The 226,384-nt window shown below is 42.0% G+C and overlaps 5 protein-coding genes across 11 annotated transcripts; 3 read left to right on the forward strand and 2 right to left on the reverse strand.

The window, feature by feature from the left end:
* Positions 1–11,076: 11,076 nt before the first annotated feature.
* Positions 11,077–41,700, reverse strand: LOC135552187 (venom phosphodiesterase 1). Its single transcript, XM_064983652.1, has 25 exons — positions 41,536–41,700; positions 36,226–36,313; positions 35,836–35,970; positions 33,780–33,905; positions 33,554–33,614; positions 33,298–33,395; positions 33,096–33,175; positions 31,121–31,240; positions 30,711–30,820; positions 30,532–30,597; positions 30,340–30,412; positions 26,812–26,920; positions 26,423–26,551; positions 26,305–26,336; positions 25,954–26,081; positions 25,770–25,839; positions 24,063–24,150; positions 22,271–22,443; positions 21,409–21,454; positions 15,378–15,532; positions 14,808–14,943; positions 14,397–14,474; positions 13,951–14,083; positions 13,615–13,768; positions 11,077–12,723 (listed from the first exon to the last, which is right to left on the reverse strand). The coding sequence occupies exons 1-25, from the start codon at positions 41,575–41,577 to the stop codon at positions 12,550–12,552; spliced, it is 2,604 nt and encodes an 867-aa protein (XP_064839724.1). The 5' UTR covers positions 41,578–41,700; the 3' UTR covers positions 11,077–12,549.
* Positions 41,701–43,378: 1,678 nt separating this feature from the next.
* Positions 43,379–72,602, reverse strand: enpp2l (ectonucleotide pyrophosphatase/phosphodiesterase 2-like). Its single transcript, XM_064983653.1, has 25 exons — positions 72,311–72,602; positions 70,842–70,947; positions 70,224–70,379; positions 69,702–69,827; positions 69,018–69,078; positions 68,657–68,754; positions 68,163–68,242; positions 67,830–67,949; positions 67,537–67,592; positions 66,950–67,015; positions 66,679–66,751; positions 66,233–66,341; positions 65,748–65,873; positions 65,577–65,608; positions 65,314–65,441; positions 63,608–63,692; positions 63,418–63,505; positions 63,109–63,278; positions 59,697–59,742; positions 58,150–58,289; positions 57,333–57,474; positions 57,039–57,116; positions 56,416–56,548; positions 47,015–47,168; positions 43,379–44,582 (listed from the first exon to the last, which is right to left on the reverse strand). Exons 1-25 carry the CDS (start codon positions 72,326–72,328, stop codon positions 44,412–44,414), a joined length of 2,562 nt encoding a protein of 853 aa, XP_064839725.1. The 5' UTR covers positions 72,329–72,602; the 3' UTR covers positions 43,379–44,411.
* Positions 72,603–81,597: 8,995 nt separating this feature from the next.
* On the forward strand, positions 81,598–90,967 carry LOC135552189 (DEP domain-containing mTOR-interacting protein-like). 3 transcript variants are annotated; one of them, XM_064983655.1, is made up of 5 exons: positions 81,598–81,712; positions 88,983–89,114; positions 89,241–89,311; positions 89,439–89,543; positions 89,726–90,967. In XM_064983655.1, the coding sequence occupies exons 2-5, from the start codon at positions 89,006–89,008 to the stop codon at positions 89,852–89,854; spliced, it is 414 nt and encodes a 137-aa protein (XP_064839727.1). In that variant the 5' UTR covers positions 81,598–81,712; positions 88,983–89,005; the 3' UTR covers positions 89,855–90,967. The 3 variants fall into 3 exon arrangements, with proteins under 3 accessions (XP_064839727.1, XP_064839728.1, XP_064839726.1); XM_064983656.1 differs by lacking the exon at positions 81,598–81,712 and adding an exon at positions 87,962–88,168; XM_064983654.1 differs by lacking the exon at positions 81,598–81,712 and adding an exon at positions 87,978–88,143.
* Positions 90,968–94,652: 3,685 nt separating this feature from the next.
* On the forward strand, positions 94,653–187,649 carry col14a1b (collagen, type XIV, alpha 1b). Of its 4 annotated transcripts, none has more exons than XM_064983659.1 (47): positions 94,653–95,037; positions 96,977–97,108; positions 99,583–99,699; positions 108,277–108,417; positions 108,578–108,682; positions 121,455–121,607; positions 121,898–122,017; positions 122,308–122,472; positions 122,772–122,933; positions 124,179–124,466; positions 125,906–126,051; positions 126,911–127,040; positions 128,902–129,041; positions 129,331–129,457; positions 129,831–129,970; positions 130,622–130,754; positions 131,928–131,996; positions 133,181–133,323; positions 135,398–135,527; positions 136,553–136,675; positions 137,633–137,782; positions 140,405–140,521; positions 142,508–142,654; positions 143,668–143,742; positions 146,997–147,136; positions 147,340–147,463; positions 148,190–148,333; positions 148,475–148,639; positions 148,735–148,773; positions 149,169–149,307; positions 149,955–150,097; positions 150,372–150,481; positions 158,985–159,143; positions 160,850–160,927; positions 161,177–161,263; positions 161,525–161,578; positions 162,516–162,611; positions 166,075–166,128; positions 166,933–166,986; positions 167,115–167,168; positions 167,507–167,578; positions 172,608–172,643; positions 180,138–180,204; positions 180,412–180,600; positions 180,895–180,972; positions 182,284–182,439; positions 183,878–185,934. In XM_064983659.1, exons 2-47 carry the CDS (start codon positions 97,012–97,014, stop codon positions 183,892–183,894), a joined length of 5,373 nt encoding a protein of 1,790 aa, XP_064839731.1. In that variant the 5' UTR covers positions 94,653–95,037; positions 96,977–97,011; the 3' UTR covers positions 183,895–185,934. The 4 variants fall into 4 exon arrangements, with proteins under 4 accessions (XP_064839731.1, XP_064839729.1, XP_064839730.1 ...); XM_064983657.1 differs by lacking the exon at positions 183,878–185,934 and adding an exon at positions 185,968–187,649 and having other exon boundaries at positions 94,655–95,037; XM_064983658.1 differs by lacking the exon at positions 183,878–185,934 and adding an exon at positions 186,016–187,649 and having other exon boundaries at positions 94,655–95,037.
* A 6,799-nt stretch (positions 187,650–194,448) lies between these two features.
* Positions 194,449–218,466, forward strand: LOC135552192 (zinc fingers and homeoboxes protein 2-like). Of its 2 annotated transcripts, XM_064983662.1 has the most exons (4): positions 194,449–194,563; positions 201,424–201,555; positions 210,935–213,934; positions 214,345–218,466. In XM_064983662.1, the coding sequence occupies exon 3, from the start codon at positions 211,106–211,108 to the stop codon at positions 213,929–213,931; it is 2,826 nt and encodes a 941-aa protein (XP_064839734.1). In that variant the 5' UTR covers positions 194,449–194,563; positions 201,424–201,555; positions 210,935–211,105; the 3' UTR covers positions 213,932–213,934; positions 214,345–218,466. The 2 variants fall into 2 exon arrangements, with proteins under 2 accessions (XP_064839734.1, XP_064839735.1); XM_064983663.1 differs by lacking the exon at positions 201,424–201,555.
* The last annotated feature ends 7,918 nt before the right edge of the window (positions 218,467–226,384 follow it).

A 226,384-nucleotide genomic window follows, 5' to 3' on the forward strand; every position in this document is an offset into this window, starting at 1 on the left:
ATTGTGGAATATGCAATTTAAGAGGCTGTCGTCAATTAAAATTCTAAAGAAATTTATGAGGTTACAACCTCAATCTTCTTGCCCTGACAGGTAGTAATATGTGAAAGGTTCAGAGGTCTATTTCTTGCATTTGAAAACACCCTTAGTTTAGTTTATTGCCTTACCACCTCATGCCATTTGCACACACTGTATATAGACTTTTATTTTCTATTGTGTTGATTGTACGCTTGTTTATTCCATGTAAATGTGTTGTTTCTTTCGCACTGTTTTGCTTTATCTTGGCCAGGTCGTAGTTGTAAATGAGAACTTGTTCTCAACTAGCTAACCAGGTTAAATAAAGATCAAATTACCCTTAAAACCTAGCAGTCAGGCCTCCCGGGTGGCGCAGTGGATAAGGGCGCTGTACTGCAGCACCAGCAGTCCCTGGGTTCGCGCCCAGGCTCTGTCGTAACCGGCCGCAACCGGGAGGTCCGTGGGGCGACACACAATTGGCCTAGCGTCGTCCAGGTTAGGGAGGGCTTGGTCAGTAGGAATGTCTCATCGTGCACCAGCGACTCCTGTGGCAGGCCGGGCGCAGTGCACGCTAACCAAGGTTGCCAGGTGCACGGTGTACCCTCCGACACATTGGTGCGGCTGGTTGGGTTGTGTATCTGAGGACGCATGACTTTCAACCTTCGTCTCTCCCGAGCCCGTACGGGAGTTGTAGCGATGAGACAAGATAGTAGCTACTACAACAATTGGATACCATGAAATTGGGGAGAAAAGGGTAAAAAAAGAATAATAAAATAAAAAAACCTAGCAGTCAAACAGGGAAATGTTTACAATTTTTTTCCACCATTAATAATCCCATATGGGATTTTAGAAACACTTAAAATAAGGGCTGTGCCTCGTAAGCTTACACTGGTGTGACATTTTGATAACCATGTAAATCTCTCTAGGCCAAGGTGACTTTTATCAATATATTTGCCTGTTTTTACCTGCAAAAAATGAATGGCTATCATAAAGAACTACAAATACCATGGTGAACTGGACTAGACTCTGGGTTAACTATTTAATGTTAGCTAAATGTAGTAATGAATTGGCTACATTTCTTTAAATGGACAATTCTGTGAACTGTTATGTGCAAGTTATAAATTGACACAATACATGTTTAGCAAAAAGGTTAGCGATTACGTGCAGGAGCTTGCAGGGATTTGTAGTCTTGCATGTCGACTTTGATGTTAATTAGCATTTTTGAATATGAGAATAAATACAGCCGAAATATAGTGATAAAAGTCACCTTGTCAGAGAGAGATTTACATGGTTATCAAAATGCAGTGGTGGGCCAGCAAGGCCTTCTCTGCTGGCCTAAACATCATCAGAACATAATTTTTTTTTAAATTTTCCCACAAATATGTATTAAATTATTCCCCAGAGTAAGAGTTACACTCTTCCAGCCCCAGGTTGAGATTTGGAGGGCTGGTCTTTATGTTAGAAATTTTATCCAATTATATTCAGCCATCATGTGTTGCCAGGGGGTCTAGAATCTGCCCTCAGGCCTTCAGAATCAACAGTGCGGGCGCTTGTAGCTTAAAGTGAATGGAAATTTAAATTTAGTGTCAACCAATCAGCTTTAGAGTTGGTTATTGTACGCCTGCTGGCTGGCTCCAGTGTTACACAGGAGCCAGCTAGCAGGCGTAGTGCCTGCACGTCGTTTGATTGGATTACCAATATTGAGAGGCAGGTCCTATATGGGCAGGTCTCGGAACTAGGAAACTGAAATTGATAAACAAATTAATTTGCGTACTACTAAGCTGTTTTTTCGACCCACAATGGCCGAAGGAGAAGATATCGATTTGGTCGAGGATATAATTATATAACGCCATTCTCAAGACAAACTTTTCAAGAAAAGTTAGACATTGTCAGGAGAGGTAGACGCCGACGCTACAAAGCCGACGCTACAAAGACAGGCTCTGAGAAGCACTGCAAACTGTACTGCTGGGAATGCCTATTATTTGCTAGTGATCGATTTGGTGTTTGGAGCCACACTGGCTTTGCAAACCTGAGTTGTCTAACCAAGGCAGCAACGAGACACCAAAGTACGGCTGGGCACTTACAAACAATGGTGCTTCTGAAAACTTTTGGGGACACCCGAGTGGATCTACTGCTCAACGAACAAGCGCGCAGGGCAACGAAGCTGCACAATGAAAAGGTATTGTACTCTTCTCCTGCAATTCTATGAATAAAAAATGTCAATTTCAAGGTGACGCAACGCCTGGTTATACTGCGTTTCTGTCTAAATGTATTGTGTCTAGAGCCATTGCATCATAATGATGGTAATAAGAAGTGGATTAATTCGGGTGGGACTGTGTAGGACTTCACTGAAGGCCCAGGCCCCAGAACCACGGCACGCTACTGTCAAAATGTCACGCCAGTGTAAGCTTACACGAGGCACAGCCCTTATTTTAAGTTTAAGATCTGCTACAGGAAAAATGAATGGTGGAAAAACGATTGGAAGCATTTCCCTGTTTTGAACGCTAGGTTTTATGGGTATTATGACACCTCCACTTTGGAGCTGTATAAGGTTTTTTGAGAGCTAACTATCAAGTAGCTAAGAGCAGTGTTTCCCAACTCCAGTCCTCAACTACCCCCAACAGCACACATTTTTATTGTAGCCCCAGACAAGCACACCTGATTCAACTAATCATTTTTATGTTTGGGGCTACAACAAAAATGTGTGCTTTTGGGGGTACTCGGGAACCGGAGTAGGGAAACACTTGCCTTAAGGGTGCTAAAAGTGCATGTTGTTTTCCTCAGAGATTGTCACAAGCTATGTTTCCATTAACTTATCCAGGGATTGTTGGGGGGGATAGAATAGCTGCAACAATTGCCTGCTAAGGTCTGTTTCCATAAAGACCCTAGTGACAGAATGAAAGCCTGTCTATCTCCAGCCAAAAAACTTTCTGTCCAAATTTGATGGTGACTCAAGCTATCCACACTTCCCAGGAATAAAACTCACCAAAACACACAAATCCACTAAAAATAGCACCGCTGCTTATGCAACTGCGAGTACAAGTGAAATGACAACTTTACGTAAGGAGCAAGGACTGGATGGGGATGGATAACTATTTAGCAGTTTAAATGGTCAGACCACATTGAGCACCATCAGCTACAACTCGAGACTGTCTGTCATTTCCTGTTTCCATACATCTTTACGCATTAGCCAATCAGGAAGCAGATGATTAGTTACCAGATATATCATGAATTCCATACATTTTATAAATGTGCACATTTTCCATAGAAAATAACTGACCTCGGTACAACACAATCTAAATGATCATAAAATAATCGTACATTAGCAACTGAAATCAAAGCCAAGCACCAGAGCCGTCCAGATACTAGCCCTAAAAGATCATGTATTTTTTTTTTTTTGTGTGAAAAGTTTAGCATTATTAACATTGATATCTTATTTTCTTTTCTCTTACCCGGGCAAATAAGTCACGGAGCACAAACACTAAGGACATACTAAACACCACTAAAACCAAGGTCATGTTGTTTTGGTAGAAGGGACCCTGCTTGATAATGATTTACAGTATTTGCCTTGAGATGCCACCAACATACATTGACTCACAGTTTACGTACACACTTTCCAGCTCAATTACATAAAATACTTCCTGCATATTATAAATATGTTCCTTATCAACCAAATATTTGACATCATGACGAATGTGGGCCTTCTCTTCTCGTGTCCCCTTCAGTTATGAGAAACAAAGAGGTCAATTTGAAGAAGAGTTCTTGTGCTCAATCATCTCAGAAGAGCCTTGTTGCTCTGTGACCATCTGCTGCAGATAATTCAATGGCCCACTGAGAGAGACACACACACACACACACACACACACACACACACACACACACACACACACACACACACACACACACTTTGCTAATCGTGTCCCGGCCCTGGGGAGTTTCCCAGATCTTAGATGCAACAGATGTGAATCAGAGAGCCAGTAAGACATCAAGGAATTCTTGGAACATAACGGAACTTTAAACCCAAATAATGGAACTTTAAACCCAAATAATGAAGACCGTAATCACTCAAGCAATTGACTCAATCTCCTTCCGTGAGAATACAATTTCACCAAAATATCTGTTTCTCATGTAACCTCTGTTCTATGTGATTGAGGAGTTTTCACCCTTTTCTCTCTGCATTTGTTTTGTTTCTGAACAAATGTTCAGCCCGCATTTCCTTGTAAGAGAAAGAAGCAAATATCTATTCCGAAGAAAGCCAACCCTGTGTTTATTCAAAGTATACTGAACAAAAATATAAACACAACATGCAACAATTTACAGGTCATATAAGGAAATCAGTCAATTGAAATAAAAATAGTAGGCCCTAATCTATTGATGTCACATGATTGAGAATACAGATATACAGTGGGGAGAACAAGTATTTGATACACTGCCGACTTTGCAGGTTTTCCTACTTACAAAGCATGTAGAGGTCTGTCATTTTTTTATCATAGACACACTTCAACTGTGAGACGGAATCTAAAACAAAAATCCAAATAATCATCTTAAATTGTATGATTTAAGTAATTCATTTACATTTTATTGCCAAATTCTCTAAAATGACGGAGGCGGCTAATGGTAGAGAAATTAACATAGAATTATTGGGCAATGCTCCTTCGACTTGAGACATCTGTGGCATTGTGTTATGTGACACAACTGCACATTTTAGAGTGGCCTTTTATTGTCCCCAGCACAAGGTGCATCTGTTTAATGATCATGCTGTTTAATAAGCTTCTTGATATGCCACATTTGTCAGGTGGCTGGATTATTTTGTCAAATGAGAGATGCTCACTAACAGCAATGTAAACATTTGAGAAAAATACACTTTTTGTGCGTATGGAAAATTTCTTAACACGTTGAGTTTATATATTTGTTCAGTATAATTAACAAGATGAATGAATATCACTCTGGTAATTGTCATCTAAACGATAAAGAAATGTGTTGGTAGTCATTTTCTCCCTCGAGCATTTTCCGAATAAATGACTGACTTTCAGATGTATCATCGTCTGTTTCTTCTGAACTGAACTAAAATGATCTTTGCCCAACTTGTTGCACCAGGTGCACAATAGAACACCAGCTGGGTAACAACACCTGTAGAGCAGCGATGGATTCTAATATGTATGATGAAAATGTAGCCTATAAGCTTTTCAAATTATCCTGCTTATGTTGGGTTAGGTTGATTTGGAATTGATCTTCACACATTTCTATTGATGCCTAATGTATTGATGTCACAGTCCTTTTAGTTCAACATCCTCTTCCCCAGATTAAGCTATGGTTCCACAAGCTCCATACTCACTCACTATTTCAACATCCTCTACCTTGACAATGGTCTATGAATCACATCCAAATAAATAATCTCAAAACTGAAATTGGAAGATTAAGGGGCGGTTTCCCAGACAGAGTTTAATTTAAATCAAGACTAGGCTAACTCCACTTTAAATGAATCCAGATTTTTAAAAATTATTTCTGAGACGTTGCTTAGCTTCAGATTAATTAATTCTAGACTAGGGAGTCCCAGACTAAGGGAAGTAAGGACCTACCCGTTAATCTTTCTGAAGCCTAATTAGATTAATACGGTGCTCTTAGTGCTAACCTGAGCATGCTTTAAAAAACAGGAATGGGACACCAATACATAAGACTTGTGTGGAATTGGACCAAGTCACCTAAACCAAACAATGGACGAAGCTAAAAGAAAACGTTTAAAAAATGTCAGTGACTTTGAAAAAACCGTCTTCAAGCAAATTGTGTCAAACCACCTGTCATGTTCTGACCTTAGTTCCTTTTTTATGTCTTTGTGTTAGGTTGGTCAGGGCGTGAGTTGGGGTGGGTAGTCTGTTATATTTCTATGTGTTTGGCCTCGTATGGTTCTCAGAGGCAGGTGTCGTTCGTTGTCTCCGATTGAGAATCATACTTAGGTAGCCTGTTTTCCCCATTTTGGTTGTGGGTGTTTTTCTGTTTAGTGTCTGTTTACCTGGCAGAACTGTTTAGTTTTCTCTTCGTTGTTATTTTTGTGATTTCAGTGTTCATTAAATACATATGGACACATACCACGCTGCACCTTGATCCTCTCCTTCCAACAGCCATTAGAGAAACACCCACCAACCAAGGACCAAGCAGCGTGGCATCGAGCAACAGCATTCTCTGGACTCATGGACATGGGAGGAGATAGACGGTAAGGGACCCTGGGCACAGGGATGAACTGGAGGCAGCGAGAGCTGAGCGGCGGCGATGTGAGGAGGTAGCACGGCAGCGCGACAGGCACGAGAGGCAGCCCCCAAATCTTTTTGGGGAGGCACACGGGGAGTGTGGCAGAGTCAGGTTGGAGACCTGAGCCCACTCCTCGTGCTTACCGGAGGCAGCACAGTACTGGTCAGGCACCGCGTTATGCGGTCAAGCGCACGGTGTCGCCAGTATGCGCTCATAGCCCGGTGCGCTATAGGCCAGCCACCCGCAAGTGCCATGCGAGTGTGGGCATCCAGCCAGCGTATCCTGCGCCGGCTCTGCATGCTGTGTCTCCGGGGCACCCGTGCCGGGAGAATGTGGGCATTGAGCCTAAGGGAGAGGTACGAGTGGTATGCACCAGATCTCCAGTGCTCACCCACAGCCTGGTTCAACCTGTGCCTGCACTCTGGAGGGTCCGGGCTAAAGTGGTCATCCAGCCTGGAGGAGTGGTGCCAAGGCTGTGCACCAGAGCGCCAGTGCCCCCCACTGCCCGGTCCATCCCGTGCCTCCTCCACGCACCAGGCCTACTGTAGGTCTCCCCAGCCTGGTGGGTCCTGTGGCAGCCCACGCACCAGGCTGTCTCTCCGTCTCCTCCCTCCAGGTTCGCTAGCCTGTCCTGAGCTGCCGGAGCCGCCCGTCTGTCCTGAGCTGCCGGAGCTGCCCGTCTGTCCTGAGCTGCCGGAGTCGCCCTTACCTGGCAGCGCCGTAGTGGTCTGTTCACCTGGCAGAACTGTTTAGTTTTCTCTTCGTTATTTTTGTGATTTCAGTGTTCATTAAATAAATATGGACACATACCACTCTGCACCTTGGTCCTCTCTTTCCAACAGCCATTACACCACCCAATTATCAAGAACAAACAGCATGATTCATCAACAGAAAACAAGAAAAATAATCCCTGGACTACCATTTGTAATTTAATTAAACAAAAAGGACTCTTCAACAGCTTTTACAAATCCAGTAATTTTGAAATGTTTGTTTTCTTCTGTAAAACAACAAAGTTGGGCCTAAATATATTTGTGGCACAAATCATTTTTAAAATATAATATTATTGTTTTGTCTTTCTAAGGTCCTGTGGAAAAACAATCTACTTACAGAAGACAAATGCTCTTGCTGGTAGGGAGCGTTTCAAGACTGGTGGCGGTCCCAGTAAGATCAGAGACAGATGAGCGTGGGGATTTGCAGATTGGAATCAATGATAGCTAGCAACACCTGGAAGGTATCCCAGATGACCATTTGGTCAGATAGTCAGATGGTGGACCGATCATTCAACAAATTCATTCAACATGTGCAATCCCCGGACTGCAGGGAATGTGTAATACTGTTAGTCATCTTTTGCACTCCCATAATACAATTATGCAATGAACTAAACTCTTGAAAAAGATTGTTCTCTAACGCAGCAATGTAATAATTTCTTGAGGCAGATGATCACAATAGCTTGGAGGGGATAAGACGGGATGAAGGTTGATGGGAATATGACATCCATCTATACAGCCAATGACTCCAGGGAAGGTCCCATATTCTTAGAACTCTACCTGGTAGTTGGCTTGGGCAGCAGCATCAGGGAACTTTATGGAATTGTCTTTCAGTTCACATATGGCATTGCAGACTTTGTAGACTATTCTGATAGTCGGTTTACTTACGCCACACAAATCTCCTGTTTCACGATGGAAGGTTCAAGATGCCAAAAACCTCGAGGTGATCAGTACTAGTAGGGAAGGTGGGATGAACATTCCCCGAAGAGAGTCAGATAAAAGCCTTGGCTCAAGCAAACAAATGATGTCAGCTGCATTTTCTTTGTACATGCGTAAATGGTCATGGATATGCATTTCATTCAAATCATTTAGTGGGTTACTCTGTCTATAAAATAAAATGATATTTGTTAAATGCGCTGAATATAACAGGTGTAGACCTTACAGTGAAATGATTACTTACGAGCCCCTAACCAATTTATTTTCATTTAACCATTATTTAACTAGGCAAGTCAGTTGAGAACAAATTCTTTACAATGACGGCCTACCCCGGACGATGGTGGGCCAGTTGGGAGTCCCATAGGACAGCGCACAATCACTGACGGATGTGATTCACCCTGGATTCGAACCAGGGTCTGTAGTGTCCCCTCTTGCACTGAGATGCATTGCTTTAGACTGCTGTGCCAGTCGGGAGTCCAAAACCAACAATGCAGTTTTAAGAAAAATAAGGGTTTTAAGTAGAAAATAGATTAGTAAATGTATTTAATAACAAACAATTATAGAGCAGCAGTAAAATAACAATAGCGAGGCTATATACTGGTACCGGTACAGAGTCCATGTGTGGGGGCAAATGTTAGTCGAGGTAATTGAGGTAGTTATTGTAGGTAGAGTTGAAGTGACTATGCATAGATAATAAACAGAGAGTAGCAGCAGTGTAAAAGAGAGGGGGGGACAATTAAAAATAGTCTGGGTATCCATTTGATTAGCTGTTCAAGAGTCTTATGGATTGGGGGTAGAAGCCTTTTGGACCTAGACCTGGCGCTCTGGTACGGCTTGCCTTGCGGTAGCAGAGACAACAGTCTATGACTAGGGTGGCTGGAGTCTTTGACAATTTTTAGGGCCTTCCTCTGACATCACCTGGTATTGAGGTCATGGATGGCACAAAGCTTGGCCCCAGTGATGTACTGGGCCGTACTCACTACCCTCCATAGTGCCTTGCAGTCGGAGGCCGAGCAGTTGCCATACCAGGCAGTGATGCATGCACCCCTGAGGGGCCCCCGTGTTAAGGATCAGCGTGGTGGATGTGTTGGGGACGGCCCGTCAGGAAGTCCAGGATCCAGTTGCAGAGGGAGGTGTTTAGTCCCAGGGTCCTTAGTGATGATCTTTGAGGGCACTGGTGTTGGACGCTGCACTGTAGTCAATGAGTAGCATTCTCACATAGGTGTTCCTTTTGTCCAGGTGGGAAAGGGCAGTGTGGAATACAATAGAGATCGCATCATCTATGGATCTGTTGGGACAGTATGCAAATTGGAGTGGGTCTAGGGTTTCTGTGATAATGGTGTTGATGTGAGCCATGACCAGCCTATCAAAGCACTTCATGGCTACAGATGTGAGTGCGACGGGTCGGTAGTCATTTTGGCAGGTTACCTTAGTGTTCTTGTGCACAGGGACTATGGTGGTCTGCTTGAAACATTTTGGTATTAGAGACTCATTCAGGGACAAGTTAAATGTAAGTGAAGACACTTGCCAGTTGGTCAGTGCATGCTCGGAGTACACATCCTGGTAATTCGTCTGGCCCTGTGGCCTTGTGTATGTCGGCCCGTTTAAAGGTCTTACTCACATCGGCTACGGAGAGCGTGATCACACAGACATCCGGAACAGCTGATGCTCTCATGCATGCTTGAGTGTTGCTTTCCTCGAAGCAACTCGTCTGGTAGGCTCATGTCACTGGGCAGCTCGTGGCTGTGCTTCCCTTTGTAGTCTGCAATAGTTTGCTAGGCCTGCCACATCTGACGAGCGTCAGAGCCGGTGTAGTACGATTCAGTCGTAGTCCTGTATTGACGCTTTGTCTATTTGGTGGTTTGTCAGCGTGCATAGCGGGATTTCTTAGGGTTAGAGACCCGCTCCTTGAAAGTGGCAGTCCTACCCTTTAGCTCAGTGCGGATGTTGCCTGTGGGGACGAAGTCATCAATGCATTTATCGATGAAGCCATTGACTGATGTGGTGTACTCCTCAATGCCATTGGTGGAATCCCGGATCATATTCCAGTCTGTGCTAGCGAAACAGTCCTGTAGCTTTAGCATCTTTGTCATCTGACCACTTCTTTATTGACCGAGTCACTGGTGCTTCCTGCTTTAGTTTTTGCTTTTAAGCAGGAATCAGGAGGATATAATTATGGTCAGATTTGCCAAATGGAGGGCGAGGGAGAGCTTTGTACGCGTCTCTGTGTGTGGAGTAAAGGTGGTAGATGTTTTTCCCTCTGGTTGCACATTTAACACGCTGGAAGAAATTACGTAAAACGGATTAAAGTTGCTGTCCACTAGGAGCACCGTCTCTGGATGAGCGTTTTCCTGTTTGCTTATGGCCTTATACAGCTCCTTGAGTGCGGTCTTAGTGCCAGCATCGATTTGTGGTGGTAAATAGACAGACACGAAGAATATAGATGAAAACTCTCTTGGTAAATAGTGTGGTTTACAGCTTATCTTGAGATACTCTACCTCAGGTGAACAAAACCTTGAGACTTCCTTACTATTAGATTTTGTGCACGAGCTGTATTAACATGTTCAGCAAATTAAAAAAATAAGAAGTCAAAAGATCTTCCACAGAATTGCTGTATCTAGGCCAGCAGATAACAGTAATCCCATGTGAGGGTTTGGCTGATGGAAATACCACATTATACAGTGCCTTCGGAAAGTATTCAGACCCCTTTTTGTTGGGTTACAGCCTTATTCTAAAATTGATTACATAGTTTTTTCCCTCATCAATCTACACACAATACTCAAACTTAAATATCACATTTACAAAAGTATTCAGACCCTTTTATTTGTTGAAGCATTTTTGGCGGCGATTACAGCCTTTGGTCTTCTTGGGTATGACGCTACAAGCTTGGCACACCTGTATTTGGGGAGATTTTCCCATTCTTCTCTGCTGCACAGCTATTGTTGGGTATCACCAGAGATGTTTGATCGGGTTCAAGTCCAGGCTCTGGCTGGGTCACTCAAGGACATTCAGAGACTTGTCCCTAAGCCACTCCTGCATTGTCTTGGCTGTTTGCTTATGGTCGTTGTCCTGTTGGAAGGTGTGAGGTCCCCAGTCTAACTCTCAACCCCTTAACTTTGTTTTTCTGTCATTTAGTTAGCAGACACTCATAGCCAGAGAGATTTGCTGTAAGTGGTGTAATAGTAGAATGTATGTCAAAAAGAAACTGTTTCTCATCTGCTCTCCCCCTCACTAAAATAATATTATACTTCTCCGCACAGGCATCCAGCTGTCAAAATGAGGCCCTCTGGAGCAGGTTTTCATCAAGGATTTCTCTGTACTTTGCTCTGTTCATATTTGCCTTGATCCTGACTAGTCTCCCAGTCCCTGCCACTGAAAAACAACCCATGCTTCACCATAGGGATGGTGCCAGGTTTCCTCCAGACATGACATTTAGCACTCAGGCCAAATAGTTCAATCTTGGTTTCATCAGGCCAGAGAATCTAGTTTCTCATGGTCTGAGAGTCTTTAGGTGCCTTTTGGCAAACTCCAAGCGGGCTGTCATGTGCCTTTTACTGAGGAGTGGCTTCCGTCTGGCCACTCTACCATAAAGGCCTGATTGGTGGAGTGCTGCAGAGATGGTTGTCCCTCTGGAAGGTTCTCCCATCTCCATAGAGGAACTCTAGAGCTCTTTCAGAGTGACCAACGGGTTCTTGGTCATCACCCTGACCAATGCCCTTCTCCCCCGATTGCTCAGTTTGGCCGGACGGCCAGCTCTAGGAAGAGTCTTGGTGGTTCCATTTAAGAATGATGGAGGACACTGTGTTCTTGGGGACCCACAATGCTGCAGAAATGTTTTTGTACCCTTCCTCAGATCTGTGCCTTGACACAATCCTGTCTAGGAACTCTATGGACAATTAGTTCAATCTCATGGCTTGGATTTTGAGCTGACATTCACTGTCAACTGTGTGACCTTATTTAGACATGTGTGTGCCTTTCTAAACCAAGTCCAATCAATTTAATTTACCACAGGTGGATTCCAATCAAGTTGTAGAAACATCAAGGATGATCAATGGAAACAGGATGCGAGTCTCATAGCAAAGGATCTGAATTATGTAAGGTATGTTTTTTGCTTTTAATCCAGTTCCATTTGCTAAAATCTCTAAACTTTTTCACTTTGTCACTATGGGGTATTGTGTGTAGATTGAGGATTGTTTTTATTGAATACATTTTAGAATAAGGCTGTAACATAACAAAATGTGGAAAAAGTCAAGGGGTCTGAACACATTCCGAAGGCACTTTCCGAAGTCATTTAGCTGATCTGTTTAACAATTACAGGAAAACATGTCTTTCTGTGGAAGTCAGAAGATTAGGCGATAATCTCTGCACAGGAATTTAAAGGTGGAAAATACTTGTGTGGCGATTGTGGCCTACAGAAGCATTGTACATGTTTCATGACATTTGCATTCCTCCCTGCATTGATTTGAATCATTAAATATTTATTAACAAGTGGATAAATACCCACACTAGACAAACTAAATAAAATATATGTTTTTATAATTATCAAATACCTCTACCAATACATGTATATTTCAAAAGGTCATTCATTTCAAGGTCTTCTGTGAATGGCAGCAGTTGGGCGAGTCTTTAATTTTAGAAGTTCCGGGATAGGCCTGGTGCTGCCTTGATAGAAATCCAATCCTGTGAGCCACTCTACATCTCTGACACGTGATTGGTGGAACCACAGGTGGTCTTCAACCCATAGAGATGCAGTGTCACCATTCTGTGGAAGTATAAAAACAAGCATATCAGTGACACAGACCCTAATTATCACTACTTAGGTGTTGACACAAGACAGAGGTACAGACAAACAACGAGATCAAGTTGCAAACCAGAGGTTTTCCACCAAAACATCATGATAGTTGCCAGGTGTTGGGAAAGGGGCATGCAAAAGTTGACTGTCTTCAAAACAGATGAAAGTTTGGGTGTTCTCAACTTTATAAAACTTCCCTATGTGTTTGTCAGTGGTAGGAGAAAGAGAAAATAGGATAATTTTGGTCATAAAGTCAGTCTCATCTAAAATGGAGTTTGGAACTTCAGTGCGTCACAACGAGTAAATGAAGGTTGGGTTTGGATTACAATTATGTCAACAAACCATGCCCCCTTTTGCCAAGCTCCAAGGCATGCTAGCTAACTTTTTAGCTAATGTTAGCTTACCTAGCTAGCTTGCTACCTCATTACAAATTGGTTTAGGCCATAGCTTATACAAGTGTATTGTCTAGATACTACTGGTTATGTGACATTATCATTTGATAATGCTAGAGAGGCAGGCTAGCTAACATTAGACACAATCCACATCAAGGTGTGAACCAGGGGTTTCCCACCAAAACATCATGATAGTTGCCAGGTGTTGGGAAAGGGTCATGCAAAAGGTTACTCTGTCTTCAAACAGATGAAAGTATAGGTGTTCTCAACTTTACAACACAATTGTTTTTGCATTTCACTATGTGTTTGTCAGTAGTAGGGGAGAGTACAGAATGTACATAATTCCAAAGCACTCTCTACTTGCAATTCAAGTACGTAGACCTGTCCAGTTTCTTTTTTTTTTTTTTTTTGGGGGGGGGGGGTTTACAAAGAAAGTGTGCAGTGCTTTGAGGTGATATGGTTGCCTTACATTACAGTTCTCTGAGTTGTCCGCTTTGTGTGGTATCAAGAAGGAAACGGTCTGTAGCTCATTGTTACAGCTGCTCACTGGTTGCGAGTCCTTGCAGCTGGTGAGAACTGCAAAGTAATGGGTTGGGATTGGAATCTGTGTACCTGTTACAAACCTTAATGAAAACGAGAAATGAAACACTGGTTAAGACTGAAGTGTCTGGAATCGCTGCAATCCTCTGTGCCCCATTGATAGCGCTCTGCAACACTACGTGTTTCATGATTGCCTTTTGTGAGATTTATCTCTGCTCCATGTTTATAACACACACTTTTGTATGATAAAGAAAAGCTCACATACTGTTCTATCTGGTCTTGAGAATCAAACTGTCCGTCGTAGTTGTAGTCAAATGCCGGGCCTGTCACCACATTAATGCCATTATATTGACTGGCATATTTCTTCAGCAATGTAGTGTGGAAGTAATCCCAGATCTCTATAAAATAAAGAAATATGCATCTATTCATCATGAGCTGAAGCAACTTGTATGACGTGTGGTGTTGACTGTTTGCTGTGTCTGTTTGTTGACGTTCTTTTATGTTGTGTGAAGACTAAATACAAATTGAATCACAAAAGTACATATAAATAATAAATTAAAATAAATTCATGTTTAATTATATAACATGTAGGAGAAGTGAGTAAGGGAGAGAATTAGAGACACTGAATTAGAGTACAGTGAGTGAACAAGAGGAAAAAATGAGTTTGAAGGAAGCAAGAGGGAGTTGTCTCAGACTGAAGAGTGTACGTACTCTTAAACTCAGGATACATGGGTACAACATTGCTCATCAACAGGCCATCATACTCCTCCTCTGCTGTCTTTTTTAGATCTGGGCGTCACAAGAAATAACAAACAACAAGAGTCTTATTGAAGTAACCTCATTATTTTGACAGCTGGATGCCTGGGCGGAGAAGTATAATATTATTTTAGGGGAGACCAGGGGGAGGGGGAGACCAGATGAGCAACAGTTTCTTTTTGACATACATTCTACTATTATACCACTTACAGCAAATCTCTGGCTATGAGTGTCTCCTAACTAAATGACGTAGAAAAACAAAAACAAAGTTAAGGGGTTGGGAGTCAGACTTTGTTGTTTCAGATGTATTATGTTTGCTTAAGAATAGTGTATTTGACAGTATAGATGTAAAATCATCCCGCATACTGGGAGGGTAGAGGAAACCGTGGGTAATGTTCCTGGCTGAAGCATACTGGTCACATCTGGGACTTTTATCTGCCGGGATGCGGACATCAGCCCTCTGACAGTCTGGTGTGACTGCTGGCAAAGGGTCCATGTTTTCCTAAAGAGGGTGACAAAGAGGAGGAAATTACAAAGGTCCTTCCTGTAATACTCACATCCACTCTCCACATCCTTTTGAAAACATCCAAGGGATGCAAGGACAACATTGGAGAAGACAATAGCAAAAAAAGCAACCTTGGATCTTCTCCAATGCATTTTGACAAGGATGACCCCTGTACTTTGTATGTCAGTTTACATTCCAACCTTCCTTTAGATATCATTTAATCAAAGTGGATGATCTGAGAGGCAATGTTTAAACATCATAGCTCATGTTTGATGAAAGAATATATCATTTGAAGACTTGTGGACATTCACATATCATTCACATATCAAAGTAAGAATTAACCAAAAGTTCAAATTAATGTGTCTAACAAATTACACTTGATCAGTTACTGATTTGTAAAAATGATGGCCTTTAGATGAAATGACTCTTACAGTTTTGTCCAAAGTATATGAGTTCCACACTGGCATGAGGGATTTTTTGCTATAGGCGTTGACAAAGCCCTGATGATACAGTAAGCAGTAGTCATTGCTGGGTTGCAGCATTATTGGTCTTCCAAACAACATGTGCTTCTGCTCAACAGCTTTCACTGAAAGTGAGTAGACAAACAGATGTCAGATAAAGATGTACTATGCAGAAATCACTCTGCCATTTCCTGGTTGTAAACATTTGAATAGTTTGCCTAATTTCAGTTTATGTAACAAAACAATCATTGTACCATATAACCACCTGTGAATTACCCATAACCATAATAATACTGTATGTTTGAAGCTGGTGTACAAAACCTAAAGTAAAAGACGCAAAAACAAAATTTAACCTGTTGAGTGTAGGGGGCAGTATTTTGATGTTTGGATGAAAAACATACCCAAATTAAACTGCCTATTTCTCAGGCACAGAAGCTAGAATATGCATATAATTGTCAGATTAGGATAGAAATGTATTTTTTATTTTACCTTTATTTAACTAGGCAAGTCAGTTAAGAACAACTTCTTATTTTCAATGATGGCCTAGTGGGTTAACTGCCTGTTCAGGGGCAGAAAGACATTTGTACCATGTCAGCTCGGGGGTTTGAGCTTGCAACCTTCCGGTTACTAGTTCAACACTCTAACCACTAGACTACCCTGCCGCCCCGGCACTCTAAAGTTTCCAAAACTGTCAACAATATTGTCTGTGAGTATAACAGAACTGATATTGCAGGGGAAAACCTGAGAAATCCAACTAGGAAGTGCCTCTTATTTTGAAAGCTCCCTGTTCCATTGCATGCCTTCCCTCCATTTAAAGTGATAAACCAGATTCCTTTCCCCATTGCTTCCACATGGTGTGAACAGTCTTTAGACATAGTTTCAGCCTTTTATTCTGAAAAATTAGCATTGCATCAGTGGATGACTGGGTGCCAGCAGAGCTTTGCATGCGCAACAGCTTGGAGCAGACATTCTCTCTCTCTCTCTCTCTCTCCTATTGAAAAAGCTACGGTCCGGTTGAAATATTATTGATCATTTATCGTAAAAACAACCTGAGGATTAATTATAAAAAATGTTTGACATGTTTCTACAAACTTTACGGATACTATTTGGAATTTTCGACTGCCCCGTCGTGACCACTCGAGCCTGTGGATTTCTGAACAAAATGCGCCGACCAAATGGAGGTATTTTGGATATCAAAATAATCTTTGGCACAAAACGAACATTTGTGTAACTGGGAGTCTCGTGAGTGCAAACATCCGAAGATCATCAAAGGTAAGCGATTCATTTTATTGCTTTTCTGACTTTCGTGACCAATCTACTTTGCTGCTAACTATTTAATGTTTTTTTTCTGAGAGACCTGTCCTTACATAAACGCTTGGTTAGCTTTATCTTTAAAGCTTTTTTGAAATCTGACACGCCAGGTGGATTAACTACAAGCTAAGCTGTGTTTTGCTATATTGCAATTGTGATTTCATGAAAATTAATTATTTTTAGGAATTGAATTTGGCGCTCTGCAATTCAGCGGATGTTGACAAATGATCCCGCTAACGGGATGGGTACGCCAAGAAGCATGCAAAGATTAGAAATAGTTTACATAGAACGCTTCTTAGATTTGCTTTCAATGAGAAGGACAGGACTATAACTCAAAATTCTACGTAAAATAGGTCGGCCCAAAAGTTACATATTGCAGCTTTAATGTTTTCAAAATTCAGACATTTGCCAAAAGCCATTTAAAAAGCTATAGCTAATTCACAGTTTGTCACAGAATCCGCAAACTAGAGGATTTATTCTATAAATGTCTAACATACTTTTACAACCGTTTTTTAGTAGAAATTCCAGTTTTGACTTGATAGAAATACATAAAATCTATAAAATGCAATTTCAAGCGGTATAAATCATTAACTAATTCACCATTAGTCACAAACATCAAACTGGGTAGGATTTATTCTATAAATGTCTAGCATACTTTTACAACTTTTTTAGAAGAAATTCCAGGTTTGATTTCATAGAAATACATAATCTATAAAACGCCATTTAAAGCGGTATAAATCTAACTAATTCACTGTTTGTCACAGAAACATCAAACTATGTATGGTTTATTCTATATCCATAATTTTACAACCTTTTGTTTTGAAGATAAAGTCCAGATTTGATAGAAATACAAAAAATCTATAAAAATTCTGTTTAAAACTATATAAAATCAAAATCGTTTTGAACTGATTATGATAGAATCATCAAATTAGGTATGATGTATTCTATAAATGTCTATACTTTTACAACCTTTGCTTTGAGTAGAAAGTTTTGATGATAGAAATAAATAAAATCTCAAACAAATTACATGCATTTGACCACAACCCTGACAGAATCACCCTTAACTGAGGTGTTAATCATCGTTGAGTATTCAGGAAATATAAATCATATAGTAATAAAGGCATACATTTGCAAAAAGCATATGCGTTTATAAAAAAGGTATCACACATCAATGTTGTAATATCAAACATTACAATGTCAGACTTTGAAATCCAAATCAGTTTAATCATCACTGTGTACCTTCAATGTGTGTACCTATTATAGTGAATTTCTGTCATAGGTATGTATCTAGTATCTCACAAAGTAAAATAATAAAATAGAGTAATGATAATAGAACATTAGAGCATTAACTCGGGTTGCAAAGGGCCGGAATTCTTCCGGAAATCTTCCATGGGAAGTTGAGCCTGGGAATTTTGCTTAAATTCATCAAAAAAAGTAAACTTATAGCAGTGAACCTTTTTTGTGGGATACACAAGGCAATTATAGGTCTTGTGGCATATTTTGGTTAAACTATCCACAATTCAATTGAATAGCAAACCTCTACATGCACAGTGCATTCTTCCATCACATGTGCAGTGCATGTCCATGGCATTTTATAGATTTTATTTCTAAAATCAAAACTGAAATCTTTCCTCAAAACAAAAGTTGTAAAAGTATGCTAGACATTTATAGAATAAATAATACCTAGTTTTATTTTTATGTGACAAACAGTGAAAGTTATTGATTTTTACATTTTTAAATTATTTTTGGCAAACATCTGGTGAATGTCTGAATGTGTGAATATAAAACCAACTTTACCTCGGTGCCAAACCTTCAGTTCAAGCTTGATATTTATGAAATTCAAAATCAGCCATGCCAATAATGTTTTCAATTCAACTTTTGATTTCAAAAGCAGCTCAAACATTGAACATGCAAGATTGAACTATAGCCATTGAATTCTACCAGTGCTGATATAGGGAATTATAAACTGGGTGGTTCGAGCCCTGAATGCTGATTGGCTGATAGCCGTATACCACGGGTATCTATTCCACAGTTTCCCAGTGGCTAAATCTATGACGTTAATGAGCTGATGCAGGTCGGCAGGGCTGTCTCCAGCCGAATGTGTACGCAGACTTGACACCCAATACAGCTGTCTGTATTGCGGTCCTGCCAATCATTTTGTGTCTACCTGTCCCTTCAAGTGACCTAGCTCATTCGTTGGAGTGAGTACACTAGTGGGTCTTAAAGATAATTGTTATTCTCCCCTTACTCACCCCCCTCTCCATGCCACCCTGCTGTGGGGCGACCAGTCCAAGTCTTTCTAGGTACTCATTGACTCGGGGGCCGATGTGAGTCTTATGGACGCTACCCTGGCGTCCGACTGGGCATCCCCACTCAAGCCCTCTCCATTCCCATGGGTGTTAGAGAGCTGGATGGGCACTCTATAGGCTGGGACACCCACCAGACCAACCTACGAGTGTCGGGGAATCACAGCGAGACGATCCAATTCCTACTGGTTGGGTCTCCGCAGGTTCCCGTGGTATTGGGTTTCACTTGGCTCCAGAAACACAATCCCTCCATTGACTGGGCTACTGGTGCCATCGTGGGCTGGAGCCCGTCCTGCCACAATCGTTGCCTGAAGTCAGCTCTGCCTGCCCCGGGACGTCTTCCTGGGGGCTTGGAAATTGCCCCGGACCTCTCCGCCAGCCACACTGAGTACCAGGACCCCCGGGAGGGGTTCAGTAAGCCCTGGGCCACTTCACTTCTGCAGCACCGACCGGTATCCAAGAAGGTCAAGCCAGATGCGCTGGCACACCTCTATAGCGCCGCGGCTACACCCCCGTCCCCCCTGCTCCAAGATCATTAGCTCCTCTGCTGTTCGTCCTCTGTTGCCCGGTACCCTCTGTATACCTCCTACCTTTCCTGTGTTTAGAATTAAAGCCATGTCTCACATCCCTTTGTCTTCTGTTTCCAAGTTTGTCCTGTCAGCTCCGGTCTTTTCCCAGCCTTTTTCTCGTCCTCCTGGATTTTACTCTGAGCCTGTACATTTGCTCCTACTCTGGATTATCGAGCCCTGCCTGTCTTGACCTGTCGTTTGCCTGCCCCTGTTACAATAAACGTTACTTCACACAGTCTGCACTTGGGTCTTACCTTGACACCTGAGAGTTTGAAGTGATTGTGTTAGCTGTGTTATTGGCTAGCTCATCTGAACAACAGTGTCCCGACGAGTGAGCACGTTTTTTATGCCAGTCAAAATCACGCCTCATTAGCTCATTGTTATGGATGTATCCAAATAAATGTTACTAGAAAACAGCTTAAACGAATACAAAAGGAGCTACATTGCTGTTATTCTGGCTGCACTTTTTGACTTGACTGTACATTTGGTGTAGTTGGCTAGCTAGAAAGCATGGGATAAGAAAAGGCTGGCAACAGAACATTTAGAACCAGCGACTGGGTCCTGTCCATAAAAATAAAAAAAAACTCAACAACTGGGTCTTGTCTCTGGCAACCGAACCGATAGAACAAACGAGCAGCCGGATTGGGTAGCAACTCTAGATTTGTGTTGGGACTATCTTGTGGAAGGATGAAATAGTATGAATAAATTAATCAAAATAATGTTTTTTTAATGAAAACATGACAATCTATTTGAATATGTTGGTAACCTGTTGTATAAAAGTGATAATGCCCTCAAATCCAGTGTTTGGAGGATATATTGGCACGGTTTTCTAACACCCATGCCAATATATCCTCCAAACACCGGCATCTCAGGAATTATCACTTAAATAATGCACGCTCTAGAATGCCCTTCAAGGCAATCAGAAACAGGTATTCAACAATGCCATAGATTTGGTAAAGGAGTCAATGGGATGCAGACGCATTGACCAGATTGGTGCACATTCAACAAATCTGTTCTAACAATGTGGCTATTCTTCAAATCTGTCCTGATTTCTGTATTGTAACAGGCCCACAATGTGGGTACTTAAATCCGATTAGGATATATTTGGCTGCATACCATGTAGAAGTTGTCCATTTTCAGGTTAAAAAGTGACTGCTAAATGCTAACTTTTGTTCGTATAAGCTGGTTAGCATAGCTAGCATACAGAAATCGGTGGTGCTCATTTGCACTTCCAGAATTTAAATCAATTTCTTCATTTCCTCTACTAATGTGTTATACTTTTAGCTAGCAGTGTTCAGCAGTTAGCAGCCAATGGCTAGCAGTTTCTTACTGACAGTAAAAACCATTATTGAATTATTTAAATAATTGATTTAACATTAAATCTTGTAAACAATTCATGGTAATTCATAGTAACCTCAAACATTTCATTTAGATAGGGCGTTTATTTGAAACAGGTGTTTGAGGGCACTGCCCATTTGCTGAAATGTGTGCTCTTGTCCGGCTATTAAAAGGGACAGGTGACTATTTGAGACTGCGTTTAAATGACGTTTTACGGTATACCACAACCCCCCCCCCCAGGTGCCTTATTGCTATTATAAACTGGTTACCAACGTAATTAAAACAGTAAAATAATTTTGGGGTCAGACCGTGGTATATCACATCTTTCAGACAATCAGCATTCAGGGCTCAAACCAACCAGTTTATAATGAAGTATTATTGCTAAACTCAATGTACCATCTGGTATCATAATTGATTGTTAATCATGACAATATTCCGGCAATAATTTGTCCATACCGTCTCTCGCACAATATTTACCTTCAGCAGCTGTCAGATTCAGACGACCATTTGGATTAGTTACACCCTGGAAAGAAACAAGGATGTTGTTATAGATAAGACTCTGACAATATTGATCCTTTAATTAATTGATCCTTTCATGAATATCAACAACATTGGAGACAGAGACGTTCTATGGTTAGGGTAATTCATGTGTGCTTAATATACTGTACTGTATAATACCAGCTTCTTATCACTATAGTATTAAGAGGTGTATACTAACTTCAAAGCAGAGGTGTAGGCATGGGAGGACCATTTTAAACAAAAAAATAATTTTAAACAAAAAACACTTTCCGTTTGTCATAGATGGACAAGGTTAATATGAGATGAAAGGCGAGTTCAAGAAGTCAAGCTATAGAGCTGTGTGATGTCCACATTTTCTCTGACACTGAACATAGAAATATGTATTTTGCAGTTATAAGGAAGGTGAAATGTTATAGTTATTGGTTTTATAATTTAGAAAGCATATGTCATTTCAAGCCTTATTCATACAGTTTTATTGAATAGGACATAGGTCATATAACATGTTTTATTTGTATCATATTTGTACTGTGTACTTGCACTTGTGTCCTCAAAGGTGACTACTACACCTCTGCAATTTATTTAAAAAAAAAAACATTCCAGAAAGGTGAGATTTGAACCTTTCGTGGCATATGCAGCATTACTAGATATTGTTTGTGGTCCTCTAATGATAAATAACTACTCTTGGGGATTATATAGATTACATTTGAGATGAACATGCCCTGAGGAATTGAGGCTGTTCGGAGGGCAAAAGGGGGTGCAACTCAATATTTGGAAGGTGTTCGTATTGTTTGGTGTACTCAATGTAAGCAAGGGGTACTACCAGGGAGGTGCATGTGCAGTCCAGGGTATCTGTGGGTTCAAGGATCACTAGAGGGCACTGCCCAGGGGTTGTTTGCTCTGCAGGGTGTATGGGAGTGTGCCAGGGAGTCCTCAGGAGATGGTTCATACTGCCGTGGCTTCCATTGTTCTGGGATGGGGAGATCCCCAACACATCTGAAAGGGTTTCACATGGACAATGTTACAATTCATGTTTAAGATCAAATCAAATGAAATCAAATGTCGTTTGTACAGGATACAACAGGTGTAAAACAGTCCAGCGAAATGCTTACTTACAAGCTCTTCCTCAACAATGCAGTGTTCAAAAACCAGGAGTTATATTTTTTGGCTAGCGCTAAAGCAGCGCTATTGTCAAACTTCGTCACGTAAAAACTGGCGCTCTAGCATTTCCACACCTTGCGCCAGGTGCAGCTATTTACCTGTCTTACATCAGCTCACTTGTGCTGTGGAAGGTTTGGTAATATGTGAAGTGAGTCCTTAACTAGCACAGCAGTGACAATTTCATTTAGCACAAATAGGGAGATTTAAGTCTCAACAAAAGCTATTCCTATAAGTAACAAGGTTGATTACGGCATGGATTTTGACAGCGGAAGCACAGCCTATTCAGACTTGATGTATAGTGCCCATATGCCCATGGAACAAGAGAGATGTGTTTTTTTGTGTGTAGTGAATCTATATTTAGAAACCTAAAAAACGTTGTTGTTTTTTTAAAATTTTGTTTAATTTGATTTAAAAACCAAAAACATCCTCATTCAGGATTAGTTTGTTTTTTGTCCTGCTCAATGCATTAATTAAGCAGCCAAGACTATCAATAAACGGTTTGGCTCATTTTACATTTAACATTTAAGTCATTTAGCAGACGCTCTTATCCAGAGCGACTTACAAATTGGTGAATTCACCTTCTGACATCCAGTGGAGATGAGACCATTTTGAAATAAATCTTTATCACCAAAGCTTCATTAAAAAGATCAAGGGAGCAGTAAAAAAGTAAGCCGACATCACCTTTTGTATCTATGTATTGTACATTATTTTAGCCAGCTCCTGTTATTATTTTGGAACCTTTTATCCATAAGCGGTTTCTAAGTGGTCTTCTAGTGAGGCTTTTGCTGTCATGCTTTTGCATTATTCATTATGCATACTCCATTTCACTTGTATCCATCCCCATTTACAAAGAGCGCCTATTGTACGGTTAGTGGGGGTTACCAAAGATGCGCTCCTCCAAACCTATTCAAAATATTCAGTCCTATAATGCAATATCAACGGTGGATAGGCCTACAGTACATCTTGATATTGCGAACTAGCCTTACATATAGCATACAATACATTTTAAGGAGAGCCTAGTATTTTTTTTTTTTTCAGGAGAAATGCGATGCGTAAAAACATGTATAGGCATATAGGTGAAGCGATTACAATGTTGACTGCAAAAACTGGATGTATATTGTTGTTGCTATTATTAATTACTGTAGCCTATGCTATTTAATAAATTGATTAGGACGAGAATATTCCGTGCCCCTCCAGCCGAATTGGAGTTGATGACATCGAAAGACGTCAATAACCGACAACTTGAGACTACCTCGTGCAATATTAAGCCAAGGAACACGTTGATTGGCCAGTGAATGGTCAAGCCCTCGCCCCGCGTTCAACTTACTTATTAATCAAAACCCAGCCCTTTCACAACAAATTCTGCCACTTTAATGATGGAGTGACCGAAACAATTTCTTGGTTAACACAGACAACTGACCCTGTAATTTACTGCGATATTTACTGCTACTCACCACACATGAGATTGTAGAGCTCAATATTGGAGAATGGTTCTATTTCGGTTTTATAGTGAAACTTGGGTCCATAGCTTAAGAACATAGCCTGAGGGGAATAAAGAGGGTCTTCATCATAGGGTTATCATTTTTCCATCTCTTAAATACAACACTATCAATATACACTGAGTGTAAAAAAAACATTAGGAGCACCCTCCTAATATTGAGTTGCACCCCGTTTGCCCTCAGGACAGCCTCCTCGTGGCATGGTATCTACAAGTTGTCGAAAGCGTTTCATAGAGATGCTGGCCCGTGTTGACTGCAATGCTTCCCACAGTTGTGTCAAGTTGACTGGATGTCCTTTGGGTGGTGGACCATTATTGATACACAGAGGATACTGTGCAGCATTGTGGTTCTTGACACAAACCGGTGTGCCTGGTACCTACTACCATATCCCGTACTTTTACATGTCTCGATGCTTAAAAATCCTTCTTTAACCTGTCTCTTCCCCTTCTGCTACACTGATTGAAGTGGATTTAACAAGGGACGTCAATAAGAGATCATAGCTTTCACCTGGTCAGTCTATGTCATGGAAAAAGCAGGTGTTCCTAATGTTTGTGCACTCAGTGCAAAGATGTATGTATGTATGTATGTATGTATGTATGTATGTATGTATGTATGTATGTATGTATGTATGTATGTATGCATGCATGTATGCATGCATACACACATCTTTGCACTGAGTGCACAAACATTAGGAACACCTGCTTTTTCCATGACATAGACTGACCAGGTGAAAGCTATGATCTCTTATTGACGTCACATACATACATACATACATACATACATACATACATACATACAGAACAAAAATATAAACACAACATGTAAAGTGTTGGTCCCATGTTTCATGAGCTGAAATAAAAGACCCCAGAAAAGTTCCATGAGCACAAAAAGCTTATTTCTCTAAATTGTTTTGCACAAATTGTTTTTCCATCCCAGTTAGTGAGCATTTCCCCTTTGCCAAAATAATCCATCCACCTGATAGGTGTGGCATATCAAGAAGCTGGTTTAAACAGCATGATCATTACACAGGAGCACCTTGTGCTGGGGACAATAAAAGGCCACTCTAAACCACAATGCCACAGATGTCTCAAGTTCTGAGGGAGTGTGCAATTGGCATGCCGACTGCAGGAATGTCCACCAGAGCTGTTGCCAGATGATTAAATGTTAATTTCTCTACCATAAGCCGCCTCCAACGTTGTTTTAGAGAATTTGTCAGTACGTCCAACCAGCCTCACAACCGCCGACCGACCACGCCAGCCCAGGACCTCCACATCTGGCTTCTTCCCCTACGGGATTGTTCGAGACTAGCCACCGGGACGGCTAATGAAACTGAAGAGTATTTCTGTCTGTGATAAAGCCCTTTTATGGGGAAAAAAACTCATTCTGATTGTCTGAGACTGGCTCCCAAGTGGGTGGGCCTATCCCCTCCCAGGCCCCCCCATGGCTGTGCCCCTGACTAGTAATGTGATATCCATAGATTAGGGTCTAATGAATGTATTTCAATTGACTGATTTCCTTATATTAACTGTAACTCAGTAAAATCGTTAAAATTGTTGCATGTTACGTTTATTTTTGTTCAGTATATTTTTTTAAACCAATCAAATTAAGTTTGTACTTAACTAACTGATTTTATACAAGTAAATGGATCTCCTTCCTACTCACATGCATACTGGCCTCATCATTGTCATACCCATGAGCTCCACCTGCACAGAAGGTCAAAGACCCTGGGTATCTATAACATAACACAGAAATATGTAAGAAACCAACATTTTGCTACATCATGCCCTACTAAAATCCACACCAGGGTTATGTTCATAAAGCAGGGTGGAGTTTCTTAAATCAGTACCTCTCGAACAGCCATCCTGGGTTGACTATCACGCTGACGTCCTCAATGCGTCTACTGTTTGCGTAGTGGAACCGCTTGGGCAGATGGTTTTTCAGGTAGGGCTTGACCTTCTGACCGTTCTTCTTGCACTGGAATCCCAAGAAAACAACATCATATTTTTGATCAATCACTAGGTTTCTATAAGGGATACGGTATTAGGGACAAAACATTATGGGACTGAATACAAACAACATTTGACCAAAGCTTTGCCTAAACATTTGATTATTCCTCAATTGGAGCATTTCCAGTTAACATGGCAGTCACGGCTAGTTTGAAATCAGGGTGAATGATTTATTGTAGCTTCTTACTCACCGTCATGTTGGCTACAAGTCGGGACGAGTCCACTGTCAAAGGAAACAACAGGAATATGTCATTTTTATTGTGATACAAAGAAAGGGTACATTTTCTACATGTTTGGTCTTACACTCACAGGGTTGGTTTTTGTCATTGGATCTAATTCTCCCAAAAGGTCCCTCGTAGACATATAGATCATGAACATTTTCCAACTGGAGTAGATCCTGGAGGACTTCCTTCCTGTCACAACTTGTGTCCTCCATACCTATTGGTGTAGTCCAATACATTTTTGGTTGAAGTTCCCACAAACTTATTTGAACAGCATTGAACTATTAAGCCACAACACGAATACAACAATGCTTACTATTTTTTTCATGTTTTCAGACTAATTCCAAATTACTCTAAATACATGACATTTTAGACATACTAGGTTTATGGGAAAGAGGTCCATTTGCTGTTCAGATGTCAGATTTGTGGAGGGAAAGGGCGAATACATTTGATTCCTTTGATTTATTAGCCTCCTACCGTGGTCAGCTACGATGATGATGTTGAGACACTGATGCAGGTTTAGCTGTTTGAGTCCGTTCATCAGTTGACCAATGACCTTGTCCACTCCAGTGAGAGCCTCGATCAACTGAAATACAGTGAGAAACTTGTGAGACTTATATCTGTGACTGTAGTCTTCAATGACTTCATTGGCCAAGGCTAATGGTACCCTCAACATAATCAAACCTTGATTATTGTTAAGTACCAGTCTATTTACAAAAGGGAAACAGACTTTGACATGTGTTTACTTGTGATTTATGCATGATTATATGAAAACAAATGTGGAGTTCTATATAAAAGCGATGTAATTTTCTCTTGGGGTTACTACAGTACGTAAATGTCATTTGATCGTAACTTTGCATCATGATGATTTAACAATATGTTTGCATTTATAAGACAACTGGTTTGAAGGGGCCTTTTCAATGGAGAAAAACTATACCCAACATAATTGTCAACAGCACCATTTGTTCACATGTGAGCAAGACATTGAACTTCCACCTTTTGGTGAGCACTTTAATTTGGCGTTCAGCATTGAATCTAAGCCATGTGTTTTGAAAACAGCGGTCATGGATCAAAATCATTCAGTGGGTTGCTCTGTCTATCAAATCAAATCAAATGTTTTTTGTCAGCTGCACTGAACAGAACAGGTACCTTACAGTGAAATGCTGACTTGCAATCCCTTAACCATTTATTTTTTATTTAATTTAACCTTCATTTAACTAGGCAAATCAGTTAAGAACAAATTCTTATTTGCAATGAAGGTCTACCCCGGCCAAACCCGGACGACGCTGGGCCAATTGTGCGCCGCCCTATGGGACTCCCAATCAGCCTAGATTCGAACAAGGGGCTGTAGTGTCCCCTCTTGAACTGAGATGCAGTGCCTTAGACCGCTATGCCACTCGGGAGCCCAAAACCAACAATGCAGTTAAGAAAAACAAGTGTTAAGGTAGAAAATAGATTAGTTAAAAAAAATTTAAAAAGACAATTAAAGAGCAGAAGTAGAATAACAGTACCAAGGATATATACAGGGGGAACCGGTACAGAGTCAATGTGTGGAGGCACAGGTTAGTCGAGGTAAATGAGGTAATATGTACATGTAGATAGAGTTAAAGTGACTATGCATAAATAATAAACAGAGTAGCAGCAGCGTAAAAGAGGGGGGAATGGAAATAGTCTGGGTAGCCATTTGATTAGCTGTTCGGGAGTCTTACTGATTCGGGGGTAGAAGCTGTTAAGAAGCCTTTTGGACTTAGACTTGGCGCTCTGGTACCGGTTTCTGTGTGGTAGCAGAGATAACAGTCTATGACTTGAGTGGCTGGAGTCTTTGACAGTTTTTAGGGCCTTCCTCAAACACCACCTGGTATTGAGGTCCTGGATGGCAGGAAGCTTGGCCCCAGTGATGTACTACCCTCTGTAGTGCCTTGCGGTTGGAGGCTGAGCAGTTGCCATACCAGTTGGTGATGCAACCAGTCAGGTTGCTCTCGATGGGGCAGCTGTAGAACGTTTTGAGGATCTGAGGATCCATGCCAAATCCTTTCAGTCTCCTGATGGGGAATAGGTTATGTCGTGCCTCTTCGCGACTGTCTTGGTGTGTTTGGACCATTCTAGTTTGTTGGTGATGTGAACACCAAGGGACTTGAAGCTCTCTACCTGCTCCACTTCAGCCCTGTCGATGAGAAAGGGGGCGTGCTCAGTTCTCCTTTTTCTGTAGTCCACAATCTTCTATGTCTTGATCATATTGAGGGAGAGGTTGTTATCCTGGCACCACACGGCTAGGTCTCTGACCTCCTCCCTATAGCCTGTCTCATCGTTGTCGGTGATCAGGCCTACCACTGTTGTGTCGTTGGCAAAATTAATGATGGTGTTGGAATTGTGCCTGGCCATGCAGTCATGAGTGAACAGGGAGTACAGGAGGAGACTGAGCATGCACCCCTGAGGGACCCCCATGTTGAGGATCAGCGTGGTGGATGTGTTGTTACCTACCCTTACCACCTGGGGACGGCCCATCGGGAAGTCCAGGATCCAGTTGCAGAGGGAGGTGTGTAGTCCCAGGGTCCTTAGTGATGAAATATGAGTGCACCACTATGGTGTTGGCCGCTGAGCTGTAGTCAATGAGTAGCATTCTCCTACCTCCTCATGCCTTTTGCACACAATGTATATAGACTCTTTTTTTTCTACTGTGTTATTGACTTGTTAATTGTTTACTCCATGTGTAACTCTGTCTGTTCACACTGCTATGCTTTATCTTGGCTAGGTCGCAGTTGCAAATGAGAACTTGTTCTCGACTAGCCTACCTGGTTAAATAAAGGTGAAATAAAAAGGTGTTCCTTTTGTCCAGGTGGGAAAGGGCAGTGTGGAATGCAATCGATATTGTATTGTCTGTTGATCCGGACAATGGTGTTGATGTGAGCCATGACCAGCCTATCAAAGCACTTCATGGCTACAGATGTGAGTGCTACGGGTCTGTAGTCATTTTGGCAGGTTCCCTTTGTGTTCTTGGGCACAGGGACTATGGTGGTCTGCTTGAAACATGTTGGTATTACAGACTCAGTCAGGGACAGGTTGAAAATGTCAGTGAAGACACTTGTCAGTTGGTTATATTTTGTGTAAATGAGAGTTGTGTCAGGGGTTGATTATGGTGCTATAAAAGCATGTTTAAAGCAGTTACAAAAACAAAGGGTAGTTTCAACACATGCCTGACCTAAACACAAGAAGTGAGCCTTTTTGGATTACATTACGTAATAACAAAGCAGTACATCATGACCTTTTGCTGTTTTGTTCTTGACAGGAATCGAACAACACCTTTGAGGCGGCAGCCTTAATGCTTGACTGAAATAGGTGCCAGTGCTCATTTTGTGTGCTGGTACTGTTTATATTTAGGTGCAGGAACTCTGCAATAGTGTTAATTCTAATATTAGTTATTTTGTCATTTTGGTTATTTTATTAATAAAGATTTATGGACCATTTCATCAAAGTACTTCAGAGCGTCTGAAGTGTATCTTATTAATGCGAGAGCTTTGGACTATAAAGTTCTATCAGAAAAAAAGATTATTCTGAGATAAATTGGCTTTAATGCTCCGAACTCTCATTGGTTTGAATGGTGTCAGCAATTTTTATCTTGTATTATTTTGAACTTAACATGAATTGTTGCATTTAGAGTACTTTAATAGGTAGAGAACATTGAACAGAACGAGCCTATGTCAATGACATTTCTTTTCTCCAATGCAGATATAGCTTTATTGTCCCAAGCTCTCGAATGGTAGATGCAGTATAAGCTTAACAATCCAGAACCTGCTTTGACCTGCAGGTTGTTGTAAGGTTGTTGAACCAGAGGTATTTCAATAGTCTGCAGTTGCTTCCTCACCTCTTCTCCTTCCCTTGATATGCAATGATCTGAGAACAAACCTGTTGTTTGCCCTTCGCCTCTCAAGGTATTTCAGTTAATTGCATATGAATTAACTTCAGACTAATGAGATGCATCCTGGTTGTTTTCCTTATTGACCTTACCCCTCCACTGACAGGACCAAAGCTGTGCCCCGACTTGTCCGGCTCCTCGAGGTACAACGTGAAGAAATCTGGCCTGCAGGGACAACAATTGTTATACACCACGACATTACACACAATGCACTTTAGGCTTGAATGTCTCTGATAAAGGCTTGCTAGTAGCTGGGATTCCTCTAACTTAAATGGGGGATTTACCTCTCATTATCTGGCAACTGTAGCCACTTCAGGAGTGTGAAGACCCTCTCCTCAAAAGGTATTTTTCTGAAATGAAAGGCATGACAATAGAAAATGACAGTTCTTATCATCCAAGGGTAATAAAGCTATCAGTCTATTCATAAATGAGAAAGAAGATAATTTATTCCTGATTATATTACCCATTGTAGTCTAAGTTGATGTCTGGGAAACTGCCATTGATTTTGACATCTGAGCCAGGCCAGAAATACGTTCCTGCTCTCAGTCCTTGGTAACTGGCAGTGTGCCAAATCTACAATGACAAGGTTATGAACGAGAATTTTTTTTGAATCACTCCTAAGTACTGATCGAAGTATTCGTTTGAGCAGAGAGTTGTGTTCTTTTGTGAACTACAGCAACACACAGAAATGCACAACATACAATGAAAAATAAAAAACTGACGTCAGGCTGACTCAACGCTATGGTCAAAAGATGGCAGTAGGCCCGGTATCTGACTATGGGAAACCAAATAAAAGTATTCTTATCTTGCTTATCTAACTCTCTAAAGGTTTCAATGTGAATGGCAGAGCAGAAAGCAGGGGGGTGTACTCACAGGCTGACCAAAGTACCATCTGGGGTTGGACTTCTCTTCGTTTGACAGACTGAAGGAAGCGTCGAACACAGGGTCATACATCTTGTTGTCAACCAGTCCGTGGGACTCGGAGTACATGCCCTAAAGATGACACAGTGGCCATTTTGTGAAGAAGAATACAAAATTAAATGACACAGTTTTGGCAATGACAAACTGCTGCATATTTTTATTTCTTATACAGTTGACGTCGGAAATTTACATACACGTTAGCCAAATGCATACAGATCAGTTTCACAATTCCCGACATTTAATCCTAGTAAAAATTCCCTGTCTTAGGTCAGTTAGGATCATCACTTTATTTAAAGAATGTGAAATGTCAGAATAATAGTAGAGAGAACGATTTATTTCAGCTTTATTTTCTTTCATCACATTCCCATTGGGTCAAAAGTTTACCTACACTCAATTAGTATTTGGTAGCATTGCCTTTAAATTATTTAACTTGGGTCAAACGTTTCAGGTAGCCTTCCATAAGCTTCCCAAAATAAGTTGGGTGAATTTTGGCCCATTCCTCCTGACAGAGCTGGTGTAACTGAGTCAGATTTGTAGGCCTCCTTGCTCGCACATGCTTTTTCAGTTCTGCCCACAGATGTTCTATAGCATTGAGGTCAGGGCTTTGTGATGGCCACTCCAATACATAGACTTTGTTGTCCTTAAGCCATTTTGCCATAACTTTGGAAGTATGCTTGGGGTCATTAACCATTTAGAAGACCCATTTGTGACCAAGCTTTAACTTCCTGACTGATGTCTTGAGATGTTACTTCAATATAGCCACATCATTTTCCTTTCTCATGAAGCCATCTATTTTGTGAAGTGCACCAGTCCCTCCTGTAGCAAAGCATCCCCACAACATGATGCTGCCACCCCCGTCCTTCATGGTTGGGATGGTGTTCTTCGACTTGCAAGCATTCCCCTTTTTCCTCCAAACATAACGATGGTCATTATGGCCAAACAGTTCTATTTTTGTTTAATCAGACCAGAGGCTATTTCTCCAAAAAGTCCAATCTTTGTCCCCATGTGCAGTTGCAACCCGTAGTCTGGATTTTTTTACGACGGTTTTGGAGCAGTGGCTTCTTTCATTGCTGAGTGACTTTTCAGGTTATGTCAATATAGGACTCGTTTTTATTGTGGATATAGATACTTTCGTACCTGTTTTCTCCAGCATCTTCATAAGGTCCTTTGCTGTTGTTCTGGGATTGATTTGCACTTTTCGCACCAAAGTACGTTAATCTCTAGGAGGCAGAACGCGTCTCCTTCCTGAGCGTTATGACGGCTGCGTGGTCCCATGGTGTTTATACTTACATACTACTGTTTGTACAGATGAACGTGGTACCTTCAGGCATTTGGAAATTGCTCCAAAGGATGAAACAAACTTGTGGAGGTCTACAATTTTTTTTTCTGAGGTCTTTGCTGATTTCTTTAGCTTTTTCCATAATGTCAAGCAAAGAGGCACTGAGTGTGAAGGTAGGCCTTGAAATACATCCACACAGGCACACCTCGAATTGACTCAATGATGTCAATTAGCCTATCAGAAGCTTCTAAAGCCATGACATAATTTTCTGGAAATTTCCAGCTGTTTAAAGGCAGTCAACTTAGCGTATGTAAACTTCTGACCCACTGGAATTGTGATACTGTGAATTATAAGTGAAATAATCGGTCTGTAAACAATTGTTGGAAAAATTACTTGTGGCATGCACAAAGTAGATGTCATAACCGACTTGCCAAAACTATAGTTTGTTCACAAGAAATGTGTGGAGTGGTTGATACACTTAGGTTGAAGTCATTAAAACTTGTTTATGTCAACTTCCCGACTTCAACTGTATATTTGATATCCCCTTGTTGGCTGATATACAATTCTGTGGGTCTTTTAAAAAGTCATACCTGTCATAGTGCATTACAATGGGTTTGTGTGTGAGGATATATACAGTATGATGCTAACCGTCACAATGGTGTAGTGATTCGGGAAGGTAATGCTGGGGAACACAGGCTGCATGTAAGGTGCAGAGGTGCCACAGGTTCCTGTAAGAGGGATAAGGAAAAAGATGAGCCCTTATGTGCAAGCCCATTGGTATGGTTAAGGCCGTTGAACAGGGATGATGGCACAAGCTGATCCCATCTGACAAAGGGATGATGGGACTCACTCAGTTTGTCTAGGACGGGGATGAGGGAACTCCATGTTTGTTGATACTCTGCTCTCAAGCCGTCCAGTGAGATGAGGAGCAGCGGCTGCAGTTTAAAGCTAAGGGTAAAAATATAGATTTTTAGAAACATTTAGAAAATATGTAGAATTTTACGTTTTACATTTAGTAATTCAGGTAGATATTGAAGCCTTTTCGAATCATCTTGGCATTCTTGTTTTTTTCAATTTTGTGCATTCCTTTATATGCTAAAACATACTTCGCTGGACATTTAGGGCTCGCCAAATCCACACAGTCATCTGCCACCCATTCTGTCTCTCCTTCATTTATGGGAAAACAAGTACAAGTGAGAAAATTGAAGAAGAAAAAAATAATTGAAAGTGTTCCTCCAAATCTGTCTCAATGCAAACATTTGAGCTATTGAGGATACATGGATACATGGTAATGTGTACATTGACGTGTACATTTCATAAAGTTCTTCTCACCTTGACAGACATGTTTGAAGTTGGTACAACAGTCACCAGCACCCAGGCAGTCGTCAGAGCAGTGGCACCTGCTCTCCGCCAACCTCGTTTCTCCACAGCGCAGTTTGGTGCACTCCCATTGTTGAGCTGTTGGATTAAACCATTAGAAGTGGTGAAACTAGCTAAACCATAATAAGCTAACATGTGAACAAGGAAACAATTCTGTCATCAAAGTTCAGTGTTTTCTTTGTTGAATAATGTGGTAGACTTGAACCCTATTGGTCATAATATGCTATCATAAAAAATTATACAACATGACAACACCCAGTGGCGGTCGGTGCCGTTTATGATGAGGGAGGACGTTTTTTTTTCATGAGCATGACCTTATTTCTATTACAGCATATTGGATGACTGTCATTCATATTCCATTCACCCAGTTCAATGTAACATCGATAGGTTTAAGCTACTACATAATACTCTAATTTTCCCTATATCATGAGGTTGCTAAAACCTAGCCAATGAATGAAAACTTACAACATAGGTTCACGCAGGTCAAGAGAAATATGTGAGGCCTTGCACACTCTTGCCTGCATCTAGCTGGTAAAGAGGGTGTACTCATTAGTCCAACAGTTGCAAACGAGAGTTCAGGGATGTTCATCCCTGTTTCGTTCTGTTTGCTTCCGTTTAAGAAACGTTTTTCAACAGAATTGGTGGAATGAATACACCCCGCGTAAACACAGTTCACTTTCATAGCAGCCACGTTGTACTCATTCTCGCATCTATTCACTCTCCTCCTCTCACCTTTTCCCTTCTTTTGTGGACTTCATTGCACAACACATCACCTGTTACCAGGTGAAAAAACCTTTCCAAGCCAAACCATATCATAACCTCTACACACAGCCTACATCATTGTCACCATATTAGCTAAAGGAACATCATAGTCAACATAGCTAATATAACTAACACGTTAGTTATATTAGTAATGGTAGAGTGTATAGTTAGTACTAGATTCATTCTCTAATCCTTTGACCGGGTGGACAACATGTCAGTTCATGCTACCAGAGCTCTGATAGGTTGGAGGATGTCCTCCAGAAGTTGTCATAATTACTGTGTAAGTCTATGGAAGGGGTGAGAACCATAAGCCTCCTAGGATTTGTATTGAAGTCAATATATCCAGAGGAGAACGGAAGCCAGCGGTCCTCCGGCTAAACCATGGTGCTACAGAGTGCTGTTGAGGCTACTGCAGACTTTCATTGCAAAACTGTATTTTTCATTGCAAAACAATTATTTGATGACGTGATAAAACTAAAACTAAATATATTTTATTTTTCTGAATTTCACTGAGGAGATTGTCCTTGTAATGGCTTTCTTCTGTTGAAGGAGGAGCGGACCAAAATGCAGCGTGGTACTTTTGAGACATATTTATTGAAGAACGAAAAAACACGAACAATACAAAAACAACAAAACGGAAACGTGAAAACCTAAACAGTCCTATCTGGTGAAGACACAGAGACAGGAACAATCACCCACGAAAACACTCAAAGAATATGGCTACCTAAATATGGTTCCCAATCAGAGACAAAGATAATCACCTGACTCTGATTGAGAACCGCCTCAGGCAGCCAAAGACTAAGCTATACACCCCACACAACCCCAAGACGAAACACACCACAAATAAACCCATGTCACACCCTGGCCTGACCCAATAAATGAAGATAAACATAATAAATATAGACCAGGGCGTGACAGTCCTCCTCTGAGGAGCCTCCACTGATAACACCATACTTTTCAAAGGTATTCATATCAGTATGCCAATGTATGAGTTCAATTTGTGAGGACATTCAGTGGGTGACATAGGGCAGGGGTTCCCAAACTTTTTCACTCAGGGTCCCTGTTCCAGCATTGGGTAACATCCCGCACCCCAAATTTCTGACAAGTTATAAATAGCTCTCTAAGGTATGCAATGACTAACATGGCAAGTGGAACTGAGAATGCACTATGTAATTTCGAAACTGTGCAACCCCCTCCCCCCCTCCCCCCAGGCGGCGCACCCCAATTTACAGTGAACATGGCTCACTTGGTTGGAAACAGATGTCCTGAAAGTCATAGCAACAGTTATTGTTGATGACACACTGAGTATCACAGCGACAGCCTGGTGTCTCATCGTCGTAGGGCTCGTAGCATCTGTTCTTGCAGGAGGTAGTGGGAACCACTGGAACACATAAAGGTACACTGAGCACTTCCAGTGGATTTCACAGGTGCAGCTTATACAGTAGAACAGGGGGCACCAACTGATGGCTCGCGGGCCAAATCCGGCCCATGAGCCAATTTGATTTGGCACACCAAGGTAGTCTTAATTTATTGTTGAAGTGGTGATATCAAATATCACATATAATTGTAGTTTTACATATTGTGGTTGTGTACGTGATTTTTTTTACAGAATCTGCTCCAATAAGAAATAGTGTACCTTTGTTTCGACAGTCCTCTAGTTGTAAACCAAGCCCCAGTCCGAGCCCTAGGATTATGGTGACCATGGAGATCGCCAAAGCACCTATCTACCCATATAGACACACACAAACACATACATGCATGTACGCGCACACACACAAACATACACACACAGTATCAGTACAAGTATCAACCACCAAGACACTAGTTGTAATATTTTTTAATATAAAATGTTTTTGAAAAAAGGGCATCCCATTTACTGTGGTATACCAAGACGGTAACACTACAATAAGGTTCCATTTGTAAAGGGTTTATAAAGGGTTTGTAATTACGATACTAACACTTATTTAATCATTTTTAAATGCATTATTAACCATTAATAAATGGGTTATAACAAATTAGTCAAAATAGTGAGCCACTATTTACCTCCAGCAATTAACCATTTATAAATGCACTTCCAAATGCGTATAATATTGATGTGTCATCATGCAACCTTATTTTCAATGTTTGCACAGTTAAACTATAGTAATTTTCTCACTTTTGGGTGTGATGCATTGTTGCTCTGTCCCAGGAACAGAAGAGGTTGGTTTTCAGACCAACGGTCAACTCCCATGATGTGTCTTTAGCCCATGTTTGAAACACTGATGATGCATTGGTACACATATTTAAGGCCTCATCTGAAGAGACCTCATCTGAAGATCTCAAGCCATATTACTGGTGTGGTTCGCTGGTTTCTGAAAAATGTCCCCTACTTTGTGAGATATACCCATCTGTGAAACGTGCTTGAAATAAAAATGACCTGGAACGTGTCCAGAATGTTGTGTTGACACTGACATTATGTGACAGTGCGTAATGAAGAATCATGATGGACGTGGCTATGAGAAATGTGCAAAGTCCAGACAGAAGAGATTGCATGAAATAATCATTGTTCACAGGATCAAAATGTTGATATGGAGAGAGGGTAAATTCTCTATGCAATTTGTTTCACTTTTGAATACAGAAATTCTGCTGGATGATTTAGCACGCTGCTCAGTTAGCTAAATTTAGCTAGCTTTTGTGGTTTAGCATGCTAGCTAGCTATAGTAGTTATCTAACGAGCTGTTAGCTGGTAAGTTAACTAGCTAGCATTCTTTTTCAGCACACTAATATGAGTGACTCCAATTTTAAGACGAACTTATTAGCTAGCTAACTAGCTAGTGTATTAGCAAAAATTGTGATAACTAGCTAACCCCTTTCATCTGTGATAGCTAGCTATTGGTGTTAGCAAGTTTTATTTTTATTTCACCTTTATTTAACCAGGTAGGCTAGTTGAGAACAAGTTCTCATTTACAACTGCGACCTGGCCAAGATAAAGCAAAGCAGTTCGACACATACAACAACACAGAGTTACATGTTAAACACGGGCTATTATTAGTTTTAGCTAGCAGTGGATAACTTAACTAGCTAAGGCTAAATGGTGGGAATCATGATGAGGATATCCAAGCACGACTCCAACACCATCATTAAGTTGGCTGACGACACAACGGAGGTAGGCCTGATCACCGACAACGATGAGACAGCCTATAGGGAGGAGCTGCCAGGACAACAACCTCTCCCTCAACGTGATCAAGACAAAGGATATGATTTTGGACTTCAAGAAAAGGAGGGACGAGCACACCCTCATTCTCATCATCAGGGCTGTAGTCGAGCAGGTAGAGAGCTTCAAGTTCCTTGGTGTCCACATCACCAACAAACTATCACGGTCCAAACATATCAAGACAATTGTGAAGAGGGCACGACAACACCTATTCCCCGGCAGGAGACTGAAAAGATTTGGCATGGGTCCTCAGATCCTCAAACAGTTCTACAGCTGCACCATCGAGACCTTTTTAAGTGGTTGCATGACTGCCTGGTATGGCAACTGCTCGACCTCCGACTGCAAGGCACTACAGGGGGTAGTGCGTACGGCCCAGTACATCACTGGGGCCAAGCTTCCTGCCATCCAGGACCTCAGAGAAAGGCCCTAAAACCCCATGGAATCTGTTTGTCTTCAATATAGCCACGCAGCACACTGAACATCCCCTGTGCCGTTTCATGCTCGGGAATTGTGAGACAGAACAATATGTCTTCGTGAGTAGCATCCCCGACATGTAGCGAACAAAAGTAATTGATTGCATGGGCATCTCGGCCCTCACAGCTAACATTTGGAGAGCATAAGCTGGGGAGTTCTTGAGTTGTTCAGTCAGTTTCCTCCTAATTGCTAGCTATAGCATACATTCTTAGTTTCACAGGGTTATCTGGCAAAGGTATTGATAGGAGTTTCTGTGCCTCTGCCTCCCCACACATTGTTTTCACCATATCAATTGCAGCCAGTAATATCAAAGTCTCTGCAATAGTGTGTGGTTTCATAGCGTAGCGGGTTTAGCCAGTCACTTTGGGTATGACTCAAGTGCGCCCTTTTCCCACGATCTAAGGACTCTTCCTTAGATCGTGGGAAAAGGCCGCACTTGACCCTTGGTTGAATTTTTACTGTCACATTTAATTAATTATCATTTTGTCATGCCTGCTCCCACTTCCCCTCTCTGGCGCCAGGTTGCCCTTCATTATGCACACCTGTCATCATCTTTACGCACATCAACGATCATTGGACTCACCTGGACCCCTTCACATTGTTGATTGCCCCCTCTATCTGTTTGTTGCTCAGTTTTGTGATCCATGTCAGCATTATTCTCATCATGTCGTTTTGTTCCCCCCGTCCTGACGCTGTTCTTCTTTTGTTTGATGGCCGTCTTCCATTAAATGTTCACTCCCTGTACTTGCTTTTCGTCTCCAGCGTCGGTCCTTACACATTTAGATTTGTAAGGTTAACCATATTACAGTGATTTAGGAAGATAAAGATGATTTTATAATATTAATAATTAAAAATATATATTTTGGAAATTCTCCCGCGACCCCATTTGTCATTTTTTAATGAATCTGTCAATTTCTCTTCTGATTTGTAATGTTAAAAAGGGGAGAAAAAGACACCCCTGTTTACCTGAATTTGATAGGCTACTCACTATTCCAATGATAGGCTACAGATTTGAGTCACTGCAATTAAAATTGTTTTCCCAATGTATCCTTCTATTAAATTCTATTTTTTTCTTACTATGTATTGCATATTTGAGGAGATTACTGTATATACCGTTACAAAATGGCCAGAAGTTTTCCACTTTCTTTTAAGGTATTTTGTTTTTTGAAGTTATAAATACTGGTAGTCCTAACTCATTAATAAATGGTCAGTATGTTTCCACTTTCTTTAAAGTTTATAGATCTGTCATTCTCATTGAAAGCAAGTCTAATAAGTGATAGATCTGTTTTTATGTGTGCTATTTCAATGCTTCCTGTTCTTACGTTTCATTTTTCCATCTTTTACTTTTTACTAATATTTTGGTCAGGTTAGGGTGTGACGGGTGGGTGTGTGTGTTTTCCCTGTCTAGGGTTTTTGTAATTCTATGGGGGGTTTGTATGTCTAGGTAATGTAGGTCTATGGTGGCCTGAATTGGTTCCCAATCAGAGGCAGCTGTTTATCGGTGTCTCTGATTGGGGATCCTATTTAGGTTGCCATTTACCATTTTGGCTTTGTGGGTTATTGTCTATGTGTCGTTGCCTGTCAGCACTCGGTTTATGTAGCGTCAGGTTTGTTTAGTGTTACTTCTTTTAATAAAGAAAGATGTATTCATATCACGCTGCGCTTTGGTCTCATCAATACGACGAACGTGACAATATCTTTGGTTATGGAAAATATATTTCACAGCGGTTTAGATGGTACAATGATTCTCTACACAATGACTCCTCGTTTTGTTACATAAACTGAAATTAGTCTAACTATTAGAATTTTAGCAACCAGGAAATGGTGGAGCGATATTGCAACTTTAAAAGTTATTTTTTTGATAACTTAGTTAAACATGTTTACAGGCCTGTTGTTTAAGAAACATGATACTTTTAGCAGTTATACATGTCTAACTCAGTTATAAATGTTTATAGGTCTGTCACCTTTAAAATAAGGTATACTTTTAGCAGTTATACATGTGGGTAAATCATTTATAGATTTGAGAGTTCAGTCAGAAGTTAGACATACTTATAGGCAGTATTGGGTACTCATCACTACATACATGAGAGAGGATTCAACACTTTGTTAAATATGTTCCGTCAATGAATGGTGGGTGTGAAGACCAAAGCAATCAATGTTGTGAGAGGATACCTCCAATGTTTCACCAATCAAAGGTATTACGGTTACCATTTCACACCAGAGCATTCACCGTACTTAGACTATCACAGAGAAGTGATGTTTGTTGATATAATCTGGTAATCTGTTAAGGGTGTTGATTGAAGAATGTCCTGGATGTAAATTACCAGGGCATCGGGTTTTCAAAGGTCGGTCAAGACATCATAAAAACCATCCTCTGTTCCTGGGATAGAGCAACAATGCATCTCACCCGAAAGTTAAATGACTATAGTTTACCTGCAACCATTGAAAATGTGGTTGCAAGATGACATAAAGGTTAATCTTATAAACATTTCCAAGTGCATTTATAAATGGTTAATAACAGGAGGTAAATATTGGCTTACTATTTGACTAACACTGACCAGTTATTACACTATTTTGGCCAATGTGATAACCGTTTATTAATGGGTTATAACTCATTTACAAATGATTAAATAACCGTTCTATCCCATGTATTACCCCTTCACAAATGGAACCTTATAGTAAAGTGTTCCGGGAAAAAAATGTAGGGTTGCTGAGTCACTGTGGAGAACATATGGTAAAAAATTTGCAAAGGACACAAATACACTGGGCATGTGGAGTGGGCAATACACAATAAGCACACATCTGTGATGGTAAAGCTACCAGTCCCACTGAAACACTCCCAAACATGACCCTTCATATGCCTTACGGGTATCCTTTTGATTGTCGTGAGCATTTTTTTGTAGTGCATTTCATGAGTAGTGTAAGTATTATTCTAAGAGTAGTTTATTTGTATGCATTATAAAGTACAATTGTACCCTTTCCCATAAATCCAATCAATCTTATGCATATCCTATCTCAATAACACTTAAAACTACTTAAAGCCTGCCGGTATGTTTTATAACTTACATTAAACAATTATGAGCCTTTGTAAGGTTTCAACTGGCTGGTATTTACTTAGGATTGCGATAAAATGATTATGAGACAAAAGTCTTACAATACATTATGACTGCATCATGATAAATACCTGCAGGCTTTCAGTTTAGTGTTACCCATTATCTCATTGTACACCACTTCCATTAGTGAAGCCTTCAAAAGAAGCTGGATGTTGGATGCACTTACGACAAGAGTCTTCTTTCCCTGCAACTCCTTGCTTATCCCCATATTTGAGAGCTGTCCAGCTCTAAACACAGCCAACACGAGGTGCTACTTCACCACAACAGTGAACTCTGGAACTCCATGAGTGTGGGAAAGTCATTTATTGTCAGAAGAGGGAACTTCATGTTTCTGCAACTGTAAAAGGCAAGAGACCAATTGAAAGCTTTGGGAACCTGTCCAGAACTCACCTGATATTAAGCTTTACAGGAAACGCTAATGATTTACAGGGAAGACGTTTTGCAACTCTGATTTTTACAATGTTCAGATCTGATTGCAGAGAGCTAAAAGGTTAGAGAGGCGAGCCAGCAACCGGAGCGTTTCGAGTTCAAATCCGGGGTCCAACAAGAAAATCTGTTGGGAAGTGAGCTGGCAGGCAGAGGGTTGCTGGTATCAAATCCTAGATGCCATTGCCTGCTGTTGTGCCCTTGAGCAAAACACTTAACCCCCCACAATAGCTCCCCGCACCTCTCCCAAAGCCTGTGTATATATGTGTCTTTCAGAGTGGTTGGGTTGAAAGTGAAAGTCATATTTCGGTTGGACCCAGTGTGCAATTGACCAATAAAGTAATCTTAAAATCAATATTTTCTGAGAGTAGTATACTTTATTAATTAATAGGGCAAGTATTGCCCTGGTAGTATTATGAATTGGTGAACAATTGTTGATGGTGCAATTGTTGAAATAAAGAAATATAGAACATTTAAATCAGCAATCGAAACAATAATAAAGCGTTTCCCCCACCCGTTTCAGTAAAAGGCTAGGGGTGGGACTGGAGAAATGTAATGTAACCACTCAAATTCTTATACAGAGCTATGGATGCAAAAATGACAGTGTTATTTTATTGGTGCCCCTACAGGGCACTAACTGTATGTCGCTCTGGAGGAACTCACCCTCCCTACCTTCAGGCTATGCTCAAACCCAACACCCCAACCCAAGCACCGTTCTGCCACATCAGGTCTCTTGGCCCTCCCACCCATACGGGAGGGCAGCTCCTGCTCAGCACAGTCCAAGCTCTTCTCTGTCCTGGCACCCCAATGGTAGAACCAGCTTCCCCCTGAAGTTAGGACAGCAGAGTCCCTTCCCATCTTCCGAATGCACCTGAACCCCTTTCCTCTTTAAAGAGTATCTTAAATAATCCCCCTCCTCACCTAGACCCCCCCCCCCCCAAAACAAAATCCTGAACCAACACTTGCACTTGACCCCCCCCCCCCCCCCTTTCCTAGCTCTGACTTTGCTGATAACTACTCTATTGAGGAAAAGTTTAATACTATGCCTGTGATATGCGCTTGTCCCACCTAGATATTTTAAGATCAATGCGCTAACTACGTCGCTCTGAATAAGAATGCCTGCTAAATTACAAAAATACAAATAATGAATGTAAAAGTCAATGAATCGTTCATAACCACTGACTTTGGAACTTTAAGTAAACATTTGAGTCTCTGTATGTAAGATCAGTGTATAAGCATAATCTAAACAGTAGCCAAATCCAGCAATGATTCCACTGAAGGAGGGAATTAAGCTTTGTAAATGATCTGGAAAAGCACTTTGCAGAGCCACTGTAATCTAAAATAACAACCACCCAGATTTTAGTGCATAGCTTCCACAATTATTCCTCATGGATAAACAGCAAAAAAACAGTAAAAGTATAGCATAAGAAAACACACCTTTTAAACTTAGCGTTTTGGTCTTACTCCAAATACTACAGCCAAGGTTAAATGATTGACAAGATGGTGCTCTCAAATTTCTCTATACATAACATACATACTGATTGAATGGTTACGGTGTCAAAAATGACTCAAATGGTCATCTGCAATATTATAAGAATTTATTCTGATCAGAACCTTGCCACATGCTAATAATACACAATTTAGAAGGGAAAAACACATCCAGATACCATCAACATACATATCAACCATTTGAGGCCGTCAATGGAGCTTGTACTAAGTGACATGAAAAAGATAGTTAATTGTGATGAATCTCTATGACTTTGACTGAGTTAAGTGTGCTGCCAGCAGGGCCGTCATCAGTAATAGATTTAATACAGTACGCTCGCTCAATGCCAAACAGCCAATCATTGCACTTGACTCCGCTGTCATAAGGCCAACGTAACACTGTCATAAACATCATATACCAGTTGTTAAAGTTACGTTATAACACAGTTATAAGATCTTATAACTACTGACTTAGCACTTATAACACCAATGCACTAGCCTGAACAACGCTTTGTGTCACCAATAAAGTATTACAGCAAGTTGCCGTTGATGCCTCGACTGTATAACATTTGCTCTGTCATCCTTAGTAGGAGGTGGCAGTAAAGTCTTCACACGAATTACACAGATACTTCAGGCTATAGTACATCACTGTGAGGCATTAAGAGATATGAAATCATCTTCCTGCAACCAAAGGGCCCATTACCTAATCCAACCCATTACTCCACTTCCCCAAACAAACACTCCGTTCACGACACAACACTTTCTCTCGAACCACACACAGCAAAAGTCTAATTCCACTTCTACACAAGAGCTCTCTGAATTAGTGTGACTAAGTGGTAGCATTATTATCTTCTACCTAATAAATATGACAAATTGTATACAAATATACACCTAAAGATCAGAGATGTACTGGGGAGAGAGAGAGAGACCCTACTGGGAACACGCTGGTTGAATCAACGTTGTTTCCACATTTCAATGAAATGACGTTGCACCAATGTGGAGTAGACTTTGAATTGGCGTCTGTGCCCAGTAGGACAGAGAGGGGAGAGGGGAAGTGAAACAGTAACAAGATTGAGAAGAGAGTGAAAACAATACAGAGATACAGTAAGAGTGAGTCTGTGTGTGTCGGTTTTAGGTGTCACTCTCAAAGGTGTGCAGGAAGGTCTTGAGGGAGAGGATCTGGGTGTAGTTCAGGGTGGTGGAGCGGTACATGTCCAGCCCTGTGAGGATCTCCACGTCTCTGACGCGCGCTGTGTGCAACATCAGCAGCTCCTCCACCCACTGCGACTCGTCGTCTGAGCTCTGCAGGACCACCATAAGTCAAGATTAAATGTTTATGTACTCAAGGGTTTCTATTTATTTTTACTATTTTCTACATTGTAGAATAATAGTGAAGACATCAAAACTATGAAATAAGATACATGGAATCATGTAGTAACCAAAAAAGTGTTCAACAAATCAAAATATATTTTACATTTCAGATTCTTCAAAGTAGCCACCCTTTACCTTGACAGATTTGCACACTTGGCATTCTCTCAACCAGCTTCATCTGGAATGATTTTCCAACAGTCTTGAATGAGTTCCCACATATGTTGAGCACTTGTTAGCTGCTTTTCCTTCACTCTGCGGTCCAACTCATCCCAAACATTCTCAATTGGGTTGAGGTCGAATGATTGTAGAAGCCAGGTCCTCTGATGCAGCACTCCATCACTCTCCTTCTTGGTCAAATAGCCCTTACACAGCCTGAAGGTGTGTTGGGTCCTTGTCCTGTTGAAAAACAAATGATAGTCCCACTAAGCGCAAACCAGATGGAATGGTGTATCGCTGCAGAATGTTGTGGTATCCATGCTGGTTAAGTGTGCCTTGAATTCTAAATAAATCACTGACAGTGTCACCAGCAAAGCTCTCCCACAACATCATACCTCCTCCTCCATGCTTCATGGTGGGAACCACACATGCGGAGATCATCCGTTCACCCACACCGCGTCTCACAAAGACATGGCGGTTGGAACCAAAAATCTCAAATTTGGACAGATTTCCACCAGTCTAATGTCCATTGCTCATGTTTCATGGCCCAAGCAAGTATCGTCTTCTTATTGGTGTCCTTTAGTAATGGTTTCTTTGCAGCAATTTGACCATGAAGGCCTGATTCACATAGTCTCCTCTGAACAGTTGATGTTCAGATGTGTCTGTTACTTGAACTCTGTGAAAAATTTATTTGGGCTGCAATTTCTGAGGGTGGTAACTAATGAACTTCTCCTCTGCAGCGGAGGTAACTCGGGGTCTTCCTTTCCTGTGGTGGTCCTCATGAGAGACAGTTTCATCATAGCGCTTGATGGTTTTTGCAACTGCACTTGAAGAAACTTCCAAAGTTCTTGACATTTTCCAGATTGACTGACCTTCATGTCTTAAAGTAATGGACTGTCTTTTCTCTTTTCTTTTTTGAGCTGTTCTCATGGCTCATTTTTTTGCTCTGACATGCACTGTCAACTGTGGGACCTTATATAGACAGGTGTGTGCCTTTCCAATTTAATTTACCACAGGTGGACTCCAACCAAGTTGTAGAAACATCTCAAGGATCAAAGAAACATCTCAAGGATGATCAATGGAAACAGAATGCACCTGAGCTCAATTTCGAGTCTCATAGCAAAGGGTCTGAATAATTATGTAAATAAGGCATTTCTGTTTATTACATTTCTAAAAACCTGTTTTTGCATTGTCATTATGGGGTATCGTGTGTACATTACTGAGGACACTTAAAAAAAATCTATTTGATAATAAGGCTGTAACATAACAAAATGAGGAAAAATTCAAGGGGTCTTAATACATTTTGAAGGCACTGTATTGTGAAATTTGAACTGACAACGAAGGCTGCAATAAATACCATCTTCTGCTGACAATGCAAAGCTTAATACATCCTAATCAAACTTCAAAGAAATTCAGTTTAAAACTTAATGTGTAATCTGCACAATGTTTAAGTGACTAACGGGAAGGTCAGAGTTGTGTGTGAATATCTCGGCCCTGAATCAGGCCTTTTATGAGTTTGTGTGGCAAACGGTTAGTGAGAAGAGTGACAGGTAGCCTACAGAGATGGTCATCTGTATTCATTCTAAATGTCACTCCAATAATTCAGTAGGGCAAGGGATGTCCCATGAATGGAAGTCTGAACATAAGAAACTGTAGAAAAGGTTATTAGATGCAGAGTTGACTCAAGGACTGTGCAGTGGAAACAACAAAGTACTTCCCCTACACCATTTAACTGTTCCCTGGAAACGATTCTAGAATGTCATGCTAGGCCTTTCCCTAAGATTCTTAAGAATTCATCAGCATGAAAGTGTCACGTGGTGCCAACAGTTTGTCAAGGGAATAACGTCAGTTGAATTAGTTCACATAAATACCAACCGTTGCCATGTAATTTAGTAAATAGCTTTTCAATGATGTGGCATTGTTCTGTGAAATAAATACGCACTCGGAGGTTGGTTTCTATTTGTATAGAATCCTGTGATTAAAGCAACTGTGGTTGAATATAGAGTCCCAGCCATGGGGAAGAATGGTGGAGCCAAGATACACTCATAAAGGGTCAGATACTATTTCATCCATCTAATGGTTACGGTTAGGGCTGGCAGTAGGATAACCTGATCCTTGATCTGCGGTGAATGACAATTTCTGATGTAGTCTTCTTCAAGCAGAGAGCTAGTCATAGACATAGTGCCCCCATGTGGTGAGAGAATTACCTTGCAGCTCTCATCATTATCTGAGCGGTGGGGTAAGAGGAAGGAGAAGACATTGAGGGGGCCGTCACACGCCTCGACCGTCTGGTTGACATCCTGACAGTTGGTGATCACTACGTAGTAGTGGGTGGGGACCGGAGCCGAGACTCCGGCGTACCTGGGGGTGACAGTCATTAGTGGTCACTTTAATGAATATACAGACACGCACACAAACAGCCCCCACCCCCCCAAAAAAACCTGTGGGCTCTCCTTCACTGCAGCCGACGTGAGTAAATTTTTTTACAACGTGTTAACCCTCGCAAGGCTGCAGGCCCAGACGGCATCCCCAGCCACATCCTTAGAGCATGCGCAGACCAGCTGGCTGGTATATTTATGGACATAATCAATCAATCCTTATCCCAGTCTGCTGTCCCCACATGCTTCAATTGTTCCTGTTCCCAAGAAAGCTAAGGTAACTGAGCTAAACGACTACCGCCCCGTAGCACTCACTTCCGTCATCATGAAGTGCTTTGAGAGACTAGTCAAGGACCATATCACCTCCACCCTACCTGACACCCTAGACCCACTCCAATTTGCTTACCGCACCAATAGGTCCACAGACGACGCAATCGCAACCACACTGCCCTAACCCATCTGGACAAGAGCAAGACATATGTGAGAATGCTGTTCATCGACTACAGCTCAGCATTTAACACCATAGTACCCTCCAAACTCGTCATCAAGCTCGAGACCCTGGGTCTCGACCCCGCCCTGTGCAACTGGGTACTGGACATCCTGACGGGCCGCCCCCAGGTGGTGAGGGTAGGTAACAACATCTCCACCCCGCTGATCCTCAACACTGGGGCCCCACAAGGGTGCGTTCTGAGCCCTCTCCTGTACTCCCTGTTCACCCACAAGTTTGCGGACAACACTACAGAGGTAGGCTTGATTACCAACAACAACGAGACGGCCTACAGGGAGGAGGTGAGGGCTCTTGGAGTCTGGTGTCAGGAAAATAACCTCACAATCAACGTCAACAAAACAAAGGAGATGATCGTGGACTTCTGGAAACAGCAGAGGGAGCACCCCCCTATCCACATCGATGGGACAGTAGTGGAGAGGGTAGTAAGTTTTAAGTTCCTCGGCATACACATCACAGACAAACTGAATTGGTCCACCCACACAACCTCAGGAGGCTGAAGAAATTTGGCTTGTCACCAAAAGCACTCACAAACTTCTACAGATGCACAATCGAGAGCATCCTGTCGGGCTGTATCACCGCCTGGTACGGCAACTGCTCCGCCCACAACCATAAGGCTCTCCAGAGGGTAGTGAGGTCTGCACAACGCATCACCGGGGGCAAACTACCTGCTCTCCAGGACACCTACACCACCGATGTCACAGGAAGGCCATAAAGATCATCAAGGACAACAACCACCCGAGCTTCTGCCTGTTCACCCCGCTATCATCCAGAAGGCGAGGTCAGTACAGATGCATCAAAGCAGGGACCAAGAGACAGAAGCTGTTTTTCAATCTCAAGGCCATCAGACTGTTAAACAGCCACCACTAACATTGAGTGGCTGATGCCAACATACTGACTCAACTCCAGCCACATTAATGGACAATTGATGTAAAAAATGTATCACTAGCCACTTTAAACAATGCCACTTAATATAATGTTTACATACCCTACATTACTCATCTCATATGTTTATACTGTACTCTATACCATCAACTGCATCTTGCCATCTTTATGTAATACATGTATCACTAGCCACTTTAAACAATGCCACTTTTATGTTTCCATACCCTACATTACTCATCTCATATGTATATGCTGTACTCGATACCATCTACTGCATCTTGCCTACGCCGTTCTGTACCATCATTCATTCATATATCTTTATGTACATATTCTTTATCCCTTTACACTTGTGTGTATAAGGTAGTTGTTGTGGAATTGTTAGGTTAGATTACTCGTTGGGTATTACTGTATCGGAACTAGAAGCACAAGCATTTCGCAACACTCGCATTAACATCTGCTAACCATGTGTATGTGACAAATAAAATTGGATTACCATCATACCACCCCAATAGATCCACAGATGATGCAATCTCTATTGCACACTTGGTATGGTAACTGCCCTTTCCCACCTGGACAAAAGGAACACCTACGTGTTCAGAATTCAACAGCATAGTTGAATGGGCGGCAGGTAGCCGAGTGGTTAGAGTGTTGAACTTGTAACTGGAAGGTTGCAAGATCAAATCCCAGAGCTGACAAGGTAAAAATCTGTTGTTCTGCCCCTCAACAAGGCAGTTAACCCACTGTTCCTAGGCTGTCATTGAAAATAAGAATTTGTTCTTAACTGACTTGTGCCTTCTAAGCTCATCACTAAACTAAGGACCCTGGGATTAAACACCTCCCTTAGCAACTGGGTCCTGGACTTCCTGAAGGGCTGCTCCCAGGTGGTGAGGGTAGGCAACAACACACACTGACCTCAAAACGTGGGCCCTGTCGTGGCTGAATCAGAATTAATTAGGTAACATTGATAAATGTTTTATTTACATAATAATGCTTATGTGAGATATGTCATTAGAATGTCTTATTTTGGATACTGTTTGCAGTTATCCCTTCTCTGCTAGGGCTAAGTCACTAGGGGCCCACAGAGGGGCTTGTCTTCTTATGGGAATGTGTCTAACTATTACATGTCCCCTCATGTCCCCTCTTGTAACCCTTCATTCCAATCAAATCACAACAAAGCCAAACGTCAGTCAGCTTCTGGAATGTGTCCTGCAGTAGCTAGCTATGGATGGAGATAGGGATCTAGAGTTTATAGTTCAAAAGGATTTTGTATAATTGTCATTTGAGCAGCAACTGAAAATCAAGGTGAATGGGAGGCCGACTCCAAAATTGGATATTGCGCAGGGGAGAGGAGCAAGGGCTGGGACCTGATATTTCAACACTGAGAATTACAATACGACTGGCTAACTGGGAGTGCTAAGTAAAAATAAAAATGTTTTGCTGGCCATGCCTTCTATTTGACAAGAGCACATGTTTGCTCAACAACCCTTGGGCCACCACAGGTTTTTCTGATCTTGCAAATCTGGGCAGGTCCCTTGACCGATATGGAAAATCTAAAAAACACATTATGGCGAGCCTGAAACTAAAGCTCTTTGGTCGAGTCCGGATCAACCAGGCCGCAGTGATCAGTGTCCAGAGGCACATCGAACAGGTGAATAAAACAGACATTCTGAAGAAACTGTTAATCGCAGTAATAAACCTGGGACCGCAGGAGCAAGCCTTCAGGAGGCATGACGAGTCAGCAGCAAGCCTTAACAAAGGTCATTTTGTGGAACTTGTCAATGCATTTTCAGAGTTCGATACTGCCATGACTGAACACTGTGGGACAAGCAACATATTTACAGGTACAGTACCAGTCAAAAGTTTGGACAACTGCTCATGGACAACTGCTCATATTTTTTACAACTATTTTCTACATTGTAGAATAATAGTGAAGACATCAGAACTATGAAAGAACACATATGGAATCAAGTTGTAACAACAAATTATTAAACAAATCATAATATATATTATATTTGAGATTCTTCAAAGTAGCCTTGATGACAGCTTTGCACACTCTTGGCATTTTCACAACCAACATTATGAGATAGTCACCTGGAATGCATTTGAATTAAAAGTTGTGCCCTGTTGTTACAAGGTAGGGTTGGTATGCAGAAGATAGCACTATTTGGGAAAAGACCAAGTCCATATTATGGCAAGAACAGCTCAAATAAGTAAAAGAGAAACGACAGCACATTATTACGTTAAGACATGAAGGTCAGTCAATCAGTAACTTTTAAAGTTTTTAAAGTTTCTTCAAGTGCAGTCGCAAAAACCATCAAGCACTATGATGAAACTGGCTCTCATGTGGACTGCTGCAGGAAAGGAAGACTCAGGATGCTGCAGAGGATACGTTTATTAGAATTATCTGCACCTCAGATTGCAGCCCAAATAAATGCTTCACAGAGTTCAAGCAACAGACATCTCAACATCAACTGTTCAGAGGAGACTGTGAATCAGGCCTTCATGGTCAAATTGCTGCAAAGAAACCACAACTAAGACACCAAGCCTTGATTGAGCCAAGAAACACAAGCAATAGACATTAGGCCGGTGGAAATCTGTCCTTTGGTCTGATGAGTCCAAATGTGAGATTTTTGGTTCCAACCACTTTGTCTCTGTGAGACTTTGAGTAGGTGAAGGATTATCTCTGCCTGTGTGGTTCCCACCGTGAAGCATGGAGGAGGTGTGATGTTTCTTTGCTGATGACACTGTCAGTGATGTATTTAGAATTCAAGGCACACTTAACCAGCATGGATACCACAGCATTCTGCAGCAATACACTATTCCATATGGTTTGCACTTAGTGGGACTATCATTTGTTTTTCAACAGGGCAATGACCCAACACACCTCCAGGCTGTGTAAGGGCTATTTGTCCAAGAAGGAGAGTGATGGAGTGCTGCATCAGATGACCTGGCCTCCACAATCACCTGACCTCCACCCATTTGAGGTGGTTTGGGATGAGTTGGACTGCAGAGAGAAGGAAAAGCAGCCAACAAGTGCTCAGCATATGTGGGAACTCCTTCAATACTGTTGGAAAAGCATTCCAGGTGAAGCTGGTTGAGAGAATGCCAAGAGTGTGCAAAGCTGTCATCATTTTTGGACTCACAGAACCGCTGTTGCAGGCCCTGTAGAGCAAATCTCTTGATGTAAGACATTCTTGTGTACGGGTTGATAGTACACTGAATGCATTGAAAGACATTAGAAGTGATGCAAAGTTTCAAAGGATATACAAGGATATACACTGATCAGACTGTTTAATGGAAGATGAAAGACGCAAAAGAAGCAGCCGTGGCTGGGATGACTATGAACAGGGACTCAACCACCGGGACAACGCTGACAATGACCCAGGCTTCCTGGACAGATACCAAACAACTGTACTTTGAAATACTCTATGGAATCATACTACACATGACCCAGAGGTTTGCTAACAAGAAGAGCCTCGACTTCTGTGTTATTGATCATGGGTCATTTCCCCGAGGACTCCAAGCAAGAGGGGTTTCCTGACAAGAGTATTCACACAGCTGGTCAAGACGTACCCTTTCTTTGACAACCAGAGGTTGAAACATTTGCTGCAGGTAGTCTATGCTGATGCCGCCTTCCACAAACCACCAGGTGAGCTGCTGCAATCACTCGTGAAAAATGACGTGACCAACACTTTACCCGAGGTATGCAAGCTCCTGAAACTGATGATCACCATCCCTTGTTACAAGTACAGCTGAAAGGCCATTTGAAAGGCCATTTTCCTATCTGAAAATGATTAAAACCTGCCTAAACAATAGCTGTGGACAAGAGAGACTCACACATTTGGAAAAATGTCAATGGAAACGTGTTGCATGAACTTAAGAGTACTTGACCATTTTGCCAGCATGAAAGAGAGGAAGGTGAGTCAACAAGTAGGGTGAGTCAACATGTTTTTCTCTTTGCACACACACACACACGGATTGATTGGACTAAATAGTTTAGTGTTTTTAAATTGCCATTGTATTAGACTAGGCATATACTTGATGTTGTTGAAATGTTTTTTAAATGGTTTGTGTTTTCATCTTTGCTGTAAGAGGATCAATGTCTATATGCTTACAATTTCTGTACCATGTTAATCATTATTTTAGCTCGGTTTATTTCATGTTTGCTTCCATCTTTGCCGCGAGATGGTAATACTTAACTATTTATCTAGTCTGAACTGTGAGAATATATTCTACACAGGTTTATTCTAACTCGCATATATTATTGTGATGAATGTGCTCGTTGAGATGCTGCCTCCGCCAGAAAGGCACTGTCCAACTTGAGGTGCTGATAGCGGAGGCCGCACTCTCCGGTAAATCTCCGTGGTCCTGAATCAATATTTAGACTGCTCAGAGTCTGTTTTAATGCACATCTTGGGGTTACCACAAGTTAACATCAGTATTCCGGGGGGCTTCTCCCTAAAGTTAGCCTACAACATGTCAAAGTTGAAGTGCATTGCAGTTGTATTTCCCATTAGGCTATTATAATCTTGCTGCTTCGGAAACATTTTAGTAAGGATGTTATTATAACTCGAGCAAGCCGATGGTCAAATTAACTTTTACAACTAATTTTAAACTTTCATTTGACCATGCTGTGTAGGTCATGTAACTGCTTGTTACATGCAGTATTAGCTTTGTGGACTTAAACAGGACAGAAGTTGCTCTCCGGGTTTTAACTGTAATGAAACACAAATGTATGTGGTTGAATTTATTACGCCACTGTGTGACACTTGTCTTTTGGAAGTGTCCGTGAAACGATGTAGGCTACGGTTTATCAGCCATATATCGGCTATCACGGTGCTGTACAAATGCATTTCTAACAGGTTATAGTGAAAACAACGCAATTATTACAACACAGGTTGTAAAAAATAACATTGATTTTACCCACACATCGCTTCTATGTAAAAGGAGATATCATAGCTAAATGTACCAGACAGTAAAAAAACAAAATACATCCAAATGAATCCAGATCACTCCAATTGAACAGCCATAACTATTTGAGCATAAAAATAGAATAACACAAAACATGATCCCCTTTGTTTGTAACATCTTACAAAGGGTATCATCTTGACCTGTCACTAGGGCTGGGAATTGCTAGGGACCTCACAATGCTATATTATCAAGACACTTAGGTGCCAATAAAATATGTTTTGCGATTCTCAAGATACATATAGTATCGGGATTTGATACTGCGATTTTATTGCGATTTGATGTTATGAACATATTGAACACCATGTCTGCTTTAGAGAGAAAAGACAGAGCATGAGAAAACAAGTTTTGATCAGTCAGGAAATTAAAAGGGCTGAAAACATGTGGGCTCACTATTTAAAAACAAGACGGAGAACAAACTATAGGAGGAAAAAGAATACTGCAGTTTTGGCGCAGGCACAGCCGACGAGTGCCAGCTTGCGCTACCTACCGCTACCTACAGTAGCAAAATCGATACTTGGAATCAAATATCGTCCCAAAATAATACTGCGATATGAGATTTGCTTCAGGAAACTACGCGTATGTCGCACTTCACTACTTCACAGGAGAGGCATTTGAATGTAAACTTATTTTTTTTAATCAAAATGCGTTTTTGGTCAGAAATGCCTGGAACATGTATACTTTCATGTGCTTTAATAACAAACTTGTATTCTATAAGTAAATACGAATAAAAGTGTTAAATTACGAACCTAGTTGTTCTAGCCACGGAAAAAGCCAGGAACCTTCTTGCTAGCCATGATTGGCAGAGATAATGGATGGGTTGCACATGCCAGGAGATGAGTTTGGATTGGTCTGCCATGTAGCATTTTTCTGTCTATAACGTGAGCTGCTCAGTATGTGTTGATAGTCCTCTCCACAGTGTCGTTTTGAAATATATAACGTTAGCCATCGAGAACTACAAACGTTTTGCTACTTTTCTCAACATTGATGCACTGACTTTAGCAGGCGCTATTGACACACGCCACGGTCAGTATGAACAGGAGTGACTTGACACAACGCTGGCCAAACAAGATGTAGCTACAAACAAAAACATAGTTAAAATGGTTCCAGTCTGCTGTGAAGCGTTCACCCATCTATATGGGTAAGAATCTAGCTACATTTTCAGATATTATAAGTTCCAAATTTTGTCAGAAAGTTATTTTCCTTGCAAGTTAAAGCGTACTGTTCGTTAGCTAGCGAACGTTAGCTTGCTGGATCGCTAGCCAACGTTACATGTATCATCTGTGTAGTAATATTATTCTAATCAGAAATCCATTTGCATTACTAGTTATAGCCTAATGTTAGCTAGCTAACATTGAACCTAGTTGTTAGCTTTAGCTACCTGCAGATTTATACTACAGCTATGACAATGTTTGTATTGGTAGTAGTACAAATTTGGATTATGCTAATTCATTGTTTGGCTAGCTAGCTAGCACTATGTCTAAACAAAAGGCTCCACTTTGCCAGATGATTACATGATCCATCAAATTAGCCAGGTGTGTCTAGGGGTGATTAAGGCCATCTCTTGTATTTAATCAACATGTGTACATATCTAGACAATAGTGACCCCTCCACTTAGCTAGATGTGGCCGGGGGGGGGGTTATAGCATTTCCTTGACATGACCCATGAATTTAGACAAATGTGTCGGGTGAGCATAGTCTAGTAATTAAACAAAATTTATATAACATTTTATCTGGACACTTTCTGTTTTTGAAATTGCAAATATGTAAGTAACCATTTCACTGTACTATTTACACCTTCTTTATTTGATATAGTGTGTGTTTACCATTGATGTCACGTCCTGACCTTAGAGAGCCTTTTTATTTCTCTATTTGGTTAGGTCGGGTGTGATTTGGGTGGGCATTCTAGTTTTTCTATTTCTTTATTGGCCCGGGTATGGTTCCCAATCAAGAGGCAACTGTCTATCGTTGTCTCTGATTGGGGATCATACTTAGGCAGCCTTTTTCCACCTTTAGTTTGTGAGATCTTGATTTTGTATAGTTGCTGTGTAGCCTGCAGAACTTTACGTTAGTTTTGTATTTTGTTGTGACCTGCACCAAAGTCAGATTGGGATATAGGTAAGGGCTAGATTAAGTGTGATTTTACCTGGAGTTTCTCCTTATTGTAGGCTACTACTTTTACCACTTTAATCTAGAAATATTTGGTTGTTTACTAAACTACTCAGTTTAGTACATGGCCACACATGTGAATCCTTAAAGAGATGGGTGGGGCTAAGGCTTAAGAGGGTGTGAACGATGCTGAATGGGTGTAGACAAAGAAGAGCTCTCCATTAGGTGTACCAAAACTTTGTGTCATTTTCTCAAAAGTGGCGCTACAAGTTTATCAAGTTTCAAGCAGAAATACTTTCCCATTGTTACTCAACTGTGCCAGGTATCCTAACTGAAAGGTTGCTGGATTGAATCCCCAAGCTGACAAGGTAAAAATATGTTGTTCTGCCCCTGAACAAGGCAGTTAACCCCACTGTTCCCTGGTAGGCCGTCATTGTAAATAAGAATTTGTTTTTAACTGACTTGCCTAGTTAAATAAAGGTTAAATAAAAAACTGCAGTGTACAATATACAATTTCTAGCTGAGTCTCCACTTTTATCCAATGTAACACCATTACAAATTTTCACTACCTGTCACCCTTATAGCTTGCACACATCGCAACAAATGTGGATATAGCGGTCATCTGCCGATCGTTCAACATGCTGTGTTTTAGGGACTACCCGCTGTAGACGTAAAATCGGTAACGCACTTGGTCCGCAATTTACTTTCAGATGTGCTAAGTACTCTCGGCCAGCAAACGCTATTGTTGTGTCTGAGTCCTTACTCTTTGATTTTCACTGTGGTGTCCCGGTGGCCATCGTAGTTGTTGTCAAAGATGGGACCGGTGACCACGTTTATGCCGTTATTCTCCTCTGCGTAGCGCTTGAGAAGAGTCCCCTGGAGGTACCTCCATACTTCTGCAGAGTTGAAGGGAAAATAGAACAAGGGAATAAGACAATCAACAATTGGAGAACCTAATCAAATGTTCTGAAACATTATGTGTAAATTACTTGTTGCCTGAATGCATTTAGGTCATGAACTGAAATGAATGCTTATAGCCAACCTTGGAAAATGCTCTCTATACTGCATTTGTGTATAGCATTTTGTGAATACATGTTATTAATGTGTTATTGCACCATTTGAATCATGACAGGGCACCTTCTAAGCATTTCAAAAGCCAAAGGCTGCTGGTCTGATCTTGATGCTATAATTCCTTCAAGAGGAAGTAAAAGTCATGCCCCACACTAAAAGTCCCCAGACAAGGGAACTGACCTTCACATCCTTTTCTAGTCTTTCACCACACCAGGCTTCACTGGCCTAGACTGAGGCTCTCTTTGTATGTGTGTGTGTGTGTGTGTGTGTGTGTGTACAATTGATATAAGTAGATAGAAATGAATGAATACTCACTTTTGAACGCAGGGTACATGGGAACAGTGTTTGTGATCAGTGATGCATCATATTTTGATTCAGAAGACGTGGCCAGCTCTAGCGTAGAAAATACAAATATAGACTATCATTTACCTCCCATTTAGGCCTGGAACAAAAGCCTGCACACTGTAGCGCCACAAAACCAGGGTCGTCTTCATTAAGCACAAAACGAATTGAAAAAGGAGGTACTATCTGAACTCCAATAAGAAATGCTTGTTTTGCTTCAGTGTGCCTTAATGAACATGACCAAGAGTGGGCAAGTGTGCAACCCACCTGGTGGATAGAGGAAGCCATAGGAGCCATCAGTGTCCTGGCTGTAGGTGGTGCAGGCCTGGCTGTGTTCTAGAGCGACCCGCATGTCTGCTCTCACACACTCAATCACTGGCTCAGGCTCAGGGAGGGGCATGACTTCTTCCTGGAAGGGAATATGTTGTCATTGGTAACACATAGTGAAATCCCATCGCCAAACGAGAGAGAACCGGTACACAAACAGCCAGTGTTAACAAACTGCCAATACAGTGTTGCTGTATGTGATTGGGGCCATGTCATTAGTTGGTATGTGTGTGCTGTATAGTGTCTGGGTCTGTATAGCGTTCTGTTAGGTTAGTGTTACGCAAGTACCTATCCAGATTCTCTCCCCCCAATAAAACAAAACCAGGTTCATTTTAATACAAACTACAATTAACCAGTTGAGTCAAAGACCAAAATAACATTTACAGTCTCCCAACAGGAGTACTTATTGTTTTCACGCATGCTACTCCTTGCAACCACTCAAGTAAACAGAGACATTTCAAAAGAGCTTTGGAAAGATATGACCTAATGCTTTCCAAATGGTGGCTCTGGGCCGACTGGTAGGTCATAGCCAGTCCCTGACCAAAGCCTGGGCTGTGACTATGATCTTTTTTGTGTGTCTATTCTGTGGGTAAGAAGAAAACTAGAAAAGCCTTGTGGGTCACAATTCAAAAACCATTCGGCAACTACTGATCAACGACTCAACATGACCCAGGTCTGAGGACAAGCTCTCAAATCATATGGATCGACTTAAATTACTACTACTAGTTTGTTGTGTTCCATGTGATGAATAGCCTACTTGTTTGGGCACTGTGAATGACGTCCATAGGGGCATGGAGAGCTCCTGGCTGTATCCACTGATGAAGTCACTGTGGAGGAGGAGGCTATACGTCGTTTGGAAAAGAACCGCTGGTCGACCGAAGGGTAGGTGTGTGGCGTCTGTGAAAATATCAGTTAATCAAGCAAGTAGGGCAGTAGTTAACCTTAGCTCAAAATCAGTCATTTTGTTTTTGAATTCTACAGCAGGCTATGTGACTATATAATATTGTCTAAATATTGCAAACTGGATAGTTTATTTTTATTTTTAATCTTTCGACTTACCTGAGTGTTGTTGTTTCATTCAAAGTTCTAAGTTCTTTAGCTGGTTCAATAGAAGGTCCAGAATCCCCTGGCTAGTGTTTTTGGGGGATGTAGCAATGCTAGTGGAAACTAATTGTATCAGTAAGAGCATTAGCATTAGCATAAGTTAGTGTATTCAAAAGCATGGGGATAAGGCGTTGGAGCTGGCTGGAGTAACTCAGGAGTGTGTACAATGTGTAACGCTCTGCACAACGGGTTCTCGACCAACCACATTCACGTTGTCATGGTGCAACCCAGTTGAGTTGGTAAAGCTCACTCTTCAGCTTGAAATACCACCACCTGTGCCATTGAATTGCTTTTCGGTGGCTCAGCTGGCTAAGGTGTTTCAAGAGGGCGGTCACGTGTATTTGCGAGACAAAGTACGCAAGATCAATCCCTTTCAGTAGTGGACTTGTTAGCGAGGAAGCTAAGCTGTTAAGCAAGTAGCATGCCGCCTGTTACAGTGACGCCGTGCCCTGGATCTGCAGTGCGTTCATTTCAAAGGCTGGGGTGGCTGTGGACTGAGAGGGGCGAGTGTAACTGAGTTGAGTTGGTAAAGTTCACTCAGCTTGAAATACCACCACCAGCAGCATGGAATTGCTTGAATTATGGTGGCGCAGCTGGCTATGGGGATTCGAGAGTGTTTGGGATATAGAGGACACAAGAACAATCCCAGTAGAAGATGTGTGAGTGAGGAAGCAAAGCTGCTAAGCTACACAGTGCAACAGGTTACCTGTCAGATGGTTGCTAAGTTCCTAGTCACTCAGTAATTGGGAAAGTCAGGGTGTGAGTTTAAAAAGAGTTTAAAAAATTTTTTAAAAAAAGAGTTCACCCAAATTACAAAATTACAGTTTCCCCGTGAGCAGTATATGGACAAGGTAAGACAGCAAACAATGCTTTTGTTTGGTTTACCTGGTCATTAGTGTTAAAAAAACACAATATTACCAATATTAGCATTTTTGGCGTTTCATGTCATATCTTGTCACGAGAGACTCTGCCAGTTGTAATACTTTTGAATGCACCGCTAACTGATACAATCTTTCACATTTTCAAAAACTGTTAGCCTGGAGATTCTGGAAGTTGGTAAATAACCAGCAAACAAACGTTTAAATTATTTGGATTACTTCATAACACCCTAGGTAAGTGGAAAATTAGTACACACACAACAACAAAAAACACTTTAAATAAACTGTAACCGAAAAAATAAATAAAAAGATTGACACTTACCATCTACGTCTGGGCTGAATCTCTGATTGTTCTCCTCTACTTTGTTCTGTAACAGAGGAACAGAGACCTTAAAGTCCCAGTGCAGTCAAAAGCGTGATTTTCCTGTGTGTTATATACACTGAACAAAAATAAAAACTCACCCTGCAACAATTTCAAAGATTTTACTGAGTTACAGTTCATATAAGGAAATCAGTCAATTGAAATAAATTCATGAAATCTGTGGATTTCACATGACTAGGAATACAGATATGCATCTGTTGGTCACAGACACCTTAAAAAAAGGTAGAGGCGTGGATTAGAAAACCACCGTTTGCCTCAAGCGGCACAACACATCTCTTTCGCATAGAGTGGATCAGGCTGTTGAATGTGGCCTGTGGAATGTTGTCCCACTCCTCTTCAATGGCTGTGTGAAGTTGCTGGATATTGGTGGGAACTGGAAAATGCTGTCGTTGACATCAGCAAACCGCTCGCCCACACAACACCATCTGCCCGGTACAGTTGAAACCGGGATTTATTCAGCGTGCCAGTGGCCATCGAAGGAGAGCATTTGACGCAGATGAGCTTCCCGGAGACGGTTTCTGACGGTTTGTGCAGACATTTTTTAGTTGTGCAAACCCACAGGTTCATCAGCTGTCCAGGTGGCTGGTCTCAGATGATCCCTTAGGTGAAGAAACTGGAAGTGGAGGCCCTGGGCTGGCGTGGTTACAAGTGGTCTGTGCTTGTGAGGCCGGTTGGACGTACTGCCAAATTCTCTAAAACGACTTTGGTGTCACCAGATTGCTGATTATTAGGCACACCTGTCACCATCGTCACGCACAGCAGCGCGTATTGACACTCACCTGGATTACATCACCTCCTTGATTACCTGCCCTAGTTATGTCACTCCCTTTGGTTCCTTCCCCAGGTATTATTGTTTCTGTTTCATGTTGGTGCGCTGTTTGTGTTTCTTGTTTTGTTCATGTTCGTTTATTTATTAAATGCCTTCACTCCCTGAACTTGCTTCCCGACTCTACATCGTTACAGTTGGTAGAGAAATTAACATTAAATTATCTGGCAACAGCTCTGGTGGACATTTCTGCAGTCAGCATGCTATCTGCATGCTCCCTCAAAACTTGAGACATCTGTGGCATTGTCCTCAGCACAAGGTGCACCTGTGTAATGATCAGGTTGTTTAACTTCATATGGCTGGGGGGCAGTACTGAGTAGCTTGGATGAATAAGGTGCCCAGAGTAAACTACCTGCTACTCAGGCCCAGAAGCTAAGGCATGCATAGTATTAGTAGATTCGGATAGAAAACACTCTGAAGTTTCTAAAACAGTTTGAATGATGTCTGTGAGTATAATAGAACTCATATGGCAGGTAAAAACCTGAGAAAAAATCCAACCAGGAAGTGGGAAGATTGTAGGTTTTCAAATCTTTGCCTATCCACGATACAGTGTAAATGTGGTCCGATTGCACTTCCTAAGGCTTTCACAACAGTCTTTAGAACCTTGTTTCAGGCTTCTACTGTGAAGGGGGAGCAAATAAGAGCTGTTTGACTAAGGGGTCTGGCAGAATGCCATGAGCTAAGTCATGCGCGTGGCCATGAGAGCGAGCTGTGTTCCTTTTCATTTCTAAAGAGAAAGGAATTGTCCGGTTGAAACATTATTGAAGATTTATGTTAAAAACATCCTAAAGATTTATTCTATACATCGTTTGACATGTTTCTACGAACTGTAATATACATTTTTTGACTTTTCATCTGGACTAAGTGCCTGCACCTTGTGAATTTGTGAACTAAACGCGCAAACAAAAAGGAGGTATTTGGACATAAATTATGGACTTTATCGAACACAACAAACATTTATTGTGGAACTGGGATTCCTGGGAGTGCATTCCGATGAAGATCATCAAAGGTAAGTGAATATTTATAATGCTATTTCTAACTTTTGTTGACTCCACAACATGGCGGGTGTCCTTATGGCTTGTTTTGGTCCCTGAGCGCTGTACTCAGTTTATTGCATGGTGTGCTTTTTCCGTAAACCTTTTTTGAAATCTGACACAGCGGTTGCATTAAGGAGAAGTATATCTTTAATTCCATGTATAACACTTGTATTTTCATCAACATTTATGATGTGTCACGCCCTGGCCATAGAGAGGATTTATTCTCTATTTTGGTTAGACCAGGGTGTGACTAGGGTGGGCATTATAGTTTCTTTATTTCTATGTTGGTGTGGTTCCCAATCAGAGGCAGCAGTCTATCGTTGTCTCTGATTGTGGATCATATATAAGTTGTCCTTTTTCGTTTGGGTTTTGTGGGTAGTTGTTTTCTGTATAGTTTATTTGCTTTACAGAACTGTTCGTCTTTCACTTTTTTTTGTTTGATTGTTTTGATAAATAAAAATCATGAACACTTACCAAGCTGCGTTTTGGTCCGATCCTCATTCTGACGAGAGCCGTTACATGATGAGTATTTCTGTAAATTGACGTGGCTCTCTGCAAAATCACTGGATGTTTTGGAAGCAAAACATTACTGAACATAACGCGCCAATGTAAACTGAGATTTTTGGATATATGAACTTTAGCGAACAAACCATACATGTATTGTGTAACATGAAGTCCTATGAGTGTCATCTGACAAAGATCATCAAAGGTTAGTGATTAATTTTATCTCTATTTCTGCTTTTTGTGACTCCTCTCTTTGGCTGTTAAAATGGCTGTGTTTTTCTGTGACTAGGTGCTGACCTAACATAATTGCATGGTATGCTTTCGTCGTAGAGCCTTTTTGGAATCGGACACTGTGGTGCAATTAACAACAAGTTTATCTTTAAAATGGTGTATAATACTTGTATGTTTGAGGAATTGTAATTATAAGATTTCTGTTGTTTGAATTTGGCGCCCTGTACTTTCACTGGCTGTTGTCAAATCGATCCCGTTAACGGGATTTTAGCCGTAAGAAGTTAATCAGCTTTCTTCATATGCCATACCTGTGAGGTGGATGGATTATCTTGGCAAAGGTGAAATGCTCACTGAGATGGATGTAAACAAATGTGTGATTTTTATTGAATTTTTTATAAATACTTTTTTTGTGTATGGAACATTTCTGGGATATTTTATTTCAGCTCATGAATCATGGGACCAATAAAAACACATTGAATAACAGATTCCCTACATGGAACACCAGATCCCCCCCCCCCCCCTACAAAAATCAAAAAAGTTTGTTCTGAAGTGTCTGTCCTATATTTACATTTAGCAGACGCTCTTATCCAGAGCAACTTACAGCGGCAATTAGGGTTAAGTGACACTAAACAGTCTCCATTTATACTTGCATTCATCGGACATCAACCTTAGGGGTTGAAAATGGAATGGACCCCGACCCCGTTACTCAATAAAACTCTTTGAGTTGGTTCCCACTCATGACCTCCCCACTGACCTCATTGTCACAGCTACATCCCAGGTCGTAGGTTGTGGCAGAGGATGTGTCAGAGCTGGTGGGAGCGGTCACTTCCTCTGGCATGGTGGGTGTGAAAGGAGGGGCTTTCAGCATGTCATTCAGACTGCCATGGGTTCCATTGTTAGGGGCAGGAGTCAAGCCCAGGAGGTCTGAGAAATGAGATTGATTTAGTATGGAACAAAGTTTCCACTGAAACGTTCAATTTCCTAGTTATAAAATATTTATTGTAAATATCTGGTGCCAAGGAATAAGCTCTTAATAGCACTTAAGTAAAGAAAGAAATCGTACCACACATGACATTGTACAACTCAATACTTTCAAATTCTGCCACTTTTGTCTGGAACATAAAGCTTGGTCCGTAGCCCAAAAAGATTGTCTATACAGGGAACAAACATTGGAAACAATGTAAACACAAGCAGCTAAGAATATGATATCTGGAAAATGTTACAATTATATAATTTTGATTTAAGTGGTTTACCCGCATACTGGTGATCTTATTGTCAAATCCGTGGTCACCAAAGAAACCACATCTCCCAGGATTCCTCCTGTTTTCAGGCACTTTCCTGCATCACATAGAATATACAAAATAAAAAGCATTAGACAAATGCCAATTTGTCCCCAAATTCCACTTTTTAACTTAATCTAAACTCAGCAAAAAAGAAATGTTCCTTTTTCAGGACCCTGTCTTTCAAAGATAATTCGTAAAAATCCAAATAACAAAGATCTTCATTGTAAAGGGTTTAAACACTGCTTCCCATGCTTGTTCAATGAACCATAAATAATTAATGAACATGCACTTGTGGAACGGTCGTTAAGACACTAACAGCTTACAGACAGTAGGAAATTAAGGTCACAGTTATAAAAAACTTAGGACACTAAAGAGGCCTTTCTATTAATTCTGAAAAACACCAAAAGAAAGATGCCCAGGGTCCCTGCTCATCTGCGTGAACGTGCCTTAGGCATGCTGCAAGGAGGCATGAGGACTGCAGATATGACCAGGGCAATAAATTGCAATGTCCGTACTATGAGGCGCAGAAGACAGCGCTACAGAGAGACAGGACAGACAGCTGATCGTCCTCGCAGTGGCAGACCACGTGTAAAAACACTTGCACAGGATTGGTACATCTGAACATCACACTTGCGAGACAGGTACAGGATGGTAACAACAACTGCAACTGCCCGAGTTACCCCAGGAATGCACAATCCCTCCATCAGTGCTCAGACTGTCCGCAATAGGCTGAGAGAGGCTGGACTGAGGGCTTGTAGGCCTGTTGTAAGGCAGGTCCTCACCAGATATCACCGGCAACAACTTCGCCTATGGGCACAAACCCACCATCGCTGGACCAGACAGGACTGGCAAAAAAGTGCTCTTTACTAACTAGTCGCGGTTTTGTCTCACCAGGGGTGATGGTCGGATTCGCGTTTATCGTCAAATGAATGAGCGTTACACCGAGGCCTGTACTCTGGAGCGGGATCGATTTGGAGGTGGAGGGTCCGTCATGGTCTGGGGCGGTGTGTCACAGCATCACCGGACTGAGCTTGTTGTCATTGCAGGGAATCTCAACACTGTGCGCTAAAGGGAAGACATCCTCCTCCTTCATGTGGTACCCTTCCTTCAGGCTCACCTTGACATGACCCTCCAGCATGACAATGCCACCAGTCATACTGCTCATTCTGTGCGTGATTTCCTGTAAGACAGGAATGTCAGTGTTCTGCCATGGCCAGCGAAGAGCCCGGATCTCAATCCCATTGAGCGCGTCTGGGACCTGTTAGATCAGAGGGTGAGGGCTAGGGCCATTCCCCCCAGACATGTCCGGGAACTTGCAGGTGCCTTGGTGGAAGAGTGGGGTAACATCTCACAGCAAGAACTGGCAAATCTGGTGCAGTCCACGAGGAGGAGATGCACTGCAGTACTTGTTGCAGCTGGTGGCCACACCAGATACTGACTGTTACTTTTGATTTTGACCCCCCCTTTGTTCAGGGACACATTATTCAATTTCTGTTAGTCACATGTCTGTGGAACTTATTCAGTTAGTCTCAGTTGTGGAAACTTGTTATGTTCATACAAATATTTACACATGTTAAGTTTGCTGAAAATAAATGCAGTTGACAGTGAGAGGATGTTTCTTTTTTTGCTGAGTTTAGTTGACTTGATAGTACTAGTAGTGTAGAAAAATACAATACTTGGCAATGTGCCACTTTCTCTCCATGAGTAAGTGGACATCCTCAATTCTGCGGTTGTTGGCGTAGTGAAGCCGTTTTGGGAGGTGTTGTTTCAAGTAAGGCTTAAAGTGCTGGGTTGGCATTTTACACTGTAAAACAAGGTCATTACATGGACTCCGTGATTGCTTATGTAGATGACTTACAGTAAGTTCTACACAGCCAGCAAAATAACTAACAAAAACATAAGAATTGTTTTGTTTCGTAAATGTTTCATGTGTACTTACTGTAAGATTTGCCACAACTACTTTTGGGTCGTCTGAAAAATTGTAAACATAAAAAAGTAAAACAGCTATGTAGGAAAATATGTTCTAGAAAGAAAGAAAGGTGCGTGAACACATTCTAGTTCACACATCTATCCAGCTATGTCCATTCTCTTACAGTACTGTGTAACTCACAGGTGGTTGACTTGGGATCCCGGGCCCGGATTCTCCCAAGAGATCCAGGGATCAGATTGATCTCATCCACGTTCACAGGATAGTTACTGAGGAACTCAGTCCTTTCACAGTGGGCCTCCTCCATTCCTAGGGGCAGAAAGAGACAAGTTATTTTTATGTAATTTATTTAATTAAAATGAATTTGAATTGTATTTAACTAGGTAAGTCAGTTAAGAACAAATTCTTATTTACAATGACGGCCTTACGCATAAGCCAAGGTTAGTAAACATTTCCCATGGAACAAAAGTCGACATGAGACTTCACAATAACTTCATTTAATGGTTCCAAAATGTTTTTCTGGTTGCAGACATCAAATAACAAGATTACAACAAGGTAAATATGTATTTTTTCACACTGTTATCAAGACATCAGGGAAATCTGTTTTTGTGTTATTCGGTCAGTTAACCAGAGTAGACATAGGCTCCTTGTGGCCCGTTGTTCCATACCATGGTCTCCAACGACAATGATGTTAACACAGCGGTGTAGGTTCATCTGCTTCAGGCCGTTCATCAGCTGACCAATGACATTATCAATCTCCCTCAGGGGGTTGTCCAACTATAACACACAAAGGTTACTACAGTAAGCCATACCTCAACAACAATCTCTGGAATTTGTCATTTGTGGTTCATGACGATATTTGACCTGTATTTACAGTATTAATGTGTAAAAATGCGTAAATATCACCAAAGTTAGAGACCGCAACATGATTTAGCTCTTTATCCCCTTAAGATGAGTTGCTCTTACGTGAACCCCTCCCCCACAACACCCACCCCGCCCCATAGCAACCATCAACTATCTCTGGCCTAATCTCATCCACCAGCCGGCTCTCTCTCTGTCGAACCAATTCGGGACTGGGGACGAGGTTATGTCTGGCCCAATCAAAGGAGCTCACCTCGTTGCTGAAGGGTCCCAGTCTGTGTCCGAATGTGTCGGGCTGCTCTGAGTGGACAGCGTATACATAGGGCCTAGAAATATCACACAGACACACAGCTCAACCTCTGACCTATTCAGTACAGTACAGCAGCTTGATTCTCCTATCTATTAATACTCTTATAAGGCTGAGTAGCTTAGTCCATCTCTGAGTCTTTTGGGGAAATTGGTGGAAGTGAGGTTGGTGCAGATTGATGTTCATATTTAATGAGCAATGGGGACGAATATCTAACCTCTCATCGTCAGGAAGACTAAGCCAACGCAGGATGGTCAGGATTCTCCTCTCCAGTGGAATCACCCTGCAACGACAGACATGTCAGTCAAGTATACTTGCATGTATCTCATGACTTAGTTCTAGAATAACTACATGTTATGAGGGTACATTATTTTGCTAAAAGAAATATCAACCAAAGTGTTTGCCTGGCAGTCTAACATGTGTTTATGCTAATTAGTGAAGCTCGCTAGCAAAACAAGCTGGGCTCTAGGCTACCATGCTTTGGAAGCTCAATGGCCAATGTGTCTGATTTGCGTGGGGGGGGCATTGTTTGTATGGATGTGCCGCAGGAAGGACCAGCCCCATCGTCATTATTAGTTAATAGATGTGCAAATGATTTGCACTATTTCAGTAAAATCACAACTTATTTGCATTTATATTGACCCTTATTATCATCTTTATATTAAGTTTCACCACTCAGTATTAATGTTTTATAAATAACGAATGGTCTTGGTTTTTTAATCAACTGATCAATTATTTGTTGTGTCATTTTGCTCTAACAGGCCACCGTCGTTGACGGTCAAAATAGAGACCAAGTTAACTCACCACGGCCAGAAGAAGGTTCCTGCCTTCACCCCTTGCTTCTCTGCAGTGATCCAGATCTACAGATGCATGGAAACAGGTATTGTTCCAAGCACAGATATAAAACATGAGGCATACAGTATGCAACCAGAAAAAAACATTCATTTATTTTCTTATCCATTCCTAACCACTTGATGTTGCTCCAAGTTACTATCTTACATTAGAAATGTCATTGTGATTCTGCAAACCTTTAGTGTATTTCCCTAAGTTTAAAAATGGTGTAAGTGTGAAGAAATGGACAGTGTCTGTGCACTTACAGGTTGGCCACCCCACCAGCGGTGGTTCAGTTTCTCTCTCCCCCTCAGGCTGAAGTTGGCGTCAAACACAGGGTCATGCATGGAGTTGCCCACTATTCCATGAGACTCGGGATATAGTCCCTTGAAAACATCACAACTCATAGATATACCAGCGAAACATAATTGACGAAGATCTGTATAAAAGTTGTTACAATGTTATTATAATGCATCATGTAACATGTTGTTACAATGTATATGATTTGGGATCCATCTAATTGAAAACATATTTTATTTCAAGTTTCAATAAAACAGTGGTATATTCATATGGACATGCATCGGAATAAGTAACCATACCGTGGCAAGAGTATACAAATTGGGGAACGTTTTGGAAGGGTACACTGGTCGCATGTAGGGGGCATGAGTGCCACATGTTCCTATATGGAAAGAAATGAGCAAATAATCAATATATTATCAGTAGCCTAGAATCATTCATCACACTGCATGAACTCTAAAGTGAAAGCACCAAACTTCAACTCATCCATTCCAGTCTAAAATCTAATAGTAGTGTAGAGTAGAGGAGAGGAGAACGTTGTTTTATTCCTAGAGAACCGTATGCCTTCTAGGGAGTTTTTCCGAGCCACTGTGCTTCTACCTCTGCATTGTTTGCTCTTTGGGGGTTTTAGGCTGGGTATCTGTAAGGCACTCTGTGACAACTGCTGATGTAAACAAGACATTTATAAAATACATTTGATATGTAACTAAGTCGCTTGGGTTCCTGACTTTGTCTGCCTTCAACAACAGTATAGCTACACTATGGCCTATCTAGTGTCAGAGTGGGAGTGACTTACTCAGTTTCTCCATGTTGGGGATCACCGCTTTGCCCTTCTTCATGTAGGAGTCCCGGAACCCATCCACCGACAGCATGATCAGAGGAGGGCGGATAAACCTGGGAATAAGGACCAAATACTCAAAAGCTGTCATGGAAAATTAACTGTTGATGGGATGTCACTTGTTTAGTTTACACAAATGATATGGGAACCATATGGCCCTGTAGTGTTAGGTCAAAAGGTGCCCACCGGGCTACTGGTTCCAGTCCAAGTTGGAGGCGACTGCTGTGCTGCTGCCCCTTTCCCCCAGACCATAAAGCCACTGTCACTGTTTCTGAGGATAATATCATTAACGTTTATTGAGTTTTTGATTCAAACTTACCCGGCAGGACATTCAGGGCCTGTGATCTCCTCACACTCATCGTCCACCCATTTAGTGTCTCCTGCAAATAGGAGAATTTGAAAAGTTAAAGTCTAGCGCAAGTCTGCAAAAGTCTGTTGCCGGTGCATTGTAATTTGATTCAGAAGAAGATTTTCCCTGACACTGCTTGTTGCAAAGTTTCACTTCTTCATTTTGAAAGTATTTGGATGATCAAAGCTTGTCAGAGTGTGAGAAGAATAGAAAACATGCATGCAATGTAGAACCCTCAAACTCAACTCGGGACCTCGAAGACAGTTTCACTGCGTATTTTTCACTGCTGCCATTTAATCAGGGACTGATTTAGACCTGGGACTCCAGGTGGGTGCAATTAATTATTAGGAATAAACAGAAAACCAGCAGACTCTGGACCACAAGTGTAAGAGTTGAATACCCCTGATGTAGAATGTGAAAGTTACTATGTATATAAGAGACTCACAACTTTCTATAGGTTCATTGTAGTGTAAACAACAGTGAAACTAATGCACTTCTGCAGTCCAAAGGGAAAATGCACAACAAGAACCCAAATCCCACATTCTACTTTTCCTTCTAACCAACTGCCTTCTCATTTGGTTCCAATACGGAATGAACTGAACAAAATTAACTTTCTTCAAAAGCCTTTCATACATCCCTAGTTCGAGTGTGTACCTTTGCAGAGGGCTTTGTAGTTGGTGCAGCAGTCTCCTCTCGCCAGACAGTCTTCTGAGCAGTGGCAAGCGTGGTCATCGTTTCTCGTCTCCCCACAGCGATCTTCACTGCACTCAAAGCTCCCCGCTGCACCAGGGAAGAGACATAAGAGTCTGTATTCAGCATCAACAACTAGCTACTACAAAACCATAGTCATGACTCATGCACACACACAAAATCAGATAGCAAATTCCATATCAGCCATTGTTTAATTTGGTGTACATTATTTTTAACAGTAGTGGATGGTTATACTCTGTGCATACTGGGGAATATAACTGGGTGGTTCGAGCCCTGAATGCTGATTGGCTGAAAGCTGTGGTTAATCAGACCGTATACCACAGGTATGGCAAAATATTTATTTATACTGCTCTAATTACATTGGTAACCAGTTTATATTAGCAATAAGGCACCTCAGGGGTTTGCCAATATACGTATCACGGCTAAGGGCTGAATCCAGGCACTCTGTATTGCGGGTATACAAACCTGTTTTTAAACAGTGCTCGTCGAAATCTGAGCAGCAGCTGTAGTAGGTTTTGCACAAGTTGTCACATCTGCAACCTGGCGGTAAAGCTTCCTCCAATTCAAAACATCTGCCCTTGCATGATCCTGCGGAGCTAACCCACAGGGAGTCTGAGAGAGCTGGGACAATAGAACACAATTAGCATCAGCGCTAACGAGACACACCGACACACCAACAAGTGATTGACACAACGTCCTTAATATGGACACCATACTCGCTAGCAAAGACTTCAGCGTACTGAAGACGTAGCCTGGTAAACACAATTTGTGTGTGCTACACATAATAGGCTATGGCATCATGATGACACAAATGACCACGGCTAAAGGCAACCAGGCAGCAGGAAATGTTACGTCAATCTTAAATATTGGGTTACAACTGTAAGTCTATTAGCCTACAGTTCCAGAAAAAAGGTGCAATATGGAAGAAAAGGTACAGTGGTGATGCCAATGAACAGTTTCCATCCTTGAACGGACAAAACAGTTCCATTACTCTCTATTTTATTATACTGTAATAAAACCATTATTAGTCAACTGTGTCAGAGCAGGAAAGGCCAAATGTCAACACATCGATCCACGTCTCACTTTTGGTTTGGGGCGGAGATCCCGCATCTTCTCCAGGTCCACTTGCTTGAAAGACATATGCCACGCTAACACTGGATCCCGCAAGGAGTGCGAAGAGAACAACTGCCTGAGAATAAGAGATAGACGTCACCCTGAAGCTGTTCACGCAACATCAGAATCAAGGAGTCAAGCCTAGAACATTAGGTAATCCACCTGATGACTTCAAACAAATCTCCAAATCCTTTTTTACTGGTACAAAAATACCAGTTATAGGTAGGTACTGTGACAACTTAGATATGTGTACACTGGTTGATGTCAAATACATTCAAATACTCAAGCTGAGCATGATTTAGCCTACACTGTACAATTGAACCAATAGAATAGTCCCAAAAAATCAAGTGCCCTTAAATAGGGTAGTTGAAAGCATTTGACCTATAGCCTATTTTTGACTCAGGTCTGATGATAGCACCATCACATTGACAAATATTCTGTTATTACTAGTGTGTGTTGAGCTTGAAATATGATCAAACAAACCAGAGTGTCATTGAAGAGAGGAACATAATATTGTTAATTTTGAAGTTCTCCTTTAAAATCATCACAACTAGTGGTTGCCTTTTGTTATTCCATAAGCAGCCCACGGTTTGAAGTTTGAAGAGAGGTTTGTTTTTCAATTGGAGGATAGACAAGCTGAATTTATGTATAACTTGATTGGCAAAATATTTCATACACAAATATCGCTATTTGAAAACGATCCCCCTGTTTATTGTCTTTTTGAAAGTTATTGACAATGGTTTAAAATAGTCCAAACAAGCCCTTTATGTTCACAATCTTTGTAATTTGATCCCTGATTAGACCACCCTGTGTATTTTTGTATGCTCAGGTCTATGTGAAATTGTCCAAAACAAAAATCTTAGCAGATACTGATATTTGTGTCAGCGAAGAGAATAGTTTATATAATGAATCGCATTCATTTAAGTTATCAGTCTGAGCAGACGATTCCTGTCACTCATTGATTGCATCGCTATTGATTCAAGTTCATCTGAACTGCTGCACTTAAAACGATACATCTGACACATAGTCAGTCCTATTGAGTTTCAGTTGAAACATTTACTCTCAAATAAAATCTTCAATTAAGAAAATGTAAAATAATGTGTTGCCGAACATAACGGAGCCTTACATGACTATACAAAATATTAATCACTAGCCAATTTAGCATGTTTACTTGCCCGGGTAAACAAGTGCGTGTGCCACTATTTACAGACTGTATGTAGCCTACCGACAATTTGGCTATTCATCTGTTGTTTATTTTTCGTAGTTAATGCATTATGCACAGGATTAATCATTACATACGTTTTATTATAGCTCGCTTGCAAGATCTGGACGCCTGTTGCAAGGACGCATTTAGCATTTTGTCAGGTTGCCCAAAAGAAATCCAAGAATATCATGACTACATTTCATAATATAACAATTATGAAACAATCTTACCGTACCAATTTTACCAGTAACATGTTCCAAATAGCGTATCCTCTTAGTGCATTCTTCAAAAGTGTCAAAAGAAATGGTGGGCAAAGTCCACCCTGACCGTTCTGAATCGATGGACAGGGCGCTGGGGTTCAGCGCTGTTCAGTTGTCTTGCTCAATTTGTTTTTTGCTGCAAACCAATGCGGATTAAGTAATGGTGACAGCTGCGCTCTGGTACAATGGTGCTGCTGGCAGATGATCTGTTAACCACAGTCAGCACTAAACTGTGGGTTCACTCCTACGCACGACCCGCGCAATGACCGAGGGAGAGTGAGAGACGCTCAGAGAGAGAAGGGGTGGGTTTTTATAACACTTTCTCAACTACAGTTTATGTTGAAATAACAGCTGTGAAAATAATTTTAGAAAAGACCACAACAATAACTTTTGGCCTTGGGACCATAGCGAAATTTCCACACCCCCCAATATTCAGAATGTCCCGAAATAATTTCTTTAAAAAATATGAATTGGCTTTAATGGTCGACTTTTGGCAAGAAAAACATTCTCAGAAATGGGGTGTTTCTTTGGTGGTTCATCATTGTGCCATTCTGCGCTGCGACCAGCATAGCTCGTTCGTTAGCTAAGTTAGCCACTTGTAGCTAACCAGCAACTCCTCTAGTGTGTTGATGTCATTTCACATATATATATTATTTTTTTTTTGGGGGGGGGGGCTGTAGAGATCAGTAAGAAATGGCACTTCTGTAGCTAAATATCTAATCATTATTTTTATTTAGTCTTTCATTCACTACCTGGTATGATTGTGCATTGATCAGTTGTACAGTTTAAAGCTATTATTTTTTAGTTTTGTCTCAAAGTCAACCTTTAAAGTAAGTGTTAGCAGATTTCTATGAAATATGACCTATAATTAATTACAATATAAGTTAAATAGTTTTCCTTCCAAAATATTGTAATTAAGTATGTTAAAAAGCAGCTTTTCTGTGTTGGAATTGTGTGGGCGCATACCGGTCATTAAAAATATTCATGCGAGTTAAACGCTGATTGGCCAGTTTATCATCCTCAGCATTTTTTTAAATACCAAGCATTTTGAGGTGTTTTTTTTTTTAAGTGTTTTTTTTTTCTCTCCAATTCATGCCGTAGCCACAAATATGAGTATAGGATGAGTCAACAACATTATTTGGGTATGCCTTAACATAATATTAACTTTTAAAAGTTAGATTTTCACTGGACAGTTACTTTAAAATTGCAAAAATGTATGTCAGCCACAGGGAAAACTGTGTAGAATTGCAGGAAATGCATTTTAAAATGTAAACAAAGATTCTGGGGGAGGACCCCCAGTCTACTGTTCGTCTTTCCCAATATCTACACCCTTGCATGGGAGGGTGAGTGCACAGAGTGATTCCATGTTTACCATAGGCCTGTAATGTATGTCAGATATGGCATGTGTACCCTTGTTGACCTCTACTTGTGGTGCTATGGGTTTGACTTGAAATTGACACTTTATTGAAATATGTTTTGGAAATGCATGGAAAGCACTCCTTTTGCCATTTGTCATTTCCTGTGTGATTATGCTCTTAATTCATCAAGCCCAAAAGCAAAGATGAAAGTATTTTGATACTGAATGGGGCAATGCATATTTGAGGTAAGAGTCCTCAATTTAATTTACTACAACAAATACACCCCATTCTGTCTCATTTACCAATCATTCTGTTCTGTTTATTGAGTCAAAGGGGATGTCACAATGCAAAGGGAACAGTTACTCAATGCTACTCTCAAGGCTAGAAGTATAGAGGGTTCAAACAGCCCACAGGGGCATCCTTCAGTGCATGCTGATATACAGTACAGTACACAATGTCATATTCCACTCATTTAGCAGGGGCTCTATTCCACAGCATTATAAAGGCACCAATGGTACCAATTCTCAGAAATCTATTTTTTTTCTGGTAGTCAAGCCCTTTACAGGAGGGAGGCTCTCTGTCACTGCTTTACTATTTTGAAACTAATCAGGACAAACTTTGCTTGAGGGCATCCACTTCCTAAAATGTACTCCGATGTTATGAAATATTTATCAAACAATGGTGTTTTGTTCAGTCGTAGGAGGCTTAGGTAGTTATGGGTAGCTGTTGAATGACACAGCATTAAGACTCAAAGCTTGTCCTGTCTCATTCGGCAATTCGGCCTTTGGAGTGGATTACCTGGCATGGCCACTGAGCAATTTGATTGGGCAGTGAACCTCTGCTACCTGGGGCTATGCTTACCTCCCTGATCCTACAGGAAGTTGGATCGCATAGGGTTTCAACTTCCATGTCACCTGGGGACCAGATTCATTAAAACAATTCTCTCTATACTCAAATAAGCTTATGCTGACATTCGTTGAGAGCAAAGTGAAAGAGCACACTACAGTACTTTGGACAAAGTTTGCAAATATTTGCCCCACTACACACACACACACACACACACACTCAAGTCACCTGTAACAACATAAAGATTAAGGTTGAAGGGACAGTTCATCTAGGTCTATATGCCTCAATTAAAGTGAATGGAGAAGATAGGATTTTATTTGGTGCTTATCCATCTGGGGCATGTAGCTGGATCTACGCAACCATGGAATCCTAATGACAGACTACTTTTGAGGTCTGAAAACATTATGATTTCGAAGAGAACTGTCCCTTTTAATACAGCATGGTACATTTGTGTATGTTACCCTTTTCTTGGAATACGTATTTCATGTAATGTTTACATGTAATCTTAGCAACCCATAACCAAATCTGGCTTGACTGCTGGCTTTCCCGCCAGCGTCTTGATTTGGGTCTGGGGTGGGAAAGGCTGAGATGTTTCACCTCGTACAACTGGCGGAACCATGGTGGATCCTATCTGGTAGCAGACAAGTCAACACACCCTCACCTCTTAAAATGTCAGTCAAGTCTATTGCCCAAATGAATGCCTCCATTTTGAAAATTCTAAAGATGCCAGACAGGTGTAGGTGCACTCATGCATGATTCGTCCAAATAAACAGTGATGCAAAATCCAGAACACCAATATAATTATTCCTCATAATACTCATATCCCACAGCCTACGGACAGATGCAACATTTTATTGTTTTATGTTATTCATGTTGTTTATTGCTCATAGTGTGTAGTGGAGAGTTGACTTCAATGTCACCCACACAGCCCACTGACGTAGGACCACTGAACATGTGCAAACAATACAATGTAACTAAAATAAACATATTTGAACTTGTCCCGCACGCTGAGAGGCTGGTTCAGGGGATATCATTTCTTTCTAGTATTTTTAAGGCCAAGCCAGTATTCACAAGTCTGAGCATTGTGAGAGTTGACAGTTTGCTGCTTGAAAGGCTTGCAGGTTTGAGGCAGTATGTCTCTATGCTCTGCAAATCTTAAACATCAGCAGCTTCAAAAGACATGGAATTAGTGCAAAACTCAAACGGGGATGATTTCTGTCCTTTGACAGTTACATATCTTGAAAACGTGATCGATGACTAGCAAAACATTTGGGGAATACTAAATATCTGAAGGTGTATCAGTTGTTGGGAACTTCAAAGTCATTGGAGGAAGTGGAGGACCATTCCTCTATTTGAATTTAAGAAAAAAAATATGAGACAAAAACATAATTTTAGATTAATCTGTACTGAATAAATATAATAATGTCCAGATACTAAATACAAAATCTGGATGAAAACACTGTTTTTCAATGGTCTACAGTTGTCTCAACAGTACACCCTATAGGTGAGGGTGGCATTTTTCTGTCCTCCTCTATGTTCCCATTCAGTATTTAAAAACGGTCCATCGCTTTATAATTGACACATTCCTGAAATCCCAGTTAGTTTGTTTAGCCAAAGAGTTTGAAACCTAACTGGTTTAAACTGTGAATATAAACAGCTGATGAAGCGTTTGCAGCAATGCAATAAGCAGACACAATCTGATACATATGTCGTGAATGTTCCCTTCTGTTCTACTGCATTCAGCACCCATGTGTCTTCATCTGTCCATTTTTCTATAGTTATTAAACGTATCGGTGGGACATTTTGCAAGTTTCTGGTCCAACTTCACACCATTGCTGTTTTGAAAGTTAACTTGTCTTTTGGATTTTTTACATTCTCCAGGGAAGAATGAACAGATAGCCAATTAGATCTCTTGCAGTAGCATTTGACATATTTCCCATCCAATCAAATGATTGAATGAACTGACATGCGAAGATATTTGGGGGAGAGAATCATTTTTACAGTTTTTCTCAATTGCTAAAACACAATTTCTGAAACCTTGCTCCATTTCCTGAAAACATTAAACACACTACCTCATCTTCAAGCACTATTTACATAACCTCTGACTCCTCTTGCAAAATCAAACATTCGCCTCAAAACAGTTTTTACCTGTGTTCAAAATCAAACACTGCTCTCAAATCATAAACAAAGTGATCTAAATGATATACACTCTCAAGCAATCAGTAAACAATACACCAAAAAATAGAAAACACATTGTTCAAAACATACAATCCTCAGGGAGAAGTACATTTTTAATTAAAAAAATATACATATTTTTTCCGTCATTGTCTTTTGATGAACGAAAACATGATCTATCATAGTAGCTCAAAATTGATCAGAAATTACTACTCTGCTTTGCTCTTTGCAATTTTGTATTTTGTTCTTCCTCCTCCTTGTACCCCTATTTTTACAGTACTGTACCATGAATCTCACAAACTTGTCCTTTGTCTCTGTGATACTGTAATTCTTGTTCTTTGTTGATATGAACCTGCAACCAGTCAAAATCTATTGAGCAGTCAGTACTGTTACAGTTTTCTCAGTCGCTTTGGTGCATTTCTTAGATCAAAAGTGCAATTCTTGATACTACTTGTACAAATTCCAAATCATCTAGTCACTTCTGCACACCATTAAAGCAATTTCTTATTCCTTTGAACAAATTGCAATTGATAATGTACAAGTGTCAGCTTTTTTCCACATTATCAATTGCTCATGTCATGTTGATCAAAATATAGTAGATGGTTCTCTGTTGAATAGTCTTACCCCTCAAAACATCTAGGCATTAGTTCCTTGCATAAGCCATTACATGCAAAATTGTGCAAAATTGTTGACCTATTTGTCATAAACTGTCAAGCACATTTCTATTAGACCTTTTGTACAAACACATGAATTGATGAATCGTGCAGGTAAAATTGACCCTCACTCATGAAGGAATGTAAAGTGTTAGTTCAACCAACAATCAACCGGGGCGGCAGGGTAGACTAGTGGTTAGAGCGTTGGACTAGTAACCGGAAGGTTGCAAGGCCGTCATTGAAAATAAGAATTTGTTCTTAACTGACTTGCCTAATAAAATTAAAAAAACAGTTGTCTGAATTGCTCAAATGTGCATCTCATGAAGAATCTATTGGCAAGCATATATAGACAGACCACAACACAGAGTTGCAATTTTCCAATAATGGATGGACCAGGAAACGAACAGGGTCAACAGCCAAGAGGAGTAAAACAGAGGCAGAAGAGGACATAGGCGCATATCTGATGACATAAGGGCCACTATTGTAGACCATGTTGAGGCGTGTGGAAGGGTGCAGCCGAATATTGGGAGATCAACCGTGTTCTCAATAGTTAAAACATCTTGAAGAGAGAACAGGTATGTCCACCAATGTACAGTGCACTGTTACTGTATAAAAGCAGTATACTGTATACTTCCTACAATGCTTCATATTACAGTAGTCCACTTGTATTTCACAGCATACAGAAATATACTCTATGCAGATACGTACTGCACCTTACATGCACCCACCTGTATGTTTTACAGTAAAATGTGTGTTCGCATAGTTTTTGTCTATGTGAAAGTGTGCGATGCATCACTGCATTTTTCCCCACATAGGACTGCAAGATTACCTCAAACCGGTGGCAGAGGACGCCTTTTCATACCTCAACAGTAGGAGGCTATTTGCACCATGGTCCGAGCTAACTATGTCATGAGACTCAGGGAAATTACAAAGGACCATTATAGAAGACAACGATGTCTTTGAAAACATCCATATGGTTAGCATCTCAACAATCGACAGGGTGCTGCATAGAGAGGATTTGCCAAAGTGTGTGGTCATTTGTGATAATGTGAGTTTCCATCGATCAAACATCATAAGGCAATGGTTTGTGGCCCACCCGAGGATGATCATAGAATTCCTCCAACCTTATTTACCATTCCTTAACCCAATTGAGGAGTTCTTTTCAGCATGGAGGTGGAAGGTGTACGATCGTCAGCCACACACATTGATGACCCTGCTGGCTGCAATGGATGCAGCATGTGAGGACATCACAGTAGACGCCTGCATATGATGGATAAGGCATTCCAAAAGATTCTTTCCACCTTGCATTGGAAGACAAAATATCCGGTGTGATGTGGATGAGAATATGTGGGCCGACAGACAGGAACGTCTGGATGTGTAGAGACAGCACAACAGTGCTGCGGGCAAAGTTGTGCCTTAGGGGTGGTTTCCTGTGTTTCTTTCTAATTTATTTATTTTTTCCTTTGTGCCCCTTGGGTTGTCCAGTCTCTTTCAATCAATAACCCACATACAGTAATATGTAAATAGTACTGTTGAAATTGATATATGCCATAGAAGTGCAGCCTTGTGCATTTTCAATACAGTAACTTTCATCCAAACTGTAGCCTACATCAGGTAATACTGTCAAAGTACACAGTTACATTGACAACATGCCTAAACATTTTGACGACCTTGTTCGTGAACAATGACTCAATGACTTATCATTCTGATGACACTGACATGATCATTGGCATGAATATTTACTTTTGAGAGATGTACTAAGGATTTTTAGTGACTGACTAGCTTTAGAAACATATCTACTGTATATTGCAGTTTATAAAAAATGTTCTGAGAAATGCACTTATTATTTTGCACATGTTAGAGATGATGTGAAAAATGCACCAAAGCGACTGAGAAAAACTGTAATAAATGGAAAGCACAATGTTCAGGGCCATACAATTCATCCATTGTACAGTATACAGCCTACAATGCACAGTACTACAGTATCCATTCTCAGACTTTCTCCTTCCCACCTTCAACAACCTGTTTGCTCTCTGAACTGGCTTATATTGGTTGTGTCGCATCATTTGAAACAGGTTAAATCAATGTTGAGTGGTTGTGTTCAATCAATGACATATGTTCTCTATTTGTATTTGATTGTTGCCACTTGTGTTTACCAGTATGGATGCATTAGAGTGCAGAAAGTGTTTTGAGAATGTGTTTAGAGTTTTGCTGAAAAGTCTAAGTGAGATCTGCAAATAGTGTTTTACCATGTGAAATGGTTTAAGGTATTGACAACAGACTGCATAATTAGCTAAATGAGTCCAGGCAACTGAGAACTTTGTTCAGCCAATGGGTTTTAGTGTTTTAGCAATTGAGAAAAACTGTAATAGCATCTAGCGAAACACCCTGCCGCAGTTTCATTAAAAGGCTGAGAGATGGGGCTAGAGAAATGTAACCACTCTCAAATGTATAGGCTTAGCTATGGATGCAAGGACTGACCATCCATGATATCAAAAGTATCATGTTAACTATGGTTTGAGGCTATACAGTGTCTGTTAACATTTACTTTATTTACAAACATTGGAGTTAAACAAGCTTATATTTTGGGTTCTGATGCAGTTGAACTAAACAGTTGAACTAAACTCATGAGGCATTTATAAGTTAAATTCTTCATGAATCAATTGGAACATATCCTTCATTAACAAGTCCAAAAAATGGATGTAGGAATTGCAGATTGCCGCTTCAAACAAAGTTGAACCGTGGTGCTGTAGTATCGGCCGCTAGATGAAAAATAGGTATTTTTCCAAATAATTTTCATCCATCGTCCCCAATTTCACAAGTCTAAATCCGACACTGATATAAATGTACAGAAACATATGTTCTACCATCTGAGCTGGGACCCTTGAACCCCTCATTCTGAAACGTACCCTCTCTGCTGGTGAATAGTGGTACTGGTTGTGAATAGTGGTAACATCATATCTACTTCTGAGTAAACTACGGTCATAGGAGTCTTTGTTAAAAAGCACTGTTACTGTACAACTACAAATATAAACCTGGCTGGATCATGACTGCTTGTCAGTTAACTTGTCCATTGTTGTCCCTCACCAACTTTAAACATCTGCTATCTGAGCAGCAAACCGATCGCTGCAGCTGTACATAGTCCATCGGTAAATATCCCACCCAATTTACCTACCTCATCTCCATACTGATTTATTTATTTGCTTTTCTGCTCTTTTGCACACCAGTATCTCTACCTGCACATGACCATCTGATCATTTATCACTCCAGTGTTAATCTGCAAAATTGTAATTATTCGCCTACCTCCTCATGCCTTTTGCACACAATGTATATAGACTCTTTTTTTTTCTTTTTTTCTACTGTGTTATTGACTTGTTTATTGTTTACTCCAGGTGTAACTCTGTGTTGTTGTCTGTTCACACTGCTATGCTTTATCTTGGCCAGGTCGCAGTTGTAAATGAGAACTTGTTCTCAACTAGTCTACCTGGTTAAATAAAGGTGAAATAAAATAAATAAAATGTAGATGTCCTCGATAATTCCCACCGAACTAGTATAAAGATCTTGGATGGAGACTGTCTGCGAAAGTAGAGGACATTGTTTTTTCTTACAACCCAATAAAGAGCCTAAAGAATATATTGAACTTCAAAGAGTGGTATCAAACTGAAAGGTTTCTAGCAGAGAATTACAAACTATGATCACATTATTAGCACTTTATTATGATCAGGGGAGGCTGGTGGAATGGCTATGGGAGGAAAGGCTCATTGTAAAGACTGGAATGACATAAATGGAACAGAGTCAAACATGTGGTTTCATATGTTTGATACTGTTCCATTTATCCCATTACAGACATTACAATGAGCCCGTCCTCCTGTAGCTCCCCCAACCAGCCTCCACTGATTATGATCAACAGAATGGTAGTCATTTTTTGAATGCATCACTGTTACTCAGTCTATTGCCAGTCGATGGCAATGTAATCTATAATACAAAAGCATCATAACAGTGGTCACCAACCCTGGTACTGTCGAGCTCTACACTGAAACCTGATTGAAACACCACACAGTCAACTGACCAACCATTGTCTCCTGACAATTGTGTAATTCCTTCAACTGTCTGTCAACTAACCTTAAATGGCAAATGATTAACCATGTATAAGACAAACAGAAGTGGCACGTGTTGACTGTTGAAACAAGCCCCACTGTATAAATTACTGTGAAATGACACTGTGCGCCTGCCATTGCTATCATGTAGGCTTATAGCAGGGATGGACTCTGTTACACATGATACAAAGCAAGGACAAATCTACACTGAATTTGTGGTTCCAATGTAGGACACGTGCTGATAAACAGTAAGTCATGTTGTCAAATTAAATCAAATCAAAAATTGTATTAGTCACATGCGCCGAATACAACAGGTGTAGACCTTACAGTGAAATGCTTACTTACGAGTCCCTAACCGACAGTGCAGTTTAAAAAAATACAGATAAGAATAAGAGATAAAAGTAACAAGTACTTAAAGAGCAGCAGTGAAATAACAATAGCGAGACTATATACAGGGGGGTGCCGGTACAGAGTCAATGTGCGGGGGCACCGGTTAGTTGAGGTAGTATGTACATGTAGGTTGAGTTAATTAAAGTGACTATGCATGACAACAGAGAGTGGCAGTGGTGTGGAGAGGGGTGGGGGGGGGGCAATGTGAATAGTCTGGGTAGCCATTTGATTAGATGTTCAGGAGTCTTATGGCTTGGGGGTAGAAGCTGTTAAGAAGCTTTTTGGACCTAGACTTGGCACTCTGGTACCGCTTGCCGTGTGGTAGCAGAGAGAACAGTCTATGACTAGGGTGGCTGGAGTCTTTGGCAACTTTCAGGGCCTTTCTCTGACACTGCCTGGTGTAAAGGTCCTGGATGGCAGGAAGCTTGGCCCCAGTGATCTACTGGGCCTTTCGCACTACCCTCTGTAGTGCTTTGCGGTTGGAGGCCGAGCAGTTGCTATACCAGGCAGTGATGCAACTAGTCAGGATGCTCTCGATGATGCAGCTGTAGAATGTTTTGAGGATCTGAGGACCCGTGCCACATCTTTTCAGTCTCCTGAGGGGGAATAGGTTTTGTCGTGTCCGCTTCACAATTGTCATGGTGTGCATGGACCATGTTAGTTTGTTGGTGATGTGGAACTCAACCTGCTCCATTGCTGCCCCGTCGATGAGAATGGGGGCGTGCTCGGTCCTCTTTTTCCTGTAGTCCACAATCATCTCCTTTGTCTTGATCACGTTGAGGGAGAGGTTGTTGTCCTGGCACCACATGGCCAGGTCTCTGACCTCCTCCCTATAGGCTGTCTCGTTGTTGTCGGTGATCAGGCCTACCACTGTTGTGTCATCAGCAAATTTAATGATGGTGTTGCAGTCGTGCCTGGCCGTGCAGTCATGAGTGAACAGGGAGTACAGGAGGGGCTGAGCACGCACCCCTGAGGGGCCCCTGTGATGAAGAACAGCGTGGCGGATGTGTTGTTACCTAACCTTACCACCTGGGGGGCGGCCCGTCAGGAAGTCCAGGATCCAGTTGCAGAGGGAGGTGTTTTGTCCCAGGGACCTTAGCTTATTGATGAGCTTTGAGGGCACTATGGTGTTGAACACTGAGCTGTAGTCAATGAATAGCATTCTCATATAGATGTTCCTTTTGTCCAGGTGGGAAAGGGCAGTGTGGAGTACAAAAGAGACTGCATCATCTGTGGATATGTTGGGGCTGTATGCAAATTGGAGTGGGTCTAGGGTTTCTGGGATAATGGTGTTGATGTGAGCCATTACCAGCCTTTCAAAGCACTTCATGGCTACAGAAGTGAGTGCTACAGGTCGGTAGTCATTTAGGCAGGTTACCTTAGTGTTCTTGGGCACAGGCACTATGGTGGTCAGCTTAAAACATGTTGGTATTCCAGACTCGTACAGGGAAAGGTTGAAAATGTCAGTGAAGACACTTGCTAGTTGGTCAGCGCATGCTCACAGCATACGTCCTGATAATCCGTCTGGTCCTGCGGCCTTGTGAATGTTGACCTGTCTAAAGGTCTTACTCACATCGGCTGCGGAGAGAGTGATCACACAGTCTTCCTGTACAGCTGGTGCTCCCATGCGTGTTTCAGTGTTATTTGCCTCGAAGCGAGCATAGAAGTAGTTTAACTCATCCGGTCGGCTCGTGTCACTGGGCAGCTCTCGGCTGTGCTTCCCTTTGTAGTCTGTAATGGTTTGCAGGCCCTGCCACATCCGACGAGCATCAGAGCCGGTGTTGTACGACTAGATCTTAGTCCTGTATTGACGCTTTGCCTATTTGATGGTTCATCGGAGGGCATAGAGGGATCTCTTATAAGCTTCCGGGTTAGAGTCCCGCTCTTTTAAAGCGTCAGCTCTAGCCTTTAGCTCAGTGCGGATGCTGCCTGTAATCCATGATTTCTGGGTGGGGTATGTACGTACGGTCACTGTGGGGGCAACGTCATCGATTCACTTATTGATGAAGCCAATGACAGATGTGGTGTACAGATGTTGTAATACTGTCATGTTGTCTGTATGGTCATCTTGCAGCTCTGTAAACTGAGTTTATCTTCTATGTTTTTGTCACTGTTCAGTGCAGGCTTTTATGGTCATCTTGACCTGGGGACAGACAGAGACATGTCTTGAAGGAAGTTGGGACACATACAGTATGGTACGTACTGTACAGTGTGAATTCAGTCAAACCTGCCATAGCAAGTGTATTTACTAATATACAACGGGTGGTTCTAATCCTGAATGCTGATTAGTTCAAAGCATATTCCAGCCGGTGTCTATTCCAAAAGTTACCGCCGTCTAAATCTACAACGTTAAAATGCCAATTTACTCTGTTCCATCTGACTGCGCAATCCACTGTCTCATCAGCCCAGCCAGGCAATTTATAAACTTGAACTCCACTATAAAATGCATCTAGACATTATCTCACGCTTCTTTTAGACTAACATTTAGTGTTCAACAGCAGAGATTTGTATAAACCTTGCTATCTATCTCTCTGACATTTGCAACATTGTGTCAATATTTAAATTCGATCTCTAGTGTCCCGTAGTAATGAACGTGCCGGGAGTCAGGATGAGACAGACGGACAGGCAGCGTTTCTCAGACAGTTGGGTCTCAGCCAGTCATGAATCAGCTGGCATAATTTTTATGGTTATATACAAAGAAATGTCAATTGAGAAAAGGTCAAACAAACGAAGTGCAGCTAGTTTGCGGCCTTTCCAGCTATACTGTTTGAAGTGACTGTAAATTAGCCGTAGCTGGCTAGCTAGTAAGCAAAGGATAAGAACGTTGCCAGCCAGTATGGCAATGGAACATTTAGAATTAACAACTGTGTCGCGTCCATAGATACAGAACAGAAAGATAGAATCAACTGAATCGATAGAATGAACGACCGACCGGCTTGGGAAGCAACCCAAGACTTGTGTCAGGACTATATCTCGTGGAAGGATGAAATAGTATGAATAAATTCATCAAAATAAAAGTGATGATCCCCTCGAAGCCAGTGTTTGGAGGATATATATATATATACCCTCCAAACACCGTCTTCTAGGGCATTATCACTTAAGCAGAGTGTGTGCACAGTTACACACACACACACTACGTTTTCGGAAATCCGGAGACATCTACCTTTGTGCAGAGCCTAACTGTTACTAATAGTAGTATAACATCCAGGAACATTCTGTTGTTTTATTTGGGGACATACAGGGAAAGAGCTTAGCGCTACATTTGGGATTTATTGAATGGAGCTCTAAGCCTACAGACATAGGATCTTAATTTGAGCCAATTTGCTACAGCAGGAAAACAATCCTGCAGCAACAGAAAATGTGAATTATTATGTGGATTATAACGATGGACATTTTCTTATAGGGGCTGGTGCATTTTTCTTTAAGGCAAATCAAGTTTGACATTTTAAAGTTAAAATGTTTGCATTTCCTGGATGATTCTCAGCAACAAAAGAGTGATCATCCTACATCTGCATGTAAGAAAAGGCCTATGTAAAGTTATTGAGCTATATGTTCTCTAAATACCTCAGGCAGTGTGACATCCATATCAGAATTTATAAGCCTATTGATCACGACTCACCTCTCTCTATACATTATGAATTATGTCTCTACATTTTAGCAATGTGAGAGGAGAGAGATATTGCTTTTGGATATTGCTCTCTGGCTGGGCAACCAGGCAAAGAGCCACAGAATAGAGGTCATCATGTTATACTACTGATCATGATGCAATTAGTGTTGGTGTGTGGTCAATGAATATCTTGGTTTGATGATCATCTTGGTTTGTCATTGAAATGATACAATACACTTTATTTTATTTATTTCTTTCATCACATTTCCAGTGGGTCAGAAGTTTACATACACTCAATTAGTATTTGGTAGCATTGCCTTGAAATTGTTTATTAACTTGGGTCAAATGCTTCAAGTAGCCTTCCACAAGCTTCCCACAATAAGTTGGCTGCATTTTGGCCCATTCCTCCTGACAGAGCTGTTGTAACTGAGTCAGATTGGTAGGCCTCCTCGCTCGCACATGCTTTTTCAGTTCTGCCCACAAATGTTCTATAGGATTGAGGTCAGGGCTTTGTGATGGCCACTCCAATACCTTGACTTTGCTGTCCTTAAGCCATTTTGCCACAACTTTGGAAGTATGCTTGGAGTCATTGTCCATTTGGAAGACCCATTTGCGACCAAGCTTTAACTTCCTGACTGATGTCTTGAGATGTTGCTTCAATATATCCACATAATTTTCCTTTCACATGATGCCATCTATTTTGTGAAGTGCACCAGTCTCTCCTGCACCAAAGCACCCCCACAACATGATGCTGCCACCCCCGTGCTTCACAGTTGGGATGGTGTTCTTCGGCTTGCAAGCCTCCCCTTTTTCCTCCAAACAAAATGATGGTCATTATGGCCAAAGAGTTATATTTTTGTTTCATCAGACCAGTGGACATTGCTCCAAAAAGTATGATCTTTGTCCCCATGTGCAGTTGCAAACTGTATTCTGGCTTTTTTTATGGTGGTTTTGGAGCAGTGGCTTCTTCCTTGCTGAGCGGCCTTTCAGGTTATGTCGATTATAGAACTCGTTTTACTGTGGATATAGATACTTTTGTACCTGTTTCCTCCAGCATCTTCACAAGTTCCTTTGCTGTTGTTCTGGGATTGATTTGCACTTTTAGCACCAAAGTACGTTCATTTCTAGGAGACAGAGCGAATCTCCTTCCTGAGCGGTATGACGGCTGCATGGTCCCATGGTGTTTATACTTGCGTACTATTGTTTGTACAGATGAATGTGGTACCTTCAGGCATTTGAAAATTGCTCCCAAGGATGAACCAGACTTGTGGAGGTCTACAATATTTTTTCTGAGGTCCTGGCTGATTTCTTTTGATTTTCCTATAATGTCAAGCAAAGAGGCACTGAGTTTGAAGGTAGGCCTTGAAATACATCCACAGGTACACCTCCAATTGACTCAAATAATGTCAGTTAGCCTATCAGAAGCTTCTAAAGCCATGACATAATTTTCTGAAATTTTCCAACCTGTTTAGAGGTACAGTCAACATAGTGTATGTAAACATCTGACCCACTGGAATTGTGATACTGTAAATTATAAGTGAAATAATCTGTCTGTAAACAATTGTTGTAAAAATTACTTGTGTCATGCACAAAGTAGATGTCCTAACCAACTTACCAACACTATAGTTCGTTAACAAGATATTTGTGGAGTGATTGAAAAACAAGTTTTAATGACTCCAACCTAAGTGTATGTAAACTTCTGACTTCAACTGTAATTGGGTAAATACATTGAATATTATATTTGTAGAGGCAAATACCTCACGCTGTCAACAGCTAGGAATGTTCTTGATTTATCTCACAGAAGGCCATTATCTTTAGGCCATTATCATCAGTTTGTTTGTCGATATGTCATTGTGGATGTAGTCATTGTTGATATGGATGTTGTTGAACCTTCCCACTGACCATGTCTCTCATCCATGTACCATGACAGAGAATGTGTGTGTGTATGTGTGTTTGTGTCACGTCCTGACCTTAGTTCCTTTTTTATGTCTCTGTTTTAGTTCGGTCAGGGTGTGAGTTGGGGTGGGCATTCTATGTTTTTGTTCTAGGTTTTGTATTTCTGTGTTTGGCCTGGTATGGTTCCCAATCAGAGGCAGCTGTCGATCGTTGTCTCTGATTGAGAACCATACTTAGGTAGCCTGTTTTCCCACTATGATTTGGGGTTAGTTATTTTCTGGTTAGTGTTTGTTGCACCTGTCAGAACCGGTTTTTGGTTTGTTTGTGTGTTCATTCTTGATTAAAAGGTAGTATGGATAAGTACCATGCTGCACTTTGGTCCTCCTCTCCTTCCACCAACGAAAATTGTTACAGTTTGTGTGTGTGTGTGTAATAGAGAATGTCCTGTCCTTCCACTCCACCTTGCCTGACCACAGTGACCAGTGGAAAACTCCACTGTTTCTTTCCCTACCTCCATTAGAGCATTAGTGATCCCAAGATGCCTTTCTCAGCTCTTATCGCCTAACCTGGGATAGCCTGGCAACAAGTCATCCCTCAACCCCTCCCACTCTCTCCCGGCCAGCCTAGCCTGTTTACTCTCTCTGGGGGTTAACATTTAACATTTATACCGGAGCACCACAGCTGACTACATCATCAGAGATTGTGGACAGCAACCTTCCCAAGTTACTTGGCACTTTGGCTGGCAAACCTTTGAAGTGAATTGTAAGATGGGACCTCGGACAGCTGGTAAGGGCAACTTTTATTGCGCGAGGCAAATACGTGAAAGGTGGAGATTGTAGGTTTACTGAACTTGTTTGGGTTTATTTGCTATGGCTAATGTAATATTGTGTCTCTTGTTAAGTCATAAGCATTGGTGTTGAGTTCACCTATATGAGTGCTACGAATACAATGGTATCGCAAGTGGCTGAGGATCTCTTTTTACTCCTACTTGTGCTCTTAAGTATTTTTAAATGATCATGTTTATTCCTTTTTTTTGTGAGACTGAGAACCATTTTATTGATGAAAAATGATAGATTAGTCCAATTATATGCAACTACAAATTAGAAGAGATACCCAGCACAGATGAAAGGATTATTACATTGAGTTTGACTGGGGGTGAATTTGACCTTTATTCTATATGTCATCATAATAGTATGCTGGTGATTGTTATGTAACTAAGTACAGTAACCATAGCTTCCACCATAGGCTGGTATAAATATAAGCTTTTCAGGAAGTGTTACTGTGATATCAATCAACTCAGGGAGTGTTCATACAACACATTATGTGGCTATATTTGATTAACAGCAGACACTTTGTTCTTTCATAACACTCAGATATGAAATGGGAGGCAGTGGGGTATGTGGTGTGTGTTTGAGGTGTTCTACTGTGAACTACAGCACAGCTAACAGTTCTGAAACTGGAGTGTGTGACTGTGTGAGTGACATTTCAGAAGGAATAACATGGTGGCCTCCTTTTGTTATTCGTGCTTTTTCCTCTCAGTACACTTTGTCAATCACTCTCAATCATAAAACATGTCTATGCTGTCTGTGCGACATCTCTGTATGTTCTTCTTCTCTTTCTCTCAGTCACTCCATCTAAGGAAAGAAAGATGGTGTCCAGGGGGCAAGATAACAGTTTTAGTAGTGGCAACAGCGGGTATTGTAACAGAGGTTCCATGCTTACCCCTACCTCACCTGTGCTGTCAAACCCCAAATCAGGTTAGAATCTCGCTGGTCTTCACCTAAAGCTGTATCATGTCCTCTCTGCTGTACAGATTCAATTTAAACACCACTGTTCGTGATGACACTGAGAATCTGCTAACAGCATCTTTGTTCCATTGACAGTGCTAAAGAGACATGTAAGTCCAGAGGAGCTTCGGAGACCAAGAGGTTCATACATAAAGAGGACGTTTACAGTACGTTACCACAGTGTTCCCTCTTATTCATGCAAAAACAATGAAACACAACCAAATATCAATGATATCCATAACCGTTTTTCACGATTCTATTCCTTTGTAAGTCATGTGATCAATCTATCTCCAGATTGTGGGTGATGCGGTGGGCTGGGGCTTCGTGGTCAGGGGGAGTAGACCATGTCATATCCAGGCAGTGGACCCCAGTGGCCCTGCAGCAGCAGTAGGAGTGAAAGTGAGTACCATGTCATTGTGGGACATTTAGTGCAAAGAGCATCTCCAGGGCTTACAGGTTGATAGCTTTGTCAAATCAATATATTTGTTATACTGGTAGACAATAATAAGTCTTCCTCTGCTATGTGCAGCTCTCATAAATTCTCTTCATTACGTACAGTATTTGACAAGTCCTTTTTCCAGGTGCGCCAGTTTGTGGTCTCTGTCAATGGTCTGGACGTCCTGTCTCTGGACTACAAGACGGTCAGCAACCTCATCCTCACTGGATCGCGGACCGTGGTCATGGAGGTTATGGAGGAGTCTGATTGCTGAGGATGAGGTTGTATTGTATTCGGTTACAGTCAACTTAAGGCCTCAGTCACCCATTGGCTCTTGGTGGTCGAAAGCTTAAGAGTAAGAATGTGGACTGTATTGGCCAAAATAAATCCATAGATACCTTATGACCTTGATATGGAGCCAAATGGACTTAGCTACATGATGGACTTGAGACGCGGGGTCACAGCAACAGAAACATGACGAGCCCCACTGTGAAACCGTGTGTGCTTACATCATCAGTCTGAGACTCTGGCCAGTGTTCTGTGGTTAACATGGATACTGCTTGTGTTTTTTTTGCTCTCCCACAGTAGTTTAGACTTTTGACCTGTGCGTCTGCTGTTTGCTTTTCCACCCACTCCCTCGTTTGCTCCAATGGATGGTTCCTTCCTAGAAAGACAAGTACTTAGGGTGTTGTTGATTAAGTGAGGTGGCACATATTGTCAACAACACCGCACTTTGTGACGTGGCAGAGGTGTTTTTGAGAGCAGTAGAATTTCGATGATTTAGCTTTGCATTTTGCTTGGAATATGTTTGGCATTGAATGCTAAAGTTTGGTAGCTGGAGTAACTTAAACCTTGTATTCCTATTGGACTGAACATAGCACAATACTGTCAAACTGCAGATCACATACTTTCTGGCAGCATAAAAAGACTTGGATGTCATCTTGGTTTCTGATTCCACTGCAATATTTTTTGGAAACCCACAATACTGTTAAAAGTTCAAATAATCAAACAGTAGTAGCCAATCAACATGTTAATCCTTTTTATTTTAATTTGATTTTGAAACAACAAATCCTTGTGTTATGTTAATGCACATAGGTTATAGCAGTGATATTGTGCATTTTGTCAAATATGTCAAGGGTAATGCATGATCACATAGTCTAACACAAGGTATAAAGGACCCAAAGCACAAAAGGAGTTGTACTTTCATATAGCCATATAGCCCGACCCTATACATTTGTTATGGTCAACTGATCTTTAAAGGGTATTAGTGCAGACCAGGCCAGCAAAGAGTGTCTGAATTTGTGTTAGTGTCTGATCAGTGTAAAAATATTTCAATTAGCCAATGAATTAATAAAAATAAAGTAATTTAATGGAAAATGTTAGCAAATGTGTATTTGAATCAATGTTTATGATATTAAAGCAATAACATGATTCATCACTTGCAAATAATCAATCTTATTATTGTTAAAAATCAGGGCTCACGTCAACGGAAGCAAATTATTTTAGCAGCATCACCAGAAAATCAATATTATGGATAGAAATGTAACCGCTTCAATCGAATAGAAATAAAGTAAGAGCATTTATTGAACCCTGACGGGAACTTTAAACTGCAATAAAAGTTCAAATTACCTTGAAGATCAAGATCAACAGGATCATATTGGCATTCCTAGATTAAGTGGTTATAATATCTGGTCAAGGAGTGTGCATTGTGCAATAAAATCTGTAGATGGCATGTGAATTATAACAACATTCATCACGTAAAGAGACTATATGGCTCTGACCACCAGGTGGCAGTATGTACCATAAATATAAATGATATTTCCCAACTGGATCTCATTGACTGAATATCCAAATCTCTTTTACAGGCTTTTTACTGTAAATACCTTTCCAGTACTTTGAGAAGTTGTTTTGTTTGTTTGTCACTTTTGCCACAATAATATTGCAATAACAAACCACAAGCTGCATTATATTTTTCCTGCAATATTAGTAGGGTTGCTATCACTACAGATGACTAAAATATCCAGATTGGTGCCTGTTAGTGTAGGAAACTTATGTTAAGATAACCCCTCTGCTGCCCTCATCAGAGTTCAGGGGCCAAGGGTTTAAGTGCAGTAGCATGGAATGCTCTTAAGATGGGTCAGGGCTTGTGTCAAGGGCAGACATTGTGAGCTACTTCAAACTCCATCTAGCGATGAGCTCAGCATTATGAACGCACAAAGATATTCAAAAGCAAAAAGAGTAAGTGATATAGTGTAACCATATCCTACTGTAACTACAGTAACAACTGTGAATTCTATAACTGCAGGAATGTTAACCCCATAAGGGACCTCCAATAAAAAGAGTTGAAGAGGGATTCCACAGGTAATTGATTTAAAAAAAGATTATTCTTTATCACTTCTGTCATGACCATGACCTTGCTGTCATAGCGATGCATAAAACACAGCGCACCTAACTACCCTCTCTGTGCTTGTAGAAACACATTCGACATTGGGTCAACTGGGAAAGGTGTGTAGCCCAAGGGGCTCTTGTAGACCCTATAACTTCATGGGGCTAACCATGCTAACATACTGTATTCAGTCACAGTCTGCCTTTAGTCAATGATGTGTTAACTGCCCATTGATGAGTGGGCCATAGTTTGCTGTGAGGTGGTCTAATAAAAACAGCTACAGTATCTAGAAGTTACTCAGATAAGTCAAAAGTACTATCTTTTTCAACAGCAAGAGTAAAGCCTGTGAGTTTGGAACCATTTCAATACAAAATACTATATTTATTGAGTGAAACATTAAACTTCATTGGATATTCATTCAAAAAAAATGTAGGCTGCACCGGAGTGCCATTCCACTCATAACACCAAAGTGGCAAATTCGGGGGTAACCTGATGGGCCTCTTGAAGTAGATGCTAGGTTGCATTAAGGTTGCTGCAACATGATCAAAGTGAGTGGTACTTACTGTATCTCAACTTGGGTCTGTGCTATCCGGGATCCTTGGGACGTCACTACCCCATTGAAGTTGACATTTTAAATGGTTACGGTGAGGGTTAAGGTTAGGGCTCGGTAAGGGTTATGGTTAAGGTTAGGGTAGGGTTTAAGGTTAGGGTTTAGGGTAGGGACGTCCCAAAGATACCAGATTGCACTGACCTCTTAACTTGACACAGATAGGGGCTTATCATGAAAGGCATTAACACATTTAATGTGGTCAAGATAGGTAGTTAGTTAAAATTAACTAAGTCACTTTCCAGAAATTATTTTATTTCTTACCCAACCAATCAAATACATTATAGACTGATGGTACATACAACAGTTTGGACACACCTACTCATTCAAGGGTTTTTCTTTATTTTTACTATTTTCTACATTGTAGAATAATAGTGAAGACAAACTGTGAAATAACACATATGGAATCATGTAGTAACTAAACAATGGTGAAACAAATCAAAATATATTTTAAGTTTGAGATTCTTCAAAGTAGCCACCATTTACCTTGATGACAGCTTTGCACAGTCTCTGCATTCTCTCAAGCAGCTTCATGAGGTAGTCACCTGGAATGCATTTCAATTAACAGGTGTGCCTTGTTAAAAGTTAATTTGTAGAATTTCTTTCCTTAATGCTTTTGAGCCAATCAATTGTGTTATAACAAGGTGGGTATACAGAAGATAGCCCTATTTGGTAAAAGACAAATTCCATTATTACGGCAAGAACAGCTCAAATAAGCAAAGAGAAACGACAGTCCATAATTTCTTAAAGACATAAAGGTCAGTCAAAATTTTAAGAACTTTGACAGTTTTTTCAAGTGCAGTCGCAAAAACCATCAAGCGCTATGATGAAACTGTCTCTCATGAGGACTGCCACAGGAAAGGAAGACCCAGAGTTACCTCTGCTGCAGAGGATAAGTTTATTAGAATTATCTGCACCTCAGATTGTAGCCCAAATAAATGCTTCACAGAGTTCAAGTAACAGACACATCTCAACATCAACTGTTCAGAGGAGGCTATGTGAATCAGGCCTTCATGGTCGAATTGCTGCAAAGAAACCACTACTAAAGGACACCAATAATAAGAAGAGACTTGCTTGAGCCAAGAAAAATGAGCAATAGACATTAGACCGGTGGAAATCTGTCCTTTGGTCTGATGAGTACAAATTATGCATTTTTGGTTCCAACCGCCGTGAGACGCAGAGTAGGTGAACGGATGATCTCCGCATGTGTGGTTCCCACCGTGAAGCATGGAGGAGGAGGTGTGGGGGTGTTTTTTCTGTACAGCATTCCTCAGCGATACGCCATCACATCTGGTTTGTGCTTAGTTGGACTATCATTTGTTTTTCGACAGGACCATGACCCAACACACCTCCAGGCTGTGTAAGGGCTATTTGACAAAGAGGGAGAATGATGGAGTGCTGCATCAGATGACCTGGCCTCCACAGTCGCCTGACCTCAACCCAATTGGTTGAGAGAATGCCAAGAGTGTGCAAAGCTGTCATTCAAGGCAAAGGGTGGCTACTTTGAAGAATCTCAAATATAACATTTATTTTGATTTGTTTAACACTTTTTTGGTTACTACATGATATGTTATTTTGAAGTGTTGATGTCTTCACTAGTATTCCACAATGTAGAAAATAGTAAAAATAAAGAAAAACCCTTTGAATGAGTAGGTGTGTCCAAACTTTTGGCTGGTACTGTATTGATACAACACTTTCATACATGTCCCATTGCATGTTGAGACAAGAACAACTTGCTGCACCCTGATGATGGTGATGGCCAGATAGATGGAATGCAAACAGATAACAGAGCAGAGATGAGGATGTATTATCAATTAAAACCTTGAAACCTGAAATTGTTGCATTTTCAGGTCTTGAGAATACTAAGATAATCATGAACCAAGGTTGACAGTTAAATGTTGTTGTTATAGGCCTACATAACAACACTCATCTATGTCTGTCTGTGCGTAATATAATAATAATAATAATAATATGAAATACTAATAATAATAATATATGCCAAGTTACCAAATGGCTGGCTGATTAAGCTATCTCAAATATTTCAGCCACATTAGTAAATTCTCCCCTGAAAGGAGGAATGAACATTTGCACGCAGGTAGCGCACGTGCGGACCAGAAAGCGCTAGGGGAAAAATAGACATACCTGAAAAAAAGCTCACGGACGAGGAGTGAACGCATGTAGCCTACCCTGGGGGCGGTCAGAACAGAATTCACATTTCATAGCTTATCACCTCTTTTATATTGGCTGCCGCCGTAACACATTTTTCTGCCTCAGTCAAGATTAAACGAGGTGAAGGAATGAATCGCTCAAGGGATGGGTGAATGATTACCAGCACGGGATACACCCAACATAGCGAGTCTGAAACTGAAGGAGCTGAAGATAGTTTGCCAACAGCCCGCGAAGCAAGACACACAGGAAGGGTCCTTTGGGAGCAATATTACCTGTAAACATATGTTTTGAAAAGGTATGAGATATTTTCTTTAGTTTTTGGATAAAGTCCGTTTTTAATAACAACACGTTTAAAGTAGAAGTGGTCGGGAACACGGAACCTCACCTGTCAGTGGTGGTCGTGGGGGCGCGTTTGGCAATATATGCACATTTGGTTTAGTCAATTTATTATATCTGTTTTTGTACTTCGTCGATACTGTTTGTTTATCACATTTATTATTAAAATATAATGTACAGTCGTTTTCCATGTTTCCCTAAATCTATAGGCCTACACGAACCATCACCGAGGACTGTGGACTACTACTGCGGTTTACCTGTAGGTTAGCCTACATGTACACCTGCAATTTGTCATAATGGCAAGATTAGAAGGCTATTTAGGTACATTGAGTAGATGAGGAGAAAGATTAGGCACGGCGAATTGAAGTGCTGCTTTGAAATACCAGCTAGCCTAACGACGAAGTATTCTTATTGAAGTGTTTGCATGAGTTTGAGAGAAAGGTGTGACATCATGCTCATCTATTTTTTACATCCTTCATTTGTTTGAGAAGATACTACTGCCACAGTACTCTGCAGGAGCATGCCACGTTTCAAATATCATTATGAATGATTTGGTGTCATTGTGGTTATGCCAAAGTTTAGATGCTTGGTTGAGTTTATTTCCAAAACTATTTGAAATGTAAATGGGACTCTACTGTTTTATCAACCTACAGTTGAAGTTTATCAATGATATTCATAAAATTGCTCTATAACATCTAGGGATGTGCATCTTTCCCTATCAAGACAATTCGGTACTTATCTAGATACATGGTACATGTACAGGATATGATACCGGAACGACACGTTTTAGTTTGAAACGATTCATGCAATTCGGTTTGATTAGAGAACAAATCGATGCGATTCAGTTCGATGTGATACGATTCGATGCACTAACATTTGTTGCATAAACACATTCATTTTCCATTATAAACTAAAATCTGCTGTTGATGGAGCTCATGAGCTGGGCCTCTCAGAGCTGGATCGGTCTGAGCTGACTTCACTCTCTCTGTGTGTGTGTGTGTAAATTATGTATATCTATGGTGTACTGTATGTACTATGTAGGCACCTGAGCTGAGCTATAAGTGAGACTAGGTATCTATCATCCCACTACCACTATCAGATTAGGGCGGCAATGTAGCCTAGCCCCCCACCAGATTAAGTGTTTGAGCTAGTAATATATCAATATTTATTGTTTACAAATGAGCTATGACATAGCCAATGAATATATAGCACAATTTTGGATTTCACCCCCATCTCAAAATTGAATGATTTTAACCATTTGGATGTTTTTATGGTGGGATCTTCTCTTTTCCTCTTGCTTTGGCCATGCAGTGCTCCTTTCTGTCCTCATAATGAAATCATCAACTTTACCCTGTATATCTAAAAATGACTATATACACATACCGTTTAAAGCAAAATTACCAGAACTATTGCTGATGGTGAACCTGAACAATCACAATAAAATAGATTGTAGTAAGCCCCGTTCAGCAGGTATGACCTGGGCACATACCTCAGTTCAATGTCTAGTTTTGATTTATGTTTGGTTAAGTTTTCAACTAACGTGAATTCAACATAAAATGTTTGTTTTTTTAAAGAAAAAAAAAGAATCACCATGTCATTGGATTACGGTTAAAAGTTGGGTGAAAGAAAGACAAAAGGCCATTACGTTGATTACTTTCGGCAAATCCAAATCAGTTTTTCACGTTAATACGTCATTACATAGATTTTTTGGGGTTTGAAATTCCGGTAAAACACCATTTTCAACAGTGCATAGATAACAATAACTAGCGTTAGCGCAATGACTGGAAGACTACACGACTTCCAGTCAAGCTGTTCCTCTAGACTTCGTTTAATAATGGAGCTTATCTATTTATTTTCAATGGCATCAGGCATTGTCATTCCGTTTGATGTCTCGTCAGGTTTTCTGAGCTCCTCTCCTATACCAGTGTGAAGGATGCCAGCTACAGGACTGAAGACGTGGGTATGGAATCCTCTACTCTGTCTGGCTCTTATCTCTCTCTCACCTGCACCAGCTCCAGCTCAGGGTCAAGGTAAACACAATCATATAGTCTGCTTCTTATCCTCTGTCGTCCCGTGTGTGTCTTTTTGATGTGCTGCTTTTGTCAAAGCGTTTGTCTCTGTGTCACTGTGATTATTTTACTTCAAAAGGGAAAAGTCACTATTTTCTATAAGTATAAGTAAATATTTGCGTGTAAAATCACATCATTAACATTCCATTTGATGTGCCGCTTTTGTCGAAGCATTTGTCTTTGTGTCACTTTCACTTTGTGATTATTTTACTTCAAAGGGAAAAGTCACTATTTTCTGGTAATACAAGTTCATTTTTGTGTGTAAAATCACATCATTAACTTTCCATTTGCAGTCAACTAAAGTGTTTCAAGATTATGCTTTTACATGAACTACCTACCCTTATGGCCTTTGCCTATATATACAATGTTGCAAACAATATCTGACTTTGGCCTTATCCTTGTTGATGTGAAGACAAACAAGAACTGCACCCTCAAACAGCTGCAGTTTGTTTACCTGGGCTTGTCTTGACACCGTTGCCCAGTCCTCAAGTGACACGAACCACAGCATTCCTGTGCTAAGAGTGCACTCTGTACTGTGCTAACCTGGGCTACAGCATAGTGCCGCTTTGTGTTGTATTGTAGCATTACACCTTGGACAGTATCCATTGGGTGTCGGCAGAAGCCTTCTGCTCAAAAGGGCCGGCCTCTTGTTTAAAGTAAACAACCTGTCCTTTTTACAGGTCAGAGTTCAAAGTGTACGGTCAGTGGGCTTCAATAGATGTTTCCTTCAAAGTGCACTAAAGAGGTTTAACTGAAAGCATCCGGCCCTTGAGGTCGATAGACAAGGGAGGGATGTCTGGGAACACAGGCCACTGTCACCCAATGGCATGTGGCCACGTGCCCATCCCTACAGTGTCAGCATCTCACCCAAAATGGCCCTTCTTATAACTAATTCTTACATATGAATTAAAATGCATTAAACTTTCTGTACTGCATCTGACTTCCAAACTCCCCATGGGTACTAGAGGCCTCTTAAACCCTCCGCAGCCTGCTGGCTGCTTGCACAAGATGGCTATGAAAAATATATGAGAACTTAAGCCCATCTCTACACAGGCAAGTCCTTTGTCTCGGAGATGTTGTTTACCGAGCGTACAACTAGTCTGAGACGTCTGTTCTGGAAATTTCCTGGCTCACTGTACATGGTGATGCATAAAGTCTCTGAAGGTTTAAAAAAAAACAAAAAAACACAAACAACACACATGCTAATTCTCTCACTCGGGGAAACGACATTCTTCAGAGAAGATCTTTTTTTCAGAGAGAGTTAAGCCCTGCTGAATACCCACCCCCCATTTTCAGGTTGGTGAGCTCAGTACAGTATTATTATTCGCCTGTTTGCACCATGTACCATCTCCGGGTTCTTTACCTTCCGATGAGTTACTCCATTCTATGTGCTTGGATGTATTCTTTCCATACCTACATCAATGTCTCCAAATATAATCTCATACACACATCATTATTCTGTATGTTTCAACTGTAGAGCTTCGCTCTCATTTATGTCAGTCATAGTGAAGGTATTTAAAGAATACATTGGCACCAGATAGCTTGCCTGCTCCTAATGAGGACACAAACAAGACAAGTTTGTGGGACTGTTTGCGGAACTTTCCATTATTACCAAATTAGATGGGAATGTTTATTTGTATTTTACTCTGGGATTTGGTCATGCCTAGTATTAACTACTGTGCGGAGCTGTGGGATGTTGACCCAAGAGGAAGTGGTGAAGTGGTATATGTTGCTCTACTTGCAGATAGATATCTTCTTGAAGACAGGAATAGATGCTATTCCAGTGCCTTTCCCTTTGTCGCTGCTACAATTGAAAAAAAGTCACATTCTCCTCTGAAAAGGCCTCAAAGTAAAGAGCACACGCTTTGTAATACACCCTCAATTCGACTGCTCCGGCCAAATGCAATCATGATGAGATCAGGGATGGTTCTTTGATGCTGAGATAAGTGCTGCACAAAAGATCCCCCCCCCCCCTCCAAAAGAGACATGAGAGCTATCAATGGCAAAGTGAGAGAATGTGACTGCTTTTTTGTGACATCTGTGGTACTCTTTGAATCTGTATCTTTGTTATTTGGCCAAGATACAATCTTTTAGGACTTGAAACACAGATGGGAGTGCCTGTTACCTCGCCAAACTCTGGCTGGAGTTCAATCTAGCTGCTAACTGTTTCATAATCACTTTTAACTCGGGAATCTCAAGTTTCATGCATTTTCATTGGCAAAAAATAAATCACCAAACCTGTCGCACTCTACTAGTTACTGAATTCGGACAGTTTCTTCAAAGAACATTGTTTTTTACACTTGATTGAACCCCAACCACTGTCTTGGTGTCATATTAACCATTCATTCAATATTACTATTGAATATTATATACAAACGTTTCTTGAGTTAGTCAATTATTGTTAAAAATTGTGTTTTGTGTCTTTTTTTGTCTAGTTGCCACTCCACGAAGACTTCGTTTCAAGGTCCTGAGCGCAACCCAGCTGCATGTGTCATGGAAAGAGCCGAAAGGAGACTTTGAAAGCTACAGATTTATTTATAGCACACAATCAGGTAAGGTCCAGCAATGTTACAATCAAGTTACGATTCGGCCCTGAAGGCCTACACTTTCTAACTTATATTCCGTGTTTCACAAACGGCTTCATACTTGCAGTGTAGAAAACGGAATTACATATCAATTACATGTCAGATGATGATGTCATCTGGTTATAGCCCGTCTCCTATGACGTGAATGGCTTCTGGACGTTTGACTATAGTTCAATAATGGTAATTGGAGTAGGAGTTGAAGACACAGACTCATTGGTAATGATCATGAAGAAATTAGGAGAGTGAGATAGCCAATGTCTTTGGCACACACTTGCAGTAAAGAAATAGGAGTACTTCAGAGTATGTGATCTCCCTCCATTTTATAATCACGTTTGGAAATGAACTCCAAACATCCATTTTGTAATCTATGTTAATTACTGTGATTGATACCCGTAGTAAGCCAACAACGTGTATCAACTTGAGAAACACTGTATTAGGCGAATTTGACTCAATGTGTGGTACAGCCTACCATTTCACCTCTCAAGTTGTTCTTAAGGTAAGATATTTATAAATTGCCAATGTATAGATCGACTCCATGACATTCCACCATGGCTTTTACTTTGAGTCCTTACAGTACCTTTCCCGCAGCTAGGGGGAAAGCTGCAGCTCCAGTGGCATGGCTGGCCTTGATCTGGTGTTGATAAAGATGATGGAGTGAGTGAGCAGAGCACAAGCAGCTGTATCTAAACTGCCTGAGGCAGGCCAGGGCGGGGGGCACAATATTATCCCAGCTCTGGCACCCTGCTAAAGGAGCACATCTCCCCAACAAGCCAGCTTCCTCTGGTGAACTTCTCCTTATGCCAGCTGCAAAATAGAGGATATTTCAACCGTTTCTTCCAGACCTGTGTTTCAAATAGTATTTGTTTTGTCTTTTTAAATGCTATACGCTTTTGATCGAGTCTGCCTGTAGTACCATATTGGTAAGGTTTGGGACTATTACATTGGTTTCTTTGCACCAGGCAAGCTCAATCAAGCGCATTAAAAAGTATTTAAAAAGTTATAAAACAAATAAATAATGCTATTTCCCTCCTCTCTCTTTCTCAGTCAGAATTGTCATTCTGTGTGGGTTGAAATGGGAGCTCCTGAGAGAAGCTCGTCAGTGAGCCTTTGTTCATTGAAGAAGAGTTGCTTTGACAGAGGGCAACACCCGCAGACATACACAAACCATTATGATTGGGGTGGAATTGAATGCCGCGCTAGATTGTGGTTAGTAACACTGGCAGTAGGATTATAGGTTCAGGGGTGTGTCAGAAATATTCACAACCAGAATTATAGGCGCAGTAGCTGGCGGTGGCAATAAAGGGCTGGGATTTGACAAATTAATACATTTGAGGTGTGACGAGGGCTTAGCCATTCACTGGCCAATCAACGCGTTTCATGGATTAATATTGCATGCCGTTGTGCCAAGTTCTTTAGGTTATTGACAGTCTTCGCATTGCCGTCAACGCCAATGCGGCTGAGGGCACCAAATATTCTCATCGTAGTCCATTGTGGATTGATACTACAGTTTATTAAATAGGATAGGCTATAGTAACAGTGTTGACAGTCAACATTGTTCAAATTGGCTTCAACGAGTACAGGCCTCCTTTTCCTTTCGGAAAAGCTGACCATGACTCCATTTTGTTGCTCCCTGCCTACAGACAGAAGCTAAAACAAGAAGCTCTCGCGCTCAGGTCTGTTCAACGCTGGTCCGACCAATCTGATTCCACGCTCCAAGACTGCTTCCATCACGTGGACTGGGATATGTTCCACACTGCGTCCAACAACAACATTGACGAATACGCTGATTCGGTGAGCGAGTTCATTCAAAAGTGCATTGAAGATGTCGTTCCCATAGCAACAATTAAAACATTCCCAAACCAGAAACCGTGGATTGATGGCAGCATTCGCGTGAAACTGAAAGCGAGAACCACTGCTTTTAACCAAGGCAAGGTGACCGGAAACATGACCGAATACAAACAGTGTAGCTATTCCCTCCGCAAGGTAATCAAACAAGCTAAGCGTCAGTATAGAGACAAAGTAGAGTCGCAATTCAACGGCTCAGACACAAGAGGTATGTGGCAGGGTCTACAGTCAATCACGGATTGCTCCCAGGCAGACTAAATAACTTTTTTGTCCGCTTTGAGGACAATATGGTGCCACTGACACGGCCCGCAACCGAAACATGCGGACTCTCCTTCACTGCAGCCGACGTGAGTAAAACATTTAACCGTGTTAACCCTCGCAAGGCTGCAGGCCCAGACGGCATCCCCAGCCGCGTCCTCAGAGCATGCGCAGACTAGCTGGCTGGTGTGTTTACGGACATATTCAATCAATCCTTATCCCAGTCTGCTGTTCCCACATGCTTCAAGAGGGCCACCATTGTCCCTGTTCCCAAGAAAGCTAAGGTAACTGAGCTAAACGACTACCGCCCCGTAGCACTCACTTCCGTCATCATGAAGTGCTTTGAGAGACTAGTCAAGGACCATATCACCTCCACCCTACCTGACACCCTAGACCAACTCCAATTTGCTTACTGCCCAAATAGGTCCACAGACGATGCAATCTCAACCACACTGCCCGAACCCATCTGGACAAGAGGAAGACATATGTGAGAATGCTGTTCATCGACTACAGCTCAGCATTTAACACTATACTACCCTCCAAACTCGTCATCAAGCTCGAGCCTGGGTCTCGACCCCGCCCTGTGCAACTGGGTACTGGATTTCCTGACGGGCCGCCCCCAGGTGGTGAGGGTAGGTAACAACATCTCCACCCTGCAGATCCTCAACACTGGGGCCCCACAAGGGTGCATTCTGAGCCCTCTCCTGTACTCCCTGTTCACCCACGACTGCGTGGCCATGTACGCCTACAACTCAATCATCAAGTTTGCGGACGACACTACAGTGGTAGGCTTGATTACCAACAACGACAAGACGGCCTACAGGGAGGAGGTGAGGGCCCTTGGAGTGTGGTGTCAGGAAAATAACCTCACACTCAACGTCAACAAAACTAAGGAGATGATTGTGAACTTCAGGAAGCAGCAGAGGGAGCACCCTCCTATCCACATCGATGGGACAGTAGTGGAGAGGGTAGTAAGTTTTAAGTTCCTCGGCGTACACATCACAGACAAACTGAATTGGTCCACACACACACAGACAGCGTTGTGAAGAAGGCGCAGCAGCGCCTCTTCAACCTCAGGAGGCTGAAGAAATTCGGCTTGTCACCAAAAGCACTCACAAACTTCTACAGATGCACAATCGAGAGCATCCTGTCGGGCTGTATCACCGCCTGGTACGGCAACTGCTCCGCCCACAACCGTAAGGCTCTCCAGAGGGTAGTGAGGTCTGCACAACGCATCACTGGGGGCAAACTACCTGCCTTCCAGGACACCTACACCACCCAATGTCACAGGAAGGCCATAAAGATCATCAAGGACAACAACCACCCGAGCCACTGCCTGTTCACCCCGATATCATCCAGAAGGCGAGGTCAGTACAGGTGCATCAAAGCAGAGACCGAGAGACTGAAAAACAGCTTCTATCTCAAGGCCATCAGACTGTTAAACAGCCACCACTAACATTGAGTGGCTGCTGCCAACACACTGACTCAACTCCAGCCACTTTAATAATGGGAATTGATGTAAAATATATCACTAGCCATTTTAAACAATGCTACTTAATATAATGTTTACATACCCTACATTACTCATCTCATATGTATATGTATATACTGTACTCTATATCATCTACTGCATATTTATGTAATACATGTATCACTAGCCACTTTAAACTATGCCACCTTGTTTACATACCCTACATTACTCATCTGATATGTATATACTGTACTCGATACCATCTACTGCGTCTTGCCTATGCCGTTCTGTACCATCACATTCATATATCTTTATGTATCCCTTTATGTATCCCTTTACACTTGTGTGTATAAGGTAGTAGTTTTGGAATTGTTAGGTTAGATTACTCATTGGCTATTACTGCATTGTCGGAACTAGAAGCACAAGCATTTCGCTACACTCGCATTAACATCTGCTAACCATGTGTATGTGACAAATACATTTGATTTGATTTGTATTTAAGCGTCACACTTCTCCTCCAAAAAAAGTAATACTAGACTACCATAAATTGTATTGTATGTGTGAGGCACGTTCTCAATAAGCACGTTATAGGACTGAATCATTTGAATATGTTTGGTGGAGTGAGTCTTTGGTAACCAGACAATAGGCACGTTTTGGAAATGGGGACGGATACAAGCCAAAAGGAGTTTGCACTGCAGGTAGGCCTATGTGAGGTGTGAATAATGCAAAAGCCTCAGTAGTAGACAATTATTTTAGAAATATTTTATGGATAGGCTCCTTGGCTAATGCATGAAATACACCCAAAGCATTGCTGTTGAAACAGCTTTCGTTATAGTTGGACGAGGGTAAGGGTAGCCTACTGACGGCTTGTTTAGGGAAAAAAAAATAGCATAGCACTGGGCTCAAACTCACAAGGCTCAGAGCCAGAGCATGCTGCTTATATCACTGCCCCTTGGCAGTTCACAATTCTCTAGCAAGCAGGGAGAGTACTTGATGATACTTAATGGAAACAGTGCATTGTTTTGGATTATTTTGTTTTAAGCCTTCCCCAAACCTTAGCCATAACCTTAAACCACTTTAAATGAATACCTAAACTTAATAACCCTTTACGTTGTTGTTGTTTTAACCTTGTAACGATGAAGAATTAATCGGTAAAAAAAACTGCCGATCTGCGGTCAAGAACCAGAGTTCATCTCAGCCTATGCTGCACTTCAGTCCTTTGTCTTTTTGGCCCTGACGGGGACATGGATTACCTCAGAACACTGCTACTTCAACTGTTCTTTCTTCATCTGACTATGTTTTCTCTCATAGTCCAAGAGCATCTGGTTGTCGCGGTGGTGGCACAGGTCTACTCGTGGAGATTTTCTCTTTTCTCACTCTCTCACCTGTCCATCTCATTTGAATTCCATGCTGTCACTGTCACTTGTCCACTCAAGCTTAACATTATTGTAATCTATCACCCACCAGGTGCCCTTGGAGAATTCCTCAATAAGCTTGACACCTTGATAAGCTCATTTCCTGACGATGGCTCACTGCTCTTCGTACTTGGCAACTTCAACCTCCCGACATCTGCCTTCAATTCATTTCTTTCCAACTCTCTCATTCTCCTCCTTGCCTCTTTTGACCTCACCCTTTCCCAATCCCCTCCAAATCACCAGGCAGGCAATACGCTTAACCTCATCTTTACTAGAGGCTGCTCGCCTACTAATCTCACTGTGACCCCCCCTCCCTCCAGGTCTCTGATTTTCCTTTTCTGTCTCCCTTTCCTCCAACCCTAACCACTCAGCCCCTACCCAGGTGGTCATGCAATTTTTCACTCTCTCTCCAACTACTCTCTCATCTTCTATCCTATCATCTCTCCCTTCTGCTAAATCCTTCTCCCTCCTGTCTCCGGATTCTGCCTCTTCAACCCAACTCTCCTCCCTTTCCACATCCTATGACTCACACTGTCCCCATTTCTCCTGGCCGGCTCGGCCCTCCCCTCCTGCTCCGCGGCTGAGTGACTCATTGCGAGCTTACAGAACAGGGCTGCGGACAGCTAAGCAAAAATGGAGGAAAACTAAACTTCGGAGGACCTATCATCCTTTCACTTCCTCCTCTCTACCTTCTCTTCATCTGTATCTGCTGCTAAAGCCATTTTCTACCACTCTAAATCTCTGCCTATAGCTTCTGCCTATAACCCTAGGAAACTCTTCCACCTTCCCCTTAATCCTACACCCCCCACCCCCTCTCTGTGGACAAGTTTGTCATCCACTTTGAAAAAAAGTTTGACGACATCGACTACTCATTCACTCAGCCTATTGAGTCCACTGGTCTCACTCACACAGAACTACCCTACGCCTTGACCTCTTTCTCCAGATTAAATCCTACGAGTAGTGAGGTCTGGCCGTCCGACAACCTGCCCGCTCAACCACATCCCTTCCTCCCTTCTCCAGACCATCTCTGGAGATCTTCTTAGATTCATTCCCTCTGACTTCAAAATGGCTCGAGTTGTTCCCCTCCTCATGAAACCAACACTCGACTCATCTGACATCAAAAACTATAGACCTGTATCCCTTCTTTATTTTCTTTCCAAAACACTTGATAGTGCTGTCTCTGATCAACTTTCTCGTTATCTCTCTCATAATGATCTTCTTGACCCCAGCCAGCCTCAAGACGTGTCATTCAAATGAGACTGTTCTTCTCTGTGTCACGAAGGGTCTCCGCACTGCCAAAGCTGACTGTCTCTCCTCTGTTCTCGTCCTCCTAGATCTGTCCGCTGCCTTTGTCACTGTGAACCATCAGATCCTCCTCTCTACCCTCTCAGGACTGGGCATTTCAGGCAATGCGCACTCTTGGATTGCATCCTACCTGGCAGCCGCTCCTACCAGGGGATGTGGAGAGGATCTGTGTCTGCACCACGTACTCTTCCTACTGGTGTCCCCCAGGGCTCGGTTCTAAGCCCTCTCCTCTTCTCTTTATACACCAAGTCACTCGGCTCCGTCATATCCTCACATGGTCTCTCCTATCATTGCTATGCCGATGACACTCAACTACTTTCCCCCCTTCTGACACCAAGGTGGCGACACACATCTCTGTGTGCCTGGCAGATATCTCAACTTGGATGTCGGTCCACCACCTCAAGCTCAACAAGACGGAACTGCTCTTCCTCTCCATCACGGTTGACCACTCCACCGTCTCCCCCCTCCCAATGTGCAAAGAGCCTTGGTGTGACCCTGGACAACACCCTGTCATTCTCTGCAAACATCAAAGCAGTGACCCGGTCCTGCAGGTTCATGTTCTACAACATCCGTAGAGTACGACCCTACCTCACACAGGAAGCGTGTCCTCTCCCATCTGGGCTCCTGCAACTCGCTGTTGGCTGGGCTCCCTGCTGTGCCATAAAACCCCTGCAACTTATCCAGAACGCAGCAGCCCGCCTCGTTTTCAACCTTCCCAAGTTCTCTCATGTCACCCCGCTCCTCCGCACACTCCACTGGCTTCCAGTTGAAGCTCGCATCCACCACAAGACCATGGTGATTACCTATGGAACAGCAAAAGGAACTGCCCCTCCCTACCTTCAGGCTATGCTCAAACACAACACACCAACCCAAGCATTCCATTCTGCCACATCAGGTCTCTTGGCCCTCCCACCCATACGGGAGGGCAGCTCCCGCTCAGTACAGTCCAAGCTCTTCTCTGTCCTGGCACCCCAATGGTAGAACCAGCTTCCCCCTGAAGTTAGGACAGCAGATTCCCTTCCCATCTTCCGAAAATATCTGAAACCCTACCTCTTCAAACAGTATCTTAAATAATCCTCCTCGTCTTCTATTTGACTATTTGGGGAATGCATTGGGCAGGACATAAAAACAGCCTTCACCCCCCCCCCCCACACTAGCTCTGACTCTACTGATAGCTACGTTATTGAGGAAAATGTAAATTTTCATGCCTGTGATATTTGGTTGTCCCACCTAGCAATCTTAAGATAAATGCACTAACTGTAAGTCGCTCTGGATAAGAGCATCTGCAAAATGACTCAAATATAAATATATACCGAGTGTGCTGTATCAACACAGACATTTTGCTGAAAAAGACAATATCAGTGCTTTTCAAGTATTCTGCGGTACATTCGGATGTATTGGTCAAGATTGTTTGAGTCATTCATAGGGGTGCGTCCTAAGGTCCAGTTGTGTCAGATGAGGCCTCCATAATACCTGTGAATGACCTATGATGGGCGCATCATCTTTAAGCAAGACCTGACAGGACTTGACACCCCCATTTTTACAACATGCCTACACACCTCCATTTGCAACATGTTGCCTTCGGGCCATGCTTAGCAGCTATATCAAAATAGTAACAAAGGAGGAACTGTACGTGACAGTGAGCGCAGTTAAAGACGAGTGTTAAATGTCAGGATAATTGTAATTCCGTAGTTCTGTTCTGATATGCAAAACATGAAGGATGAAACCTAAGGTCAATGCATAAATAGTACATTTTAGCCACATTTCCTTAAGTGCTTCAATGGTCTGCCAGGCTCGATTTATATGAATTGATTTAGAATCAGTAGGCTACACGGGGAGTGCGTTCTCTCCTGTTTTCACACAGCCCTGTTAAGTTGTTTTTGAAGAGGGAGACAGTGGAGTGAGTCCAACTGAGTGTCTCCATGTACTGTGCATACTGCTTCTTGAAGTAATTCAGGTGTGTTGGAACAGGCCTCACTTTACTTCTCCTGCAGCAGCCGTTGAGCCGCTGCCTAGTTCATTTACTGTCGTATCCAGTGGTATCCTTCATTGCAACATCAAATGTCATTCCTGACATTCCACCTGAAAAGGAGATTTCAAAATAGTCAAAAGATCCCAAAAAGTACATTTTTATTATGGTAAACTAATTTTCAATAGAATGTATTTAATAAACAATCAGAACACAAGTGAAAACAATTTCATGAATATTTACAAAGATTGGTCTTGTTTGTTACTTTCTCCCAATTCCAGATGCAGAGGAGACTGAACTAGACGTGACAAAGAAGGAAGCCAAAGTGATCATAGACTTTGACCCCAGACAGTTATACACAGTCAAGGTCACTGCTGTGAAAGGTGCTCAGGAGAGCAAGCCACTTCTAGGAACATTTGAGGGTGAGAAGAGCCTTAGACCTTTTACAACCTATTCTATGATTTCATGAACTTGTTCAATCAAAAGGTAATAGCTGGTCTGTGTGATTGCCATTGTTCCAACACATTTGACAAAATGTATTCTACGGTATGTGTCAATGGAACTGTGTTTGGTTTGTTTCAGCCCAACTTTCAGAGCCTGACGTTAAGAACGTACAGCCCCAGAATGTACGCCCCAAAAACCAGAAAGACACCAGTATCACAGAGGAGAACAATGAGATATCTGAAGGTAAGTATGGGATGTATGAGTGACCAACCTGAAATCTGGAAATTGCCATGGCTCAGTCTTCAAATCAACCAAGAAATCAACATGGAGAAGATTAGCTTGAAGACACACAGGTAAGTTGAAGCTCCAAAGGGCTCTTGGTTGGTCCTGAGGCTATACCTGGTGGTGGAGTGGACAGCTGTACATTTTTCATTGGGAGTGGATGCGACAATTAGAAAACATTACCCGTGTGATGTTTTTGTTTGAACTTTTCTGAAGAAGAAAGGCCTTGAATGTGATCCTCATTCCCACTTACTCATTGGAGCAACAACTGCAATGTGCTTCATTTCAAGTGGACTTTGAAGGAAATTCCAGGGCTGGAAATTGCCACAAAGTAAGTCTACATTGGATCCCAGTAAACAAAACTTGTAACGGACTCCAAGACACCAGAGGTACCACAGACACTGTCTTGTGGTCCTGAAACAGACAAAGCCGGAGAGGATCTGATTAAACCAAAAGCACTGGATATTGAAGCATTTTGGAGCAATGATCTACTTATGATTGCTGTGTTCCGTAAACCAAGGTAAGCCTGAAACTGTTTTCCTTTTAAAATAAGCATGAAGTTGTTATAAATCTGTTATGGTAAATGATCGGCCAGGATCTAAAAACTGGAATGACAAAGTTTAAAACCAGTCATCATGACACTGATACAAAGCTGTAATGTTATAGGAGTCTACAGTTATGTCTCAGGGCTAATACTGTATAGGAGGATTCAGCCCCAACTGAAATAACATCTGTCAGGGTAAAGGTTATGTATGCAATAGTTGCAGAGGTATTTTAACACACCCTTCCAGTTGAGTTCAAACAGATAAAAGAGACCTGGGGACTAAATATTGATTATTTACAAAGGATTGATCTCAAAGTGTCTGCCACAGTATTGCTCCTTGTCTGTAACCAGTGTCAATATTTTTTAAATTAAAAAAACAAAAAAAAACTGATCGTAAAAGCTGTTGGTGGGCTGAAACAGGCTATTAGTGGTAGATTTAGGAGTTTGTTTTCAGACAAAGATAGTAACAGTGTTTATGAAACTCCTGTGGAGTCTGTGTTTCATGGTGTCTTGAATCGTCTGTGCTTCTGGCATAAAGAGCTATGATTTGGCTGAGGTGTCAAAAAGTGTTTTGCAGTTATGGAGTGTGGTGTAAGGATCCCTGTGGTGCTTTGAGGTCTGCGATGGATCACCTGCCGTCTCTTAAAATGCTCAAATTGCCTATGAGTAAAAGACAGAAGGGGAAAATAACTTGGATATAATGATGCGTCTTTTCTTTCTCCTTCACTCTCTATCTTCTTTCTTTCTCCAAACTCTTTCTTTCCTTGTCAAGCTCTAATTTCTTCCTCCTCACTGTTTCTCTCCTTTTCCCCTTCCTCCTTCTCTCTCGCCCTCTCTCTCTCCACTCTCCCGCTCTCTCTCCATTGCATGTAGACAGCTGACATAGACAGCTATCTCCTTGCCCACACTTGCAGAATACCTTTACTATGTTATCACCGGGCCCATTCTTGGACGGCTCCAGGCTTGCTAAGTAAACCCCTGTAGCTCCCTGCCTGCCTGGGTGTGCAGATATACCAGAGGGCAAAAAGGTGTGCCCAAGGCCTGGCAGATGCCTCAGTCCCACACAACCTAGCACTTACCTCCACGCCTACCCTCTCTGAACTGGGCCCAGGAAGGATATTAGGCCCCTATATTTATGCCCTAATTGAAGTTGCTGGGGCCGTGCTCGGCAGAGTCGGCGCTTCCGGAGGTGGTGGTGGTGTCATAAGGGACACATATAGGTAATTAAGGCCGGATGACTCATGCATCGCCATGGCAGCGCTTATGTTGTGCAGTGGCCGGGGTTTGGGATCCGAGGCTCAGGGTTGATTGACACATTTTTGAGCGAAAAGTAATTGGTGTCAGTCAGTGAAGGGATAAAATGGCATAGTTTATGTATGACACGTTGATTTTTAGCCCCTTTTGGCTCTAGATGAGTATATGGGTATGGGCGTGTGCCATGTGGTATATTACACTGCCATAACATTATCATAGGCATTACTTAACATCTTTTAATTTCTTTCCAGTTTATGTTTGCCCTTCCAGCTTTTAGGTATACTCTATATGCAGCGGCATAAGCAGTTACCAGTACATCTGAACCAATAACCACAACCAGTACCAGACCATATCCTTTACCTTTCAGTTCCCGCTGGCTACACTGCTACCTGCTCAAGTTAGCGCAGATAGCATTAGCTTATCATCCGCCCTGTCGCTTGGGGGTCAAGGAGGATATTACGCTTCCTCAATGTCCCTTAACTAGCAGGTGGTTGGGGAGGTGGTGCTGCCAGACAGTATTACGCTGCGATGACATGACCCATTTGTTTAACTTTAATTACATGGTCATTTGTTCACACGGAGGTAATTGGACTGTATCCAGAGAGGCCGACGAGATAATGAAATCACAGCTTGCTCCTGATTCCCCCCACTCTTCAGGGGACCCTAACGCGCTGTAGTGTCGCCCCCAGGAACCACAGGTTATATTTTAAGCATAGAAGACATTTAGTGGTTTGTAGTAGCCTACGGGAGGGCTGCTTAGAGGACAGAGAGCTTCTCTCTAGGCTCATGAATAACAGCTAAGAGATGGGGACAGAAGATGTTATGGTAGTGGTGTCTTTTGAGGCAATGTTTAGCGAAGGAGGAGGTTGTTATTTAGCTTTTTTGTTGATTAAGATGCAATTAAATATCTGTGCAGTAGTGAATGAAAATGTGACAATTTGCCTTGTAAAACAGCACAAATTCAGCAATAACAGGTGCAAACTAGTGTTTTGAAGCATGGCTAACTTTCCTAATCCTCTTGGATGTCTGGAAAACGCAGTATTTTTACAAGACATAAGAGAAACCTGAGGTACAGTGAGGGAAAAGAGTATTTGATCCCCTGCTGATTTTGTATGTTTGCCCACTGACAAAGAAATGATCCATCTATAATTTTAATGGTAGGTTTATTTGAACAGTGAGAGACAGAATAACAACAAAAAAATCCAGAAAAACGCATGTCAAATGTTATATAATGTTATAAATTTATTTGCATTTTAATGAGGGAAATAAGTATTTGACCCCCTCTCAATCAGAAAGATTTCTGGCTCCCAGGTGTCTTTTATACAGGTAACGAGCTGAGATTAGGAGCACAGTCTTAAAGGGAGTGCTCCTAATCTCAGTTTGTTACCTGTATAAAAGACACCTGTCCACAGAAGATTCCAAACTCTCCAGCATGGCCAAGGCCAAAGAACTCTCCAAGGATGTCAGGGACAAGATTGTAGACCTACACAAGGCTAGAATAGGCTACAAGACCATCGCCAAGCAGCTTGGTGAGAAGGTGACAACAGCTGGTGCGATTATTCGCAAATGGAAGAAACACAAAAGAACTCTCAATCTCCCCCTGCCTGGGGTTCCATGCAAGATCTCACCTCGTGGAGTTGCAATGATCATGAGAACGGTGAGGAATCAGCCCAGAACTACACGGGGGGATCTTGTCAATGATCTCTAGGCAGCTGGGACCATAGTCACCAAGAAAACAATTGGTAACACACTACGTCGTGAAGGACTGAAATCCTGCAGCGCCCCTTAGGTCCCCCTGCTCAAGAAAGCACATATACATGCCCGTTTGAAGTTTGCCAATGAACATCTGAATGATTCAGAGGACAACTAGGTGAAAGTGTTGTGGTCAGATGAGACCAAAATGGAGCTCTCAACTCAACTCGCCGTGTTTGGAGGAGGAATGCTGCCTATGACCCTAAGAACACCATCCCCACCTTCAAACATTATGCTTTGGGGCTGTTTTTCTGCTGAGGGGACAGGACATCTTCACCACATCAAAGGGGCGATGGACGGGGCCATGTACCGTCAAATCTTGGGTGAGAACCTCCTTCCCTCAGCCAGGGCATTGAAAATGGGTCGTGGATGGGTATTCCAGCATGACAATGACCCAAAACACACTACCAAGGCAACAAAGGAGTTGCTCAAGAAGAAGCACATTAAGGTCCTTGAGTGGCCTAGCCAGTCTCCAGACCTTAATCCCATAGAAAATCTGTGGAGGGAGCTGAAGGTTTGAGTTGCCAAACGTCAGCCTCGAAACCTTAATGACTTGGAGAAGATCTGCAAAGAGGAGTGGGACAAAATCCCTCCTGAGATGTGTACAAACCTGGTGGCCAACTACAAGAAACGTCTGACCTCTGTGATTGCCAACAAGGGTTTTCACCAAGTACTAAGTCATGTTTTGCAGAGTTTTTCTGGATTTCTGTTGTTGTTATTCTGTCTCTCACTGTTGAAATAAACCTACCATTAAAATTATAGACTGATCATTTCGTTGTCAGTGGGCAAACGTACAAAATCAGCAGGGGATCAAATACTTTTTTCCCCTCACTGTATTTCTGTAACCATGGACACAGGCATGTTTTGTTTTTTAAGGCTGAAGTCATGTAACTGTTGGAATTCTCTGTTCAGTGTCAAAGACTCACAATACCCTGTAATTAATTAGTTTGGTAACAGCCTGTATAGTACTTTCGATCTTCAGCCGTAGTGCTGTTCATGTAAGACACGCAGGAAACATTGTTATGAAATGGAAATAATTTGATGGACAAATGGAGCATTGCAACTTATGCTGGACTCTTGGGATACTGCTTCCTATTGAGTGACAGGTATTATGTCATTCATTTGTTGGTATTATAACAGGTTTTCTAACAGTTTCATTGCAAAAGAAATACACCTGGCTGGCTCGGTCTGTCAGCTTGTGGTGAAAGGAACTCATTTATTGTACATGGCTCTAGCTCAGGGATGGACAACTTTGATGGGGGTGGAGGCCACAGCAAATCGGTCTCATCATGAGGGGCTGCGTACCCACATCCATACCCACACATGCAGTCAGAGTCGGCCCTAGCCTTTTGGGGCCCCGTGTTAACTAATTTTATGCAATTCTATTCATTTTGCCATGAGGTCGAGAGATAAATTCGCAATTTTACAGCTAATTTCCTGCAATTCTTCACTTTTTGCCAAAGGGTAGAGACAAATGTTTCCCTTTTTTAACATGATATCTGATGATCAATGGTGGCCCTCAGGTCGATAATTCGACCATGATTTAAATAGCTGGTCGCTAGACTAACATTCCAATAAAAATAATGTTAGCTGACATGGGCTAATTGAGTGACTGTCATTGACTGACATAACAATAGAAACTGCTGATGCACAACCAAATTTCTAAATTGCACCTTGTGTATTCTACTATTGATCTGCAGGCCTACAAAAAAGTGGTCCGCGGTCCATCAGTTGACCATCCCTGCTTTAGCTGATGCATATACAGACCACAGCGAACTTACCGGATACATTATGTACAAAATGAGCAATCAACAAACAACTCAACGCAATGTCATTTCCCCATGCTACAAATCACGATGAACGATGAATCAACAGAGCATGCCTCATCGCAGACGGATCCACTGTTGTTAAAGCCAAATTGAAAGTGAGCAAAATAGTGCTGTGGCCTAGACTGAGAGAGAGTCTGGCATTCCATTAATGCAAGTGCAGGCTTTACTGAGTTATGAAGCGTGGAGAAAAAGCTTCATTAATGGAACTTGACATTCAGACAGAGTCATTTGGAGTCCCGAGTAGAAATAGAAGGGTTAGGAATGTGACAGGTGACGGATGCTCTCAGGCAGTTAGGCGGGCACACGTTTTAAAGTCACCTAGTCAACCCCATCCAGAGAAAAGATGCCACGTGATCACGTCCATATTGCCCGAGGGAATGGGCCTCTGTTGACCAGCATCATTCATTAGGTGGACGTGTTTAGCCTCTGAGGCTTGAACTTTTGATGACAGTTTTCTTATAAAAAATGTTGTTTCCTTTGTTGTTATTGGTTTTGGGTGAGTGAGGGAGTGTACACTTTCTGAGATGTCACACAAACACCTGCCAGGATGTTGTGTGAGTCAGTGTGGCTGTCACATCACCCGACTCCTCCAGTCTGTGGTTAATTGTTTCTAGCGACAGAAGTGCATTTGAATATTCGCAGGACAAGTTTGACTTACAGTAATTTCCCCCGGGTTCCCACGACAACGTCTGAACGTTGTCACATTGTCTGCTCATTGTTCGGTTCTCTACCGTATGGGGCTGACAGATAAACGAGTAACATCCTCGCTTGGTTGACAGCGCGGCCCTTTCTTCATATGCTGCATCGCCTCACAGTCACAAAGCCAATGCCCAGAGGTGAGGCTTTACCTGTTCCACTCTGCCCCAGTCGCTGTAGTCCCATCACTCACTGGGAGTGGGGCCGTGTGGCCTAAACATCTTCATAACCTTCATAAGCTTATGGTATGAGAAAGTACGGTGGAAAATATGCAGACAGAGGGCCATACATTCTGTAGACACATTTAGGATTTTATTGGAGAATAGGGAGATTCTTCTGTCACAACATCCTTCATAAGGCCGAAGATTTTAAGTCGATTCATTTCAAGTTACCCATCGAAAAACATTAGCCTATACCTGCATTGTTTTCAGATAAATGCATGAGGAAAAATCCACCTGGATCCCCTAGAGAATTATGAATGCCAGAGACCAATCATAATCTGATATCAATGGACCAGTAAGAACTGTACAGATGAACCATACACCATTCGATCACTATTAATAAGGCACTGCTCATATCTAATGTCTTACATATTTCAGCCACATATTACATATACTACAATAACATTAAGAGAACTAGCATTGCTATATTGAGGCTTGTATAATTGGTTCTACTGTGGTCTGTGAGATGCCTGTGGGAGGAAAGCATGGAGATTCCTCCTTATGTACTGAACAAAAATATAAATGCAACATGCAACAATTTCAAAGATTGTACAGAGTTACAGTTCATATAAGGTAATCAGTCAATTGAAATCAATTAATTAGGCCCTAATCTATGGATTTCACATGACTGGGAATACAGATATGCATCTGTTGGTCACAGATACCTTTAAAAGAAAGGTAGGGACGTGGATCAGAAAACCAGTCAGTATCTAGTGTGACCACCATTTGCCTCATGCAGCGCAACACATCTCCTTCACATAGAGTTGATCAGCCTGTTGATTGTGTCTTGTATAATGTTGTCCTTCTCCTCTTCAATGACTGTGCGAAGTTGGTGGATATTGGCGGGAACTGGAACACGCTGTTGTACACGTCGCTCCAGAGCATCCCACACATGCTCAATGGGTGACGTGTCTGGTGAATATGCAGGCCAAGAACTGAAAGAACTGGGACATTTTCAGCTTCCAGGAATTGTGTACAAATCCTTGCGACATAGGGCCGTGCATTATCATGCTGAAACATGAGGTGATGGAGGCGGATGAATGGCACGACAATGGGACTCAGGATCTTGTCATGGTATCTCTGTGCATTGAAATTGCCATCAATAAAATGCAATTTGTGGTTGATGTCCATAGCTTATGCCTGCCCATACCATAACCTTACTGCCACCATGAGGTACTCTGTTCACAACGTTGACGTCAGCAAACCGCTCACCCACACAACGCCATACACGTACTCTGCAATTGTCAGGCCGGTTGGACGTACTGCCAAATTCTCTAAAAGACGTTGGACGCAGCTTATGGTAGAGAAATAAACATTTGACGTAAAACTGCACGTTTTAGAGTGGCCTTTTATTGTCTCCAGCACAAGGTGCACATGTGTAATGATCATGCTGTTTAATCAGCTTCTTGCTATTCCACACCTGTCACGTTGATAGATTATCTTGGCAATGGAGAAATGCTCACGAACAGGGATGTAAACAAATTTGTGCACAAAATTTGAGAGAAATAAGCTTCTTGTGCATTTGGAAAATGTCTGGGATCTTTTGCTTCAGCTCATGAAACATAGGACCTACATTTTAAACGTTGCGTTTTATTTTTGTTTAGTGTAGTTTATTCTGCATAATTTCATTATTCTACTGTATGGTAGAGCTCCTCGGAGACAGATCCTGTGAATAATGTCAACCCTATGAGATTATTAGGCTTAGATTTGCCACTGGGGTAGGAGGGCTGGTGTGGAGCTCCACTGGCTAATCACATGTATTATTGTCAGAGGGACCACTGGCTAATCACATGTATTATTGTCAGAGGGACCACTGGCTAAGCACATGTATTATTGTCAGAGGGAGCTAGTTTGTTTGGAGTAGTTGCATAAATTCATGGTATATGTGACCAGATTTTATATTCTTCTTACCTGCTTATTTACACTGAGTGTCCAGAACATTAAGAAAACCTTCCTAATATCTAGTCGCACCCACTTTTGCCCTTCGAACAGTCTCAATTCTTTGGGGCATGGACTATGCAAGATACCGAAAGTGTTCCACAGGGATGCTGGTGTCACGACTTCCACCGAAGTCGGCCCCTCTCCTTGTTCGGGCGACGGTCGACGTCACCGGTCTTCTAGCCATCGTCGCTCCACTTTTTATTTTATATTTGTTTTGTCTTGGTTTTCCACAAACCTGGTTCGCATTCCCTCATCTGACTAAATGTATTTTACCCTCTGTTCCCCCCATGTCTGTGTGTGGAATTGTTTGTTACATGTGGTTCGCATCAGGCTGGTTTGCGCCGGGTATGTGTTTAACTCGTGTGTTTTGTTTACCGTTTGTGTACTTTGGGCGTTATCGCTGTTTTCCTTGGTCATGAATAAAGTGCACCTGTTATCACCCATCTCTGCTCTCCTGCACCTGACTAACCTTCAACATTGTGACATATGGCCCATGTTGACTTCAATGCTTCCCACAGTTGTGTCAAATTGGCTGGATGTCCTTTGGGTGGTGGACCATCCTTTATACACACAGGAAACTGTCGACAGCAGCGTTGCAGTTCTTGGCACAATCAAATAGGTGTGTCTGGCACCTACTACCATACCCCGTTCAAAGGCACTTCAATCCTTTGTCTTGCATTCACCCATTCAATTGTCTTAAGGCTTAAAAGTCCTTCTTTAACCTGTCTCCTCCCCATCATCTCCTCTGATTTAAGTGGAATTAACAAGGCGTCATAGATTGACCATTTGAATCCAGTTGAAAGCTATGTCATGGAAAGTTCAGGTGTTCCTAATGGTTTGTACACTGAGTGTATAGGAATAAGTGAGTATGTGTGTGTATATACGGTACCAGTCAAAAGTTTGGACACACCTACTAATTTTTTTAATGAACCTTTATTTAACTAGGCAAGTCAGTTAAGAACAAATTCTTATTTACAGTGACGGCCTACCCCTGCCAAACGCGGACGAAGCTGGGCCAATTGTGCGCTGCCCTATGGGACTCCCTATTTTCAACATTGTAGAATAATAGTGAAGAAAACTATGAAATAGCACATATGGAATCGTGTAGTAACCCAAAAAGTGTTAAACAAATCCAGAATATATTTTATATTTGAGATTCTTCAAAGTTGCCACCCTTTGTCTTGATGACAGCTTTGCAGACTCTTGGCATTCGCTCAAGCAGCTTCACAAGGGACCCCACACCATCACACCTCCTCCTCCATGCTTCACGGTGGGAACCACACATGCGGAGATCACCTACTCTGAGTCTCACAAAGACACAGAGATTGGAACCAAAAATAGCTCATTTAGACTCATCAGACAAAAGGACATATTTCTACCAGTCTAATGTCCATTGCTCATGTTTCTTGGCCCAAGCAAGTCTCTTCTTCTTATTGGTGTCCTTTAGTAGTGGTTTCTTTGCAGCAATTCGACCATGAAGGCCTGATTCACACAGTCTCTTCTGAACAGTTGATGTTGAGATGTGTCTGTTACTTGTGAAGCATTTATTTGTGAAGCATCTGTGAAGCATTTATTTGGGCTACATGAGAGCCAGTTTTATCATAGCGCTTGATGGTTTTTGTGACTGCACTTGAAGAAGAAACTTTCAAAGTTCTTGAAATTTTACGGTTTAACTGACCTTCATGTCTTAAAGTAATGATGGACTGTCGTTTCTCTTTGCTTATTTGAGCTGTTCTTGCCATAATATGGACTTGGTCTTTTACCAAATAGGGCTATCTTCTGAAATGCATTCCAGGTGACTACCTCATGAAGCTGGTTGAGAGAATGCCAAAAGTGTGCAAATCTGTCATCTAGGCAAAGGGTAGCTACTTTTTTGTTAACTACATGATTCCATATGTGTTATTTCATAGTTTTGATGTCTTCACTATTATTCTACAATTTAGAAAATAGTTAAAATAAAGAAAAATCCTGGAATGAGTAAGTGTGTCCAAACTTTTGACTGATACTGTGCATACGTGTCACTTTTGTCACGTGTAGCTTTCACTAATCGATCACTTTAACCCTGTCATGTTCATACTGTAGATTAATGAGCTAACCTTTGAGGTTATCTGCCTAGTGGACATGCATGTTTGGAATCTGCTTCTAGCCGATGCACACAACTACTTTGCCCTTTCATGTTTTTGGAGAGGAATGTTAGGCCCTTATCTTGAGGCGATGGTGACTTCTCTCCTCTGTGTTTGTAAATTGCACACATTATAAATCTGGATGCGGATGAGAGAGCGGTGCATGGATCTGCTTTGACATGGAGGAATGGGAACTCTTGGCTCCCTCTCCCTCTAGGCATTACCGCAGTCGCCTTAACCCTGACTTGGCCTTGACTGTTGACCCTGTGACCCATCAGATCCACAAGCGCCTGAGGTCCTCCACTAATAGCTATGTTCTAAAAGAATCTCTCTCTCCCTCTTTCAACCCTCTCCCTTTCTCCATTCTTACTATCCCCTCTGCTTTTCAGTGTCCTTCTCCTATCCGCCTGTCTGTATAGTGTCTACCACTCTCTCCACCCTCTGTCCTCCTATACCTCTCTTGGAAAAGTGGCATCCTATGATGGTGCCACGTTGAAAGTCACTGAGCTCTTCAGTAAGGCCATTCTACTGTCTGTCTATGGAGATCGCATGGCTGAGTGCTCGATTTTATACACATGTCAGGAAGGGGTGTGGCTGAAATAGCCGAATCCGCTAATTTGAAAGGGTGTCCAAATACTTTCTTATATATAGTGTATTCAGGAAAACTGGTTTGAATGTGAAGCCACCTGTTGTGACACCTACTCAGTGTAGTGATATGTCATCTAGAGATGTCTTGTTCTACTCTCACTCCCCATCTTCCCACCGTCTATGCACCTGGCTATGTTTGCTGCCCTGCTATTAAAGGCACTCAGACAATGCTCTTTCATTCACTCCAAAATGGTGCCCTGCCCTTCAATTAAATGTTCAGGAAACAGGAGGTTATTTTATGAGGTTGACACACATAAAACACTTTTTTTGTTTGACTTGCTTTACTACGGTCTATTATGCTGAGATATTGATTGGTTTGGAAACAGAAATTCCAGGACGGTACAGACTTGTAGGAAGTGATAGACCACTCTGTTTCTGTCAATGGCAAATTAAACAACTCTTAAAAAATGCAGTTCTACTCTAGATTGCATAAAATGTTCCAGCCTGGTAAGTATTTGTTCGACATCTGGGGGATAAGATGGTTATTGAATGATATATTCTATCTTTTCCAACCAACAGAGTAATTAATGTACAGTATGTTTATCTTTTGCATGGATTTGAACCCAACCACACCTTTTTGATTGAAATATTGTTTAAGTGATGATCTCTACATTGATGTTATATACTGTATATCCTCTCTCCCCAGAGGTAGAGCAAAACATCCAGAAGATATCGGTCCTCTCAGCTCAGACGGAATTTGTGTGCCACTGCAGTTGTGTGCATTGAACGCTCGATGGGAAAAGTGGCACATACCACCTACAGCTAATTTACAATCTGAAATCAATCATTGTAATCCACCATAAAGGCTGATGGAATGCTGGATTACTTTTACAGTATTTTGCTTTTAAACAATAAACTGCTGCCCTATTCTAGTTGTCTGTGTCTTTGCTGGTCACCCAATTTCACAATTCTCACACACAACAATTGGCATACGAGAAATATACTGTCAACCAAAAAAATCTTGATTCTGGGTATATTATTTCCTATAAGACTCTGAAAGTCTGACAGTTTCCTGAACTGTGAAAGTCAGAGTTTCTTTCCTGACTTTTTTCCTGAACTTAAGATACAAACAGTATTCAATGCAGATTTGTGCATATCCTGCAGAAACCTTCTGAATCCACACAGAGAGAGAGTTCTGGTTCAATGTCTTTCACTCACGCTATCTGAGTATGTCGGATCAGGATAATATCCAGCACATTGCTGTCATCATGTCTGTTTATGGTCTAATGACAGGCCTCTCTACTTTAATAGATCGGCACAGATTGTGAGAGGAGGCATAATGAGATATGTTATTATGTGAAACTCTATGTAGCATAGAGTGTCTAAATAAAATGTCACCTAATCAAGGCCTATTTTCTCTTCATTGACTGGGTGTATTCATGAGCACTAGCATTATTTTTGCATGAATTATACACTAAATTGCCCTTCAGGGAATTTCGTGGGAAGATGTATTAAACTGAATAAACAAATGCTTTGGACCTAAGCTGCACTTCAAAGAATTACAAATGCTTTTTTGTTGTTTGATTCAGTTATTTATTATTTATTGTTTGATTCAGTTTACCATTATTTGATAAGTTACTCTCTTCAGTGACCTTACTTACCCCTTTACGCTCAGCAGTGGTATGTTGTATATTCTTGTGTTTTATCTAGGCTATTGTTTGAATGCTTTGTCATTAGTATGTTGGTTTAAACATAATCTGGTCTGTGTATCTTTTTCCCTTACAGAGCAGTTCATGTGTAAGACCCCGGCCATAGCGGATATTGTGATCCTGGTGGACGGATCATGGAGTATCGGACGGATAAACTTCCGTCTGGTCCGCATGTTCCTGGAGAATCTGGTTAGCGCCTTCCATGTGGAGTTTGACAAGACACGGATAGGCGAGTCATTTTACTGGTTTCTTCATCATCATCATTGGTGACGTTGTTTCCCTATCATTGTCATCATCATTAAAATGATAAGCATGAGAAAGCAGCGTTGCTAAAGAGCTCATGATTAGATGATTAGCCTTTCTATCCCACCCACTTAAGTCACGGGTACTGTAGTTTCTGTGTCGTTGTGCTGCTGCGTTTCATCTGGGTAATAAATGATTAGATGCTCGTCAGTACAGTAACAGCGTGTGTTTGTGTGTTGAGAGAAGCTACCCTGAGTGTTGATTCCCTTTGCACAGGCCTGGCCCAGTATAGTGGTGACCCCAGGATTGAGTGGCACCTGAACACTTTCACCACCAAAGAAGCAGTCATCGACGCTGTGAAGAACCTTCCTTACAAAGGAGGGAACACACTGACGGGTACTGGAAAGGAATCCTTTCTTCCTCTGTACTCTGTAATACTACTGAACTCCACACAATACACATTACCCACCCGGCAACAAATTATGCTCATGATGTTATTCTACCACATTTTATTACGTCCAGATAACCTGATTGACATTCTGTTTTCCATTACATTTTGACCATATCTTAGAGATTTAGCCAGGGAACCCAATAACCCAACAAAGACGCTAATACTGTATGTGACAGTCCTCAAGAACCCCTGTGTATGCAGGAGTTAGACAGTATACTGATCTTCTCTACTGTAGGTCTTGCATTGACGTACATCCTTGAGAACAGTTACAAACCCGAGTCCGGATCCAGGGCCGGCGTTCCCAAAATTGGAATCCTGATCACAGATGGGAAGTCTCAAGACGATGTCCAACCCCCAGCGCGGAGTCTGAGAGAGGCGGGAATAGAGCTGTTTGCCATTGGTATGAGACAAAGCCTCATCTTAGTTTTCTCTACATGCTCATATACTACTGTAGTTAGATTGAATGCAGATGCAATTTTCTTGACTGATGGAGGGCATTCTTTCACCTTTTACATTTATACAGTATTTGGGAAATCTGGTTTGAATGTGAAGCCACTTGTTCTGACACCTGCCCAGTGTAGTGATATGTAATCTAGAGATGTCTCAATCTACTCATCTCTCTCTCTCTCAATTCAAAGGGCTTTATTGGCATGGGAAACATCTCTCTTTCTCTCCCTCTCTCACTCCCCCTCTATAAAGGTGTGAAGAACGCTGATGAGAAAGAGCTGAAGGCCATTGGCTCTCCTCCAGAGGAGACGCACGTCTACAATGTGGCTGACTTCAGCGTCATGAGCTCCATCGTGGAGGGTCTGACCAGGACCGTCTGCGACCGGGTCGAACAGCTTGACAAAGCCATCAAAGGTGAGCCAGATTCAAGTAGAGTAGTAGATTCAGAAAAGAGAATTGAGAATGTCACATCCAGACCTAGGTTCAAATACATGTGTATTTGAGTATCTGGTATTTAAAATTGTTTTCTGTGTATTTTTGTATTTTCAAATACACAGCCCAAAACAAGTACAGTACTTTTATTTTAGTATTTTAATGGTTATTTGTAAAGACCAAATAGTTTCCAATACCTGGGATTGTATAGACATTTAGTCACATAGTATACCTTTGTACAAGCAGACATTGTTTAAAGTGACACTTCAATGATTTTGGACAGATCCACCGGAAAGCAAACACATCCATCCCCTCATCCTCCAATCCTTTCTATGTCCTCTGCCGCCCTACATCTTCTAACCCTTTCTATTTTCTCTGCCGCCCTACATCTTCTAACCCTTTCTAATTCCTCTGCCACCCTAAATCTTTTAACCCTTTCCATTTCCTCTGCCATCCTACATCTTCTAACCCTTTCTAATTCCTCCGCCGCCCTACATCTTTTAACCCTTTCCATTTCATCCGCCATCCTACATCTTCCTACCCTTTCTATTTCCTCCGCCATCCTACATCTTACTACCCTTTCTATTTCCTCCGCCACCCTACATCTTTTAACCCTTTCTATTTCCTCTGCTATTCTACATCTTCTAACCCTTTCTATTTCCTCCGCCACCCTACATCTTCTAACCCTTTCTATTTCCTCCGCCACCCTACATCTTTTAACCCTTTCTATTTCCTCCGCCACCCTACATCTTCAAATCCTTTCTATTTCCTCCGCCACCCTACATCTTCAAATCCTTTCTATTTCCTCTGCCACCCTACATCTTCTAAACCTTTCTATTTCCTCTGCCATTCTACATCTTCTAAAACTTTCTATTTCCTCCACCATCCTACATCTTCTAACCCTTTCTATTTCCTCCGCCACCCTACATCTTCTAACCCTTTCTATTTCCTCTGCCACCCTACATCTTCTAAACCTTTCTATTTCCTCTGCCACCCTACATCTTCTAAACCTTTCTATTTCCTCTGCCACCCTACATCTTTTAACCCTTTCTATTTCCTCTGCCACCCTACATCTTCTAAACCTTTCTATTTCCTCTGCCACCCTACATCTTCTAAACCTTTCTATTTCCTCTGCCGCCCTACATCTTCTAACCCTTTCTATTTCCTCTGCCATTCTACAACCTCCCTTCTTTTCTCTCATTCTTCTCCCACTCTAAAATTTCTCAGGCGACACAGGCCCAGAAGTCACCATGGCCGCTCCCAGAGACCTGGTGACCTCGGAAGTGACGGCCAGGAGTTTCCGGGTGTCGTGGACCCACGCCCCTGGCACGGTGGAGAAGTACCGGGTGGTGTTCTACCCTGCCAGCGGGGGCCAGCCCGAGGAGAAGGTGGTGCAGGGCACAGTGGACACGGTGGTGCTCAACTACCTCCTCTCGCTGACTGAGTACCAGGTGGCCGTGTTCGCCATCTATGCCAGCTCAGCTAGCGAAGCCCTCCGAGGCAGCACTACCACATGTAAGTCGAGTTACAAAACTGAATCTCATCTAATTTAGTGGTGGCTAGAAGTTGATGAATGGCAATGAAATCCCCCCATGGATATCTGTGAATACTAAGTACACAATTGACCTTGTCTCAAAGTTAATGGGGATGGTGAGTAACCTACCGCTGTCAAGACTGACATACAGATGGAGGAGGAAGTAAGACAATTTACGACATCCAAACATCCAGTAAATCTGTAAAGGCTCTCACTTTTTGGTGCTTAAGTAGCCCGTATTGCATTTAGGCCCACCATTTATGTAATTCTATAGACAGGTTAAGGGAGGGGCTATGGCCACTCTTGGTCAAACAGGTTAACAGAAATGGAGATTGCTTTGCTGTGTGAATTGTGAATTATGCCAAATTGTTTACAATTTTACCTTTGCTTTTCCTCTTAGTATGTTACGAAACTGAAAAGGGTTCTTCGTGAAACCCAAAAGGGTTATACCTGGAACCAAAAAAATATTTTTCAAAGGGTTCTCCTATGGAGACTGCTGATTAACCATTTTAGGTTCTAGATAACACCTTTTTTACCAAGATTGTATATAAACTCAATCAAGGGAAGCTAGGACATGCTAACGAGTCTGTAACCTTGAGGTAAGCGAGCAGGGTGTTGTATGTCTTTGTCCCTAGTGGAGACAGTATAGCCTACTCACCAAGGTCCAGGGAGAGCTCAGTTGGGACTCCGTAGTCAGCCAGCACAAGCAAGTTATTAGGTTCAAATGGGGACAAAGTTAATAGTCTACAAAAGGAAAAACAAAAAGGCATGCCAACCTAAGGAAAAAGGATTCAGACACAAATGTGAAAACCCTGCCGGGTCAGGAGGCTACTTCCAATCAGCTTCTCAGCTAGGTAATCTCTCCCACCTGTGAGCAATCACTCCCTACTGGCACTTCGAGCACCTGGCCCTGCTGCTGCCTGGATATGAATAATGGACTGCTAGTGAAATGGACTGCTAGTGTAACTGTGTCCTAACCCACTTCCTATTGCTAACCCCTGATCAGCTGCACATCAGGACCTTAATTAGAGTACAATCAGCTGTCTTAGACAGAGCAGGGCTGGAACAAAAACCTGCAATGCAGTAGGTAATCATTTCACTCTTAGTCTGCACCTGTTGTTTACAAAGCATGTGACAAATAACATTTAATATGATTTTAGCTCTCCATAAGGAGGGTTTTGCTAAACCTGGTCTACTGGTCTAAGTCAGGACCTTGTCTCAACCCTGTGTGAGCTGTGTGTGACCCAAATAAATACAATTACTAGAACGGGCAAAGCCCCTCTGACCAATTTGACTGCACCCTCATTGGTACACTCAATATGACTAATATAGAATTGTAATCCTGAATGTTGACTTGAATGTTGATGGCTGTTGTAGTAATTCTATGACGTGACCCCTGTATAACCCTTGTGTGTTACAGTGGCCCTACCCATGGTGAACAACCTGGAGCTGTTTGACATCACCCACAATAGTATGAGAGCCCGCTGGAGGGTCGCAGAGGGGGCTTCTGGCTACATGATCCTCTATGCTCCACTGACCGAGGGAGACGCCGCCGACGAGAAGGAGGTGAGAGAGAAAAAGAGAACAAAGGGAGGACGGAGAGGATAGAGAAAGGAGGATGAGAGGAATGAGCGAGAAGAGGAATGAGATGGTAAAATAAAGAAGGGGAATATAGAGAAGGGGAAAAGACTATCAGAAAGAAAAGGAAAGAAGAAGTATAATCCAAAGCACAGATGGAGAGGGAAAGAGAGAGAAGAGGATTTAAGAAACAGAGTGGCTAAATTTAAATACAGAGGAAAATAAAGAAGTAGCAAGGGAGGGAATTTAGACTCAAAGCAAGGAAATGTTTAGAATACATTGTAACTAGTACAGTGAAAGGGGGAGAGGGAGAGAGAAAATGAGGGCAAAGTCCTCCACTGCTCAAATTCCACCCATCCTGTTAGTGCTCATTAAAAAAGAACACTCCCTCCAGGCACAGTAATCAGTTCAGGTTCACAGTTTCACTTGCTCAGCCTGTTGGGGCACAACATGGCTTCCAGGGCTTTTGTCTCTTTTTCTCAAAGTGATGCTTGAAGTTTTTGTGCTAAATGTTACATTGACTGTTGTAGATTATCCAGACAGGTTTTACGTGCATATCTGGGTTGTTTAGTTACAATCTGCAGCCTCTATATAGAATAGCCTAAAAGAAATGCAATCTTATGGTTCATTCTGTAAAATGCAGGAAATGGCACTTTTATTTCACACCCTCGTGTATCACGTCTGGCTGGCTGCCACTTTATCTGGCGGTGTGACTGCCTTGCCCTTGTCTGTTTGATGGTTGATATTCTGTCTCTATCGAACCCCTGTATATATCTTGCTCCTTTGCCAACCTCTCTGCGTACCTGTCTGTCACCTTGTCTAAGGTCTCTGATGACTGTTTGTGCAGGTGAAAGTGGCTGAGACTGTGAACGAAGTGGAACTGGAGAACCTGACTCCAGACACAGAGTACACAGTGACCGTGTACGCCATGTACGGAGAGGAGGCCAGTGACCCTATGACCAGTCAGGAGACCACGTGTGAGTAACCACCTCATACACTCGTACGCATGCACGTGTACACACAGATTCACATACATTATGAATAAGCAGACACACATAGACAGTACCAGTCAAATGTTTGGACACACGTACTCATTCCAGGGGTTTTCTTTATTTTGACTATTTTCTACATTGTAGAATAGTAGTGAAGATATCACAACTATGAAATAACACATATGGAATCACATAGTAACCAAAAAAGTGTTAAACGAATCAAAATATATTTTATATTTGAGATTCTTCAAATAGCCACCCTTTGGCTTGATGACAGCTTCATGAGGTATTCACCTGGAATGTATTAAAAATGAATATGTGAACTTTCTTTCCTTCTTAATGCGTTTAAGCCAATCAGTTGTGTTTTGACAAGGTAGGGGTTGTATACAGAAGATAGCCCTATGTGGTCCATATTATGGGAAGAACAACTCAAATAAGCAAAGAGAAAAGACAGTCCATCATTAGTCCCAACCTCAACCCAATTGAGATGGTTTGGGATGAGTTGGACCGCAGAGTGAAGGAAAAGCAGCCAAAAAGTGCTCGGCGTATGTGGCAACTACTTCAAGACTGTTGGAAAAGCATTCCAGATGAAGCTGGTTGAGAGAATGCCAAGAGTGTGCAAAGCTGCCATCAAGGCAAAGGGTGGCTACTTTGAAGAATCTCAAATATAACACTTTTTTGGTTACTACACAATTCCACGTGTGTTATTTCATAGATTTGATGTTTTCACTATTCTACAATGTATATCTTTTTTTAAATACTTTAAAACCCTGGAATGAGAAAGTGTGTCCATACTTTAATTTTTTTTTATTTTTTTTTACTTACTGTAGGTATTTAGATGTTTTGTTAGCCATCAGGCTTAGTGAATTTGCATACTTCTGCCTGCATCTTGATGTCAAGCCCTGGCAAGCTTTAGAGCAAGACGTAACAAACAGGCTGACAAAACGGTGTTCGTGCTAATTTTGTGTTTCAGAGCTATTACGTTTGCATCAATTTAGTGTTGACATTGACCAACTAATGTGTTATTGTCCTTCTTTGAGCGCTTCTAAGGGCGGTGTCACGACATGTTGTAGATATACAGAGGCTTGAAAACAGTTCAGAAAGTAGTTGTCCTTAGACGTTCTGTCTGTTTTAAGGGAACAGGACAGTGCCTTAAAAAGGAACAGTTCACTCCTGAATTAAACTTTTTTGGATGTGGTGTAGATCCAGCCTATTTATCTCCACCCCTAAAGAATGGGAAAGATAAACACTGTCTACAAATTTTGCTAGTATGTCCAGTTCATTTGGAATGGAGGTATGTAACATGATCTAAATAACAGATTGTGTGTTCTCAACTCATCTCAACATTAGACCACTTAGGACATCTGTAAACATTAGACAAACAGATCTTTTGGAGTGATCTGTCATATTTAATAAATGACAACATTGAAGTATAGTAGGAATAGATCCTTGCCAAACTTTAATACCCTCCTCTCCAACTTTTTTAAAATGTACAATTCCCTCATGAACCCAGTCCACCTTCACTGCATCCTTTTCATGCTCCCTGCGTCAAAAGTTAAACACTGACCCTCATTTAAATTGAAGAGAATGATCCGCAGCAAGAAAGAACAGGATTAATTTTAAGCAGGACTTCTAGCCCTACCTAAAGGTCCTTGTTAAATTCTAACTCTGCCAGAGAATGTACTTTGTCCGCAGAAGGCCATTCTCCTGCCCTTTTTATTTTCCTCTCAATCAAAAAGAGTCACTCGCGTCATGCACCAGCGGGATGGTGACTCAGGTTGTGTTTAATTACAACTATATTAGGGTTGACCCGTGTTCCTGTTCTCTACCCCTCCTCATCTCCCAGTACCCCTGACCCCGGCGCGGAACCTGCGCTTCTCCGACGTCGACCACAGCTCGGCCAGGCTCACCTGGGAGGCGACGTCCAAGAAGGCCAACGGCTACCGCATCATGTACGTCAAGACAAACGGAGTGCAGACCAATGAGGTGAGAGCTCACGGCACTTGGCCAATAACGTAGCTGGACTTTAAACCCATGACTAGATCGTGTTAATGTTAATGTTGCGGACTTACCCCCTAAAGAAATAACTTTTCTTGCAAACCTGTTAGACTGTGATATATAATCTAGTGCTGACTGATTTATAGAAAAGTAGGCATCACTGGAATGGATACCAAATTTCTAAGATAAGTTCAATAAAATATATATACTGTTTTATTGTCACATAGAGGGACTCACACTGACCGTTAACCCTGACCTCTTTCTTCCGTGGCTATAGATGGATGTTGGCCGCATCACCACCCTGTTGCTAAGGAACCTGACGTCATTGACAGAGTATACGGTGGCCATCTTTGCTATCTATGACGAGGGCCAGGCAGAGCCCCTTACTGACAGCTTTACCACTAGTAAGACTGTCTCTACCCATATAAGCAATGCTATTGGCAGCTCTTGGCTTTCAACAACAGCCTTTATAATACACAAAAAAAGGCTTTAAATGCTGTGGCTTGTAGAAAGTGCCATAGAAATATAATTATTGGGAACGGACATTCCCATTCAATTCAACGTTCCGTGATGGGTGGGCATTCTATTTCTATGGAAAGTGCTAACAAATTATCCAGCTGTATTTGAAAATGAAACACTGATGTAACAGTTTCTTACATGTGATAAAGTGTATCTAAAAGTGAGTTCAGACTGTGAATATGACCACTCATATGCAAAGTGAAGTGGAGCTCTCCTTCCATTATTTTGAGGCATCTTTACCCTTTGTGTGTAATCCAGAGACAGTCCCAGAGCCTCTGAACCTAAAGACCAGTGAAGTCTCCACAGAGAGCTTCAGGGTCACTTGGGAACACTCAGCCCAAGACGTGGTCCTCTACAGACTCACCTGGACCCCAACCAGAGGAGGAGACACTAAAGAGGTCTGTGTCTGATGGCTGTTGGTTAGTTGAATGGATGGATAGTTCTCTGTCTGTGTTTCTGTCTATCTGTGTAATGGCCATTGGTGGAAGAAGGTGAGGACCAAGATGCAGCGTGGTACGTGTTCATATTTATTAAATAGAACTGAATACAAAGTAACAAACGAAACAGCTCCGTCAGGTGCAAAACACACTAAACAGAAAACAACTACCCACAACACAGGTGGGAACAGGCTACCTAAGTATGATTCTCAATCAGAGACAACGATAGACAGCTGCTTCTTATTGGGAACCTGCTCGGGATACTTTCTATCACACCCCTGAGCTTTTAAACACCTCACACACATGGTTACGGGATTACAAAAAGAAGACACCTGCACCATGTCAGATATAGATTATAAAAAAATGAACTTTACTAACTTTGAAATTATGAAAACGATTAATAACATTCCACCCATGTGGCCACAGATGGCGCTTTTGGTCATTGACCGCAGGAATGGGCTACAGTGCTATTTTACAAGCCCTTTTGATGACTGTAGAATTCCAGTCCATTCGGTAGCAGCAGAAATATCTGACATTTTTGACGCAACTTCTCATTACATCCCCCCCTTCCCTCCATCCCTCCCCCTCCCCTCCATCCCTCCCCCTCTCTAGATGCTCGTGAATGGTAACAGGAACAGCCACCTGCTGACTGGACTGAGGCCCATCACTGAGTACGAAGTCTCTCTGATTGCTGTCTTTAGAAACGAGGAGGAAAGCGACGCCGTGACCCTCACAGAGTCAACAGGTAATTAAGGGAAACTCCACTCCAATCAGGGTTAATTGAACATTGGGGATTGTATTGATTATTGTATTGATTTTATGTTGCCACTGTGGTACTGCTTGCTCTTTGCTAAAATCGTGCATGTCCACAACACAGCTTTTTTACCCATGTGTTGTATGTTTGCTACAGGGCATTGTTCATTGAGACTGGTCTTGAGAAACACCTTAGTGCTGAAACATTGACATTAAAGTCAAAACTACACTACATGACCAAAAGTATGTGGACACCTGCTCATTGAACATCTCATTCCAATATCATGGGCATTAATATGGAGTAGCCCCCCCCCCCCTCTATGCTGCTATAACAGCCTCAACTCTTCTGGGAAGGCTTTCCACTAGATGTTGGAACATTGCTGCGGGGTCTTGCTTCCATTCAGCGACAAGAGCATTAGTGAGGTCGGGCACTGATGTTAGGCGATTAGGCCTGGCTCGCACTCGGCGTTCCAATTCATCCCAAAGGTGTTCGATGGGGTTGAGGTCAGTGCTCTGTGCAGGCCAGTCAAGTTCGGGGAGCATTGTCATGCTGAAACAGGAAAGGGCCTTCCCCAAACTATTGCCACAAAGTTTTAGGTACAGAATCGTCAAGAAGGTCATTGAAACCCATTTCACGAAGCTCCCAACGAAGACTTCTTGTGCTGACGTTGCTTCCAGAGGCAGTTTGGAACTCGGTAGTGAGTGTTGCAACCGAGGACAGACAATTTTTGCAATGCACTTCTGTCAGCTTGTGCGGCCTACCACTTCACAGTTGTTGCTTCTAGATGTTTCTACTTCACAATAACAGCACTTACAGTTGACTGGGGCAGCTCTAGCAGGGCAACAATTTGAAGAACTGACTTGTTGGAAAGGTAGCATCCTATGACGGTGCCACGTTGAATGTCACTGAGCTCTTTAGTAAGGCTATTCTACTGCCAATGTTTGTCTATGGAGATTGTACGGCTGTGTAATTTTATACACCTGTCAGCAACAGCTGTGGATGAAATAGCAAAATCCACTCATTTGAAGGGGTGTTCACATACTTTTGTATATATAGTGTATATCTCCTCTAATTCTTCTTCTGAAATGCTCACTATACAAATCAAAATGTATTCATTAATTGATTGATTTATTGATTGGTCCGACCAATGTATCTGTTTTTCAGTGGCAAGAACAACGACTACCACAAAAGCTACTACAACCACAACTACCACACGAGCTACCACCACAGCAGGTAAACTAGATATTTTTTTCAGTCATGTACTTTATCGATTTTTATTAAGTTAATTTTGTGAGAGCTTTTAATAATAATTTCCTGAACTTGTACTGTTGTTTATAATAGTGATAGTAATGTATAATAGTGATAATGGATTGCATTTATATAGTGCTTTTCACTTGGTTTTGAAATTGCAATTCACCTCATCCATCATCAATGGAAAGAGTTTACTTTCAAAACGCTATATCCCCCCCAAAAATCTTCATTTGTGTAGGTAAAATATACATTTTCTCCGATTTTTTTTATTTTTTATTCATAGATTTGAGAAAATGTGATGTTTTGCAAGACGCTGTACATCCATTGATAGGCTGGTATGGAACGTACGGATCCTGTTTATTTGACTGTGATATGTGGTTGTCTCACCTAGCTATCTTAAGACAAATGCACTTACTGTAAGTCACTCTGGATAAGAGCATCTGATAACTGACTAAAATGTCAAATGTAAATGTTTTACATACAGATCTCCTATTATTGAATATATTTTATTAAAAAAATATATATATATGTTGGTGTCACGAATGTATCATTTGTACAGTTTTTTTAATGACAAATGTAGTTATTTGACTGTGTAAAACCTAGCAGTGCTAATTATTTATCTGAGAGTGAGGCGGAAATATAGCATTTAAAAAAAAAAACATGATTATTTGTCTCTGAAATTAAACCATGAAGTAATAGATTTTAAACACATCTGTCATTGAACAACCCCATGCCATGATTAGATAGGGAAAAAATACACCAATCTCTTTAATAATTTATTTAAACAATAAAAGCAACTTTACCAACATTTGTGAAAATGGATATGTAGAGTTTTGGATTGAAACTCTTCATCCTGTATGTAGCTATGATCTCATCAGGATCCCTGTGTTTGTGTGCCATCTCTTTCTGCACTGTTGCATCATTAGTCTATTAATATTGTGTTTATTCAAATGTATGCATGCAACCACACAGTCTGCATAGTAAAGCCACCTGGTGTCTCTATCCTATCTCCATTTTCCACCTCCCTTTCTCAACTCATCCTCGCTTCCCTTTTTCCCCCTCCCTCCACCCTCACTACCCTCTTTTTCTACCTTCCTCCAACCTCCTGTACCCTCTCTCCATCATGCCGCCTTCCCTCTACCTATCTCCCTCCCTCCCTCTCCCAGTTGTGCATCTGGGTGCGAGGAACCTCCTGCTTAGTGATCACACCACCTTCAGCATGGAGGTGTCCTGGGAGCTGCAGGACCGCAATGTGCGTCAGTACCGCGTCGCCTATGTCACCGCCAGGGGCGATCGTGCCGAGGAGACGGTAAGATGCAGACAGAGGATACTTTGTTGTCTGTTAGTACCCCCCCCCCCACACACACACACACACACACACACACAAACACAAACACTTCCTAGAGATTGGGGTTGTATGGTAGTCTTTAAGCATTTATGCCAGATGCCTAGTGATATAGTGTTTAATCAGATTCCTTATCTATTGATATCAGAATGTTGTAGTCCGGTGAGAATGTAGTCGATAAGTATTACTTATCTGTTGGATGAACCTTGCTGATTTTGTGATGTGGTGTCCCAAGCCAATGTTACAGCCTCATTGAAAGATAATAATGGAAAACAATACAATGAAATCGTGTCTTCAAATAGGATTTCAATGACAAAACAACCATTAATTCCTAGTCCAATGCTATAGTACAGGAAAACTCTGAAAAGTCGCTGAAGCCTTGCATTTGGTTTCTCAAATCACCGGCAACTTCCAGCACCACATAGCCTGAACAACTCCTATCCAATCACAGTTCACTAAAGGCCAGCCCAGCAATAGAAGCAGTAGAGTGGAACCCACAGCTCTACTCTGTAGCAAAGTCAATGCGATTGATAGTTTGCATTCTTCACAGATACTTCATTCCAAACTAGATTGAACCGCCCAAATTATAAATAGTTTATGAGGGAGCGCCCACATAATAAAAATAATCTAATTTGGCAACTGCGGTGGCATTGGGACTCGGCCATTCGGGTCGCACTCCGTCCTGCGGTCCCCCCCTTCGAAAAAGCTAACTGCTATTTTCATCACGTTTGCCTGAAATTGATTTGTCAAGCTCGCCGCTCGCCGCTTGTCATGGCTGTGAAACTTTTTGGGACGGAGGCAAGGCTAGACCGCACACGCTCGGAATGCAAACAGGAATGAGAGGAGGAATGGAGAGTGGATGAGAGAGAGACAGAGAAAAAGAAGATGCCTGGGAGAGAGAGAGAGGGAAGAGGAGGAGTGGCTTTAGTCCAGAAATGACAAACATTCTAGGTGATTCTGAAATTAGACAGCCTGCATTACGAATTCACAGTGTTCACATGTCGAGTTATGCACTGTGCAATACATTACTCAATTAACTTCTATAGCCTAACTCCTGAAAGTTTAAAAGTATATTTTTAAAACTATTTTTCCAATTAAATTTACTGATATCAGTGTCTAGGTAGTCTATACCTTCATTTCAAATTCAATGTCTATTTATAATTAAAATTGTACATAAATTGGGGGGCAAAGTACCCCAAAAAACATACTTGTTTTCTTTTGTAGCAAGGCAAGCTTAGCATTATTTGTGATTTCTAACTTCATGTACATTTCTATGCCTGTTAGTACCCCCTATATGACTTTGCAATTAATTGCTGTTTAAATCTATATTCCTGTCAGCTATTAGATGTGGATATGAATTAATAATTGTTTAATTCATGTTTATTATGTACATACACAGATTCATACGCAACCAGAGCCAGTATGATTCAAATTCTAGTTTTCTGCTCAAGTGTAGACCTGACATGTTCTTAACTATTTGGGGGAGGTATTCTTTCTTGTCATTCACTGATTGCCTAAAAGTCCTAGACTAGAGTTTCTCCTAGATAACTTAATCTCGTGTCTGCTCAATTTTGTTTCATGGCCTTAATCATTCAATTCAATCAGTCATTTGCTGAATGGTTTTCTCCAATACAGCATGTTCATTCACTCACTATCACACGTTATTGCACATGACGTAAGGACATGAAGATTCCCTTAACATACAAAAGATGCGAAAACATAAATCAGATCAGTTGATCTTTCTGTTATCACTAAAAACAAAGCCATCACAGAGCTCCTATTAGCTCGCCTGGTCCCAGACTTCACCTCTACATGTCATGCCAAACAATGACCATAGTTTGGGAGTTGGAAAGACAGCACAGACATGTTTGGTGCAAGGCTACCTACTAGCTTCATCTGTTCCTCTGATACAACTCCAGTACATTTAATCACCAGTCACATCGACCCAGCATGTCCCTTAACCGGCCTCCACTCCAGACAATACCAGAACCTCGTCCTAGTATCGTGATTTGCAGTTGTGTGTGTATCTGTGTTCTAGAAAATGGTCCCCGGTGGTCAGAACAGCCTGCTGCTGCAACCACTACTGTCTGACACGGAGTACAAGGTGACGGTCACCCCGGTCTACACCGACGGAGATGGCCCCGGTGTCAGCCGCATGGGACGCACCTGTAAGTCTGTCTGCATGACCTTCTCTGTGGTGACATTTTAGTGACAGGCTCGGACTCTGAGATATGTATTCTGTTCTCTTCGGCACAATGGAAACCTCTGTGCTTCTGTATTCTACTTTCATGTGGAATATGGAACTTTAAAGACCCAGCAGGTAAAACTGCTCAAACCATGTTGAATGGTTGTAATGACTGTTTCAACCAATGTTGCACATGGGCAATGAGTTAGTTAGGTAGTTCATGAACCCTCACCGTAGGTGAGATAACCATGCTCTGTATATCATTGACACATACTGAATAATCCAATGGAAGCTCTTCACCTCTACATCAGGGAGCTCTCGTAGGCTTAAATAAACTGTTGATTTGACAGGAGATGGTTATTCCTCCTGTGGAGGTTTTCAGAAGCTTAGCAAAATCATTTTTATGGATTTCACATTTACATTCTTCCTTCAAACATGAGTAGTTGCTTTTTATTTTCCCTGCTCTGAAAATGACAGTCCCCTTTAAGAATGAAAAATGAGGCTAATCCCTCAAACGACGTGTCACATTGGTTGTGTGTGTGTATGTGTGTGTGTGTGTGTATGATTTGTATTGTATGGAACAGGTCTGGACAAGTTCTGCTAACACTACTGAATCCAGTTGTAATTCAGTCCAACGCTGTGAGGCTGTGACTCAAAGTTAGTCATCTAAAAGCCCATCAGATGTGTATCGGGTTTAGAACTCCCAACGTGCTTCTCCTTTTAGGACAGGAGACTGAGTGACTCATATGTACACAGAGTTTCTCATCTACAATTCATTACTGTACTTGATGAAAATGTACCTTTTCTCTGAGTGTGTTCTGTTCTCTCTTTCTGTCCATCACTCACTTGCACTATGCCTTTCTCTCTCTATCCCCCTGTCTGTATCTCTTTCTTTTTTCCTCTAATTCCTTCTCTATATCTATCTGTCTCATGTCTCCATACTTTTCCCCCCTCTATCCATCTCTAATTTCATTCTCTCTTTCCCTTGCTCTTTCATTCATCCTGCAGTGCCACTGTCTGCTCCTAGGAACCTGAGAGTGTCGGAGGAATGGTACAACCGCTTCCGTATCACCTGGGACACACCCCCATCCCCAACTATGGGCTACAGGGTCGTCTACAAACCCATCTCTGGTACACACACACACACACAGTACTGCTTATTTCAAAAGATAGCCCATCTAACCCACAAAAACCTTACAACACACATCAATGCTGCATATAAAACAGATATATCCTACTACTACAACACTTACAACTCTTACAACTACTACTACTACTACTCTTACAACTACTCTTACTACTACTACTACTACTACTACCACTACTACTACTACTCTTACAACTACTACTACCACTACTACTACTACTACTCTTACAACTAAAGGTACAGCTACTACTACTACTACAACTACTACTCTTACAGCTACTACTGCTACTACTACTACTACTACTACAAATTACAATTAATTACAATAACTACTAGTACTGCTACTAATACTAATACAACCATTAATATTGCTGCTATTAATACCGATACTAATAATACTACTACTACTCCCACCACTACTACTAATGCCAATACTACGAATACTACTACTACACACACAAACACATGTTGTGAAAGTGCATGAACCCTCATTCAATATATTGTGTTAACTACAAAGGATGATATTCTGGGCCACCTCCTACGCTTGTGATCCCACTCATATGTGATCTGGTCAGTTCATCACCTTCTAAGCACGAAATGTTTAGTAAAAGAGAAATTCCTACCACCCTATTTATATATCTGCTAGAGGGAAAAATCGCCTTGACACAAAACATGTTTAAAACATTCCACACAATGATGTCTAAAGCTGTTTTCTGACTGACAACCCACTACTCAAACTCCAATTCACACTTAATACAATGCGTATTCATGAAATTCTAGCAATCACAGTCAGCTGCAAAAAATCAATAACGTCTTAAATGCTCCTTAGGCGAGAGTAGCCTTTGAATTCTGCAAGCAGTGTGCTGTAGTATGTGTGGTGGTAAATGTGAGCTCTTTCTCATGCACACACACACACACACCAAACCCTCTCTTTTTCACAGCTCCGGGACCTGCTCTGGAGACCTTTGTGGGCGAGGACGTGAACACCATGCTGATCCTGAACCTGATGAGCGGTACAGAGTACGGCGTCAGGGTCATCGCCTCCTACACCACCGGCTCCAGCGAGGCCCTCACTGGCAAGGCCAGGACACGTGAGTAGACTATCAGCAGCCCCAGGTAGAATGGGACTCGAGAATGGATATAAGTTAATTAATCGATTATTCAACACAACACCTCCAAGTAGAGCAGGACTCCAGAATGGATACTGTGTATACTGTGACTGCATAATTACTTACTTATCCTCTTTGTGCATAAAACTTAATTAATTTATTAAACACTTTCTGGTCACATTGATCACTGCCAAGGTGATTGGGGCACAATGTTTGTCAAATACACTTCTGTTATTCATCATCCCATCTCCAGGTCTGCTCCTCTACATTTTCCAGGCGCTCTTATCCATAGCGACTTACAGGAGTTCAGTGCCTTGCTCAAGGGAACATCAACAGATTTTTCATCTAGTCGGCTTAGGGATTCAAACTAACAACTTTCCTTGCGTTGCTGGCCCAACGCTGTTAACCACTAGGCTACCTGCCTCCCTCTCTAATTTGAATCCCCAACTTTCCCAGCAAGCATCGTTTGGATCACATCTAGGTTAACTGGTGCTGTCTGAGATTGAATCAGTGCGAATTATTGAGTATCACAGCTTCACTCCATCGGAGACTGCAGCCGCCACAATGATATCAAGTGGCCAGGCAGGTGTGCCTAATGTAGTACCAGTGTCAGCAACCCAGCACTGTAACGGAGATCATTGTCTTATTAGGGCTGGCAGCTCCCAGATAATCAGATTGGAAGGGGGAGTGGAAACTAGAGACTCGCATTCGTTTGCACATAACTACGATATCACCTTGTGCATGATAATTAAGTAAAGCACGCTTGGGTAGTGCGTGATTTGAAGGGCATAGATAGAGATATAGCAATCAGGATAGGGGTGTCTCTTGGGTGGAGTTTGATGCCTGACTGACACAGAGTGAGCATGTTAATGAACCCTGCACTACAGTAAGAAACAATGGGGATAGCTCAATGTCATGTTCAAGATCTCCTTGTTTTACAGTCATTTATGTGTATAGTTACTTTGTGAAAGTCAATGAATTGTTGTATTGTATGTTAAGAATTATGTAAGTCTACTTGTGTAAACGTTAATTAATTTATTCATATGCATCGGGAAATGTGCATGTTCCAAGATATGCCGATGAGATTATTTACCGAACAGTTGTGAGTAAATTAGTTTGTGTGACTCTGAATACAAAATATGGACATAATTTACTCCAAGCTCCCCAAATTAAATGGAGTTTATTTACAAAACGCTATATCCACCAATTTTTCACGTTTGTGTTTTTTAATCAGAAATTATTGCTTATGGATACTTTCATGCGTGGGTAAAATATTACTGTTCTCAGATTTTTTATTGATATATTTTAGATGTGTTAAAATGTTTTATTTAGCAAAATGCTATATAGCCATTGTTTAGCTGGAATGGAATATCTGTATCATGTATATTTGACTGTGATACTGTATGTGGTTGTCTTACCTTGCTATCTTAAGATGAATGCACTTACTGTATGTCTGGATAAGAGCATCTGCATCTAAATGACTAAAATGTCAAATGTAAATGTTTTACATAAATTCTATAAAGTATTATGATATCTGCATTTAAAAAATATACGGTATATATATTAAGTTCACAAATGTATAATTTGTACATTTCTCTGTTAAGCATTTAGCTGTTTGTTACATTTGACTCACAGAAACGCAGTATCCCACAAACACAGATGGGAAAAATAGCTACTTAAATATGATCCCCAATTTGAGACAACGATTACCAGCTGCCTCTAATTGGGAATCATACAAAACACCAACATAGAAAAATAAACTAGAACACAACATAGAAATAATAAACTAGACTACCCCCCTAGTCACACCCTGACCTACTACGCCATAGAGAAACAATGGCTGTCTATGGTCAGGGCGTGACAAGTACTACTTATTTCTCTGAGAGTGAGACAAATATTTTGCAAAAAAACATGATTATTTGTCTCTCTGAAATGAAACCATCAAGTGACAGATGTTAAACAAATACATGTCTGTCATTAAAAAACCCTTGATTAGATATTGATATTGAGTTTTTTTCACTATGTTTCATAATTTCTTTAAAAAATTAATTTACCAACATTTCTGAAAATGTATATATTGCATTTTGGAATGAAACTGTAAATGTATGTCCCACTGAAATATTCAAATCGATAGCAGCATGCAAGAATGAGATTAAGAAATGCATGCAACATTTGCATAAATGGATTTGTACTGCTGATCATTAGAAGTAAGATACCGGCACCATATTTCAACTCCCCAAATAACTTTTGCGCCGTATGTTTAGAGTCCAACCCAAAAGGAGACATATGCTGTGTGGCGATAGATGCACTGCCTGACGATAGATGTCTGCTCATTATCGTTAAGGATATGTTTATATTGCAGGGCTTTATCATTTAGTCACTTCTGCAGGTATCACTGGTGTATTTACCATCACTGCTCTGGTTAAAGTCAAGTCACGATGACAAGATTACATTCCACTATGTTGCAGTATAGCACAACAATCTACTGAATACTGATCCATAGACATTCTTTTCAGTCTTAGGCCTGTTGTGAAATGGCTTCCAGTATGATGGGTCTGCTCACACATTTTTTTTATTTTTTTTATGTCTGCCTCTCTGTCACAGTATACCTGGGAGTGACCAATCTGAACACCTACCAGGTGAGGATGAACAGCATGTGTGCCCAGTGGAGTTCCCACCGCCACGCCACTCTGTACCGTGTGGTCATCGAGTCGCTGCTCAGTGAGTGCCCAGCACCACACAACCACATACACACATACACACATCAATTTGCCCTGTTCCATTTGAACCAATAACCGTTTTGTTTTTACAGTATTGAGCTTACTATAAGCAAGTCATTTGTCATGGCAGCACAATATCCACACCCTCTCCTTGACAGTATGCCCTTACTTCTGTGTGTAGACGTACACTGTACAGTACACTATATGCAACCAAATCCACATTGGTATTCCCCACACACTGACACAGCCACTCTAGTGGAAGGAGGTGATTACCATGCGGCCACACGTCTCCATGTGGATAAGGCTGTCAGCTCCCCCCTAGAATCCACATGTGATCCCGGTCAGGAATTATGCTCCTGGCAGGGAATCTCGGTTGGGACACGGAAACCTGCAGGGAGGAAGATTCACTTGTAATACCGACAGGGATTTCACACTTCCCCAGCAGAACTGTATAAGGAACTGGGGGATTGTTATTTGTATATCATAGCATTTGAACAATATTAAAATGCTATGATATACCATGTTAAATTATGCTATATTATTATATACAGTATAAAGCATAAGATATATCATCAATAGGACAGACTCTGGGGGCTATATTTTGGGTTTCAGTTTCGAATAATATACATTAGGCCTACATGGCTTTTTAACAGGCGAGCTTAGTTGACGTTTACATATCCTATGGTTAAATAAGTGAACGTTGGCTCGCCAAGATATACTTGTTATGCAGATGACCGTAATTGCACCTCATTGCAACTTTTTGAAAAAATTAAACAATTGGGTTTCTGGTTCAATGTGCTCTGACAGGGGAAGTTCCAGATACTTCTGTTTCAGCTTGTAGTTAACTAGATACTGTATTTGCCACAAAGCAGAACATTATGAGGCAAAACATTATATTCAGGAAAATATTGTAAGCGCCTTTTATCTTCTAAGTCATAATTATCACCTCACAGACGTGAGACTTCCAACCAACTGTCAGTGTGCAGGTGCACTGAACTGGCAAATCTGGTGCAGTCCATGAGGAGGAGATGCACTGCAGTACTTATTGCAGCTGGTGGCCACACCAGATACTGACTGTTACTGTTACTTTTGATTTTGACCCCCCCTTTGTTCAGGGATACATTATTCCATTTCTGTTAGTCACATGTCTGTGGAACTTGTTCAGTTTATGTCTCATTTGTGGAATCTTGTTATGTTCATACAAATATTTACACATGTTAAGTTTGCTGAAAATAAACACAGTTGACAGTGAGAGGATGTTTCTTTTTTTGCTGAGTTTAGTATTCCAATCCATATGATAAAACAAAATACATCCTGAATTAATGAAATAACCTGGCATTAATCTAATTCTAGACAATTTATGACATTCAATGATCAATTTATCCTAATATACAGTTAGCATATAGTGGGATTTATGCAACAGATGGCATGGAATATTTCAGCAATGAAACATTTAAAATGTCAATGTCTTATCAATTCTGTGTTGATCCCAATATGAGTATCATCTGCCAAATAGGAAAATAATGCGAGCAATTCATCAAGTTTAACACTGAGACCCAAACATCATTATTATCGTGTAGCGTTTCGCACATTGCAATTTCGCAGCATTACCGTTGGGAGCTCCTGAAATATTAGATCTATCAACCTGTATTCAGCCCAAATTAGGATTTATGATGGCTAGATAAATATATAATTACCCAAAGAAAATACCACCTCGGTGTATGAGTGAAATTGGCTTAAATTGAGGCCTTAAGGGGAAGGTTCCGAAATTAAAATTCTGGGGTGAGAAATGAACCCTCCACTTCCACAGGAGACCTCATAATGAGATTCTACTCATGGAAAGGCCACTGCTCGGGTTGCCAGATATTTGAATAACCCCGAACAGTTTGTGTGAAGAACTGCAATGCTGCTGGGTTTTTCATGCTCAACAGTTTCCTGTTTCGTACACTCAGTGCATATTGTGATGGTTATTCTGTCATCATTTTAGATGGACATAAACAGGAGGCAAGGCTGGGAGGAGGAGCCACCCGGCACTGCTTCAATGACCTGACGGCTAACACGCAGTACAAAATCAGTGTGTACGCCCAACTCCAGGACACAGAGGGGCCTGCAGTCACCACCACAGAGAGAACCTGTAGGTGTCCCCATCAACTGCTGCTTAGTATACACTCTACAACAGCCCTACAACCGTCTTGCTACTATTCTCAGGAAGGATTCTTACAATCTTGTGACGACATAAGTTCCAACATCACCTCAACAGTCTAGCTCAAGGGTCGGCAACCGGCAGCACGCCGGCCAAAACCAGCCCCAAAGTGATTTATTTTGGCGCCCCAAAGTTTTTAGTTAAAACATAAACAAAAAAAGTATTCCCTCTAGACTGTAGCAACGTCGTTACAACATTATCCACACCAAACATACAGTACATCAACATGTCTTACAGACAATCACAACATATACAATATTTTCAAGACATTATTAGCCTCCTGGGAGGCACTTGAATGCCTCTCCCAGGAATGAATCATGATTCGGTCTGTGGCCAACCACAACAGTAATCAAGGCACTCTCTCTAACCCACCAGGCATTTGTTTGCATTGAATTGCTTTACTCTAAGTGTAGACACTGATTTATAGCTTTGTTTTGATGCAGATTAGAGCTAAAGGCCTTTTTTAAATTACCCTGCGTTTCCCCAGGCGGCCTTGCAGGCTGCCATCAAAAGTAATTCCCAGTTTCATGTAGCTGAATAACTACGGCGGTAAAGTATATGCGAGTTTCAGCAGGGTTCCAGAGCTAGAAAAAAATGTTTAAATTCATTTTAATTTGACTGCCGCTGTTGGTAGTGATCAAGCTAGCAAATTACTGTATATGGGTAACTTAATCATCAACTCGGCATGCTGCTAAGCATAAGCTACCATCTCGGATTTATTCTCTGAATTCCTTCTGATTCTTCTATCATCTGACTGATTATATATATTATGTTTGATGCTATTATCAATGTGGTATCTTCTGTCTGTAGCCATTTTTTGTAAATTTTTTTTTACTGTAAATGAAAGCCTCATCAAGCATGTGGTTAGGTGAGGTGACATAGACAACTAATGACATATAACACATAATGATTTGTGTGTGTCTTATGTCATTGCTTTCGTGCAGTCCCTGTTCCCACCCCGGCACCTACCAGGCCGCCCACTACCACCCCTCCTCCCACCATACCCTCAACCAAGGAAGGTAAGACAAAAAGCCTGTTGTAAACACATACCTGTTGGTCCGAGTGTGGTCCATTCCATTCCTATCTGGTAGACCAGTACCGATGTCATCAGTGTTTTCCCTAGTTAACACTGATGCTTGGTTGGGCTGCTGGAGAGAAAAACTTTAGGTCTGTATTGCGTTTAGTAAGCTATAGTGCTTTTGGCTTGGCCTCAAAGCCCTTCATGTTACTTTATGGGGTAAGGGGAACTAATACTGTCCATTGTGAACATCTACCTGGGTGATGTAGCGCAGCAATTTTGCACTCAAATGCTCACAAGTCCCCACCCATCGGCGAATAGATAGTGTAGAGATATCCCCTATTGTAGATTATCTATGTATTTTTGTTCAACTCACTTAGAGTGGCATGAACCTTAATTAACATACAGGGCCTACAGAAAGTATTCACATCCCTTGACTTTTTTTCACATTTTGTTGTGTTACGAAGTGGGATTAAAATGGATTTAATTGTAATGTTTTGTCAACAATCTACACAAAATACTCTAATGTCAAATTGGAAGAACATTTCTAACATTGAAACAAACGATTGAAAAATAAACACTAATATATCTTGATTACATAAGTATTCAACCCCCTGAGTCAAGACATGTTATAATCACCTTTGGCAGCGATTACAGCTGTGAGTCTTTCTGGGTAAGTCTCTAAGAGCTTTCCACACCTGGATTGTGCAACATTTGCCCATTATTATTTTCAAAATACTTCAAACTCTGTCAAATTGGTTGTTGATCGGTCTCCCGAGTGGCGCAGCGGTCTCAGGAACGTTCACTGTCTTCTTGGTAAGTAGCTCAAGTGTAGATATGGCCTTTTGTTTTAGGTTAATGTCCAGCTGAAAGGTGAATTAATCTCCCAGTGTCTGGTGGAAAGCAGACTGAACCTCCAGGATTTTGCCTGAGCTTAATGCCATTCCGTTTCTTTTTTATCCTGAAAACTCCCCAGTCCTTAATGAAAACAAGCATACCCATAACATGATGCAGCCACCACTATGCTTGAAAATATGGAGAGTGGTTCTCAGTAATGTGTTGTATTGGATTTGCCACAAACCTAACACTTTGTATTCAGGACAAAAAGTTTGCTTTGACAGATTTTCCAAATCTGCTTTGACAGATATTTTGCATTATTACTTTAACGCCTTGTTGCAAACAGAATGCATGTTTTGGAATATGTTTATTCTGTACAGGCTTCCTTCTTTTGACTCAATTAGGTTAGCATTGTGAAGTAACTACAATGTTGTTGATTCATCCTCAGTTTTCTCCTATCACAGCCATTAAACTCTGTAACTGTTTTAAAGTCAGCATTGGCTTCATGGTGAAATCCCTGAGCGATTTCCTTGCTCTCTTAGCAGCTAAGTTAGGAAGGACGCATGGATCTTTGACTGGGTGTATTGATACACCATCCAAAGTGTAATTAATAACTTCAACATGCTCAAATGGATATTTCATGTCTGCTTCTTTCTTTCTTTTTTTACCCATCTACCAATAGATGCATTGGAAAACCTCCCTGGTGTTTGTGGTTGAATCTGTGTTTGAAATTCACTGCTCAACTGAGGAACCTTACAGATAATTGTATGTGTGGGGTACAGAGATGAGGTAGTCATTCAAAAATCATGTTAAACACTAATATTGCACACCGAGTGAGTCCATGGAACTTGTAACGTGACTTGTTAAGCAGATGTTTACTCTTGAACATATTTAGGCTTGCCGTAACAAAGGGGTTGAATACTTATTGACTCAAGACCTTTCCGCTATTCATGTGTAATTCATTTGTAAAATAAAATGTTAACAACAACAAAGAAATGACACTTTGACATTATGGGGTATTGTGTGATTGTTTTGTCACTGGCCTACACACAATCTCAATTGAATCCATTTTAAATTCACGCTGTAACACAAGGAAATGTGGAAAAACTTAAGGGGCGTGAATACTTTCTGAAGGCACTGTAATTTTGTTTGGTGAAAGGTTCAAGTAAATTAAAGAGCCCTCAGAACAGGCAGTTACCATGGAAATCACTCTGTCAGGATGCTTGGTCAATGTTAAACCGGTCCCTGACTGACATTCAAACCTCAAATGATTCCTGACACAAATATGTGAACCTAATACAAGTTCATGTAATGCAGTGTCTATTGCATGGTCATGACTACAGACATCTGAAATGATAGTAAAGCTGTTTAATGTGCTTTTAGAATAATCACAAATCTATTCAGACTTTCAAAAACGATCACATATGAGCTTTTTAGTTTTAGATAATACCATAAGCTGGAACTTGTGTGACCTTGTGTCTTGAGTTTCAAGTCAGAATATCTCAGAATATTTACAATTCTCCAACAAACACATGTAACATAGTATTATTATACTTGTAGAAAAACTTGTAGAAAATGTGTAAAACTTTAACTTTATTTGCTGTTTTAGAGAACGATAATCTTAGCAGTTTTCTTTTTTCCTACACAGCTTTCCCGGGATGAGTCTTGTAAAAGTTAACTGAGAACTCAGTCCCCTCTGTTGGAACTTCCAAGCCTGTAATTGTTATTGTTTTATTATTGTCATTGTATGCCTAGGAAACATCAACAAACGCTACTTTTAGTTCACTTTGCTTCCCACGTACTAGCAACTTGGTTATTATTTTTGGTTCCTTTGAAAATGACAGAGCAGAACAGTAAACAACAGGAAATGAGGTATTCTACTGGTCAATTTGTCCCTGGCTGGCGCTGATATGCGAGAGGGAAGTTGTTGAGATAATTGCCAATCATCGCAGCTCCTCTCTCGTAACCTGTGGAGAATGAGAAAGCTCTCTCTATTCTCCATTGTGATTCTTCCACTGCTGCCTTTTGAGGCTAGTGTGTGTGTGTGTGTGTGTGTGTGTGTGTGTATTGTTCTCTTTCTTTGTCAGTTTGTATTATATATGCTGTCTGTTGTAGGAACTCTTATTGTGGGCACTGAATTTAAATTGCTCTTGATAAGAGCATGTTCTAATTGCCTTGTAAATGTAAATGTCCTGTTCAGTCTCCCTCTGTCTCTTTCTCTGTTTGTATATTCTTTTCTCTCACTCTTCCACTCTCTCCCCTCTTTTCCTCTCCTTTTCTCACTCCTCATCCCTCTCCCCTCTTTCCTCATTTCTCCTCATCCCTCTATCCCTCTTCCTCCTCCCTCCACCTACTTTTCTCTACTTCTATCACTCTCTCCTCTCTCGCTCCTTTCTCTCATTCCTTCTCTCATGTCAGTTTGCAAGGCAGCCAAGGCAGACCTGGCGTTCCTAGTGGATGGCTCCTGGAGCATCGGGGATGAAAGCTTCCTGAAAATCATCCGCTTCCTGTACAGCACCACAGGAGCCCTTGACACCATTGGACCAGATGGCACTCAGGTAAATATTGACACCTAGATCAACCAATGGGTGAGGTCTTGTAGCTAGCATTTACAGTACTATACTGATATACTCAGATAAATTGTAATTAATGGTCTTAAAATGTATGTATGAAGGTACATTTATGTTTGACTCGTGTCACCTGTGCTTTTATGAACAATGCCTCAGTTTTCATTAAACTGATAGTATCTTTCTCCTGCCAGGTGGCCATTGTCCAGTTTAGTGACGATGCTAGAACCGAGTTCAAACTCAACTCCTACGACAACAAGGAGAGGCTACTAGAGGCCATTAACCGCATCTCCTACAAGGGAGGGAACACCAAGACAGGCAAGTAGACTTTATTAAAGCCAAACCTTTGTCAAACCTTATTCACTCCCTACCAATGAAGAGTTTTCATATAACTACTCTGCATACATTAAGTCCCCATTTATTTTTCTTAGAATTTCTAAAGGGACACCCATAACAGTTAATTAACAGGATAACTGAATCCCATTGAGACAGCTGTAGCCGCCAGATGAACAGAAGTACCCCTTATTGACTTTCCTTTTGTAACCTGCCAAGAAAGAATCCGTCATTGTAATCAGACAGGCCAGAGTTGTCAAGCATGGCTTCCGGAGAACAGTGAGACACTGTCACTAATCAGTGTTTCTAAGTACCAAACCCAGGAACCCCAAGGGGAGCGATAATGCATTCTCCAAGACATCCAGCAATGTTTTCTTGTTTCCAAACGGGTGCAACAAAGAAGTCCGCTTGGTAATGATAATTGTTGCATTGTGTTCTCCTTTGATTCTGCTGTATTTGTGTGTAATGTGTATAATTGCAGGTGGGGTGGGAATAATAACTACATGGTATATTTTTTTCTGAATCATTTGCAGTGATAGTGGTAACCCAAAACCATGATCATCTACCAAGTAACCTGGCTAAATCCTGCTGTCAATCTCACTTTTGAGTGTAACTCCTCTCTTCATCTTCCCCTCCTCCCTCTCTCTCTCTCTCTCTCTCTCTCTCCCTCCACCCCTTCCTTCATCCCTCCTGCTAATTCCCTTACTCTAGGGCTAGCCATCCGGCATGTGAAAGACACCATCTTCACGGTGGGGGGAGGGATCCGGAGGGGCATCCCCAAAGTAGTGGTGGTGTTGACTGACGGGCGCTCTCAGGACGATGTCAACAAGGTCTCCAAAGAGATGCAGATGGAAGGTAATGCACATGATGTGAGAATTCAATTGAATAGAAGGTGGTACAAAAAAAGTATCTGTATATGTTAGTCCACCAAAATGTTCTAGATTTGCATGCACATTACACACAATTGGCAATAATGTATGCTTGCCTTCTTCACAGGGTACATTGTCTTTGCCATTGGTTTTGCGGATGCGGACTACGGGGAGCTGGTGAGCATCGCCAGCAAGCCCAGCGAGAGACACGTTTTCTTTGTGGACGATTTAGACGCCTTCCAGAAAATTGAGGAAAAGCTGGTCACCTTTGTTTGTGAGGCTGCCACTGCCAGTGAGTCCTACATCCATGTTATTTGGAAACAGGGAAGGGGCATATTATTGTGTCTATTTTTATCCATGGAGTGACATAAATGTTTTGTCTTTCAGCTTGTCCTTCGGTGGCGATGAGTGGCAGTACCTTGCCAGGTTAGAGACTGGAGCATGCTTACTTATAGAACCTCTTCATGCCTCCTAGCATATAGGGCACAGTCAAGACCTCTACTCTCTGACCCGTTGACTAGTTCCGACCCCAGTATAACTGTTATGCACAACATCACTGTAAACTGGACAGGGACAGTACAGTTGACACAGATCATTTCAAACACTGGACTCTGAAGTGTCAACCCGTACCATTAACACTGCGTAAAATGGCCTGTTTCCGAGTGTGTACTAGTAAGTCAGAATATCTTTAATGATAAGAAGTAGAAGCCCAGTATTGAGAAGTCATGATAAAACAGATTATTTTTACTTATCAGTAGACAACTGTGTACGGATATATCTGCTTTTACACCGACTCACGGTTGTTTATGTTGTGGCTGCAGGTTTCAGGATGATGGAGATGTTTGGCCTGGTGGAGGGTCTGTATGGACATGTATCAGGAGTGTCCATGGAGCCTGGCACCTTCAACAGCTTCCCCTGCTTTCGACTGCACAACAACTCCCTCCTCGCCCAGCCCACCAAGTATGGAAACTAGCATCGTAACTAAAAGGCATTACAGTGCATTATCTTCCATCAATCATGTAGAATTTAGTAGATGCTCTTGTCCAAAGTGACAAAATGTCAGGAACTACAATGATGCAGGTTGCTTAACACAAGTACATGACACTTCATATATATTATAACTTTATGACAATGTATTTAAGTATTGGCAACACTTACCCAATGATAACAAAAACATATAGCATACAACTAACCCTACTCCCCTGAATTGAATCCTCTTTTCCTGTCATGTGGCCTAACAATGCTGTTATTACAATGAAGAGGTGGTGATAATGACAGACAGCTGGCCTTGCCACCTCTTCATTTCCTCTCCTTTATCTGCAACAATCCCCACACCACATCACACAAACCATAGTCATTTTGTGTTCCATTCTCAAATTATAATGCAGCAAATGTGGTCCAAATACAGTAGGGAGAAACAATAGCTTCCTGCTCCTAACCTCTCTTTCGAATTGAAAGACACTATTGAAAGAATTTAACTGGCAAGTTGAAACAGCATTTGAAAATGTGTTTAAGCAACAGTTGAACTCGGTGAAGGTGCTACAGTACAACAAAACCTGCAGTACGTTCAGACTAGAGCCTATTGTTCTGTGAACTTTCCACTCCAGGTTTATCCACCCTGAGGGCTTGCCCTCCGATTACACTATCACCATGCTGTTCCGCCTGCTGCCAGAAACCCCCAAAGAGCCCTTTGCATTGTGGGAGATCCTCAACAAGGACAATGAGCCCCTGGTGGGCGTCATCCTGGACAGTGAGTAGAATGCCGGGGGATGGGGCTGGGACTTGGTTGCTGTCATAAGATAGACAAAGCAATGGACATTTCCCCAGGTGTCTCTGCTCGTTTATCAGTTGTGAGCAGCACAAACATTTTGTCAATGTAGGCTACATTTTCAAAAGGTATCCCGTTGCTCAGATTGCACAATGTCTACTAAACCGTCCGTGCCTCCTCTATTTGGAACGAGAACATTCCTCACTATATTCGAGTTGTACTGTATACTGTCAAACGGTTCTCTTTCCAACTCTAGACGGTGGCAAGACCCTCACCTTCTTCAACCACGACTACAAAGGACAGTTTCAGACTGTGACCTTCGAGGGACCTGAAATCAAGAAGCTCTTCTACGGCAGTTTCCACAAGGTCAGAGTTCAAAAGCACTCCTTGTTGTCTCACTTCCTCAGTGCAAACGCTAAATGCTACAACATCACCCTAACACCTCAGAGAATGTCCTGCGTCCTGGCTATTAGCCAGCTTGTTGACTGATGTTAAGTCACTCTTGTTTGGCTGTCAGTGGAGCTTACAATACCTTTGCCCACATCCATGGCCTGCTGCTAAAATGAATGAGGATGTGCTTTATCTCTTCACTGGCACAGCTATCTGATAGTGTATTCAGGTCACCCACTTGCCAATGTCATAATCATCCTCTGTCTACAGATGACTAACTTTATCATCCATGAGTGAGATGTAGCACCTGAAACAAACACAGACCTTTCTTGGAGCAGTTTGTATATCACTTATGTTATGACTGTTCAAATTGTTTCAACTTTTTTTGCTGCACAGTAATAGTACCATATGTCATTTAGCAGACGCTTTTATTCAATGCGACTTACAGCCATGCGTGCATACATTTTACGTATGGGTGGCCCCAGTGGGACTATAACTGTTATGTACTTGAGTGAAGACCCAAAAGCGGTTTTAACAGAAAACAGAGTTCTTTAATGAAAAACAGGAATGGCATAAATCCTCTTCCAACGTAGTCAATGGAACAAAAAGAACGTTAGTATAATGCAGGATGCACCTGCCAGGCAGACTCCGACAGGATAGGACAAGGTGGAAGCAAACGGGACGACAGCTTGCTTCTGGCATCAAAAACACAAACAAGAATCAGACACTGAAAGTAGCAGGAACAGAGAGAGAAATAGAGACCTAATCAGAGGGGGAAGAGAGAACAGGTGGGGAAAGAGTGAATGAGCTAGTTAGGGGAGATGTAGAACAGCTGAAGAATGAGAGACAGAGAAGGTAACCTAAAAAGACCAGCAGAGAGAGACAGAGTGAAGAGAAAGGACAGGAACAGACATAACAAGACATGACAGTACCCCCCACTCACCGAGCGCCTCCTGGCGCACTCGAGGAGGAAACCTGGCGGCAACGGAGGAAATCATCGATCAGCGAACGGTCCAGCACGTCCCGAGAGGGAACCCAACTCCTCTCCTCAGGACCGTACCCCTCCCAATCCACTAGGTACTGATGACCACGGCCCCGAGGGCGCATGTCCAAAATCTTACGAACCCTGTAGATGGGTGCGCCCTCGACAAGGATGGGGGGGGAGGGACGAGCGGGGGCGCGAAGAACGGGCTTAACACAGGAGACATGGAAGACCGGGTGAACGCGACGAAGATAGCGCGGGAGAAGAAGTCGCACTGCGACAGGATTAATGACCTGAGAAATACGGAACGGACCAATGAACCGCGGGGCCAACTTGCGAGAAGCTGTCTTAAGGGGAAGGTTCTGAGTGGAGAGCCATACTCTCTGACCGCAACAATATCTAGGACTCTTGGTCCTACGCTTATTAGCGGCCCTCACAGTCTGCGCCCTATTACGGCAAAGTGCCGACCTGACCCCCTTCCAGGTGCGCTCGCAACGCTGGACAAAAGCCTGAGCGGAGGGGACGCAGGACTCGGCGAGCTGAGATGAGAACAGCGGAGGCTGGTACCCGAGGCTACTCTGAAAAGGAGATAGACCGGTAGCAGACGAGGAAGCGAGTTGTGGGCGTACTCTGCCCAGGGAGCTGTTCTGACCAAGACGCAGGGCTACGAAAAGAAAGACTGCGTAAAATGCGACCAACAGTCTGATTGGCCCGTTCGGCTTGACCGTTAGACTGGGGATGAAAGCCGGACGAGAGACTGACGGAAGCCCCAATCAAACGGCAAAACTCCCTCCAAAATTGAGACGTGAACTGCGGGCCTCTGTCGGAAACGACGTCAGACGGAAGGCCATGAATTCGGAAAACATTCTCGATAATGATCTGAGCCGTCTCCTTAGCAGAAGGGAGCTTAGCGAGAGGAATGAAATGAGCCGCCTTAGAGAATCTATCGACAACCGTAAGAATAACTGTCTTCCCCGCTGATGAAGGCAGTCCGGTGATAAAATCCAAAGCGATGTGAGACCACGGTCGAGAGGGAATGGGAAGCGGTCTGAGACGGCCGGCAGGAGGAGAGTTCCCAGATTTAGTCTGCGCGCAGACCGAACAAGCGGCGACAAATCGACGCGCGTCACGTTCCCGAGTGGGCCACCAGAAACGCTGGCGAATGGAAGCGAGCGTACCCCGAACGCCGGGGTGGCCGGCTAACTTGGCAGAGTGGGCCCACTGAAGAACGGCCGGACGAGTAGGAACGGGAACGAACAGAAGGTTCCTAGGACAAGCTCGCGGCGACGGAGTGTGAGCGAGTGCTTGCTTTACCTGCCTCTCAATTCCCCAGACAGTCAACCCGACAACACGCCCGTCAGGGAGAATCCCCTCGGGGTCGGTGGAGACCTCAGAAGAACTGAAGAGACGAGATAAAGCATCAGGCTTGGTGTTTTTGAGCCCGGACGATAAGAAATAACAAACTCGAAACGAGCGAAAAACAGAGCCCAACGAGCCTGACGCGCATTAAGTCGTTTGGCTGAACGGATGTACTCAAGGTTCCTATGGTCAGTCCAAACGACAAAAGGAACGGTCGCCCCCTCCAACCACTGTCGCCATTCGCCTAGGGCTAAGCGGATGGCGAGCAGTTCGCGATTACCAACATCATAGTTACGTTCTGACGGCGATAAGCGATGAGAGAAAAACGCGCAAGGATGGACCTTGCCGTCAGAGAGAGAGCGCTGAGAAAGAATGGCTCCCACGCCCACCTCTGACGCGTCAACCTCAACAACAAACTGACTAGAGATGTCAGGTGTAACAAGAATAGGTGCGGATGTAAAACGATTCTTAAGAAGATCAAAAGCTCCCTGGGCGGAAACGGACCACTTAAAGCACGTCTTAACAGAAGTAAGGGCTGTGAGGGGAGCTGCCACCTGACCGAAATTACGGATGAAACGACGATAGAAATTAGCGAAGCCCAGAAAGCGCTGCAGCTCGACGCGTGACTTAGGAACGGGCCAATCAATGACAGCCTGGACCTTAGCGGGATCCATCTTAATGCCCTCAGCGGAAATAACGGAACCGAGAAAAGGGACAGAGGCGGCATGAAAAGTGCACTTCTCAGCCTTCACATAAAGACAGTTCTCCAAAAGGCGCTGGAGGACGCGTCGCACGTGCTGAACATGAATCGAGAGAGACGGTGAAAAAAATCAGGATATCGTCCATGTAAACGAAAACAAAAATGTTCAGCATGTCTCTCAGGACGTCGTTAACTAGTGCCTGAAAGACAGCTGGAGCGTTAACGAGGCCGAAAGGAAGAACCCGGTATTCAAAGTGCCCTAACGGAGTGTTAAACGCCGTCTTCCACTCGTCCCCCTCCCTGATGCGCACGAGATGGTAGGCGTTACGAAGGTCCAATTTGGTGAAAAACCTGGCTCCCTGCAGGATCTCGAAGGCTGAAGACATAAGAGGAAGCGGATAACGATTCTTAACTGTTATGTCATTCAGCCCTCGATAATCCACGCATGGGCGCAGGGACCCGTCCTTCTTCTGAACAAAAAAAAACACCGCTCCGGCGGGAGAGGAGGAGGAGACTATGGTACCGGCGTCGAGCGAAACCGACAAATAATCCTCGAGAGCCTTACGTTCGGGAGCCGACAGAGAGTATAATCTACCCCGGGGGGGAGTAGTTCCCGGAAGGAGATCAATACTACAGTCATACGACCGGTGTGGAGGGAGAGAAGTGGCCTTGGAACGACTGAACACCGTGCGCAGATCGTGATACTCCTCCGGCACCCCTGTCAAATCGCCAGGCTCCTCCTGTGAAGAAGAGACAGAGGAAACAGGAGGGATAGCAGACATTAAACAGGTCACATGACAAGAAACATTCCAGGATAGGATAGTATTACTAGACCAATTAATAGAAGGGTTATGGCGCACTAGCCAGGGATGACCCAAAACAACAGGTGTAAAAGGTGAACGAAAAATTAGAAAAGAAATGGTTTCGCTATGATTACCAGAGACAGTGAGGGTTAAAGGCAGCGTCTCACGCTGAATCTTGGGGAGAGAACTACCATCTAAAGCGAACAAGGCCGTGGGCTCCCCTAACTGTCTGAGAGGAATGTCATGTTCCCGAGCCCAGGTCTCGTCCATAAAACAGCCATCCGCCCCAGAGTCTATCAAGGCACTGCAGGAAGCAGATGAACCGGGCCAGCGGAGATGGACCGGAAAGGTAGTGCGTGATCCAGAAGGAGAGGCCTGAGTAGTTGCGCTCACCAGTAGCCCTCCTCTTACTGATGAGCTCTGGCTTTTACTGGACATGAGGTGACAAAATGACCAGCGGAGCCGCAGTAGAGACAGAGGCGATTGGTGATTCTCCGTTCCTTCTCCTTGGCCGAGATGCGGATACCCCCAGCTGCATAGGCTCAGCATCCGAGCCGGCGGAGGAGGGTGGCAGTGATGCGGCAGGTGGCAGTGATGTGGGGAGGGGAGCAACGGAGAACGCGAGCTCCTTTCCACGAGCTCGGCGTCGAAGATCAAACCGTCGCTCTATGCGAATAGCGAGAGCTATTAAGGAGTCCAGACTGGAAGGAACCTCCCGGGAGAGGATCTCATCCTTAACCTCGACGAGGAGACCCTCCAGAAAACGAGCGAGCAAAGCCGGCTCGTTCCAGTCACTAGAGGCAGCGAGAGTGCGAAACTCAATAGAATAATCCGTTATGGATCGATTCCCCTGACATAGGGAAGACAGGGCCCTGGAAGCCTCCTCCCCAAAAACAGAACGGTCAAAAACCCGTATCATCTCCTCCTTAAAGTCCTGATACTGGTTAATACACTCAGCCCTCGCCTCCCAGATTGCCGTGCCCCACTCACGCGCCCGTCCGGTAAGGAGAGAAATGACGTAGGCGATGCGGGCTGCGCTCCTGGAGTAAGTGTTGGGCTGGAGAGAGAACACCACATCACACTGAGTGAGGAATGAGCGGCACTCAGTGGGCTCCCCAGAGTAACACGGCGGGTTGTTGATCCTGGGCTCCGGAGACTCGGAAACCCTGGAAGTGGGCGGTGGATCGAGGTGGAGTTGGTGAACCTGTCTTGTGAGGTCGGAGACTTGGACGGCCAGGGTCTCAACGGCATGTCGAGCAGCAGACAATTCCTCCTCGTGTCTGCCTAGCATCGCTCCCTGGATCTCGACGGCGGAGTGAAAAGGGTCCGGAGCCGCTGGGTCCATTCTTGGTCTGATTCTTCTGTTATGTACTTGAGTGAAGACCCAAAAGCGGTTTTAACAGAAAACAGAGTTCTTTAATGAAAAACAGGAATGGCATAAATCCTCTTCCAACGTAGTCAATGGAACAAAAAGAACGTTAGTATAATGCAGGATGCACCTGCCAGGCAGACTCCGACAGGATAGGACAAGGTGGAAGCAAACGGGACGACAGCTTGCTTCTGGCATCAAAAACACAAACAAGAATCAGACACTGAAAGTAGCAGGAACAGAGAGAGAAATAGAGACCTAATCAGAGGGGGAAGAGAGAACAGGTGGGGAAAGAGTGAATGAGCTAGTTAGGGGAGATGTAGAACAGCTGAAGAATGAGAGACAGAGAAGGTAACCTAAAAAGACCAGCAGAGAGAGACAGAGTGAAGAGAAAGGACAGGAACAGACATAACAAGACATGACAATAACCCACAACCTTTGGCGTTGCAAGTGCCGTGCTCTACCAACTGAGCCACATGGGACCAGTACACAGTGTGTGGCTGTAGCAGTAATATATACTGTGGGTAATACGGTGCCATTTATGATATTCACAAGGAATCCCCTTCATATTTCACCTGCTATCTAGTGAAATTAATTTTTTTCTTTTAAAATGCAAACCATGTGGAATGAAGCTGGCACTCCAATATTGGCAGAATAATATACTCATAATTGAATCATAGCCTCTTCCAAACAAACTAAACTATGTAGGGAGGGGGGATTTGATATCACTGAAAGTGACTATGGCCTGTATTCAATTAACCACTGTTGCCTTTTACCTCAGCAAATTATCACCAGTGATTACTGCAATTCTTTGCCCTGCCAATTCATAAGTATTATCATGTGTCATCTTGTCAGCACTTTGGTGATAATGTGGTAACATTTTAGATTACCTCTCAAGAAGACCTGATTGATGGCCAGATACTTTGCTGATTCAAGTTGCCTAATTTGAATGATTAATCAGGAATCTGTTTTTGTAGGAACAAAGGTGTAAATGTAAAGGAAATGCTACAGTTCCATCATTATCAGAGCTTTAGCATAGTAATGCACCAATTTCAACAAAGCTGAAAGTGCTGTTTCATAAAGACACACATTTACATTTGATATTCAGGTAGAATAGATACACTACATTGCCAAAAGTAAGTGGACACCCCTTCAAATTTGTGGATTCGGCTATTTCATCCACACTTGTTGCTGACAGGTGTATCAAATTGAGCACACAGCAATGCAATCTCCATAGACAAACATTGACAATAAAATGGCCTGTACTGAAGAGCTCAGTGACTTTAAACCTGGTACCGTTGTAGGATGCCACCTTTCCAACAAATCAGTTCTTCAAATTTCTGCCCTACCAGAGTTGCCCGGTCAACTGTAAGTGCTGTTATTGTGATGATCACCATGCGCAATGCCAGGTATCGGCTGGAGTGGTGTAAAGCTCGCGGCCATTAGACTCTGGAGCAGTGGAAACGCGTTCTCTGGAGTGATGAACACTTCACCATCTGGGAGTCTGACAGACTAATCTAGGTTTGGCGGATGCCAGGAGAATGCTACCGGCCCGAATGCATAGTGCCAACTGTAAAGTTTGGTGGAGGAGGAATAATGATGGTCTGGGTCTGTTTTTCATGGTTCAGGCTAGGCCCCTTAGTTCCAGTGAAGAGAAATGTTAGTGCTACAGCATACAGCATACAATGACATTCTAGTTGATTCTGTGCTTCCAACTTTGTGGCAACAGTTTGGGGAAGCGCCTTTCCTGTTTCAGTATGACAATCCCCCTATGCACAAAGCGAAGTCCATACAGAAATGTTTTTTCGAGGTTGGTGTGTAAGAACTTAACTGCACAGCAATATATATCTAAACTGCGCGCAGGCGTGCAGTGCCCCCGAGACTGCCGCAGACGGCCGCGCCGAGTAAATATCAGCCCACGGAGAGATGCACAAAATGTAACTGCACTCAACTTTCTAGACTTTTCCCTGTTAGTTAACACTATCAACATTTCCCTTTACTGTTGCAATTGTGATCAAATCAATGCAATATAAGCCACTTGCAATGCAACACACCGAAACAAAACAAACTATACAAGAGATGTTGTTGTAGGCATCGGAGTAGGATTCTATTGTGCATGACCCAGACCATACTCTACACAGACCAGTGCGTTATAGCCAATCAGACCTGCAGTAGACCATTGCCATATATGGATCCGTGAGTAGATGCGCTTCTTTTAAGATCAAAGCAAGAGCTGCTTGTAGCCACATGTGCACATTTTGTTCATATCCTTTACTAGTTAGTGAGTTAATTGCCCAGTTTCAGATCATTTGTAGTCAGCAATAGGGGAGTGATTGCTTTCTACAAGGGCACAAAAGGTGTACATTTTGAAAAGCGAGGTATAAAGAGCTTTTTTTTGTCTTAAAGGGGCAGTGTTGTATTTTGAGACAGGCTTGAATAAGCTAAGTAGCCAATAGGCAGAGGGTAGCATAATTTGTCTGATTCTCTGTAGTAATGGTATGGGAATAATAATGGATTTTATTTTGTAAAGTGGTTTCTTGCATCAAACAACACAACAAAATGTTCAGTCACCTCCTTGTCTGAAGGACAGGTGGCTAAACAGGTTAATGTCAAGCCCTACATGTTTCTTTTTCAAAAGTCTCATGGAATGTAGACCTACATTGAACACCACACAGTAGCTGCTACTGTAGGCTGAATGATTAAACAGCTATTTCCATGTTAAAATGTTATGGGATGCATTTTCTCCATTGTTTTTGATAGTAGGCCAATCTGGTAGGCCTACACTATAATACAATAGCCACAGTAGCCTACTTGGCCACTGTTTAAACTGTAACTTAAAGAGGGTACAGCCTCAGTGTTCACAGTAAATGCACGCTGGAAGTTGCACAGAAGTTTTACAACATTCAGGTTTTTGCTCAGCCGACCTGAAATTTGCTCTATTTTTTTTAGGGAATATTGCTGCACAGAGCCCTGACCTCAACCTCATCGAACACATTTGGGATGAATTGGAATGTCGACTGCGAGCCAGGCCTAATCACCAAATGTGATTTTGCTAATGTCTTGAAATTCCCCCATATATTTCCCCATGAGACATCCCAATTTAGCTGTGTTTAGGATTGACCTTGCCTGGCGCAATGGAACCAAAAGAATAGCCACAAAAGTGTAAACCCTGCCAAACTGGCACTCCAGGCAGGCTTTGGCAAACGCTCAACATATTTGAAAGATTTCAAATAGGATTTTAACCTAGGTCTGGTTCTTCCCTGTAGCTGCACCTGGCTATTAGCAAGACCAACGCCAAGGCTGTCATCGACTGTAAGCTGGTTGGGGAGAAGGCCATCAACGCGGCGGGCAACATCACCACAGATGGCCTGGAGGTGCTGGGACGAATGGTGCGCTCCCGGGGGAAGAAGGACAACTCTGCACCGGTAAGCCCTATAATCAGACACAGCTGTTTTGACATAGAATTACTAGAATATACTGTAGTTCTAAGGACATCCCGTTCAATATCCATGTCAACATTCCGTAATTGGATTTCTATGCATTTTTAACCTCTTGATTCACCTTATTTTACATGTGTAGCCGGGCTGAATTCTAACGTGCCTTACAGTACAGTAAGATGTTTAGTGTCATACAGTAACCAATACACTGGTGGATAAACTATCTACGGCCTAGGTTATGAATTCCTATAACAGCATTAAGACAGAGGGTTTGAGTGAAGTATAATCACATCAGCACTTCAAGGTCCATTTGCCACTAAATATAAACAGGTCATAGAAACAACAGAGACACTACCAAAAGAACTTTCATATCCAATCGCCCAGTTCCATAAATAGCCCAGATATCCTCATACAGGAAAAGCAGTGAGATGTACTCTCTGACAGGCTTGATAATTTTCTTCCTTTGACAAAAACTTTTCACACCTTTTTTTCAAATGGACCCCTTTCTGCAGAGGAGGAGAAAACAGAGCAATCTGTTTGGAGAGACCAATTATTGATACTTCCTCCTCAATAAGAGCTGTGCAACGAGTCTATTAGCTATGTGTAATACTGAAGAGTTATCATACTTTCCCTCAGGCCTTATCTAGGAGATCTGCAGCTTGCTGCTTGTTTTATCAAGAGACTAGTAGTAAAGTAGCACAACCTGTATATAATCTAAACGCAACATCCAACAATTTCTAAGATTTTACTGAGTTACAGTTCATATAAGGAAATCAGTCCATTTAAATAAATTCATTAGGCCCTAATCTATGGATTTCACATGACTGGGAATACAGATATGCATCTGTTGTTCACGGATATCTTTAAATAAAGGTATGGGTGTGAATCAGGAAACCAGTCAATATCTGGTGTGACCACCATTTGCCTCATGCAGCTCCATACGTGTCTTTGCATAGAGTTGGTCAGGCTGTTGATTGTGGCCAGTGGAATGTTGTCCCACTCATCTTCAATGGCTGTGCAAAGTTGCTGGAGATTGCCGGGAACTGGAAAGCACTGTCGTATACATCTATCCAGAGCATCCCAAACGCGCTCAATGGGTGACATTTCTGGTAAGTATGCAGGCCATGGAAGAACTGGGACATTTTAAGCTTCCAGGAGTTGTGTACAGACCCTTGTGACATGGGGCCATGTATTATCATTGTGAAACATGAGGTGATGGCGGCAGATGAATGGCATGACAATGGGACTCAGGATCTCGTCACAGTATCTCTGTGCATTCAAATTGCCATTGATAAAATGGAATTGTGTTCTCTAAAATGATGTTGGAGGTGGCTTATGGTAGAGAAATTAACATTCAATTCTCTGGAAACAGCTCTGGTGAACATTCTTGCAGTCAGCATGCCAATTGCACGCTCCCTCAAAACATAAGACATCTGTGGCATTGTGTTGTGTGTCAAGTGGCCTTTTGTTGTCCCCAGCACAAGGTGCACCTGTGTAATGATCATGATCATTTAATCAGCTTCTTGATATGCCACACCTGTCAGGTGGATGGATTTTCTTGGTACAGGAGAAATGCTCACTAACGGATGTAAAACAAATTTGTGCACAAAGCTTTACAACACTTTACATGTTGCGTTTAATTTTTTGTTCACTATAAAAAAGATGTCTGTGTTTGTTGTTCTTTTTGTCCTCAGTTTCAACTGCAGTCGTTTGACATCGTCTGCAGCACGTCCTGGGCCAGCCGAGACAAGTGCTGTGAGCTTCCTGGTCTGGTGAGTTCAAGCCTCACTACTGATCTCATCTACTGACTGACATAGAATGACCCTAACCTTTGTTGTAATGTGTAGTTGCATGTTGTAGGATCATGTCATTTTGTGTCTTGTGGTCGTTATCCTCTTTTTTCCATTATGCTTTGGTCATTATCGTAATCATTAGCTCATTGTCCTCTTGTGTTCCATGTATTGTCATTTGGTCGCACAGTAGCATAGTCATGTTATTGTGGTGTTTCTCTCATCTCTCAGAGGAAGGAGGAGGACTGTCCTGCCATGCCCCGGGCCTGCACCTGCACACAGGACAGCAAAGGCCCCCCCGGCCCAACTGGACCCCCTGTGAGGACCCTTCGTCTCTCCTTCATCACCATCATTTGTTACTTAAAGCTGTTGTTGAGCTAGGAACTCATTCATTGCATTCAGTGCCAGATGAACAGACATTTGGAGATGGAGAGGGATATATACATGGCTACAGTACATACACCCGGCGTGTGATAGTGTGCTTAGGATGTGTTGAAAGAGTGGGTCTTTAATGTCTGTGATACGTACAGTAGGTTGATGGTGTGTGACAGAGGGTGTGTGTTTGTGTGTTATGAACAGGGAGGTCCTGGGATCAGAGGAGGGAGAGGGGACCGTGGAGAACCAGGAGCTGTGGTACAGTACACACACACACACACACACTCATGTAAATAAAAACCCAATGAAAGTCAATGCAGCTTGTAAAACTGAAACCACGATATGTTAGAATTCCACAAGCACTGAGTGGGTGGACAGACACATACCCACATTGATGGATACCTCTCTTCCATAAAAGATCCCTTATACGATGCTTGGCTGAAAACCCACTCTCTCTGAAAATGCCCCCTGCAACGTTCTAATCTTTTATTCATATCTCATTCTCTCACACGCTATTCGACTCGGGATTGCATGGGTCTTGAAAGTCCCAGAAAATTGCACTGGTGGTTGAATGGTGTGTTATTACAGCATGGGAAGGTCTTTGTAATGCAGGCGTCCTCGCAGTGCGCCCATGCTGTCTTCCTACTCTCATGAATTTTATATTCGTCGGAGACGCAGCGTGCCCCCATGAAAGTCAATGGCCTGCGACTGGTTGGCTCACGACAAGACTGACAGAGAGTGGCCTCACGGCGCTCTGATTTGCAGTTAGATCACAGAGTTAGCCTAAAGCCCCCTCAGCCGCCAAGAGCTGGGTCAGATAATGTATAAAGGATGAAGACAGTTGTATGGAATAAAAGATTTATGAACATATTTGCTCGCCCTCCATGAAACCTCGCACAGCACACTATTGATATTCATGTCGTCAACTTTTGAAAGCCTTAGATTGCAGTTCCGGTGTTATGGTCTTATATGTCATTAAAACATGTTTATAGTACTATATTACCAGCAAGCAGTTCAACATTCACAAATTGGTATTTTGTTGTTGTTTTAAAATTGTACTTTCATACTACATAGAGGTAATGGCTGTAGAAAATAGGGGATTTAACTAGATCTGTAGTAAAAATAGATCACTTTATCTCTTTGATCAAATAGATTAGAATATAGTTAACAATGTGTTCTTCTGTCTCTATGACAGGGGCCGATAGGTCCAGTTGGGGACGCTGGCACTCCTGGGCTGCAGGGACCTCCTGGCCCCCAGGGCCCCAGCGGCCGCACCATCATGGGCCCCCCGGTAAGACACACACACACACATGCGCATACACACGCTCACACACACCATCTAATACTGCACATATTAGAGGAGTCTAGTTTCCCGACATACATAACACAGCAACAGTACCAGATTCACCTAGGCCTGCTATAAAGTCCACCTTGTAAAAGCTGTTGTAATACTCAGAGGTCGATTCTTTCTCTCTCAAGGACTGATGTTGAACATAAGCCATAAAGGAGGAAGGATGTATCATAATCTAATGGACTTAACTTTACTAAGGCAATGTTTAAGCCAACCTATGTGTTGAGAAAAACTTGTTCAAGGAATCAGGAGAACTCCTTTATCAGCAATAAGAAGTTTATTCAAGTAATTGCAAGGAAGATCGCGCTCTCAGGATGAACCCGGAGAGGATCTTGATTATTTACAAGTCACTCAGTCTTTATATACTCCACCTACACAAAGAGCTGCTTAACCCTCAAAAAGAGGCAAGCTTACAAAAGAGCTAAGGGTCATAATCTCTACTCCCTTTAAATGTTCAAACAAACAAAACCAGGTTCTAACCGGTTCTCACAGCCGATGTGTCTAAGATAAGGGAATGATCCGATCTTTAGAGCCTAAACAGACAGGCAAATAATTCAACCTGGATTGCTTTTAGAGATAAGGAATGAGTAACAAATCACTCCTATGTAGGGTATGTATGAAGAGGTTACTGGTCAGCTGCGGAAGATTACCAGTGACTGTAACAAAACCATTTTTCACCCACAAAAGCATTAGAATGTAATAAATTAATTTTGCTTCAACACATGTTACATTTTTCTCTATGGTATAACATACACACATTCTATATCGATGGCATGATCTGTTTGTTGTTAATTCAGGATTATGGTGACAGTAAGGGTCCTTAAGGGTTATTAATCTTAGGGCTGAAATCCCGTTAACGGGAGGATATGACAACAGCCAGTGAAAGTGCTGGGCGCCAAATTCAAAACAACAGAAATCTCATAATTAAAATTCCTCAAACATACATGTATCTTACACCGTTTTATAGGTTATTTTGTTGTTAATCCCACCACAGTGTCCGATTTCAAATAGGCTTTACGGCGAAAGCACCACAAACGATTATGTTAGGTCACCACCAAGCCACAGAAAAACCCAGCCATTTTTCCAGCCAAAGAGAGGAGTCACAAAAAGCACAAATAGAGATAAAATGAATCACTAACCTTTGATGATCTTCATCCGATGACACTCATAGGACTTCATGTTACACAATACATGTATGTTTTGTTTGGTAAAGTTCATATAAAAAAATCTGAGTTTACATTGGCGTGTTACGTTCACTAGTTCCAAAAACATCCAGTGATTTTGAATAGCCACATCGATTCAACAGAAATACTCATCATAAATGTAGATGATAATACAAGTTATACAAATGGAATTATAGATATGGGTAGGGGGCAGCATCCGGAATTTTGGATGAAACTCATGCCCAAATTAAACGGCCTGCTACTCGGGCCCAGAAAATATAATATTCATATAACTGGTAGATCTGGATGGAAAACACTCTAAAGTTTCCAAAACTGTTAAAATAGTGTCTGTGGGTATAACAGAACTGATTTGGCAGGCAAAAACCTGAGAAAAATCCATTCAGGAAGTTTTTTATTGTTGTTGGTTTTGTAGTTTTTTATTCAATGCCATTACAGTATCCATTGACTTAGGACTCAAATTGCAGTTCCTATTCCTTCCACTAGATGTCAACAGTCTTTAGAAATTGTTTCAGGCTTGTATTTTGATAAATGAGGGAGTAAGACCAGTCTGAATGAGTGGACGCTGACGTGTCACAGAGCTTTTTCATGCGCAATCCCGAGAGAGTGCATTTCTTGTTTACCTTTTATATTGACGAAGTTATTGTCCGGTTGAAATATTATAGATCATTTAGGCTAAAAACAACCTGATTGAATATCAACATCATTTGACATGTTTCTATGAACTTTACGGATACAATTTAGATTTTTTTGCCTGTTTTGACTGCGTTTGAGCCTGTGGATTACTGAAGAAAACATGCAAACAAAACTGAGGTTTTTGGATATAAAGAGACTTTATTGAACAAAAGGAACATTTATTGAGTAAATGAATGTCTTCTGAGTGCAACCATATGAAGATCATCAAAGGTAAGGGATTAATTTTATCTCTATTTCTGAGTTTTGTAACTCTTCTGCTTGGCTGGTTACTGTTTGTAATGATTTGTCTACTGGGCTATGTTCTCAAATAATTGTAAGGTATGCTTTCGCCGTAAAGCATTTTTTAAATCTGACACAGTGGTTGGATTCACAAGAAGTTCATCTTTAAACCTATGTAAAATATGTTTTCTGAATTTGAATTTGGCGCTCTGCAATCTCACTGGATGTTGGCCAGGTGGGACCCTAGAGAGGTTAATGCAACCACTGTGTCAGATTTCAAAAAGACTTTACGGAAAAAGCAAACCATGCAATAATCTGAGACGGCGCTCAGAAAATGTATCAAATTAGCCGCCATGTTGGAGTCAACAGAAAACAGAAATTCCATGATAAATATTCCCTTACCTTTGATGATCTTCATCAGAATGCACTCCCGGGAATCGCAGTTCCACAATAAATGCTTGATTTGTTCGATAATGTTCGTTATTTATGTCCAAGTATCTACTTTTGTTAGGGGTTGGTACACATATCCAAACGCTTGTGTGTTTGGACAAAAACTTCAGACAAAAACTTCAAAAAGTTATATTACAGGTCTAAGAAACATTTCAAACTAAGTATAGAATCTATCATTAGGATGTTTTTATCATAAATCTTCAATAAAGTTACAACCGGAGAATTCCTTTGTCTACAGAAGCAACGGAACGCAAGTCAGTATCATGTGGAATGCGCGTGACCAGGAAATGGCTCTCTGCCAATAAGCTGACTCATTCAGCTCTTATTCAGTCCCACAACACAGCAGAAGCCTCATTCAAGTTTCTAAAGACGGTTGACATCTAGTGGAAGCCCTAGGAAGTGCAACTTCATTCATATCCCAATGTGAATTCAATAGGGCCTGGGTTGAAAATATACCAACCTCAGATTTCTCACTTCCTGTTTGGATTTCTTCGCAGGTTTCTGCCTGCCATATGAGTTCTGTTATACTCACAGACATCATTCAAACAGTTTTAGAAACTTCAGGGTGTTTTCTATCCAATACTAATAATAATAATATGCATATATTAGCAACTGAGTCTGAGGAGCAGGCCGTTTGCTCTGGGCACCTTTCATCCAAGCTACTCAATACTGCTCCTGCAGCCATAACAAGTTAAGGGTTATTAAGGTACAGCTACTGTAAGAGCTTGTGAAACAAATGGCATTTGTAATTCGAACGCAGTTGGTGACCAGATAGTGATGACCCCAACTTATGAAATAGCCTCCAAATAAGCTTGATATTTGCTGTTGATATCTATTGTTGTTTTTTCACACTTCAGGGTGGTCCAGGAGAGAGAGGTGAGAAGGGTGCAGCTGGCGCTCCAGGAATTCAGGTAAAGACCACCATTCACTTCCTGCCCTTTCAGACACACTTTCGCTCATCACGAAATGGCATTCAGTCTTCAAATGACATTCAAATGACACCATTGCACCAAAGGGAGATCTTTGAATGTCATATTTAATTCCTATCTCTGTAATGTAGCTGTTAATAGGAACAAGTCATTCTGAGTTCTGGTGAGAGAGTTTTGTGTGAAGGGCTACTGCTCCCCTTTAGTTTATGTTATGTCGGATTTGCACAGGTAGCAAAGGGAGAAGGTAGAAGTTGGTCTTAACCAATAATAACGGGTCAGCTGTCTTCCCATCCAATTGATGGTAAATCTGAGCATTAGCGGATAGGGAAATCTGATCCTAGATCTGTGGTTATGGGCAGCGCCTGCCTGGACCGTAACAAGACATTTTTACAGAATAACAATCGCTATTTCCCCTCTGTTGTAATGATTCATGTCTAAGATGCCATGAACTTTCATTATAATCAATCTCTGAGCTCAGCCAATTAAGTTGGATCCTGTCAATAACTGTAGAGGTTGGGAGATGTGTGTTTTTGTTTGTAATAGACTTTGAGTCATGCCATTGGCATTCAGTACCCGTTGTGTCTGAGTGAGGGAATTTGGCTTTGACAGCTGTGAAGGTCATGCAAGAGACTGTGTATTACAAACAGCTCAGGCCTCACAACATTAATTATCTATAATGAGTTAGGATAATGGTCCAACCAACTGAGTCCGTCAATACAAATATATTCATGCTGACACCCTTAACAGGCCTTTCTGTTTTCACATGCTCTCTCTCTACGGTTGCAGGGCATTCCTGGGTCTCCTGGGTCACCAGGTCGAGAGGGACAAACAGGAACAAGGGTAAGGTCTTGTTTGTCTGTTTAATCCAAAGGAATAGATTTTATGTGAATATAAAGTCATGGTATAGGAGCTGGCGTAACAGCACAGTCTCATAGGTATGTATTTGTACATGTAACCCCTTTCCACAGGGACTGCCTGGTAAAGATGGACCCCAGGGGCGAACAGGTCCTCCAGGGACTATGGTAAGTCAGATTGTGTGTGAATGGGGCATCAGGGACTGATGAATGAACTTGATTGAATTGAATTATAAAATACATTCATCCTGTAGCTTTGAATTGTAGAATGTGATCTGCAACTTACAATACTTTCTGGTCAACAGTACTGTCTGTCCCTGTAGGTTACTTGTTTGTGCTTCTTGGCGAATGTAACAGTTCTTTGTTTTGTTTCTTGGCCAAATGTTTTTGTAGCACCTCAAGTTACCGCTGGGAAAACGAAAGTTACAAATTGGAACTTTGAGTGATTGCTTAATCAGTGAGGTGACAATTTGTTTGTTTGTGTTTTTCTCCTCCTTCACCTACAGGGCACTCCAGGAGCTCCCGGCTCACCAGGGTCAAGTGGACCTCAAGGGTCACTGGGAGACCAAGGACCTCCTGTGAGTCATCTGACCTCTCTATGTCCATGCATGTTACTACTTAAGGAGCTGACCCTCTAGCTAGGGAAATACCTAGCAAGCAGAAATTATGAAATTACATCATTACAACCAGATACGTCAGCATGATGTCATTTCAAACGGTTTTGCCCGTTGTGTGTAGTATTTGGGAGGTAGGTTTTGGGAGACAGCAAAGTCATATATGAATATATTGTCCATAGTCCTACAGTACAGTATATATATCATAATTAGGACCTAGAGTTGTTCCTGACTGCCTGATTTGACCAATAAAAGTTACAAACTATAACAAGCGCCAGGCATTATTCTAGGGCAGGTCACATGGTCAGGAATATGTCGTATTTCTATGTATGTATAAAGACCTGGGAGAAAGGATAAGAGTTCAAAGGAGATATTCGGAGACAGAAAAATCATTTAAGGAACTATATATACATCTAGTTCTACATCTAGAAAATATAACATTGCAAGGAGAAGGTATGTCAAAGATGTGCTGTATTTTATGTTCGCCAGGCTTGAAAAAGGACTTTGCTAAACTAATAGACACTCAAAGTCCACCAACTTCATTCTAAAGCTGTGTGTGTGTGATGCTGAAATGCAAACAGGATTGTGTCTGCCTGCTTGCTATTTGGGATTGACACGCCTGTTGTCTGTCTGGTCTGGTGGACAGAGGTGTGATAGACAGAGATACCGGAAGCCAAGGAGTCTTCAGGAGATTGTTTTAAATGTAGGGGATTCAAATAGTGGATGTCTTGACGTGTCAGGACACAACAGGAGCATTGTCCCTGAACGTCTTTGAGAACATTGTCCACACCATTTTCTACCTGTAATTGAAGCTAGTTAATGTTTTCTAAATGTTACTTTAACATTGACGTGACGTTGTATATTTAGGTAACTGCCAAAATCAAGGAAACACTTGAGTTAATGAGGGATACAAAGTATATTGATAGCAGGTGCTTCCACACAGGCGTGGTTCCTGAGTTAATTAAGCAATTATCATCCATTATGCTTAGGGTCATCACAGGAGGTTGGTGGCACCTTAATTGGGGAGAACGGGCTTGTGGTAATGGCTGTATCGGAATAGTTGGATTGGTATCAAATCCATCAAAAACATGATTTCCTTGTGTTTGATGCCATTTGCTCCATTCCAGACATTATTATGAGCCATTCTCCCCTCAGCAGCCTCCACTGAGGGTCATGTATTTGGTGTGTGGGTGTATGTGTGAGTCAGTCCCCAGATCTCCAAAAGAGTTCCAGACTAGTAATGCACATGTTGACTCATAACCCGCAGTCCCCGCGGTTATATCGACGGGGCGGACATGTTTAGGGTCATTAAATATTGTGTGGCTGAAGGGTGGGTGGCGGGCAGGTTGAATAAAGGGAAGCAATACCTTAACAAATCCATAAATGTAGAATTAGTGTGCAATTTATACAGGCTACATTGAGGTTTTTCTTTCATTAATTTATACTATCTGGTATTAGTGCACAAGCCTAAGCTTTAGGGTTTAACTGCACGTGTTAAATAGCCAGCACAAAAAAATCCTATTTTGCACGGAAAATCTTTCCTGTTTTTTATTTTTGCGTCATTGTATTTCCACGAAAGATGACAGAGAACTTTACCGATGTCAACTAGATTGAAGCATTCATTCTATCGATCTACTACATTATTCTGTTGAGCATGGGTTTAATTAGTCTTCTCGGGAAACACCGTGGGAAATTTCCCAAGCCTTTAAACAGCTTGGGAAATTCCAAAAAATGATGTCATGGCTTTAAAAGCTTCTGATAGGCTAATTGACATAATTTGAGTCAATTGGAGGTGTACCTGTGGATGTATTTCAAGGCATACCTTCAAACTCGGTGCCACTTTGCTTGACATCATGGGAAAATCTAAAGAAATCAGCCAAGACCTCAGAAAAAAAATTGTAGACCTACACAAGTCTGGTTCATCCTTGGGAGCAATTTCCAAACGCCTGAAGGTACCACGTTCATCTGTACAAAAAATAGTACGCAAGTATAAACACCATGGGACCACGCAGCCGTCATACCGCTCAGGAAGGAGACACGTTCTGTTTCCTAGAGATGAACTTACTTTGGTGTGAAAAGTGCAAATCAATCCCAGAGCAACAGCAAAGGACCTTGTGAAGATGCTGGAGGAAACAGGTACAAAAGTATCTATTTCCACAGTAAAAACAAGTCCTATATCGACGTAACCTGAAAGGCCGCTCAGCAAGGTAGAAGCCACTGCTCCAAAACTGCCATAAAAAAAGCCAGACTATAGTTTGCAACTGCACATGGGGACAAAGATCATACTTTTTGGAGCAATGTCCTCTGGTCTGATGAAACAAAAATAGAACTGTTTGGCCATAATAACCATCGTTATGTTTGGAGGAAAAGGGGGGAGGCTTGCAAGCCGAAGAACACCATCCCAAACATGAAGCACGGGGGTGGCAGCATCATGTTGTGGGGGTGCTTTGCTGCAGGACGGACTGGTGCACCTCACAAAATAGATGGCATCATGAGGCAGGAAAATTATGTGGATATATTGAAGTAACATCTCAAGACATCAGTCAGGAAGTTAAAGCTTAGTCGCAAATGGGTCTTCCAAATGGACAATGAGCCCAAGCATACTTCCAAAGTTGTGGCAAAATGGCTTAAGGACAACAAAGTCAAGGTATTGGAGTGGCCATCACAAAACCATGATCTCAATCCCATAGAACATTGTTGGGCAGAACTGAAAATGTGTGTGCGAGCAAGGAGGTCTACAAACCTGACTCAGTTACAACAGCTCTGTCAGGAGGAATGGGCAAAAATTCACCCAACTTATTGTGGGAAGCTTGTGGAAGGCTACCCGAAATGTTTGACCCAAATTAAACAATTTCAAGGCAATGCTACCAAATACTAATTGAGTGTATGTTAACCTCTGACCCACTGGGAATGTGATGAAAGAAATAAAAGCTGAAATAAATCATTCTCTCTACTATTATTCTGACATTTCGCATTCTTAGGATCACCACTTTATTCTAACTGACCTAAGACAGGGAATTTTTACTGGCATTAAATGTCAAGAATTGAGTTTAAATATATTTGGCTAAGGTGTATGTAAACTTCCGACTTCAACTGTATCTAAATCAGGCAACAACAACAAAAAATGCACCCACTGTAAAAAAATAAATAAATCATTATGTCATCATTGACTGTAGCGCATATTCTATATTTGGTTAGGGTTGAGTGGGTCACACATTTTTTAATTTTTTAAACTTTATTTAACTGGGCAAGTCAGTTAAGAACAAATTCTTATTTATAATGACGGTCTAGGAACAGTGGGTTAACTGCCTTGTTCAGGGGCAGAACGACAGATTTTTACCTTGTCAGCTCTGTGATTCAATCTAGCAACCTTTCAGTTACTGGCCCAACCGCTCTAACTATTAGGTTACCTGCCGCCCCAATGTGCGGTTGCGGATGGGTTATTAGTAATTGCGGGCGGGTGCGGGTGAACAAACAGCTGACCCGCACCCCTATTCCAGACACATGTAGAATCTATGCCTGTACAATCTATGCATCCTGTTTATTCTGCCGGCTCGTGGTTTCCCAATGGTTTATGTTGGTGTTTCCTTTATTTTGGCTGTTACCTCTATATTGTCGTTGTCGTCTACTTCAACATTGTTGCCAGAAAAACAGACTTTTGTGTCACTCAATGGCCTCTCTTTTGGTTAGAAAATCGGAGGTTAATAACACATCAAGGCACTAACGTATTTGTATATCATTTTTTTAACCTTTATTTAACCAGGAAGAAACCCATTGAGACACATTGTCTCTTTTGCAAAGGGAAACCTGGCCAAGAAAGCAGCAGCAGTCAATTCAACATTTAAACATACCAATACAAACAGCACAACCACACGTCATTAGGTGCTCACCCAGCCTGGAGGAAACATTTACACTCCTCAACAGAGTTTTGGGCCAGAGTTTTAAACCCACTAAGAGGCACTAGTATATCTAGGTGAAGCATATTTTGCAGACTTCCATGCCTCAGGTGCACAATCGGAATGGCAGTCTTGCTTAACTCGGCAATGGCCCTGGGGACTTTTAGCAGCAACCATCTAGTAGACCGCGTCTGGGAACTGCTGGTGGTGATGGGGAAGGAGAGCAGGCTACCCAGAAGGGCTTTGTAGATGAAGAAATACAAATGTAGCTGTCTGCGTATGTAAAGCGAGGTCTAGCCCTCCATTTGATATAAGGTGCACTGGTGGGTGAGTGACTTGGCATTTGTAACATAACGCAAAGATGCATGATAAACAGAGTCCAGTCTCTTTAACACAGAACAGGCTGCATGCATATACAATATGTCACCATAATCAATTACAGAAAGAAAAGTGGCTTGAACAAGCTTCTTTCTGGCCTCAAATGGGAAGCAAAGCCTTGTTACAAGAATAAGAACCTTATTTGAGTTTAAACATCCTCACAATCACAATCCTCACGTGAACTTTGTAGGACAGCTTATCATCCAACCAAAGATCAAGGTATTTGTAGGATGACACCTTTTTAATTGGTGTGCCCCCAGACGTCAAAATGCTAACATTCTCTGGCTGAGAGCCAGACAAGGTTAGCAGTAATTACATACTCTTGCCTACTATGTAATTACGATGTAATTACTGGTACTGCATAGTTATTATTTGTCATTATATGACCTTTGCAGATAAATGGTTATGGCAGGGTTCAAATAATGACGCTAGCTTGCTTAAGGTAGCTTCTAGCTTACTGAAGGTAGTGTCTGTTCATTGTGCAGTGCTTTTTCCTAAGAAGAGTTTTTCATACCTGTCATACCTGCTTTCAATGTCTGTTGTAATTCTGTTAACCTTTCCAAATTGCTTTTACTTCTCTGGGGTAAATGTCTACTTCTTGATGCAAGTTCTTGAAAATAAAAAGATGGCAAAGAAAATGGACAACTCAAAAAATGTGTACAGTAAATGTACTTCATTGTTTTCTGTCCATTGTCATTCTGCCTCTTGTTCTGTTGCAGGGTTCCGCCGGAAACAAAGGAGAGAAGGGAGAAAGAGTAAGTCATAGAGATAACAAACATATTGGTAATTTATGTAATACTTCATATACATTGTTTTGGCAACCACCCATTCCTGCCAGTAGAGCATTTTATTAAATTCAATTGAATTGAGATATCTTATGATACTTATCTTGTTCTATATAATATACAGTGTACTATATATACAAATGTATGTGGACACCCCTTCAAATTAGTGGATTCAGCTATTTCAGCCACACCCATTGCTGATAGTGTCAGGACCCGGTTTCGAACCTGGGTCTCCGGAGTGAGAAACAGTCACTTAACCAACTGAGCCACGAATAGACAGCAGAACCCAGAAGATGAGGCAGACACAGCAGTACTTAAGACGGTGATTTAATAAAGAAAAAATCCTAAAGTAAAAAATGGCAAATCCAAAAGGTGGTAGGTAAAACACAAAAAAAAAACTTTAATAAAACTCACAAAAACTAAACATAAACAAAAAACAGAATACTACAAGAACTTCACCCGGAATCGACAAGAGCACACAGAACACTAGGGCAGGGTGCCAACATACAAACACAGAGCACAGAACTGAGGGAAACAAAGGGTTTAAATACAAAACGAGACAAACGAGACACAGGTGCAAACAATAATGGGGATCAAGGGAAAAACACAGGGACAAAAAGCACAATGGGGACATCTACTGACAAAAACACGGAACAACCCTGGCCAAATCCTGACAGAATCCCCCCCCTAGGAACGGCTCCTGACGTTCCTACCAGCTCTCTCAGGGTGGAGGACCCTGAACTGACGAATGAGGTCAGGGTCCAGGATGTCTTTGGCAGGAACCCAGGAGCGCTCCTCAGGACCGTAGCCTTCCCAGTCCACCAGATACTGCCAGGACCGCTGCACCCGGCGGGAATCCAGTATCCGGTGGACGGTATAAGCCGGCTGGCCTCCAATGACACGAGGCGGAGGGGGAGGTCTGTCTGCCGGGACAAGGGGAAAAAACAACAGGTTTTAACAAAGACACATGAAATGTGGGATTAATCTTAAGGGATCTGGGTAAGTGTAGGCGATAAGAAACTGGGTTAACTCTCCTGGCAACCTTGAAGGGACCGATGTATTTTTGGGACAGCTTGCGAGACTCCACCCGTAGAGGTAAGTCTCTTGTGGAGAGCCAGACTCTCTGGCCGGGGCGCAGGGTAGGCCCGGGACGGCGACGTCTGTTGGCTTGTTGTTGATACCTCTGTGAGGAACGCATCAGATTAAGACGGGTCTTCCTCCACATAAGCCGACAGCGTCTGACGAATCTCAAGGCTGAAGGCACTCTGACTTCTGCCTCCTGGTCCGGGAACAATGGAGGAGCATAGCCAAACTGACACTCGTGCGGGGACATACCAGTGGAGGAGGAGCGCAAGGTGTTGTGCGCGTATTCGGCCCAAACAATAAAGGATGACCATGTGGACGGGTTGTCACGAGTCATACATCGGAGGGTGGTTTCCAGCTCTTGATTCATCCTCTCTGTTTGGCCGTTGGACTCCGGATGGTACCCTGAAGATAGACTGGCAGAAGCCCCCATGAGTTGGCAGAAGGCCTTCCAAAACCTTGAGGCGAACTGGGGACCTCTGTCAGAAACCACATCTTGAGGAATGCCGAAGACTCGGAACACATGATTAATTACCAACTCAGCCGTTTCCTTGGCAGAAGGTAACTTAGTCAGAGGGACGAACCTGGCCGCCTTTGAAAACCTGTCGATTATGACTAGGATAGTAGTATTGCCATGGGATGGAGGAAGTCCAGTAATAAAGTCCAATGATATATGGGACCAGGGTCTGTGGGGAACAGGTAAAGGGTGAAGGAGTCCTTGAGGGCGGAGGTGAGAAGATTTGCCCTGGCAGCACACGGGGCAGGCATTGACGAAAGTGGCAACGTCTTCTCTTATGGTAGGCCACCAGAACTTACGCTGGATGAACTCCAAGGTGCGACCTACGCCCGGATGACAGGTGAGGCGAGAGGAGTGCCCCCACAGAAGGACCTGAGTCCTCACTGCCTTGGGGACAAACAACCGATTGGCAGGACCTCCTTTAGGGTCCGGTTCGCTAGCTTGAGCACGTCTCACGGTATCCTCAACTTGCCACGAGATCGGAGCCACAATCTTAGCAGCAGGAAGGACAGGCATGTCCGTGTCATCTCGAATGGCAGGAGCGTAGACTCGGGACAGGGCATCCGGTTTGAGATTCTTCGACCCGGGCCGATAGGTGAGGATAAACTGGAATCGATTGAAGAAAAGAGACCATCTAGCTTGTCTAGAGTTCAATCGCTTCGCCTGCTGGATATACTCCAGATTCTTGTGGTCCGTAAGCACTTGAAACGGGTGAGAAGCCCCCTCGAGCCAGTGTCTCCATTCCTTCAATGCCATCTTAACCGCTAGGAGTTCACGATCCCCCACATTGTAGTTCCTCTCAGTCGGGGTAAGCCGGTGTGAGAAGAAAGCGCACGGATGAAGCTTCTTGTCTTCACCCCTCTGAGACAGGACAGCTCCAACACCAACCTCTGATGCGTCTACCTCCACCACAAATGGTTCATCCGTAGTCGGTAGTATCAGGATGGGAGCAGAGAGGATGCGCTGCTTGAGTCCTTGGAAGGCCGTCTCAGCTTCTCTTCCCCAAGAAAACCTTGCATTGCCACCCTTGGTTAAAGCTGAGAGAGGAGCTGCCACCAAACTGAAGTTCTTGATGAACTTGCGGTAAAAGTTTGTGAAGCCCAGGAAACGCTGAACATCCTTAACGGATTTGGGGGTGGGCCAATCCGCTACCGCCCCTACCTTCCTAGGGTCCATTTGGATTCGACCGGGTTCCACTACAAATCCCAGGAATTGTACTCGGGATGAATGGAATTCACATTTTTCCGGCTTAACGTACAGATGGCTGTCCAGGAGGCGTTTGAGTACTTGTCTGACATGCTTAGTGTGTTCTTGAAGGGAGCTCGAAAAGATGAGGATGTCATCCAAGTAAACGAACACAAATATGTTAAGCATATCCCTAAGCACATCGTTTATGAGCGCTTGGAACACCGCTGGGGCGTTGGTCAGGCCGAAGGGCATCACCAAGTATTCATAGTGACCAGTAGGCGTGTTGAAAGCGGTCTTCCACTCGTCACCAGGTCTGATCCGCACAAGATGGTATGCGTTCCGCAGGTCAAGCTTAGTGAAAACAACTGCTTCCTGGAGCAGCTCGAAGGCTGTGGCCATAAGGGGTAGCGGGTAACGGTTACGGACGGTTATGTCATTGAGTCCCCGGTAGTCGATGCAAGGACGTAACCCACCGTCTTTCTTGGCCACAAAGAAAAACCCTGCTCCCGCCGGGGAGGTGGATGGACGCATGAGGCCTGCTTCCAGAGAGTCCTTGATATAGGTATCCATAGCAGCTCGTTCGGGTGGAGATAGGGAAAAGATCCGACCCCTGGGGGCAAGTGCCCGGAAACAGGTCGATGGGGCAATCGTAAGATCTATGGGGTGGTAGCATGGTGGCCCTCTGTTTGCTAAACACCAGTTTGAGGTCATGGTAACACTCGGGAACTCGGGTCAGATCGATGGATTCTAAAGACTCGGGAGTAGAACTCGGGGAATTCTGGAAAATACAAGTAGCTTGGCACGTAGGACCCCACTGCTTGATAGTGCCCACAGACCAGTCGATGTGAGGGTTATGGCTGTGAAGCCAGGGGTATCCAAGGACGAGAGGGAACTCGGAACAGGAGATCAAATGAAAGTTCATCAATTCCTGGTGTTGTGAAACTGAAAGTCTCAAGGAGGTAGTGACATGAGTGACAAGTCCAGATCCCAAAGGGCTTCCATCCAATGTAGTAACCCTCATGGGGTCACTTAGAGGTTCAGAGGGAACGCCATTCTTCTTCGCCCAGACACCATCCATGAAGTTACCTGCGGCTCCAGAGTCTACCAAGGCTTGAAGGTGAAGCTTGTGGTTGTCCCAGGAGAGGGTGACTGGAATGAGCAGACGGGAGTTGGACGGATGGGAGGAGGTTATGTTTCCCGTTACAGTTCCCCCGGTCTGTACGGGACAGAGCGTTTCCCTGGAGCCCGGGACACGTGGAACGGAAATGGCCCGGTTTGCCGCAATATAGACAGCGTCGCTCCCTCATCCGGCGGTCTCTCTCAGCCTGGGAGATGCGTCCAATCTGCATGGGTTCCGGTGGAGCCAGTGATGATAAAGGTGGGGACTCGGAGCTGGGACTGATAGGGGCTAGAGGTCTACGGTTGAGTTCTCTCTCTCAGACGCTGGTCAATGCGTGAGGCCAACTTGATCAGGGACTCGAGATTGTCCGGTGGTTCCCGAGTGGCCAGTTCATCTTGGATAGTGTCGGAAAGGCCTTTCAGAAAGCACACCGTGAGCGCCTCGTTGTTCCAGCCACTCGCTGCTGCCACCGTGCGGAACTGGATGGCATAGTCCGTCACGCTGCGCCAACCTTGATGGAGAGTCAGGAGCTGTTTGGCTGAGTCAGAACCACTGCTTGGGCCTTGAAACACTCGTTTGAATTCCTCAGCAAAGGCAGAGTAGCTGGCACAGCAGGAACTATGGGCATCCCACACAGCAGTAGCCCAGGCCAGGGCTTTTTCCGACAGCAGGGTGATGATATATGCGATCTTAGACCGGTCGGTGGGAAATGACGAGGGTTGCAGCTCAAAGGAGAGAGAACATTGAGTGAGAAACCCTTTACAAGCACTTGGATCACCTGAGAACCGTTGGGGAGGTGGAAGACGAGGTTCAGCCAGGGGGTTAACTGCCATGGGTACGTGAACTTGAGGTACTGGGACGGGAACTGTTGCCGGGGTAAGTCGATCAGATACTTGCTTAATGGAAGTCAGCATCTCCGACAGAAGATGAGAATGTCTAGCCATTAAGGCCTCTTGCTGAACCAGGGCGGCTTCGTGGCGTTGGACAGTCTCCTGGTGGTGGGACAGCGTGGCAAAAAGGTCCTGGGAACTGGCTGCCTCTGGGTTCATTTTTGGCTCTGTGTTTCTGTCAGGACCCGGTTTCGAACCTGGGTCTCCGGAGTGAGAAACAGTCACTTAACCAACTGAGCCACGAATAGACAGCAGAACCCAGAAGATGAGGCAGACACAGCAGTACTTAAGACGGTGATTTAATAAAGAAAAAATCCTAAAATAAAAAATGGCAAATCCAAAAGGTGGTAGGTAAAACACAAAAAAAAAACTCAAAAAAAACTCACAAAAACTAAACAAAAACAAAAAACAGAATACTACAAGAACTTCACCCGGAATCGACAAGAGCACACAGAACACTAGGGCAGGGTGCCAACATACAAACACAGAGCACAGAACTGAGGGAAACAAAGGGTTTAAATACAAAACGAGACAAACGAGACACAGGTGCAAACAATAATGGGGATCAAGGGAAAAACACAGGGACAAAAAGCACAATGGGGACATCTACTGACAAAAACACGGAACAACCCTGGCCAAATCCTGACAGATAGGTGTATAAAATCGAGCACACAGCCATGCAATCTCCTTAGACAAACATTGTCAGTAGAATGACCTCACTGAAGAACTCAGTGACTTTCAATGTGGCACCTTTCCAACAAGTCAGTTCGTCAAATTTCTGCCCTGCTAAAGCTGCCCCAGTCAACTGTGAAGTGCAAACGTCTAGCAGCAAAAACAGCTCAGCCACGAAATGGTAGGCCACACAGGCTCACAGAATGGGACCGCCGAGTACTGAAGCGCATAGTGCTTAAAAATCGTCTGTCCTCGGTTGCAACACTCACTACTGAGCTCCAAACTGCTTCTGGAAGCAACGTCAGCACAATAACTGTTCATTGGGAGCTTCATTAAATGGGTTTCCATGGCCGAGCAGCCACACACAAGCCTAGGTCACCATGTGCAATGCCAAGCGTCGACTGGAGTAGTGTAAAGCCCGTGGCCATTGGACTCTGGAGCAGTGGAAATGCATTCTCTGGAGTGATGAATCACGCTTCGCCATCTGGCAGTCCAACAGTCAAATCTGGTACCTGCCCGAATGCATAGTGCCAACTGTAAAGTTTGGTGGGGGACTGTTTTTCATGGTTCAAGCTAGGCCCCTTGTTCCAGTGAAGGGAAATCTTAACACTACAGCATTCTAGACAACATTCTGTGCTTCCAACTTTGTGGCAACAGCTCCTGTTTCAGCATGACAATGCCCCTGTGCACAAAGTGAGGTCCATATAGAAATAGTTTGTCGAGATCGGTGTGGAAGAACTTGACTGGCTTGCACAGAGCCCTAACCTCTACCCCATCGAACACCTTTGGGATGAAACTGAATGCTCGGCTATGAACTGACATTTACTCCTGAGGTTCTGACCTGTTGCACCTCTACAACCACTGTGATTATTATTATTATTATTTGACCCAGCTGGTCATATATGAATGTTTGAACATCTTGGCCATGTACTGTTTTAATCTCAACCCGGCACAGCTAGATGAGGACTGGCCACTCCTCAGAGCCGAGTTCCTCTCTCGGTTTCTTTCTAGGTTCCTTCCTTTCTAGGGAGTTTTTCCTGGCCCCGTGCTTCTACATCTGCATTGCTTGCTGTTTGGGTTTTAGGCTGGGTTTCTGTATAGCACTTTGTGACATCATCTGATGTAAAAAAAAAAGGGCTTTATAAATACATTTGATTGAAATGGAATTCCGACTGCGAGCCAGGCCAAAACGCACAACATCAGTGCCCGACCTCTCTAATGCTCTAGTGGCTGAATGGAAGCAAGTCCCCACAACAATGTTCCAACGTCTAGTGGAAAGCCTTCCCAGATGAGTAGAGGCTGTTATAGCAGCAAAGGGGGGACCAACTCCATATTAATGCCCAAGATTTTGGAATGCGATGTACAACAAGCAGGTGTCCACATACTTTTGGTCATGTAGTGTAATTCTGTGAAGTATGTGTTCGATGCTTAACATCAATGTTCAAGATAAATAATGCCCTCCTTTCAAGTAATTGCTGCTCCTCAGCTTGGCGGTATACAGTAGGTGTTCTCTGACAGCCTGACAGTATACAATTACCATTACAACAAGTTTTCTGAAGAGCAATATCACACGGTGTACTGCACCCAGAACACATTTTGTAGAAGACCTATTCATGCATACTTCATAAGCTAAAGCTTTAGAGCTGTGTTACTCAGCTGTAGAAATGATTTTCTACTTTACCGCAGTTATATTTTTAAAGAGCTATCGTTCTAGTGTTAAGTACTTTATGGATTGGTTTCGCCCATAACAGCGAACAGCGAATGGGTAATAAGGTTTTTATACAAGGCTCAAGAAGCAACATCTATACCTGTCAGCAACAGCCATGTTTTCCAATCGAAAGAGTTGATGCCAAAATCACGACTGGCAGGCTTTCTACCCAAGTAATGGTGGAGGAAATGTCACCTGTGGGATCGATGAAACAGGTTGGACACATCAAACACACAGTGTTATCTGTAGCCATGGTCTTGGTGTCACCATGTGTTTTTGCCTCCAGGGTGACCTGCAATCCCAGGCATCGGTCCAAGCAATCGCCCGGCAGGTCTGTGAGCAGCTGATACAGAGTGAGTATTTTTTTATCCTTCAGCTGACCCTCTTCCTGTGCGGGTTTGTGTGTGTTTGCACAGGTCTTGTGTCTTTGAGTGTAATTGTATTCTATAGAAGGGGTGTACAGTTTGAAAAAAGGAGTCTTGTCTGTGATGGTGTAAATGTATTTTGCCATTGGCATCCATTCATGCGCCACTGACCTCAGTCTGACGTCTGCCCCACAGGTCACATGGCTCGCTACAGCTCCATCCTCAACCACATCCCCAGTGCACCCGTTTCGGTCCGCACCATTCCTGGACCCCCAGGAGAGCCCGGGCGGCAGGGCGGCCAAGGACCACAGGGAGAGCAGGGGCCCGCGGGCAGACCAGGGTTCCCCGGGTCCAACGGAGAGAATGGACAACCAGGAGCCAGAGGTACTGAATAGATGAGACTCAGATTTAACTCAAGCTATCGAGCAAAGATATAGTCATGTAGCCTGTGCCATAAGCTTGTGAGAGAAGATATTACAGTAAATGATACCGACAGGTAATGTAAGAAAACATCACTAATTAATAGAATCAGAAAGATGATTACATATTAGGCTAGATCTACATTATTGGACACGACACGTGTAGTGCTGAAGGTGATATAATATGGAAAGGAGACAAGCATGCCCACTTCTCTGAATTCTGTCAAAGTGTGTGTCCCCTCTGTCTCTGTTTGTCCAGGTTTGTCAGGAGAGAAGGGTGACAAGGGAAGCCCAGGTGTAGGAGTCCAGGGTCCCAGAGGCCCTGTAGGACCCCCAGGTAACCAAAACAATGCCCGGTGAAAAACACCCCAAAAACGAAAAATTGCACATTTCCAACTTCAATTTTTCTCCAGGCACTTCCTTTGCCACCGAACATCTGCAGAGGAAATCAACATCTGTTAAGGGGGTGGATTAGAAAATGGGAAGTCATCCGATCTGTTTTTTGATTAAGCGTCTCCCTCTTGGTTCAAGCGGAGAATATGACACGAAGAGGATAGCCCAAGCTGGATTTAATTTACTTTTGTTTGTTGTTTTGTTGTTTTTCATTAAGCCGCCCCTACTGGTTTAATTAAACATTATTAGGGGGCATAGCTTTTGACTCCTTTATTGATTGTAGTCTAGCTGACACAGTGTGTTGATTGAACCCCTGGAGTGGTTGCCAGGTTGGTGTACATGAGAGAACTCTGAGCGCTACTGGGAGAACACGTAGGTGTCTGGCATGCGCGAGATCAGTGGCTCCAAGGATATTTGAAAAAGGACATTCATAGCCTTTGCATTTCCTGATGGAGACAGCTCAGTGATAATAGCATTTTGGGTCTGATGAAAAGGCACAAAAGCTTATACTGACTGCTGGGTAATGATAAATATGCTGATTCTCTTCCTTTTGGGGAGAGATGTTTGGCCAATCAGTGGCCTAATTATGGACTCTAGCTAGTTTTCTATTTCAAAACACACTGCTAGATTTGAAGAGATAGTTCACCCAAATTACAAGTTGACGTATTTGTTTCCTTACCCTGTAAGAAGTCTATGGATAAGGTATGACTGCAATTCATGCTTTGTTTTTTTTTTCCTTGGCACTGTTTCCACATGGTAATGTTTTATCATTTTTGGGCATAAATTGAATTCAATTCATGGGACAAATAGTAGCATTTTTCACACATTATGTTCAAAAAATCTATAAGTGACTTTGTTGAGCTTTACAATAATGGGATTTGCGCCACAAATGCTAAAACGTTAGCATGTGGAAACAGTGCCAGGGAAACTAAACCAAAGCATGGATTGCTGTCATAACTTCTTCATAGATTGCTTACAGGGTAAGGAAACCAATGCGTAATTTTGTAATTTGGGTGAAATATCCCTTTAACTTTGTGAATTCTACCTCAATATGCAGTGTTCTTAGTCACAATGAAGACAATAATATTGCCATCATGTTTTATTGGTTTGCCATAACGTTTCATATAATGATTTAACTTCGGAATTTAGCTCAATGTTAAAACCTTAATTGTTCATTGAAAATTTATTTGTTGTATCAAAACACACTCCCCACATTTCTCCGCCCTCTCATTACTCTTTTTCCGTTCTCCTCCAGGACCAACGGGTCAGGGGCGGACAGGTAGCCAGGGTCCGTCTGGTCGGCCGGGGAACCCTGGAACTCCTGGGCGGCCGGGTATCCCTGGACCAGTGGGGTCGGCTGGACCTCCTGGATACTGTGACCAGAACTCTTGCATGGGCTACAACGTAGGAGGTAATTATGACCCTCATCCTCCCCTACCACTGTAAACACACCAAAACACCACAAGGCAGCATGAGATTTTTATAATATCAAAGTCCGATACATTAGATCTAATTGTTTAGCCATAGTGAACTCCATTGGCGTTGCCATCAGCTTGTTGTGTAGATAACCTTTACCTGAGAATGCACTCTCTGAGAATGGGTTTCCATGTCTATGACCTATTGTATCATACCCTGTCAATCAATCATCAACTCATTTAATCCAATTAAAGCTCTTTGAAAGGGAGACCTGAGCAAAGAGGTCTCATTGGGTTAAATCCGCCAGGGGGTTGACCCGAATCACACCCTTATCCACACTGTATTTCAAGGTGAAACTAAGACAACATGATCTATCTGACTTATCTTGAAAAGGAAGTTCTCAGAATTGCCTACACTATAGTATGACTAACTTACCAGTTAACCAAGTTTAGTTTGGTTGCCCATACTGAGATATATTTAAGCAATTGGCATTTGTTTTCTGATTTACTTTATGCATAATAGACTTTGAATTCTAATGTATTGAGACCCACTTGATTAACCTCAGGACCAAAACTCATTAAAATAAATGAGTGGGAGCTCTTTATTCTCTGTTTACGACAACTCAGGAAAATAATGAGCCCATTCTATTATCTGATGGTTTACAGTAAGATGGCCGTGAGCATATGGCTTATTTATGAATTCATTAGTTCCTGTTGCCATTTAAGCCTTGAAATACAAAATGTAACCAAGATGCAGAATTCGGCTTGGAAACAATGACTTACAATGTGCTGAATTCATATAATGGTACCTGAGAATATTTTTTAAAATGTTGCCATCTCAGTAGCCCAGTATCTTAGCTTGTGGAATTGAATTTAAACAAGCCAGCTTGTTTAAACGTCTATAGATCCTACATATATCTGTGTATGCTTGTGACATGTGCAATATAGTTATTCCAACAAAGTATCTATCAACTCTCAAAGTCTTATCATGATAAATCATGTTTCAGTATTTGCATCAACAGACCACACTATTGCATCAAGTTTGGCTACATTGTTTCAAAAAGAAAATTCTGCATCTTTACAGTCATGTGATCATGATTTATTCAACAACAGTTTGTCATCTAATACACATGGTTATTGTGAGTGTGGATACAATCTATAGCGCCCGAACTGTAAATGCATGTGTGCATGGACACCCATCAATGATGTCTTTCTCTATCAGCCATTTTCTCTGAGGAAAAGGCATTACGGTGAGCACACTGTATGGCTCAAAAGCCCTGCGGTGTTCTCCATGCACTCCACAGTGTGAGTAATATCAGCATGGTGACTTTATGATTTTGTCTCATCTGTCTGACCTGTGGTATGTGTGTGTGTCTCCCTCTCTCTCTGCTTCTGTCATCCCTCTCTCTCTCTCGCAACTTTCTCCTACTCAAGTCCAACAGTATGGGTAGTGAGCAGCGTTCAAAAGGGTTGTAGTGGAGGTGTTAGGATAGATAGGCTTGTCCCTTGGCCCTACTCCCTCGCTATATCACTGTCAGCAATGACTACTGCCTTGTTTCCTATAAGGCTGTCCCTCTCTTTGTAGAAACACATTCTGCCTGACACAAAAACGAATTTAGCCATAAATGCATTTTTTTTAGCTCACCCCATATAAACTAATATATACAGTTGAAGTTGGAAGTTTACATACACCTTAGCCAAATACATTTAAACTCTGTTTTTCACAATTCCTGACATTTAATCCGAGTAAAAATCCCCTGTCTTAAGTCAGTTAGGATCACCACTTTATTTTAAGAATGTGAAATGTCAGAATAATAGTAGAGCATGATTTATTTCAGTTTTTATTTTTTTCATCACCTTCCCAGCGGGACAGAAGTTTACATACACTCAATTAGTATTTGGTAGCATTGCCTTTTAAATTGTTTAACTTGGGTCAAACATTTCGGGTAGACAAGCTTCCCACAATAAGTTGAGTGAATTTTGGCCCATTCCTCCTGACAGAGCTGGTGTAACTGAGTCAGGTTTGTAGGCCTCCTTGCTCGCACTCGCTTTTTCAGTTCTGCCCACAAATTTTCTATAGGATTGAGGTCAGGGCTTTGTGATGGCCACTCCAATACCTTGACTTTGTTGTCCTTAAGCCATTTTGCCACAACTTTGGAAGTATGCTTGGGGTCATTGTCCATTTGGAAGACTCATTTGCAACCAAGCTTTAACTTCCTGACTGATGTCTTGATGTCAAGCCCTGGCCATAGAGAGGTGTTTATTCTCTATTTTGGTTAAGCCAGGGTGGGCATTCTAGTTTCTTTATTTCTATGTTGGTGTGGTTCCCAATCAGAGGTAGCTGTCTATCGTTGTATCTGATTGGGGATCATACTGTATATAAGTTGTCCTTTTTCGTTTGTGTTTTGTGGGTAGTTGTTTTCTGTTTAGTGTCTGCACCTGACAGGACTGTTTCTGTTTTCCTTCTTTGTTATTTTGTTCGAGTGTTTTGAGTATTACATTTATCATGAACACTTTTCACGCTGCGTTTTGGTACACTCCTTCATACGACGATCGTTACACTTGAGATGTTGCTTCAATATATCCACATAATCTATTTTATATAGGACTCATTTTACTGTGGATATAGATACTTCTGTACCTGTTTCCTCCAGCATCTTCACAAGATCCTTTGCTATTGTTCTGGGATTGATTTGCACTTTTCGCACCAATGTACGTTCATCTCTAGGAGACAGAACGCGTCTCCTTCCGGAGTGTTATGACAGCTGTGTGGTCCCATGGTGTTTATACTTGCGTACTATTGTTTGTATAGATGAACATGGTACCTTCAGGCATTTTGAAAATTGCACTGAGTTTGAAGGTAGGCCTTGAAATACATCCACAGGTACACCTCCAATTGACTCAAATTATGTCAATTAGCCTATCAGAAGCTTCTAAAGCCATTAAATAATTTTCTGGAATTTTCCAAGCTGTTTAAAGGCACATTCAACTTAGTGTATGTAAACTTCTGACCTACTGGAATTGTGATACAGTGAAATAATCTGTCTGTAAACAATTGTTGGGGAAAATGACTTGTGTCATGCACAAAGTAAACCGACTTGCCAAAACTATAGTTTGTTAACAAGAAATTTGTGGAGAGGTTGAAAAACGAGTGTTAATGACACCAACCTAAGTGTATATAAACTTCCGACTTCAACTGTATTTTATCCAAGGCTTCTCTATGCTTCTGCAGCGAATGTGTACAGTTTTTATATTCTATAAGGAGCCAATAGTTGAATACTGATTGTCATTTGATGCATTACTCAGTTGCGCTGTCACATACATTTAATTAGAGATTCACTTAGACCTCCTGTCCCTGTCAGTGTAGCTCATCCATACCCCTCTTTAGCTCTTCTGGCCGCTTTGATGTCGTCGCTAACACTGTTCCTCGTGTGTGTCTCTTCCTCCTTCCTGTCCTGTCCCGCTAACCCAATCAAAAACAAACAAACAAATGCACGCTTTGGGGGTGGCCACGGTGGCTAAAGAGGGTGGCAACGGTGGTGACCCATCTGACCACCGCAATCTTCCCTTAGTCCAATTGCCCCCCAACGTCTACCAGAACTATGACGAGGCGGGGGAGGAGGACCCCTATAGGTACGATGCGGGGGGCTACCCCTCCGAGTACTATCAGCCCAACTACCCGGCTCCCCGACCAGTTGAGCCCGAGGACCCAGGCCTGACCCAGGGCGATGAGGTGCTGAGGTCCCCCGGGATCCACCGCTCCTCCAGGAGCCTGGCTGAAGAGGAGGAGGAGGAAAAGAAGAAAGAGGAAGTGGGGCTGGAGGAGAGGAAAATGGTTGGTCCCATGAGAGAGAGCAGGCTAAGGAGAGCCTTGAGGAGGTCGGGGACACACGACTGAGGAGTTGGGACTGTTCAGTTTAAGGGAGAAATATCCAAAGGGGGTTCTAAGGACTATCATTAAGTGCCTGATGTCAATGTCAAAGGGACATAAGGGAGAGGAAGGGTGGAGGAGGTTGGAGGAGAGAGTGGGAGGGACCATCTCCTCTTCTTTCTGGAAGTGTTGTGGTTGATGGTGTAGATATGGTATCTGTACTGTTGGTTGTAGCGTGGTCAGATTTTTGTGTGTGTTAATCGGTTACTACAAGAGATACAATTGTATTGTTATTTTCTTTTCGTTTTCAGCCTACCACCTCTGTGCTTCATTCATCTAATTTCATGCAAATGATCCATTTCCTGGTCACGGTTTACTTCAAGTGCTTGTTTATGAGCTTAGTAAATACTGGAAGAACATAGGCCTATAGTGTAGTGTAGTATATTATAGTCTAGTGTATATTATAGTATAATATAGTATAGTTTAGTAGTAATATTTTTGTTCAATTGTAGCTTTTATTGCTAGGATATTACGCAAGAGTGGATAGCAAGTACTATTTGAACATATAATATAATATTAACGATATACTACTTGGTGATATTAGTGAATATAACTACCTATATTGATAACTATCCAACTAACATTATAAATAGACTCAATATGACCAGTTATTATTATTTATTTTGATGAAATGTCCCATAATGTAATATTTGCATGTGTGTTTGTTTCACATATAATTATTCCATATCAATGTATAATGCTATTTTTACCCACCCATGGGAAACAACATATCAACATAAATATATGCTTTCATATCTTGACAGGGTCATTCAAGCTACCAGCCATATAGCCCAACTAATACCCCCATTGCAGTGTTACAGTACAAACATTTTGCTCTTTGTATTTTTACGATACATGTATGTCTTTAAAGGGTGTTTGAGAAGGTGCTAAACATGTAATATAACAAGATTATGAGTTAAATATGTGAAAAATATATTTCTTTTTTAAATGTATGTTTGTTATTGCAAGTGTCTCGGAATATGGTCTCCAGAACAGGAACGTTCAGCCTACAGTATTGTGATGAGTTGTTAGGCCTGTGGTCTATTCACCTTGCAGAGCTCCAGAGACTAACTATGTGGAACAGGTCACTGTAGTGTCTCTCATCAGAACACGTTTCAATCAAGGAAGTAATTTATTTTTTACTTGGTATTGGTTTTTCAAACAATAAAATTGAAGTACAACCATTATTTGCGGTGGGTACTCTCAACACTGCTTCTTTGTTCATATGGATGTATTTGTTTTCTCCTACAAGTAATAAAATGCACTTCAATTGGACCAATGGCAGAACTTCAATTACATGATCAGTTATAAGACGTTTCATTACTAAAGGACCCACACAGATGGCAACCCCAAAGCAATGTGTACACACACAGATGGCAACCCCAAAGCAATGTGTACTTGCTATAGCTGAGAGTCTTCTAGATGACATCCTTAATCCTTGTTGTGGTTCTCTCAGCTATCGGGACTTGAAAAGGGATGGACTCACACACACTGAAACTTTGTAAGCAAGCGGTGTGCAATACTTAATTATTTCTTAATCCGTGAACCGCATAGGACTAGGGCTTTTGCAGTGACCGTATTACTGCAACACCTGCGGTCACGAGTCATGAAGGCAATCAAATTCCATGTGACTGTCACAGCAGTTAGGCTTCTCCAAGCTCTGATGCTGCTGGTCATTAGTAGACTACAAAACATGCTAACTGCCTGGTACTCAGCACACTATTGTCCCTCTAATCACTCTGACGTCAATGCAAATGTAATCGAAAATCTAATCAAACACTTCATGAGAGCCCATGAGCTCATGTTGTGCAACATTTCTATAGGGTGATGGCCTCTATTAAAAAGAGGAGGATCCCATCAGCTAGGCCTAGTATATTTATTTCTCTTCTTTCCCAATATTAAGCACATAGGCTATACTCCTGTTGTAAATATAACCAAACTGGCTGGCAGGAAAATTAACCACTCAAAAAAAGCTTCCTCCATTCGTTTCCATGATAATGGTCCACTCTAAATCAAAACAAATTTCACACACAAACTAGTTAGTATAGGTAAAGACAAGCTTAAATCAAGAATAGTCTGATGTGTAACAATATTAGCTTATCACTTGTGAATGATATATTATCACTTATGTTATGTCCAGAGTTATGTCCAGCATAAGAAAAAATGCTTTTTTGCAACTTTTTCTAATCATAGTCTGCACACCTCATGTAGCCTAGACCATAGGTCTAAATGTTTTGATATGGTTTGTATCACAACTAAAGTGGCCAAATAACTTCTTAAAATGTAGCTCATTAATCCACTTTACAAGGGGTGTAGAGCCTAATTGGCATACATAAGCAGCGCGTGAGTTTCAAGTTTGGGGAAGCTCGTTCCTTTCAAGCGACTTTCTTCAAATCATCATTAGAGTCGCATCATGCAGCCTTACAATGTATTAAAAATGAAAACATATAGCCCAACGTAAGTTACATTAATAACTCTAAATTAAGCTTAAAGGAATAATTATTTTTTGTTAACCACTCAACACAGAATAGCCGTATGTGCGCACTCCCTCAAATCGTTTGGAGAAAATATCCTTTCTATTTTATTCAGCTTTGTTCAGTTGTGTTCTTCATAATATAAAATAATGCCACGTAATTCTAAGCAAATCTTGTCTGCTAAATTAACTAGTGTAGCCCACAGCCATTTGGCATAGCCAGATCAGGACCTAACATAAGGACAACTCAGAGTATGCTATTCTGTTCTTATAAAATAGACTACTATTTCTTCATATCATGCTTCTTTAGACCTGTCTAAAATAAATAATGGATTTATTATAAATGTGTAGGCTATATTACATGGATTTATTAGACTTTTTAGAATGTAGATGTTCCAAAGGTCTGCATCAGTGGCTTGTGGATGCCAGGAGATGCTAAATGTGTTTATGTTAACGGTCAATTACCGTGAGACTGGCAGTTATTTGCTTGACAATCACAGGCTGAAGAAATGTAGTGACTGCCACAGCCCTACTTACAACCAAATGGAACTGACACACACCGAAACGTTGTGAAGCCAGAAACCTTCTTCCTCTGTCTAATTGCTGAGTGAGAGTAGAGTCTGCCTCGCTATTATTTCTGCCGCGTCCTGAGGGGAGGTATAATTACATGATCTGCACCCAGGAAGTCTCCAGGCCAGGTGTTAGATCCCCTGGGGTCACGCTGCTAAGTGGGCCCTGGTGACAGACAGACAGGTGCCCCTGTACATAGGTCTGCCTTTTCGCTCCAAGTGGGGGCGAATGAATGACGAGCTGACCATGAAGGCCAAGAGTGTGCAAAGCTGTCATTAAGGCAAAGGGTGGCTACTTTGAAGAATCTCAAATATAACATATATTTTGATTTGTTTAACACTTTTTTGGTTACTACATGATTCCATATGTGTTATTTCATAGTTTTGGTGTCTTCACTATTATTCTACAATGTAGAAAATAGTAAAAATAAAGAAAAACCCTGGAATGAGTAGGTGTGTCCAAACATTTGACTGGTACTGTATATATACACTACGGTCAAAAGTGTTTTAAATAAATGTATCCTGCTCTCTCTCCCTCCCTCCCCCTCTCCCTCTTATCACATTCACAAACCCAAACACACAAAAAACATACACCCTATAAGGATTTTTTTAATCTGATTTCAGACAAGTCATGTCACGATCACTACTAGGTTACCAAGTATTTAGGTCAAGTGAAGAAAGAGAAGTCTCATCCTGGGGAAGGATACAGCGGCAGATGTTTCGCTCTCTACTGTGTGAGCTGTCAACGCTAACAACCAGGCAATTTACAGGTACATTCCGAGGACATATTGAGGCACGGCGCTACATAAAGATGCCACAATCACCATGTTTTAGACCTGTTTTTCCCAGTGAACGGTATTTGCTCAAATGCTTGGGTTGTCCGGTTGTACAGAAGCATTTTGTAAATGTACATGTTATTGTTACTTCTACTTTAACTGTCAGAGAATGTGAGAAACTTACATCGGCAGGTCTGAAAATAAGCTTGAGATTGTTAAATTTGGACCTAGTGCCCCACCTAGTGTGGATGTTCAGATAATTCATGATCGGGAAAAATGTCTACACTATACGTACATACTGCATATATTATATTCATATATTTTATATATATATATGGGATACATACATTTGAAGGACTTCATTATCTCAGATGATTACATGACTATAGGTCTGTTGAATGTGATTACCACAGTCATTCTTCAGTTTTGAACAAGACATTAGAAGGGCCAAACTAAACCTGGAAAACAATCTAATATTTTTAATATGTTAGTCATTTGGATTCTAATATATCAGAGCATGGGTAATTAGAGTACATTTTCATAATCACATTCAATTAAATTAGCCTCCCTTTAGACAATTTATAAAAAGGCACGTGATTTGGGGTAATCTGATGTTGTGCCTGTTTACGGTATTACTGGGTCCAACAAAGGATGTTATTGAAGTCCCTTACTGTTTACCATAGATAATACAAATAGATGTGGATTGTCTGAAGAAAATAATAATAATTTTAGTTTAGATGTCAGACTTTAAAGCATACATGAAATAAAAAACAATGTCACGTGCCGAATACAATAGATGTAGACCTAACTGTGAAATGCTTACTTACATTAACCAACAATAGAGTTTCAATAAAAATAATAGTTAAGAAAAGTTTTACTAAAGTAACACAAAATAACAATAACGAGGCTATATATACGGGGGTACCGGTACCGAGTCAATGTGCAGGGGTACAGGTTAGTCGAGGAAGGTTGTGAAGGTGACAGCAAGATAAATAATATATTCTCAGATATTCCAAAAAGGAGAGAAAATCTTGATGTAACAATGGCCTGGTGTCACTTTGAAGATGCACAATATTTTTTATAGTGACACAAACAAGTAATAAGACAAAAAAACAGAAAACTTGAGCGTGCATAACTATTCACCCCCCCAAAGTCAATACTTTGTAGAGCCACCTTTTGCAATTACAGCTGCAAGTCTCTTGGGGTATGTCTCTATAAGCTTGGCACATCTAGCCACTGAGATTTTTGCCCATTATTCAAATCAAAACTGCTCCAGCTCCTTCAAGTTGGACGGGTTCTGCAGTCTTTAAGTCATATCACAGATTCTCAATTGGATTGAGGTCTAGGCTTTGACTAGGCCATTCCAAGACATTTAAATGTTTCCCCTTAAATCACTTGAGTGTTGCTTTAGCAATATGTTTAGGGTCAATGTCCTGCTGGAAGGTGAACCTCTGTCCCAGTCTCAAATCTCTGGAAGACTGAAACAGGTTTCCCTCAAGATATTCAATGCATTTATCTCCATCCATCATTCCTTAAATTCTGACCAATTTCCCAGTCCCTGCCGATGAAAAACATCCCCATAGCATGATGCTGCCACCACTATGCTTCACTGTGGGGATGGTGTTCTCGGGGTTATGAGAAGTGTTGGGTTTGCGTCAGACAGCATTTTCCTTGATGGCCAAAAGGCTCAATTTTAGTCTCATCTGACCAGAGTACCTTTTCCCATATGTTTGGGAAGTCTCCCACATGCCTTTTGGCTAACACCAAAAGCAATGGATTTTTTTTCTGACCACTCTTCTGTAAAGCCCAGCTCTGTGGAGTGTACGGATTAAAGTGGGCAGATACTCCAATCTCCGCTGTGGAGCTTTGCAGCTCCTTCAGGGTTATCTTTGGTCTCTTTGTTGCCTCTGATTAATGCCCTCCTTGTCTGGTCCGTGAGATTTGGTGGGCATCCCCCTCTTGGCAGGTTTGTTGTGGTGCCATATTCTTTTCATTTTTGAATAATGGGTTCAATGGTGCTCCATGGGATGTTCAAAGTTTCTGATATTTTTTTATAACCCAAACCTGATCTGTACTTCTCCACAACTTTGTCCCTGACCTGTTTGGAGAGCTCCTTGGTCTTCATGGTGCCGCTTGCTTGGTGGCACACCTTGCTTAGTGGTGTTGCAGATTCTGGGGCCTTTCAGAACAGGTGTATATATACTGAGATCATGTGACAGATCATGTGACACTTAGATTGCACACAGGTGGACTTTATTTAACAATTATGTGACTTCTGAAGGTAATGGGTTGCACCAGATCTTATTTAGGGGCTTCATAGCAAAGGAGGTGAATACATTGGCACCCACCACTTTTCTGGTTTTAAATTTTTTTGAAACAAGTTATTGTTTTCATTTAATTTCACCAATTTGGAATATTTTGTGTATGTCCAATGCATGAAATCCAAATAGAAATCCATTTAAATTACAGGTTGTAATGCAACAAAATAGGAAAAATGCCAAGGGGGATGAACACTTTTGCAAGGCACTGTAGATAAAATATTATTAATAGACCCTATACAGTGCATGCAATCATAAACATTAAACAGCGTGTGCGTGCGTGCGTGCGTGTGCTTTGGCGGGTATGCCCGGTGAGAGAGACCTTATTATGCAGACCATGTGGATCCTTGCATGGATATGAATAAACACAATATCAAAAGACTGATGATGCAACCGTACAGAAAATACACAGTGCAGTCAACCTGCTCCACGCACCAATAAATTGACAATGTTACTGTAAACAAGAAGGCAAATGATCACTTCAATAAACTTGATTAAGTGCTCAAACACACTAGCAGAGAACATACTCCTTCGCCTTACAATAACACTGATACTGTATTGTGTAGTGACATTTATAATTGGCATCCACTACATCAGTGGAGCTGAGGAAGAAGACGCCGGCCGAAGACAGCAGCAGAGGGGTGTATAAATAATGAATTCAAAGCTCATTTGTATGTAAATGTGCCCAGACACCATGGCGATCCAGTTTGGCCTCATGAATTATGCATGAGGAGAGCCAACCTGTGCTGCAGTGGAGTGCAAAGAACTTCTTCTCCCAATTTATCACACCTATTTCCCCCCTCTGTAATTCATCAGATCATAACAGAAAGAGTTAGAGGCCAACTCCCTGTGCTTCATCAAAAGTGTAGCCATCCACCTCTCTGCTTATTCAATGTCACCCCTGGTCTTAAGGTCACTGAATCCAGAAGAGTAGCCTAAGACTGACTGAAGGGGGTTTTGTCACATTCCTATTGTAGTATCAATGCCTAATCATCAGTGACAGTCAGCTACATACTCCTCTTCAATTTGTTTATATTAAAATATACATTTTAAGAGTTAAAATTGTATGATACGGTGGTATCCCTCTAGACTTGCCTGTGTGTACTGTATAAATGTATATGCATCTTGCTTGCTATTCTCCGTATGGACAGAAGATGTCGCTATCAATCACGTTTTGACTAGAGCTTGACAGTGGACACGTTGATGTTGCATTATTATGTTGAATTTGGTCATGTACATTAAGTTCACAGACAATATAAATTGCAAAATGATATTGTTGAAACACTGAGCTTTAGGCTGATGCCTTTCTCCCATCAAAGTAAATTTCCACTGATGACCATACCTGCCAATCAATTTTCCATATTGGGTCTATATATTTAATATAACATATCTCTAATGTGATTCATGTCCCATAATATTGTTAATGCTAGGTTTATAGTATTCATATTATGCCTAAATAGTCTCGTCTGCCTTATATTTATTTTGCTATATCTTATTTCAATGCATGGTAGTCTACATTATGAATTAACTGTTTTGGCAGTCTATACCCATAGAATCCACTCAGTAAAACATGATTCATGAAGATGTATTGGATATAACCAATCAATGGAGAAAATGACTTGAATTTATATTGTGTATTTCAGCGTAGATGTGACACTTTATTTCTTATGTAGGTTATGGTATACACACGAAGTTATTTGATATGTAGTATGGTCAATGTTTGAATATAATCCACTCACCAGAGGAATTCAGACATTTTGTTCAATTGTCTTCAATTGCCAAATGTATATTGCCATATCTAACTTTGAAATACATTTTCATGGCACTTGACTGAAACATATTTTTGGCGTCGTATGCAAATATATGCTGACGTAAAACATCATGTGGTTTTTGTCGTAGATCATGAACGACTACTTTTTTTTTTTTACTGTTGTCTTTAGGTTATGCCAGAATCTTTAGAATTACCAGCGGAATATGCGCGTTACCACCGACTACTTACAATTGGGAATTTTACTGCTAGCTTATCGTCCCAGCAACAAAAGGCTCTAGGCAGGTAAGAATGCTATATTAAACAGTTTTTCAACAATGGTGAAGAATATTGGCCAAATAAATTCCTCAAATGAAGTTATAAACGGTTTGGTAGCAAGCGAGACTAGCCGCTTGGTTTGCCCGGCTCGTGTGGTTATGCTAGCGACATCCCTTTCATCACTACTCGCGCGCTGTCACACTTGAATTAGAATCACCTTGCCATCAAATCATGCCAATAAAACCTTAAAAGTATAGTTTACCCTTTAATTACATACATTAACTTTTCGTTTAGGTAAATATTTAACCATTTAGAATTAAGTAAATGTTTTTAGTTTGACGTTTTTAACTTTTTTGTGCCCATTTGAAGTGGGCACCTTTTAATGTATTGGCGCTAGACATTTAGCTTGCCTTGTCACCTAGCTAGCTCGCGACCCAGCAGCTCACTTCTGAAGTTTGAAAACGTGCTAAACAAAGATTCGTGCTTCAACACTACTTCTGAACTGGTTAGCTTTATAATGTCTATGTTTACATAGTTAGCTAACTTGTTAAATAGTGCCATTATTTTAAGATTCGGCCTCCGTTTGTCAAGCTTGTTGACAAGTTCTGGGTTTATACTATAGTAGCTAGCTATAGGACAGTAATGTGAATCATCCTACATATTAGACAGCCTTCCTATTGTCACCAGCGAAACGTACAGTACCTAACGATGTTAATATTTTTTGATTCCTTAATTGTCACCGTGCATTCGTTAGTTATATGTATTGTGTAACAAGAGGCACAATTTGGATTAGGTAACTAGCTAACGTTATTTATCGCTAATTAGTTATTGTACATTTTACTTGCTGCTGTTATATAGCTCTGGTTTTATTTGTCTCGTAGCTGGTTGAAACTAGCTTGCTAGCAGCCTGGTTACAGCAGTTAGCCAGTCAGGCAGGCAGATGGGTTAAATGTGGTGACGCCTTCCGCGGTATGGATTGGTGGTGGCACACTGGCAGCGCGGGCTATGCTGCCCGGTGACAGCAGTGTGGTAAATTGCACCAGCAGTGGCGGACTAGGACAAGAATTCGGCCCTGGCATTTTATCCACACCAGCCTATATCACTGCGTCCAGCTTCAACCGGGGGAACACTACACAACTTTCTAAATCCTCCTATTGCTCAGCCTCGCACATTAAATGACTGTCTTTCCAGTAGTTTTTGTGTGTGTTGCCAACGTAGTGGTGCACACATTAAACGACGTGGCACAGAGATGGTCACACACTACAAGATTCTTCACTTGGTCATGAGGATTCTCGATACCATGCTTTCTCGTGAAAACAATGTGATAAGATTTAATGTAGCTACGAGCTGTGGCTCAAAGCAGCCTCGTGAACTTTGTCAGACATTCATGCTTGCCATACAGAGTTCAAATATCTAGCCAACATTTTGAATTGAATAACATAACTTGTGATCATCAGAGCTGGAACAATTTGACGCTTTGGTTAATAAAGGCAAGTACAAACGCATACTAGTAGTAGTCATCACTCCTGCTCAAGAGTCTACACATTCTGGGTGATGTGAAACATCTCACTGGCTTCCTCTGGCAAACTCTCATTGGCTGTTGCTGATCACCATTCTCAACGTGTCATTGCACATCTCACTCTACAAGAGCATTGCAGACTTTGTGCTGATAAAATCAATCATGTTTGAAAATATATTGATGTTCGGAACTTCTCAAAGATGAGTTTGGTAGCCCTCAGATTGCATCTTTGACCCACTCACATTAAGCGAGCGTCGGTGACAGACGCCCCAAGTAGGCAACGACATGGGGATTTTATCTCCGATCTCAAAAAGTTGTCTGGGAAGCTAGATCGTGGCCAAAATCTTGTAGTGTGCATCTGCCTTTAGACATGGGCAGTAGTGCTGACATAACATTGGCAGTACAGTACAGCTTTTTGCAACCGCTGCTATACCAGTGACCCGCAAGACATGGTCCTCCTCCTTAATTAAACATTTTGACCAGCTCATGTTTAAAACAAATACAAAATTCAAAAACACCACTGGAGCAGGCATGTGCACAGATACGGCTCAACCAGTGCTCAAGCACCTGCCTGTTTGCTTTCCTATGAGAAAGTGCCCTATCTGCTCAGTGGATTTTGTTAATTTTATACATTTTACTGAATAAAAATTATAAATGCATCATGGAAGAATTTCAATGATTTTACTGAGTTACAGTTCTTATAAGTAAATCAGTCAATTGAAATGCATTTATTAGGTTCTAATCTATGGATTTTACATGACTGGGACTACAGATATGTATCTGTTGGTCATACATACCTTTAAAAAAAAAGATGCAAAAAAACAAGTAGGGGCGTGGCTCAGAACCCGACAGTATCTGGTGTGACCACAATTTTCCACATGCAGCGCGACACGTTTCCTTTGCATAGAGTTGATCAGGCTGTTGATTGTGGCCTGTGGAATGTTGTCCCACTCATCTTCAATGGCTGTGCAAAGTTGCTGGATAGTGGCGGAAACTGGAACACGATGTTGTACACGTCTTCCCAGAGCATCCCAAACATGCTCAATGGGTGATATGTCTGGTGAGTATGCAGGCCATGGAAGAACAAGGACATTTTCAGCTTCCAGAAATTGTGTACAGATCCTTGCAACATGGGTCTGTGCATTATCATGCTGAAACATGATGTGATGGCAGCAGATGAATGGGCCACAGGATCTCATCCTCTCTGTGCATTCAAATTACCATCGATTAAAATGCAGTTTTGTTCGTTGTCTGTAGCTTATGCCTGCCTATACAATAACCCCAACACCACCATGGGGCACTCTGTTCACAATGGTTGTGAGGCCGGTTGGACCGTGGAGTTCAATGCCCACAGCTCATTGCACTTTACTTATTAGGTTTACTGTATGGGAAAGTTTAGCTGGAAATGGTTTACATGGTTTCTTATTTGCAAGTAAACAAAGCACTATGACATTGATCAACTATACTGAACAAAAATATAAACACAACATGTAAAGTGTTGGTCCCATGTTTCATGAGCTGCAATAAAAAATCCCAGAGATGTTCCATGCACACACAACGCATATTTCTCTTCAGATTTTGTGCACAAATGTGTTTACATCTCCGTTAGTGAACATTTCTCCTTTGCGAAGATAATCCATCCACCTGACAGTAGTATATCAAGAAGCTGATAAACAGCACAATCATTACACAGGTGCACCTTATGCTGGAGGACAATAAAAGGCCACTAAAATGTGCAGTTTTGTCATACAAATCCACAGATGTCTCAAGTTGAGGGAGTGTACAATTGGCATGCTGACTGCAGGAATGTCCACCAAAGCTGTTACCAGAGAATTTAATGTTAATTTCTCTACCATAAACCAACATTGTTTTTGAAAATGTGTCAGTATGTCCAACCAGCCTCACAACCGTATACCACATGTAACCACGCCAGCCTAGGACCTCCACATCCTGCTTCTTTACCTGTGGGGTTGTCTGAGACCAGTCACCCGGACAGCTGATGAAACGGTGTATTTCTGTAACAAAGCCCTTTTGTGGGGGAAAACTCATTCTGATTGGCTGGACCTGGCTCCCCAGTGGATTGCTTATGCCCTTATAGGCCTACCCATGGCTGCACCCATGCCTAGTCATGTGAAATCCATAGATTAGGTCCTAATAAATTTATTTCAGTTGACAGATTTCCTTGGTGAACTGTAACTCAGTAAAATCATTAATTGCTGCATGTTTATATTTTGTTTCAGTATAGATTCAGCCGCGGGACACTTTTCTTCTCCCCCCTCCTTGAGTGGATGGTCGGGGGGGCCGGAGCATAATTACAAGTAATTTGTTGACTGAAAATTGACCACAGAAAGCCCAAACAGATTTCATATTTCACTGAAACGTAATCATTTCAAACCTTGCTTACATTTGTTTATGATCACGTCTAAAATGAGTGGAAATATTTTAACATGTTTTACAAATTAAAATTAATTTCTTGCTGTTTTTATATTTATTTTTATGTCCTACAATGAAATCAGAAAATTCGGAGGGCTAGGTAAAACCACCTGCGGGCCAAATTGGGGATCCCTGCACTACAATGTCAGGCTCAGGACACTTTTATGTTGTATCTCTGTAAGCCCTGTCCCTTGTAGGACTTCTCAGTTTGCACTCACTAAAAATAGACTCAAAACTCCTATAGCCTGGGCCAGATATGGTGAGATTAGTGGCTAGTAGTAATCCTATATTATTGTTGTTGTAGTTTATTTTTTGTATCCTTAATTATGTAAGCCCAATGATAGATGGTGTTAATCGTTTTAAAATGTATATTATGTTGATCAATTAGTTACTTATTGGTTTTGAATTATTTAAGTATTGTCTAATATTCTTATCAGAAAAACAGATATTTGCATTTTGTATTCAGACTAGCCCTAAGCGAACATTTTTCTGCTCAATCTGGTACTACTCGATTTTTGGTTCAAGCTCAAAGAATTCATTAATTTGCATCTTATTTGAATTTCCTGCTTGCACAAGTATTGGTTAATGTGAGCTCTGGAGAGCTGCTTGGCAAGCATGCACTTGTGCAAGTCATGTGGTGCAAATACAATGTGCTCCGATTTGCCCCCCCCAACTGAGCATGTGCAAAGCTGGAAATCACAAGCCCAGTGCTCAAATTCTGCAGCTTGGTTTTTGCTCTCCTCCACTATGCCGGGCTTGCCTAATTGGATGTTAACACGCATAGCCTACTCCATTTTGCAATATGCAGCCCTGCAGACTAACAAGCAAGGTGTGGTAGACCTATCCTGTAAATACTTTATGACTAAGGCTAGTAGAATGTTCTGCATGCTGCATTAGATTAATATATTTAGTGCTCCAGTAAATGCATTTGCATTCAGTTGTCTCACTGAATCAAGTGGGTCTGTTTCTTCCCAGAGAGCTGCATGTGGGACCTAACTACTGTAGCCATGGAGGCTGTAGTGTAGAGCCATCTACTGCAGCTTCCCTAACATCATTCATTGCATAGTTACCTCTGTTTACACAAAAATTATCTGTCTGCTCACCCGCTTTGAATACCATAGTCGATTAATTGCCAGCACCAATTAAGATATGCTAAATATTTTTATTTCAGTGACTCCGAACACTTAAATGTAGGCCACATCTCTCAACAGCAGTTGGCTATCTAAAGCATTTTGTATTTCACATTATGATTCAGTGTAAGAGAAGAGAACCATAATCAACTACATTTGCCTCCAAAAACAGCTCTATTGCTTTAAGACTTCATTTGAGGGTCAGAAATGACATAAGCTTGGACACAGCCTTACACTGTTCTCCTCTTCAACTCTGCCTCCAACAGTGTCCTCAAAAGTAAACACATGGCGTAGGCGTAAAGTACTCCTTGGCTGAACCTTCACTTCAGGGTTGTCGATTCTGGCAAACAGGAGGGGCTGTCAGGACCATCATATTTATTGGTAGTTATCACAGGCCTAGCCTTGTGGAGAGAGTGCAGTGGTATTCATTCAATAATGGTAAATTTTGATTCTCCAAAAGAAAATGAATTTCATTGCAGCTACATTACCTTGAAAAGACCTACTTGTTTATCAATACATTGAGTGGTGAGTAGGAGGTAGTTCTGTGGCAACCACTTGCTGCGGTTCACATGTGGATGCTATGCTGTTGGTGACTAAGCAGTCGTTTCAGGTGGACCGATGATGTCACTTCTTTGGGCTTAAGCTCCCTTGAAAGCTGCGTTGTTGTGCTCTGTCTGTAGCAATGACCTCATCCTGAGGGGGAGCATCTCAGTGGCTCTCTGGTTGTACTGTATGGTCCACAGCCCCTCTTGTCATAAGTGCTGTATGTGGGGTGGATCATAGGCTGGGAAGATCCCAGTATCGCGAGACTAGTTATTATCATGGCAAGGAAACAAAACAAGAAGCGTATTTAACTTCTTTAGCAAAACTGTTGGAAACCATCATTATGTTGTCATCCAGAGTTACACATTTATTTTCCAAGCTATAGCGCACAATATTTTTTACATTCACAGGTTTTTAAAGGACCAAAGAATTTGGTCTGTTTCGTGTTATATATATATATATATATATATACATTGCAATACTGGTATTATCCCAGCCCTAGGTGGATGACTCCATTTTGTAAATGTCAAATCAAATTTTATTGTTCACATACACATGTTTAGCAGATGTTATTGCGAGTGTAGTGAAATGCTTGTGCTTCTAGTTCCCGACAGTGCAGCAATATCTAACAAGTAATATCTAACAATTTCACAACAAATACCTAATACACACATCTAAGTAAAGGAATGGAATAAGAATATATAAATATATGGATGAGCAATTTGAGCGGCATAGGCTAAGCGTGTTCGTGTTAAGACGTTATGTTTTTGTGTGCCATAGATATCCTGTAAAACATTTTTGGTATATTTTCTATAACATGCACTGTGTATTGTAATTTCGGGTTAGTTTGTTACATCTTCGAATAATCAGCTTGCTGCCTCGCTCCATTTTACACAGCTTCCATCTCGCTTTGGGCTGATTGTTATAAACTGGTCCTGGTTTTACCCCAGTCTTGCACACACTTTTTAAAGTAGCCTAACTGTATCGGCGATGAGCTTAATTCCTAACGGCGTTCATTGACAAGTTGTAATGTGATTAATTCTGATAAGTCAAGCGCAATGAAACGATACATCCCAGGTGGTGTTTGTCATTCAAATAACCTTCCAAAGCTGTCCGGCTCTTTCTTTCGGCACGTTTCCAAGGTAACAACCTTCAATTTTTCGGCAAACACAAAGCGGTGCAGTTTTCAGGGCCTTGGCAGGGCTCTGCCTCCGAGATACCCCCCCACCCCCCCTGCCACTGACATTCTTGTCTCGTCTCAGATTCCAGAGGAGACTACCCAGAGTGCCGCTGGACCGGAGACCAAAAAGGAGCTGGAGAGAGTGGAGGCGGAACTGGAGCAAGATAGGCAACCCCCCCCCCCAAGGGAAGCCCCACCCTACTGCGGAAGTGCAGTGAGTGCCCTTTCACAACGGGGCAACACTCGGGTGGGGGCGGGATGCTCAGGGGGGAAACCAGTACTACTCTACTGTTGTAATTGCTATGCTTGTTGAAATAGGCCCTTTAGACGCTGCTGCCTTTCGTTGACATCAGAGTTGCAAGTTTTCTATTTAAATTATCCTTAGAACATCCTTGGATGTGGTATGGGCAAAGACACGTTCACACTACGCAGCTTTAAACCCACTCAGCATACAGTAAATATCACAATAGATGGCTATAAATACAAACAAAGCAAACAGCTGCTCATCTTAAACATATTGAACATAATATATGCAACAATTCAGAAGTCAAATTTTCCATTCAGCAAACTCAACAGAATGCACAGCACAAAGCTGCATACGAGCTACTATTCCTAGCTAGCATAGTTAACGTTAGTTGGCTGATTTTAATCTTCTCAGTCATGCATCAAGTAGGGCAGGCTATTCTTTCAAATACAAAACTATCAATCTGCATTTTAACACAGGTAGTTACCATGGTAAACATTTCTCTGCATTTACATTTTAAACACGTCAGAACATTACTAGCCTAGCTAGCTAACTATGTACTGTTTTCCTTTTTTTGTCAATGAGAAAGTAACAGGCAGTTACTGCAATTAAAACTAGGCCTAAAAGCTTGATAAACAAGTCTCCAAATGTATGTTATTTCTGTTTTAGATATGAGCTGTTTTACTTGTCTGCTTCAAGAGACATTCTCTTTTCACACCACAAACACACTGTGGGGGATATGTGGTGCAGAAGTGTCCTAACCGACCTAGAGACCCAATAACCCCCTCTCGTTCAACTGGATTCCACTGGATTTCTGGATCAAAAGGGGCTAAGGTGGTGGGCGTGGTTGGCCCAGCTGAATTTGAGTACATTTTAGAGGCCCCCATCTTGGCGGTGTAGACATTCTTGAATTTAAGGCAATTTCCTGAAATTCTAAACGTTTGTCCATAGAGCTGAGAAAAATGTTAGCAGTTTAAGCTAATTTCCTTTAATTCTATGCATTTTACCTTTGCTAATGCTGTGTAATTTTGTTCAAACTTAATAACAAATCAAAACTGCCAAATTCATTGTTTTTGGAATTTTTGATTCTACCTGGCTGTCTAGATTTCTTTTGTGAATTTGTTGGTTCTCAAAGATGATATTATTACAAAATATGTAGTCCCATTATCTTTCTTACATACTTTATATCTGGTTTTAGTCATTTAGACTGAAGGTGCTTTTCCATCCTGAAAATGATTATTTATTTTTTTACACTGTTTGGTGGCCCGAAAAAACGCCAAGGCAGCCCACCCAAGGATTTTGATGGCAGAAAAATCCCTGTGATGGTTAGTCAGATGGTTCAACATGCAGCAAAGGGAACTTCAGTGTTACCAATATAATACTGTATATAGTAATTACCACACAATTCATTGTAGATGTGTCAGACTTTTTCAGAAGAACAAGCATACAAAATATAGTATGTAGTCTGTTTTTCCATCTAATAGAAGTAATGGTTTTTGGTACAGATAAGTGAATATTATGTTTGGCGCTCACTTGAAATTCCACTGTAATTAATGGGCCGCATAACAAATGACACTTTACAGTATTTATTTGAATGTTGGAGCGAGACCCATCTGGGGTGTTTATTTGTGCAACGATGCGTCACCATGGGTCATCACGCCACAGTGACAGTCTTTGATCCGTCTCACACTTCGCAATATTAGTTCTCCTTGACCTCCGCCGTTAAAGCGGTTCACCCAAGTAATGTCTCCTACCCGGCCAGGGCTAATAGAATAATTCATATTTGGCAGGAAAACAGATTTTTGGTGCATAGTTAGACTTGGGAACCATATCTTTCAACAGCTGACATGCCATCACGTTTTCCCTTTCAATTAATCCAAGTCCTGAGTCACCAGGTAAGTTGACTCTCGAATCACTGACAAGCAGCCACTGCTGCCTACTGCAACTGGAGTTACTGTGTGTACCCTTGATCAAGGCCACATTTAATAATTCATCAAGGGGGTGGGCATTTTTATGCCTTCCCACTCAAAGCGCCATAATAGACGGCTACGCAATACAAACATGAAGAATACCAACTTTAAAAGCCACGTAGGGAACTGTTAAATAAATAAATAATATATATTTGTTCATACTTGTGTACCACTTTTAATATTAAGTTGCACCCTCCCCCCCTTTTCCCTCAGAATAGCCTCATTTCGTCGGGGGATGGACTCTGTCAAGCGTTCCACAGGGATGCTGATCCATGTTGACTCCAATGCTTCCCACAGTTGTGTCAAGTTGTCTAGATGTCCTTTGGGTGGTGGATCATTTTTGATACACGGGAAATTGTTCAGCTTGAAAAACCCTGCTACGTTGTAGTTCTTGACACAAACCTGTGTGCCTGGCACCTACCATAACCCATTCAAAGGCACAAATCTTTTCTCTTGCCCATTCACCCTCTGAATGGCGCACACACACACGCAATCCATGTCTCAGTTGTATCAAGACTTAAAAATCCTTCTTCAACCTGTCTCCTCCCCTTCATCTACACTGATTTATTTGAAGTGACATCCATAAGGGATCATAGCTTTCACCTGGTCAGTCTGTCATGGAAAGAGCAGGCGTTCCTAATGTTTTGTACACAGTGTATATAAACATACCTGCAGTGAAGAATTTTTCCTTATCACTTTAACAAGATGACAAGCACACCTTGTTTATACTAAATGCTTTCCCCAATTGGTTCTGTGGCTTCATGTGATATATGTTGTGCTTCTCCTTGAGTCTCACCTGTGTGCTTATCCTGGGTACATGGGAGGCTTAATTCCGCTCTCCATACTTTGTTTGCCAGTGTTTAGCTATATTTTTAACTGCTCTCATAATTTACTTACGTCTGCTGTCTCATTTGTGCATGGACAGTGTTTGTGACTTGATCTCACATGTATCCTACATGCATACGCTGTTGGGTGGACATTATATTTTAAACAGACTAGTCTCTTTTAATTTGTCTAAAAAGATAAACATTTAGACCTGCCTGAATATTCTGTTGTCCCCATTTGAACTACTACGAGTTCTGATACCGTTTTGTTCCTTAGACCATGTGTCTGGCAAAAGATACGTATTTGCTGTCGAACAACAGCCGAAAACTCAGCCCACTCCTTCCCCCTTGTCTTCATCAGACCCCTTCTCGGCTCCCCCTCTCCCCCCCCAGACACCCCCTCGGATTCGTCAACGTTGCTTTGCCTCTAAACTCTCTGGGAAAGAAGCCATGGGAGTCTGCCGCTCTACTGGATCCAGTTCCTGCTGGACATCCCCACATGTAGAGAAGCAGCTGGCCACCACACAGTTATTCGGCACATACCCCTTCCAGCTCTCTCTCATACACACTCGTGCTCCTGTCCTTTACGTAGCCCTTTTCTCAGTCTGTTTACACATATACAAATGAATGGTTTCTCCCCCACAGTTTACAGCATCACACTTTAATGGGCTAATGTATTGTTTCATAACTTTTCATAAGCGAGCTCCAACGTTTTATTTTGAGTCGCTGGACGTTTTAGCCTTTCATCCACAGTTCAGTGGTCAGCAGAAAACCATTTCCTGCGTTTTTGCCATTGTTTAGAGTGACCACAAACCCTGCTTTACCACAATGTAAGGATCAATGGTTTCTTTGTCTGCAGGGGTGTAAGGAGGAAAGCATGGGGGGAGAAAAAAAAAACGTTTTCCAGATCGGAGCTTAAACAAGCAGCACAGGATGTGCAGCCAAACTATTTCCCTGCTTGGCTGGCGTTTTTGAAATAAATGTCTTTAATGTGTGGAGTTTGCAGACAAGATGGAGTCCTCTGTTCTCGGAGAACAGCAGTCCCTGTGGATGTCATGTGGTTTCGTCCCTTTTATTCACAGGTGGGCGGGACGGGATCCTGCCTAAACATACTTCTAATCCTTTGTCTGATCTTGTGTTTGTCTCCGTGGTTTAGTTTGTAGTTTATTTCAAAGACCAAGTTTAGAGATGTTTTCATGAACTAAGAGACAGTCAGACATTAGTTTGAGACATATTCGCAGGAGAATAAACGTGAATAATCATGCCGAAGGACAAGGAATAGGAATATTCATCACCAAATTATCGTTGGCCAAAAATTTGACCATTATACTCCGAACCAAAATCTATATGAATATCCTTCAAAAGTATGAACAAGACCCTCACATCTCTAAATTCAAACGGAGCGAAACAATTGCCATCAAAAGGTCTTGGAGGAGATTGAATCACTCTTATCTCCGGTTTGGCAGTTTCCATAGCAACCTGCCAGTCCCATGGCCGTCTGAGGAGAATTAAACCCCAGTAGCCTGGACCCAAATCTGCCATCAAAGTTTCAGGGGCATCAATCTGAGCGTAATGATTAAACGTTGTAAGAGATGTTTGGAATAGCCCTTACTCACTTTTTTATTTTATTACATCCTTACATAATAGTATGGAATGGCCTACACTATTTGTGTGGTCTACATTGTATGACTGCATTTGTTTTGTATAATTAGTTTTTTGTTGTATTTGACTCGTAGTGCTTTGGGTTTGTGGGAGTCTGTATATAATGTACAGTTTTACACTGTGTGAAGATATTAAACCCAACCTATGTTGCCAGAGACAACAGCACAGTGCATAACTTCCCCATGAGCTCTTCCCCTAGAAGGTAACTGTCTAACCACTTCAAATAGGCTACATTGACTTACGAAACTCCAAAGGGGGACTAATGCAATTACCTCTGTCTCCATGCAGAACTGATAAGGTATTAAAGGGTGGCCTGATGAGATTTAAATTAATTCTGTGCTCATTCAAATTCTTCTGTCTCATTGAGATGAGCTGCTCTGTTATTTGGGTTTAGTCTCCTCTCACTGGCGAAGCAGTTCTTAAAATGTTTAACCAAATAGAGCAAGATTTAGCCAATGAGCTTGTACTTAACATGCTTTTGAAATCAGACACATGCAACGTTTCCTCAGTGCAGTGCACTATTTGAGGACTTTGATATTGCATGTCAGTCAGTCACCACCTTTTGATATGGAAATGACTACACGGGAAAATAAAACATGATCCTTTCTAGAACTGCTTGTTTGGATTGCATGATGCTCACTGAGCTTTGAGGGCAACTTCTAACTAAGATCGATGTCTCTGAATGAACCTGTGTTCATTTGAGGACAAATTATGCCTTGTCTTTTAGGAAGTGCAGCCTAAATCGTTTTTGAATCTTTATCCTTACTGGTGTTGATAATCATAGTTTTATAGTAACTAGGAAGTTCCTTTTGTGTTACTAATTAGCCTACAGTCGATCACAAATGCCATTATCCACTTGTCAAATTTGTTTGAGCCCTACATGACATGCTCAGATTGACTCGGTCTGTCTTTTTTCTTGTTTTTCTCTCTCCCCTCTTACTTTCTCGCTGTCTGTCGTTTTCTTTGTTGTGATTGAGAGAGCTGACCGCGAGGCAGGGCTGCGTGTATGTGACTTAGTAGAGGCTGCCTCTGGGGTTTTACACAGTCTGCTCTGGCTGTACAGGACATTGATCATCCATGATGATGCATTGCGTTTGTTCTCTGAACTGGTACTGGAAGAGTTCAACGCACCATTTTAGAAATCTTCAGCGCTCGTCTTTTCCACGGTATAGATCCCTGAACATCCCTGGCATATGTCACTGTCAGCCTTCTTTAGAGGGAATTGTCTTGCCCGGATTTTAGGGGGAATTTTCTTGCCCTGATTTCAGGCAGTCAGTGTTGCCACCATTTATGAAGTGCGTTAATCGGCCAGTATACACAGATGAGGTTTAAGTCATATCCCAGGCAGTCTGGAGGCCGGCTTATGTCCCCCGTGGCAACTCTCAAAGTGCCAGTCAGCCAAAGGACACGAGACAGAATGGCTCATGCATGTTTGATCAGCCCAGCCCTGCCGCCTCCATGGAAAAGGCCTACCCAGGCGAGCGTCACGGATCAGCCAGAATGGATCGTCCCGACAGGGTTCGCGTAGGACCCTTGCCACACGCTGTTCGCTGTGGCTGGCCCCCAGCTCCGCTCGACCACAGCCCTCCTCGCCTAATTAGCACCTGTGAGAAGAAATCGTTAATATGCAGTGGTGAGGTAGCAGAAAGGCACCTCGCTGCCTTGGCTGTTGCCATAGTGACACCATGGCAATGAAGGCAGTCTAATTATTTTAGAATTTTTTTTTTTTTTTTTCATTTTTAATAAGGAGCCACTGAATCTATTTCATTTATGAGGGAGGACTGATATAATTATTTATTCATGTTTTAGTTCATAATTCAGTTCTGGGCAAAATGGGCATGACAATTCAAGTTTGGGTAGAATTGAGTGTACCCTTGATGAGGCTGGATAATATTTGTGAGGCAAGTGTGTGTTTGAACAATCTTCCATATTTATAAAAAAAATAATAATAATTGTGGCCATGCCATAGATTGTTGTTTAGGTAGAGGTGACGAGATGCCTGGCATGTTGCATTCTTAAGGTGCAAGACAACATAATCCCTTGCTGCCCAGCATATTGACAGACCTAGAGCTGAGGACACTGTTGCTGAGCTTTTTACAATTAACAATATTCCTTTTGATTACTGAATATCGGCCTAAATCTGTGAGTTCCGTTTTAAAAACATGGTGTGTTTTTTTTTCTGCGTCACATGAATAGTAAATACTGTATGCAAACTTGAGGAAGGCAGTCCTATGGTCTTGTCTTGGTGTGCCGTGCACCTTGAGGCACATTAACACTATGTAGCCTAATAACTGTTTCTGGCCCTGTGTGGATAATGAATGATCGATCAAAGCTTTTTGTCATGCGTCTTATGGTGCTACTGAAAACAAACTCAGCAACTTATTAACATGTGTAAATATTTGTATGAACATAAGATTCAACAACTGAGATATATAAACTGAACAAGTTTCACAGACTTGTGACTAACAGAAATGGAATAATGTGTCCCTGAACAAAGGGGGGGTTCACAATCAAAAGTAACAGTAACAGTATCTGGCTGCATTAAGTACTGCAGTGCATCTCCTCTTCATGGACTGCACCAGATTTGCCAGTTCTTGCTGTGAGATGTTACCCCAGTCTTCCACCAAGGCACCTGCAAGTTCCCGGACATTTCTTGGGGGAATGACCCTAGCCCTCACCCTCCGATCCAACAGGTCCCAGACGTGCTCAATTCGATTGAGATCCAGGCTCTTCGCTGGCCATGGCAGAACACTGACATTCCTGTCTTGCAGTAAATCCGCACAGAACGAGCAGTATGGCTGGTGGCATTGTCATGCTGGAGGGTCATGTCAGGATGAGCCTGCAGGAAGGGTACCGCATGAGGGAGGTGGATGTCTTCCATGTAATGCACAGCGTTGAGATTGCCTGCAATGACAACAAGCTCAGTCTGATGATGCTGTGACACACCGCCCCAGTCCATGACGGACCCTCCACCTCCAAATCGATCCCGCTCCAGAGTACAGGCCTCGGTGTAACGCTCATTACTTCAACGATAAACGCGAATATCACCCCTGGTGAGACAAAACTGCAACTTGTCAGTGAAGAGCACTTTTTGCCAGTCCTGTCTGGTCCAGCGACGGTTGGTTTGTGCCCGTAGACAACGTTGTTGAAGGTGATGTCTGGTGAGGACCTTCCTTATAACAGGCCTACAAGCCCTCAGTCCAGCCTCTCTCAGCCTATTGCGGACAGTCTGAGCACTGATGGAGGGATTGTGCGTTCCTGGTGTAACTTGGGCAGTTGTTGTTGCCATCCTGTACCTGTCCCGAAGGTGTGATGTTCGGATGTACCGATCCTGTGCAGGTGATGCTACACATGGTCTGCCACTGCAAGGACGATCAGCTGTCTGTCCTGTCTCCCTGTAGCGCGGTCTTAGGTGTCTCACAGTATGGACATTGCAGCTTATTGCCCTGGCCACATCTGCAGTCCTCATGCCTCTTTGCAGCATGCCTAAGGCACGTTCACGCTGATGAGCAGGGACCCTGGGCATCTTTCTTTTGGTGTTTTTCAGAGTCAGTAGAAAGTCCTCTTTAGTGTCCTAAGTTTTCATAACTGTGGCCTTAATTGCCTACCATCTGTAAGCTGTTAGTGTCTTAACGATCATTCCACAGGTGCATGTTCATTAATTGTTTGGTTATTTGAACAAGCATGGGAAACAATGTTTAAACCCTTTTCAATGAAGATCTGAAGTTGTTTGGATTTTTCAAATTATCTTCGAAAGACAGGGTCCTGGAAAACGGATGTTTCTTTTGCGGAGTTCATATGGTAGTTTTCCTACAGACAATAGTCATGCACCTTTCAGACTGGTGTTGAAAGTTCTAGGGATTTTGAGTTTAAGTTCAGAGTATTTCATTCTAGATGTAAAGTTTGTCAGACTGACCTTAGGTGGGCAATTGATAAAAGCATACTGACACGGCATCATAATTAAACTTTTGTCTATTAACCTGAACAAAAAAAATTAGAGGCAATTAGTTCAGCTTGTTGGTAATTAAATGTAATTGTACTGTAGGCCTAATTGTTTTAATAATGTAGTAAGTGTAGGCTAACTTGGGTAGGACCATTGCATGGAGCCTAGAAGTTTAATTATTAAAACAATAAAGCGAAAAGTGATAGTTTTGTTTAAAGACTTAAAATGGCTCATACACTAAGATTTGTAATACTGTCATTATTAGATAAATAGGTTATCATGTGTCTTAGATTTTCTCTCCCTTCCTCCCCCCATCACAACGGTCTCACTCAGGCCATGGCCTAGTTTATCTTCTGCTTTGTGCTCACATTGGCGTACATGTTACACTTCAGAATGCCTGAATCTGAGACTCTTTCAGCACTCAAAAACTTCTCCACTTTTGAGTTTGTATGAATGTCAGTCTGGCTTCTTTGAAGTTAAACTTTGTACTGAAAGTCACACCTCAGTACTGCATTTTAGGCCCACTCTCTGTAGATATTGAATTATATGTTGAATTTATAGACCTACTGTTTTTCCAGATTAGGTGGTACAGCTATAGTTTTACAAAAGGTAAAATAAAAGGCGATGTCAGTTAAAGGGCCAATCTGTAGTTGCTCCATACATTTTTGGACTTTAATGATATATTCTTCAAGAATCAATGGGTACATCATTTAGAAATGCCTCTTGAACTTAGTTTAACTGTCACACTCCATGATAACCCAAAATATAAGCTTGTTTTACTCCATTGTTTGTAAACAAACACTATAGCCTCAACATGTTTAAATGGATGGCCAATCCTTGCATCCATAGCTCTGTCTGAGTTTGAGTGGTTACATTTCTCCAGCCCCATCCCTCAGCTTTTTTTTCAACTGCCCCTTTTAACATTTCCTATTTTCCCCTTTTTATTCCAGGTGAATGCCATCTGTGATGAACTCTCATGAAGCCGCACACGGGAGCTGACGTCCACAGTCCGCAGGAGACACCACTGCAGACCCAGGACAGTAGAGGAGCAGGGTCTTCTTCAAACACTGGAGACTTACCCTCCCCCTGACCCAAATAACATCCCACATCAGTCACCAGCAATGTCCAGTCGCAGGAAATCCTCCACCCCCTGCATGATCCGGGTTAGTGACATAATAGAGCAGGATGACTCTGAAGAAATGGAAGTGTCCACTGCCAATGTGACCAACAATGGTTCTTCAGAGTCTGTGGAAAATCAATACCATACACTACAAGACACTATAGAAGATCTAGGAAGTGAGATTGAAACAAAAGTTGCGGTGGAAGCTGATCCTATGCCCCAACTGAGGCAGCATGGAAGTTATGAGTGCAAATACTGTCCTTTCTCCACCCAGAAACTCAACGACTTCAAAGAGCACGTAGACTCCAGTCACCCCAATGTCATACTCAACCCCCTCTATCTGTGTGCCGTGTGCAACTTCAGCACCAAAAAGTTTGACTCTCTTACAGACCACAATGAGACCCAACACCCTGGAGAGACCAACTTCAAGTTCAAGAGGGTAAAAATAAATAACCAGACTATCTTGGAGCAGACAATCGAAGGCAAGACCAATTCAGTTTTCTGCAATACTGTAGACGGACAAGGCGTTGTCACTTTTCCACCGAGCAAACCAATTACGGTGAATATCGGAAAGCCAAACATGGACAACATACAGTCCCTCTACCAAGGGAATGATTTGGAAAAGAGGTTGGAAAACTTTATTCCAAAAGATCAAATCACAGCTGTGAACATAAACGGCACAATAATCATCCCTGAACCAACAATCATTCAAGGGCACTCGTATGTAATGCCATTGCTTCAAAGACCACCCAACTTCTGTTCTGTACCAACAATTGCTGTTCCTCTGAATTCCACCAAATATAATCCTTCACTGGACAATAACACAACCCTAATGACATCTTTTAACAAATTCCCTTACCCAACCCATGCTGAGCTGTCCTGGCTAACTGCTGCGTCCAAGCACCCAGAGGAGCAAATAAAGGTGTGGTTCACTACCCAACGGCTAAAGCAAGGCATCACCTGGTCACCAGAGGAAGTCGAGGAAGCCAGGAAGAAAATGTTTAATGGCTCCATCCCACCCATACATCAGACCTTCACCGTTCTGCCTACCCCAATTTCTCAGCCTGCCAAAGCCACCCAGCCCCTTATTCAGACTAGCTTTGGGCAGTCTAATCTAGTACTGACAAGTATTGCTAATGGATCAACCATGACCTGTGCTCCTGTTGCAGTGACTGTAGCCAGTTTTGTGCAACCTCTCAAGCGACCCCTGACAACTCCTTCATTCGCCCCAGAATTAAAGCGCCCCATGGCGGCCCCTGCAGAAGACCCAAAGGAGAAGATACTAATGGCCCCACCTCCAGTTCCACAAAAAGAGAGACTTCCCATGGCCCCACCTCCAGTGCCCCCAGAATTAAAGAGATCTGTAGCATTTCCTATTATCGCCTCGGAGATGAAAAGGTCCTTGGCAGCACCTCTCATGGTTTCTAAAGGAAAACTGCCCTTGGCCACTCCACTTGTGAACCCCAAAAACAAGCTGCCAATGGCACCTTCTCCAGTCTTCCCTAAGATGAAGAGACCTATTGTCACCCCTCAATTCAAGAGTTACATGCTGCCTCCTCCTTCATTAGTTTCCAAAGACAAACTTCCAATCACCCACTCTCTATTGGCTTCAGACTTAAAGTTACCAATCTCACCCACTCTCATTGCCCCTCAAGTGAGGAGGCCAACAATAATCCAGTCAGTGTGGACTCCCCTCAAGGGCCCGTTCCAACTCCCTAGCTTTTACCAAGACAGCAAGAAAACAAAAACGCAAATAACAGAGATGAAGGCCAGATATGTCAGAGGACGTCTCTCAGAGGACAAAGTGCTCACCCCTCTTGGGGAAGCCAATGGTGTCTCTCGTGGGGATGCAAAGTGGGTTCATGACCAAGGGCCTCATGCACAGAACGGCATTCTACAGTTGTACAACGAGCTAGCATCGAAACCAGAACAGCAACAATCAGTTCAGACTCAATTTCCACTCTTGGAGAGAATGAAAGGGAAGACTTCTGAGCAGTTGAAGATTCTAGAAGAGAACTTCCAGAGAAACAGCTCTCCAACATACAATGACGTTGACAATCTAGTGACTGCAACCCAACTGTCGCGGGAGGAAATTGACAGCTGGTTTTTAGAGCGCCGGGCGCTGCGTGACAACCTTGAACAAGCTCTTCTAAACTCCATGGGCTCAAAGAGACTCAACGTTGATAAGCGGCAGCAGCAACACGGACCGCTGAATGGTGTGCGCAAGCAAGGTGGCCATCCAAGAAGCTCTCCCTTTGCCATCATTGCCCCCACCACCACTTGCTCAGTGCCTCTAGACAGCAAATCCTTGGCTCTTCTCAAGGATGTTTTTGCACAAACTCGGTGGCCTTCCCCTGAAGAATACAATCAGCTTGAGGCCCAGACAAGCCTGGCTCGCACAGAAATCGTCCGCTGGTTCAAGGACAGTAGGTCAGCACTGAAGAGTGGGACCTTGGAGTGGATGGAGTTTTTCCATAAACTGAACAGCAGTGGGCAAAATGGCGAGGGGGCGCTACTGAGCACAGAGAATGCTTTCAGCATAATCCAGCGCTACCAGGAAGTAAAGGCACCCAAGGTGGAGGATATTGGGAGGCTAACGAAGCATGCCAGTCTTAGCAGCCAGGAGATCAAGGAATGGTTTGCCAGCAAATTGAGACAAAACACATCTGATATCAGCCAGAATTGTGGCCAAAATGGTGGCTCTCGAGAGGGGTTCGGGAGCTGGATAGAGGAAACCAAGGGGATGGATGCACGCGTGGGTGCTAAGGAGCTGGTCACGGACAAAGACAGGATGATGGAGGATGCTTCTGGAAGGGTGACTGGATAAAGGGTAAGAAAGTGTATCAAACTTAATTTATTTGTTTTGTAGACATTTACATTTTAGTCATTTATCCAGAGCAACTTACAGGAGCAATTAAGGCTAAGTGCCTTGCTCAAGGGCACATTGATAGACTTATCACCTAGTCAGTTTGGGGATTTGAACCAGCAACATTTTGGTTACTGGCCTAACCTCTTAACCTCTGGGCTACCTGCTGCCACTAGAATAGGGCATGTTTTTCTTACTGTAGTAGCTGCATTTCACAACGTGTCCTAGTTACTAATGGGACCAAGGCACTGAGAGCCCTGACTGTTGGCAGTAGAATAGCATTTTAATCCCTTTTGGGAATTATCAGGGCTCTTGTGAAAGTGTTATGCCAATTGTATACAATGTAATAACAGGACCATTTTTCTTCCTTGTAGGTGAGAACCGTTGCCACTGTCAGTTGCACACAGGAGCTGAAAAGGAAAGAGTTTAATTATTGAATATTGTATTTTCTGAACAAATTATTTCTTGCTTGTTCCATCCCAGTTTGTGCCCAACATTTCCTCAAGGTTGAGTTAACTTTGTAGAACGTTTTCAAAAACATGGTGGTAATGTTGTGTGTGATTTAGGATGAGGTAGAAGGCACAGTGCACTGAATGTGTGCCTGAAGCACTGACCAGGTGGTGATCGTTGAGTGCCAAAGCTGGATTTGCTGTGTTATTACACTTTTAAAAAAAGGGTTCTTGTAAATATATTTTTTCTGTGTTGCTACAGATTTGTACAATTTTGGGGGAATTTTGTTACATTTTATAATGGGAGCAATTGCCCCTTTTTTTCGCTCCAGCGGATCTTAGTGGTCTGTCCTACATTTTGTAATGAAACACCATGAACCACTACAACCGTTGGCAATACTTCAGTCCGTTTTCCAATGCTGAACTTCCGTTCCCTCCTGTCAGGTGGACTTATATCAAATCAAACTATTTACGGTTCTGAAGTGCTATTGTACTCCCTGGACTCTAAGCCAACCTGCACTTTGGTAAGGAACATGCTTGTTTGACCAAGTGATGTTGTGGATCATTGTTAGAGAAAAGAAACGGTCAGTGGCAAAACCAGAAAGAAATAATCACATTGAAACAAATCCAGAATCATGCTGCCTGCCTGCATCATATTCTAATCTTTCTCTTTTGATTTATTTGTTGTCCTGCAAATGAACATACACATCTGTAATAGCCTTTATACCTACGTACATGTTGACTTAATAGAAGTAGTGCTAGTTCCATTCCGACATTTAGAAACAAACCAATACAAGCTCTTTATGTACCGCTTTAGTGTCATGGTCAAGACATAGTGCCTTCGAGAAAGTATTCAGACCCCTTGACATTTTCCACATTTTGTTACGTTACAGCCTTATTCTAAAATTGATTAAATAAATAAAACATTTCAGTAATCTGCACTAGAGGTCGACCGAGCATGATTTTTCAACGCCGATACCGATTATTGGAGGACCAAAAAAAGCCGATACCGATTATTCGGCCAATTTATTATTATTTATTTTTTTGTATTTTGTATTTTGTAATAATGACAATTACAACAATACTGAATGAATACTTATTTTAACTTAATATAATACATCAATAAAAATCCATTTAGCCTCAAATAAATAATGAAACATGTTCAATTTGGTTTAAATAATGCAAAAACAACGTGTTGGGGAAGAAAGTAAAAGTGCAATAGGTGCCATGTAAAAAAAAAACTAACGTTTAAGTTCTTTGCTCAGAACATGAGAACATATGAAAGCTGGTGGTTCCTTTTTAAAATGAGACTTAAATATTCCAAGGTAAGAGGTTTTAGGTTGTAGTTAATATAGTATTTATAGCACTAGTTCTCTCTATACCATTTGTATTTCATATACCTTTAACTATTGCATGTTCTTATAGGCACTTTAGTATTGCCAGTGTAACAGTATAGCTTCCGTCCCTCTCCTCGCCCCTACCTGGGCTCGAACCAGGAACACATCAACAACAGCCACCCTCGAAGCATCGTTACCCATCGCTCCACAAAATCCACGGCCCTTGCAGAGCAAAGGGAACAACTGCTCCAAGTCTCAGAGCGAGTGACGTTTGAAATGCTATTAGCGCACACCCCGCTAACTAGCTAGCCATTTCACATCGGTTACACCAGCCTAATCTCAGGAGTTGATAGGCTTGAAGTCATAAACAACTCAATGCTTGAAGCACAGCGAAGAGCTGCTGGCAAAACGCACGAAAGTGCTGTTTGAATGAATGCTTACGAGCCTGCTGCTGCCTACCACCGCTCAGTCAGACTTCTCTATCAAGTCATAGACTTAATTATAAGATAACACACAGAAAGACGAACCTTTTGGTCATTAATATGGTCGAATCAGGAAACTATCATTTTGAAAACAAAACGTTTATTTCAGTGAAATACGGAACAGTTCCAGATTTGATCTAACGGGTGGCATCCCTAAGTCTAAATATTGCTGTTACATTGTACAACCTTCAATGTTATGTCATAATTACGTAAACTTCTGGCATATTAGTTCGCAACGAGCCAGGCAGTCCAAACTGTTGCATATACCCTGACTGCATGCAATGAACGCAAGAGAAGTGAGACTATTTCACCTAGTTAATATTGCCTGCTAACCTGGATTTCTTTTAGCTAAATATGCAGGTTTAAAAATATATGCTTCTGTGTATTGATTTTAGGAATCACTCCTTGGTGTTTATGGTTAGGTACAGTCGTGCAACAATTGTGCTTTTTTTTCACAAATGTGCTTTTGTTAAATCATCCCCCGTTTGGGCTATCTTTGTTAGGAAGAAATAGTCTTCACACAATTCGCAAACGAGCCAGGCGGCCCAAACTGCTGCATATACCCTGACTCTGTTGCAAGAGAAGTGACACAATTTACCTAGTTAAAATAATTCAAAGGTTGAAAAAAAAAAAATACTGCTTTCCGATTATGAAAACTTGAAATCGGCCCTAATTAATCGGCCATTCCAATTAATTGGTCGACCTATAATCTGCACACAGTACCCCATAATGGCAAAGTGAAAACAGGTTTTTAGAAATGTTTGCAAATGTATTAAAAAATAGAAAAACCTTATTTACTTAAGTACTCAGACCCTTTGCTATGAGACTCAAAATTGGGTGCATCCCGTTTCCGTTGGTCATCCTTGAGATGTTTCTACAACTTGATTCGAGTCCACCTGTGGTAAATTCAATTGATTGGACATGATTTGGAAAGAGACACACCGGTCTATATTAGGTCCTACAGTTCATAGTGCATGTCAGAGCAAAAACCAAGCCATGAGGTCGAAGGAATTGTCTGTAGAGTGCCGAGACAGGATCGTGTCGAGGCACAGATCTGGGGAAGGGTACCAAAACATTTCTGCAGCATTGAAGGTCTCCAAGAACACAGTGGCCTACATCATTCTTAAATGGAAGACGTTTTGAATCATCAAGACTCTTCCGAGAGCTGGCTGCCCGGCCAAACTGAGCAATCGGGAGAAGTGCCTTGGTCAGGAAGGTGACCAAGAACCCGATGGTCACTCTGAAAGAGCTCCAGAGTTCGTCTGTGGAGATGATTGTCCTTCTGGAAGGTTCTCCCATCTCTGCAGCACTCCACCAATCAGGCCTATATGGTAGAGGGGCCAGACGGAAGCCACTCCTCAGTAAAAGGCACATGACAGCCTGCTTGGAGTTTGCCAAAAGGCACCTAAAGACTCTCATACCATGACAATCAAGATTCTCTGGACTGATGAAACCAAGATTCAACACTGTGGCCTGAATGCCAAGAGTCACGTCTGTCGGAAACTTGGCACCATCCCTACGGTGATGCATGGTGTTGGCAGCATAATGCTTTGGATGTTTTTCAGTAGCAAAGACTGGGAGACTAGTCAGGATCAAGGCAAAGATGAACAGAGCAAAGTATTGAGAGATCCTTGATGAAAACATTCTCAGGACCTCCGACTAGGGTGTAGATTCAACTTCCAACATGACAACGCAAGAGTGTCTTCGGGACAAGTCTCTGAATGTCCTTGAGTGGTCCCGCCAGAGCCCGGACTTGAACCTGATCGAACATCTCTGCAGAGACCTAAAAATAGCTGCGCAGCAACACTCCCCATTCAACCTGGCAGAGCTTGAGAGGATCTGCAGAGAAGAATGAGAGAAACTCCCCAAATACAGGTGTGCCTAGCCTGTAGTGTCATACCCAAGAAGACTCGAGGCTGTAATCCCTGCCAAAGGTTTTCAACAAAGTACTGAGTAAAGGGTCTGAATACTTTATGTAAATATGATATTTCAGGTTTTTTAATTAGCAAAAATGTTCCTGTTTTTACATTCTCATTATGGGGTATTGTGTGTAGATTGGGGGGGGGGGGACTAATCCATTTTAGATTAAGGCTGTAACTTTACAAAATGTGGAAAGTCAAGGGGTCTGAATACTTTCCGAAGGCACTGTATAACAAGAAATACTCCACTTATACCAAGATCCTGCTTACTCTTTTCAAAAACCAGTTGTCTGCTGTAATCCAATAAAACAGAGCCTTTTTAAAGGTAACTCGCTGTGTTTACTCTTTATCCCATGTATGCGGCGTGTCATGAGGTAACTTAGATGCAACGTATTGTGAAGAAACCTTTCTGAGCTCAGGTAAACTTGGATCTTGAGCCAAATCCTGTGAATACTTTCTGCTGGACTACCAATCAAATTACCCTAGCCTTTCAGGGTAGCCTAGTGGTTAGAGCGTTGGACTAGTAATTGAAAGGTTGCAAGTTCAAATCCCGAGCTGACAAGGTACAAATTCTGCCCCTGAACAGGCAGTTAACCCACTGTTCCTAGGCCGTCATTGAAAATAAGAATTTGTTCTTAACTGACTTGCCTAGTAAAATAAAGGTATAAATAAAAATTAGTCCTGTCTGAAAACCATTATGTAACCATCTTATTTGTGTGGTTATAATTGGGAGAACCATTTGAATGTTGCCATCTTTCAATATAGCATACAACAGTTTGTGAGACAGCCAACAGTCTAATTTGTATGCAATTATCATGTGTAATTGTTTTATTGCATTTGTTTGGATTTTTCATTCAGATTTAATGTGGTCATTTCCAAACAATCATTGAACTGTGTAATGTTACAAGCTCCACCATGTAATGTTACCTTAACATACTGTGTGGATGAAGTAATTCATGCGTATTGGAAGTGTGCACTCTTTTTTTCGGATAGAACAAGCTTGTATAGGGTATATCAATTAGGATTTTTTTTTTTTAGGCCTTTACTCATATCCCATATTTTACCACTTCAAGACCATATGGGACTTTTCTGTTATTGCAGGAAACTTGCACTATTTCAGTGCTAATGCACTAATCTGCAGCCTACTTATTTGATTTACGAAACACAGATTGCTTCTCTAAATGGACCACTTCACCAATGTCATGGCACAAGAGGGAACTATTCAGCCTTTACTCTACAATGATGCCTTTAACTCAGCACAGCTTTCAATCCTGTGCCACTATCGGGCAGTAATGTGATTTCTGGCCTTTGCCATCCACTTCTGAGGGAGAAAAAAAATTGGGCATCCAGTATAATGGTGTCTCACCTGGAAATCCTCCACTTCCTGATGGCTAAGGCCAATTTTAACAATTCATTGTGGGATGTCAGTTCATCATCTACTGTACCAACCTTATTTTAAAGTCTAGTATGGGCTTAGAGAGTAGAGTAACAGCTGTAATAGGACACAGAGGGCACTGGCCTGGCATTCTCTCATCTGCTCTTGGCAGATGTAATGTGTCTCAGAAGGTTTACCTTGAGATTTGACTGGTACAGGACAGAGCTAATCACTCCGGGCTGACTGGCCATGGGCCCACCAAAAGAACCCGATACGCCAGTAAATTCATTTAGGCAAAGCGCAAGATTTGTTCACCTTGTTCAATTCCACCACTGTTGACTCGAGACCATCAGACAACAGAGCTGGAGTTCTGTTACTTCCCACTTAGCCCCGCTGGGGTACATCTAATATTGGTTAAAGGTCCTGAGGCTCTGTGCTGGGATATTAGTGGTCAGAGCAACACATGTAAGATGCACAATGGAGATGAAGTGTGGGTCTTAACAGAAGCAGCCAACATTGTTGAGAACAACCGGAGATTTAAATTGCTTTGCTTGTGCTTCACTTGTTATTTTGCCACAATATCAACAAGAAGATGGCCTGCCCTGCACAACCTGCTGCAATACCTGCAGGCCTATGTTTCAGCTTTTGATAATGAGATGGTCACATTTTAAGGGACTCAGGCACAGGAATAATGGGCCAGGTGGAAAAAGAAATCAGATGCCCCTCACTGTTGGGCCTCTGAGCCAAGGTCGGCCAACAATGCGGAGTGCTTAATAGGAGGAAGTGATTACAAGCTCACAAGAACTCTGGCGTCAAGAGAAAGGCACTGCCGCCCATGTCAACTCAAACCATTAGGAAGCTGAGCAGGTGCTCCCTCATCGTGTCCCAAACAACTGGATGGATTGATACTTAAACCCGTATCGTAATGTTTTGGTCCAACATCTGAAAGTGAAAGATAAGGGTATGAATGTGTATGATGGGCTAGTTGCGTTTATTCATTTGAATCATTTTTTATAAACAAGCACACACAAACCTTGAAAAAGCCATACATGCATACACATGAGGTAAATCATTGAGGATAACACACAAAAAGTTGGACTTATTTCCATTGTGGTCCTCTTGAGACAAGATGGCTAGGCAAGATCGAACACGGTGGAACACAGTATGACAGCTCAATAATAAAACAAAGAAGAAGAACATTATCTCATCATTGCAGTTACATTATAGGGGCCATTCATATGGAACCAGAATACTTTATTTTTAAGCTACCCAGAGAGGATGTTGTTTTTATGGGCAGAGGCAACTCATTCCACTCTGGGCTCCAGTATACAAGAAAGTACCTTTCCCATCATTACTCCTGAACCTGTATAAGCACACATTAGAAACACCTGATCTGGTCTGTGATTGTGTGCATCCCTAACACAGGGAAATGAATCAGTTAGATATCTGGGCACAGAAACATAAATACTACAGTAAACCAAACTGTCTAATCTGGGATACCCTAGCCTCAACAGGCAGCCAGCTGAGTTCCTGAAAGCAGCTCCTGCATATGTGAGTACGTGGACTCACCTTCAATACTACCCTGATCAGCTTATTCTGGGCTATCTGGAGCTTCTCCTTCATAAGCTTGGATAAGCCCCCAAACCAGGATGTACTAGCGTAGTCAAAATGGCATTGAAGGAGCTAGCACTTTCAAGTCCTTATCATGCAGCTTGGGCTTTCTGGACAAAAACTTAAGTCCTAGCATTAACCTTCCCTCACACTGTAGTGGCCATGCTCACACCTCCCAAGCTTCCATCAAGGATGCATCCCAGGTAGCTAACATAGGTTTTAGTAGTCAGCACCTCACCCCCTAACTCCACTCTGATTTTAGAGGACCCATTCGCTTTAGGTCTGGATCCCAAAATAATTTCCTCAGTTTTCCCTAATAGCTTATCTCCAAGTCACTTGCTAATGTTAGTAAGGTCTGTGCTAAATATGCTCTCCAACATAGTTTTACTTTTGTGAGACACCAGAAGTGTAGTTATCCGCATAAAGGAAGACGGCAAGAACAAGCATCTTTCATATCGTTAATATAAAGTAAAAACAGTAGAGGCCCAAGCATGCTCCCCTGCGGAACGCCACAACTCATTGGATTTGCCTGAGACAGTGAACCATTAACCTCTACTACTTACTCCCTACCTGATAAGTAGGACTTTACCCAGCCTAGAGGAATACGGCTTAACCCCAGTGCATCCAGTTTGGAGATTAGGATACAGTGGTTAACTGTATCAAAGGCCTTCTGTAGGTCAAGCAGTACAATTCCACAGAGATTTCCCTCATCAATCTATTTCCTGGTGAAGTCAGTGAAGTAAAGTATATATTAATTTTTCTAAAAACCTGACTGAAGATCATACATTAGACTTTGTTGACATATTTATACATTTGCTCATGTACAACTCTCTCCAGTATCTTTGATGTTATACTGAGGATAGATACAGGCCTATAATTACCAGGGTCAGACTGTATCGCCTTCTTATACAGAGGTATAACTTTAGTGTGTTTCATGTCCCTGGGAAAGATGCCTTGTTCAAGAGAGAGATTAACAATATGTGTAATACAAGGGGCAATGTGCTCAGCAGAATCTTTAAGAAACCTTGCAGGAATATTATCCACACCTGTGGCTTTGGAGCATTTAAGCTCTGCTAGCATACTGGCTATTTTGGCTGTTGCTACCTTTGCAAAAGAAAAAGAGTTTGGCTGAACCCCTTACTCTGCATAATAGTTCTTGACTTTCCATACAAAACAGAACAGGTGGCAGGCAGCTTGCTGGCAAAATACGTTTTAAAAAAGAGTTGAATTTATTGGCATCCTCTGCTTTTTCATATTCCATCTCCCCCTGATGTTCAGTCCTTTATGCAGACATCAGTATTGAAATCCCCTAACAAAATTATTTCCTTCAGCAGAGAATCATTACAGTTTGACAACACAAGTTTAAGACCTTCATAGAATGCATTCTGATTGGGTGGCCAGACAATCTCCAGATCAACGCTTAAATCCGATCTGACGTTATAAGCTATGTCCGATCTTACAAACGCACATATCCCCTCCACCTTTCTGATTCCGATCCTTACTATCTCAATTTTTGAATCTCAAACAGATGAATGCAACCATGTCTTTGTAAAACACAAAACACCCACCTCTGATTTGCGAGCCAACAGGCGTATCTCATTGATCTTCGATAGTACAGTCGTGGTCAAAAGTTTTGAGAATGACACAAATATAAATGTTCACAAGGTCTGCTGCCTCAGTTTGTATGATGGCAATTTGCATATACTCCAGAATGTTATGAAGAGTGATCAGATTAATTGCAATTAATTGCAAAGTCCCTCTTTGCCATGCAAATGAACTGAATTTCAGCCCTGCCACAAAAGGACCAGCTGACATCAAGTCAGTGATTCTCTTGTTAACACAGGTGTGAGTGTTGACGAGGACAAGGCTGGAGATCACTCTGTCATGCTGATTGAGTTCAAATAACAGACTGGAAGCTTCAAAAGGAGGGTGGTGCTTGGAATCATTGTTCTTCCTCTGTCAACCATGGTTACCTGCAAGGAAACACGTGCTGTCATCATTGCTTTGCACAAAAAGGATATTGCTGCCAGTAAGACTGTACCTAAATCAACCATTTATTCGATCATCAAGAACTTCAAGGAGAGCGGTTCAATTGTTGTGAAGACTTCAGGGCGCCCAAGAAAGTCCAGCAAGCGTCAGCACCGTCTCCTAAAGTTGATTCAGCTGCGGGATCGGGGCACCACCAGTACAGAGCTTGCTCAGGAATGGCAGCAGGCAGGTATGAGTGCATCTGCATGCAGAGTGAGGCGAAGACTTTTGGAGGATGGCCTGGTGTCAAGAAGGGCAGCAAAGAAGCCACTTCTCTCCAGGAAAAACCTCAGGGACAGACTGATATTCTGCAAAAGGTACAGGTATTGGACTGCTGGGGACTGGGGTAAAGTCATTTTTTTCTGATGAATCCCCTCTCCGATTGTTTGGGGCATCCGGAAAAAAGCTTGTCCGGAGAAGTCAAGGTGAGAGCTACCATCAGTTCTGTGTCATGACAACAGTAAAGCATCCTGAGACCATTCATGTGTGGGATTGCTTCTCAGCCAAGGGAGTGGGCTCACTCATAATTTTGCCTAAGAACACAGCCATGAATAAAGAATGGTACCAACACATCCTCCTAGAGCAACTTCTCCCAACCATCCAGGAACAGTTTGGTGACGAACAATGTATTTTCCAGCATGATGGAGCACCTTGCCATAAGGTAAAAGTGATAACTAAGTGGCTTGGGGAACAAAACATCAATATTTTGGGTCCATGGCAGGAAACTCCCCAGACCATAATCTCATTGAGAATTTGTGGTCAAACCTCAAGAGGCAGGTGGACAAAGAAAAACCTATCCAAGAATGGTCTGACATCAGTCAGGATGTGGCCCAGAAATTAATTGTTAATTACTCTTTGCATCAACTTCATGTAATTAAAAGCCTTTGACAATAAAAGCCTTTGACACAATAAAAGCCTTTGACAATAAAAGCCTTTGACCCCCCCCCCCCCAGGTAAGTCCTCTGGTCCCACTCCACCTTCAATGCTCACATACCCAGCGGGTACAGCACACAGGCAGCAAAGTTAAGTTTCATTGACCCCTTGCCCAAAGTCAGGTTCACTGCATTTTAGATGAATCCACTGCAAGCATTCCAAACATACCAGACCTTTGTTTTAACTCTTAATCTAAAGTTCGCAGGAGGAACATGGCTGCATAGGCCATTTGATGGTGTTGGTGATAAACTGAGGTCCAGGGCATTGATGGATATCGCCCGATAAGAGACGGCATAGAGTTATTATTTGAGATTTCAGACTGGTTTTTGATTATCGTTTTGGTTTGTGCCTAGGTGTTATGAAAGTTTGGTATAAAACATTCCTTCCAAACCCAAAAGTGTCAGCATGACTGAGAATTTACAGTTCTTTCATCTAGATTGCAGCTGCCGCCATGCCGAACTTGCCGGCCACCATGCATCACCTGGTAGAAGAAGGCTAGTGATGCTAATAACCAACTCAGTCCATCAACATTAGGGGATATTTTCTTTAATAGAGAAGACAGATGAAGGATCATACCAGTGGCACATAGTCATTGGATATGGAACAGGTTTCCTGGTCCACTTTTCAGAAGTCACAGATACAGTTGTGTGATTTGCTGAAAGCATAAATTTAGATATTTTCATTGATCTGAGACGTGTATTTGTCTGGTCTATGAAGTTAGGAACAAGGTCAGATACAATCTACGTCAAAGAAAACCTTGGGGATTGGTGACTGATCAAAATGAGATTTAAAAAAAAAATGACTGTTAACTTGACCTCCATAGACACGTATGCACCACAGGAGGAAACTGCACAGGAGAATGTCAGCGGCACTTTGAGGACACTGCATTCTCTTTGACAACCAATGACATTTGCGAAGCCGGAATTGAGAGTTGATGTAACCAGTTTGAAATCAGGCTTTGCTATCTGTGGCAGTGCAGCAAATGCATTGACATGAAAACTAAGGGGGGGGGGGGGGGGCACAACATTGTTCAAAATGTCTGGGAATGGTTTGTTAAAACTGTGGCATTGAAGGATCGGTTAGAGCGGGCGTGATTAAAATGTCTGTACCCACGACACGCTTTCATGTCAGCTGTGACCTAGATAAACCGGCACACTGTGTGGTGACTTGGTACGGTCGGAAAAGTACCTCGCTGACACAATACAAAACGCCAGGCAGATGAAGGTGAACTGGTAACAACACAGAGTGGAATACTGGAACCAGGGTTCGGGGGTGACACTTCTCTAACCCCAAGAGGAACTTTGCCATAATTGTATATTATTGGATTGTATGCACTGACTGCATTGAAGGAACACATCAGAGGCAACAAAATATATTCAGGACATATCATGTTCAGCATATGAACATCTATATTATTGGATTGTATCACTGGGGCAATGAATACATGCAAAGATGACAGTCCCTCAGTATAATGGCGTAGGTTGTGAGCAGAGAGAAGACAAAGTTAATTCTAGACATGAGCTTGAAATTGGGTCACTCCTCTGGTCAGGATTCTTTATTTGATTTGTCTATTTATTCTTGATATTGGAATATTTGAGACCAGTTGAACCACAAGAGATGTCCCAAATGGAAGATGGTGAAGTGAAAAGATCATCCGCTTCCTGTGACCAACTGTAAAGCTTGTGCAAGAGTCACAATAACATTACATCGTTTTACTAGTCGCTGTAGCAGCAACACATTACTCCTTCAGCCGAGTCATTTACAATACCACTCCACTGCAATACCGTTGATGGGATGCTCTGTTCCGTTTAAAAGCTAAATTAATTCAGGTTCATTTGGTCTCCTACCGATTTGAATGGGATCGCTATGTAACATTGTTCTCAGCTGTATCAGTTCATTACCTGAATAATGTCCCTCAGCCACCAGATGGCAAATGTGATTTTAAACAGAACATGCTGCCCGAAAAATAGCACACTGTTTGAATACATTCTTTGTATACTTCAGATTTCAATGCCCTCATACAATTGTGTAACAGCCCCCTTTTCAGACACAGAGATCCAGCTATGGTGTCTTCAGCCCAGGCTTTTTAGGCTGGGTTCAACAGTGCTGTGCAGTACATTGAGAACAGACCTCTGTTCACTCTACCCTGGATCATATCCCAGTTTCAAACTCAGAACACAAAGGCAAATATGAGACGACAGACTGGATTTGGTGTGATGAGTGGCGTGCATGGACTGAACCGTTCGGGAGTCTAGAGATGGTGGCCTAATGGTATATCTG

Source organism: Oncorhynchus masou, chromosome 13, assembly GCF_036934945.1.
Source record: "Oncorhynchus masou masou isolate Uvic2021 chromosome 13, UVic_Omas_1.1, whole genome shotgun sequence".
In the NCBI taxonomy this organism is placed as follows: domain Eukaryota; kingdom Metazoa; phylum Chordata; class Actinopteri; order Salmoniformes; family Salmonidae; genus Oncorhynchus; species Oncorhynchus masou.

Coding starts and splice junctions, on each gene's coding strand:
- LOC135552189 (XM_064983654.1), top strand. Junction 89,115..89,240: donor GCTGTCAAACCCCAAATCAG/GTTAGAATCTCG, acceptor TTCCATTGACAG/TGCTAAAGAGACATGTAAGT. Junction 89,544..89,725: donor CAGCAGCAGTAGGAGTGAAA/GTGAGTACCATG, acceptor TCCTTTTTCCAG/GTGCGCCAGTTTGTGGTCTC.
- LOC135552192 (XM_064983662.1), top strand. CDS start 211,106: ATGTCCAGTCGCAGGAAATCCTCCACCCCCTGCATGATCCGGGTTAGT.
- col14a1b (XM_064983657.1), top strand. CDS start 97,012: ATGCCAGCTACAGGACTGAAGACGTGGGTATGGAATCCTCTACTCTGT. Junction 124,467..125,905: donor CCGAGGCAGCACTACCACAT/GTAAGTCGAGTT, acceptor TGTGTGTTACAG/TGGCCCTACCCATGGTGAAC. Junction 161,579..162,515: donor GTGGAGAACCAGGAGCTGTG/GTACAGTACACA, acceptor TCTCTATGACAG/GGGCCGATAGGTCCAGTTGG.
- enpp2l (XM_064983653.1), bottom strand. Junction 66,342..66,678: donor TGGGACCCTTCAGCAACGAG/GTGAGCTCCTTT, acceptor TGTGTGTTATAG/TTGGACAACCCCCTGAGGGA. Junction 63,506..63,607: donor ATAAGATCACCAGTATGCGG/GTAAACCACTTA, acceptor TTCCCTGTATAG/ACAATCTTTTTGGGCTACGG.
- LOC135552187 (XM_064983652.1), bottom strand. CDS start 41,577: ATGGGGATAAGCAAGGAGTTGCAGGGAAAGAAGACTCTTGTC. Junction 26,337..26,422: donor CAATGACAAAAACCAACCCT/GTGAGTGTAAGA, acceptor TTCCTTTGACAG/TGGACTCGTCCCGACTTGTA. Junction 22,444..24,062: donor GCTCTACAATCTCATGTGTG/GTGAGTAGCAGT, acceptor AAACCCTTTCAG/ATGTGTTGGGGATCTCCCCA.